This window comes from Pelophylax lessonae (assembly GCF_965119305.1).
Source record: "Pelophylax lessonae genome assembly, chromosome: 11".
Lineage (NCBI taxonomy): Eukaryota > Metazoa > Chordata > Amphibia > Anura > Ranidae > Pelophylax > Pelophylax lessonae.
The window spans coordinates 123,231,699-123,502,071 of NC_138778.1; the positions used below are offsets into that span (position 1 = coordinate 123,231,699).

General features: G+C 44.9%; 3 protein-coding genes and 1 pseudogene across 4 annotated transcripts in view; 2 read left to right on the forward strand and 2 right to left on the reverse strand.

The window, feature by feature from the left end:
- LOC309567412 (uncharacterized protein) overlaps positions 1–7,672 on the forward strand; it is a 9,353-nt gene extending 1,681 nt beyond the window's left edge. The window contains exon 8 of the mRNA XM_082272812.1: positions 6,430–7,672. Coding sequence (XP_082128938.1) covers positions 6,430–7,634 — 1,205 coding nt within the window. The 3' untranslated portion in view covers positions 7,635–7,672. The remainder of the gene's footprint in view (positions 1–6,429) is intronic.
- A 7,038-nt stretch (positions 7,673–14,710) lies between these two features.
- Positions 14,711–15,547, reverse strand: LOC309567540 (vomeronasal type-2 receptor 26-like; annotated as a pseudogene). Its single transcript has one exon. The product of its transcript is annotated as a vomeronasal type-2 receptor 26-like (transcript).
- A 62,046-nt stretch (positions 15,548–77,593) lies between these two features.
- Positions 77,594–211,439, reverse strand: SGSH (N-sulfoglucosamine sulfohydrolase). The gene is made up of 8 exons (XM_082272530.1): positions 211,270–211,439; positions 146,247–146,407; positions 144,910–145,015; positions 142,035–142,185; positions 120,726–120,882; positions 115,076–115,157; positions 87,814–88,017; positions 77,594–78,228 (listed from the first exon to the last, which is right to left on the reverse strand). Exons 1-8 carry the CDS (start codon positions 211,403–211,405, stop codon positions 77,672–77,674), a joined length of 1,554 nt encoding a protein of 517 aa, XP_082128656.1. The 5' UTR covers positions 211,406–211,439; the 3' UTR covers positions 77,594–77,671.
- LOC309566788 (far upstream element-binding protein 1-like) lies at positions 122,119–124,445 on the forward strand (the record flags this gene model as incomplete). Its single annotated transcript, XM_082272094.1, is given in 3 exon segments — positions 122,119–123,652; positions 123,655–123,725; positions 123,729–124,445. Coding segments are annotated over 3 exon segments (1,959 nt in total). The 3' UTR covers positions 124,083–124,445.
- Positions 211,440–270,373: the final 58,934 nt, after the last annotated feature.

The following is a 270,373-nucleotide window of genomic DNA, read 5'->3' on the forward strand; positions in this document are numbered from 1 at the left end:
TGGGCAAGGACTGGAAGATATCAGCCTTTAATACCCTGGTCACTTTTCTGAGCTGTGTTCCCCGTCCTGTATTCCTGTATTTCTTTCAGATAATCTTCCTTCTCTGTGCTGCAAACAAAATGTATGTATCTAGACTGGATTTATGGAGATTCTGGGGTTCAGCTGGCAGCTAGTTTGGGCTCTTACAGCCCGGAGTGCAGTGTTCTTTTCTCTGCCGGCCCTTCTCTCCAGTTCATTCAAGTTGGTGACATCATGTGACCAGAGATGAGAACTGGCAGGGATCAGAGCACCAGAACAGGTAGTTGTGCCACAGCAGCCCTCCTGACCCTTTAGTTTTGTACCCTCCAGACCCCATTGCGCTGTGCCCTCCAAATCCCCCGATACCATGCCCTCCTGACTCTGCTGTACATTACACCCCAGATTTCCCTGCGCGGTGCTTTCCAGACCTCCTACACCATCCCTCCTGACCCCCCTGTAACGCGCAGTCCGGATTCCCCTTTGGCTTTGCTGTCCGGAATCCTCTTCGCTGTGCCGTCCAGATTACCCTGCATTGTCTCTTCCGGATTCCCCTGCGCTGTCCCCTCCGGATTCTCCTACGCTGTCCCCTCCGGATTTTCCACTGCGCTGTCCCCTCCGGATTTTCCACTGCGCGGTCCCCTCCGGATTTTCCACTGCGCGGTCCCCTCCGGATTTTCCACTGCGCGGTCCCCTCCGGATTTTCCACTGCGCGGTCCCCTCCGGATTTTCCACTGCGCGGTCCCCTCCGGATTCCCTTGCGCTGTCCCCTCCAGATTCCCCTGCGTTGTCCCCTCCTGATTTTCCACTGCGCGGTAACCTCCGGATTCCCCTGTGCTGTCCATTCCTGACCACCCCCTTTACACTTCCCTGCTAACGTCATTTGCACTGTAGACACCCTGTTCTCTGCCTTGTTAGTTTCTATCCTGCTCACCCCTGCCATCTGACCTCTGTACACTGCCCTACATCCTACTGACCTCTGTACACTGCCCTACATCCTACTGACCTCTGTACACTGCCCTACATCCTACTGACCTCTGTACACTGCCCTACATCCTACTGACCTCTGTACACTGCCCTACATCCTACTGACCTCTGTACATTGCCCACATCCTACTGACCTCTGTACACTGCCCTACATCCTACTGACCTCTGTACACTGCCCTACATCCTACTGACCTCTGTACACTGCCCTACATCCTACTGACCTCTGTACACTGCCCTACATACTACTGACCTCTGTATACTACCATACATATTACTGACCTCTGTACACTGCCCTACATCCTGCTGACCTCTTTACACTGCCCTACATACTACTGACCTCTGTACACTGTCCTACATCCTACTGACCTCTGTACACTGCCCTACATACTACTGACCTCTGTATGTTGCTCTACATACTACTGACCTCTGTACACTGCCCTACATACTACTGACCTCTGTATACTGCCCTACATTTTACTGACCTCTGTATACTGCCCTACATTTTACTGACCTCTGTATACTGCCCTACATCCTACTGACCCCTGGACACTGCCCTACATCCTACTGACCTCTGTACACTGCCCTACATCCTACTGACCTCTGGACACTGCCCTACATCCTACTGACCTCTGTACACTGCCCTACATCCTACTGACCCCTGGACACTGCCCTACATCCTACTGACCTCTGTACACTGCCCTACCTACTACTGAACTCTGTACACTGGCCTATATAGTACTGACCTCTGTACACTACCCTACATACTACTGACCTCTGTACACTGCCCTACATACTACTGACCTCTGTACACTGCCCTACATACTACTGACCTCTGTACACTGCCCTACATCCTCCTGACCTCTGTACACTGCCCTACATACTACTGACCTCTGTACACTGCCCTACATCCTCCTGACCTCTGTACACTACCATACATACTACTGACCTCTGTACACTATCCTACATCCTACTGACCTCTGTACACTGCTCTACATTAGGGCTGCAACTAACGATTAATTTGTCTGTCGACTAATCTATCGATTATTTTTACGATTAGTCGACTAATCTAACGATTATTTTTTTATTTTTTTTTTTTTTTTGCTTAATTGAGTGTTTTTTTGATTAGCTAATTAATCCTGTAATTAATACAGACCCCTCAGTAAGCCTCCCTCCCAGTACAGACCCCTCCGTAAGCCCCCTCCCAGTACAGACCCCTCAATAAGCCCTCCCACCTAGTACAGACCCCTCAGTAAGCCCTCCCACCTAGTACAGACCACTTAGTAAGCCCCCCTCCCAGTGTGGACCCCTCAGTAAGCCCTCCCACCTAGTACAGACCCCTCAGTAAGCCCCCCTCCCAGTGTAGACCCCTCAGGCTCACCTGCGATCACATGATGCTGCTGGAGTGGGGAAGGATCATCGGTGTTGGCGGCAGTCTGCAGCCACAGAGAATCAGCTCAGTTGATGCGCAGGCGCAGCCGCCCCGGGACGTCATGCCGCTCACAGCGGCTGACGTAGAATAGGGTAGGAATAGGGCCCTATAGGGGTATCCTAAGCAAGGCACTGGGAGGGGGTGGGGCCCTATAGGGGTATCCTAGGCTAGGCACTGGGAGGGATGGGGCCCTATAGGGGTATACTAGGCCAGGCACTGGGGAGGGATGGGGCCCTATAGGGGTATACTAGGCCAGGCACTGGGGGAGGGATGGGGCCCTTTAGGGGTATACTAGGCCAGGCACTGGGGGAGGGATGGGGCCCTTTAGGGGTATACTAGGCCAGGCACTGGGGAGGGATGGGGCCCTATAGGGGGTATACTAGGCCAGGCATTGGGGAGGAATGGGGCCCTATAGGGGGTATACTAGGCCAGGCATTGGGGAGGAATGGGGCCCTATAGGGGTATACTAGGCCAGGCACTGGGGAGGGATGGGGCCCTATAGGGGTATACTAGGCCAGGCACTGGGGGAGGCATGGGGCCCTTTAGGGGTATACTAGGCCAGGCACTGGGGGAGGCATGGGGCCCTTTAGGGGTATACTAGGCCAGGCACTGGGGAGGGGTGGGGCCCTATAGGGGTATACTAGGCCAGGCATTGGGGGAGGAATGGGGCCCCTTCACACACAGTGAGTGGGAGGTGATCACAGTGTACTTAGAACCGAAGGAACTGCTTTTAATACATTCATTACACGGCCGCAGGTCTCCTAATCCTCCCCGCCCCGCCCCCTGTAAGAACTCGATATTTGCATCTGTCCCGCCCCCTGTAAGAACTCGATATTTGCATCCGTCCCGCCTGCTCTCAGGTCTCCTAATCCTCCCCGCCCTGCCCCCTGTAAGAACTCGATGATGCCGTCCCACCTCAGCCCCGCAGAACTCGATATTTGCACCCGTCCCGCCTGCTCTCAGGTCTTGCAGCGGCCCCAATCAATGGAGCGGCCCGGCCGGCAATGCGAGCACGGGGCGTGTGACGTCACGCGTGACGCGTCAACGCTTTTCACACACGTCGACGAATTTTAGTAGTCGACGAGTCGTGGCAGCCCTACTCTACATACTACTGACCTCTGTACACTGCCCTACATACTACTGAACTCTGTACACTGGCCTATATAGTACTGACCTCTGTACACTGGCCTATATAGTACTGACCTCTGTACACTGGCCTATATAGTACTGACCTCTGTACACTGCTCTACATACTGCTGACCTCTGTACACTGTCATACATACTACTGACCTCAGTACACTGCCCTACGTACTACTGACCTCTGTATACTGCTCTGCATCCTACTGCCCTCTGTACACTGCCCTACATACTACTGACCTATGTGCACTGCCCTACATCCTACTGACCTCTCTGCACTGCCCTACATACTACTGACCTCTGTAAACTGCCCTACATCCTACTGACCTCTGTACACTACCATACATACTACTGACCTCTGTACACTATCCTACCTACTACTGACCTCTGTACACTGCCCTACATCCTACTGACCTCTGTACACTACCATACATACTACTGACCTCTGTACACTGCCCTACGTACTACTGACCTCTGTACACTGCTCTGCATCCTACTGCCCTCTGTACACTGCCCTACATACTACTGACCTCTGTGCACTGCCCTACATCCTACTGACCTCTCTGCACTGCCCTACATACTACTGACCTCTGTAAACTGCCCTACATCCTACTGACCTCTGTACACTGCTCTACATCCTACTGACCTCTGTACACTGCCCTACATCCTACTGACCTCTGTACACTGCCCTACATCCTACTGACCTCTGTACACTGCCCTACATACTACTGACCTCTGTACACTGTCCTACATCCTACTGACCTCTGTACACTGCCCTACATACTACTGACCTCTGTACACTGTCCTACATCCTACTGACCTCTGTACACTGCCCTACATACTACTGACCTCTGTACACTGTCCTACATCCTATTGACCTCTGTACACTGCCCTACATCCTACTGACCTCTGTGCACTGCCCTACATACTACTGACCTCTGTGCACTGCCCTACATCCTACTGCCCTCTGTACACTGCCCTACATCCTACTGACCTCTGTACACTGCCCTACATACTACTGACCTCTGTACACTGCCCTACCTACTACTGACCTCTGTACACTGCCCTACATACTACTGACCTCTGTACACTGCCCTACCTACTACTGACCTCTGTACACTGCCCTACATCCTACTGACCTCTGTACACTGCCCTACATACTACTGACCTCCGTACACTGCCCTACATACTACTGACCTCCGTACACTGCCCTACATACTACTGACCTCTGTGCACTGCCCTACATACTACTGACCTCTGTACACTGCCCTACATCCTACTGACCTCTGTACACTGCTCTACATACTACTGACCTCTGTACACTGCCCTACATACTACTGACCTCTGTACACTGCCCTACATCCTACTGACCTCTGTACACTGCTCTACATACTACTGACCTCTGTACACTGCCCTACATACTACTGACCTCTGTACACTGCCCTACATACTACTGACCTCTTGCACTGCCCTACATACTACTGACCTCTGTGCACTGTTCTACATACTACTGACCTCTGTACACTGCTCTGCATACTACTGACCTCTGTACACTGCCCTACATCCTACTGACCTCTGTACACTGCCCTACATCCTACTGACCTCTGTACACTGCCCTACATCCTACTGACCTCTGTACACTGCCCTGGGTATTAATAGTAATAGGTATTGGAGCACATAATTTTACATGTTGATAATATAATGAGCAGTCGGCCTGGTGAACCAGAAAGTGTGGCTTAACCCAGAGGTCCAATGGAAGCTGATAGGTGGAGTTTGGAGGCAACGGTGACTCTGGAAAAACAGTGTCCGTGAGTACCAAGGAACTTGCCCGGGGGTCTGTCAGGAAGGCAGGAAGGGGACCACTCCAGAGGCTAGAGTCAGCGGACGGGTGTCAGCACACAGGCAGTGAGAGTAAAGGGGGTGCCAAGTTTAGAACCCTGAATAGAATATTCAAGCAGGAACATTTAAAGCATCTTCACTTCAGTGGCAGAGTGAAGCAGCGGCCTTGCCGCATTCCACAGTTAGCTGTCCTCAAGACTGTGAATAGTTAATTGTTGGATTATCCCACTCATCCCTTCTCCTATCTAAGTTCTCAATAAAAACACAAAAACAACATCCCCTGGATTGATTATTGACTGAGCCAAGAACTTTCATTGCTGTTTATCTGCTGTCAGTTGCTAAGGGTAACCCAGGGGAACCCAGAAAGTGTAATTGTCAGCAGTCCTCTAGGGGGCAATGCTACACTTACATTTATATTACAGTGATAATAAGGGAGGAGTCAGTAACCCAATGATGGTGTTCTTCAGGATCAGTCCAGTCTTCATCTTGGTTGTTCTCCCCCCATCCTCACTCTCTGACCTCTGGTGGGACTCAGCCCTGCTGTTATTCATGACTAAATCATGAACTAAATAAGGAAGTGCAGGACTTTTTGTGTTGTGAAGATGGCAATGAGTGATAGAGGGGGAGGGGACACTCGTCCTATAATCCTCTCATCACTGTCACTCCTATAAAAGACAGTTCTCGTTGTTTCATGACTCTCTGACTAAGGTCCATGAATAAAGAAGTGAACTGGTAGGAGATCAGAGGACCCATTTACTAGTTACCTTAAGGGTGGAATTGTAAGATCCTCAGAGACAAAGCTGTCTGATGTGGGCGAAGTCCTGGTTTAGGGGAACCAATCTGCTCATGTTCTAGACTGTAAGCTCTAACAAGCAGGGCCCTCTAGTTCCTCCTGTTTTGAATTGTATTTTAACTGTATTGTCTTCCCTCACATTGTAAAGCGCTGCACAAACTGTTGGCGCTATATAAATCCTGTATAATAATAATAATGTCTAGTAACAATCTTTGTATTTCTATTTTAGTACATGGACAGAAATCCTCAGAGGATTGTCTCACTTTGTCTCCAGACTGTAAAGTAGAAGATGAGGACATCACACAGTACAGTCCAGGAGAAAACCCGTCTACCTCAAATGTCCATCCGGCGCCACACATTGTAGATGGACCATCGTATTCCTCTTATCCTGAGGAACCTCAGACTGTAAGGGACGGTGCCAGACCATCGTATTCCTCTTATCCTGAAGAACCCCAGACTGTGAGGGACGGTGCCGTCCTTCCAACAGATAAGAGGTTTACTTGTACTGAGTGCGGGAAGTGTTTCCAGTCTAAATTCAATCTTAATGCGCATACAAGATCTCACACGGGGGAGAAGCCGTTTTCCTGTACTGAGTGTGGGAAATGTTTTTCACAGAAGTCCCATCTTTGCAGACATCAGAGAACTCACACGAGGGAAAAACCGTATTCTTGTTCTGTGTGTGAGAAATGTTTTTCACATAAGTCCTATCTTCAAATACATCAGAGGTTTCACACAGGTGAGAAGCCACATTCTTGTCCTGAGTGCGGGAAATGTTTTTCAGTGAAGTCCAATCTTTCCAAACATCAGAGATCTCACATGGTGGAGAAGCCGTATACCTGCCCTGAGTGTGGAAAATGTTTTTTAAAGAACTCCCATCTTTCCTTGCATCAGAGGTCTCACATGAGCAAGAAGCTGTTTTCTTGTCCTGAGTGTGGGAAATGTTTTGTTCAAAAATCAGAACTTGTCACACATCAGAGGTGTCACATGGGGGAGAAGCCATATATCTGTTCTGACTGCGGGAAGTGTTTTCGTGTTCACTCCAAACTTAAGGTGCATGAAAGATCTCACACAGGGGAGAAGCCGTATTCCTGTCCTGAGTGCGGGAAATGTTTTTCGCAGAAGTCCAATCTTAAAATACATCAGAGATCTCACTCAGGTGAGAAGCCATATTCCTGTTCTGAGTGCGGGAAATGTTTTTCAGATAAATCCAGCCTTAATATTCATCAGAGATTGCACACAGGTGAGAAGCTGCATTCCTGTCTTAGGTGTGGGAAAGGTTTTGTACGGAAATCAGAACTTGTCACACATCAGATGTATCACACAGGGGAAAAGCCATACTCCTGTTCCATGTGTGGGAAATGTTTTGTACGAAAAACAGTACTTGTCAAACATCAAAGGACTCACATGGGCAAAAATACTGTATTTCTGTCCTGAGTGCAGGAAAGGTTTCTTAGAAAAATCAGAACTTCACACACATCAAAGATCTCACGTGGGGGAGAAGCCACTTTCCTGTCCTGAGTGAGGGAAATGTTCTTCACTGAAGTCTTGTCTTCCTGTACATCAGGGGTCCCACACAGCCCTCGGGGTGTAAGAAACACTTCATAAGGAGATCAGAGATTACCAAAGACGTGGATGAAGTGTTGTCCCATGTTGGCCATTGATAGCAGTAGAAAAATAAAAATGGAGTCATAACCTTTCATTGGCTGAGTACATTTTGTGGTGTAAGCTTTGGTAACCATTTAGGCGTCTATTAAGAAAAAAAAAATAGTTGAATGACTATTTCCAGCATTCACCCAGCTGTGATGGGTTTTGGCCATATTTTATTTCCTATGAATATTGACTTCATCTAGTGGCCATAATGTCACTTATTTTCCTTCATCAGGTAAGGCTTCATACTAATACCTGAGATCATACACTTATGGGTACACTAGACTGTGAAGAACACAAGTCAATTAAACCAACCATTAATTTAATATGAAAAATACCACATTTGGGCTTTAGATGGCGCTGAGTATACTAGCAATTATCTCCAACTAGTGGCAAATGTATTATTTTCCATTTTAAATCAATGGAAAACATTTAAGCAGCAAATATCTGATTAACATCCATATTTTTCCATATTTTTCCCTCATTCACACAGAAGGAATGTACATGGCAGATGAAATGCTATGCAGTTTTTTTATGAATAGACCCCTAAATGTCAGGAGACGTTTATATAAAGATGGGAAGTATATAGCAGATAAACGAATAGACCTCCTAGCAATGTTATTACCAGGCTGCAGCTAGGGGGAGCTCTAATGTGACCACAGCAGAGTGATCCCATCTAGCTCACATTAACCCTTTCACTGCCAGAGCTGTGTTTGCATTATTTTTGCACACATGGTAAAATGCAGATTTTGGGCCTGAATATTAGATAAAACCCCCAAACATATATTTTCTGAAAGCAGAGGCCCTGGAGAATAAAATGGTGGTAATTGTTAAGATGTTCCTCGTTCACAAATGTCACCTTCATATCCGGGTTTATTTTCTCCTTTCCCCCATTTTCTATGGTGTGATCTTTTCTACAATACTTTGTTATAATAATGTAACACGTTGTATATTGTATTGTACACAAATTATTACCAACTCCGCCTCCACATTCCAGACAAGTCATTTTCCTGACCAGTTGGATTTCTTCCTTTACTATTTCCTGATTCTATGACTGCAATCTTGTTAAAAGTAACCTTGTAATAAAAAATTTTATTGAATGAAAAAAGTGTGTGTCGGTGTAATGAGGAAAATCTGTGACGGTCAAACATTGCTGATCGGGGACACTTTAGATCCTTCACAGGTCATCAGTTTAGAGTTCGGGGTCATCACACCATCTGCAGAGATCTGCGATTTCTGCTCTAGAGAAATGCAGGTCTTTGTAAGACACATACTGTAGTATACAATTATTTTCTATGTCGGCTTCACACCAAATCACATGTGGGATGTGCGGCGCGGTACGGAGCTGTGTGGGATTATGCAGCATGTCTGCAGTTTTCCGCACCTATACTAAAGGAAACTGTCAGTGTCGCTCTGAACTCCATGTGACTGGCAGTGAGAGGAGAGCAGAGCCGCGTGTCCCTACAGTACAGCCGCAGATAAGAGAGGGCAGCAGGAGGAATCATGGTGGACAGGAGTTTGCAGTCGGTGTGGTGAGGAAAGAGGGGGTGCAATTACATGAACCAATCTCCTATGGATCTCCCCCTGCAGCTGCTGAAAGCTGCTTCTCCCCCCCCCCTCTCCCTTCTGCCAGCTTTCAGAGGCAGCAGGGAGAGGTGCACAGGAGATCGGTTCATGTAATTGCACCCCTTCTACCCCCACTGCACTAATCACATGCTCCTGTCCACCCCATCCGATTCATCCTGCTTGCCATAATCCCCCCCTGGTGCCTAAGTCACATCTGCTAGGGGTGCAACTATCCCCCAGTACATAATTGTAAATATCCCAGCATGTGCAGTGTTTCTGACTCCTCCCACCATCACCACTTCAAATCACTGAATGTTCCTTTAATATCTCCCAGAAGAAGTAAACCTCTGTATACTGATTGCATTTCATTTCATCATCCTCTAGTTGTGTTAAATTGGGGGGGGGGGGGGGCAGAGTGCCACCTCCCTGTAATGAGTTTTTGCAGGTTGGGATGTCTGGTAAAGGCAGAAGGTGCATGCTATGCATTAAGATAAAAAGCCTTCTGTGTGTGGCACCCCCCCCCCCCAGCACCCCCTAATACTTACCTGAGCCCCATCTCTGTCCAGGGATGTCCACGAGTCCCTCGGCCGTCCGGGACTCTCTCTCCTGATTGACTGAGACACAGCCGTGGCTCCCGAGGCTGTCAATCAAAGTCAGATAGCCAATCAGGAGAGAGAGGGGCGGGGCCTGAATGGCAGCTCCGTGTCTGAATGAACACAGAGCTGCAGCTCGGCTTTGTTCCCCCTATAGCAAGCTGCTTACTGTGGGGGCACTTAACAGGAGAGAGGGGCCAGGAGCTCCAGCCAGGTACCTGAGAAGAGGAGGATCCATGCTGCTCTGTGCAAAACCAACTGCATAGAGGAGGAAGTATAACATGATTAGTATTTTACAAAGAAAAAAAAATAAGACATTACAATCACTTTAACCACTTCAGCCCCAGAAGATATTACCCCCTTCCTGACCAGGCCCTATTTTATGATTCAGCACTGCATTCATTTAACGGACAATTGTGCGGTCGTGCAACGCTGTACCCAAACAAAATAATTTCCGTCCTTTTTTCCCAAAAATAGAGCTTTCTTTTGGTGGTATTTGATCACCTCTGCGATTTTTTTATTTGTGCGCTATAAACAAAAAAAAGAGCGACAATTTTGAAAAAACAAACAAACAATATTTTCCACATTCTGCTATAAAACATTCCCCAAAACAAAATGTAAAAATCTAAATATTTTAACATTTTAGGCCAATTTGTTTTCTGCTACATATTTTTGGTAAAAAAAAAAATCACAATAAGTGTATTTTTAATTGATTTGCGCAAATGTTATCGCGCCTACTAACTACGGGAAAGATTTTTGTCATTTTTATTGTTTTTTTTTTTTTTTACTAGTAATGGCGGCGATCTACAATTTTTTGTGGGACTGGGACATAGCGGTGGACAGATCGGACCCCTAACTGATATTTTTGACACTTTTGGGGGGGCAGTGACATTACTACAATAATCAGTGCTAAAAATATGCAATGTTACTGTAATAATGACACTGGCAGGGAAGGGGTTAACACTGTTGGTGATCAAATAGTTAAATGTATGCCTCATGCTTACTGACGTGTGTGGGGGGAAAGAGGGGGTTCTGTGACAGAGACAGAGATCGCAGGTTCAGCTATGCTTAATCCTGTGATCTCCTCCTGTCTGTCACAGAGAAGATCCGCCTGCTTTGTTTACATAAGCAGGCGGATCTTCTCACACTTTCCATGACGATTGGGGAAGGGAGGCAGCGATCGCCGCCTCTTCTTCTTCGGCTCGACTCCCGCGCGCCGCAGTGACCACTAGGATTCCAGCAATGTAGGTCTAAGTCGCTGGACCCAGGGGAGCCGACCTGCCGCAGTAGGAATACTGTGAGCAGTCAGCTAGTGGTTAACATTGGCATGTAGGAGAAATTTTGGTCTGCTTGGCATGGCACTGCTCCCTGTCTTTAATACTGGCGTCTATGGGATATCTTGGTCAGCTTTGCATGGTACTGCTCCTTGTCTTTAACAATGGTGTCTATGGGAAATCTTAGTCAGCTTGACGTGGCACTGCTCCCTGTCTTTAACATTGGCATCTATGGGAAATCTTGATCAGCTAGGCATGGTACTACTCCCTAACCACTTGCCGACCGCCCGCCATAATATTACTGCGGCAGGGTGGCTTGGCTGCGTCCACTCACGTAGTACTATGTGACAGAAATGCATTTGGTTTCGGTGGCGCCGCGCTCCCGCTGTGTTTAGACACAGTGGGAGGCGGGCCGCGGGAGGAGCGGCGGTGAATGTCGCTGCCCTCCCATGATCGTCCAGGTAAACCAAGAGAAGACCCGCCTGCTTATGTAAACAAAGCAGGCGGATCTTCTGTCAAGACAGGCAGGGAGAGATTAGCAGTTTCAGCTAAACTGAAACTGCGATCTGTCTGTGTCTGTCACAGAACCCCCCCTCCTCCCACACACACACAGTCAGTGAGCATATTAGGCATACATTTACCCCTTTGATCACCCCCAGTATTAACCTCTTCCCTGCCAGTGTCATTATTACAGTGACAGTACATATTTATAGCACTGATTATTGTAGTAATGTCACTGGTACCCCCAAAAGTATTGAGGCACCTGCACTGAAGTCACCTTTTGGGAAGTTATCTCTCTTTGTACAGAAATCACTTGTGGATATTATATCATCATAGCACTTTAAGATATACTGTGAAAAACATTCTCTGTGATACATCTGAAAGAAAGTGATTGGACTGCTCATTTTTGGACTATATTTTTATCATATTTATTGAGATATTTTGGATATTAATCTCTACTGCTTTTTACATCTAAATTTTATATGTGGTTTCCTGCTGGTTTTATACTTTACTACGTATCTTTTAGAATATTTATAGATTTATAGATTGGTTTATATGTGGTATTAACAGGAACCGCATCGGCGGCTTTTTACCTTATCTACATGCCTGTACCTTTCCTCTGAAATGTGAGTTTAACTGATTTTATACCGTGAATAAACAATGCTTAAACGTACTACACTATGAGACCCTCTCCATCTTTTTCCCTTCAACCACCGAGTGTCTGAGTAACCACCATAAAAATAGCACCTTAGACCAACTTTTGTGACCAGAGCCTTGATACCTATATCATCAGCGGAGATTGCGGTTTACCCTGGGATAGTGTCCCTTTCACCAATGGTCTGCAGGTTGACAGGAGACACCTGATACGCCCATATGAGAGATAAGTGAGGTGAGCGGCCATTACACCCGTTTTGAGGATTCTCTGCCCACTCACACTGGCACTGGGATCACTTAAATCGCCTGCTGTATTTGCACTGGTTATGAACTTTTTAACCATTAGAAGATCTATATTGGACTTATTCACCTAATATTATGGATCGCGTTTTTTGAATATTACGTATTCCACTGCACATCACGTGTGATTTCCTTCATATTTTTATATTCTTTGTCACAGTGGTTCGCCCATCATAGGGCATTTTATACCTTTTAACTGAAGATTATTGTTCATTTCACTATTGGTTATAATCACTATTATTTATATCACTGTGATTTATACCACTCTTTAACCTACACCTGGAAAAACTTTTTCAGTTCACTCTTCATAGGGCACTTTTCTTTATTTTTTCTCCCAAACTATTTTGGAGCGTGTCACCAGTTCTTCCTTTCATAAGAACCTGTGAAATTCGCTCCTTCATCACAGAGCAGTTTTTTCCCTTGCACTTTCTTCTAGCTGTCAACAGCTCACCCCTCATAGGACACTTGTTGATTTATTTATATTAATTGTTTCAGTCCGAGCCTTTGACCAGTTCTGGGTCTATAGAACCTGTACAATCGCTCATTATCTGCACATACCATATTTTATATTCTACCATATATCTTCCTGAAGCACAGATCATCTTTTGATTTCCACTTTGTCACCGTTTTTTTAGCAATCTAGCACTGTTGCACATTTTGTTGGCACTTGGCACTTTATTCCACTTTTAATATATTTTTGATTGCTTTATTAACCTTTCAACCTGCTAAGGATATTGTGCAAGTATTTGTTTACTTATGATGTATGGTTCAACGTTTTAAAGGGGTTTCAGCGCTGGTTGTTCTTTTAGAATATATAAAACTCTTGGATTTTCTTTTGTCTTTTACGTAACAATTCCTCTCTATTCATCCTCCTAACCAGTTCCCTAGTGTTTTCTAAATCTTTTCTATCATACCCTTTCTCTAAAAAATCTATCAATAAGCATATCAGTTTGTACCAAATATTCAGCTTCCCGAATACAATTGTGCTTAATGCACATAAACTGGCCCTTGTGGAAGGCCCTAACCCACCCATTATGATGGCAGCTACAGGTAGAAATATACCCGTTATGTAATGGCTTGTTTACATCCTGGCAAAACCGGAAGTGACAAAACACTCATCGCTTCCGGTTTCTTAGACCATAGAGATGACCAGGGACGTAAAAGCAATCCTGTGACTATTTAGCTACTAGGATCACTTTCACATCAAAAAGTATTGCCACTGGAAAACCAAAATATACTGGGATAATGCCTGCAGCTGCAAACATCACCCGGATATCATCACTCGAAGTCCAGGATGTCCTATGTCATTCTACAGGTAATAAGTAGTTAAAGGGATAAAACAAGGTAAATGTACATGTATTGCAGAGATATACTGAATTTGTTTTTTTTATTAATTTGCTCAGACACACACTTTTAAATAAAACAAAGGGAATGTTCCTCATTTAAAGATAATGGGTGGACACATGGAACTCCTTCCTCCACACCCTGAGTCAATGGTGCGATATCCCTAATATATCGTATGCTACCATGTTATTGACCTCTAGTCATAATAACAATAATAGTAATAATAATAAAAATAATAATAAAAATATTCTTACAACATCATAAGAAAATTTTAAAACTTTATTAAACACCTTAAATCTGATACATGATAGATTTATAAAAAAAAAGATAGAACACAGGGTTCACCCATGACAAAGGATTATCAGAGCACTATGGGGACACAGAACCCTTCCTAACATGCTGTCTATGATTGAAACCCTGGATGGAGCTAAATGGAGAAAAGGAGGAGTCACTGCTCTTATGTTTATTCTATATCCACGTTAATGACAGTAGATTACTTTTGTATGTATTTATGTCTCATCTCAGTGAGTAATCACAACCTATCACAGTTACTGCTTTTGCCTAAGAGCATTCTACAATCTCATTGCAAGCTATAATTTGTTATCCACAATTCACAGCATTAGTTTGCCAGTATATAAGTTATATTTTTTATTGAGGTGTCTTTCTTTGGGCTACAGTGGCCTTCACATTCAGATCTGGTCTCAGGAGAAGGATGTAACATTTGGGAATGAAGATACAGCCCAGGAGTCCAGCACTGGAGGACAAGATGGCGAAGACCTCCACAGCCACCATGTATTTCCCTTTAGTGCTGAGGTAGGCTGGGATGAAGGAGATCCAAACACTGCAGAAGACCAGCATGCTGAATGTGATGTACTGAGCTTCATTGAACGTGTCTGGAAGTTTCTTGGCTAAAAACGCTACAATAAAGCTGAGCATGGCCAGACCTCCCATGTAGCCAATCACAAAATAGAAAGCAATGACAGAGCCCTCATTACACTGTAATATCATCTTCCCCACCTCCACTTAGCTGTTATACTCTGGGAAGGGTGGAGAAAAGACCAACCAGAAGACACAGATGCCAAGCTGCCCTGAAGAGCAGATAATCAGAAGGAAAGCAGAGAATTGTTTCCTCGGCCATTGGCTTGGTTTACCGATAGGTCTGGTAACATTAAAAGCCAGAACAACAGTAACGGTTTTAGCCAGAACTGAAGAAATTGCCACTGAAAAAGTTGTCCCAAAAACAGCTTGTCGGAGAAGACAGGAGATCTTTGTAGGACGTCCAATGAACATCAGAGGACAAAGGAAGGACAGGATGAGTGAGAGGAGAAGGATGAAGCTGAAGCTCCGGTTATTGGCTTTTACTATTGGAGTGTCTTTGTGTTTCACAAATATCCCAAACATGATTATAGTTCCAGAACAGAATAACAGAGCCATAACGATCAGAGAAATCCCCAATGTATCTCCATAAGACAGGAACTCAATCAGGGGCAGACTGTCCACTTTCTGCCCAGGGGGCAAGTACAAACCAGAGTCTCATGGTGCAGCGACTCAGCCCCCCCTCCCACTCTCCCTCTTCCTGTCCTCCTGCTGACCCCCATTCCAGACTGAAGCTTCTCTCCCGACACTCTCCACTCACTGGCTGAATTTGGGTTCCCGACCTGGCCAGCAGGGGGCTGTTGGGGGATGCTGGGACAGCTCGGTTGGGGCTGGTCAGGGGAGGAAAGTCCAGTAGGGCACTAAACCGGCCTCTGCTCACATACAATTTACACCATCCATGCTGGGGGGGAGGCCTGTGCTCTGTCCTTCAACACGCACTCAGTAGGTCAGCGGCAGAGACTTTTTACTTCTCTTTACCAGGAATCCTTTAGGCATGTCTGTGGCAGAAGCGGTGCAGCCTTTTTACGGGGCATCAGAGAGGCCCGGGGGGCAATTGCACCTCTTCCCCCTGGCCCAGTCCTCCCCTGAACTCAATTGATCTTTGTATACAGGTTTCTCTTCTCTCATTGGGCCATTGATCCTCCGGACATTCATAACACCTTTCCATGTCTGAAGGAGGAAAAAAGGTTCTTATAGAAAATGTCAAAGATTATAGAACACAAGTCATAGCTTTAAATCCGATATTGTGTCGTACAGAATTTTCCTGGAGTCAGGATCAATAAATGATTTATTGTATCATGTGATCGAGAGGAAGATTCATCACAACATAGGACAATTGGACTTTTTTAATCCCATCCATACTTTGATTTTCTGGAGATTACCCAGTTTATCTGGAAGTTAAAAAGTAAAGATAATTATCTTAATTTTATACAGACCAAGTTTCCACAGTTTCTATTGAATCACCAGAAAAAGTTGGGATTGTGTCAGTTATTAGTGATCTTTGGTGGATCCTCATGTATTCTTCTATTTCTTTCTATCCTTGTGTGCATCTTCTTTCCCAGCCAGCAGAACTGAGACTAGGGATGAGCCATCACACCAAGCTTCGGCTGAATACCCTGTACAGCGGGAGCAATACATAATATATAGAGGAGGTATTTCTACCGTTTCCATAAATGATATCCATTGCTGGCCCAAGACATTGTGCTGCCTGGTTCCATGAATGAAATGCTGCCCCCCCCCCCCAAAAAAAAAAAAAAATCACGGTCATCAAAATACCCCCACATCCATTCTTTTATATCATGATAATTAAAACGAAAATTTAATTTGAAACACTCAGAATGTAGAGATCAGGAGTGCGTTGCGCTCAGAATGTAGAGATCAGGAGTGCATTGTGCTCAGAATGTAGAGATCAGGAGTGCATTGCGCTCAGAATGTAGATTTCAGGAGTGCGTTGCGCTCAGAATGTAGAGATCAGGAGTGCATTGCGCTCAGAAGGTAGAGATCAGGAGTGCGTTGCGCTCAGAATGTAGAGATCAGGAGTGCGTTGCGCTCAGAAGGTAGAGATCAGGAGTGCTTTACGCTCAGAATGTAGAGATCAGGAGTGCGTTGCGCTCAGAATGTAGAGATCAGGAGTGCGTTGCACTCAGAAGGTAGAGATCAGGAGTGTGTTGCGCTCAGAATGTAGAGATCAGGAGTGCGTTGCGCTCAGAAGGTAGAGATCAGGAGTGAGTTGCGCTCAGAATGTAGAGATCAGGAGTGCGTTGCGCTCAGAAGGTAGAGATCAGGAGTGCGTTGCACTCAGAATGTAGAGATCAGGAGTGCGTTGCCCTCAGAAGGTAGAGATCAGGAGTGCGTTGCGCTCAGAAGGTAGAGATCAGGAGTGCGTTGCGCTCAGAATGTAGAGATCAGGAGTGCTTTGAACTCAGAATACAGGTTCTTCTGTGATTTGCTGAGCAGATCAGCAGGTCCCGGCCATTTGTTCATTGGCCGGGGACCGGTTGACCTGCTCATGCTGTAGCAAATCATAGCACAGCTGGGGTGGTGGGCACACACACATGCTCCCTATCTAAAAGAGTGGATCACGTATACATTTCATGTTCTGGTCATTTCTTGTTAATGATCATCTATGATTTAATCATGTATCCAGAACAATGTATTTTGGAGCTACAAGTCCTGTGACAATGATCCGATCGTGTCGGTCGATGTATGGCAGATGGTGACTCCTGATAGTCGGATCTGAAGTCTGAGGAATAAGAAATGAGAAGAGATGTGTGCCCTTCCCAAGAATGCAAATCATTCTTCTGGGTGGAATCCCCCTCCCCATCTACATGAAGGTGACTGACCTCTTCGTTGGGGGTGACTGGACACTTCTTCAGTTAGCCCCAGTTCATCATGTTCCCAGTGTGTGGGATCAGAGTGTGGGCTGTACTGAGCAGGCTCTGGGCAGTGTCGGTGCCCATGTCTCCGCCTCCTCCTTCCACTGCTTTGCATGATCTGCTCACCTGCTCTCCACCAACGCCACATTAAAAGTAAATAATGACTCAGCAGCAGCAGCCGGGCACCGTGATATGTGCGCTGCAGCCTGCACACTTAGTACACTACCTTCATTTTTCCCCCCACAGCGCTGTACACATAACTTTTATTATTACTGGGGACCAAGAGCAGAGCAGCGCCCTCTGGTGTCCGGAATGTTATCTATATCATTTAGTCAGTGCTTGTCTGCAGCAGGGATAAATGAAGAAAAAAAACACCAGCCATCCCGGGCGTCGAACAATATGATTTGCCGCCCCCCTTAAAGTGCCGCCCGGGTCTAATGGACCCAGCGGGACCCATGGTAGGGCCGGCCCTGATGATATCTTCCCACTGACACTGGTGTCACAGACTTGGGAGACTTTTGGAGAGGACTGCAGACTAGCCTCCTGGCCACAAACTGTGTGGAGCAATCCTTATTGGTAATCTCATAAACACAAGCCACCTGTCTTTCACCCATTATTAATTAACAACCTGTTGTATACTGTGGGGATGTGTTTACATATAATAAAGTGTATTGTTCTTTGGGAGCTTGATGCCGGCAAGTCTGACCTGGAATGAGATCCCTGATTGTCCAGGTGGTAATTGTGTCATCTATCCTTTGCCTGCTAGCATTCTGTGCATTCCAACTAGGCTGGTTTAAGTGCCAAGTTAATTAGCATGTTAATTATATCATTGTCAGCTAAAGTAGTTGCTATAGGGGGATTAGCCATGACAGCCCTACCTCGTTATCTAACCATTGTGTGATGTTTTGGGTAAATATTCTGGTCATTGTTTATGTAGTGACTGACATACCTCTCAAGTGTATAAAAAGCCTTTATTCTTGTTCAATAAACAGTTCTTATTCTGGTTTACTCCAAAACTGGTATTGCCTAGTTCTTGGGGTAACTATAGCCAGATTCACGGGTCTTGTGTTATAGAGCTTAGGAAGCAGCTTCTTGGCAGAGATACCCAGTCAGGGTGTCCAGAGTCCGTCACAACTGGTTCCTAAGGAAATCACATCTGTAAGACCCATTGAAGTCACCAAGAATCCCCATCATGTAAGCAAAGGAAAGGAAGCTGTCATTTGGCCAGTGGTACCATGGGATTCAGTCATGTGCCCTGGGTCGTAATTTTTTTTGGTGAGTTGGCAGGCAGAGAGCAGCGTGATTGATGATGGATTTACAATGAGGGACATTTTGAGGGGATTTTATTTTTTTAAAAAGGACTTTCCAAATGTTTGGTTGTCTACTTGTAGGTTACATCTTTTTTTAGTGAATGAGTAGGGGTTCAATGTACCCCATATTCATTCAGGTAGGGGGAAGCGGTATCCGGGTTCCCAATTCTTATTATTACAGGAGGATTACAGATTCTAAAAATACCACATGAAGACCCCCCCCCCCCCCAACCACTGGCCAGATTTGTGGAGAAGAGACCCTTGTCTTCATCAGGATTGAAAGAAGATGTTTTGCCAAGGGGGTTTCTCTGGCAAGGCACCCCCTATGTTGGAGGCATGTGGCCTGGTATGATTCAGGGGGGCTCATGCTTGTTCTCTTATTTCCTGGTCAGCCAAACTACAGGCTTGGATTAAAGGCCTGGTATAAATTTCCTAAGGGACCTCACTCATTTTTTTATGAAATGCCAGCTTCCTAATTTAACCAGCTCACATCCGCGCTACAGCCTATATACGGCTGCAGCGCGGACTTGAATTTTCAGGAGGCCGTTTTTAAACGGCCTCCCATAAACACGCCCTCCGCGCGCTCCCGCGAACGCGTATCGGGCAAAAGCTGTGTTGGCCGTGTCCCTTGGACACAGCCAATCACAGATCGTGATGAATGGCCAATCACAGCGGCCATTCGTCACGATCGAGGCATCCAATGAGAGATGATCTCAAATGTAAACATTTGAGATCATCACTCATTGCCAGCTCTCCCTCCTCACACACAGACTGCAGTGTGAGGAGAGGAGAGACCGTAAGTGTAAAAAAAAGTGCCCACCAGTGATCACCAGTGCCCACCAGTGTGCCCACCAGTGTGCCATAAGTGTGCCAAGTGATCAGTGTGCCCAGTGCTCATCAGTGCCCACCAGTGCCCACCAGTGTGCCCACCAGTGCCCACCAGTGTGCCCATCAGTGCCCGCCCAGTGCTCATCAGTGCCGTCCAGTGCACATCAGTGCCGCCCAGTGCTCATCAGTGTGCCCAGTGCCCACCAGTGTGCCCATCAGTGCCCGCCCAGTGCTCATCAGTGCCGCCCAGTGCTCATCTGTGCTGCCCAGTGCTCATCTGTGCCGCCCAGTGCTCATCAGTGTGCCCAGTGCCCACCAGTGTGCCCATCAGTGCCCACCCAGTGCTCATCAGTGCCACCCAGTGCTCATCAGTGCCGCCCAGTGCTCATCAGTGTGTCCAGTGCTCAGTGTGCCCACAGCGCTCATCAGCGTGCTCATCAGTGCTCATAAGTGTGCTCATCAGTGTGCCCACAGAGCCCATCAGTGTGCCCATCACAGTGCCCATCAGTGAGCCAGTTTAACCGTGCCCATCAGTCTCACCGTGCCCATCAGTGTCACCAACGATGGCAAAAAAAATTTTCTCAGCCGAGGAGGCCTTCAATATCATCAGTGAGGACATGGACAGGGAGCTTTCTGCTTCGGAATCTTCGGAGTCAGAGTCTGACTCCGAAGTAAATTACGAGCCGGTCATTAGCAGCGGGACGCAGACCGACTCCGACGAGGAGGAATACTGCCCGCCTGCCAAACGAAGGTGTTCTCGTGAGGAGGAGGCAGTGCCATCCACCAGCTCCGCAGTGCCATCCACCAGCTTCGCAGTGCCATCCACCAGCTCCGCAGTGCCATCCACCAGCTCCGCAGTGCCATCCACCAGCACCACAGTGCCTCGGCAAGAAAGGCCAAGCTCAAGTGGGGTGTCACCTCGCCCCCAAAGGGTTAGGACCAACGCCAGCCTTCCCTATGCCCTTCTGAACCCCCTGTGGCTTCCTCCCAACTCAGGAGAAGCCATCATCCCCCCTTTCACTGCCCAGCCAGGAGTCCAGGTCAACACGGAGAACTTTGCCCCAATTGACTACTTCCGTTTAATTTTTACGGAGGACCTGCTGACGTCCATTGTGGCCCAGTGCAACCTGTATGCACAACAATTTATCCAGAGTAACCCCACATCTTTTTATTCCCGTCCCTTTGAGTGGAGAGACCTAACGGTGGAGGAGTTCAAGATATTTTTAGGCCTCACCTTCAACATGGGACTCAATAAAAAAAACGAACTGCAAGCATATTGGTCAACCAAACCAATCTACCATATGCCCATCTACTAGTAATGCCCAGGGCCAGGTATTTGATGATCATGAGGTTCCTCCATTTCAACGACAATACCCAGTGCCCTCCCCGAAATTCCCCAGCATTTGACAAGCTGTTCAAAATTCGGCCACTTCTAAATTATTTTTCAGAAATATTCCCTCAATTATTTACCCCAGACCAAAATATATGTGTGGATGAGTCCCTTGTGAAATTTACCGGCAGGCTGGGCATCAAACAATTCATTCCCAGCAAACGGGCCCGCTATGGTGTGAAACTTTACAAACTATGTGACCGAGCCACAGGGTACACCTATGCCTTCAGGGTGTACGAAGGGAAGGACACCCAGCTGCATCCCCCTAAATGTCCGGACTACATGGGATCAAGCGGGAAAGTAGTTTGGGACCTCATTTACCCTCTCCTTGAAAAAGGCTACCACCTGTACGTAGACAATTTCTACACCAGTTTGCCCCTGTTCCGAAACCTTCACAGAAAGAAGACTCCTGCATGTGGCACGGTCCGAAAAAAACGGAAAGGCTTTCCTCAAAGGCTAGTAAACACCAAGCTGAGAAGAGGGGAGACGGCGAGTCTGAGAAATGAGGAAGTTCTGGCTGTGAAGTGGAGGGACAGAAGAGACGTCTACATGTTGTCTTCGATCCACAATGACAACTATGTGGAATCCCGACGAAGGAATGGCCCAGTCCGAAAGCCAACATGTGTACATGAGTACAACTTATTCATGGGGGGAGTGGATTTCAACGACCAAATGATGGAACCCTATCTACCCACAAGATGTACCTATCATTGGTACAAAAAAGTAGCAATTTATATTTTTCATTTGGCCATATACAATTCCTACATTTTATACCGCAAATCCACCGAAAGCCCCCAACCCTTCCTTTATTACCTGGAGGAAATCTTCACAACCCTCATATTTCCAAACGGCCCACCAGAAAACATTAGATCTGACGTAATAAGCAGACTGTCTGAACGCCATTTTCCCAGTAAAATCCCTCCCACACAAAGAGACCAAAAACGGCAGAAAAAATGTAGGGTGTGTACCAAGGCAGGAATTCGAAAAGACACCCGCTATTATTGTCCCCAGTGTCCTTCCCAACCAGGCCTCTGTGTAGACGACTGTTTCCGCCGTAACCATAATTGTCTAAATTATTAGTATGGTAAACGTAGTCCTCTGCTTTCACCCCTTGTGCCACTGTATGCTCCTGAAATGACCCTGGACTGTTATTCAACGACGCCTTTGCCTGCTGATTTTGTACCTATGTCTGCCTGCTCCGGAACTGACCCTGGCCTGTTTTTTGACCATGCTTCTGCCTGCTGATTCTGTTCATACCTCTGCCTGATCTGGAACTGACCCTGGACTGTTATTTGACCATGCCTTTGCCTGCTGATTTTGTACCTACCTCTGCCTGCTCTGGAACTGACCCTGGACTGTTTGACCACGATTTTTGCCTGCCTCTTGAAGTAGTGGGATTCATACCACAGGGGTCTCACATATGTGAGGGGACCAGAATTGTTTTTCTGGATGAAGAAAACAATTTTTTTTGTTTTTCTTCTTCTCAGATTAGGGTCTGGATCCCGGAGGCTTCAAAGCGATTTGGGTGGGAGAAGCCTCTACCCCTGTCCCCATTCTATCCCGACAGAGACCCTACTTCTGCCTGCAGGACTACCATCATGCCTCTGCCTGGAGAATTGCATGCACTGTTGCTGACCAAGTCCCTGCCTGCTGCGGACAACTGCGCTTCTAAAACTACAGGTAAGCTTTTGTTTACCCTTTGCTCAGCAGAATGTATTGTGGGGTGTAATTCATGGTAATTCATGGTATGTGCATGCTATGTGTCTTTGCATGTTGGGCCTCTGTATGTGACCTGACTGCGTAAAAGTCTCACACATGTGGTATCGCCATACTCAGGAGGAGTAGCAGAATGTATTTTGGGGTGTCATTTTTGCTATGTACATGCTATGTGTTGGAAATATCTTATAAATGGACAACTTTGTGTAAAAAAAATGCGTTTTCATTTTTTTTCCACATTTTCCGAAAGATTCTGGAAAAAAATGACATGTTCAAAAGACTCATTATGCCTCATAGATTATACGTTGGGGTGTTTGCTTTCCAAAAAGGGGTCATTTAGTGGGCTTTTCCATTGTGCTGGTGCTCCAGGGCCTTCAAAAGTGTAATAGGTGGTTGAGAAATGAAAAGTGTATTTTATGCTCCGAGAACGCCTGGAGGTGCTACTTCAATGTTGGACCTCTGTATGTGGCCAGGCTGTAAATAAGTCTCACACATGTGGTATCGCCATACTCAGGAGGAGTAGCAGAATGTGTTTTGGGGTGTAGTTGTAAGTATGCATATGCCATGTGAGAGAAATAACCTGTTGAATATGACAATTTTGTAAAAAAAAAAAAAAAAAAATTTAATTTTGCAAAGAATTGTGGGAAAAAATGACAACTTCAAAAAACTCACCATGCCTCTTATTAAATACATTGGAATGTCTACTTTCCAAAAAGGGGTCATTTGGGGGTCATTTGTACTTTCCTGGCTTGTTAGGGTCTCAAGAAGTGAGATAGGCTGTCAGTACATTAGGCGTGATCAATTTTCAATGATTAGCACCATAACTTGTAGACTCTCTAACTTTCACGCAGACCAAATAATGTACACTTATTTGGGTTATTTTTACCAAAGATATGTAGAAGTATACATTTTGGCCAAAATTTATGAAGAAAAATTACTAATTTGCAAAATTTTATAACAGAGACTAAAAAAAAAATTTTTTTTTTTTAAATTTGCGGTCTTTTTTTATTTATAGCGCACAAAATAAAAAGCCCAGCGGTGAATAAATACCATCAAAAGAAAGCTCTATTTCTATGAAAAAAAGGACGAAAAATTTATATGGGTTGAGTGTTGCATGACCGCGCAATTGTCATTCAAATTGTGAGAGCACTGAAAGCTAAAAATTGGTCTGGATGGGAAGGGGGTTTAAGTGCAAAGTAGGCAAGTGGTTAAGAAAAAGTGCAGCACACGGGCCCCTCCAAAGGTCGCCCAAAATACAAAGCAGACTCTCGGAAGGGTCTGTGTGCATAATTTTTTTTTTTAAACAAAGAAACGGACAATGAAATGTCATTTTCCAGAAATTTTAAACACCTCTTTTACCTTTGTAAATGTCAGCACTGCTGCAGCACTTTCTGTACATCACAGAGCCACCCCATTCGCAGGCAGGATTAGGACCCCCTCAGACATGCTATGTAAAGGATTAGGACATTTTTAATGTTTCACTTCGGGCATTAAAAAAATGACTGCTCCTGGATGAATAGAATTAAAAAAATATATATGTATTGTTTTTTCTATTGGAACATGTTCCCCAGAATTGTACCCCCCCCCTTCCCCCCTTACATGCTTTTTTTGGGGGCCCCCCCCTTGCCTATTAGCCCATAAAAACGGCCATTTTAAATTTAAGAGATTCAGCTTCCATTGATTTCAATGGGGTTCAGCATCTCAAACCAACTCAGGGCAGATTTTCTCATCCCTACCTGAGATTATCTTTAGACAAGATTCTTATGGCAAATATTGTAGAACCATGGCGGTTGTTATTTCTTTTTTGCACTAGTGCTGGATACATTTTTTTTCAATATTTCTCAGGTCCAGAGACAATAATCTCGCATTGGGATTTACTTTCCTATCTCTACTAGCTTCCAATCAGCTTTACCCACCGGCAGGCTCATTGTCAGTCAGCATTTTTGTTCCTACAGTGGGTGCCTCTCATTGTGATTGACATGGATCTACATCACAGGACAATGTGATTGATGGTGGATTTACATTGTGCAGCTTTGTGTTTGATTTTTACTTTTCACTTTTTTTTATGAAAGTGGGTGCATGGGGGTGTATCTCTGGCTGCTCTTATTGGTAAAGTGGGCTTTCATAATACAATAAGGCTCTACCCCAGTGGCCCACAATCACTGGGCCAGGGTTGTTGGGCAAAGGCTTTTCTCCTCATCAATATGGGGACAATATTCGCTGAGTGGGGGGTTCTCCCTGGCACAGGACCCCACCTATGTTGAGGGCATGTGGCCTTGTATGGTTCAGGAGGGGAGGCACATGCTCAGCCCCACCCTTCCTGACCTGTCAGGTTGAATGCTTGGATAAGGGTCTGTAACGGAACCACGACCCACACCGTGCTTGTGGGCTTCTGTCAATATACCGCTTCCTTCAGTCTTGAACATAGATATCAGATATTACAGCTGCCCCATGTAGTATGGTAAGCAATGGGTTAAGTTGCTGTCTGCAAAATGTTACAATTATGTATATGTCTGGGAGCTGGGTGTGGCTGAAGGTTAGTGGCATGCGTGATGTTCAGTGAATAAAGAAGCAACCGGTACAGCCTGGTCTGTGTTAATACACTACATTTTGGCGACAAGGATGGCTAGCTTTCTGGAGCTATCGGACCGTTTGATGTGTCTGGAGACCACACTAGTCTCTCACAGTGCTGGGACAAGTGGAAGAAGGGATTTCAGCTCTATGTTATAGCCACAGGAGTGACTGCACCTGCTCAGAAGAGAGCCATGCTGCTGCATCTAGCTGGACCTCAAGTTCAGGACATTTTTGAAACCCTGGGAGCAACAGGGGAAGATTCAGACTATGAGACAGCCATGAATAGACTGAGTGAGTACTTTGAGCCAAAGAAAAATATTCCCTATGAAAGATATAAGTTTAGACAGGCTGTGCAAGAACCGGGAGAAACCACAGACAGTTATGTGACTAGGCTGAAATATCTGGCAAAGTCTTGTGATTTTGGGACTGTAACTGAGGAGATAATCAGAGATCAGGTCATAGAGAAATGCACATCTGTGCACCTCAGGAGGAGATTATTGAGAGAACCTAGTCTCACACTTACTAGTCTGCAGGAGATTGCAAGAGCCATTGAACTGTCTGAGCTCCAGGCTCTGCATATTGAAACCAAGGACACTGCATCTGTCAATACAGTCTCCAAACCTACCTATAATAATAGGAATATCTGGAGTAGGAAAGAGAGTTTTCCAAAGAGGACTTTACCTGTAACCTGCAGTATATGTGGCAGAGAGGGACACACAAGTCAGGACTGCACTGTGGTACAGAATAAAATGTGCTATGCTTGTGGAAAGACAGGTCATTTTGCAGATGTGTGTAGAAGTACACCCAGAGATAACAAAACCAAAGGACCATCAGCACAAGTAAATGTTATAGCTGAGGATAAAGAGAGTGCTCCTGACTGTGAATTTATATTCTCCCTGTGTTCTCTGCAAGCTGGGACATTAACCATTAAGATTGGAAATACAGATGTGTCAGTGTTGATTGACTCTGGAGCTACATGCAATGTTATGGACTTAGCTTCTTGGCACAGTCTTAATGGCAGAGAAAATCACTTTAAATTGTGTAACACCACTAAACAGACTTATACTTATGGCTCCAGTACACCACTACAACTTAAAGGCAAATTTTATACCTCTGTTCAAACACATGAGACTGGTCCTCCATTGCAGACCGAATTCTATGTTGTAGATGGCACAGGGTCGCCTCTGCTTGGTCGTCAAACCGCAATGGCACTAGGGGTGTTAAAGATTGGCCGTGATGTAGGCAGCGCAAGAGTGAATATGGTGTCTCCTTCTATTTCTGCATTGAAAGAGGAATTTAAAGATTGCTTCTCTGGGTTTGGAAAATTAAAGGATTTTCAGTTGGAGCTTCACATTGATCCACATGTAAAGCCTATTGCACAGCCAGTACGCAGACTTCCTTATAGCCTGAGATCACCTGTTGAGCACAAACTGGCAGAGCTGCTAGACCTTGACATTATTGAACCTGTAGAAGGACCCACTCCATGGGTATCGCCGTTAGTTGTTGTACCAAAGGGCACAGATATTCGGATTTGTGTGGACATGAGATGTGCTAACCAAGCTGTGCAGAGAGAGAGACATCCAATTCCCACTATTGAAGATGTTCTACATGCAATGAATGGGGAAAGTGTCTTCAGTAAACTGGATTTGAAATGGGGTTATCATCAGATTGAATTGACCCCAGCATCTAGAGTCATCACTACATTTGCAAGCCATAAAGGTCTTTTTAGATACAAGAGGTTGATGTTTGACGTATCGTCAGCACCGGAGGCCTATCAACATGTGATTCAGCAGGTGCTACATGGTTGTGAAGGCACGCATAACATTTCTGATGATATAATTGTGTGGGGAACAAACACACAGGAGCACGATGAACGTCTCCGTGCAGTGCTAAATCGCTTGCAGGAGAAAGGGTTAACATTAAATGAGAAGAAGTGCACATTTTAAATGAACAAAATGACTTATATGGGCCATGTGCTGTCTGACAGGGGCATTGGTCCGGAGGACTGTAAAATTAAAGCTGTGTCTGATGCCAGAAATCCTGAAAACCCTGCAGAAGTACGCAGTTTTCTTGGGCTAGTGAATTACTGTGCCAAGTTTATTCCAAATATGGCGACTGTCAGTGAACCTTTGAGATTGTTTACTCGCAAAGCAGTCCCTTGGAAGTGGGGCCTTTTGGAACAAGGTGCATTTGATGAACTTAAGAGACGGCTGACTTGCGCCACAACTTTGGCTTATTTCAATCCTACTGCACACACCCAACTTATTGTCGATGCTAGCCCTGTGGGGTTAGGCGCCATCTTGGTTCAGAGACAATGCACAGGCGATTACAGGCCTATTCAGTATGCAAGCAGATCCCTTACTGATGTAGAGAGACGTTATTCTCAGACCGAGAAAGAAGCTTTGGCTGTTGTTTGGGGATGTGAAAGGTTTCACACCTATCTCTACGGCCTTGATTTTGAAATCATCACAGACCACAAGCCTCTGGAAGTGATATATTCGCCACGCTCAAAACCATCCGCCAGAATTGAAAGATGGGTTCTCAGATTGTTACCGTATCGATTTACAGTGCGGTACAGACCTGGACCGACTAATGCGGCAGATGCACTTTCCAGATTGCCTCAGTCTTCAGCACCTGTTCATAACCTAGCAGAAGAGTACATTCGTTTTGTGGCTACTAACGCCATGCCTCAGGCATTGACACCGCGGGAGGTTGAAGAATTGTCATCTGTGGATCCGGAAATTGCTTGGTTGAGAAAATGTGTAAGACAAGGGGTTTGGGTGGATTGTGACCCAAGCTATCACAGAATCAAACAAGAGCTGAGTATTGCAGGACAACTAGTTTTACGTGGCAATCGTATTGTGATGCCTAAAGACTTACGGAAACGTACATTACATTTAGCCCATGAGGGCCATCAAGGCATTGTACGCACCAAACAAAGATTACGTGAGAAAGTCTGGTGGCCAGGAATTGACAAGGATGTGGAACGTTTGGTTTCTTCATGTCGAGCATGTCAGTTGGTGGGCAGCAAACCTAAACCAGAACCAGTAACTCAACACTGTTCTACCTGAGGGACCATGGGAAGATTTAGCCATTGATCTGTGTGACATTCCATCTGGACACCATCTTTTAGTTGTTGTGGACTATTATTCAAGGTGGCAAGAGGTGGTAGTTCTCTCTAAAGCTACATCATCAACTGTAATTGAGGGGTTGGAGAGCATTTTTGCGTCTCATGGGTTGCCTAAACGGATTGTGAGTGATAATGGTGCCCAATTTACTTCTCAGGAATTTCAGGATTATCTGAAATCAAATGCTATTGAACATCATCGTACAACTCCATACTGGCCACAGGCTAACGGGGAAGTGGAACGCCAGAATCGAACCTTGCTGAAAGCTTTGCGGATTGCTCATTTAGAGAGAAGAGACTGGAAAAAGGAACTGTGACGTTTTCTTTTGGCTTATCGCACAACTCCGCATACTGTCACTGGAGTTAGTCCTGCGGAACTTCTTTGTGGTCGCAAATTCAGGACAAAATTGCCAGACATTGGGGGTCCTCCTACGAGTCAGAAACCTTTTCGGCATATTGATGAGGAAAGGAAGATCCGGGCTGAACAGTATGCAAACCACCGCCGCCAGTGTCAACCTAGTGGCCTTCAACAGGGTGATAAGGTGTTGCTTCAAAATGATCGGTTTAACAAACTGGCTCCGTCCTTTGAACCTGAGCCTTATGTTGTAAAGGAGAAAAGAGGTACTCAAGTGGTTTTAGAGGATTTAGATGGACACACAAAAGTGCGTAATTCCTCATTTGTGAAGAAATTTATTGAGTCAGAAGGTCAAGTATCGGAAGACGGCGAACAGGCAAAGAGTAGTGATGATACTGCCAGTGATCCAGACTTCAATCCACAACCATCCACATCGGTATGGCCAAGAGAAAAACGAGCAACTAATCCACCGGCCTACCTTAAGGACTATGTGTATAGTCAGGAGTTTATAGTTTAAATTTTTAGTTGTTCATCCATGCATTTTGTTAATCTTATTAATACGTTGTGCATGTTATGTTTTATTCAAAGAGAGGAGGGAATGTAGTATGGTAAGCAACGGGTTAAGTTGCTGTCTGCAAAATGTTACAATTATGTATATGTCTGGGAGCTGGGTGTGGCTGAAGGTTAGTGGCATGCGTGATGTTCAGTGAATAAAGAAGCAACCGGTACAGCCTGGTCTGTGTTAATACACTACACCCCATACAAAGCTAGCCGACAACTTTGCATGTATAAGTTCTGGAATCTTTATTGAACAAACTCACACCGAATATATACCTCACAGGAGGACATCCCCCTCCTGATCAGATTACCCCACCAGGTCAGGTGCCTGATTACATTATCATATGCAGATGAAATTGTGTACAGAAATAGAAATAACCTGAACTAATTACCTAGCCATCTGGACAGAAACAATAGGTGAGTAAATCAGCATAATCAACAATTTGTGGAAGACAGGTGGTTGAGCTGATGATATTAACATTTGCTATTAGTCTGACTGTCTTGGGGAGACATGGACTTGAATCCAAAGTAACATTACTCCAAGGGGCCCACATATAGTATCTGTCTTTCATTCCCATTGACGGTGAATACCATAACATATCTTCCCCCCCAAAGGTAGACTAACCATGTACCAGATCTCCAATCGGTCTGTGCCTCAGTTAGTTGAGTAACAAGTCCCAAAGAGTCAATCCATTCCATATTCTCAGTGTCCATTAAGTCCATCATTTCCTTGGTCACCTTGTGTCCCTAACAGAAACAGGGTGACTTACACATAAGAGGGTCCTAGGGGGCTGAGAGAGGGATTTTCCAACCTCTCTAAGGTAATCTGGGTTCCACAGGCCCCCCAACCAAAGTGACCAGGGTCTGGTATGGCTTTTTGGGAGACCCCACAATTTTAATAATTTTTGCATTAGGTTCCCTATAAAAATCCCCTGCTATTCAACCAACAGAAAATTTCCCAGCACACTTACCAGCTAGCCTGCAATATAAAATAAATTAGCCCATCTAACAGTTCATGTAAAAACAGAGGGTTTAATTGCGCATGCTTGCAATATACATGAAAGCCACAGCGCCCCGCCAAAGCTCCTCTGTATACTGCGATCCTAACACTATAGTTCTATCCACTTGCTGACCGCCCTATAGTAAAAATATGTCATTTGTTTGACATTAAATACCGGGATTAGCTGGCTGCTATAACCCCAATTTTTTTTTCCACTATAGCAGATTCTCTGTCAGATAAATGTGGTCCTGTGGGTCATCCTTATTTCTATTACAAGGGATGTTTACAATCCTTGTAATAGGAATAAATGTGATTAAAAAAAAAATTAATTAAAGAGACAGAGTACAAATGTAAAATAAAAAGCAAAGGAAAATAAGAAAAAAATGTAAATGCCCTATCCCTTCGTGTTCGCACGCAGAAGTGAACGCATACGTAAGTCACGCAAGCATATGGAAATGGTGTTCAAACCACACATGTGAGGTATCGCAGCCAACATTAGACCTCCTCTATAACTCTAAACTGGTAACCTGTAAAAATGTTTAAAATGTCGCCTATGGAGATTTTTAAGTACCAATGTTTGTTGCCATTCCATGAGCGTGCACAATTTTAAAGCATGACATGCTAGGTATCTATTTACTCGGCCTAACATTATCTTTCACATTATACACATTATACAAAACAAATGGGGTAAATATTGTGTTTTTTTTTATTATTAATTAAATTGTATTTTTTCCAAAAAAATGTGTTTGAAAGACCGCTGTGCAAATACTGAATGCCATACAATATTGCAACGATCGCCATTTTATTCTATAGGGTCTTTGCTAAAAAAAAATATATATATATATATATATATATATATATATATATATATATATATATATATATAATGTTCGGAGGTTCTATGTAATTTTCTAGCAAAAAATACTGATTTAAATTTTTAAACAAAAAGTTTGAATATCTAAGTTGGGGCACATATAGCAGTGGATAGACTAAGGGAAGGTTTGCTGGAGGGAGTCCACTCCTCCTTGAAGGCACAGGGACACACTGGACACCCAGCAAGAGCACAATGACAGCTGAAGGCATCCACTGTGTCCCCATGCCAAATTCAACCGACAAGCTGTACAGACCCCCCCGATCTATACCTAGCCTATCCATAAGGTGCAGATGGAGGGGCTGTTTTTTATGGGGTTGTTTACTTGAAGTCCTCCTTAAAAGTCATACTAGACATGAAAGGAACCCCGTGCCGTTTTTTTTCCTTGACAACCATGGCAGTGTAAGAAGGAAGATGTCATATATAGTAGCTATAGTAGTAGGAGAAGATCCTGTAACTAGGTTTTCAGCTACTGCCGAATGGTCTGAAAGTCCGGTGTTCAGATGAAAACTAATTTCTAGTGCTGCCCACCATGGTTGTCACCTACCTGGTGGGTGAGCCTGACATGATGAGAAAATGCCTCTCTTACACCTCCAGCTCCAGGCCCCTGATAAAAGGAACAGTGACACAAGTGCCGGTTTGTCTTGCCATCAATGGAGCTGAGTAGGGTGTTCAAGATGGAGCAGAGGGAACCTGACAGCGGACCACACCAACTTAGTAGAGTAACAGGCTGTAGATCACATAGGAAAACACTGTAGATGAAACAGCACTGAGTAATAGCATCCGATTTCACATACGAACGTGCACGCACCATTTCTATGTGGATGTGTAAGAATGTATGTTGACTTGCACCCGCATGCAGAAATCCACCTAGAGTAGCCATTTTGCCAGCTGGCATGCCCTTCCTGACAATGTCCAAACTAGGGGTGGCATCTCAAAGGTAGAAGATCAATGTGTATGGGGGATGGGATCCCACTGGGAATAACTGATGTGTGTGCTGGAGGTGGGACCTCACTGAAGAAAGACCATGAGGTATGCTGATGGTGTAATTTTCCTTCTGGAACATGCTCTGTTCATCTAAATGCAGAATCCCCCAGACATAAGGCAGAGTGAAGTATAACTTCCACATTATATAATAAACACTATATTTTCTAAAGTATTGGGATGCCTCCCTTTACACACACATGGACTTTAATGGCTTCCCAGGCTTAGTCCGTAAGGTTCAATATTGAGTTTGCCCACCCTTTGCAGCTATAACAGATTCAACTCTTCTGGGAAGGCTGTCCACAAGGTTTAGGAGTGTGTCTATGGGAATTTTTGACCATTCTTCCAGAAGCTCATTTATGAGGTCAGGCACTGATGTTTGGATGAGAAAGCCTGGCTCGCAGTCTCCGCTCTAACTCATCCCAAAAGTGTTCTATCGGGTTGAGGTCAGGACAGTCAAGTATCTCCACCGCAAACTCGCTCATCCATGTCTTTATGGACCTTGCTTTGTGCACTGGTCCAGATCATTTGGTGGAGGGGGGATAATGGTGTGGGGTTGTTTTTCAGGGGTTGGGCTTGGCCCCTTAGTTCCAGTGAAGGGAACACTTAAGGCGTCAGCATACCATGACATTTTGGACAATTTCATGCTCCCAACTTTGTGGGAACAGTTTGGGGATGGCCCCTTCCTGTTCCAACGTGACTGCACATCAGTGCACAAAGCAAGGTCCATAAAGACATGGATGAGCGCGTTTGGGGTGGAGGAACTTGACTGGCCTGCACAGAGTCCTGACCTCAACCCGATAGAACACCTATGGGATGAATTTGAGCACAGACAATGAGCCAGGCTTCTCTCCAACATTTCCATAAACATACTCAAACATTCCCATAGACACACTCCTAAACCTTGTAGACAGCCTTCCCAGAAGAGTTGAAGCTGTTATAGCTGCAAAGGGAGGGCGAACTCAATATTGAACCCTACGGACTAAGACTGGGATGCCATTAAATTTCATGTGCGTGTAAAGGCAGGCGTCCCAATACTATTAACAATATAGTGTAGGAAGAGGGATGAGGTGGACCATATGTATTAGAGGTACCAACCAGTATTATTGGAGATCCAGTTCTCTGGGCAGGGCACACACTGGTGACAGCAGGGTTGTCTTCCTCCAGATTGAAGTTTATGGTATCCTTGAGGGCAGATCTCGGAGCACAGAGAACGTGGAGTCTGAAGACAAAGATAAAAGAATAAATCTCAGTGTTCTGGATGTGTAATAATAATGATTACCTATATGGACCAAGTTCTCCTATAAGGATAAACAACATGTCTGAAGTGTAAGTATACTGTCCACCATTCTACTGTTCCTCTATGACCCATCTCTAATGATGAGACCATTACTCTCCTTCCTTATTATACACATGAATTAAAGTGTAACTAAACCCAAAACTAACAATGTCATATATTACAGATCACCAGTCCACACATGCATATCGGTCCAAAAATACAATGTGATCAGAAAGTAAAAGCAATTTCTGTTCAGTAAACGACTAACCCCCTCCCCCCCAATGTAATAGAGAGGAACGAAGACAGACATGTCCAGTCTGTATTACAACCATGGTTCCCCCCATAGATACAATGGAGAAATGGGACATGAAATGTGTTATTCGTAGGACTATGAAGTGAAAATGAAGTAAAAAAAAAACTAAAATGTGAAAACTAATGCAGCCACCACATCTATGGACTGGTAATCTACAATGTATGCATGGGCGAGCATGTGGCCAACATTCGCAAGGGATTCCCAGGCCACAGTGTTTCAAAACACTTTGATGTATGCCACCATAGGAATCCTCAAAACACTTTATTTGTGGCCTTTGACCGCTGTGTCTCTAATTGGAGGGGAGCGAACATTAAAAGGGAGTTGTCCCGTGCTGAAACACGGTGGATATATATCCTTAAAACATATGTCCCCCACGGCTTAAACGTGGAGTGGGACATTAATTGTTTCATTAATAACAGTTAAAACATTTTTTATGTACTTTTTTATGTACCTTTTATATATTTCCACCCGCATCTATTATGTTTCACATCCTTTTTGTGCTTATCATTAACATTCTTTTTAGTTAATATAATATGGTAATTTTTATTGTTTATTTTATTGTACATTTTTTGTATACATCTCTCAAGATGTTTTGCTTTTTTTAGACCCTTCTTGTGTTGTTGGTTTCTCTTCAGGGGGTATCACAATATACACTTTTGGCGTTCATATTACTCATCCTAGTATTAATATTTTTTGCCACTAGATGGAGCTACATGGCTCCTCGGCATTACATAATTTACATGTTTATTTTAAAGCGGTTATAAACCCGAAAAAAAAAAAAAAAAACCTACAAGACAAAGGCATAATGAGCTAGTATGCATCGCGTACTAGGTCATAATGTATTACTTACCTTAGAACGAAGCCCCGAGACGGACCCCAGACACCGCTGCGGGCGCTGCCATGATCCCTCGGTGTCTCTTCCGGGTTTGGGGGCCCCGGCGCTGTGATTGGCTGGAGCCGCGATGACGTCACTCCCGCGCATGCGGGAAGCTCCCAGCAAGGAAAGCTGAAGGTCCCCCCGGACCTTCAGAGCGTATGCACCGCTCGCGTGAGCGGCTGCATGCACTGCAAATATCTCCTAAACAGTGCCGGTTTAGGAGATATTAATTGTACCTACAGGTAAGCCTTATTATAGGCTTACCTGTAGTTAAAAGTGTCAAAAAGCGGGATACTACCGCTTTAAATAATTTGGTATCTATTCTTTTATAATCGGCCATTTTTATATGTCTGGCTGTTCTTGCATACTCTATTTGTGTCTATATACAAGAAGGGCATGTCTCTTATTTTCATTTAACATGTTCACCGTAACGTTTTCCTTTTTCCATCTCTCCGGTGTCATGTTGCCCTTTTTTTTCAATATATATTTCTTTTTTTTTATATTAATTGTAGTATATTAATTATACAATGAGAGATCTATTACTTATTTTTTCCATTCACCATGTACTAAGGTCATATCAAGAGATGATTTTTTGCCCTTAAGCCGCAAGGTGTATGTGTGACAGCATTTTGCTTGATTGGTCTGCGCTGCCGATGTGTCCGGTAACCACGCCCTGGACGACGTCACGTATGACTAAACCGGTCGGGCGGTACCTGACGTGACGCTACCATGCCCCCTGAGACACCTGCTTTTGCATCTACACGCGGGATGCCGCGATTTTACTGTTCTGCCTGCTTTTAATGGATAAATTGTAAGTGCAATTCCTATTAAATTTTTGTTTACCATTTTACTGGATTGCGCTATGTGCTTTTCATTTCCTCTTTGCACATTCAGTTCTTACTATCCCTTGAGTTGATTACGAGAGTCTATATCTGATATACATCTCCTCCCACGATAACTAAAGGAATGGTAACACTGCAGTCCTACATCTAAGCGCTTGTGGCCTATCCATTAATTTGGGGGCCTAAGTTTCTGGTAAGCAGCCATTTCTCATACTCCTCAGGGGTGTATTCCTGCTTCACCACCTCCTTGGGATCACAGTCTTCCATCTATCATCGTCCATCCTGGGACTTGTTGTTCTATTGATTTATTTTCTAATTTTTCAATAGACTTTTTTTAACAAAAATGCCCAGTTTTTGATATGGATATGTCACTATTTTATTTGATATAATTTGTATTTACCATCTTTGCATTCAACACTGGTTTGATGTTAGCGCTACACATTTTATTGGGATTATAGTTTTTGTTTTCTATAGATCAAGTGTATTTTGCTGCTTTAATTTTCACATTTTTTCATTTCACATTTATGATTTTAGTGCAGGATTCTTTTTGGATTTTAATCTACAATGTATTACATTTTGGATTTTGGTTTTAGATACAACACTTTAAGACCGGGCCTTTTTCTTACATTTGTTGCTTACAACGTAAAATCAGTATTTTTTGCTAGACAGTTACTTAGAACCCCCGAATATTATATATTTTTTTAGAAAAAACCCTAGGGAATAAATTGGCGGTTGTTGAAACACGGTTCTCGCGCAGCGGTTTTTCAAATACAATTTTTTTGGAAAAACACTTTAAGGAATTAAACAATGCCAAAGAGATGAATGGTGGCCATCTGTCCATCACTCATCTCTATGCTAAAACACAGCTGACAGCAGATGGTTCCCAGGCTCGCGGATCGGTAATGTTAGCCTGAGAACCACCAGGAGGCGGGGGATGGGGGTATCTCTACCGCTGCTTATAAAAGTGATTCAGCGGTGAATCTGCCACTGGGACCACTTTTATCAGAAAGCCGACCGCCTGAGAAAACAAAAGATATCTGGGTTATGGCATCTATCTGCAGGCATCACCCCGGTATTTTCTGTAAAATCATGATGTACATTTATAGTTAAGTTGGTCAGCAAGTGTAAAATGTTTTCTTATGAATGGTTTCTTGGTTTAGACTCTTTGTACATTTTTGTGTGTTTTTATGTGTTATGTGGACTTTAAACATTTTTTTGTGTTTTGTAAAGACTGAATGATGTTTTTTCAGATACCTGAGAGAATCGTGGATTCCACCGAATCGCACTCTCATTAAGTTGGAGTCTTATTTCTCTTCCGTGTTTGTAGAAAAATCCAACTGGATTCATTGGTAAGGAATCATTAGGTGTAAATATGATGTTTAATAGATCAAATCCGAATGAGACCTTTCCTCCATCAAACTGGATCTCCTCTCCTCCTTTAGTGGTAATGTGTGCTCTTCTCAGATATCTGTTCATCTGGAAGTAATAAAAGACCAATCACACCTACTACTCCTCTCCTTCCCTTCTCCTCTTCCCCTCCCTCCTGTCCCTATTTGCTCCACTCTCTTCTACTCTCCTCAATTCTCCTCTAACCCCCGCCCCCCCATCTGCTTTACTCCCCTCTTCTCTCCCCCCTGCCCCCATCTGCTCCACTCCCTTCTCCTCTCCACCTTCCCCCTGCCCCTATCTGCTCCACTCCCTTCTTCTCTCCTCAATTCTCCTCTAACCCCCCTCCCCATCTGCTCCAATCCATTCTCCTCTCCTCCTCCCCCCTGCCCCTATCTCCTCCACTCCCTTCTTCTCTCCTCAATTCTCCTCTAACCCCCCCCCCCTCCCCATCTGCTCCACTCCCTTCTCCTCTCCGCCTTCCCCTGCCCCTATCTTCTCCACTCCCTTCTTCTCTCCTCAATTCTCCTATAACCCCCCCCCCCTCCCCATCTGCTCCAATCCATTCTCCTCACCTCCTCCCCCCTGCCCCTATCTCCTCCACTCCCTTCTTCTCTCCTCAATTCTCCTCTAACCCACCCTCCCCATCTGCTCCACTCCCTTCTCCTCTCCGCCTTCCCCTGCCCCTATCTGCTCCACTCCTTTCTTCTCTCCTCAATTCTCCTCTAACCCCCCCTCCCCATCTGCTCCACTCTCTTCTCCTCTCCACCTCCCCCCTGCCCCTATCTGCTCCACTCCTTTCTTCTCTCCTCAATTCTCCTCTAACCCCCCCCCCCTCCCATCTGCTCCACTCCCTTCTCCTCTATGCCTCCCCCCTGCCCCTATCTGCTCCACTACTTTCTTCTCTCCTCAATTCTGCTCTCCCCCCCCCATCTGCTCCACTCCCTTCTCCTCTCCTCCTCCCCCTGCCCCTACCTGCTCCACTCCCTTCATCTCTCCTCAATTCTCCTCTACCCCCCCCCATCTGCTCCAATCCATTCTCCTCCCCCCTGCCCCTATCTGCTCCACTCCCTTCTTCTCTCCTCAATTCTCCTCTAACCCCCCCCCCCCATCTGCTCCAATCCGTTCTCCTCTCCTCATCCCCCCTGCCCCTATCTGCTCCACTCCCTTCTTCTCTCCTCAATTCTCCTCTAACCCCCCCCCCATCTGCTCCTATCAGTTCTCCTCTCATCCTCCCCCTGCCCCTATCTGCTCCACTCCCTTCTTCTCTCCTCAATTCTCCTCTCCCACCCAAGCCTGCTCCATTCCCTTCTCCTCTCCCCCACCCCCTACCCCTATCTGCTCCACTCCCTTCTTCTCTCCTCAATTCTCCTCTCCCCGCATCTGCTCCAATCCCTTCTTCTCTCCTCCCTCCTCCCCCTCTCTTATATGCTCCAATCCCTTCTTCTCTTCTTCCTTCGCTTCTCCCCCCATCTGCTCAAATCCCTTCTTCTCTCCTCCCTTCGCCTCCCCCCCCCATCTGCTCCAATCCCTTCTTCTCTCCTCCCTTGGCCCCCCCCCCATGTGCTCCAATCCCTTCTTAAATCCTCTCTTCGCCTCTCCCCCCCCATCTGCTCCACTCCCTTCTTCTCTCCTCCCCTCTGCCCCTATCTGCTTCACTTCCTTCTTCTCTCCTCAATTCTCCTCTCCCCCCCATCTGCTCCAATCCCTTCTTCTCTCCTCCCTTCGATTCTCCCCCCGTCTGCTCCACTCCCTTCTCCTCTCCTCCCTTCTACCCCTCTCTTATCTGCTCCACTCCTTTCTTCTCTCCTCCCTTCCCCCCAATTATATCTATTCCACTCCCTTCTCTCCTCCCTTCCCCCCACTCATATCTGCTTCACTCTTTTCTCTCCTCCCTTCTCCCATTCATATCTGTTCCACTCCCTTTTCTCCTTCCTTCCCTCCACTCATATCTGCTTCATTCCCTTCTCTCCTCCCTTTCCCCCACTCATATCTATTCCACTCCCCACTCCTCTCCTCCCTTCCCCCCACACATATATATTCCACTCCCTTCTCTCCTCTCTTCCCCCCACACATATCGGCTCCATTCCCTTCTCCTTTCCTCCCTCTCCCCATCTGCCCCACTCTCTTCTCTCCTCCCTTCCCCCTACTCATATCTGATCCACTTGCTTCTCTTCTCCCTTCCCCCCACTCATATCTGTTCCACTCCCTTCTCTCTTCCCTTTCCCCACTCATATCTGATCCACTCCCTTCTCTCCTCCCTTCCCCCTACACATATCTGCTCTATTCCCTTCTCCTTTCCTCCCTCCCCCCATCTTCTCAACTCTCTTCTCTCCTCCCTTCTCCCCACTCATATCTGCTTCACTCCCTTCTCCTCTCCTCCCTCCCCCATTTGCTCCACTCCCTTCTCCTCTCCTCTTTTCTCCCCCCACTCATATCTGCTCCACTCCCTTCTTTACTCCCTTCCCCCCACTCATATCTGCTCCACTACATTTTCCTTAACTCCACTCCCCTCTCATCTACTCCCCTCCCTTCATATATACAAGGGGTCTTCAAAAAGTTTCCGCACTTTTTTTTATATTTATTAGAGTTAGAAAAATTGCAGAAACTGTTTGAAGAATAAATGTAAATTTTTATATATGTAGGGTGCTACAATGTAGGTACTAGGTAAAGTGTAGTAGGCCTTGACTGCTTATAAGTAGGGCCATGATTTTCAGCTAGGTTGTCATGGTTCCCAGGTGTGGCTGTTGAGACTGGGGAGTCTCCCCACTTTACTCAATGAGGGCTCTCATTGGGCAGTGGAGGTAACCCGGCCAATGGCTCATCCAGGCTTGCATCTATCCCAGAAGGGCAGATTATGCCACACAGCATTCTGGGAGGGGGTATAAGTTTGATGACGCAGGACTTTGGCAGGAAGCAGAGTCCCAGGGGGGAGAGTATGGCTGTCTCTCCTCCTGTCAAGAGGAATCTGGTGTCCCAGGCGGCTTGCCTGAGGGGACAGAGGGCTGAGACAAAAATATTATTTTTTTCTAAATCAGCCAGAACTGACAGCAGCCAGTAAATACATGTCAAATACATATAGCCGGGGTCCTCAATAGGCGGACTCCGGGCCGCCTCCGGACCCACACGGACTTAAATCTGGACCGCCGAAGCGGTCTGCTTCCTTCTGTCATCAGCGGGGGGGGGGGGGGGGGCAGAATGGAGAGGATCGGGAGGATCGGAGTGGCTGTGTCTTACACTTGCAGCGCTGCATGATTACAATAAGCCGAGTTCTTCTGCTTACCCGGTGTTCCGTGAAAAAAACCTACCCCTGAGAAATGCCTACCCTCGTCACTTCCGGTGCACCTACGTCAGCAGAGGGTATGAAATGTTCTTTCTCACGGGTAGGTTATTCTCACGGAACACCGGGTAAGCAGAAGAACTCGGCTTTTTGTAATCATGCAGCGCTGCCAGTGTAAGACACAGCCACTCCGATCCTCCCAATCCTCTCCATTCTGCCCCCCCCCGCTGATGACTTGACTTTTTATAATCATGCGGTGCTCTAATCCGCACTGGTCACTCTTCATTAATGGGGGCATGCACACTGGTCAATCTGCATTAATGGGGGCATGGGTCACTGGTCACTCTTCATTTATGGGGGTACGCACACTGGTCAATCTGCATTAATGGGGGCATGGGTCACTGGTCACTCTTCATTTATGGGGGTACACACACTGGTCAATATGCATTAATGGGGGCATGGGTCACTGGTCACTCTCTGATTTATGGGGGTACGCACACTGGTCAATCTGCTTTAATGGGGGCACGCACACTGGTCAATCTGCATTAATGGGGGCACGCACACTGGTCAATCTGCATTAATGGGGGCACACACAATGGTCGCTCTGCATTAATGGGGGCACGCACACTGGTCACTCTGCATTGGATGGGGGCAAGTTTTGGGGAATGCCTTTTTTTGTTGTTGGCGTTCTGTATTTGGAATTTGACGGTCACTTTTCCGGACCTCGGACTGAAAATTTGTAAGTGGACCTTTTTCAAGTTTACATTTGAGTACCCCTGACATATAGGGTCCATTCACATGTCTGTAAAATGGGTCCGCATCCGTTCTACAATTTAGCGGAACGTTTACAGACCCATTGCTTTTTGATTCCAGTCTGAAAAATTAGGTATTCACAGGATAAAGAAGTAAGTGTCAGCCAGTACAGGCCCCAAAAATTATCCCACAGACGTTCACCTGACAGCAAAGAACTTGGTATTCTGTGTCTGGAGGTACATTAGGCATTTACAGGATACAGAAGTAAGTGTCGGCCAGTACAGGCCCCAAAAATTAGCCCACAGGCATTCACCTGACAGCAAAGAACTTGGTATTCTGTGTCTGGAGGTACATTAGGCATATACAGTACAGGATACAGAAGTAAGTGTCGGTCAGTACAGGCCCCAAAAATTAGCCCACAGGCATTCACCTGACAGCAAAGAACTTTGTATTCGGTGGCTGGAGGTACATTAGGCATTCACAGGATACAGAAGTAAGTGTCGGCCAGTACAGGCCCCAAAAATTAGCCCACAGGCGTTCACCTGACAGCAAAGAACTTTGTATTCTGTGGCTGGAGGTTGCTGTGTGGAGCAGGGACAGACTGTATAGTGACCCAAGTCGCTAGCTAATAGGTCCACAAAAGTCTTTTGAAGAAAGAATTCCGCGCTAATGGATCTAATTGTGTGGTTGGCTGCAGCCTACCCCAAAAATATAGTAAAACTATATCTGAAAATGGAGAAGATATTAGGGTAACTGGCGCTGCCAAATGCTAAATTAAAATGTAAAAGTGTGTCTCATAGATGTAGGTACATTAAAATGTTCCGAAAAAGTTATTACTGTGGGTGGTGGTCCCTATAATGTAACTAATGGTCTTGATGGTAAGTCACAATAAATATTTAAAGATGTCAATAAATTAATAATAAAAAATTAACCATTCATCAATAAATATCACAAATAAATACTTGATAGCAATACACTAATAAGGTAACCCAATCAATAAAAGCAGTTAAGTATCTCAAAAATTCAAAAAGTGGTGACTCTTAAAACAATTGGTGTGAACACTAGGTGGCAGTGTTGATCAAAATTAAGTAGAGATGTCTGAGTGACTAGAAAGTGCCAGGTGCTATAATTAAGTCAAAAATCTAAGTGAAGTGCAAAAAATGGGTATCTAAGCAAAATCAAATAAATATAGAAACAAGCCAAGTAGTATAAAAATGCATAAGATGTGCCAAGTGGATGATAAAAAACAAATAAATAGGTGAATTTCTGGTGGTTAAATAAATATGAATATAAATAATAATAAATTAGTCCATATTAAAAGTGAGAAAAAAAGTCCAAAGCAAAATATATGCTCGATATAATAGTCCAAAAACGTGCAATATGGTGATAGGACGTGCCAAAGAAAATCGCATGGATAGAGGGGGTGTCTCCTGGTGTGGATCAGGATGTGGGTGCTGGGTGAGGGAATTCCGTGCTCCCCTTCCTAAAAAGCCCGCACTCACCAGAGAGCGGCACCCCTACAGGGGTAACCAGCGTTGGATAATTGGGGTAAAAACCCGGATGAACCTCGGTATTGTTGGTATTTGATCACCTGTGCGATTTTTTGATCACGCGCAGAGCAGCAAGTTTGAAGCAATCCAACGTGCTGATCCCGGCTGCTGCGGGTGGAGCCGATGATGTTTCAGCTGTAGGTGGAGTTGCCCAGTACAGCTCAGAGGTAGGTGAGATAATCCAGTGGTGACCCCGGGGATAGTCCTGTCGCAGTGTTATTAGTGGGGTGACCCCGGTGCAGTGTTCGGTGGGGGGTGACCCCGGTAAAGTTGCTCGCTCAGCGCCGCAGCAGGAATGCGAGGAATGATGGAATTCTCTTCCTGGCAGGTGGGCAGCTCGCTGAGCGCTCATTGGTTAATAACACTGCGACAGGACTATCCCCGGGGTCACCACTGGATTATCTCACCTACCTCTGAGCTGTACTGGGCAACTCCACCTACAGCTGAAACATCATCGGCTCCACCCGCAGCAGCCGGGATCAGCACGTTGGATTGCTTCAAACTTGCTGCTCTGCGCGTGATCAAAAAATCGCACAGGTGATCAAATACCAACAATACCGAGGTTCATCCGGGTTTTTACCCCAATTATCCAACGCTGGTTACCCCTGTAGGGGTGCCGCTCTCTGGTGAGTGCGGGCTTTTTAGGAAGGGGAGCACGGAATTCCCTCACCCAGCACCCACATCCTGATCCACACCAGGAGACACCCCCTCTATCCATGCGATTTTCTTTGGCACGTCCTATCACCATATTGCACGTTTTTGGACTATTATATCGAGCATATATTTTGCTTTGGACTTTTTTTCTCACTTTTAATATGGACTAATTTATTATTATTTATATTCATATTTATTTAACCACCAGAAATTCACCTATTTATTTGTTTTTTATCATCCACTTGGCACATCTTATGCATTTTTATACTACTTGGCTTGTTTCTATATTTATTTGATTTTGCTTAGATACCCATTTTTTGCACTTCACTTAGATTTTTGACTTAATTATAGCACCTGGCACTTTCTAGTCACTCAGACATCTCTACTTAATTTTGATCAACACTGCCACCTAGTGTTCACACCAATTGTTTTAAGAGTCACCACTTTTTGAATTTTTGAGATACTTAACTGCTTTTATTGATTGGGTTACCTTATTAGTGTATTGCTATCAAGTATTTATTTGTGATATTTATTGATGAATGGTTAATTTTTTATTATTAATTTATTGACATCTTTAAATATTTATTGTGACTTACCATCAAGACCATTAGTTACATTATAGGGACCACCACCCACAGTAATAACTTTTTCGGAACATTTTAATGTACCTACATCTATGAGACACACTTTTACATTTTAATTTAGCATTTGGCAGCGCCAGTTACCCTAATATCTTCTCCACAAAAGTCTTTTGTCAGTGTAGGGAGAGGTTGCTGTGTAGAGCTGGGACAGACTGTAGCAATTACGCATTCAACGGACATAAAAGGCCTTTTATGCCGCTGTATTTACCTAAGACAGTGTTATACCTGAAGGGTTTCACATGTACAGTTTCTTTAAGGCTGGCTCCACCCAGGAGTGATGACAAGGGTCAAGGGGCAGAGTGGCCATCTTAGAGACATGTAAGAGATGCATTGATATACAGAGCTGTCCTGTAATGCATGTTGTAGTGTACAGTGAGTCCTGAATAAACATCCGTTGTTCCAGACCAGAGTCCTGTGTCTCTCACAACACGGAGAAAATAACAGACACGGACCATGAATTGTTATGGGTGGTGGCAGATATTTGTGGCCTGTCATGAGGAATTTGAATGAAACATGGTCTATTAGTCACATGTGTTGAATTCCTCCGAGATCCTTATTCATTTTTAGAAATGTGAGGTAGTCAACACTGTCGTGAGCTAGACGAGTGAGCTTATCGGTCACGATCCCCACTGCTGCGCTGAACGTCCTTTCGGACAGGACACTGGACGAGGGGCAAGCCAATTCTGCAAGCTCTGGCCAGAAGTCAAGCCTGCCCACCCAGTAGTACAGGGGTTCATCACTTCTCAGAGCATCCACATCGGCCGTTAACCCGATGTAGTCGGACACCTGTCGGTCTATGTGTTCCCTCATGATGAAGCCTTTGCAGTCAACGCATAAGTCGCGGTAAGCCCAACACTCACCTAGGGATGCTCCACTGGACGGATGGAAAATAGGGTTTCCATCCGTCCAGATTTGACGGTTCAGATCGGATGTCAGCGGACATGTCCCCGCTGACATCCGATGCCCCATAGACATGCATGGAGGGACTGTTCAGATCCGCTAAAAAAAAAAAACGGACAAGCGGATCTGAACGGTCCTCCTGTGTGAAAGGGGCCTAAAAAAGCACCTGGACTCCCATCACCGAGCCGAGTGGGAGCAACGCCGTCAGAACCCACAAAGCGTCACTCCAGGCTCTCACCGTCCAGCCTCTTCTCCTTCTCCTCTCTCCTCACAATTGTCCTCCACTCCACCTTCCATCATGGCGTCCTCACGTTTTTCTAGAAAAAGGCAGGTTTCCGTGGCCAAAATGTTTGAGGGTAAAAAAATTATGACGCCGGATAACCCTGTTGCCCAACGGTTGACCGCTGGCTTGTCGGAGCTGATAGCCCGCCAACTACTGCCATATAAACTGGTGGACTCGGAAGCCTTTCAAAAATTTGTGGCCATTGGAACACCGCAATGGAAGGTCCCAGGAAGGAAATATTTCTCGCAGAAGAGCATCCCAGAGCTATATGGCCATGTTCAGCGGCAAGTGAATGTATCTCTGGCACACAGTGTTGGTGCCAAGATACATCTGACCACAGACACGTGGTCTAGCAAACACAGACAGGAAAGGTATATAACTTTTACTGCCCACTGGGTGAACTTTCTGATGGCCGTCAAGCATGTAACCTGTGGCACCCGTGTAGATTTGGTTTTACCGCCACGGATTGCATGCAGGCCTGCCTCTTCTTCTCCTCCTCCTACTCCATCCTCCCTCTCCTCCTCAGCTGACTCCTCCTTTTCCGCTGCCACCGTCTCTTCCGCTGCGCCGCCCAAGATACCCAGAACCTATTCGACATGCCAGGTGAGACGTTGCCATGCTGTGTTGCGTCTGTTGTGCCTGGAAGCCAAGAGCCACACTGGTCCTGCACTCCTTTCAGCTTTGCGTTCACAGGCAGATCAGTGGCTAACACCGCTCAATTTTACAGTTGGTAAAGTGGTGTTCAACAACGGTGCCAATCTGCTGAGCGCGGTGAAACAGGGCAAAATTACACAAGTGCCATGCATGGCACACGTCCTGAACTTGGTCGTGCAGCGATTCAATGTCAAATACCCTGGGGTCCAGGACGTCTTGCGGCAGGCCAGGAAAATCTTGGCCCATTTCAGAAGATCTTACATAGCCATGGCTCGCCTTGCTGACATTCAGCGGCGACACAACCTGCCCATCATACGTCTTATTTGTGACTGCTCGACGCGATGGAACTCAACCTTGTATATGCTTGATAGGCTGCTCCAGCAGAAACGTGCAGTTAACGACTACCTGTACGAACTCTGGGGACAGGTTCTGGGGAGCGTGGTTTTTTTTCACAGAGCCAGTGGCTGCTCATGCGCGACACATGCAGACTTCTGCAGCCATTTGATGAGATCACCAAACTGGTCAGTCACAGCCAATCGTTGACATCGTACCTTAGGCCTTCGTTCTGGAGTGTGTATTGCGTCGTGTCATTGGTAAAGCCGTCGAGGAGTAGGAGCAGGAAGATGAGGAAGTCACAATGCTGGATGAATATAGAAAGCATATTATAGTGGATTTGTATTGTGCAGAATTGTGACTGGTGAGCGGTTCTGCAGCGATACTACAAAGAGTGACAAACGCAATTAGAAAAAAGTATTATAACTGGTGTGATAGACCAGTGGCCCCCCAAAATGACAGATTGAAGCGGGGGTGTTATATAACAATATACTTTCACAATAGTGTATTTGGGTACTGCAGAAATTTTGCCTCTGCATCATCGATGTCACCTTCCCCACCACTAACATTAGAGATCTTGGAGTAGGCAGCAACAGCGGGGACCAACCTCTTTGGTTTGATCTCGGTACTGTCGTCAGACTGCTGAGTGGCAGCTGTTGCTACTGTAGCGGGGTCTTCCATTATACAAGTTCTAAAAGACTGCTGCTTGACATTTGAGAGGAACTCGGCTCCATCTAGTGGCCAAAAGGACACATTGCAGCGGCTATGGAATTTCTTTTGATGTTATTTTCCTTTCAGGAAGTTGAGCAGTCTTCATCGCCCATAGTGCTTTGAGAGTACCAGGGTGCACTGCTGCACCGCACAGCCTTCTGGGGGAAGCTTTATAAAGGAAGGGAGGAGCCAGACTCACTCTCTTGGGAAAGACACAGTGAGACAAGCAGGATGCCAGCGCTGTGGGCTGATGCAGCATGCTAGGCCGAAACTCCTGGGCCTTAAGTGACTAAGTTGCAGTGTTTCATCTCCAGTAGAGGATCCCTCCTGGAGGTCCCATCGATGTTCTACAGAGACCAGACTCATCCACCCCAAATACCTAGCGCGGCTGGTGACAGAGGCCGGAGACTGAGACCGCAGCGGAGGCTTCCTGGGAGACAGTCCTGTTGGTGAGAGGGCACCTGCCCAAAAACTGACTCTATCTATCAAAGAAGTAACTTTAGTCAGGATTAGCCTTAGAGTAGTAGAAGGCAATATACCAGGTGGCCCAGTACAGAAGTTTTACCGCCAATCCTGCACAGACACCCCGCGGTGATTACTAACTGTTTGCTGCCATTCTCTCTATTGATCACCCATCCTCAATGTGGATTACAAATCGCGAGTGCACCAACGTTGCTAGCGAAGATATAGAGAAGAAACAGCGGACTCAGATAGGTCTGACATTCTGGTACTGTGTCTAACTGAATGCTGAGCCTTATTTCCAAAAGTATAATAGTGATTAAGATGGTGGTCCTATAGGCTCTGAGACATTTCCTGAAACAATTAATGTGCCCTTGAGGAGTGATATCACAGTATTTATCTTATCTTTGATTAATTAATCAGTATATCCTTTTACAAAGTCATATTTTACTGTATCGAAACTGTTTATTTGATTTACAGTAAATAACTTTCCTGTTTAAAAGCAAGCTTGTGTGTGGTCACCTTGTATTACCCAGAAGGACTGCAGCTGGAGAGAGGTAACAGGTCATTATTATTTATTGAAGTGTTATATTCCAATCTGTGTAGCCATTTGGTATTCCAGTCCTATTCTGGGTCAGTTGTGCCTAGGGAGGGTTCGAGCCAATTCTGTGGGTTGTTAGGCAGGACGTAGACCCAATAATCTAATCAGCAGCTCCTGCGGGGGTGGTGCTACACGACCTCCTCTTCCTGATCCAATGCCAAGAATGGCTGCGCATCGTAAATGTCTTAGTGCCGATTCACACTGATGGGATCACAGAGATCACACGTAATTTGGAGCGCAATGCTCCAAAAATGACATGCGATGTTTGCTCGGTGCAAATTCAGCCATACAGTTATACAGTTTGAATTCTGTGAGAACTGTCAGATCACACTGCGATATGCGATCTGAGCTGGGGATGTTGTTAACTTTGAATTGACACCCCCAGCGTATCGCATATGGCAGTGTGAACTGCCTGTGCTGCGGATGCGATGCGGGAACACGCAGATATATTCGCAGTGTTCCCACATCGCATCAGTGTGAACTGAGGAAGGCGCAGTTGTGGTCCTGGTGCAAGTAAGGAGAGTGGATGCATGTCTGGCAAGTGACATGGTCTGCTTTGCAGCAACTTCCCTGTGGGCTAGAGTGAGAGAGCATGGCAGGGGAAGAGTTACTGTACCGCACGGGAGAGCGCGCTTTACACAGACCCACCTAGCAGGAGTAGTTACCGCCCTCAATGGCGAAAGGGTGGAGATAGCGGGAACATCCAGCCAATCAGGAGTGACCAAGGGAGTCCTATTAATACCCCTTCCTTTGGGTGTGGCTTCGAGGGAGACACGTGTAGTAGAGAGGAACATGGCGTTTGTGAGAGAGCAGAAGAGTGTGACCGCTATTGCTGCTTCCATCGGCGGAAACTCTGCTAGGCAGACACCAGAGCACCTAGTATGGGACACAGGCATCCAGATGGTGCCTGAAGGCGGACTTGCGCTGTGCATGGGGGCGGCCTGGAGTACCTAGGAGCGGTATGTCCTCAATGTGCTAACATAACGTTAAAAGTGCAAGCGTGGGTCCAATGTGGGCAATGTGGCTATCTACTGCTGCGGGCAGAGAGAAGCGAGGGCCGGCCCAAGAAGTTGTATGCCAATTGGGAGTCAGGACTCACTCAGGAGGTGACCGGGACAGAATCCAAGTTCCTCAGCGGAGGCGGGAGGGACATGCTGCGTTTAATGATGAAGCTGGAGGCCATGCCAGCAGACAGTGGGCCCTCAGTATCTGTAAGGGGGGCTCGGTCACAGAGCTCTCTAGGAAGGGGATGCATGCCAGCACAAGCGGCCGGAGGGTGGCCGGAAGATGCATCTACCGCAGCAGTAGTGGCAGGATCTGCTCCCATTGCTATTCAGCAGCCCACAAGGCCCGCAGCTATTCAAGCCTCACCTACTAGTACCAGTGGTGAGGAGGAAGCAGGAATTGTACCCATAAGATCCCCATCCTTAAAGTGCAGATATGGTTCCATAGAGGAGGGGATTGACTATTGGGGATAGGCTGACGAGACAGAGTGGGACTGGGGGTCAGAAGCTAGGAGCAGCTCCCCACGTCCTGAAATTTCAGTGACAATTGAGGACAAGGAAGCTATGGAGAGAGGGGGGATTATCTCAAAAGCTGGGATTCTGTGAAACTTATGTTAACCACTTAAGCCCCGGAAGATTTTACCCCCATTCCGACCAGGGGGTATTTTGCGATTCGGCACTGCGTGACTTTAACGGACAATTGCGCGGTCGTGCGACACTGTACCTAAACAAATTTGGCGTCCTTTTTTTCCCACAAACAGAGCTTTCTTTTGGTGGTATTTGATCACCTGTGCGATTTTTTGATCACGCGCTATAAACAAAAAAAGAGCGTCAATTATGCAAAAATAGCAATATTTTTCACATTTTTTTTATATGAAATTCCCCCCCAAAAAAATGTAAAAATCAAAATTTTTTAACATTTTCGGCCAATTTGTTTTATGCTACCTATGTTTGGTAAAAAAAAATCGCAAAAAGCGTATTTTGATTGGTTTGCGCAAAAGTTATCGCGTTTACTAACAAAGGGAAAGATTTTTGTCATTTTTGTTGGTTTTTTTTAACGCGTAATGGCGGCGGCGATCTGCGATTTTTTTTTTGCGGTACTGCGACATTGGGGCGGACAGATTGGACCCTTGACTGACATTTGTGACACTTTTGGGGTTACCAGTGACATTTCTACTGTAATCAGTGCTATACATATGCACTGTTACTGTAAAAATACACTGGTATTGAAGGGGTTAACTTTATTTGGGAGGGAGGGGCTGTGTGTATCCCTAGGGGCGTGCTTTCTACTGTGATTGGCTGTGGCTTGAGCTGTAAGGACACTGATCAACGGATCTACATACTAGATCCGTGTGATCAGTGTCTTTACAGCGAGGAGAATGACAGGTGGCTTGTTTACACAAGCTGCCTGACATTCTCCCTCTCCCCCGCCGATCGCCGAGTGACCGGCGGACATCGGGTCCGCTGGTCACACGCGCGGGGGGGTCCGTGACCACGCGGGAGCGCGCCTCCGGGGGCGCGCGCTCGCTCCCTAGACCCTCACAAGCTAGTGACGTAGACCTACGTCACTTTGCCTGTGAGGGGCTGACTGCCGACGTAGATCGGCGTTAGGCAGTCGGCAAGTGGTTAAAAGGATTCCAGATTTAACCCCTCCTGGTAATATTGCCCGGGCTCGGGATCAGAATGCCGCATATGAGAATATAATTCAGCGGGTAATAACCCCATTTTCTCCACCTGGGAGAGGCAACAGGAAGACTCTTCCCCGGCTTTCCCATATGCAAAGGTGGATACAACGAAAGGTGGCACTTGAATATGGGCACGATTACCCCTATGCTCCGAGAGAAGTAATGATATTGGGTGAAAAATACAGAGACTTCCGGTGCGGTGAGTCTATATGGGATTTCCTTTTTGTCCCTAAACCATATCGGGACTCGCCCGAACCAGAGCTTAAAGAAGGATTTACCGCTGTAAAGGCCCAGTGGAACTATGGGCGCTCCATTCATATAGACCGAGTAGAGGTCCGCCGCCCAGATGGGTCAGGTCAGGCCTGGTCTGTAAGAGTGAAGGACGAGCAGGGGGCTTATGTCGGAGCCCCTCATCCAGATTACTACATTTAAGGATAACAAACAAGAGACAAAGAGACTCCTTTACAATTTTCAAACTGTACTTACATGGCTGGCTAGCCATCACAACTGGCCACAAGACAGTGCAAAAGAGAGCAAAATATAATGCTGAATATACAAGTTCCTGGTAAATGTTTATGTTCACTTGAAGACTAGTGATGGACGAACATCGGCCGGGCCGGTTCGCGAACGCCAGCTGCAAATTTTCTCAAAAGTCCACGAACCGCGAGTTCGCGGCTGCCCCATTGACTTTAATGGGAGGCGAACTTTAAAAACCTTTAGGTCATATTTGCAGCCACAAAAGACGTACTAGCTGTGCACAAATAGTCCCAGCACATGGACAATGTCATAACAGAAATATTGCAATTGAAAAAGTTGCCCTAAATTGTTTTTTTTTTTTTTTTTACAGCAAAAAATATATCTTTTTTTTTCATAAATCAGCCAGAACTGACAGCAGCCGGTAAATACTTTGTCTAATACATATAGGGTCCATTCACACATCTGTAAAATGGGTCCGCATCCATTCCACAATTTGGCGGAACCTTTACAGACCAATTGTTTTTCATTTCCAGTCTGAAAAATTTGGCATTCACAGGATAAAGAAGTAAGTGTCGGCCATTCCAGGCCCCAAAAATTAGCCCACGTGCGTTTACCTGACAGCTAAGAACGCATTATTCTGTGGCTGAAGGTACATTAGGCATTCACAGGTAACAGAAGTAAGTGTCGGCCATAAAAGGCACCAAAAAATAGCCCACATGGGTTTACCTGACAGCTATGTACGTAGTATTCTGTGGCTGAAGGTACATTAGGCACTCACACAGTATACAGAAGTAAGTGTCGGCCTGTATAGGCTCCAAAAATTAGCTCACATGGTTTGAACTGACAGTAAAGAACTTCGTTTTTGAAAGCTAGAGGTACGGTGGGCGTTCACAGTATACAGAAGTGGCGGCCTGTATAGGATCCAAAAATTAGCTCACATGGTTTGAACTGACAGCAAAGAACTTCGTTTTTGATGGCTAGAGGTACGGTAGGCGTTCACAGTACACAGAACCGTAAGTGTCGGCCTGTATAGGCTCCAAAAATTAGCTCCCATGGCTTGAACTGACAGCAAAGAACTTCGTTTTTGATGGCTAGAGGTACGGTAGGCGTTCACAGTACACAGAACCGTAAGTGTCGGCCTGTATAGGCTCCAAAAATTAGCTCCCATGGTTTGAACTGACAGCAAAGAACTTCGTTTTTGATGGCTAGAGGTACGGTAGGCGTTCACAATACACAGAACCGTAAGTGTCGGCCTGTATAGGCTGCAAAAATTAGCTCATATGGGTTGAACTGACAGCAAAGAACGTAGTATATGATGGCTAGAGGTACAGTAGGCGTTCACAGTACACAGAACCGTAAGTGTTGGCCTGTATAGGCTCCAAAAATTATCTCACATGGTTTGAACTGACAGCAAAAAACGTAGTTTTTGATGGCTAGAGGTACGGTAGGCGTTCACAGTACACAGAACCGTAAGTGTCGGCCTGTATAGGCTCCAAAAATTAGCTCCCATGGTTTGAACTGACAGCAAAGAACTTCGTTTTTGATGGCTAGAGGTACGGTAGGCATTCACAATACACAGAACCGTAAGTGTCGGCCTCTATAGGCTCCAAAAATTAGCTCACATGGTTTGAACTAACAGCAAAAAACTTAGTTTTTGATGGCTAGAGGTACGGTAGGCATTCCCAGTACACAGAAACGTAAGTGTCGGCCTGTATAGGCTCCAAAAATTAGCTCCCATGGCTTGAACTGACAGCAAAGAACTTCGTTTTTGATGGCTAGAGGTACGGTAGGCGTTCACAGTACACAGAACCGTAAGTGTCGGCCTGTATAGGCTGCAAAAATTAGCTCATATGGGTTGAACTGACAGCAAAAAACTTCGTTTTTGATGGCTAGAGGTACGGTAGGCGTTCACAGTACACAGAACCGTAAGTGTCGGCCTGTATAGGCTCCAAAAATTAGCTCCCATGGCTTGAACTGACAGCAAACAACTTAGTTTATGATGGCTAGAGGTACGGTAGGCGTTCACAGTACACAGAACCATAAGTGTCGGCCTGTATAGGCTCCAAAAATTAGCTCACATAGCTTGAACTTAGTATTTGGTGGCTGGAGGTACAATAGGCATTCACAGAAAAAATAATTGTTGGCCCTGAAAGGCACCAAAAATTTGCCATTCAATGGACATGAAATGCCTTTTATGCCGCTGTATGTAGCGAAGCCAAGGACCAGGAATTGTTGTGGGTGGAGGAATTTCGATGAAACCTGGTCTACTGGTCACATGTGTTGAATTCCTCAGAGATCCATGCCTCGTTCATTTTTATAAATGTGAGGTAGTCTACACTGTCATGAGCTAGGCGAGTGTGCTTATCGGTCACGATCCCCCCTGCTGCGCTGAACGTCCTTTCGGACAGGACACTGGATTGGGGGCAAGCCAACATTTCCATTGCAAATTGTGCAAGCTCTGGCCAGAGGTCAAGCCTGCCCACCCAGTAGTCCAGGGATTCATCACTCCTCAGAGTGTCCACATTGGCTGTTAACCCGATGTAGTTGAACACCTGTCGATCTAGGCATTCCCTCATGCTGGATCCGGAGTACAGCTGTCGATGGTTCGGCTGAAAGAAGGATCTCATATCTGAAGTGACCAATACATCTTCCAACCGCCCTCTTCTTGCAGGCGCTGTTGGATTGCTACCCGCAACTGTCTCTCTGTGACTGGAAATTCCTCTGCCAGCTCACGGAAAAGCAGAATGCAGTATTTCCCGCAGCAAGGCCTGGAAGTCCTGCATTCTGACCGCCCTCTGTGATTGTGGTAACATTTCCGCCATTTTGTGTTTGTACCGGGGGTCTAAGTACATTGCCACCCAGTACTGGTCCTTGGCCTTTATGCGTTTTATACGGGGGTCCCCCTTAAAACACTGCAGCATGTAGGCCCCCATTCCCACTAAACTGGAAGCGGTATAGTGGCCTGCTTCCAGCTCATCATCCAGGATAATGTCGTCCTCGTTCTCCTCCCCCCATCCACAGATAACACTAGGGATCCCAGAAAAGTTTAAAGCATGCTTTTCTTGCTCCTCATCCCCCCAGCACCATCCTCCTCCTCTGACTCCTCTTCAGACTACTGCTGTTGATTTGTCTCAGATGGAGTAGCACCCCCTGGGAATTCATCCAACATTGCGACTTCCTCATCTTCCTGCTCCTGCTCCTCGACGGCTTGATCAATGACACGACGCAATGCACGCTCCAGAAAGAAGGCGTAAGGTATGATGTCACTTATGGCGCCCTGGCCGTGACTGACCAGTTTGGTGATCTCATCGAATGGCCGCAGAAGTCTGCATATATCCCGCATGAGCAGCAACTGGAAAGGTGAAAAATACTCAAGCTCCCCAGAACCTGTCCTGCTGCCGAGTTCGAACAGGTAGTCATTAACTACACTTCTCTGCTGGAGCAGCCTATCGAGCATATGCAACGTTGAGTTATATTGCGTCGGGCAGTCACAAATAAGACACCTGAGGGGCAGGTTGTGTCGCTGCTGAATCTCAGCAAGGCGAGCCATGGCTGTGTAAGATCTTCGGAAATAGCCTGAGATTTTCCTGGCCTACCGCAAGACGTCCTGGACCCCAGGGTATTTGCCAACAAATCGCTGCACCACCAAGTTCAGGACGTGTGGCATGCATGGCACGTGTGTTATTTTGTTTCAGCGCGCTCAGCAGATTGGCACCGTTGTCGCACACCACTTTACCAACTGACAAATTCAGCGGTCTCAGCCACTGATCTGCCTGTGAACGCAAAGCTGAAAGGAGTGCAGGACCAGTGTGGCTCTTGGCTTCCAGGCACAGCAGACGCAGCACAGCAAGGCAACGTCTCACCTGGCATGTGGAATAGGTTCTGGGGATCTTGGGCGGCGCAGGAGAAGAGACGGTAGCAGCGGAAGAGGAGGAGTCAGCCAAGGAGGAGAGGGAGGATGATGGAGGAGGAGAAGAAGAGGCAGGCCTGCTTGCAATCCGTGGCGGTACAACTAAATCTACACGGGTGCCACGGGTTACATGCTTAAATGATTAGATAAACTATGTTTTTTGAAACCTTTAGTAACATAAAAAATAGGTTTCAAAAAACATAGTTTATCTAATCATTTCAGGCTCCACCATAATAAAGATCCCAGTAAACTTAATTTTTGTGCTATAGATAAAATAGAGAAACACTGGAGGGGAACCAATATGAAGAGATCTACTGTATATCCCAAAACAAAACCTGATGGATACATAGGTTGGGCAGTATGACACCTAAAGGATTGAACGTAGAACTAGACATCAATTGTTTAATTAATGATTTTTAATATATTTAACATTCACATATTTATATTTTTAAAATATTTTTAATATATTTTAAATATCTGTTGATTTGTGTAAAAATGATGGATTGGTGTAACTAATTACCATATGAGCATAGCCCTAGATATATATATTTATTTATTTATATTTTATGGATTAAGTAGCTTTGTAGTTATATTGGATTTAAGATACTTACAATTGGATTGGAACTTAATTGTAACGTGTATGGTATACGCATAAGCCATTCTTATAGATGCAGTACTTAAAAATAACCAGCAGAGGTCAGTATGCATTTATAGAGGCTACAAATAACAGTGGCTACAAATAGCATTGTTTCATTATTTATTAGTAGTCAACTTTCTATTGAAGCAATTAGTTTTAAAAAGGAGTGTTTAATTAATTTTAAAAAGGAGTGTACAATTAATTACAAGTTTAAAAAAAAAACAGAACAAGACCAGCCAGCGATCGTAGCTGTTCGGAGCTAGGCAAGGGAGAAGGTGTGGCTTGTGTGTATAAAAAAGTCCCCAGTACGCTCAGTACGTTAGCTGCCACGTCACTTCCGGCCAGTAAAGCGCACGCTGAGGGAGCAGCGAACCACCGTGCTGTGACCTATATGTTTTCATTTCTACTATGTTTGTGAGTATTTTTTCTTGTCTCTAATAAAAAAATGTTCAAACGTTCTTCACTATGGATGGCTATTCTTTTCCATGAGGGAACTCTGGGATGCTTTAGAACCACCATCGAGGGTCTCACCAACCTGATCACGGATTCCAGGCTGTTAAAGAACACTGGGACCATACTGCAAAATATCATTCCATGCTTTCTAACGAGCGCAATGTGGTAAGTAGAAAACCACAAGGGGATCATCCCCATTATGCACACAGTAAGCTCAGGAGCACCTTATTTGCACTTTGATGGACTTTACATGTACTAAACGATTTATATGAATTTGATATTTTTTTGAAGTATTTTTTGAAGTATTTATTACGTGATTTTGCAAAATTTGCACATATATTTTGCACTTGTTTGCACATTGACACAAGTTTACATATTTATTGCACTATTTATATGTATTGTTTTAAGCAGCGCTGCAACATTGGGTTCACATTTCCTGCCTGGGACCTTCCATTGTGGTGTTCCAATCGCCACAAATTTACGAAAGGCCTCCGAGTCCACCAGTTGATATGGCAGTAGTTGGCAGGCTATCAGTTCCGACAAGCCAGCAGTCAAACGTTGGGCAAGAGGGTTATCCGGCGTCATCATTTTTTTCCGCTCCAACATTTGGACCACAGAAGCCTGCCTTTTTCCAGAATAACGTGACGACGGCATCATGGAAGGTGGAGTGGAGGGCAAATGTGAGGAGAGAGGAGAAGGAGAAGCAGAAGGAGAAGGGGCTGGACGGTGAGAGCCTGGAGTGTGGCTTTGTGGGTTCTGACAGTGTTGCTCCCACTGGGCTCGGTGATGGGAGTTTAGGTGCCTTCTTAAGGCGGTTGTCCCTAGGTGAGTTTTGGGCTTACCACAACTTATGCGTTGAATGCAGATGGCAACACTGTTGTCAGCAACGGACACATTAAAAAAAGCCCACACTGCGGAGCCATGGCCGGCGTCCTGGGAGCACCAGATGTGACTGTACACGGGTGATGGCTCACTCCTGATACATTTGCAGTCTGCTTTCTACCTCTTGTGCAATGCAAGTTCTGCCTGCCTCTCCTCCCTATCTGCCGGTCCGTCTCTCCCTCTGAACTCCCTTCCTCTTCCTCTCTTGTGGACACCCACGTGACGTCCATAGACTCGTCATCATCCACGTAATCTTCCCCACCACTAACATTCGAGATTTCGGAGTAGGCAGCAACAGCGGGGACCAACCTCCTTGGGCTGATCTGGGTCGTTAGACTGCTGAGTGGGGCTGTTGCTACCTCCTCTTCCTGATCTGATGCCAACAATGGCTTCGCATCGCAAACGTCTTGTGATGGATCGGAAAATAATTCCAGTGACTCAAGTGGAGGGTATGTGGTGGTGTCTTTGGGGGTGCACACAGCAGAGCGCGAAGAGGGTGCAGATAGAGAGGATGAGGAGGGTGCAGAAGAGGAAGGTTGAGTGACCCACTCAACCAAGTCTGGTGCGTCCTTTGTCGTAATTGCACGCGGCTTTTGAAACTTCACAGTTAGGCTCCGGCCTACTGCTCCTGCCCTACCCCTACCACCCCTGCGTACGTCTCTGCCTCTTCCTCTGCCTGTCATGTTTTTTAATTACCCTGTGACAAAAGTCTCTAGAGAATCGCAGTATATCTGGTAGATAACACCCCGCTTCAATCTGTGGTATTGGGGGCCACAGGTTTATCACACCAGTTCTACAAATAATTGGCCAGTAACTGTTGTTACTGTGTGTAGCACAGTTAACACAGCAAAAGAGGCCAAATTTTTGCAGGACTAAAATACAATCTTAGAAAAGTATACTGTTAAATAACACCCTGCTTCAATATGTGCTATTGGGGGGCCACTGGTTTATCACACCAGTTGTTGAAAAAATTGGCCAGTGAGTTTGGCGCTGTGTGTATCAGACTTCACACAGCAACAGAGGCAATGTTGCTGCAGGACACAAATACACTTGTGAAAGTATACTCAGATAACATCCCACTTCAATATGTGCTATTGGGGGGCCACTGGTCTATCACACCAGTTCTACAAATAATTGGCCAGTAACTGTTGTCACTGTGTATAAAAGCAAATTTATGCAGCGCTAGCAACAAATTGGTGATAAAAATAATTAAAATAAACCAATCTATATCATATAAATCCAATGTATAATAATATTTCAATCACATTACAGTGCATAAATTTCTGTGATAATTAAATATAGTGCATAATTAGGCTAAACAAATTAATAAATATAATTTCCAAGTGAAAAGTTTAAAGTGCATAAATGGTGAAATACAGTCCTTATTGATGATCCAAAAGGTGCCAAAGTGCCAAGTGAATAAAGGTGCTTGTGAGGTGAAGGTGCCCTCTTGGTTCCCCACTCACCGGATTAATATTGTATAAAAGCCCTTGGTTTTATTGCACATTTGCCCAGGATCTGATATGGGATTCCTCCGATGTGACCTCCGTGTTGAAATCGTCTCCGATATCACCATTAAAAGAAAAGAGGGCCATACATCGTGAAGTACATAAGGTATGTTTTATTTCCCCAAAAAACGATTGAATACTTACAGGATAAAAGATTATATGGGCATATAACAAACAAAGCGAGTGGCGCCGCTATTAGCGTGCGTTTCACATACAGGAAGTTCCCGACCGGAAATGACGTTACGTCCGCAACCGGAAGTGCGTCAACGCGTTTCGCTGTCACACACAGCGTCTTCAAAGGACATCACTTCCTGTTGACAGAGGCTCTTTATATCGTAGCCTCTCCTACATCATATCCGGATTTGTTTAAGGAACGTAACTTTACTTATCTTAAATTCATTTGTCTTGTGTCTATTATTGGTCTAGCGATTTTAATCAACTATACCATAATTTGCAAATAAACTTATTTAAAAAAAATATATATATGGACGTTACTACATCCGGGCGTAACTTCCTGTTTACAAAATTGATATAGAATCCTATTATACACTCGCAATAAACAATCCTCTTATTGATATATAAAAACCATAAAGCTCAAATGATTAAAATTCCTAGAGCTATTTCATGTTTCAGATGGTAAATTAGGATTATATTATAGGTATATAAATAATATTAAATGATTAACAATAATAATATTAAGTTTTATTAATATTATTGGGGGTATAATAAATTACCATAATTTTAAAACAACTTTTTATTAAGAATTATATATTTTATAATTGTTAAAAAGACATAAATTTTATTAAAACCAAAATGAGAGGCAAAAATATAATTATCTATTAATACTAATTAAGGAGAATTCTATGGAGCAGGAGGAAGTTATTGTTCTTACATATTTTTATTATAATTGACATGGAGGAATGCATATATATTGAATTATTAAAAACGAATTAAAATCATTTATTTGTTAAAAATTATTAAAAAGTATAAAAAATATATAAAATTAATTTAAAGGAGGGTAAGAAATTTGTAATAATCAATATTTTCCATAATTCTACCAATCAGATAAAAAGCAGTTCACATCTACATCCACATTCAAACCTCTAGGCTGGAGTGTCTCCAACCGGTGGATCAATTGTGTTTCATTTTGTGACACTGCTCGCTTTAGGTTACCACCCCTCCAATGGGGTTCAATTTTATCAATTGCACAAAAAGATAATAAGGTGGGGTTACTTTGGTGGACCAATTTAAAATGGTGGGAAAGACTGTGGTTTTTAAAACCTTTTCTAATGTTTGAAACATGTTCCCTAAGTCTTATCCTCAACTCTCTAGTGGTCCTACCAACATACTGTAACCCACAAGGGCATGAGAGGAGGTATGTCACATGTGTGGATGCACAGGTAATACATTTTTTTATTTGATATGTTTTACCGTTAAAAGCAGATTTAAAAGTCGTGTGTTTTCTTTTTCTAAATTTGGAGGTTCTGCATATCATACACCTGCCCCAGCTGAAAAACCCATCCTGATCCCAGAACGTACCTATTTTTGTGGGTGGGTTGACTACATTGTGAGCTAACTGCAGTCTTAATGTTTTGGGTTTCGTATATATATAAACTGTGGCTTAGATGGAAGGAGAGTTTTGAGAACATTATCTTTTAGTAGAAGGTGCCAATGCTTTTTTAAAATCTTCTCCATTTGTGTATGTTGTCTTGAGAAGCTGGTCAGAAAGGCCATACTATAATCTTTCTTTTCCTTTTCTCTCTTCTTGAATAGGTCCTTCCGTTTGATATTTTTGACTTTATTTTTGGTGTTTTCAAGATCTTTCCTTCTGTATCCTTTTTCTTGGTATTTTTTGATGATTAAGTCGGCTTGTTCTTCATAATCGCTTTATTTATCACAATTTCTCCTAATCCTCATTAGCTGGCTGTTAGGGATAGTGTTCAGCCATCTGGGATGATGGCAACTGCCTATGGGGATGTAGCCATTGGCATCTACTTCTTTAAAGTGAGTCTTGGTGCAAAGTCTGTTAAAATCCTTAAAAATACTCAAATCTAAAAAATTAATACTTTCGGAACTACTAGTGTGAGAGAAGGAGATATCATAGTCATTGTTACTCATAAAATTTAAAAACTGATTTAGTGAGTTCTGGGTACCTCTCCAAATGATAAAAATATTGTCTATGTATCTCTTGTAACTCATAAGTTCTTTTGGTCTGTTGTTAAAAATTTGCTCACTTTCCCACTTGCGCATAAAAATATTCGCTATTGAAGGAGCATATTTTGCTCCCATAGCTACTCCCTTCTTTTGTCTGTAGTACTTTTTCTCATGCCAGAAGTAGTTGTGGCTCATTGCGAGGTCCAATCCTTGTAATAAAAATTCTTTTTGTTTGGTTTTTATTTCAGTTTGGTCTAGGGCCCATTTGGCAGCTTTCAGTGCGTGTTCCTGTTTTATATTTGTATATAGGGAATGTCACTGTTGTCACTGTGTGTAGCACAGTCAACACAGCAAGAGAGGCCACATTTTTGCAGGCCTAACATACACTCTTAGAAAAGTATACTGTTAAATAACACCCCGCTTCAATATGTGCTATTGGGGGGCCACTGGTTTATCACACCAGTTGTTGAAAAAATTGGCCAGTGAGTTTGGCGCTGTGTGTATCAGACTTAATGCAGCAACAGAGGCAATGTTGTTGCAGGACACAAATACACTTGTGAAAGTATACTCAGATAACACCCCACTTCAATATGTGCGATTGGGGGGCCACTGGTCTATCATACCAGTTCTACAAATAATTGGCCAGTAACTGTTGTCACTGTGTGTAGCACAGTCAACACAGCAAGAGAGGCCACATTTTTGCAGGACTAAAATACACTCTTAGAAAAGTATACTGTTAAATAACACCCCGCTTCAATATGTGCTATTGGGGGGCCACTGGTTTATCACACCAGTTGTTGAAAAAATTGGCCAGTGAGTTTGACGCTGTGTGTATCAGACTTCACACAGCAACAGAGGCAATGTTGTTGCAGGACACAAATACACTTGTAAAAGTATACTCAGATAACACCCCACTTCAATATGTGCTATTGGTGGGCTACTGGTCTATCACACCAGTTCTACAAATAATTGGCCAGGGAGTTTGCCACTGTGTGTAGTGTTGCTGCAGAAATGCTCAGTCTCACCAACACAGCAGTCACAATGCTGCACAGTGCACAATAATACTACTTATCCACTATAATATGCTTTCTACAAAGTATATTATACTGTGGATTAACCCCCTCCCCCACCCCCCTTTTTAGTGCACTGCACAGCAATACCAAAAAATTTGCAGCCCTTTAAATTACTTTTGTGGACATTGACAGAGCGATTTGTGTGTGACTGCAGCCGATCTCTAACTGCCCCTAAAGCAACCACTGGATAACTGCCCCTATAGTAAAGAGACTGTAATAGACCCTAAAACGACATTGGAGCACTTTAAATGACTTTTGTGGACATTGACAGAGCGATTTGTGTGTGACTGCGCCCGATCTCTAACTGCTCCTAAAGCAAACACAGGATACCTGCCCCTAAGCTCAAAAGATACTAGACCTATACCGAAATACCAGCCCTGAAAAGGACTTTTGTGGAAATTGACAGAGCGATTTGTGTGTGACTGCAGCCAATCTCTAACTGCCCCTAAAGCAACCACTGGATACCTCTCCCTAAGCTCAAAAGATACTAGTAGATCTATACCAAAAAATACCAGCCCTGAAAAGGACTTTTGTGGATCTTCACAGCGCTATATGTGTCTAGCAAACTCTCCCTGATGAGCACAGCAGACCTCTCCCTACACTGGCAGAAAGCGTAATGTGAAATGGCCACCAGATCGAGTCTATTTATAGGGTAGGGGGACTGTCCATGTGCTGGAATGTTTCAATTGGCTGTCCCATTCCACCTGACGGCTGTGTCATGGGTCAAAGTTCTCCACAATGTAAACAAGTATGGCCACCGCGAACTACGACATGTGTTCGCAAATTTGGCGGGTAGCGAACAAGCAAAATTTGCCGCGAACCGACCGCCGGGCAAACCGCAAGGCCACCTTTATTGCAGACCCCTTGGGCCATCGGGCCAGGGTCTTATGGAAGACAGTTGCTGTGCTAGATCCCTTAGGCCATCGGGCCAGGATCTATATGTGGATTACAAATACTGTGTGAGAAATTTCCACAGTTAAAGCAAAGAGTTGAAACGAGTGACTGTGGCAAGTTGACAAGTGCATTCAGAAGATTTGGTGGGGGGTGCCCTGAGAGACCCCCTGTGTCTACTTCCCTGACTCAGAAGGCCTGCAGGCCATCCAGACTTCAGTGGCTTGCCCTGTTTCCTGACAAGAAGTGCTTTGAGAGGCAGCCAGGAGGCGCTGTATCTCACTTCAAGGAAAGGACTCTGCATAGATAGCCAGTGTTAGGGCACAGACTTCCACCAGGAGGGTCTTGTGCGTGGCAGAGAAGCAGGAGTACTCCCTCCGCTCAGGGTGCTTCCAACGCCAGGCCTCCCGGACCCCAGCCGCCTCCGCCCAGTCGAGTAAATCACAAGAGAACACCTTGGGCAGCACCGGTCTGTCCAGGTCAGGGGAGAGGATGGCATTGAAATCCCCGACAATCAACAATTTAGCAGGGGCATAGAGGGAAATCTTTTCTAAGATAGTATAAAGAACCTTGGGCTTAAAAGACGGGGCACATAGACACCCACCACAGTATAGCGTTGCCGCCACAAGGTGAGCACTAACACAACAAACCTTCCCATGGGATCAGTATGGACAGCCTCCACCTCATGGGGCAGGGACCTACGCACCAGCACTGATACCCCCCTGGCATATGAGGAATAAGAGGCATGAAAGGCCCGCTGGACCCAGGGCTTCTTGAGGGTTTGCAGCCTGTCACCCACCAGATGCGTCTCCTGTAGCACTAAAACAGAGGGGCTATGAGATCTAAAATACTGAAACAGCTGTGCCCGCTTAAATTTGCTATTGAGACCACGGACATTCCACGAGAGGACAGAAAAGGTAGAGGGTTTAAGTGACGCCATATCTAGATACAGAGATCATGTGTAGGCCAATGAATGCGCAATCTAGTAAAAGCATCTGGTGAGTAACAGCGCAGCAAAGATCCATGCATCAAACATCAAAAAACACAACCAAAAAGAAAAGGAACCAAAAACATACAGTAAAACATAGAAAAAAATTCCCAGAGCCTAACGGGCTCACCCTATCGTGCCCCGGGCACCCCATAAACACAGGGGAGACGGGGGGACGATCTTGACCCAAAACAAAACAAAAAAGGTTCACAGGCCGCTAACGGTGCAGCCTGCGGATCAGTGTCAATGAAAAAGAGCACAGTTCCAACGCAGGACTGGGCAGTCCAAGTCCAGACAGCACGAAAAATAGCAAAAAACAAACAAATGGTAACAGCAGCACGGGGGGGGGGGGGGGAAATCCGGTGAATAAGGACATCCATCCAGGCAGAGGAGTAGTAAGGGGGAAGACGGGGACCAAAAAAGGAAACGGGCAGGCAGTCCAGGGGAGGCAAAGTCAGCAGTGGAGTGGCCCAGGCAAAAAGAAAGACATAGGAAGAGGGGGGACACAGGAGAGGCACAGGGCTGCGGGGGGACAAAACAATCTCAATACTTGCGACAGTTCAGGAGATGAAAAGGCAAACCAGGTGAACAGCCAGCTCAACGAACATCCAGCCAGGCAGCCGCCGCCTCAGGGGTGTCAAAAAATCGAGCGCGGTCTCCATCGATGACTCGAAGGCGGCTAGGATAGAGGAGGCTGTACTTCAGGCCTTTGTCACGCAGCCTTTTTCTGATGTCAGTGAACTGACACCGCTTGCTCTGGACCTCCAGCGAGTTGTCAGGAAAAAACATCAATTTGGCGTTCTCATAACAGACCTCTTGTTTGGCCCTGGCCACAGCAAGTATACGGTCCCGGTCTCTGTAATTGAGAAGGCGGAGAAGGAAAGGCCTAGGAGGAGCGCCCGGCACCGGGGGGGGGGGGGGGTCGGGGGAACCCTGTGCGCCCACTCGACCACGAACGTAGGTGGCATGGCAGGAAGGCCCAGCAGTGAAGGCAGGAATGTCTCAGCGAACTCCGCCGGTCTAGAGCCCTGTGCTCGCTCTGGCAGGCCCAAGATGCGGATGTTATTGCGGCGGAGTCTGTTTTCCGTATCCACGGCTTTGTCCTGCAGAGCCTTAACTTGGATCTGAAGGGCATGAAGTTCCGTGGAGTCAGCCCGAGCAGAATCCTCCAGCTGAGAGATCCTCTCCTCAGCCTCCGTCACTCGGGAGCAGAATTTATCCAGGTCATGCCGTATCAAGCTGATGTCAGTGGCGAGATAATCCATTTTTGAGGTAAGTGTATCCTTGCATGCCTTTATGGCCTCCAGGATGTCTGTCGGGGAAGGATCCGAGGGGCCGCCAGAGCCCTGAGCGGTCTGAGTACCAGCAGACATCTTCGCCGGAAGAAGACCTTGTGTCCAAGATGGCCGCCGCGGGACTCGAAGGCCTAGAGGAACTCCGGGATGATTTAGCGGACTGCAGCTTCCCCGGTGAGAGCGGAGGAACCCGCGACGTGCCGCCCGTCTTCCTGGACCCCAGGGTGAGTGTTGAAGGGATGTAAGCGTAAAGGATGGATGCCGATGGAGAAGACAGGATGAGGACAGGAGCAGAGCTAGAGCCCTGTGCGTCCGTGCAGCTTCACATCCCGGCCACCGTACACGTGTTGATCTTAAGTGATAGCTTTAGTATATTATCTACATCATCTATGTGAATATGGATATACAGCAGGATGTCAACATAGAAGTTCAGCTACCATACACACGATCCTTACCATTCCTGATCGATGTATGAAGTCATCTCAAGTTTTTAATAAAGAGGAACAAGCATTATTTTCAGAAACCTCTTGTCACTGTGCAGTGGAGCTAGTGTGAGTTGTTGTCCTACTCACAGATCCTGCTCTCTGTTAAGCAGAAAGCAATATATAATTTGCCTGCTGCTCCTCTGATAGGCAGACAGAGCCAAAACTATACTCACATTCTATCTAGCACCTACCTAGGAGCACCTTACACAGATGTTTTGCTTCATGGTATAGTTTGAGAAGAATCCCCTCTAGGTTCTCATGTTAAATGCTTGTCATGTGAAAATGATGTCTATCAACATCTTAAGTATACAGGTGAAGAAAAATGAGTTCTATAATGAATATCAAATAGCATTGTGATAAGTCTAGAAAGCACAGTTTTGACTTACAGAAATACTTTGTTCACACTCTGTCTGTTCATGGACTTCTTTTTTCTTTTCAGGTTTCTATGCTAGATGCTTCAGAGGTTTCATTTAACCTTTGAACATAACTGTGAGGGATAATATATTAAATAAATGTTTAATTTTGTAAAATTGACACGAGTTCACTTGAACCACTTGCCGACCGCTCACTAAGCTAGTACTGCGGCAAAGTGGCTCGTTATCGTCCAGCGACGTAGATCTACGCCCCATCTCGGTGGCGCGCGCGCGCCGCTGGAGGCTCGCTCCCGCTGTATTCAGACACAGCGGGAGTTGGGCCAGGGAAGGAGAGGCGGTGATCACCGCTGCTCTTCCCCGATCATCAGGGATCGAGTGAGGGAATCCGCCCACTTGTGTAAACAAATCTCCTCTGTGACAGATTACAGGATTCAGCATAGCTGAACCTGCGATCCGTGTCTGTGTCACACAATCCCCTCCCCCCACACACGTCAGTAAGCATGAGGCAGACATTTAACCCCTTGATCACCAATAAAGTTAACCTCTTCCCTGCCAGTGTCATTATTACAGTAACAGTGCATATTTATAGCAATGATTACTGTAGTAATGTCACTGGTACCCCCAAAAGTGTCAAAAATGTCAGTCAGGGGTCTGATCTGTCCGCCGCAATGTCGCAGTCCTGCAAGAAAAAAAAAATCACAGATCGCCGCCATTACTAGTAAAAAAAAATAAACAATAAAAATGACAAATCTTTCCCGTAGTTAGTAAACACAATAACTTTTGCGCAAACCAATCAAAATATGCCCATTGCAATTTTTTTTTACCAAAATATGTAGCAGAAAACAAATTGGCCTAAAATGTTAAAAAAACAGAATTTTTGTAAAATCTTACCTGTAAAATTCCTTTCTCTGAGTCCTCCGACAGTCGCCGCCTCTTCATATTCGTCACAATGGGGGTATTAGACTTTGCTCCGAAGGAGTAGCTGGCAACAGAATATGTTAACATTAAAGCTTTTAACACATCCCACCCTCAAGGGGTGGTCCCCTCAGTCAATACCCTCCTACTTCCTGCAACCATATCTCAGTTTCAGTGGAATAGCAGTAGAGTATACAACCAAACCCCAAAAGAGGGGCGGGGGCGGCGACTGTCGGAGGACTCAGAGAAAGGAATTTTACAGGTAAGATTTTACAAAAATTCCGTTTTCTCTTACGTCCTCCGACAGTCGCCGCCTCTTCATATTCGTCACAATGGGGACGTCCCAAAGCAGTGCAAACATGAGGGGTGGGAAACGCATCTGCGCCGTAAGGCAACGCAGTCTCCGCATCAAGGAAAGTAACCTCACCAAAGGAAGGAAACCAGCTGGGCAACAGGAAAAAAACTTGCTCAACAGGAGCAACAACCCAGGAAAAAACAAAGAACCAGGGGATAAAAACTTATCCCAACAGCCAGAGGTCCCAACAAGGGACCCTAGGGAACTGCCGCACTAAGAACCTTGCGGCCAAAGGAAGCATCCGCCGATGCCTGAACATCCACCTTGTAGAATTTTGTGAAAGTGTGCACGGTCGACCAGGTCGCCGCCTTACACACCTGGGCTACAGAAGCCCCATGACGACAGGCCCAAGACGTACTCAGAGATCTAGTAGAGTGTGCCTTCACAGGCACAGGGGGAACCTTCCCCTGCAAAGCATAGGCCTGTTCAATGGTCTGCCTGATCCATTTGGCGATGGTAGAGGCCGACGCCGCCATGCCCTTCCGAGGACCCTCTGGAAGAACAAACAAGGAATCCGTCTATCGAAAAGACTCAGTCGATTTAAGGTAAACCCTTATCGCCCGAACAACATCCAAAGAATGTAGTCTCACCTCTTTCGGATGTTTAGGCTTCGCGCACAGCGAAGGCAAGACAATATCCTCATTGAGATGGAATTCCGAAACTCGCTTCGGAAGAAAAGAAGGATTAGGTCGCAAGACCACCTTATCCAAGTGAATAACCAGATACGGAGACTTGCAGGACAAAGCCGCCAGCTCCGACACTCTGCGAGCCGAAGTGATCGCAACCAAAAAGGCGACCTTTTTGGACAACATAGACAACGAGATCTCCCTGATCTGTTCAAAAGGAGCACGTTGTAACACAGATAGAACGAGATTTAAGTCCCAAGGGGGCAGAGGATCCCTCCTAGGAGGAACCAGATGCAGCACTCCCTGAACAAAAGTGCCAACCAAGGAGTTGGAAGCCACGGGACGTTGAAAAAGCACAGCCAGCGCAGACACCTGACCCTTTATCGTAGCCAGCGCCAAACGCTGATCGACACCTGTTTGAAGGAAGGACAACACTCGGGAAACCGAGTACTTGCGGGGTGAAAACCCCCTGGACTCACACCAGGCAAAATAGGCCTTCCAAGTACGGTAGTAAACCTTCCCCGAGGAAGACTTCCTCGCGTTGATCAAGGTATGAACGACCTCAGGGGAGAGACCCCTCTCCTTCAGGACCTCGGTCTCAACAGCCAGGCCGTCAAAGCCAGCGACTGTAAAGCAGGATGGTATATCGGCCCTTGAGACAGGAGATCGTCTCGAAGAGGCAGACGCCACGGGGCGTCGACCGCCAGATTCACGAGGTCTGCGTACCAGGACCGGCGTGACCAATCCGGCGCCACAAGAATCACCGTGCTGCGTTCCGAGTGTAACCTGCGAAGGAACCTGGACAGCAACTGAATCGGTGGAAACGCGTACATCAGCTTGTACTGATGCCACGGGGCCACTAACGCGTCCGACGCGTCTGCCCGAGGGTCGCGCGTCCTTGCCACGAACCTTCTCACCTTGTTGTTGAGACGAGACGCGAACAGGTCCACATCTGGAAGACCCCACTTCGCGCACAACATCTGGAAGACAGCCGGGTGGAGAGACCATTCCCCCTGATCCAGGGTCTGGCGACTCAGATAGTCCGCCTACCAGTTCTCCACCCCCGGAATGTGAACCGCCGTTATCGCCGGGACATGAGTCTCATCGCCGGGACATGAGTCTCGGCCCAGGACAGAATGTCGGCCACTTCTCGAGCCGCTCGGGCACTCCTGGTGCCCCCTTGGTGGTTGATGTAGGCCACCGCCGTGGCATTGTCCGTCTGCACCCGAATCGGGCAGCCCTGCAGCCGGTCCGTCCAACGATGAAGACAGAGATTTATCGCACGCAATTCCAGAATGTTGATCGGAAGGGAGGACTCCCCCTCCGACCAAGTTCCCTGGGCGGACAGAACGCCCAGAACACCACCCCAGCCCGACAGGCTGGCATCCGTGGTGATCACCGTCCACGAGATAGGACGAAAAGACTTGCCCCCCGACACCATCGGGGACTGGAGCCACCACAGAAGGTCCCTTCTGGTGCGATGGCCCAACGAGATTTGAAGATCCAGAGATTGAGGTCGCCCGTCCCACCTGGACAGGATCTCCGCTTGGAGACCCCGCGTGTGTAACTGGGCGAAGGGAATCGCCTCGAAGGCCGAGACCATCAATCCCAGACATCTCATGCACGTCCGCAGAGACGAGTGCGGAAAGTCCCTGAGGGACCTGACTTCCTCCTGAAGAGTTCTGAGTTTGTCTTCCGGCAGGAAGACCTTCGCCTGAACCGAGTCCAGGATCATTCCCAGGTAGGGAAGACGAACCGACGGACTCAGTGTCGACTTTGGAAAATTTATCGTCCAACCAAACTCCTGCAGAGTTTGCATCGTGACAGACAGGTCCTTCTCCAGACCCTGGCTGGTCGCAGACCGAACCAGAATGTCGTCCAGATACCCCAGGACAGAGATGCCCTGGGCTCTCAATAATGCCAGAACCGGTGCAAGCACCTTGGTGAAAACCCGCGGAGCCGAGGCGAGACCAAAAGGTAACGCCACGAACTGGTAATGATCCTCCGCAATGGCGAATCGAAGGTACCTCTGGTGACCCTCGAAAATGGGGATATGAAGATACGCATCCTTCAAATCGATGGAGGCCATGAATTCCCCTGGAACCAGGGCAGCCACCACCGACCGCAGGGATTCCATGCGGAACTTGCGAACCCGCACAGAGCGGTTTAGAGCCTTCAAGTCCAGAATTGGACGAACCTTGCCCTCCTTCCTGGGCACGGTGAACAGATTGGAATAAAACCCCCGAAATCTGTCCCGATGAGGCACCGGAACCACCACTCCCTGAGCCCTCAGGTCTCGCACCGCCAGGTGCAGGTCCCGTAAACGCTCTGGAGACAGTTGAAGATTTGAGGGAAAAAATCTGCTCTCCGGCCGAGAGAGAAACTCGATCTTGTAACCAGATCGAACGATCTCCTGAACCCACCTGTCCCGCACGCGGGCCAACCAGGGTTGAAGAAAACCGAGCAAGCGTCCCCCCACCCCAAAACTGGGTGAGGGCGCCCCTTCAGGCCGCACTGTTATGGGCAGCGGGTCCGGACTGACCGGACTTCTGTTTACCAGACCAGGGCTTCTTTTGAGAGCCTTGTCCCTTGAACGGTTTGCCCTTGCAGTGCGACCGAAAGGCACGAAAGGACCCCTGAGGGGGCCGAAAATTAGCATGCTTCTTCCCAGAAGCCCCCTTAGCCTTGGGGAAATGGGGCAAGAGAGTGCTCTTACCTCCGGTGATCCCCTTAATCAACACATCCAAGGACTCCCCAAAAAGGCGAGACCCATCATAAGGCAGATTGGCTAAGGTCTTACGTGAAGATTGGTCCACCGACCAACACTTCAACCAAACCAGGCGGCGAGACAACACCGCCACGCTGTGTACACATGCAGCCAACGGAACTAAGTCCAAGTCCGCATCACACAGATACATGACACCCTGGTGGATTTGATCCACCATATCCAGGGTCTCCGGCGAGGCCGAATCGGCCACTAGGACGCGTCTAAGCATCTGCGTCCAACTTGCGACAGCCTGGGCAGCCATGAGAGAGGCAAACAGAGCTTTAAGCATAGAACCCGTAACAGAATAAGTATGACGGGCAAGAGACTCCATTCTTCTATCCGTGGCATCACGGAACACCGGGGAATCCTCTGCAGGAATCGCAGTGGATTTGTTCAAAACCGCAATTGCGTGATCCACCGGGGGTGGTACACACCACCGTTCATCAGTGGAAGGCGAAAAAGGATAACGCAGCTTGAACCTACTTGGCACAGCAAAAGGTTTGCGTAAATCGCGCCATTGTTCCTTAACAGCGCGCTGAAAATCATCATTGCAGGGAAAAACCTGCGGCGTCCTGCGTTTTCTCTGCGTCCCATAAGCCGCCAAGGCAGCGGGGGGACACACTTCATCCTGCAAATGCAGCGTTTGTTTTATGGAAGCAATCAATTTATCCATGATTGCAAGCTCTTCAGGCGAGCCAGGGGGAGAATTATCAACCCCCTCAACCTCAGCCTCCACCTCGGACCCCACTAGATCCAGGGAGGAACGGGACCCCGATAAGGAGACCCCCGCCATAACAGCCCCATCACCTTCACCCTCAGAATCAGAGGAAATAGAAACTCTGGGTCTTTTAGTAGATTGAGCAGCCACCAGCATCTGCACCTGAGCAGCAAGGCCGGCCACAATAGTGGCCACATCCCCCCCTGGGGGGGAAACAGTGGTCCCCTGGCTTTCCACCAAGGTGGCAGGAAATTTGCCCTCCTGAGAATCCATTGCCCCAATATGATATGCCGGAGAATAAAGGGTTAACTGCCCCTTTAACAAGCGCGGCGAGCGCAGCCCACCGCACCACACACAAGCACAATGAGACCCCCACAGGGACAATAAACTGACACAGGCAATGGATATAGCAAGAACAGAAGGATAAAACCTGAGGAGACCCTCGCCGCTGCTGCTGCCTCGATCGGTGTACCCAGGAGAAGAGGAAGTGATGAGACCAGGGCGCTCTATTAAAGCCTATGGGAGGCTACAAGAAAATGGCCGCCATGCATGTAGAACATGCGGCCGGAGCGAGGGCAGGCAAAATGGCGCCGTTTGGCGCCGAAACCGCCGCTCCTACAGTACAGTAATGCACATAACACCATCCATATAAAAAAACATGGCAGATCGCCGCAGCGATCGCTGTATTGTGCCCAAACATGCCCCACAGCACACAGCTTCTCACACTGAACAAGGCTGACACAGACAGTGTCACACAGCTCCCCCCCCCCTTGCAGCCCGCAGCATGCAGCAGAGTGATAGGGAGACAAACAGTGTGAACAGAGGCAGGTTACACAGTCCCAGACTGACACCCCCCCAGACAGACAGGTCCCCACATAGATACACTTACCTCTCAATGGTGTGGGGGACCCGCACAGGCGAACAAGCCGCTGCACATGAGGCAGGGAGAGTCGCATACAAGACGCACAAAATGGGGGTTAAGAAACCGCACAGCGTCCAGTGAGGTAGCCACCTCACCAATCATCCCTGCACCGAACAGGGATGGGTCGTTCACTGCGCCAGGAGCGTTACCTGGCTGAACGCTCGATGGCAGGCTGGGAAGCCACTGACCCACGACCTGCGACCAGGGGGATCAGCCCGAGACCCAGCCCGCACGAATCCTCTTCGTCAGAAGAACTAACAAATGCTGACAAAAAGAACAGCTAAGTAAAGGTAGAGAAAAAACTCAAACAAAAATCAAAAAAGAAGAAAGAGGCTGGGGCACAAAGCCCCAGCACAGAGAGAACCAGCTACTCCTGACAAGCTAGACATTGAAACTGAGATATGGTTGCAGGAAGTAGGAGGGTATTGACTGAGGGGACCACCCCTTGAGGGTGGGATGTGTTAAAAGCTTTAATGTTAACATATTCTGTTGCCTAGCTACTCCTTCGGAGCAAAGTCTAATACCCCCATTGTGACGAATATGAAGAGGCGGCGACTGTCGGAGGACGTAAGAGAAATTTAGATTTTTAATTTTTTTTGTGAATGTATATATCAGAATGTAAAAAATATTGTTTTTTTTTTTTCAAAATTGTCACTCTTTTTTTTTTAAAAAAATCGCACAGGTGATCAAATACCACCAAAAAAAAGCTCTATTTGTGGGGAAAAAAAGGACATAAATTTAATTTGGGTACAGCGTCGCACGACCACGCAATTGTCCGTTAAAGTAAAATATGGCCTGGTCAGGAATGGGGTAAAATCTTCCGGTCTTAAAGCCTTTAAAAATATGCTCAATGAGGATTTTTTTGTCAAAGACATGTAGTTAAATACAATTTGGCCTAAATATATGACAAAAATTGAATATATTGGATATTTTTTAACTGTCAAAGTAGAAAATGTCAATTTTTTTGCAAAATTTTTTCTCTTTTTTTATTAATATTGCAAAAAATGAAAAGCACAGAGGTGATCAAATACCACCAAAAGGAAGCTCTGTTTGTGGGAAAAAAAGGACGTAAATTTTGTTTGGGTACGGCGTTGCATGACCGCGCAATTGTCAGTTAAAGTCGCGCAGTGCCAAGTTGCAAAAAGTGGCCTGGACGTAAAGCAGGAAAATCCTCCGGTGGTAAAGTGGTTAAATACAGAATCAAGTGCAGCTGAATTTAACCACATAACGACTGCCCGCCGCAGTTTTACTGTGGCAGGCAGCCGCTCCTGGGCAAAGCGATGTTATGTTACGTCCCTCGTTCAGGAGACTGTAGGGGGCGAGCGTGCGCTGCCGCCAGCGTGCTCCTGCCCCAGCTCGTTAGCTGGGCCACTCGCAATCTCCCGCAGCAGAGGGAGAAGGACAGATGGCTGATGTAAACACAGCGGTCTGTCATTCTCCCTGAACTGATCTCAGAGGCTATGTGATCCTGCTACATAGGATCGCATGTCTCTGATTACTTTACAAGCCATGCCCCCTGACAGTTAGAAGCACGCCCCTAGGGACACATTTAACCCACTGATCACCAGTAATGTTAACCCCTTCCCTGCCAGTGTAATTTGTACAATAACAGTGCATACTTTTAGCAATGATTACTGTAGTTTTGGTCACTGGTACCCCCAAAAGTGAAAAATGTCAGTTAGGGGTCCGATCTGTCCACCACAATGTCGCAGTCCCCGCAAAAAAAAAAAAATCGCAGATCGCTGCCATTACTAGTAAATAAAAAAAAAAAAAACAATAAAAATAATATAAATCTTTCCCATAGTTAGTAAACGCAATAACTTTTGCGCAAATCAATCAAAATACGCCTATTGCAATTGTTTTTTTTTTTTTACCAAAAATATGTAGCAGAAAACAAATTGGCCTAAAATGTTATAAAATTTTGATTTTTACATTTTTTTTTTTGAGAATTTCATATAAAAGAATGTGAACTATATTGTATTTTTTTCAAAATTGTCGTTTTTTTTGTTTATAGCGCAAAAAAAAAAAAAAAAAAAAAAAAAAAAAAAAAAAAAATCGCACAGGTGATCAAATACCACCAAAAGAAAGCTCTATTTGTGGGAAAAAAAGGACGTCAAGTTAATTTAGGTACAGCGTCGCACGACCGCGCAATTGTCCGTAAAAGTAATGCAGTGCCGAATTGCAAAATAGGGCCTGGTCATTAAGCAGCCAAATCCTTCGGTCCTTAAATGGTTAAAGAGAACCTGTATTTTGTTGAAAGACCTAATATTTCTGTACATCTTTCCTGCATTCCAGCAAGTACTGTTGCGTGTATTTTGACTCTTCCTACCCTCATGTGACATCACTGTCTGGTGATTAGTATCTGCAATGTGGGATGTACATAGAGGCTAGGAGTACAGGGCATTTTCAGAAGTCAGTTTCTTTGCCTCCTACAGATGACTAAAGCCCCGTGCACACGCAACGATTATCGGCCGACCGGTCGTCCGTCTTTAGTCCAGAGTTGTGTTTTGTTGGTTGGAATGTGCCTAGACTGCACACGAATTTTCTCGCCCGACAAAATTCTACTTCAGAAGTGATGTCATGTGTTGGTTTGCTTTCTTTGTGTTCTTTCTTCTCTGAGCATGCCCTGTCTTGCTCATTAGATTTTTCCCTGTCGAAATCTGTACTGACTGCACGAAAATCGGACGCGTTTTGACGGCGGACAAAAATTTTATAGTCTGCACACCAGATTTTTTTCGGCCGAAAAGTCTGAGTTGGTTGTCGGAAGCATCATACTAACAAGCCGAAAATCGTCAGATCGGTCGTTCCCTGCCGATTTCCGATGTGTGTGTACGAGGCTTTAGGCTTTGTTGAAAACAGACAGAATGGTCACCTGCTGACTTGACACCATCCACAGGCAGTTTACCTCTTCAATAAATTAAAGTTCAATCAACATAATTTTACTTCATATAACTATAGTACAAAGTTTTTCCCCTGGTCTTTAGAAGTCTAAAACAATTAAGACTGTCCTTAGTCCTGTCTCCTAAAAATACTAACACTAACTCAACATGGAAGAAACCGGGAAAGTCTAGCTAGTATTGAACCTGCTGCAGTTCAATACAAAACAAAATTACATTTAGGTTGGACTGAGCAACTGGAAATGTGTTTGATAATTTTTATTTTAATCAAAAGTAATTTGAAAGAGAGATAAAAAGCATTCATTAAACATTTATCATAACTTTGTGGTTGCATGTCAAAGGTATAGTACATATTCATTGGTTTGAAACTGTTGTATAGGTGTGCTCATTTCACATTCCAGTTGTGTGGGAATTTATAGGACATGTGACATCTACTGTATGTATTTGGCATTTCTGGTGACAAGAACCATAGTTTGTCGACGCTATAACTTTCAAGCAAACCAATTATTATACACTGATTGGGATTTTCTTAAACCCCTTTTACCAAAGACATGTAGCAGAATACATTTTGGCCTAAATTTATGGAGAAATGTGATTTTTTTTTTTTTATTAATTTTTTTATACCAGAAAGTAAAACGTTTTTTTTCTTTCAAAAGGTTTGGTCTTTTTTCGTTTATATAATAAAAAACCCAGTGGTGATCAAATACCACCAAAAGAAAAACCAGTGGTGATCAAATACCACCAAAAGAAAAACCAGTGGTGATCATATACCACCAAAAGAAAGCTCTATTTGTGTGAAAAAAAAAAACAAAACTATATAAATTTAATTTTTGCACAGTGTTGCATGTCTGCGAAATTGCCAGTTAAAGTAGTGCAATGCCGAATAGCAAACAGGCACCCAGTGTCCATCACCTTGAAGGGTTAAATATTAAATAACTCACTGGGATGGGCGCAATTTTTTTTTTTTTTGCACAGATTAAATGTTTTACTTGCACATACTTTTTGCAACTTTAATGGTGCCCTTTAATGGTGAACTATGGACTAATCATTATGTTGATGAATTTTTTGAACATTTTATTTATTGTCAATTTATTTTTTTATTTATTTAATATTAAGAGATGAAGATCGCTAGACATGTGAAATTATACTTATCGTAGCACATTGTTTATTGATCAATTTTTACAGAGTATTTATTGATGTGATTCTAGATTAACATTAATTTAATTAGGGTAGTTTTTTGTTTAGTTTTTCAACCTTAATGGTTATTTTGACTGCGGACTCATTTTAATCTGTGGCGTGAATTGATTTGTATATTTTACCAGCCTTTTTATAGTTGTCCCTGTTAGCATTTTCTTTATTCTGTTGCCCACCCCTCAGTTGGACTGCTTTTGGATGTTTCAATTGTATCAACCCTCAATGAGGAGAAAAAAATAGGATTTTTGCACTTACTATAAAATCGTTTTCTTGGAACTTGATTGAGGGACACAGATCCCACCCCATGTACTTGCTCTCTGCACTGCTTGCTACAAAAATTAAATCATTCTGGGAGTGAGAGGGGTTTAACCAGGCTGACTGGTTTTGTTTGTAAAGCCCCGTACACACGCAATGATTATTGGCCGACCGATCGTCCGTCTTTTGTCCAGAGTGGTGTTTTGTTGGTTGGAATGTGCCTAGACTGCACACAAATTTTCTCGCCCAACAAAAATCTGCTTCAGAAGTGATGTCATGTGTTGGTTTGCTTTCTTTGTGTTCTTTCTTCACTGAGCATGCCCAGTCTTGCTCATAAGATTTTTCCTTGTCGAAATCTGTACTGACTGCACGAAAATCGATCGTGTTTTAACGGCGGACAAAAATTGTATAGCCTGCACACCAGATTTTTTTCCGCCGAAAAGTCGGAGTCGGTTGTCGGAAGCATCATACTAACAAGCCGAAAATCGGCAGGTCGGACGTTGGACAAAAATTCCCTGCCAATTTTCGACGCGTGTGTACGGGGCTTAAGTATCCAAATCCTCCCGTGGAGGTATAACCAAACTGTCTCCGAATTTCGTGTCCCTCAATCATTTTCCAAGAAAGGATTTTGCCATTGGATTTGTAGTAACTGTGGAACTTGTTGGATATATTTTCTCACTGTATTCTCAGAGATATAAGAAAACATCATGTAATTTAACCCGCAGGAACCATGCTACACTAAAATACTAGATTCTGGTGTAGTTGATCATCCACCATGCCTAGGTCAATGTTTTATATAGATTACTAGACTTTTATATAACTGAATTTCATTGTTAAAGTAAAAGAACAGTTGTTCTATTGTTGCCACACTGTCTCCACATGTCCATTTGCACACCATTTCAAGGGCAATATTGGAAAACCGGGCAACTGTTTAGAACAGTTTGACAGTCGAAAGCGTGAACTCCAAAGGCTTTTTTCTTTACTACAGTGGAATTGAGTCCATTATCTTCCTTGGAACATGGCCAACTTGCCCCGTTGACCTCTTACTTACTTCTGAGGGTTTTATGGTTCTCCAGACATGAAGACCTTTTCCTATTATTTACAGTATAAGCAACTTTAAGTTGTCACTGAACAGATGTTGGCATGTTAAAGTTCATTGTGAAGTGGACGGCACTCTGGATCTAGTTTTTCCTCTAAGACTCCATCAGGTGCACAGACCCAGGGGTCTGAAGTCTCCCACTGCCATTTCTTCAGCATTCCCTGCATAGTGAACAATATGTCATGGTAGTTTGGATCACCAGCCAAGTTTCTTAGCTCTTCGGGATCCTTTGAGCGGTCATACAACTCCCAGCGATCTCTATAATAATAGGTGTGGAGCGTTTTAAACCAGTTTGTGGGCAGTCCAGACACAGTCCTGTTTAGCAAATCTTGATAAGTAGGTGATACATAAAAATCTTGATCAATAGGGAATGGCATCTTAAAGTTTAGGTTATGTATAAGAAGATACTGCATGTGCTGGACTGATCTCATTGGATAGTACATGGTAATCTCATGGTGAGACTGGCTGCCAAATACAGTTGCCCAGGGCTGTTCTGACTCCAGAGCAGGAAGGAGGGATTTGCCACTCAGCTGTATAGGTTTACCAAAGATCTTGTAGTTGGGATACTGGATCGAAAACCAATCTAAAATGGTTGGGGTAATATCTAAACAAGTAGGAAAAAAAAAAGGAAGATTTACTACCCAATTCATTACAAGTATTAATGTGTGTTAATTTATTACTTTGACTAGGGCTTCAATTTTACATTTTCAAAACCTAAAAAGTCAGAAATGCGTGTACTAGTTTTCAACCAACCATAGAAATGGAAACAAAAATATAACTGAAGCCTAATGAAATTATAACTATGGCCAAAATAAAAAAAATACCACATACATTGCAGTTTGTCAACATTAACACAGCCCTTATTCTGATTCCCCCCAATAACTGTTTTATAACTTGTTGATTTTGCCAGTAGGTCCATTATTTTTCCACTTCCTTTGTGTCCTGCAAAAGTCTTTTTTTCTATTGGGTTAAATACTTTTAAAAAACAAAACAAAAAAAACCTGTTGCTATCTTAGCTGGATTTGGGCTTTAACTCGTGTATCTTTTACTTTAAAAACGTAAAACCTTGTGTCAATCAGACTACCTTATCCAGAGTTACAAGCTGCTGTATTAAAGCGGTAATAAACCCCAGAACAAAACTGGAATATATTGCAGCTTACTATTCCTTAGATGTGCTGGCTGCATTCCTTTTTTTTTTTTTAGACTTTTTTTTACCTGTATTTCACCTAGTAATCCAGCCAGTAACACTTCTTGTCTTAGGGTAGTCGTCGCCTCCTCCCATGCTCGCCTACAGGACTTTTCCAGAGCCTCTCCAATCCTATGGAACTCCTTACCCTTATCCGTGCGATTATCTCCCACTCTATTAGCTTTTAGGCGATCTCTGAAAACCCTCCTTTTCAAAGAAGCCTATCCTACCAACCCCTAACAAATGTACCTCCTTTTTCTCTATCAACCCATCCCCCACAGTTATTGCCTTTTATTTCACTTTACCCTCCCTTCTAGATTGTAAGCTCTAACGAGCAGGGCCCTCTAGTTCCTCCTGTTCTGAATTGTATTGTAACTGTATTGTCTTCCCTCAAATTGTAAAGCGCTGCGCAAACTGTTTGCGCTATATAAATCCTGTATAATAATAATAATAATATTTGCATTCTGGATGAAACAGTAAGGCCCCTTTCACACACGGACTCAGATTTTCTCAGCGGGGGATCGATCCGCCGATCCCCGGCTGAGCAGGAGGATGACAGCTCCGTCTCCGCTCTGTGTGTGGAGACACAGCTGTCAGGTCCCCATTCTTCTCTATGGGGGAATCGGATAGGAACGGACCGTCTGTCCGTTCTCATACGATCCCATCTGATCCGATCCACTGGATGGATGGAAAATGGGGTTTCCATCCATCCAGGTTTGACGGATCAGATCGGATCTGACATGTCTCCGCTGACATCCAATGCCCCATAGAGATGCATGGGGTGACTATTCAGATCTGCCAAAAAAAACTGACAGGTGGATCTGAACGGTCTGCCTGTGTGAAAGGGGCCTTAAGCAGACATCTTTGGACAGCAGCATTGTCAGTCTTGGGAGAGGGTAGTATTTGGCTAGCAGATTTAGCTGGACTTAATTAGCAAAATAAAGCTGAACTCCAGTTAACACTTTATCCCAAAAAATGAAAAAAAGGTTTGCTGTAACTGCTTATAAAAAGGTTATAAGCTAAATAATAAATCGATAAAAGCTGACATTGTAACCACCTATGTCAGTGTTAAAAAGCTTGTTTTTGGGTTTAATACTGCCCCTAAAGAAGTTTGATCACCACATGGAAAATTTTGGTAAGTCCTCCAGAGTTCCCTATACTCATAGCCTGTTAAAATCTGAGCAGTGGATGTTAAAAAAAAAAAATCTCTTTTTTTTATTCTTGGCCGAAGTTTCACCCCTGAAGCCTAAAAATATGGAAATTCCCACGAACTACAGCCGGAATTGAGCCCTTCCCACAGCGGGAGTCCATGTCCACTGGTTCCCTTCCATGCTTCAGTACACAGGCAGAACGGAGGCCTGTCTATGTAAACAAGGCAGATGCTGTTCAGTTTGTACAAAAGGCATGGATCCTGTGTGTCTGCATGTACAAGCACCCCCCCCCCCCCAGTAGTAAAGCATTGGTCAGGCACTTATTTAACCCTTTGATCTCCCCCTGATGTTAACCCCTTCCCAGCCAGTGTCATTAGTACAGCGACAGTGCATATTTTGTTAGCAATGATCACTGTACTAGTGTCACTGGTCCCCAAAAAGTGTCAAAAAAGTGTCAGTGTCTGATTTATCCACCGCAATATCACTGGCCCGCTATAAGTCGCTGATCAACACCATTACTAGTTAAAAAAAAAAAAAACATTTTAATTAACCACTTGCCGACCGCCGCACGACTATCTACGGCGGCGGTCAGCCCCTCACAGGCAAAGTGACGTAGGTCTACGTTGCTCGCCTGTGAGGGTTTAGGGAGCGAGCGCGCGCCGCCGGAGGCGCGCTCCCGCTCCCGCGTGGTCACGGACCCCCCCGCGCGTGTGACCGGCGGACCCGATCGCCGCCGGCCACTCTGCGATCGGCGGGGGAGAGGGAGAAAGTCAGGCAGCTTGTGTAAACAAGCTGCCTGTCATTCTCCTCTCTGTATGAGAGATGATCACATGGATCTACTATGTAGATCCATTGATCACTCTGCATACAGTTGAAGCCACAGCCAATCACAGTTAGAATCACGCCCCTAGGGACACACACAGCCCCTCCCTCTCAAATAAAGTTAACCCCTTCACTACCAGTGTATTTTTACAGTAACAGTGCATATATATAGCACTGATTACTGTAGAAATGTCACTGGTAACCCCAAAAGTGTCAAAAATGTCAGTCAAGGGTCCGATCTGTCCGCCGCAATGTCGCAGTACCGCAAAAAAAAAAATCGCAGATCGCCGCCATTACGCGTTAAAAAAAAAAACAACAAAAATGACAAAAATCTTTCCCTTTGTTAGTAAACGCAATAACTTTTGCGCAAACCAATCAAAATACGCTTTTTGCGATTTTTTTTACCAAACATAGGTAGCATAAAACAAATTGGCCGAAAATATTAAAAAATTTTGATTTTTACATTTTTTTTGGGGGGAATTTCATATAAAAAAAAGGGAAAAATATTGTTATTTTTGCAAAATTTACGCTCTTTTTTTGTTTATAGCGCGTGATCAAAAAATCGCACAGGTGATCAAATACCGCCAAAAGAAAGCTCTGTTTGTGGGAAAAAAAGGACGCCAAATTCGTTTAGGTACAGCGTCGCACGACCGTGCAATTGTCCGTTAAAGTCACGCAGTGCCGAATCGCAAAATACCCTCTGGTCGTTTAGCAGCCAAATCCTCCGGGGCTTAAGTGGTTAACCACTTAAGCCCCGGAAGATTTTACCCCCTTCCTGACCAGGGGGTATTTTGCAATTCGGCACTGCGTGATTTTAACGGACAATTGCGCGGTTGTGCGACGCTGTACCCAAATGAAATTCTCCTTTTTTTCCCCACAAACAGAGCTTTCTTTTGGTGGTATTTGATCACCTGTGCGATTTTTCGATCATGCGATATAAACAAAAAAACAGCGACAATTTTGCAAAAATAATATTTTCAAATTTTTTTATATGAAATTCCCCCCCAAAAAAAATGTAAAATCAAAATTTTTTTAAATTTTTGGCCAATTTGTTTTCTGCTACCTATGTTTGGTAAAAAAAATCACAATAAGCGTATTTTGATTGGTTTGCGCAAAAGTTATTGCGTTTACTAACTAAGGGAAAGATTTTTGTCATTTTTGTTGTTTTTTTTTTTTAACGCGTAATGGGGGCGATTTTTTTTGCGGTACTGCGACATTGCGGCGGACAGATCGGACCCTTGACTGACATTTTTGACACTTTTGGGGGTACCAGTGACATTACTACAGTAATCAGTGCTATACATATGCACTGTTACTGTAAAAATGACACTGGGAGGGAAGGGGTTAACTTTATTGTAGAGGGAGGGGTTAAGTGTGTCCCTAGCGGCGTGTTTCTAACTGTCATTGGATGTGGCTAGTGGTGTAATAGCACAGATCAACGGTCCTACATAGCAGGACCGAGTGATCTGTGTTTTTACACAGGGGAGAATGACAGGCGGCTTTGTTTACACTAGCCGCCTGCCTTTCTCCCTCTCTGCTCGACGATCGCGAGTGACCGGCGGACATTGGGTCCGCCGGTCACACGCGCCGGCTTCGTCGGGTATGAGCGGGGGCGGGAGCACGCCTCCGGCGTCGCGTACTCACCCCCCTATTCGCTCCCAAGCTAGTGACGTACCGGTACGTCACTAGCCTGGGAGGGGCTGACCGCCGCCGTATATAGTCGGGCGGCGGTCGGCAAGTGGTTAAACATAAGCATCTCAAAGTTTGTACAATGCTATAACTTTTGTGCAAACCAATCAATATACGCTTTGTGGGATTATTTTTTACCAAAATATGTAGCAGAAAACATATTGGCACAAATTGATGAAGAAATTTGATTGACGTGGGAATGTTTTATAGCAGAAAGTAAAAAATTTATTTTTTTTCTTCAACATTTTTGTTTATCGCTCAAAAAATGTAAAACGCAGAGGCTATTAAATACCACCAAAAGAAAGATCTATTTTTGGTATAAAAAAAAAGGATACATTTTATTTGGGTACAGCGTTGCATGACAGCGCAATTGTCAGTTAAAGTAACGCAGTGCCGTATTGCAAGAAATGGCCTGGTCACCCCTGGGGTTTAAATCTTCCAGAGGTCAAGCGGTTAAAATGATAATAAAGACAATTAAAAAAAAAGAAAAAAAAACATGTTTTACTTACCTTGGTTTTGCACAGAGCAGCCCCGATCTCTTCTTGAGTCCCTTGCCAGGGCTCTTGGCCCCTCCCTTCTGCCGAGTGCCCCCATTGCAAGCAGCTTGCAATGGGGGTACCCAAGCAGGGTCGCTCCAATGCCACTGCTCTGCATGTCCAGTCACACACAGCGCTGCGGCTCAGCCCCACCCTTTATTTCTCACTGGCTCAATGGCTCCCGCTGCTGTCTCAGCCAATGAGGAGGGAGTCCCCGGAGAGCCAAGGCTCTCATGCACGCTTCTGGATTGCGATTGGACTTTGGTAAGCATTAGGGGGTGCTGGGGGAAGAGCTGCACAGCGAATGTTTTTTTATACCTTCATGCATAAAATGCATGAAGGTAAAAAAACCTTGAGCATTTAGAACCACTTTAAGAAAAGTGACAGACTGTGGTATACTGTAGATGTATTGTAATTTTTGGTTCTGTTGCCTTAACCACTTTAAGACCGAAGGGATTTGCCCCCTTAATGACCAGGCCACTTTTTTCAACTTGGCACTGCGTGACTTTAACTGACAATTGCGCGGTCATGCAATGCTTTACCCAAACGAAATTTACGTTCTTTTTTTCCCACAAATAGAGATTTCTTTTGGTGGTATTTGATCACCTCTGCAATTTTAATTTTTTGCGCTATAAACAAAAAAAAGAGCGACAATTATGAAAAAAATATATATTTTTCACATTCTGCTATAAAACATTCTTAAAAAAAAAAAAAAAATCTAAATTTTTAGGCCATTGTAGGCCAATTTGTTTTCTGCTACATATTTTTGGTAAAAAAAAAAAAAATCGCAATAAGCGTATTTTGATTGGTTTGCGCAAAAGTTATCGCATCTACTAACTACGGGAAAGATTTGTCTTTTTTTTTTTTTACTAGTAATGGCGGCAATCTGCAATTTTTTTTTGTGGGACTGCGACATTGCGGCGGACAGATTGGACCCCTAACTGACATTTTTGACACTTTTGGGGGACCAGTGACATTACTACAGTAATCAGTGCTATAAATATGCACTGTTACTGTAATAATGACACTGGCAGGGAAGGGGTTAACATTGTGGGTGATCAAGGGGTTAAATTTGAGCCTAGGGGAGTGATTCTAATTGGAGGGGCGTGGCTTGTGGAATGACCATAGAGACCTGCGATCCTATATAGAAGGATCACATGGGCTCTATGAACATTCCATGGAGAAGAATGGTCAGCTGTTTTTACAACTTCTGACCGTTCTCTCTCAGTGGGGAACGATCACGGGTGTCAGGCGGCAATCAGAGTCGCCTGACCCATGCATCGGCTTCCCCGCTGCTGACTGGGGGGCGGGAGCGTGCCGCCGGCAGCGCACGCTCGCCTCCTAGCCTCCTGCGCGAGACCGACGTAGACCTACGTCGGTTTGCGCAGGAGAGCCACCCTGCCGCAGTAAATAGGCAGCGGGTGGTCAGGAAGAGGTTAAGAGAACAATATGTGTGTGTGTGTATATATATCAGCGCTGCTATAAAACTTGTGCCCAAATGCCAACAATAAAATACTAAACAATATAATGTGCAAAACTTGTGCCTTAAAGTGCTCCGAATCACAGTGTAAATGAATATTCACAATATTAATATGTGCATACTTCAACAGATACTGTGTAAATACCAATAAATATTAAATAAATATTCACAGTAGTAACCATATGTGCATACTCCAACAGATACTGTGTACAATACCAATAAATATTAAATAATTGATATTCTCATTAAGTGGCAAATATTATACTCTTAAAGTGCAAGAAATAATCATAATAATTTGATAAACAATGTCCTTCAATTAATGCAAAGTGCTCAGTGCTCTGATAATATATTGATGTCAGTTCCACATAAATCAGAAAAGTGCTCTGTGCTCAGATGATATGTATTGCTGACAGTTCTACACAAAGTGCTCAGTGCTTGGTACCTCCGCTGTGTCCTCCCTTCTCAGTTCCCCACTCACCGGACAAATGGGGTAAATGAGCCTGTAGTATCAATCCCCTCCTCAGATAGGATGGATAGAAAGCGGGTGGTATGACCATACACCAACACTTAATGCTGGCAGCAGTAGTGTGGCAGTAACATAAGCTCCTGAATTCCTGGGTTAACCTATTTAGCTCCTCCTCTGGAGGACGCGCTGCATGCTGCTCTCTCCTTGGAGGAATTGCCTGCTATTTTATCTTATGCCCTATGTCCGGCTATGTATGGGACAGGTATACTCTATATTTTGATTACCTGATATCTTTCTAATTGGCCATAAGCAGTGCGTGCTCCTCCAGCTGCCTCAGCAGGTCACCCCTCGTGATTACTAATCATACTATTGGTTTACTACCCTCCTGGTGCCTTTTGGTTGGCTCCAGCAACATCTTCCTATGGAATCTATATTCCAAACAGCTCCGGATGAAGTCTGAACACCAGGCGAAACATGTAGAGCAATTGGACATATTGGTTTACTTCCCTTTGGAAGCTGTTACTGTATTGTACAGGACGCTCTGCGTTGCCTGCACCGTGGTGCGGCTCGTTTGCAGCGTATAGCGTCCTTTTTCCCTTGTTTATCATCCAAATGTATATTTTGTATTGTTCGTTGCATTGTATGTCCTAGGTGGTGAGGTTTTTTCCCCCATTCACCCATCACTTGTATCCTCTGATCAATGGTCTCCGCCCATTTTTGGTCGGTCGACATATACTTCTGTGGTTTTAATACCTATCCAAAATAAAGCGTTGTTTTTTATTATGGTGCCTTCAAAGTCCATTTATTCTTCCCCCATTTTGTATTTTACACAGTATCTGTTGAAGTATGCACATATTAATATTGTGAATATTCATTTACACTGTGATTCGGAGCACTTTAAGGCACAAGTTTGCACATTATATTGTTTAGTATTTTATTGTTGGCATTTGGGCACAAGTTTTATAGCAGCGCTGATATCTGATATATATATATATATATATATATATATATATATATATATATATATATACACACACACATCTATAAAAAGGTTCCCCTTTTTTGATCAGCAGCAGCTTATTCTCATACATAGATTTAGTGTGCCAATTTTCCTGAGCGCAAGTACCCACACTCATTAAGAGAACAATATGTACTTACCTAGCTATGTATGCTCTCAATAGTAGGGACTAGGTTGTCATGCCATGCACAAAGAATACATTTTAGAAACTGCAGGGCTTAGCTTTGCTATGGGGTGCTGTATTGCACAGCAGTTTACATTATTATTCTAAGAGTCGGTTCACACTGGGGCGACACAACTCTGTACTACTTCGGGGGCGACTTGTGCATTCCCATGCACCACGACTTCGGAGCGACTTGCATGGACTTCACATAATGGAAGTCTATGCAAGTCGCTCCGAGGTCGCCCCGAAGTAGTACAGGACCCTTTTTCTAAGTTGGAGCTACTTGTGTCGCTCCTATAAGAACGGGTCCTGTAGCAGTCAATGGACTGCGAGGGAGCGCGACTTGTCAGGCTGACAAGTCGCCTGACAAGTCGCGCTAGTGTGGAAAAAAACATACCCGTGAGAAAACCATACCCTCGCCACTTCCGGTGCACCTACGGAGGGTATGGATTTCTCACGGTACTTACACTTGCCGCTATTACATTAAAACAGCTCCTCTGCAACATAAATCATCTCCGCTCCTTCCCCTCTCACTTCCCTGCTCTCGGCTAATAAATATAAAAGCGCATCACGGAGCCGACATCTCCGTCATTTCGAATTCATACACCCGCCGCCGCTTTTATATTTACTAGACGACATCAGGGAGGTGACAGGGATAGCAGAGGAGATGATTGATGTTGCAGCCGACTGTTTTTATGTAACCGCCGCAAGTATAACATTACACACAATACCGTGATTATTTAATTCCCTCTGAGCATGCGCACTCCTCAACTTCGCAGCTGTTCAATTGTGTTTTCGGGGCTCTGAGCATGCGCACTGTTACGCTGCTCAGCTGTTTCGGACAGGAAGTGACGCGGGTATGGTAATCTAACGAGGTATGGAATTCTAACGTTACACCGGGTCTAAAGGATTAATGTTGTTCCAAATACTGTTACTACCGAGCAGAAGATACAAAATACCATTATGTTGAATAATTTTGGGAACGTATTTAAACAAACAAACAAATTGACCTTTGGTAGTCATATTTACTCTAATATGGTAGTCATATTTACTCTAATAAGGCACTTGATCATTGGAGGCCACATCAGTTAAGAACTGGTGGGGGAATAAAATTTGCACCTATGCTTAAAGCTCTTTAGTACCAAAGTTATTTTCTAAATAGAGAAACATCTATATACTTTGGCCTCTTGCATACCAGCAACAAAAGGTAATGCTGGGCACATTAGCCAAGCCCTCCCTGGTGCTCAGTATATGAAAGCTGTATGGAGATATAGTTCACAATAACCTAGAGCCACAGACCATGTCAATATGCAAAAGTCACATTTAACAGAAATTTACTAAAGTTCCATCACATTACCCCACACTTTCTCTCTGTTGTTCTCTTTCCTTATTTTTATACCAACTTCTACCGTGGCCCTTCTACCATGGCCCTTCATGAGTCCCCAATTGAAATTATAATAAGCACATAAATGTTATTCATGGTGATATGATATGATGTATTCAGAAATCACTATTACATGAGCACTTCTACCATATATGCATTTTCCAATACTATGTTTACACATTGTAATGTGCAGTGGCAATTGAACTGTCAACGTAAAATATGTGAATATGACATTTATAAATTAATTAGAGCAAAATCTGTCCCTACTACCAATACTTAGGAAAAGTATCTTACCAAGCAGACTTGCATAGGATTCACTGAATTGTCCCCAGCGCTCTGGATGACGAGGAGAAGAGATCAATAAGGGCTCTGCTCTTCCTGACCAATACAGGTTAGTACGTCCATTAGGAAATGGGATTCCATTGTCAGAGCTGAATATTACAAGAGTATCATTCTCATGTCCGGAACTACGCAGTTCAGAGAGGATCAGACCTATTCCTGTAATGCACAATGAGAGATTATTGGTCTCTATTATCAATGTGTCAGTGAGGTTGTTTTACATACAGCATCTAGGCAAAAAGTAAACTGGCATCCCTAGGATGCAACACTGTATTAATATCTTTAATAATTTAAAAAACTAGTAGTGCCATGTGTGTAGGGACAATTTCAAAACCATATTGCCAGAGCCACAACTTTACTATATTATGTGTACTGGATCAGTGCTAAGGTATTGGAGAGGTGCCAAAATCAAAGCACTGTTATAAACTGGCCATATGTTTGAAAAATACCCTAAGGTTTTTGAAAATTCAAAGAATATCAATAAAAAGATGCAAAGGAAGGAGTTCAGGTCCACTACATTTCAAAAGAATTACCGGTAGTAAATTCATATCTAGGCAGTTGACTCTATATCAAATTCTCTACTTTTCCTGTGATCTTGAGCCTGGCTCCTTCTGCCTCCCTATTTGTCTTTTGATGCAGTAGATGGCCTCATTGAACAATAAAGAGGCTACGAATATGGGATAAAACTCAACATTTACAGGAAAAGTAGAAACTATACCCATTTGTGATGTCTTGTCATGTTGACAACAATATCCTATTATCAGGGTTGTGCCAGGGCCTGATCATATGTTCTAAACATACAGTATTTATTAAAGTGCTACATTTTTTGTATATTAAAAACAGGATTTTTTTTTACCATAAAATCTTTTGATAGTCATTAAGGGGCACAGGGTAGAAGTAATTGTGAGACACTGGATAATGTTGATGCCAACAGGAGATCAGACACTGACAAACAAAGCTGTAAGACAGCCAGGTATAACCTTTCTCACTACCATCATGCTTTAGTTCTGTGGAAAAGCAAGTACAGGAATTGATCATAACAGATGAGTGAGACCTGTGCCTCTTTATGAACTCCAATAAAATGGTTCTATGGCAAATCAAAAAGCCTGTGGTCCTAATTGTTCTTTAAGGGACATAGGGAAGAAGTAATTGTGAGACACTGGAATGTTCAAAAGCAGAAATGAGCAACAAAGTCAAAATACTAACAGGCCCACAAGGTAACAGAGGGGGTTAAATAAAGCTTACAGACACTTGAAGAACCTTAAGACCAAAACTGGCATCAGTTGAGACCTGGACATCCATTTTGTAAAACCTAACAAACGTGCAAATGGAAGGCCAGGTGGAAGACTTGCAATTATGAGAAACAGATGTAGGATGTGAAAATCCTTTGAAACTCTTAACTAATCTAGAGTAGTGTGCTTTGACAAGAAGGGATAATATCTGTCCTTAAGTCTATAGACTTCAATGATGAGCGAACGAATCCACTTGGAATTGGTGGAACGCGAAGCAGGCTGTACCTTACTGAGACCCTCAGGAATGATGAAGAGAGCCAGTCCATCTAGAAGAAGCTATAGCTAAGAGATAGTCATGAACAGTACATACCCCATGCAGACAACAGAGGGAAATTTCCTTGTGTTGTCCTGGATTAGGAAAAAAGAAATCAACTTGGGAAGAAAAGGGCCCAAGGCATCAAGACAACCTTACCTATATGTAGCAAAAGAAAAAAGTTCTTTACAGGTTAGGGCCACCAACTCAGAAACTCACCTTGCAGAGATAATGTTAACCAGGATGGCAACCTTCTGAGTTAAGAGTAGAGAAGGAATATCCTGGATAGGTTCATAGAGCAGTTTCTGAAGGAAAGACAGAACTAGTCTGATCCGACAGCAACACTGGGGGACCGGGGTTGGGGGTAATTTGAGCAACATTCTGGATGAAGAATCTCACTAAGGTGTGAGAGGGAAGAGGTCTTTGAAAGAATATCAGGACTGAAAATTTGGTGCTTGATGGAATCCAAACTAAATTTTGAATCTTGGAAAAAGACAAGGTACGTCCCACAGAGTACTTACTGGGATTGTATGTTCCTTGCCTTTCACCATGAGAAAAATGATTTTCAGGTGTGATGGTAGATTTAGAGAGAAGTTATTTGCCTATCTTTGAGAAGTGTAGGGATGACCAAATCTGGTAAGTCCCTGTGTTTTTAGGACCTGAGCTTCATAAGCTAGGCTGTTAAAGCCAGCGACTGAGAAGCAGAGTTTTAAACCTTTCCTTGGGACGCAAGATCCAGGCAATCTGGTAAAACCTAGGGGTGTCCACCAGTAATCTGATGATATCAAACTGCCACATATGCCTATGCCAGTTCAGTGTGATGTGTATCACTGGAATATCCTCCACCTCGATCCAGTAAAGCAGTCAAGACAGGGTATTTAGATTAAAGGCGTAGTTGACATTGAGCTGATTCCACACAAGTCATCAAAGCATCCACTACCATGGCTAAAAGGATCCCAGAAACTGGAGAAAGCATGTTCAGTTTTTTGTTGAACCTGAAGTCAGGAGGTCCCTGTCAGGTGTTTCCCACCTGCAACAGAGGACTTTAAACAGCTCTAGGTGAAGAAACCATTCTCCTGAATCCAGACATTTTCAACTGAGAAAGTCCCATCTGCAATGTGAAGTTTTACCCAAGTCAGAATCTGGCCAGTATTTCTTTGGAGCTTTGAGACTTTTGGTTGCTCCCTGATTGCTGATCCAAACCACAGATGTGGCATAACTTAATCCTGGTTGGATGACTCTGTAATCTCTCTGGCCTGTTCTAGATAAATCTGAATAATGAACATAGAATACACCAAAACCTTTTGAGACCAGAAGGCACCATTGATCTAAACGCATGTTTTTATTTACGTTTATAGTCCTCAGTTATATGCTTTTGTCCAGACCCCATCAGTAGTTATGAGGGAAGCAGAGTCTAAATTAGCAGAAGATAAGGGACTAATTAAAATGTTTGACAAGAGCGATACGCACCCTAATAGGTATATTATTGTTCTATGCTAGGAAGGCGATAGTCCTTCAGTGGAAATCACACCTCCCCCCAACCATGGGCTTTTGGAAGGGACTGGTTAATGCTGTGGTGCCATTGTACAAGGCGACCTATATTTCCAGAAATTGCCCTAAGAAATATGAAAAGTTCTGGCAGGTATGGGTTACATCTACGGTAAATGAGCGGGACTCGGAGCCGGGGTTCCGGTGGGGTGAGCCGCGAGGGGAGAGACAATAAGGTTTCCTGACTTTGTTTCTGAACCATTTTTCATGCGCTGTAACTAAATGGTGGGTACAGAGCAGTTCGTGTGTGGGGGGTCATTGTTAGTGACCTCCAGTGGTTGGGTTATGTTTGTGTTTTTATGTGTTGTGGTTATTGGCCGGGGTATGCCCCTGAGGCCATGTTTTGCTTTTGCATAAATCAATAAAAAGAATTTATAAAAAAAAAAAAAAAAAAAAATGTTTGATAAGAAAGCAGGTAAATTATTTTATGTCTGGCTAGAGGACCGGAATGATCCTCCCTCTTTTATGGCTGCCAGGCTCTTGTCAGACAGGAATTCTTCAGTTAAACCTGATACTAAGAAGAGTTACAAAGACATGTCAAAAGAAGGCCTAGAGAATACGGTTCAATACGGAAAATTGGATATCCCTTCCTTATCCATTGCCTGATAATTAAAAGAAATATCAGACTTAAATGAAGACGTAATGGATGAGAGCGAGAGAGACCGACCAGTAATGTATATCTCCACACCACGTGATTCAGTGAATAAAGTAACCGAGAAAACCCTCCACAATGCGGGACTATTGTAGGCACCACGGACATGGGCGTCCGCAGAACTTTTTTCAGAGGGGGGCATTATTTTAAGGTCACCCATGCTACGCCCCTTTTCAACAATGTCATGAAGGGGAGGGGCTTAGTCATTATACTTATTTTGAGTATTTATTTTTAAAGAGCAAACACCAGCATTTATTTTTAAAGCATTTGTTAACCTAAAAAAATAATAAAATGGATCCTGTTCCCTTAAAGCATGTTATTATACAGCTTTGCTGTGTAATTTGTTCCCTTCTATCACCTAAAATACCTGGCTGATCCTGCCTGGCTATGTCCTACCTCTGTAAACTGACCACGGTATACCATGGCTGCTGAGCCCTGACACTGTGGTCAGTGTACGTGCCTCCATCATCCGCAGTCCTCTCTCCCCCCACCCTCCCTGCCAGTCAATTTCTGTGTCAGTGACCACCAAACAACCCCCCCCCACCCCACACTCCTGCTGCTGTAATGTCATTTAAAGTTTCATATCCTGTCTACAGTCTGTTTAATAATCATGTGTGCCCTGTGTCTGTGTTTTATAAAAATAAGCCATTCTTTACAATTTTTCAGAGTGCCACTCACCGCTCACGTGACCCGCCGCCTCTCTCCTCCTCTCCCCCTCCCGACTGACATCAGTGAGGAATCCTCGGCCTCGCCCGCTGCAGGCAGCTTTCAGACGGGAAGAGGAGAGAGTTGGCGGGTCACGTGAGTGGCGCTCGCTCCTCTGAAAACTGGTAAAGAACAGCTTATTTTTTAAAACACAGACACACAGGCACACAGGATTATTAAACAGACCAGACAGGATGCTATAAAGTGACATAACAACCACTTGAAAGGGAAAGTTGAGATTCCACGAATGGGGTGTTTGCCCCCTCTTGCCCCTACCTGCGGATGCCCATGACCACGGACAAAACACCACATAGGCACAAAGTATATAAAAAAGTATACATGTTATTGATATATTTTAAAATTGATTACTAAGAAACAAAGAGAATGGGGCTTTAGGTAAATATAGCAGCAAAAAAATCAGCTAGGTAAAATACATGAAGAAATTAAACATCCAAATCTTTGTGTCTAAAATGTATACTTTTTATATAATTTGTGCCTATATGGTGTTTGTCCGTGGTGCCTATAATAGTCCCGCATTGTGGAGGGTTTTCTTTGTTCCTGTATCTATTGGGATGATGGCATTCCCATAGATCCCCACACATACACTCCTCTTTCAGTGATTAAAGGGTCACCATGATGTATAAGAGCAGTTGCAGCTCGTGCCCTACTGCTAGACAAAATAACAGATTTTATTAGGAACACCCATGACCTTGTATGTTCCTCATGCTTTACAATACATCTTTAACCAAGTAAATATGAGATGTGTGAGCAAACAGATCTTATAGATACCCAACTGCTTTTTGTGCCTTCAAATCTCACAGTTAAAAGCGGTTTCATTCTGAATCCTCCTATACTTCTCCTATATACAGTTTTGAATCAGACAATTGCACTACCAGATGCAGTTCTCTGGGTGCAAGTTAAACAGTAGAGAAGTGTCACATCCTTATAACTTGAGTTGAATAGGACAGTAAAAAAACATGCACAAGGATAAAATAAGAATAAAATTTTATTACTATACATTTTATTAATATACATTTTACCCTATCCATGCTAAGTGGGCTATATATAAGATACTTGAGTTATGGACTTTCATGAGTCCATTTTATAACCGGTGAGCGGCCCTTGTCCTTCTCCTTTTCTATTTATCCACTTTTCTATCCTTTTATTATGTTGCATGGTTTTTACTAATACCTCTTCTATCTTCTTAATACATCCATCTGTTTTGAGATTGTTTCTTTCCTCTTTGTTTTTTTTTGTTTTTTTCAATTTTCTTTTTTCCTCTTGCTAAATGTGGATACACCTCTTTGGTATCTATGATCCTAATCCACGGGTGTCTATTTGGTGTTAGCTGCTGCACGAGATGTATGCCTTTGTTTTCTACAGACTTTGTCTCTCCTTGGGAAATTATCAATTTAATCTTGGGTCTTGCACCTCTCAAAACCACCACTTGGTGGAGCCATTTGGCTTCCCAATCAGTCGGACTATACCTTTATTTATATGGACTGATTGTTGTTGTCGCTGGATAATTGATTTTTGCTAATCATAAAAAACTTTTTTACTGATCGGAATCAAGGTTTATGATTCCTAGACACTTTAGATGGCTCCTGGCTCCTCTGACCCCACCTCCCTTTTTTCTTTGCATTTATACCCATCGCAAGCATGTTGTGATCCAGCATTTTGATCTCTTTATATATATATATTCTATGACCTGTATCTATGGTTTTTTATGGCATGGGCCCCCATGTTTACCAAATATAGGCCGGCTATTACTGTGGTTATCATCCGTTGTGTTTTTGCATAGATTAGTGCAACACACCAATCTGTGAATATAGCTAATGGACTCTTGTCCAAAACTATAGGATTATTTTGCTCTGCGTTTCCTCCTATGTGATTGTATTGTCATCATATGTACTCCAGTTAGATAGAGTGATGAATTGAAAACTCCAGACGAAGCAATTTTGCGAAACATGTTGAGTGTTCTAGCTCAAAGTGACTTCATTAACTACATGTGCCTGTGGTGACCACATCGCCAGATCCGGTCGTAGGACAGCTACACCCACCTGTCTTTTCTGATGGCCTTCCTATGTGGATTTCATCACAGATAACTATGCATTAATATTTCTACCTATGTGTACAATTGTACTGTATTGATACTATTTTGATTGTCAATCACTGAACTGTTGGCGTTTTGCCGCCCTACGGGCGTTCGCCCATATACAGAACACAAAAAAGTAGGAGGTACGCAATCAGAAATAAATCACAACGCTAGTGACATGAACATAGGCACAAACAGTAATAGTCACAACTGGCTTGAACTAATGCAACAAGAAAGGTGGTCAGTAACACCAGTAATGAAGACCCTCTTTAAGAACGTGACACATACCTTTGCGTAGATGGATCTAGATAATACAACTGCATAGTTGCCAACATTTGAAAAACATTTCCAGGGACACTTTGCAGCACAGCTATCCATTACTTACTTGAAAATGTACCACACACCCACTTCCCTGAAGCTCTGCCCACTCTGCATAATTAATCTCCGCCTACTTATCAGATTATAGAGTCTACTCAATAAAGAGAAAATTACAGTAAATTGAAAAGGGAATTTCAAACTGAAGGCCAAAGTAGCTGGAGTAATTGTGTATGCATGCAATGTGAGAGTAAAACGTGTGTGTATTTGTTTGTGCATGCAATGTGAAAGTAAAACGTGTGTGTATTTAAAGGTGGGTGGGGGTTGGTAGACAGGTCAGTGTACTTACCATGCTGGCAGCTTTGCTCTTGTCAGTTTTTTGAAGTTCCCAAGTTTAGGCTCTGCTTCATAGGCGTGCGCACGGGGTGCGCCAGGTGTGCCCAGGCACACCCTAATCACCCTTGTGCCTGCCATGGCCGCCAGCCGCCGATGAGTCTGCTCTGCGGGCTGCGGCTCTCCTCTGCCCCTGGGCTGGCTCACTTGGCGCAGCTCAGCTCCAGACTGAATCCGAGCCAGCGCCGCCCACTGTGGAGAGTGGTGGGGGAGACAGGCGTGCGGTGCGGAGGCTGGAGAGGGACTGTCTGGTCTGGGGCTGGGGGAGGGACTGCCTGTGCAGCGTCCGCCCAGCGCAGCCATCGCAGGAGAGAACCAGGCAGGACTCAGGAGGAGGCAGAGCAGTGAGCAGAGAACGAGCAAGCCGGCCACATGGCGAGGAGGACCACCACAGTCAGTCAGACTCAGCAAGCAATCATTCAGCCATCACCCATCAGCATTCAGCAAGAAGGAGGGGGAGAGAGGCCAGAGAGAGAGCCTGAAGTGATTTGTGTGGAATTATTTTTATTATTATTTTTTTTTTTTACAGATAACTGCCACTAGCACTGGTCACTCTGCATTAATGGATATTAAGGAATGTTTATGGCGCTCTCAGGAGGTGCTAGTCAATACAGTGGCTGCAAATGAGAACAGGTGGCGGGATAAATCAAAAGGAGACACCAGCACATAGGGAATACAACATAAATAAAGTCATAGAAAACCTGGGCACAAGGTGGGGATTAAGAATCCGTGTGCCGGTTTTAAGCAAACAGTGGTGGTGTGCTCTCTTAAATTCAGAGGGAGAGGGGGGGAGAGAGGTGTGTATCCGAGGTGGTCCCTGGGATGGATGGATAGGTTGTCACTCAGGGCAGCTGACCGGAGGAGCGAAGCGGCTCTGTATCAGGAATATAGAAGAGAGGAAAGCGCCTCTTGAGTGTGGTATACAATTTAATGACAAAAATGATAATAGTGACTCACATCTAGGTACTCATTAACTTGTGTGGCGTGGCGTTGTGCTCCGGAGGCTGGAAGTCTGCTCTGTTCTGGTGTAGTCTCGTAGCTTGAGCAGCGTCCGGCAGCGTCTGACGTCACATGCAAAGAAGGGCAGTGAGGGCGATCCGGGCTTCACAACGCGTTTGGGAGCATGCGTCAAATGCCAGGTTCGGGGCATGCGCACTCTTTTTCAAGTCTTGAAAAAGGAGTGCGCATGCCCGAACCTGGCATTTGACGCATGCTCCCAAATGCGTTGTGAAGCCCGGATCGCCCTCACTGCCCTTCTTTGCATGTGACGTCAGACGCTGCCGGACGCTGCTCAAGCTACTCAAAGTTCTTTCACCGAGTCGACCCGGAAGTCGTCAGAGAAAGCCTCCAGACCCCTCCCAGACGGTCAGACTACACCAGAACAGAGCAGACTTCCAGCCTCCGGAGCACAATGCCACGCCACACACGTTAATGAGTACCTAGATGGGACTCACTATTATAATTTTTGTCATTAAATTGTATACCACACTCAAGAGGCGCTTTACTCTCTTCTATACTCTGCATTAATGGGGGCACACTGGTCACTCTGCATTGAAGGGGGCACACTGGTCACTCTGCATTAATGGGGGCACACTGGTCACTCTGCATTGAAGGGGGCACACTGGTCACTCTGCATTGAAGGGGGCACGCTGGTCACTCTGCATTGAAGGGGGCACGCTGGTCACTCTGCATTGAAGGGGGCACGCTGGTCACTCTGCATTGAAGGGGGCATGCTCGCCACTCTGCATTTAAGGGGGCACGCTGGTCACTCTGCATTTAAGGGGGCACGCTGGTCACTCTGCATTGAAGGGGGCACGCTAGGCACTCTGCATTGAAGGGGGCACGCTGGTCACTCTGCATTGATGGGGGCACGCTGGTCACTCTGCATTGATGGGGGCACACTTTAATACCGCTTAAAATGTTTGTTTACATTTATTAATAAATGTGTGTGTGTATATGTGTGTGTGTATATATATATATATATATATATATATATATATATACATATACATACATACATATACATATACACACGCACATGTGTTTGAGCTTTGGTTTGAGGTGCACACTCTAATGCCATAGGCTGCGCACGCCTATGCTCTGCTTCTTCCAGTGAGTGCAGCACTGATTCATCTTCAGACAGAAACAGTGACAGGAGAGGATGGTCCTCCCCTTACCACAGCACGCAGCCGGACTCATCACCCTCTGGTGGCCACGCCTACTCACTCAGGACTGACCAATCTGCAAACAGCCAGGCAGCATCTGACCTTCTGGAAGTGGAGAAGGTAGGAGGAGGGATCTCCCTGATCGTTCGTGACAGAGCAAAATTATCGGGATTCTGTCCGGGACAAGGGATTTTCCCGGGACATCAGTCAGATTTCTGGGTTTGTCCTGAGAAATCTGTGACTGTTGGCAACTATGCAACTGACAATGGCCACACACATAGTTTGCAGTAACCTCCCTGAGTCAAGTTTATGGAAACAGGCTATAAAACTCAGACATCTGCTTTGGTGTGGCTCATGATTCTGGGCCTGTATGGAAAGCATACAATTTCCTTACCAGCAGATGCAGCCATCTTAAAAGTAAAGGTACATATGAGAGGTAGTGGCGTAGCAGCCATAGACAACAATCTAGCTGATCTTGCAGCAAAAGAAGCAGCCCTTATGAAAGTAGCAGTAGAGGAAGTCTCCACTATAGGGTTCACCCAGATGTTAGGGACTGATTCCCGTCAGGAAGAGCAGTGGAATATAGAGACACTAATTCAGTTGCAGGACCAAGCACTTAAGGAAGAGAAGGATAGTTGATTAAAGGTAAAGCCACCCAAAATGGGCAGGGCCAGTGGTGTGTTGAACAGGGATGGTGGCTCCTTAGTAGCTTATATCCAGTAATTGCACAACTAGCACACAGTACTAGCCACTTCTCTAAAGAGGCAATCAAGGGGCCTAATATTATTGTATTGCACCCAGATTTAGCACACTTACAGACAGGTTTTGTGCTTCGTGTTCCACTTTTGTACTGTACAATGCGTGGAGGTTTGTCCAAATTCCCCAACAGTATTTTTCCAAATCAGATTATCCTTTTTCAGCTGATCCAGATAGGCTCCATTCAAATATCAATTATAAGTACTTATAAAAAAAATATTAGTCTCTGTTGATATGTTTTGAGGATGGCCAAAAGCCTAGCCAGTAGCCAAAGCCAATACAAAAACTACTGCAAAAAAGTTTGTAGGTACAGGATACCAGAATTAATAGAATGTGACAGAGGTACTCTTTGCACAGGAAAGATATTGGCAGAGATAAGGGAAGCTCTCAATTTATAGCAAGTTTTCTATATTCCCCATCACCCTCAAAAGCAGTGGAAAGATTGACAGACTCAATGGAGTCCTGAAGAATAGCTATGTCAATATAATGGCAGATACTGGAAAAGGGTGTACTCGTGGTCCTATCCTCAGGAAGAACAGCTCTAAAAGGCCACATGATCTGTCACCCTATGAGATTTTTATTTGGGGGACAGTCCAAGATATGGTTATACTTTCATTAGTTGCAAGCTTTACATTCAGATTTGACTGGATATGTTCAAAATCTACAAAAAGCGCTAAATGGAGAAGAGTGGGACAGCAAACAAACAAATATACATACTCGCCTACATGGGTGCAGCATCAGTCTTACACTGCAGCTGTCCCTCGCTGGCTCTAGAGACCGAGAAATGAGCGATCAGTCACCAACTCTCTGCCCTGCCCCGCCCCTCACTGGAGTGCTGGACTGTGGATGGGGCAGCAGTGGCTGGCTCAGGCTATCAGCGGCATGCCAAGAGGCTAAGTGAGCTTAAGTTAGGCATCTGGATGTATCCCGATCTTTAAGTTGGGATCCCTGCAGAGCCTGGACCGGCATTGTGATGTTGGCTGAGAGCAGGCTTTAGCCTTATTTGGGTCACAGGAGTGCAAAAATAAGTGCTCTTGTGGCCCAGATGAGGAGTGACCCTGTGGTGGGCGGTGAGGTGCTGGGTGATCCCACTAGTAAAAAGCTCACTCACCAGAAATACCCACCCCACACAGGGGTATAGAGCGGGTATGTAAGTGTATCCTACGGCTGGAGAGATCCTGATGTCCTCGCCTACTCCTGAATGGGGACGTCCTGGAAGTGGTCTGGAGGGTCCTAAAATGGAAGGTTCCCCAGGGAGAGTGGTCGGGATCTAATGGGCTCCTGTCAGTGGGAAGTGGGGGTCCAAATATCCACGGGGTGTCACTCGCAGTAATGTACCAGGGGGAAATAACTAAGGTACATAGTGTGATACCGTATGAACAGTTTAATGTTTAAAACGTCTGAGAGGTACTCACATTTACAGAGGAAGGCATACAGTCATATAGGTGGAGCGCGAATGCGGTCCAAGCCTCGATCTCAACTAACCGGAAGTGATGCGACACGCTGTACGCGTTTCGTAGTAGATATGTCCTCAGCAGCGTCGGGTCACTTCCGATGTCATCCCTTATATACATGCGGTAACTAAGCAACGAATTGTCAACAGGTCTGGTACGTAATCCGGAGGCGGGGCTGTACACTGCGGACTACGGAAAAATTGAGGTATTTTGTACTATAGATGTAAGACAAAAGGAGATATACAAATATGACCGAACAGAATAGGTACGGCACTTACAATAAATAAATGCTCCGTATTTGTCCCATAAGTCTCAAATAGATATATATGTTGGACCTGGACTGCAAAATATATATATTTTGGATACATTCAGAGCCTAAGCGCATTGCATGTATATAGTCAGGGAGAAAACATAAAAAATATATCATAAATGTGGGTAAACCACCCCAAATCCTTAAATAACATATTATACATTGTGCATGAAGTTTATTATAGATGAAATAAAGATAAAACTAAAATTTAAAATATTTGGTGATGAAGGAGATGGAATTAATAGAAAGAGGGTGAAGGAGGACATCTAATGGTGTATAATAAGAATTATGAAAATGTTAAAAAGACGATAAAGTAATATTGACAAGATAAATAAAATGTATTAAAATCATTAGATTCTATTGGACAAGGTATCATAAAATATAAAAAATATAATTTGATATGTAAGAATGAATATATAAAAAGGATGAATATATAAAAATGTAAAAAAGACATATATAAACAGGAGATGTCAATAAATATCACATATATGAAAAAAGTATGTGCACATGGGTGCGCATGTATACACATGTATATATATGTGCTCTCTGAAACTGCACATTCAATACATATAATTTAAAAAATATATAAACTAAATATAATTTTAGTTTTATCTTTATTTCATCTATAATAAACTTCATGCACAATGTATAATATGTTATTTAAGGATTTGGGGTGGTTTACCCACATTTATGATATATTTTTTATGTTTTCTCCCTGACTATATACTGTACATGCAATGCGCTTAGGCTCTGAATGTATCCAAAATAAATGGATTTTTGTAAAATCTTACCGTAAAATCCTTTTCTCTTAGCTCATTGACAGACGTAGTCCTCGGTGATACAGCACCTTCGGGTTATGTTGCCTCCACAGGAGCAGGACTAGACAGGAAATTAAAAAGCTCTGGCCACACCCTAGGGGCAGTCCCAGAGGGTATATCCTCTCTCTCTCTGCCTCAGCAAATCAGTTATGTGAAAAAGCAGTCTTGAGATTTTAACCCAACCCAACTCAAAAAACAGAGGGGCGGGGACTATGTCTGTCAATGAGCTAAGAGAAAAGGATTTTACGGTAAGATTTTACAAAAATCCATTTTTCTCTAGCGCTCATTGACAGACGTAGTCCTCGGTGATACAGCACCTTCGGGACGTCCCAGAGCAGTATCACAAATGAGGGGTGGGAAAATGAAAATCAAATCCCAATCTAGAAGGCCCAACCGGTGCCAACTAGAAGTTTACAATGCTCATCCTTGATGAGACTCAACAAAAAAAGAGAAAAAATTTTTTTTTTTTTTTCAAACAGAAAAAACCCTCGAGGTAGACCACCGGTCTCCTCAAATTGCGGCCTGCAAAACCTTGCGGCCAAATGAGGCATCCGCTGATGCCGTCACATCAATTTTATAGAACTTTGTAAAGGTATGTACCGACGACCAGGTGGCCGCCTTACATACCTGGACCACTGACGCCTGATGGCGAAAGGCCCAGGAAGTACTGAGCGCTCGAGTGGAGTGCGCCCTAACAGGGAACGGAGGACTCTGACCCTTAATAGAATAAGCCTGTACCACCGTTTGTCTAATCCATTTAGCAATGGTCGCGGCAGATGCAGGCAAACCCTTTCTGGGGCCATCCGTGATCACAAAAAGTGAATCCGTCTTACGGAATGATTCCGTAGCTTTCAGGTATACCCTGATTGCCCGAACCACATCTAAGGAATGCAACGCATGTTCCCGATGATGCTTGGGCTGTGGACACAAGGAAGGTAGTACAATATCTTCATTCAGATGAAAATCTGAAACCACCTTAGGAAGAAAAGATGGCTTAGGATGAAGTACTACCTTATCCCTATGAATCACTAGGTATGGGGACTGGCATGATAATGCAGCCAGTTCTGACACCCTGCGAGCAGAAGTAATAGCCACCAAGAAGGCCACCTTCTGGGATAAAGTAAGCAAGGGAATCTCCCTGATGATTTCAAAGGGAGGTTTCTGTAGAACCGACAAAATCAAATTAAGATCCCAGGGCGGTAAGGGCGCGCGGACTGGTGGAGCCAGGTGCCGCACCCCCTGGATGAAATTCCGCACCAAGGACTTGGTAGCTAAAGGCTTCTGAAAGAAGATTGCCAATGCTGAAACTTGACCCTTGATGGTGCTCAAGGCTAGCTTCTGCTCAACCCCTTGTTGCAAAAAGGCCAATATTCGAGTCACCGAATAGGTACGTGGAGGAAATCCTAAAGATTCGCACCACGCAATATAAGTCTTCCATGTGTGATAATAGACCTTGCTGGAAGTCGCTTTCCTTGCTTTAATAAGGGTAGGAATGACTGAAGCTGACAAACCTCTGTCCTTCAGTACTTGGGTCTCAATGGCCAGGCCATTAAAACCAGCGACTGTAAAGCATGATGGTAAATGGGTCCTTGAGACCACAGACACTCCCTGAGACGAAGTTCCCACGGAACGTCTGCGACTAGCATGTCCAAGTCGGCCAGGCCGGCTTGAGGAGGCCAGCCTAGAATTTCTAGGACCACTGACGCTGATAGAATCTGAACCAGGCGTCCCTAGAGCTATCTGGCCCCGACCATCCGAGAAAGTCTGGTCGTTTTCTGTTCCCACACATTTATCAGATACCTGATTGTTATCAGGAAGGGTGAGCTTTTCTGGTTGAACCTCAGGGACCGAAGTCACCCGACTAGAGGCTACTTGGCCTATCTGGTCAACCAGATCCGATTCCTGTGAAGTATAGGGACTAATCTTAGGAAAAGGTAAAGGAAAAGATCTATTCAGGGAACGGTAACTACCGCTTCCTGTAGTACTTAAATGTTGGAAGGGAAGAATCGCACCGGTAGTAGTGGTTGATGCTTGATCTAATGTCCTGAATACCGGTGAAAACGTCCCCCCACCCTGAAACCGGGTGGGGGCGCACCTTCAGGCTGTGTACTCCTTTGCTTCGGGTTTGGCTGGGTTGGTCCTCTGCTTGTCCGACCAGCCCTTCTTGAACCCTCCTGGAGGAGTCTTGCCTTTCCCGCTTGTACCAGCCGGGCGCCCTTTATGGGCGGTAAAGAAAGGTCCTCGCTTGTTGCGAGGTCCCTTAGCTTTAGCAGCCTGTGGCAAAAAAGTGCTCTTGCCCCCAGTGGCATCCTTAATGATTTCATCTAGGTTGGCCCCAAATAGACGATTCCCCTGAAAAGGGAGATTTGTCAAGGTCTTTTTGGAACCTAGGTCAGCTGACCAGCATTTTAACCACAGCACACGTCTGAGGATGACCGATGACATAGATGCATGCCCTAATAAGGGAGTAGTGTCCAAGGCTGCGTCACAGATAAACTGTAGCCCTTGTATAATCTGTTCCATCAAATCAGATGTCTCCTGGGGAATATCTTTTCCCCTAAGGTCTTGGCATACCATTCTCGCCCATTCCGTAAGTGTCTGGGAAACTAGACCAATAACAATTACTGGTCTAAATGCTGACCCTATTAGAGAGAAGATGGTGCGGGACTGCTTCCATCTTTCGATCCACCGGATCCTTAAAGGACGAAGTGTCCTCTACTGGGATAACCGTGGCCTTGTTCAGCCTGGAAATAGGTGGATCCACCACTGGTGGTACCGTCCATTTCTTAATGATGGATTCCTCAAACGGATCGCGGTTAGCAATACGCTTGGAAATAGTAAAGGTACGTTTAGAATGCTCCCATTCTCCTTTAATCTGATTACCGAAACACTTGGGTACAGGAAAAACCTTCACCGTTTTGATGGGCTTATTAGTACCAAAAGGAATCTCTGTTTCAGTTGCCTCTGCCGGTAAAGCCTCAAGTTTTAAGGTTTCCTGCACTGCCACAACTAGTGCGTCCACCAATGCTTCTTCCTGAATTATAGCGGGAGAAGAAACGTCCTCCTCACTGTCTGAGGGGGCTTTACCTGAGACAACAGCCCTTGCAGAGGAACCTGCAACTGCAGTGACCATCTCTGAATCTGAGTCAGAGGTGTCAGATAGTATAGGGGTAGGCGGGGGTCGCTTCCTTGACCCCCGTCCCTGACAGGCCGCCTCCACCCGAGCCACCATAGACTCCAAGATTGCTGTAAATGACTCTACGTGGCCCCCTCGAGGGAAACAGGTGGGGGAATATGTGTGGCAGGGTCCATGATAATTCCAGTCACTTCCTGGATAATATAATTCAAAAATAAAAAAACTTTTTTTTTTTTTTTTCAGACCCCCAGCGCCACAAAAAGCCCCTTAGTGTTACCTGCTAGGGATCCCTATCGATCGAGAGAGAGAGAGAGATAGACCCCCAGGCTCACCACTTGATGCTCAGAGTCTAACTGCAACAGGTTACAGCGCTGTCTTGACAAACAGGAAGTCTTTTGGCTGGCTGCCCAGGAAGAAAGGAGGCGGCTCCGCCCCTCTGCACGCCTTCCGGCGCCTCCCCTAGCTCCACGAGGTGTTTGGATCACCTCAAACATGGCCGCCCCCATGCTGGAGACACGAGGCTACGCCAAAATGGCGGCTCGTGCGATCCAGCAAAAAAAAAATGGCGGCGGCCTGTACTGAATAGCGGTGTGCTGCAGGGCACACAACACTCTCTCTGCATGGGGATTTGGCGTGGTTGGCGGTACCAGCCCTGGCGGACCGCATGGCCATTCGGGAGGCCTGCTAATAGCTGGAGATCTGATTAGGAAGGCAGTCTACATGTCCGTGGCTTCTGACTGGTAGGTAGCTTATTCTTATCACCGTAAGATTCCCAGAATGCCACTGATTACAATCTTTTTAACATGTATACAATTAGATTGTTAGCTCCCAAACCAAGCCTCCTGGCTTTTTGCACATAAAATCACACTCAAAGTAGGAGGATCTGTGTCATGTTATAGGATAGAGAGGGACTCTATCTTACCATACAGAGAGGGGCCCGCGTTCACCACAAGACCCGTCAGGGGAAAAGGGGGAACATACTACTCACCATACCGGAACCAGGCGGGCACCAACTCCTGACAGTACCCCTCTCCACCGGGGCGGGAGGGCTGTCGACCGATATGGACGCCGTGACTCATGGTCTTTGGCGTTTCAGCGAGACGTTTAACTCGCGGGGTCAGTCCTTTAATGGGACTTTGTCGCGGCCGACCCAGCGCGGAGCTATGGCCTGCACGCGCTCGTAGGCTGAACTGGGGTGACCACCGGATCTCAACATCCAGCCCGTCGCCCAGTTCAGCTTTCTTGCTTGAAGATCTCACAGGAACACCGGAGAAAAAAAGCTGTCTAAAAAATCTTTTAAGAAAAAAATCTTGCTAGGACCTAAGATCCCAGCAAGGTATCTAGGTCCTTACTCCTAACTAGACAGAAAATAACTGATTTGCTGAGGCAGAGAGAGAGAGGATATACCCTCTGGGACTGCCCCTAGGGTGTGGCCAGAGCTTTTTAATTTCCTGTCTAGTCCTGCTCCTGTGGAGGCAACATAACCCGAAGGTGCTGTATCACCGAGGACTACGTCTGTCAATGAGCGCTAGAGAAATATATATTTTGCAGTCCAGGTCCAACATATATATCTATTTGAGACTTACGGGACAAATACGGAGTATTTATTTATTGTAAGTGCCGTACCTGTTCTGTTCGGTCATATTTGTATATCTCCTTTTGTCTTACATCTATAGTACAAAATACCTCAATTTTTCCGTAGTCCGCGGTGTACAGCCCTGCCTCCGGATTACGTACCAGACCTGTTAACAATTCGTTGCTTAGTTAACGCATGTATATAAGGGATGACATCGGAAGTGACCCGACGCTGCTGAGGACGTATCTACTACGAAACGCGTACAGCGTGTCGCATCACTTCCGGTTAGTTGAGATCGAGGCTTGGACCGCATTCGCGCTCCACCTATATGACTGTATGCCTTCCTCTGTAAATGTGAGTACCTCTCAGACGTTTTAAACATTAAACTGTTCATACGGCATCACACTATGTGCCTTAGTTATTACCCCCTGGTACATTACTGCGAGTGACACCCCGTGGATATTTGGACGCCCACTTCCCACTGACAGGAGCCCATTAGATCCCGACCACTCTCCCTGGGGAACCTTCCATTTTAGGACCCTCCAGACCACTTCCAGGACGTCCCCATTCAGGAGTAGGCGAGGACATCAGGATCTCTCCAGCCGTAGGATACACTTACATACCCGCTCTATACCCCTGTGTGGGGTGGGTATTTCTGGTGAGTGAGCTTTTTACTAGTGGGATCACCCAGCACCTCACCGCCCACCACGGGGTCACTCCTTATAGTCTATCATAAGAGTATTGTCACCTGCTATCAACATTTGAACTTTGCTCATTATACTTGGTCACTATACTTGTTACATAGATACCAAGCACTTATATTGGACTTTTTCGTTGTTGTTTCTTATTGGTTGCTATATATTTTGCCTGCACCTATTTTCACTTTACCTCCATACCACAGTGTGTGGTAGAGTTGGGGCACTTTGTTATGCACAGAGCACTTTAATTTATTACCAATTTTTATATGCATGATTAAGACTTTATACAGCTTATGTTTTGATCAATATCCGTTATAGCCTTTTTTTCCTTTAGACTTGGTGTTCATTTAGACCTCTTATATCACGATTTACCACACTTTTTATATTTTTTATATTTACACCTACATGCACACATCACTCTATATGTCAAAATTTGTACATCAAATATTTAACATTGCCATCACATTTATATATTACTAAGCTACACCTTTAGGGCTTTGTTTCCCCCCAGCACCCTTTAACACCTATATTATTAGGCAGCGCCATCACCCTATCTTTTCATTACCATTCATATATAGTCTCCGGACTATAATCTAGGGAGGCTGCAGCCTAACTATATTTTATATACACTTTTTACACTTTATATATATACTTTTATATTTTTGCACACATCCTCCTTTTCATCCAAATAGAACATAAGCGCAGAGTTTTATACTTTTTAATCCCGATATTATGCTTACTTCCAAATCCTGCTGACCAATGCCTCTTCTAGCTAGATGGAAAAAAATGCCTGGATGCACGCCTTTCGCCAGGTGTCTTTCATTTACACTCAGAAGGTAAGCTTTTACAACATGTCCTTTACTAAGGTTTCTTTTACTTGTCCAATTTCAAACTGATCTATCCATTGCACCGATGGGCACACGTTTGCCAGTCCATAAAATATACTTGAACCAAAAGAAAATACAAATGCTTGGGTGTAGAAGTTAGGGCATAGAAGAAACTATGGGGGTATATGCACAGACTGCACCAAATAGCGATGCAGATTATAACAATAGTCAAACCAACTAATTTTTGCAATTTGTATCAAGACAAGTAGTGAAATATACCGTATCTCAATGTGATTTCATCAAGGCATCAAAAAGTTCCAGTACCTTTCAAGGCTACCTCATGGCCCATTCATTAAAACATGCATTCACGTTTTTATGTAAGGTGCGGTGCTTTAAATATGAAAATTCAAATATGGAAATGTTACAAAGGTTAGTAGGTCATGGTAATTAGATCTTGGTTCCCTTTTTTCTATTTTCTACCCTTTTTTACTTCCATATTATTTGTCGTCATCTCCATAGTATTCAGCGTAGCCACTCCCACCAGAAATGCTCAAATGTCTCTACTTCACAACATAGCCATGCTCCTTTAGAAATAATTCACACGTTACGCTGTATTTTCTACATGCTAATGCTTTATTTGATCTTATTAGTGTGGTTTTGAATTGTTGACATCTAGGTGTTTGTTACTTTTATGTAAATTTACGGCTAGTTTTTTTCCACTTTTAAGATTTGTAACTGTTTTCTGTATTGGTATATTTGTCTTCAAGATACAATACCTTTGATTAAATAAAATGCTATAAAATTTAAATCAATACTTTGAAATAAATGCATTATTATTAATTTTCTGAAAAAGGGTTGTGTGTTAGCCCCAAAAATCACTGAGGTTAATTTACTAAATCTGAAGTGTGCAAAATCTGGTGCAGCCCTGCATAGAAACCAATCAGCTTCCAGGTTGTTTTGTCAAAGTGAAGTACTGCCCCATAGGGACTACTGGATACTGACTCTGCGGGCTCCCCTGGTTACTAGCACACGGTTATGATTAGATAAAGCTCCTGGATCCCTCCTTGCTCCTGTTGGCTCTTCCCAGAAATAAACAGTCTAGGGGTGTTGGTTTTTCGTTGTTTATTGGATAGGAGATAGGAATAGTAGGATACTCTGTTTGAACTATTCACATAGATGAGGACTTCTATCTTCAAAACTTGTTTAGTGATCAGAAACAGCCAGGCTGTTAATCCACACTGTATGGATGGTGTTAAGTGTCTTACTCTCTAATAAGCCGACTTAATTAACCTTATACTATCTTCAGGACACTCTCACTAGCATCACCTTTCTGCTGACACCCGTCCACCAACTATCCTAGGAGCAAGGATGGCCCCCCTCAGGTCAGGCCCCTTGACACGAGTTCCTGAACGCACGATACTGCAGAAGCTGGACCTCCAGTGTCTCCCCTCTCAGTCAGCTTCCCTGTACCTCTGGGTTCAGCTCCTCTCAACCGCTCCTCTGGCCTTTATGACGACCTCCTGCAAATGCATGGCACCTCTACAGAGGAGAAGGCAGCCGCCTCCTCCTTTCGGGACTCTGCTCTCCAACAAAAGACCCCAAGCACATGTGCTCCTGGCTTTTATACAGTACCCCAACATGCACCAAGGCGACCTCCCTTCTGCCAACCATTAGGACTGTATAAAAAGCCTATGCACCCATTCGTAAGGTTTCCTCTGACTGTCCAACATGCCTCCCTATTGGAGCAGTGTGAAACACTCTCTAGACTGAATGAATCGCATACTGAGCACAATGAGCAGACCTCACTAACAGATTCTGCTCTCTGGTGGGCAGAGAACAATATAGATTTACCTACAGCCCCTCTGGCAAGCAGACAGAGCTCAAAACTATGCTCCTCACTAGCGCCTACCTAGGAGTGTGCTACAAAAGCTTAATTGAACAATCTGTTAGAAGCTGATTGGTTTCTATGCACAGCTGCACCAGATTTAGTAAATCAACCCAACTGTGTCTCACTTTGATACATCCAGAAAATATCTTCATACAAACTGCCAAAATTCATTTTAGCTGGTTTGACCACTGCCATAATCAGCCCAATAAATGTGCTTATTCCACCAAACCATCTTCTACACCGACTACAATATACTGTATGTAGATACTCGGTTTGTCCTTTCTGTAATGGCTAATACACATCACTTATAATATTAATGATAGGATTATACTGGGCAACAACCTGGAATTTTCCTAGATAATTTGCCGATACAGGAGAAGTCTCTGGAAGCCTTGCATTTTACTTTATTTGTGCATTCTATTGTGACTTATGCAGGCGAGTCTGTATTTGTCATCACTACTATACACCTAGAATTTAAACTACTACACTAAAAAATGCCTTCTCTCTTTTTTGTTCTCTTTTTGATTCATAAATTGTAAACACACAAAATAGGCTTTTATTATTTTGGGGACCTTTTTGGCAAAACAAAATGTTCACAAGGTCTAGGGTTATTAGCAGAACAAAAAAAATAAAAATCCCAAATCCGGATTAAATATTTGCCTTTGAAGTTAGGTAGCCACATGATCCATATGACTGACACATGATTGCAGATCACAGTCTTTTCTAAAGGTCTGTTAAAAATTGTGCCACCCTTTTTCCTGGCTCAGTTTACATGGAATAAAACAGGTCTGTTTTAAAACAGAGACATATAATGCCTGTAATACTAATTTTGCAGAGACCATTTCTCTGTGGGTTGCTCTATTTGTATTAACCACTTGCCGACCGCTGCAAGTACATGTACTGCGGCGGTCAGCCCCGTGCAGGCAAAGTGACGTATGGGTGTGTCACTCAACTGTGAGCCAATAGGGGGCGAGCGCGCAGCCGGAGGCGCGCTCCCGCCCCCGCTCGTTCACGGACACCTCCGCATGAGCGACCGGCGGACCCGATGTCCGCCGGTCACTCGCGATCGTCAGTTACAGAGGGAGAAAGGCAGACGGCTAATGTAAACAAAGCCTATCATTCTTCCTTGTGCAACAGCAGAGATCATACGGTCCTGCTATGTAGGATCGTAGATCTCTGCTGTTACATGAAAAGCCACATCCCTGCACAGTAAGAAGCACGCCCCTAGGGACACACTTAGCCACTGCATCTCTAATAAAGTTAACCCCTTCCCTGCCAGTGTCATTTTTACAGTAACAGTGCATATGTATAGCACTGATTATTGTAGTAATGTCACTGGTACCCCCAAAAGTGTAAAAAATGTCAGTCAAGGGTTTGATCTGTCCGCCGCAATGTCGCAGTCCCGCAAAAAAAAAAAAAAAAAAAAAAATCGCAGATCGCTGCCATTACTCGTAAAAAAAAAAACAACAAAAATTACAAAAATCTTTCCCTTAGTTAATAAATGCAATAACTTTTGTGCAAACCAATCAAAATATGCTTATTGCGATTTTTTTTTACCAAACATATGTAGCAGAAATCAAATTGGCCAAAAATGTTAAAAAATTTTGATTTTTACATTTTTTTGGGGAATTTCATATAAAAAAAATGTGAAAAACATTGTTATTTTTGCAAAATTGTCGCTCTTTTTTTGTTTATAGCGCATGATCAAAAAAATCGCACAGGTGATCAAATACCACCAAAAGAAAGCTCTGTTTGTGGGAAAAAAAGGACGTCAAATTCGTTTAGGTACAGCTTCGCACGACCACGCAATTGTCCGTTAAAGTCACGCAGTGCCGAATTTCAAAATAGGGCCTGGTCAGGAAAGGGGTAAAATCTTCCGGGGCTTAAGTGGTTAAAGCTGAAGTTGAGGCAAACTGTTGAATACATGGTTGAAATAAATGTATGGGAATTGTTTCACCTAACAATTTTTTTTTTATAAGTTTGTGTAATTCTGTTATACTAATCTGATTTACAAACCTGTTTCAGACAGCACAGTCTGGCCTGGAACTGTCTGCACACTGCATTTCAGTTAAGCAGCATAGCCTGGTCCAGGACTTGCTCCGGCCTTGACTGGACAATGGTGGGAAATCAGCACACTTATGAGGTCAACCCTCTGTTCTGCAGATCATATAAACAAGTGCTGATTCACCCGCTGTTAGAGTTTTGTTGTATAGTGGGACTTCAAACATATTTATGTGCAAATGCTAGTTCTATGTAAAATACATAAGTATGAAATTTCTAAATTTTTGTATGTAGTTTGTTCCCTGTAAATAAGTGTCCAACTTTGTTTTCAGTGTGCAAAGTGCTTTCCAATTATTATTGCTTGGAATGCCAAAATGGCTCTCATAGGCACTTCTCATGCTGCTTTTTTGTGCTTTTTTTCCTATGAGCATTAGCATTTGGGAGATTATCAGAGAGTACTGTGCGTATGTAGGCCAGTGTGTTGACATTTCGCCCAACTACGACTTCCCATTCAGGGCTGACAGCAATGCTTACCAATTCAATGCTGCAGGGTCAGCCAACGGATGAAACAGTCTGTCTATGGCAGGATCATCAGACATCTTCTACTATTAACAGCAGTCTGACATAGAAATAAAAGGGGGCAATGTGCTTTTGGAAACAAGTTCTGATATATTCAGAGTTTTTGTTTTTCTACAAACACTTTATTTTTTTTTTAACTGATCTGTAACTTGAACAAATATTGCTTTTCTATGTCTGTGTGAAGTTCATGTTTAATCTATGTATCTGTTGTAAAATCTTCTCCTTGCTAGACTAGACAATTTGTGCTGCTTCTCTCTTCTCACTCACAAGACTGCAGTGTGAATAATGTATTTTATATAGTTTGATTTACAACACATGGGTTCCACTGGTGTTTGGAATCCCTGGTTTAAACTGGCTATAAACTAGTAGAATTTTGTAAAAGATTCTTGCTTTAACCAGTTCCCACCCAGGCCAATTCTGACATTTCTCTCCTACAGGTAAAAATGAGTATTTTTTGCTAGAAAATTACTAAAAATCTATTAGCGATGCTTAGAAAGCTTTTACAGGTTACCAGTTTAGAGTTACATAGGAGGTCTGGAGCTAAAATGAATTTCTCTCGCTCTAACATTTGCGGCGATCCCCCACATGTGTGGTGCCATCACCGCTTACATATGCGCGCGGGACTTACGTATGTGTTTGCATTTCACGTAAGCAAGGGGTGATGGGGATGCTTAAACATTTTTTTCATTCAAAACGTTTTTTTTTTTTACCGTCCTATTTTTTTTTTTCATCTACTTAATAGCTTTTACAAGGGATGAACAACTTCCCTTGTGAAATGAGCTGTCACAGGTCCTATTTATGGAGAGATCTGGGGTCTATTAGAACCCAGATCTCTCCTCTGGGCTCCAATGCAGCCGATTAGACACAGATGGGACTCTCATCGCATATAGTTTCTGGGGTCACAGAGAGGGAGGAACAACCTCAGTTTCTCTCTCTCTGTGTAGTACCAACAGGCACAGTGATCGAGTGGCTTTTCAGCCACTCAAATCACTTCTGGTAAAGAGGGAATCACCGGCTGAAAATGTTCATACCGGGATGATGCCTGCCGGTATCATTCCGGTATAACCACTTCAACCCAAGGATGTCATGTGACATTATATGGGCCGGAAGTGGTTAAGAGAGTCTGATTTCCTAATTGTAAATGGGGTCAAATCAGTGTTTGATTTTGACAACAGTGCAGGATGGATAATTTTACTCAAAAATTTCCGAAGCTCCTTTTACAGTGGTGCACTTTTGCTGCTCTTTTTCAAGGCCTCAAAAGTACATGAAATTATTCCCCATTAAATCATTTGACTCTTCACACTCTAGGTGCACTGTATTTTTAAAGTTCCTCCCTCCATGCTGCATCTTTAAAAAGTCTCTCTCCATGCTGCACCTTCCAGTCAATGGGAACTCATCAAAAGCGCATCAGTGTAAAAGGACCCTAACAGTGGATGTAGTTTTCTTTATTCCTTACAAAATCGAATGTTGAAAGCAGACAACATTTTGATGTACTTTCGGATGACATTAGTCAAGTTATCAAAATGTACTGAGAATTGTACAAAACGTTGGAAATGGTCGTTGAAAAATCCACTAGTTTATGGTCAGCTTTACCAACAGAAATGACTAATAGCCAGAAAAGTTCTATAGTCTGTCTGTGAAGGCTTTTAATTGTCCAAGTCAAGGTTCTAGACTTCATGGCTTTGTGGTAATTAGATTTTGTTAGTACTTGGTGAGTTCACAACTTCTTACATCCAATCAAGTTCCTAGATGATGAACATCCGACACATTTGTCAACACCATGGTGACTATCCATGTAGGTAAAAAGGAGTACATATCCAATATTTGTTTGAACTGAGGAAGTCACTCAGAAATGTTGTTGAAGGTCTTCTGCATTACTAAAGCATTACTACGGCATTACTAAACAAGTCCAGTTGAATGTGACTAGCTACTAATATCAAGATTAAAAGTAAAAGCTCTAAGTCAGAAGGCTGTGATATATATATATATACACATACATACACATACATACATACACGCACAAACACTCAAAATAATAGCAGTCCAAAGTCCAACATAAGCATAACTAACATTGCAAATCGTTTACTAGTAGGTGTAGTAGAGTAATAGAAAAACCAACAGACCCAACAGTCATGACATGCATGCTGCTGGTTCTGTGTAAATAAATCCATTAATTTAAAGGGGCGTGAAAATAATAGCAGTATGGAGTTCAATTAGTGAGGTCTTTCTGTCTGTGAAAAAACAGGTGTCCAACAGGTGGCCCTTATTTAAGGACAAATGCCCATGCTGGGCATAGTGCATTTCGCGTTTTGAAAATTTTAGTAAAATGGGTCGTTCCAGACATTGTTCAGAAAAACAGCATACTTTGAGTAAAACGTTGATTGGAGGGGGAGAAAACATATCAAGGAAGTGCAGAAAGTGATAGGCTGTTCAGCTAAAATGATTTCAAATGCTTTAAAATGGAAATCAAAATCAGAAAGATGTGGAAGGAAATAGAAAACTACCATTCAAATGGATTGAAGGATAGCCAAAATGGCAAAGGTTCAGCCAATGATCAGCTTCAGGGTGATCAAAGAAGGTCTAAAGTTACCTGTGAGTACTGTAACAATTAGAAGACAACTATGTGATGCCAAGCTATCGGCAAGAAGCAGCCGCAAAGTCCCATTGTTGAAAAAAAAAAAAAAGTGCTGAAGAGGTTACAATATGCCAAAGAACACACTGACTGGCCTAAAGAGAAATGGTGCAACATTTTGTGGACTGATAAAAGCAAGATTGATGGTTTTGGGTCTAGGGGCCACAGACAGTTTGTCAGACGACCCCCTAACACTGAATTCAAGCCACAGTACACTGTGAAGATAGTGAAGCATGGTGGTGAAAGCATCATGATATGGGGATGTTTTTCATACTCTGGGCTTAGGCCTATTTATCGCGTACCATGGATCAGTCCAAATACATCAAAATACTTGAAGAGGTCATGTTGTGTTACTCTGAAGATTAAATGCCCTTGAAATAGGTGTTTTAACAAGACAACGACCCCAAACACACTAGTAAGCGAGCAGCATCTTGGTTCCAGACCAATAAGATTAACGCTATGGAGTGGCCAGACCAATCCCCAGACCTTAATCCAATAGAAAACTTGTGACATCAAAAATGCGGTTTCTAAGGTAAAACCAAGAAATGGAAGAGGAACTGTGGAATGTAGTGCAATCGTCCTGGTCTGAAATACAGGCAGGTCCATAAATATTGGGACATCGACACAATTCTAATGTTTTTGGCTCTATACACCATCACAATGGATTTGATATTTGTGGACCTGACTGTACCTGTTCACAGGTGCCAGAAATTGGTGGACTCCATGCAACACAGATGTGAATCAGTTCTGAGAAACAGTGGTTATACAACTAAATTTTAGTTCAGTAATTCACAGGAAAGCTACATTTTTCAGTTTATACAGTAATTGTTTGAGATTGTAAAGAAAAATGCAGACATTGCCTAATTTTCTTTTTTCTTCATTTTCTGTAATACATTTGAAACAGTTTTTTTCATGTTTTGATCTGGAATAGACTGTGCAGTGTTCCCAATGCATTTATGTGTATGGAAATAAAAGCTATTAAGGATTTTGAGCTTTTTAAACTTTTTTACACACACTGCTGTTCTTTTTAACACTAACTGTATATATTTTTCCATGCAAATATTTTACCTTCTAAATCTGAGCCACAGTGGGTGGAAAAAATATGGGAAAGAACTACCACTAACCTTGGTCCATCCGGCCAATTGTTGTATACTGTGCGGCAATGTCTGCCCTGGCACTGGGTGTGTCTTGAATGAAATAAGGAACCTGAAATAAAATAAACAAAACACAGTGGTCTCATTTTACAGATAATGCCAGTGACAGTATAAACTGTTATTTTTTTTTAAAAGATTCTATTTTAAGGACAGTAAGCTGAAGAAAAATAAATGTGGGGTTAATGTTCAGGTAAAAACTACTAATATTTTCAGAAATAAAATGCATATACAAGGCTTGAGATATCAGACATCTGTGTAAATTTGTTCTGTATCCAACTGCTCTATTTTACGGTCATGTTGGTCAAAAAATTTCTCCAGAGATGGAGCTTTCCATCCATTGCCTGAATCGGGGAAGTTTAATCTGGATCACGTATGATCCATTTGAATCTTCCAGCCTCTTTAAGACATTCATAGTAGGTCTAAAACAACTCAACTAAAACATCTCATCCACACATGGAGTAAGCCCCAGTGATAATCCCCTCAGAGTTTGGAGGATTGGCTTGGGAGCATTTCAAATTGTTGTCTATCACTGTATTTTGCAAAATGGGAAATGTACCTAGCTTAGACATTACTTTTACAGATCAACAAAAAGACAGGATTCTGCAGACGACCCACAGTGTAACCAAAACCCTACATAAACTCTTCCCTCATTTCTCCTCCCTTTGCTGGATATGACAAACAACCAAATCCTGCCTAGTCCTGCCCAGATATACCGAGTTTTTGGAATCAAGTCAAAACCATAATTTTTTTCAATTAATGGACAATAAGGCATTACAAACAATCTCTAGAATTACATTTACTGAGATGTGTGCAGACAAGATGTGTATTGTATTGGAAACACACTACCACTCCTTCAGCTGGCCTTTGATTTTCTAAGATTAACCACTTTACCACCGGAGGATTTTGCTGTCTTACATCTGGGCCACTTTTTGCGATTCGGCACTGTGCGACTTTAACTGACAATTGCGCGGTCGTGCGACGCTGTACACAAACAAAATTTACGTCCTTTTTTTCCCACAAACAGAGCTTTCTTTTGGTGGTATTTGATCACCTGTGCGATTTTTACTTTTTGCGCTATAAACAAAAAAAGAGCAAGAATTTTGAAAAAATAACAATATTTTTCAAATTTTTTTATATGAAATTCCCCCCCTAAAAATGTAAAAATCTAAATTTTTTATCATTTTTGGCCAATTTGTTTTCTGCTACATATTTTTGGTAAAAAAAAAAATCGCAATAAGCGTATTTTGATTGGTTTGCGCAAAATTTATTGCGTTTACTAACTAAGGGAAAGATTTCTGTCATTTTTGGTGTTTTTTTTTTTTTTTAACGAGTAATGGCGGCGATCTGCGATTTTTTTGCAGGACTGCGACATTGCGGCGGACAGATCGGACCCTTGACTGACATTTTTGACACTTTTGGGGGTACCAGTGACATTACTGCAGTAATCAGTGCTATAAATATGCACTGTTACTGTAAAAATGACACTGGCAGGGAAGGGGTTAATTTTATTGGAGAGGGAGGGGTTAATGTATGCCTGGTGCTTACTGACGTGTGTGGGGGGAGGTGACTGAGTGACACAGGGACAGATCGCAGGTTCAGCTATGCTGAACCCTGCAATCTGACCCTGCCTGTCACTTAGGAGATCCGCCCGCTTTGTTTACACAAGTGGGCGGATCTCCACACTCGATTCCCAGACGATCGGGAAAGAGCAGCGGGGATTGCCGCTGCTCCTCCCCTGGCCCGACTCCCGCTGTGACTGAACACAGCGGAAGCACGCCGCCCACAAAGGGAGGAGTCCAGCTACGTAAGTTTAGGTCGCTGGACGATAACGAGCCACATTGTTGCAGTAGCAGCAATGTGAGCAGACATAAAGTGGTTAATGGACAATAAGGCATTACAATCTCTAGAATTACATTTACTGAGATGTGTACAGACAAGATGTGTATTGTATTGGAAACACACTACCACTCCTTCAGCTGGCCTTTGATTTTCTAAGATTAATGAAATTAAATCTATTTTTATTGCCCGTTGTGACCCATACGGATAAATAAATTCCAATAAACATGGTTTTACTGGTTAGATTTTACATTCTCTGCTAAATACCACTAACTTTTGAACAGTTCGTAGTTGTCCAATTTTTAAAAAAAATCATACTTACCTAGTTGGATCTGTCCCCACCATATCAAAGGATGAGAACTGAGCATTCAAACACTGCTGATCCCTCAGTTCTCTCCACTGCTCTGAGCAGAGAGCTGTGACTGCTAGTCACTACTGTCTGCTTTGCCCTCCCCCGTGCTCACTGGAGCTCTGGGCAGTGGAGGGGGCTGGAGCAGCTGGCTCAAGCTCTCAGCGGCTCACTGAGAGGCTGAGCCAGATGCTGGTCAAGGCTCCTGGGTGGATCCCAAGCATATGGTTGTGATCTTTCCCCAGCCTGGACCGGCTCTGTGACATCAGCCAACTACAACGCCAGCCAGCCGCTTTCGGCTGGAAATGGGTCACGAGTGCAGAACACACTGCATTCCTGTGATCCACAGGAGAATAACAATCAAACGAGCTATGGCTGTACTTCTCCTTTGATCAAATTTTGAAATGACAAAGTTAATAGCACTATGTAACCCTATATACCACTATACACTAATCAGCCTTAACATTATGACCATCCATCTAATGAGTATGTCCCCCCTTGGCTGCCAAAACAGCCTTGACCCATTGAGGCATGAATGCCACTAGACACCTGAGGTTATTCTGTGGTATCTGGCACCAAGCCACCAGTAGCAGATTCTTTAAAACCTGTAAGTTGTGAGGTGGGGCCCTCCATGGATCGGACTTTGGGCACTCCACACATCCGGTGGTGTCTAGATCACACAGGCAAGTCACCAGCGATAATGTAATTTCTGGAAAGAACTGGAAATACAGCGGGCACCATATTGGAACACCGGTGGGGCTACCGCAGGTGCCATCTTTTTTTTTTTTTCTTCCTTTAGGTCTTTTTTGTTTTGGTTTTGTATTTTGTTCCATTTATGTCTTTGCGTCATTCATATTTTTTTTTGATGATTTGTTATTGCTGCATGCATTTTATCTGTTTCAGCTGGTCATCTCTCATCGGGAATCCTGAAGAAGCAAAATATCGCGAAAAGAGTTTATTCCATACGCTTGTTGCAATTGTCTGATACAACCAGCTATTTTCAAATGTTTTTATTGACATAGCGCTTCTTTTAAATTCAAATAAAAATTTTGTTTTTATATCAAATTTTTCTTGATCTTCTTCCTATTGTTAGGAACATTTAAAGTCCCTCTTTTGTTTAGAGCAGGATTTCTGCTTTAGGGTGCAGTTTTTCCTCCCCTCTATTCTTTCTTGTTTGTGAATACGTTTGCTTGGGATGCTGCATCCTGATGTAAGTAATATAATACTCTGTTTACACACCAATTTATTATTGCATGTCAAAGTAACATCCACATGAATGGCAGGATCAAGGTTTCCCAGCAGAACATTGCCCAAAGCATCACACTGCTTCTGCCAGCGTGCCTTCTTCCCATGCTGCATCTTGATGCCATCTCTTCCCTAGGTAGGCACACACGCACCCAGCCATCCACATGTTGAAAAAGTGATTCATTAGACCAGGCCACCTTCTTCCATTGCTCCATGGTCCAGTTCTGATGCTCATGCCGATGTGTAAGGATAAGAATATTTTGCTGGCAGTATCACCAGATGAAAAGAAAGTAAAAAATAAACTATTATGCAGCCACCTTTTCTAAGGACTGGGTAAGTTACAATACAGTACCTTGAAAAAGTATTCATACCCCCTGAAATTTTCCACACCAAAAACATAAATGCATATTATTAGGACTTTATGTGACAGACCAACACAAAGTGGCACATAATTGTGAAGTGGAAGGAAAATAACAAATGGTTTTAAAAATGTTTTACAAAAAAAATCTGAAAAGTGTGGCATCATTTGTATACAGTCGCCCCCCCCCCCCCCCGATCCAATACCTTTTGCTGCAATTACAGCTGCAAGTCATTTTGGGCAAGTTTCTATCAGCTGTGCACATTTAGAGTGTGACATTTTTGTCCATTCTTCCTTGCAAACTAGCTCAGGCTCTGTCATATTGGATGGAGAGTGTCTGAGCAGCAGATTTTGAAATCTTGCCACAGATTCTCAAATGGATTTAGGTCTGGACTTTGACTGGGCCATTCTAACACATGAATATGCTTTGACCTAAACCATTCCATTATAGCTCTGGCTGTATGTTTAGGGTCGTTGTCCTGCTGGAAGGTGAACCTCCACCCCAGTCTCAAGTCTTTTCCAGACTCTTATGCCCTGTACACACGTTCCGATTATCGTACGATAATCGTACAACTAAAGTTTCATAATTGTTGTATGTTACTAAAATCGAAAGCAACTCTGCGTACAAACCATCCGACTTTCTTTGTACGATTCACTGACCAAGTGTATTTTTCTTAGCTACGTAACGGAAGTGATGTATATACGTCTGACCCCTGCAGATTATTTACTGTTTCTGATCATGCGTGGTATTTGTCGATCGACTTTAGCGTACGAATACTGTACTGACGAAACGATTATCGTTCGAGAAGATGTCGTACGACAGAAGTTGTCCTGTTTGTCCTTTCGGATTTTGTTGGATCAACTGTTGTGATCGGCTGTCGAAAGCTGTGTACTAACGATCAGATTTTAGTGAGACCAGGTAAAAAGCAAGTTTTGTCGAACGATAATCGGAACGCGTGTACGGGGCATAACAGGTTTTCTTCTAAGATTGCCCTGTATTTGGCTCCATCCATCTTCCCTTCAACTCTGACCAGCTTCCTGTCCCTGCTGAAGAAAAGCATCCCCACAACATGATGCTTCCACCACCATGTTTCACGGTGGGGATGGTGTGTTCAGGGTGATGTGCAGTGTTAGTTTTCTGCTACACATAGCGTTTTGCTTTTAGGCCAAAAAGTTAAATTTTGGTCTCATCTGACCAGAGCACCTTTTTTTCATGTTTGCTGTGTCCCCCACATGGCTTCTCGCAAACTGCAAACGGGACTTTTTATGGCTTTCTTTCAACAATTGCTTTCTTCTTGCCACTCGAACATAAAGACCAGATTTGTAGACTGCATGACTAATAGTTGTCCTGTGGACAGATTCTCCCACTTGAGCTGTGGATCTCTGCAGCTCCTCCAGAGTAACTATGGGCCTCTTGGCTGCTTCTCTGATGAATGCTCTCCTTGCCCAGCCTGTCAGTTTAGGTGGACGGCCATGTCTTGGTAGGTTTGCAGCTAAGCCATACTTTTTTCATTTTCGGATGATGGATTGAACAGTGATCCATGAGAGGTTCAAAGCTTGGGATATTTTTTTATAGCCTAACCCTGCTTTAAACTTAAAATCTGATCTTGGACTTATAAAATGTGAAGACCACTCATAGCTCTGTGAACTTGTGCAAATACAGAATTTTCTCAAAAACAAACCCTGCTATGCACAGGATGGGCACACTTGTAATTTTTTTTACTAACAACCACACTAGAGTGTTCACCATATAAAACACCCTCTAGAATATGTCAAAGCCATCTGCAGATCAGTCTTTATTACTGAAGAATCATAGTTTCAGTAGATTTCACCTGAACTTGATCAGCCGTATAATACTGTGGTTTCCAATCTGGAATTCGTCCCATTCCAGGTTCCCCATTTCCAAATTTCTCACAGAATGCTCCATACTGAGGCTGGGAGTGTCCACAGCGATGCGGATCATGGAAAGCAACATAGAGAAAGAACGGCCTGTGAGAAAAAAAAAGATCAAATATTAGCTTTTATTACAAGTTACTGAATAGTGTAAAATGTGCTACACCCCAAGTTTAACCACTTAAGCCCCGGAAGATTTTACCCCCTTCCTGACCAGGGGGTATTTTGCGATTCGGCACTGCGTGACTTTAACGGACAATTGCGCGGTCGTGCGACGCTGTACCTAAACGAATTTGATGTCCTTTTTATCCCACAAACAGAGCTTTCCTTTGGTGGTATTTGATCACCTGTGCGATTTTTTGATCATGCGCTATAAACAAAAAAAGAGCGTCAATTTTGCAAAAATAACAATATTTTTCACATTTTTTTATATGAAATTCCCCCAAAAAAATTGTAAAAATCAAAATTTTTTAACATTTTCAGCCAATTTGTTTTATGCTACATATGTTTGGTAAAAAAAAAAAAAATCGCAAAAAGCGTATTTTGATTGGTTTGCGCAAAAGTTATCGCGTTTACTAACAAAGGGAAAGATTTTTGTCATTTTTGTTGTTTTTTTTTTTTTAACGCGTAATGGCGGCGATCTGCGATTTTTTTTGCGGTACTGCGACATTGGGGCGGACAGATCGGACCCTTGACTGATATTTTTGACACTTTTGGGGTTACCAGTGACATTACTACAGTAATCAGTGCTATACATATGCACTGTTACTGTAAAATGACACTGGTAGTGAAGGGGTTAACTTTATTTGAGAGGGAGGGGCTGTGTGTGTGTGTCCCTAGGGGCGTGATTCTAACTGTGATTGGCTGTGGCTTGAAGTGTAGGAACAATGATCAACGGTCCTACATAGTAGAACCGTATGATCACTGTTTCTACACAGGGGAGAATGATAGACGGCTTGTTTACACTAGCCGCCTGCCTTTCTCCCGCTGTCACGAACGATCGTGAGTGACCGGCGGACATCGGGTCCGCCGCTCACACGCGCGGGGGGGGGGGGGGTCCGTGACCGCGCGGGAGCGCGCCTCCGGCTGCGTGCGCTCGCTCCCCAGAGCCTCACAGGCTAGTGACATACCGGTACATCACTTTGCCTGTGAGGGGCTGACCGCCGCAGTATATGTACTTGCAGCGGTCGACAAGAGGTTAAAAGATCTACTCCGGTTACCACCACAGCGCGAGGGAGTTCGGGCGCCATTTTCTCTCTTCCCTTCACACTGCGCGGCCGCTCTAGACACTCACACAACAGTGCAGGCGATGAGAGACCCGCTAAAAGAAACATGAGCGACTACTCCACCGTCCCTCCACCCAACGCGGGAAACGCCGGAGGGGTCAACGATGCCTTCTTGGACGCATTGCAGAGAGCGAGACAGATTGCTGCAAAAATAGGAGGAGATACAGCACCACCACCTATGAATTCAAACGACTATAACTTTACAGGGCAGAAGAGACCATTAGATGATGGAGATCAGCCAGAGGCAAAGAAAGTAGCTCCAACAAATGACTCGTTTCCACCTGCAGGGCCTCCTATGCATCAACAACAGAGGTCTGTTCTTACTGAGGAGTACAAAGTTCCAGATGGAATGGTTGGATTCATCATTGGTAGAGGTGGTGAACAGATATCACGCATTCAGCAGGATTCTGGCTGCAAGATTCAGATTGCTCCAGATAGTGGTGGAATGCCTGACCGATCCTGCATGTTAACTGGAACCCCTGATTCTGTCCAGTCTGCAAAGAGAATGCTTGATCAAATTGTTGAAAAGGGAAGGCCCACTCCCGGATACCATGGAGATGGCCCTGGGAATGCAGTTCAGGAAATCATGATTCCGGCTGGTAAAGCTGGACTAGTCATTGGAAAAGGAGGGGAAACTATTAAACAACTTCAGGAACGTGCAGGAGTCAAGATGGTCATGATTCAGGATGGACCCCAAAACACAGGAGCAGACAAGCCATTAAGAATTACAGGAGATCCTTACAAAGTGCAGCAAGCGAAGGATATGGTGTTAGAATTAATACGTGATCAAGGAGGTTTCAGAGAGCAAAGAAATGATTGTGGCTCAAGAATAGGCGGGAATGAAGGAATTGATGTACCCATACCTCGGTTTGCTGTTGGAATTGTAATAGGCAGGAATGGTGAAATGATCAAGAGAATTCAGAGTGATGCAGGCGTCAGAATCCAGTTTAAACCAGATGATGGCTCAACTCCCGAAAGAATAGCACAGATCACAGGTCCTCCAGACAGATGTCAACATGCTGCAGAGATCATAACAGACTTACTACGCAGTGTCCAGGCCGGAAATAATGGTGGTCCTGGTCCAGGTGGCAGAGGAAGGGGTAGAGGACAAGGAAACTGGAATATGGGCCCCCCAGGTGGTCTGCAGGAATTTAACTTTGCAGTTCCCACAGTAAAAACTGGGCTCATCATTGGAAAAGGTGGTGAAACTATCAAGAACATAAGCCAACAATCGGGAGCCAAAATAGAGCTTCAGAGAAACTCTCCACCAAATTCAGATCCAAACATGAAGTTATTTACTGTCCGTGGCTCTCCACAACAGATAGACTATGCAAGGCAACTAATTGAAGAAAAAATAGGGGGCCCAGTTAATCCTTTAGGGCCCCCAGTTCCTCATGGACCTCCTGGAGGTGTGCCAGGCCCTCATGGACCTCCTGGACCCCAAGGCCCCGGTGCTCCCATGGGACCATACAACCAACAGCCATATAACCCAGGGCCCCCAGGTCCACAACCACATGGTCCCCCCGCGCCATATGCCCCCCAGGGCTGGGGCAACACATACCCACATTGGCAGCAGCCAGCTCAGCCAGTAAAGCAGGAACAGACCCCAATTCTGCAGCATGGGCAGCTTATTATGCTCACTATTACCAGCAGTAAGCACCTCAGCCACCTGCAGCTCCATCTGCTGGACCAGCTCCAACCCAAACTAATGGACAAGTGGATGCTCCACCTGCCCCTCAAGGTGGCCAAGTGGATTACACAAAAGCTTGGGAAGAGTACTACAAAAAAATGGGCCAGCAAGCCCCACCTCAAGACTACTCCAAAGCATGGGAAGAATATTACAAAAAGCAAGGCCAAACGGTTCCAGCTGCAGGTGCAGCACCACCTGCTGGCCAGCCTGATTACAGTGCTGCCTGGGCAGAATACTACAGACAACAAGCTGCATATTACGCACAGACCACGAGTCCCCAGACAATGCCACAGCACCCTCCTGCGCCTCAGGGCCAGTAATGCGAAGTGGACAGTACAGTATTTGCTTCATTGTGTTGGGGAAAACCTTTGTTAAATGTTTGGATGCAGACGCCTTGATGAAGATCTTAATTTTTTTGTTTTGGTTTAAAAAAAAATGTTTTTTGAAAAATGTACAGAAACTATCACTACTGACTGATAGGAGGCTATATTTCTGTGTAGAAATGACAAAATTGGTTTGTTTTTAGTATTAGTGTAGATGTACACATTCCAGCAAATATATTTGCAACTATTATGTGGTCAAAGAATGCTTTTGTGATAAAAATGTACTTTTTCAATGTATAACTTCATCACTTTTAAAAATGCCTGTTTTGTGCTTTACAATAAATAATATGAAACCTCCTGTGTCGGTAAAAAAAAAAAAAAAAAAAAAAAGATCTACTCCTTTCCTCATGATAATTTTCTCTAAAAATTTTTCAATTTACAAACATAAAAGGTCACTAATATGTGTAATCTTTCTTGTTTTACATGAAGTGAACATTGGTGTTGAAACCTATAATTTGTCAAAAATGGTTATTCCATCGCATGAGGTGTTATTTTATCATCATCTTAAATGACCCCTATTTCCTTCATATTACACAAAATACAGCAATTTTTTATTTTTGCAGCTCTGCCAACAATTGTCACATTCATACAGTGATCTTTTTATAACTAGACCCCTAAGTGACATCACCAAGGGCACAACCCACTGGTAGCTAGACACCAGTACTCTAGTTACTCCATCAGTGACAGGGATGAGAATTGTTGGATGACCACATGCAGATAGAGTGCCCAGACCTTATTAATTGTTGCTCTCGTTCATTAACCAAAAACCTGTTGTGTATTTTTGGAAGAGGCATTGAACCAAACGTTCTGCAATGGGGACTGTTTGTTTTAGCATGATGTCCCTGGCTCAAAAACATCATTAATGTACTGTACTGTACATGAGGCTGGTGCTATACATTTGGGTTGATATGCTAAAGGAAATAGATTGTGCACTTTGGAAGTGCAGTTGCTCCAGATGAGATGAAGCTTTCCTTTATAAGAAAAAGTACGCAATGTAAGTCTAGCCTGGTCGCACGGCTAGTATTGTTCAGACTGTTGTTTGTTATTAAAGTTCTGCAAAGACAGTGACCTTTGAATTATGGGAGATATAGTTCCGAGAGGAGCCAGGACCATAGACTGCTATGCGAAAGGACTCTTCTATCAGGGAGCAATGTGACTCACGGAGCCTGCTGGGAGTGTCTTTCTAAAGGGGGGCGGGATCAACTTTCGCTCTCTTGTCTCGAGGACAGCGTGCTGTGAAGAAGGGGAAGAGCTGCTGCGGATCGCAGAGGAGTAGGCCGGAGGCCTAGTAGTGGACACCAGAGCGGAGACGAGCTTATTGCAATCTCTTGTGGTCTTGATCATTTAACATGACCGAACCAATAGTGTCAGTTGGGTTGGAGCAGGCTCAGGGCAACCGAAGTGAAGAGGATATACCTGCATTAAGCCACTCCCCTGGGAGCAGGGCTACACAAGGCAAAAACAAACAAAAAAAACCTGCATTTTCACTTGCACACGATTGGATGGATGGACATCAGCAAAGCTCCCCCTCATTTACTAAGCTCTGGATCGACTGCAATACCAGAGTTCACAGTCTCTATTCCTTTAGTAAACCAAGCAACAATTCCTAGTGATATTCTAATTACACTACATTTTTTATTCTAGTACTGTCACCAAAATGCACTTTTTTTTCTTTTGGCCTAAATTTATGAAGAAAGAATATTTACAAAATGTTATAAAATAAAACAAAAAAAATGCTATTTTGCAAAGTTTTCGGTATTTTTTTAATTTACATAGCAAAAAAACTCAGTGATGATTAAATACTACCAAAATAAATCTCTATCAGTCTAAACAAAATGATAAAAATTTCATTTGGGTAAAGTGTTACATGCCTGAGTAATTGGCATTCAAAGTGTGGCAGTGCTGAAAGCTGAAAATTGCCCTGGACTGGAAGGGGGTGAAAGTGTCCGGGCTTGAAATGGTTAAATAATAACTTATGTTTCAAATATTTTTTTAGAATATAAAAGGTCATAGAACAGGTAGGAATATAAATAACAATAACATAATCTGGTGTCAAAGTAATACAATGGAACCGATTCTGTCTGAAACATCATCCAGAACTAAATTGAATATCTATTTGAGTGATTCTGCAGAATATAATACAATGAGCAAATATTAGCACCTTGTCTGTATAGTACATTGCTTCCATTAACCTTATTGAGGCAGCATAGCTGAGAAAGGGACAGAGTGTGGGAGGGGGAGTGGCGGGTATGGGGATGGATATATGAAAGAGAAGGAACTCCTATAGTGGGTAACCAGGTAGAGCAAGTTGGTTATATGACTTATGTATTAAAAGGGGGCAAGGATGTACAACGTATCAAGAGGGTAAGGCAGAGGTGGGGTATGCAGGGGAGGGAGGTGTCACAGCGTGGTCATTCTTCAGGAAGGTACATTAACAGGGTAACGTGAGATGGGCCGGGCAGCCAGCTGCCCCAGCGCCCCTGGGTTCTGGGAAAGGATGGGGGAGAGGTGTGGATTAATCCGTTATTACGTTGCAGGATGAAAGAGACACAAAAAGGGGTTACGATGTGAGATCTCGAGGCGACAGGAAGGAGCAGGTTGAGGTGGGGGGGGGGCAGAGCCTCCATCATGCCCAGCCTCGGGACCCGCAACCATTAGTGCGCCCCAAAGAGCCCACAGTGGGTGAGTTGCGGAAGCAGACGGATGAGAAGGAAGGATCAAAATGGCATGAAAATAAGGGAAGGGTGAACATGTGGGGGAGTGATCAAGAGACTGGGTAGCTACCAGGAACACATTCCAGGTCTCAATGTTTAGACAAAATGCACTTTTTATATATAAAATAAACAGCTACCATATTTTAACCCATGACCTCTAAAATCTTTCTTATGGTTTACATATTTTGACTTTATTAGAGGTAAGTTAATTTAGTTTAAAGGATAAGTTCACTTTTTGTACATGTTACACCCAATGTTACACACATATTCAGGGTGTAACATGTTACAAATGAATCGACACCCCCCTTCCCCACAATCTGACAGCGAGATCTTCTCCCCACCACTAGCTGTCACAATTTAAAAAAAAAAAAAAAACGGTAGTTTTGTTGAACTGTGGAGTGCTGTGGTAGTTCATTCTCTCTTCCTATAATAAAAAGTGTGCTACTCTCTTTAAATCTGCATGTGCTGGATATATCCAAACCACTAAACTAAATAAAAAATGTTTACGGTAAATAAAATGTTTGATGTAAATATTGTCAAAAATTATCATTCAAGTAAATGTGCCAAAAAATTGCCAGTGCCTGAAATTAAAGTGGAGTCCTTAACTTCCTGATGATGTCTATTTGGGAGACTAAACCTATATGGAGTAGGGGCGAGAGGTTATCTCGGGTCTCCAAGTCCATATACAGACAGCATCGGCTCCTGCCTCCAGAGCGATGGCCAGTGGTAATTTTAAAAATTACTGGCAGATGATCCCTGGGTGTCTGGGAGACACTAAATAATGTGAGTAGCTTTTTTACCTGTGGATGTGTTTGAAGAGATTTTTGCGTGATGATATCCCTCTCTGCTTTATACAAATGTGAGCCCAAAACTGGTCTGTGTAAAAAGAGACAGCATTAACCTCTTGCCGACCGTCCCACGTACACTTACTGTGGGGTGGCGGCTACTACAGGCAGTATCGCGTACCTGTACTTCTTCTGCTACTTCCGAATTTAGGGTGCGCACATGCGCTGCTGGCAACCTGCTCCTGCTGTGTCATTAGTACTGCGACAGAGCATATTTTTTGTTTTTATTTCCAGGTTTTACCATATATAAATAGCGACCAACGTATTATGTGACCATGCCCCCGATGACATCTATGATGACGAAACATGTCGGTAGGAGCCAAGTCATTTGACGTCGCCACACTTGGTAGCCGGACACTTTGTTGGTTGAAACGTTCTCTCTTCCATATTGTTTGACACTTGGATTTACATGCGATTTTATCTACATTATCTCACAAAAGTGAGTACACCCCTCATATTTTTGTAAATATTTTATTATATCTTTTCATGTGACAACACTGAAGAAATTATACTTTGCTACAATATAAAGTAGTGAGTGCACAGCTTGTACAGTGGGTACGGAAAGTATTCAGACCCCCTTAAATTTTTCACTCTTTGTTATATTGCAGCCATTTGCTAAAATCTTTTAAGTTCATTCTTCTTCCTCATGAATGTACACATAGCACCCCATACTGACAGAAAAACACAGAATTGTTGACATTGTTGCAGATTTATTAAAAAAGAAAAACTGAAATATCACATGGTCCTAAGTATTCAGACCCTTTGCTGTGACACTCATATATTTAACTCAGGTGCTTTCCATTTCTTCTGATCATCCTTGAGATGGTTCTACACCTTCATTTGAGTCCAGCTGTGTTTGATTATACTGATTGAACTTGATTAGGAAAGCCACACACCTGTCTATATAAGACCTTCCAGATCACAATGCATGTCAGAGCAAATGAGAATCATGAGGTCAAAGGAACTGCCTGAAGAGCTCAGAGACAGAATTGTGGCAAGGCACAGATCTGGCCAAGGATACAAAAAGATTTCTGCTGCACTTAAGGTTCCTAAGAGCACAGTGGCCTCCATAATCCTCAAATGGAAGATGTTTGGGACGACCAGAACCCTTCCTAGAGCTGGCCGTCCGGCCAAACTGAGCTATCGGGGGAGAAGAGCCTTGGTGAGAGAGGTAAAGAAGAACCCAAAGATCACTGTGGCTGAGCTCCAGAGATGCAGTCAGGAGATGGGAGAAAGTTGTAGAAAGTCAACCATCACTGCAGCCCTCCACCAGTCGGGGCTTTATGGCAGAGTGGCCCGACGGAAGCCTCTCCTCAGTGTAAGACACATGAAAGCCCGCATGGAGTTTGCTAAAAAACACCTGAAGGACTCCAAGATGGTGAGAAATAAGATTCTCTGGTCTGATGAGACCAAAATAGAACTTTTTGGCCTTAATTCTAAGCGGTATGTGTGGAGAAAACCAGGCACTGCTCATCACCTGTCCAATACAGTCCCAACAGTGAAGCATGGTGGTGGCAGCATCATGCTGTGGGGGTGTTTTTCAGCTGCAGGGACAGGACGACTGGTTGCAATCGAGGGAAAGATGAATGCGGCCAAGTACAGGGATATCCTAGACAAAAACCTTCTCCAGAGTGCTCTGGCCCTCAGACTGGGCCGATGGTTTACCTTCCAACAAGACAATGACCCTAAGCACACAGCTAAAATAACGAAGGAGTGGCTTCACAACAACTCCGTGACTGTTCTTGAATGGCCCAGCCAGAGCCCTGACTTAAACCCAATTGAGCATCTCTGGAGAGACCTAAAAATGGCTGTCCACCAACGTTTACCATCCAACCTGACAGAACTGGAGAGGATCTGCAAGGAGGAATGGCAGAGGATCCCCAAATCCAGGTGTGAAAGACTTGTTGCATCTTTCCCAAAAAGACTCCTGGCTGTATTAGATCAAAAGGGGGCTTCTACTAAATACTGAGCAAAGGGTCTGAATACTTAGGACCATGTGATATTTCAGTTTTTCTTTTTTAATAAATCTGCAACAATGTCAACAATTCTGTGTTTTTCTGTCAGTATGGGGTGCTATGTGTACATTCATGAGGAAGAAGAATGAACCTAAATGATTTTAGCAAATGGCTGCAATATAACAAAGAGTGAAAAATTTAAGGGGGTCTGAATACTTTCCGTACCCACTGTATAGCAGTGTCAATTTGCTGTCCCCTCAAAATAACTCAACACACAGCCATTAATGTCTAAACTGCTGGTAACAAAAGTGAGTACACCCCTAAGTGAAAATTTTAAAATTGGGCCCAAAGTGTCAATATTTTGTGTGGTCACCATTATTTTCCAGCACTGCCTTAACCCTCTTAGGCATGGAGTTCACCAGAGTTTCACATGTTGCCACTTGAGTCCTCTTCCACTCCTCCAGGACGACATCACAGAGCTGGTGGATGTTAGAGACCTTGCGCTCCTCCATCTTCCATTTAAGGATGCCCCACAGATGCTCAATAGGTTTCAGGTCTAGAGCCATGCTTGGCCAGTCCATAGCATTTACCCTCAGCTTCTTTAGCAAGGTAGTGGTCGTCTTGGAGGTGTGTTTGAGGTCATTATGTTGGAATACTGCCCTGCGGCCCAGTCTCTGAAGGGAGGGGACCGTGTTCTGTTTCAGTATGTCACAGTACATGTTGGCATTCATGATTCCCCCAAACTGTAGCTCCCCAGTGCCGGCAGCACTCATGCAGCCCCAGACCATGACACTCACCACCATCATCAGCATGATACTCATGCTTGACTGTAGGCAAGACACACTTGTGTTTGTACTCCTCACCTGGTTGCCATCACACATGCTTGACACCATCTGAACCAAATAAGTTTATCTTGGTCTCATCAGACCACAGGACATGGTTCCAGTAATCCATGTCCTTAGTCTGCTTGTCTTCAGGAAACTGTTTGCAGATTTTCTTGTGCATCATCTTTAGAAGAGGCTTCCTTCTGGGATGACAGCCATGCAGACCAATTTGATGCAACGTCTTTGGTCAATCATGGCGAGGCCTGTTCTGAGTGAAACCTGTCCTGTTAAACCACTGTATGGTCTTGGCCACTGTGCTGCAGCTCAGTTTCAAGGTCTTGGCAATCTTCTTATAGCCTAGGCCATCTTTATGTAGAGCAACCATTCTTTTCTTCAAATCCTCAGAGTGTTCTTTGCCATGAGGTGCCATTTTGAACTTTCAGTGACCAGTATGAGAGAGTGAGAGCGATAACACCAAATTTAACACACCTGCTCTCCATTCACACCTGAGACCTTATAACGCTAACGAGTCACATGACACCAGGGGGAGGGAAAATGGCTAATTGGGCCTAAATGGGACATTTTAAGTTAGTGGTGTACTTACTTTGGTTGCCATCAGTTTAGACATTAATGGCTGTGTGTTGAGTAATTTGAGGGGACAGCAAATTTACACTGTTATACAAGCTGTACACTCACTACTTTACATTGTAGCAAAGTGTCATTTCTTCAGTGTTGTCACATGAAAGATATAAAAAAATATTTAAAAAAACATGGAGGGGTGTACTCACTTTTGTGAGATACTGTATATATATATATATACACACACACACACATGTATGCACACACACACACACACACACACACACACACACACACACACACACACACTGCTCAAAAGAATTAAAGGAACACTTTGAAAACACATCAGATCTCAATGGGGAAAAATATAATGCTGGGTATCTATACTGGTATGGACTAGGTAATGTGTTAGAAATAAAAGGATGCTACATCGTTTGATGGAAATGAAAATGATCACCCTACAGAGGGCTGAATTCAAAGACACCCCAGAAATAAAAGTGAAAAAATTATGCAGCAGGCGAGTCCATTTTGCTGAAATTTCATTGCAGCAACTCAAAATGGTACTCGGTAGTTTGTATGGCCCACACGTGCTTGTATGCATGCCTGACAATGTCAGCGCATGCTACTAATGAGACCACGGATGGTGTCCTGAGGTATTTCCTCCCAGATCTGCACCAGGGCATCACTGAGCTCCTGAACAGACTAAGGTGCAACCTGGCAGCGTCCAATAGACTAAAACATAATGTCCCAGAGGTGTTCTATTGGATTTAGGTAAGGCGAGCGTGGGGGCCATTCAATTGTATCAATTCCTTTATCCTCCAGGAATTGGCTGCATACTCTTGCCACATGAGGCCAGGCATTGTCATGCACCAGGAGGTGCTGGAGGTCATTTTGTAGGGCTCTAGCAGAGCTCATCATGTTCCTCCTTGTACAAAGGTGCAGATACTGGCCTGTTGATGGGTTAAGGACCTTTTACAGTCTTTTCCAGCTCTCCTAGAGTAACTGCCTGTCTCCTGGAATCTCCTTCATGCTCTTGAGACTGTGCTGGGAGACACTGCAAAACTTCTGGCAATGGCATGTATTGGTGTTCCATCCTGGACTGCCTGTGCAACCTCTATAGGGTCCAGGTATCGCCTCATGCTACCAGTAGTGACACTGACCCCAGCCAAATGCAAAACTAGTGAAAAACATTTAGAAAAGATGAGTATGGAAAAAAACTGTCAGTGGCCTCCACCTGTAAAACCATTCATGTTTTGGAGGTCGTCTTATTGTTGCCCATTAAGTGTACCTGTTGTTAATTTCATTAACCCCAAAGCAGCTGAAACTAATTCAAAACACCCTCTGCTACTTAACTGACCAGATCAATATCCCAGGAGTTTACGTGACTTGATGCTATACTCAGATTAACCACTTAAGCCCCAGCCCTATTTCGGACACTTTTTGTTTACAAGTTAAAATCAGTATTTTTTCCTAGAAAACTACTTTGAACCCCCAAACATTATATATATTTTTTTAGCAAAGACTCTGCAGAATAAAATGTCGGTCATTGCAATATTTTTTGTCACGCGGTATTTGCGCAGCGGTCTTTAAAACACCATTTTTTTGGAAAATGTTTGAAAAATCCCATTTCACTGCATTTAAAAAATACTAAACAGTAAAGTCTGTTGTATATTGTGAAAGATGATGTCACGCCGAGTAAATAGATACCAAACATGTTACGGTTTAAAATTGCGCACACCCGGGGGATGGCGACAAACTACGGTCAATAGAGATCTCAATAGGCGACGCTTTCATTTTTTTTAAAGGTTATCAGTTTAGAGATAGAGTGTAGCTCTTTTTTTTTTTTAAATTATTGCACACGCTCTGGGGATCGCGCTGATACCTCACATGTGTGGTTTGAACAGCGATTTCATTCGCGGCCCGACTTCCGTATACGTTTTTTTTTCGTGCGCGAGCTAACGGTGACGGGGGCGGCTAAAATGTATTTATTTTATTTTTTCCTATTTATTTTATTTTTTTAACTTTATTACAGGTTTTTAAAAAAAAAAAAATCTGATTACTTTTATTGCTGTCACAAGCAATGTAAACATCCCTTGTGACAAAAATATGCAGTGACAGGTACTCTTTATGGAGGGATCGAGGGTCTAAAAGACCCTAGACCCCTCCACTACACTTTCATGTATGCAAAACGCCAAAAACGGCATTTTTGCATACAGCCGTTTTTTAAATCTGCCGCCTTTTGCAGCAGAGTAACCCGGAAGTGACGTCATGGTTGCCGCCTCTGGGTTACGTCATCGGAGACACGATCGAAGCCGGCTTAGATCGGGACTCCATCCAGCCGGCGGACGCGCCGGCTGGGTGCTCGGTCTCCCAGTGGGATGGGAGGCCCGTTCAAAGTCACGGAAGGCGGCGGGAGGAGGGGGACGTCCCTTCCCGCTCACCCGGGTAACGATCGAGCGGCTCCCGAGCTGCAGCGGTCATTACCGACGGAAAGCTGACTGTCGGCTGTTAACCACGGTACCGGGATGGTGCCTCTAGCTAGAGGCATCATCCCGGTATACCCCCGCAAAGTCTGCCGACGTATATATAGGTCAGTTTGCGGTAAGTGGTTGTAACGGATCTTAGTACCCCAGGTGGGCACATCCGCCAGACCTGTGTCTCCTGTCCTCCAAACGCACCCGCAGCCTGCAGATTAGCCATACCCAGCCCTTAACTCCTCAATCACGAGACAATCCACACAGGCGTTGAGGGTTAAACATGCAGAGCTTAAACTGTTTATTAAATTCCAAGACATACAGTTTTACCCACAGTTATGGGACACTCCCCTTAGCCTTGCCAGAGGGGGGAAGGGGACACGGAACAACCAATGGGAACTGAACATTGTACATTGAAACAGGCTACAGATAACCTAATGAGAGTATGGTAAACAGGCAGTCTCTCAATACACACCCCCCTGCGGAGAGATGTCTCCAGTCCAGACCATTGTCCATGTGTCATGAATCAACACAGTTAGACACAGAAACAAGAGAGGGGGGGGGGGGATGGGGAGAGAAGGGCTGTAGCATTATATTACATTACATTAACTCAATGCCAGCATGTCCCCAGGTCTCCAGTATCTTCTGGCCCATAGTCTGTCGGTAGGAGACTTTCAATTGACACCCCCTGCGTATCGCATATGGCAGTGTGAACTGCCAGGGGTGCGGATGCGATGCGGGAACGCGCTGCACATTCGCAGCGTTCCCGCATCGCAGAAGTGTGAACCGGGACTTAATTTATTTGAGCAGTGTGTGTGTGTGTGTGGGGGGGGGGGGTATATGTATATCCAGGAAGTGAACAGTCAGCAACTTCAGCTGCCCACAGTTAAAATGGCTGCAGCTAGACTTCAAGCTTCTCTTTTACTATAACACAGAAGAATTGGAGTATTAGAGTATTAGAATTATTACCTGCTGCTACAACAGAGACCTGACTGCAAGTCTTACTACGTATGAAACAAACTCCACTGGTTCTTGACTTTGCCTGGTCCTGCTATACCTAACTTATAAAAAAGCACAAGTCCCCAGTGGCATCTGGCAGATTGGGTGGCTGTTTATTCAGTCACGAAGCAGTGTATATCCAGCATTGCAAAATACCTTGACATGTTTTGCACCTTTAGTGTTTACTCATAAGGGCTCATTATGAGTTAACACCTTATGAATAAACAAGTGGTTGATTTACAAAAGGTAAATAGATGGTGCACTCTGCAAGTGTAGTTGTTCCAGAGCCAGCTTCCATTGTCCAATCATGTTCAAGCAAAAAACTGAATTTTTGTAAAATCTTACCTGTAAAATTCCTTTCTCTGAGTCCTCCGACAGTCGCCGCCTCTTCATATTCGTCACATATGGGGTATTAGACTTTGCTCCGAAGGAGTAGCTAGGCAACAGAATATGTTAACATTAAAGCTTTTAACATATCCCGCCCTCAAGGTGGTCCCCTCAGTCAATACCCTCCTACTTCCTGCAACCATATCTCAGTTTCAGTGGAATAGCAGTAGAGTATACAACCAAACCCCAAAAGAGGGGCGGGGGCGGCGACTGTCGGAGGACTCAGAGAAAGGAATTTTACAGGTAAGATTTTACAAAAATTCAGTTTTCTCTTACGTCCTCCGACAGTCGCCGCCTCTTCATATTCGTCACATATGGGGACGTCCCAAAGCAGTGCAAACATGAGGGGTGGGAAATGCATCCGCGCCGAAAGGCAACGCAGTCTCCGCATCAAAGAAAGGAACCTTACCAAAGGAAGTAAACCAGCTGGGCTACAGGAAAAACAAGTGCTCAACAGGAGCAACAACCCAGGAAAAGACAAATAACCAGGGGATAAAAAACGTATCCCAACAGCCAGAGGTCCCCAACAAGGGACCCTAGGGAATTGCCGCACTAAGAACCTTGCGGCCAAAGGAAGCATCCGCCGATGCCTGAACATCTACTTTGTAGAATTTTGTGAAAGTATGCACGGTCGACCAGGTCGCCGCCTTACACACCTGGGCTACAGAAGCCCCATGACGACAGGCCCAAGACGTACTCAGAGATCTAGTAGAGTGCGCCTTCACAGGCACAGGGGGAACCTTCCCCTGCAAAGCATAGGCCTGTTCAATGGTCTGCCTGATCCATTTGGCGATGGTAGAGGCCGACGCCGCCATGCCCTTCCGAGGACCCTCTGGAAGAACAAACAAGGAGTCCGTCTTTCGAAAAGACTCAGTCGATTTAAGGTAAACCCTTATCGCCCGAACAACATCCAAAGAATGTAATCTCACCTCCTTTGGATGTTTAGGCTTCGCGCACAGCGAAGGCAAGACAATATCCTCATTAAGATGGAATTCCGAAACTCGCTTCGGAAGAAAAGAAGGATTAGGTCGCAAGACCACCTTATCCAAATGAACAACCAGATACGGAGACTTGCAGGACAAAGCCGCCAGCTCCGACACTCTGCGAGCCGAAGTGATCGCAACCAAAAAGGCGACCTTTTTGGACAACATAGACAACGAGATCTCCCTGATCTGTTCAAAAGGAGCACGTTGTAACACAGATAGAACGAGATTCAAGTCCCAAGGGGGCAGAGGATCCCTCCTAGGAGGAACCAGATGCCGCACTCCCTGAACAAAAGTGCCAACCAAGGAGTTGGAAGCCACGGGACGTTGAAACAGAACGGCCAGCGCAGACACCTCACCCTTTATCGTAGCCAGCGCCAAACGCTGATCGACACCCGTTTGAAGGAAGGACAGCACTCGGGAAACCGAGTACGTGGGGGGTGAAAACCCCCTGGACTCACACCAGGCAAAATAGGCCTTTCAAGTACGGTAATAAACCTTCCCCGAGGAAGACTTCCTCGCGTTGATCAAGGTATGAACGACCTCTGGGGAGAGATCCTTCTCCTTCAGGACCTCGGTCTCAACAGCCAGGCCGTCAAAGCCAGCGACTGTAAAGCAGGATGGTATATCGGTCCTTGAGACAGGAGATCGTCTCGAAGAGGCAGACGCCACGGGCGTCGACCGCCAGATTCACGAGGTCTGCGTACCAGGACCGGCAAGGCCAGTCCGGTGCCACAAGAATCACCGTGCTGCGTTCCGAGTGTAACCTGCGAAGGAACCTGGACAGCAACTGAATCGGTGGAAACGCGTACATCAGCCTGTACTGATGCCACGGGGCCACTAACGCGTCCGACGCGTCTGCCCGAGGGTCGCGCGTCCTTGCCACGAACCTTCTCACCTTGTTGTTGAGACGAGACGCGAACAGGTCCACATCTGGAAGACCCCACTTTGCGCACAACATCTGGAAGACAGCCGGGTGGAGGGACCATTCCCCCTGATCCAGGGTCTGGCGACTCAGATAGTCCGCCTGCCAGTTCTCCACCCCCGGAATGTGAACCGCCGTTATCGCCGGGACATGAGTCTCGGCCCAAGACAGAATGTCGGCCACTTCTCGAGCCGCTCGGGCACTCCTGGTGCCCCCTTGGTGGTTGATGTAGGTCACCGCCGTGGCATTGTCCGTCTGCACCCGAACCGGGCAGCCCTGCAGCCGGTCCGTCCAGCGATGAAGACAGAGATTTATCGCACGCAATTCCAGAATGTTGATCGGAAGGGAGGACTCCCCCTCCGACCAAGTCCCCTGGGCGGACAGAACGCCCAGAACATCACCCCAGCCCGACAGGCTGGCATCCGTGGGGATTACCGTCCACGAGATAGGACGAAACGACTTGCCCCCGGACACCATCGGGGACCGGAGCCACCACAGGTCTCTTCTGGTGCGATGACTCAACGAGATTTGAAGATCCAGAGATTGAGGTTGCCCGTCCCACATGGACAGGATCTCCGCTTGGAGACCCCGCGTGTGAAACTGGGCGAAGGGAATCGCCTCGAAGGCCGAGACCATCAATCCCAGACATCTCATGCACGTCCGCAGAGACGAGTGCGGAACGTCCCTGAGGGACCTGACTTCCTCCTGAAGAGTTCTTAGTTTGTCTTCCGGCAGGAAGACCTTCGCCTGCACCGAGTCCAGAATCATTCCCAGGTAGGGAAGACGAACCGACGGACTCAGTGTCGACTTTGGAAAATTTATCGTCCAACCAAACTCCTGCAGAGTTTGCATCGTGACAGACAGGTCCTTCTCCAGACCCTGGCTGGTCGCAGACCGAACCAGAATGTCGTCCAGATACCCCAGGACAGAAATGCCCTGGGCCCTCAATAATGTCAGAACCGGTGCAAGCACCTTGGTGAAGACCCGCGGAGCCGAGGCGAGACCAAAAGGCAACGCCACGAACTGGTAGTGATCCTCCGCAATGGCAAATCGAAGGTACCTCTGGTGACCCTCGAAAATGGGGATGTGAAGATACGCATCCTTCAAATCGATGGAGGCCATGAATTCCCCCGGAACCAGGGCAGCCACCACCGACCGCAGGGATTCCATGCGGAACTTGCGAACCCGCACAGAGCGGTTCAGAGCCTTCAAGTCCAGAATTGGACGAACCTTGCCCTCCTTTCTGGGCACGGTGAACAGATTGGAATAAAACCCCCGAAATCTGTCCCGATGAGGCACCGGAACTACCACTACCTGAGCCCTCAGGTCCCGCACCGCCAGGTGCAGGTCCCGTAAACGCTCTGGAGCCAGTTGAAGATTTGAGGGAAAAAATCTGCTCTCCGGCCGAGAGAGAAACTCGATCTTGTAACCAGATCGAACGATCTCCTGAACCCATCTGTCCCGCAAGCGTCCCCCCACCCCAAAACTGGGTGAGGGCGCCCCTTCAGGCCGCACTGTTATGGGCTGCGGATCCGGATTGACCGGACTTCTGTTTTCCAGACCAGGGCTTCTTCTGAGAGCCTTGACCTTTGAACGGTTTGCCCTTGTAGTGCGACCGAAAGGCACGAAAGGACCCCTGAGGGGGCCGAAAATTAGCATGCTTCTTCCCAGAAGCCCCCTTAGCCTTGGGGAAATGGGGCAAGAGAGTGCTCTTACCTCCGGTGATCCCCTTAATCAACACATCCAAGGACTCCCCAAAAAGGCGAGACCCATCATAAGGCAGATTGGCTAAGGTCTTACGTGAAGACTGGTCCACCGACCAACATTTCAACCAAACCAGGCGGTGAGACAACACCGCCACGCCGTGCACACGTGCAGCCAACGGGACTAGGTCCAAGTCCGCATCACACAGATACATGACACCCTGGTGGATTTGATCCACCATATCCAGGGTCGCCGGCGAGGCTGAATCGGCCACTAGGACGCGCCTAAGCATCTGCGTCCAACTTGCGACCGCCTGGGCCGCCATGAGAGAGGCAAACAGAGCCTTAAGCATAGAACCCGTAACAGAATAAGTATGCCGGGCAAGAGACTCCAATCTCCTATCCGTGGCATCACGGAACACAGGGGAATCCTCTGCAGGAATCGCAGTGGATTTGTTTAAAACCGCAATTGCGTGATCCACTGGGGGTGGCACACACCACCTTTCATCAGTGGAAGGCGAGAAAGGATAACGCAGCTTGAACCTACTTGGTACAGCAAAAGGCTTTGCGCAGATTGCGCCATTGTTCCTTAACAGCGCGCTGAAAATCATCATTGCAGGGAAAAACCTGCGGCGTCCTGCGTTTTCTCTGCGTCCCATAAGCCGCCAAGGCAGCGGGGGGACACACTTCATCCTGCAAACGCAGCGTTTGTTTTATGGAAGCAATCAATTCATCCATGATTGCAAGCTCTTCAGGCGAGCCACGGGGAGAATTATCAACCCCTTCAACTTCAGCCTCCACCTCGGACCCCACTAGATCCAGGGAGGAGCGGGACCCCGATAAGGAGGCCCCCGCCATAACAGCCCCATCACCTTCACCCTCAGAATCAGAGGAAAGAGAAACTCTGGGTCTTTTAGTAGATTGAGCAGCCACCAGCATCTGCACCTGAGCAGCAAGGCCAGCCACAATAGTGGCTAAATCCCCCCCTGAGGGGGAAACAGCGGTCCCCTGGCTTTCCACCAAGGCGGTAGGAAATTTGCCCTCCTGAGAATCCATTGCCCCTATTACAAATGCCGCATAATAAAGGGTTAACTGCCCCTTTAACAAGCGCGGCGAGCGCAGCCCACCGCACCACACACAAGCACAATGAGACCCCCACAGGGACAATAAAACTGACACAGGCAATGGATAAGAAGGATATAACCTGAGGAGACCCTCGCCGCTGCTGCTGCCTCGATCGGTGTTCCTGGAGAAGAGGAAGTGATGCTGCCAGGGCGCTCTATGAAAGCCTATGGGAGGCTACAAGAAAATGGCCACCATGCATGTAGAACATGCGGCCGGAGCGAGTGTAGGCAAAATGGCGCCGTTTGGCGCCGAAACCGCCGCTCCACAGTACAGTAATGCACACATGTCATCCATGTATAAAAAAACATGTCAGATCGCCGCAGCGATCGCTGTATAGTGCCCAAACATGCCACAAAACATGCCCCACAGCACACAGCTTCTCACACTGACAAGGCTGACACACACAGTGTCACACAGCTCCCCCCCCCCCTTGCAGCCCACAGCATGCAGCCGAGTGATAGGGAGACAAACAGTGTGAACAGAGGCAGGTTACACAGTCCCAGACTGACACCCCCCCAGACAGACAGGTCCCCACATAAATACACTTACCTCACAATGGCGTGGGGGACCCGCACAGGCGAACAAGCCGCTGCACATGAGGCAGGGAGAGTCGCATACAAGACGCACAGAATGGGGGTTAAGAAACCGCACAGCGTCCAGTGAGGTAGCCACCTCACCAATCATCCCTGCATCGAACAGGGATGGGTCGTTCACTGTGCCAGGAGCGTTACCTGGCTGAACGCTCGATGGCAGGCTGGGAAGCCACTGACCCACGACCTGCGACCAGGGGGATCAGCCCGAGACCCAGCCCGCATGATCCTCTTCATCCGAAGAACTAACTAATGCTGACAAAAAGAACAGCTAAGTAAAGGTAGAGAGAAAACTCAAACAAAAAATCAAAAAAGAAGAAAGAGTCTGGGGCACAAAGCCCCAGCACAGAGAGAGCCAGCCACTCCTGACAAGCTAGACATTGAAACTGAGATATGGTTGCAGGAAGTAGGAGGTATTGACTGAGGGGACCAACCCTTGAGGGTGGGATATGTTAAAAGCTTTAATGTTAACATATTCTGTTGCCTAGCTACTCCTTCGGAGCAAAGTCTAATACCCCATATGTGACGTATATAAAGAGGCGGCGACTGTCGGAGGACGTAAGAGAAATGCTGTTTTTTTTTTCCTTTGCATGTGATTGGGTATTCTTTGCAAAGTAATGCTTTACCCCATTTACTAAACTTTGGAGCAATCGAACTTGTATTTTTGCCTTCAGTAAATTAGCCCCCAAATGTGCAAAACAAGATGTTTGTGCAACTCTGGATGTACAGTTTAATTTATTTCAGTGCGTATTTACTCAATCTTTGGGGGAGCAATACTCTCCCATCTGCACAGTAAAGCTTGCAAGCTGCAAGGAAATAATTCTCTTTAGAGAATCCCATGGTTCAGCTGTCATGCTTTTTAAGTTAAAAAATTAAATGGAGCATTAAAAAAGGAGAAGTATGGCTAAAGCTATTTTGGCTATACTTCCCCTGTAGGTCACGGGAGTGCAAATTGTTCTGCACTCATGTGACCAATTTTTAAAGCCCACTACGGTTGACGTCACTCAGTCAGTCCATGTTTGGTAAAGACCTGGACTTTACAGTCGGGATCCACCCAGATGTCTGGAACAGCCAATGGATCAGCCTCTCAGTGAGCTGGCTGAGAACTCAGTCACTGGCTCTCTGGTCAGTGGTGACTGAGAACTGAGCAATCAGTGTCTTTTGATTGCTCAGTTCTCAGTCTTCGAACTGGTAGGAGACAGATGCAGCATCAGATAGAAACTTTATCCACCTAGAAGAGTAGAAGACTCCATGCACACTGGACGTTTTTACAGTGGCTCCTAGGAGCATCTGCCATTTTTATTTTCCTGCCTCTAACTCCTCTGCATGTTAGCTTATGTATCACAGACTTTTAGCAGGAGCAACAGTTTTGGCAGCAAAAAAAATGCTTGATACGGTCTAATTGCGTTTAGCACTTCAGAGTTTTTTCATTTCAATTAGTAGAATAAATGAAAATTCTGGCCAATGAAATAAACGCCCAAACACTGATAAACTCTTAGGTGAGTTTTTAACGCTGATTTTCTCCTGTAAGGAGAAATGGTGTTTTATGATGCATGAGGCATAAATGTTTTTTTTTTATGAAACCCGAATTTCTTGTTTAATATTTTATGGACTGAATTGAAATAAAAAAAATCCACGTATAGGAACTGTGACATAAAACAATGTTTTAACTGTGTACAATGTTGAAATGAATTAAAAATGCATAGCAGGGTATGGGGACAAAACGCTGATTATCATTGTTGTGAACATTTTCTACGCTCCAAATAACTGAATTACAACTTTTTACCTTTGATCTTTGCTTTGCAGAAATTTTCTGACCAACACTTTGATCCGCGTTATGTTTCGTCCTACTTGCAGCACTGAACTGTTTTCTTCTGTGTAGGCGAAATCAAACGGATAAACAGACTCTGGCCCCACATGCTTCTTCCCAATTATTCCTGTAGAAAATAAGCACATAATTAGAAATACTGAAACAAGGCAGATATACAGTGCCTTGCGAAAGTATTCGGCCCCCTTGAACTTTTCAACCTTTTTCCACATTTCAGGCTCCAAACAAAGATATAAAACTGTAATTTTTTGTAAAGAATTAACAAGTGGGACACAATCATGAAGTGGAACGAAATTTATTGGATATTTCAAACTTTAACAAATAAAAAACTGAAAAATTGGGCGTGTAAAATTATTCAGCCCCCTTTAAGTTAATACTTTGTAGCGCCACCTTTTGCTGCGATTACAGCTGTAAGTCGCTTGGGGTATGTCTCTATCAGTTTTGCACATCGAGAGACTGAAATTTTTGCCCATTCCTCCTTGCAAAACAGCTCGAGCTCAGTGAGGTTGGATGGAGAGCGTTTGTGAACAGCAGTTTTCAGTTCTTTCCACAGATTCTCGATTGGATTCAGGTCTGGACTTTGACTTGTCCATTCTAACACCTGGATATGTTTATTTGTGAACCATTCCATTGTAGATTTTGCTTTATGTTTTGGATCATTGTCTTGTTGGAAGACAAATCTCCATCCCAGTCTCAGGTCTTTTGCAGACTCCCATCAGGTTTTCTTCCAGAATGGTCCTGTATTTGGCTCCATCCATCTTCCCATCAATTTTAACCATCTTCCCTGTCCCTGCTGAAGAAAAGCAGGCCCAAACCATGATGCTGCCACCACCATGTTTGACAGTGGGGATGGTGTGTTCAGGGTGATGAGCTGTGTTGCTTTTACGCCAAACATAACGTTTTGCATTGTTGCCAAAAAGTTTGATTTTGGTTTCATCTGACCAGAGCACCTTCTTCCACGTGTTTGGTGTGTCTCCCAGGTGGCTTGTGGCAAACTTTAAACGACACTTTTTATGGATATCTTTAAGAAATTGCTTTCTTCTTGCCACTCTTCCATAAAGGCCAGATTTGTGCAGTATACGACTGATTGTTGTCCTATGGACAGAGTCTCCCACCTCAGCTGTAGATCTCTGCAGTTCATCCAGAGTGATCATGGGCCTCTTGGCTGCATCTCTGATCAGTCTTCTCCTTGTATGAGCTGAAAGTTTAGAGGGACGGCCAGGTCTTAGTAGATTTGCAGTGGTCTGATACACCTTCCATTTCAATTTTATCAAAACAACGCTACCAGGTGGGTAAGTGTGAACAACATAAAGTGCATCTGTGCAAAAATACTAAAATGCACTATAACGTATTAATATAAAAGTGCTCTTGAGTACAAAATAAATTCTCATAAATATATACTGTGCTTATAAATAAATACTAGTATAATAACACATATATGATTAAAAACCACAAAAATATATGTAATAAAAAAGTGCCAAATTGTGGAAAAAATAAATAAAGTGCAGTTCAAAATAGTGAATAGTCCACTTAAAGTGCTGATAATCGTGCTCCACACAAAAAAGTGGCAAGTGCTTGCAACAGGCCCTCTTGGGGATCCACTCACCAGATTTTGGTAATTCACAAGCCTTTAAGAATACCAAGCAGACACCTCCAAACTAGCTTCCAACCTCAGATAAGTAGTGCTAATAAGCCTCGGTGTCCCCAGATGGACATTGGGAATAAGCCTCCAAGAATTCTTCCGAGATAACTCTGCTGCAATGGTGCCGCTGTACTTGCCGGGTGTCTGTGGAGATGAAGCCGCTGCTTGCTTGCTGGAGAGGGGGTTTCTCCACCGGGCAGAGCACAGACACACAGGGCAAGGGGAGAAGCCTCGCTGTGTGCAGAGCTGTGCAGCTGCCAAATCCTAGCAAATGGACGGATGTGTGTGGGGGCCACACGGGGCTCACTCGTGCTCCTGAATGCTTCCCCCTTTAGTTAAAAAAACAAGATTGGAATGAAACGCTTCATAGTGCATTTTAGTATTTTTGCACAGATGCACTTTATGTTGTTCACACTTACCCACCTGGTAGCGCTGTTTTAATATTGAAACCCCTTCTTATTCTTAGTTTTATCTAAGTGTACAGCTGCTGCAGGTAGTAATTGCACTTATTTTTTAGCGCAAGTTTTAACTTAGATTTTCTCACATTTCAATTTTATCGCTTGCACAGTGGTCCTTGGGATGTTTAAAGCTTGGGAAATCTTTTTGTATCCAAATCCGGCTTTAAACTTCTCCGCAACAGTATCTCGGACCTGCCTGGTGTGTTCCTTGTTCTTCATGATGCTCTCTGCACTTTAAACGGACCTCTGAGACTATCACAGTGCAGGTGCATTTATACGGAGACTTGATTACACACAGGTGGATTCTATTTATCATCATTAGTCATTTAGGTCAACATTGGATCATTCAGAGATCCTCACTGAACTTCTGGAGAGAGTTTGCTGCACTGAAAGTAAAGGGGCTGAATCATTTTGCACGCCCAATTTTTCAGTTTTTTATTTGTTAAAACAGTTTGAAATATCCAATAAATTTAGTTCCACTTCATGATTGTGTCCCACTTGTTGTTGATTCTTCACAAAAAATTACAGTTTTATATCTTTATGTTTGAAGCCTGAAATGTGGCAAAAGGTCGAAAAGTTCAAGGGGGCCCAATACTTTCGCAAGGCACTGTATACAATATGTGATCATTAACACCCACTATCTTGGCATATACAAAGATACTGTATATAGCGGTACTTTCAATTCCTTATAAGAGATATATATTTTAGTTATGTTTGAATTACACAGAGTTACCTGTCCGGATGCCAGCCTGGTTAAGCAGTAGAGGTAAACTCCTCACATCATCAAACGAGTTAAAGTGGTGAACATCTTGATGAAGGCCGTATATACCGTTCTGGTGCTGCACGTAAAATGATATTGGGTTACTAAACTTAAAATAAACCTATGAGTTCCCATTGCCTACTCATTTAAAAGAAGTGCAGACACCCTGAGTTCTTTACCTGGGGAAGCAGTGACCTAAAACAAGCATGCAAGATGGGAGCTTAGATCATTGGATCTCATTGGTTAAGGTACATACAAGCTCTATTCCAAAGAAGAGGAGTCCTGATGGATCTCTATTATGGTGTAGACGGAAATGGTTCGAGACGCTATGTTTATGGAAGCCTTTTTTAATGTTATGAATATGTTCATTGATACGTATACACAATTTTCTTGTTGTTCTTCCTATGTATTCTAAACCATAGGTCAGGAGCCTAACGAAGGAGGTAGATCCTCTGAAACGACGTTGCGGCACGCCCTCTCCACAGTCTCAGCTGTCTACTGCCGGCTTCTGTGGAGGAACCGGCAGTGTCTTGTGACGCTGCATCCAGCTTGCGGCTGTGCGCCGCGGATGTCCCCAGGAGGAGGAGGCACAGCGAGATCCCCTACCCTAGGGATCTCCGGACAATCCACTGCCCATCCATTATCCCTGGATCTGTGAACACACCTGTGGCTGGGTGCTTGCGTCCCAACCACCCCTTAGCACCTATCGTTGGGGATCCATGCTTTTCACCTGAATGCTGATGTTGATTCTCTTAAATGTAAGTGCATTGCAATAAATTTGTTTTTAATTTAAACACTACTCTGACCTGGCGCCCTTGTTTCGTTTTTTCTGCCTGTGTCAGACCCCAAGGGGTCATCTGGTAAATGTGTGGGACATTTGGTGACTGATTCCTCTTTTTCTCCCTTGCATGAAGGATGCAATCTTTCTGAGCACCAAGCACTGTGATTTACTTGTTTGTTGCACAAGTTGCACTTGCACTTTCAAGTTCTAAGTACTATATATATTTGGTATTTGGACTATTTATTTATAATTGCATAGTCACTTTTTGCACAGTCACTTTATGGTATATAATTTATTTGGATGATTTGTGATTTATGCACTGAATTTGCACAGTTTTTTTGAGCGCTGTCCTTTTTGTTTCACATTTCACAAACACATTGTTGTTTTTTGACTAGCAGCTCATTTTTCGATTTATTTGAGGTTTTTAGTAATATATTTATTTACACTTAATAATCCTAGGCGCGGTCACGTGAATAACATCAGTTACTCACACCTTTGTTTCCACATTTGTCTCATTGCAAGATCTCACCTGAGGCAGACCTGTCAGGATAGCACTTCTACTAGGAGAGCAGCTGCTAACAGAGGTGAATGCATTCTTGAAGATGAGGCTCCTCTTGGCCAGCTCTTTTATGTGAGGAGTTTGAATGGCCGTGTTGTTATACACATCGGTCTCAAAGCCAGCATCATCACCTTAAAAACAAGTTAAAAAAAAGAAAGAATTAAACCCACAATAACCCCCACCATGCAATTCCAAAAAATGGATTTTTGTAAGAACTTACCGTAAAATCCTTTTCTCTTAAGCTCATTGACAGACGTAGTCTTCTTGGTTCTCAAGAGCTGGGTTATGTTGTCTCCGCAGGAGTAGGACTAGGCAGAATGACAAAACGTTCTGGCTCCACCCTAGGGGGCAGTCCCTGAGGGTATATCCTCCCTCTCTCTGCTACAGGGAATCAGTTCTGTTTAAAGCAGTACAGAGAAATTAACCCAACCCAACTCAATGATAGAGGGGCGGGTACTACGTCTGTCAATGAGCTTAAGAGAAAAGGATTTTACGGTAAGTTCTTACAAAAATCCATTTTTCTCTATCGCTCATTGACAGACGTAGTCTTCTTGATTCTCAAGAGCTGGGACATCCAGAAGCAGTGCCACAAATGAGGGGTGGGATTGACAAAATCAAATCCAATCTAGTAGGCCCAACCGGTGCCAAACTAGAAGTTTTAAAGGCTCATTATAAACAAAGAATGAGACTAAAAGAAAAAATTTTTCCAACGGAAAAAAACCCTCGAGGTAGACCACTGGTCTCCTCAAATTGCGGCCTGCAAAACCTTGCGGCCAAATGAGGCATCAGACGATGCCATTACATCAACTTTATAATGTTTAGAGAAGGTATGCACCGACGACCAGGTAGCCGCCTTGCACACCTGGACCACTGACGCCTGATGGCGAAAGGCCCATGACGCACTAAGTGCCCGAGTGGAGTGCGCCTTAACAGGGAACGGGGGCTCCCGACCCTTAATAGAATAAGCCTGCACTACCGTCTGTCTGATCCATCTGGAAATGGTCGCGGCAGATGCAGGCAACCCCTTTTTGGGTCCATCTGGGATCACAAAAAGTGAATCCGTCTTGCGAAACGAGTCTGTCGTTTTCAAGTATACCCTGATCGCCCGGACCACATCCAAGGAGTGCAAAGCAAATTCCCGAGGATGACTGGGCTTAGGACACAGGGAAGGTAATACAATTTCTTCATTCAGATGAAATTCTGAAACTACTTTTGGTAGGAAGGATGGATTCGGACGAAGAACCACCTTATCTCTATGAACCACCAGATCTGGTGAACGACAAGATAATGCGGCCAGTTTTGACACCCTGCGTGCAGAAGTAATAGCCACCAAGAAGGCCACCTTCTGGGACAACGTGGGTAGAGGAATCTCCCTAATATCTTCAAAGGGAGGTTTCTGAAGAACCGACAACACTAAATTAAGATCCTAGGGAGGGGGGTAACGGCGCGTGCACTGGCGGAGCCAGATGTCGCACCCCCTGGATGAAATTCCGCACCAAGGAATGAGTAGCCAAAGGCTTCTGAAAGAAGATGGCTAATGCTGAGACCTGACCCTTGATAGTACTCAAGGCCAGTTTCTGCTCAACCCCTTGTTGCAGAAAAGCCAATATTCGACTAATCGAATAAGACCGAGGACGGAACCCCAAAGGTTCACACCATGCAATGTAGGACTTCCATGTGCGATGATAAATCTTTCTGGAAGTCGCTTTCCTTGCTTCAACTAGAGTAGGAATAACTGAAGCTGACAAACCTTTGTCCTTCAGCACCTGGGTCTCAATAGCCAGGCCGTTAAAGCCAGCGATCGTAAAGCAGGATGGAAGATCGGTCCCTGAGACAGTAGATCCTCCCTGAGAGGAAGTCTCCATGGGACGTCCGCCACCAGTCTGACCATGTCGGCGTACCAAGCTCGACGAGGCCAGTCCGGAGCTACCAGGATTACTGGGATTCCTTCCTCCTCTACCCTGCGAAGAAGTCTTGGCAGTAACGCGAGAGGAGGGAAGGCATATATTAGCTGGTATTGCCCCCACGGGGCGATCAGTGCGTCTGCGGTTTCTGCTAGAGGATCGCGGGAGCGAGCCACGAATCTCTGAACTTTCCTGTTGAATCGTGATGCCAACAGATCCACATCCGGTGTGCCCCACCGTAGGCACAACTGGTGGAAAACGTCTGGATGGAGGGACCATTCCCCCTGATCCAGGGTCTGACGGCTGAGATAATCTGCCTGCCAATTCTCCACCCCCGGAATGAACACCGCAGAGATTGCTGGAACAAATCGTTCCGCCCAGCGAAGAATGCAAGCCACTTCTTTGGCCGCTCGGACACTCTTGGTGCCCCCCTGATGATTGACATAAGCCACGGCCGTGGCATTGTCTGACTGGATCCGAACCGGGCTGCCCTGGAGCTGCTCGGTCCAGTGAATCAGACAAAGTCTGATCGCTCTCAGTTCCAATACATTTATCGGTAATCTGGATTCTTCCGGGGACCAAAGTCCCTGGACAGATAACTGACCAAGAATTCCTCCCCATCCGGATAGACTGGCATCCGTGGTCACTATCGTCCAATATATTGGCAGAAATGACTTTCCCTGGCTGAGCATTGGAGACCGAAGCCACCAAACCAGAGACTCTCTGGTCTGTTTGCTCAATCGTATCTGATTGTCCAGGGATTCCGGATTCCGATTCCATCTGAGAAGAATCTCTTGTTGAAGAATTCGGGTATGGGACTGGGCAAATGGGACTGCTTCGAATGAAGCCACCATCAACCCCAGAACCCTCATGCACGTCCGAAGGGAAGACCAGCTGTTGGACAGTAACAACTGGACTGCTGATTGAATCTTTCGGGAGTTTCCCTACCGGAAGGAAAACTCTCGTCCTGACTGTGTCTAGAATTAGACCCAGATATTCGAGCCTCTGGGTGGGAACCAGAAATGACTTTTGCTGGTTCACCAGCCACCCGAATTCCTGTAAAGAAATCATAGTAATTTCTATGTTTTGTAGCAAGGTCTGAGGAGATTCTGCATGAAGCAGAAGATCGTCTAGGTAACCTAGAATCGATATACCTCTTTGGCGCAGAAGTGCCAACATAGGGGCCAACACCTTTGTGAAGACCCGCGGAGCCGTGGCGAGACCGAATGGTAACGCCACAAACTGATAGTGGTTCTCCTCTACGGAAAAGCGTAGAAAACGCTGATGTCCTGCGAAAATGGGAATGTGAAGATAGGCGTCCTTGATGTCTATGGACGCTAGGACATCCCCTGGATGCAGGAAGGCTGCTACCGTGCGAATGGACTCCATTCTGAATCTTCTTATGTTGACGAAAGAATTGAGCGCTCTTAAGTCCAGAATTGGACGCACTTTGCCCTCTTTCCTGGGTATTGTAAACAGGTTTGAATAAAACCCTTGAAACCGTTCTGTCCAAGGAACGTGGACTACCACTCCTTGTTGTAGTAGATCTGTGACTGCTCTCCGCAGATCTTCTAGACGATCCGGAGATAGTCGGATATTGGAAGGGAAGAATCGCGCCGGTGGGAGAGATCGAAACTCGATCTTGTACCCTGACTTTATGACTTCGCAAACCCATTTGTCCGGGATTCTGGAAAGCCATGGATCCGGGAACCGGCGAAGACGTCCCCCCACCCCAGTTATGGGTGGGGGCGCACCTTCAGGCTTTGGATGGTTTATCTTCGGGTCTGGAGGGGGCGGGCTTTTGCTTGCCCGACCACCGACCCCTGACGCCTCCTGCAGGAGCTTTGGAGGACTTAGTTTTTTCACCCGCTGGACGAAAAAACCTCTTGTGAGCAGAAAAAGAAGGCCCTCGTCTTTGACGAGTTCCTTTACCTTTAAAATTTTGCGGTAAAAAGGTGCTTTTTCCACCGGTGAGATCCTTAATGATCTCATCTAAGTTGGCTCCAAATAGACGCTCTCCTGAAAAGGGGATATTAGCCAATGCTTTTTTGGAACCTTGGTCAGCTATCCAACCTTTTAGCCACAGTGTACGCCTGAGAACCACTGCTGAGACTGATGCTCGCGCCATTAATGGAGTGGCGTCTAACGCCGCATCACATACAAACTGTAACCCCTGTATCATTTGTTCCAACAAATCTGATACCGCCTGAGGGACTTCTTCTAAGTCCCGGCGTAACCACTTGGTCCATTCAGTTACAGCCTGCGAAACCAGACCAATAGCAATTATTGGCCTGAAAGCTGATCCAATCAAGGAAAACATGGTGCGAGACATAGCTTCTATCTTGCGATCCACTGGATCTTTAAAAGACGGAGCGTCTTCTAAAGGAATAACCGTGGCTTTATTCAATCTAGCAATAGGTGAATCCACCACAGGTGGTTCTGTCCATTTCTTAATAAGGGTTTCCTCAAACGGATAATCCTGTCAATGCGTTTGGAAATATTAAAAGTGCGTTTTGGCAGACGCCATTCTTCATCGATTGGATTGCCAAAACATTTGGGCAATGGAAAAACCTTTGCCACTTTGATGCGCTTTTTAGTCCCAAAAGGGATCTCAGTTTCAGCTATTTCTGATGGAATACCCTGTAACCTTAAAGTCTCTTGAACAGATACAATGAGTGCGTTTACCAACGCTTCCTCTCGGGCTATGGCAGATGCCGAAACATCCTCCTCACTGTCTGAAGAGACAGGACCCGAGACACCAATACCAGATGAAGTACCTGCAACTGCAGAAATAGGCTCAGAGTCTGAATCCGAGGTTTCAGATAATAAGGGGTTAGGCGGGGTCGCTTTCTTGCGCCCTGTCCCTGACAAGCCACTTCCACCCGGGACACAAAAGTTTCCATAATAGCTGACAAAGATTCAATAGTCAATGGGGTGCTGGAGGATCCCGCAGACCCCTCGAGGGGATCCGGAGGAGATACATGAGTGGCAGGGTCCATGTTAATACAGGACACTTTGCCAGCAATAAACAAAAAAACTTTTCTTTTTTTTTTTTTTTTTTTTGTGTGTCTCCCCCTAGCGCAATAGCGCCCCTCAGAGTACCTGCTTCTCGATCCCAGAGAGAGAGAGAGGGACCCCCAAGGCTCACCAACCGATGCAGTGCAGTTTCCAACAAACTGCAGCCAGCGTCTGTCTTACACAGACTGGAAGGAGCTGTTTGCTTTTTCCCGGGCAGAAGGCGTGGCTCCGCCCCCTGTGTACGCCTTCCGGCGTTCCCAGCCCTCCACGAGGAAGCTGGGCTCACAAAACATGGCCGCCCCCATAGAAGAGACATAAGACTCCAAAAACATGGCGGCCGGCGTGACCTGAGGACATATATGTATTCGGTCTACGGCAAAATGGCGGCGGACCGCCGATATCGTCTTCCCAGCACATCCACCTGCACTCTGCTGAGAGGTGACATATGGATCTACAGAGATACACTGCACATAAGGTAGGATTATACCTCCTATGTCTGCTGTAATGTTACAGTCTGCTGGGTAGAGTGTTAGCTCTTGAACCAAGTCCACTTCCCACAAACACATGCTGTATTACAAGGGGGACTTGTAAGTGTCAGATATATACTGACCATATATGGAGGGGCCCATAATATATACTGCCTCATAAATGAGGAAAAAAGGGAACGTTTTACTCACCATACCGAACCGACAGGCACCCTCTCTTCATAATACCCTCTCCACCGGGGTGGGGGTTTGTGGACGCCTCGACTCTCTGGTCCTGGCGTCCAAGCGAGCTTTAACTCGCAAAGTCAGTCCCTTTACTGGGACTCCGTCGCGGCCGACTCAGCGCACTGGTCTGCACGCGCCTTTTAGGCAGAAACCGGGGTGACCACTGGATCTCACATCCAGCCCGTCGCCCGGCCCCGCATACTTACTTGAATATGTCGCGGCCGACCAAGCGCAATGCCTGGTCTGCACGCGCTCGTAGGCCGGCTGGGGTGACCACAGGTGTCGCCCAGTCCGGCATTTTTGCTTGAAGATCTCACAGGAAAAAAACACTGGAGAAAACTACCTAAAAAATGTCTTTTTCTTAAAGAAAAAAAGTCTTGCCAGGACAAAAAGATCCCAGCAAGGAGCTTAGGTCCTTACTCCTGACTAGACAGAAAAAAACTGATTCCCTGTAGCAGAGAGAGGGAGGATATACCCTCAGGGACTGCCCCCTAGGGTGGAGCCAGAACGTTTTGTCATTCTGCCTAGTCCTACTCCTGCGGAGACAACATAACCCAGCTCTTGAGAATCAAGAAGACTACGTCTGTCAATGAGCGATAGAGAAATAGTGCTTAGACTGTTTGCTATGAGGTATGATCTGACACCTCAGTGTACAGGTATCAAGGGCCAGGGTCAGTGTCAGATTGTGATGGAATTATAAACCTGGTCTTCAAGGGCTCCACTAGGAGTCCACCTACCCAGCAGGGAATCTGTCCACTGATCCCCGTTGAGCAGGTAGATGGCTGGTCTGTGTCCACTCTGCTTATGCTGAGCAGACATAGCTTGCTCTCCTCTATGGGGGGGTCGATGTAAATGGACACATATTCGTTAACATCCACCGCTCCATAGAGGATAATGGAGGGTCCGATCAGGTCTGCCTGAAATACTGACAGGCAGACCCAATCGGTTTGCCCGTGTGAAAGGGGCCTAAGATGTACTAACAAATTGAAGCCAAACTCCATCTCACAGGTCCAGCAAACAGTTTTTTTTCCTTTTTTAGATAAAAGGTTTTGCATGAATAAATTAACATACCATATTTTTCGCCGTATAAGACGCACTTTTTCTTCCCCAAAACTGGGGGGGGGGGCAAAGTTGGTGCGTCTTATACAACAAATACACATTTTGCCTGCATTAAAACTGCCCCTAACTTTGTGTGGTGCTTGCTCGCAGTCCTCTTTTTATGCTGTGTGTGCTGCAGGCTGGATTTGTGGCATGTACTGCGGGCTATGGAGACTTCTCTGACCCTCCCTGCACGGCCAGGCTGTGTGTGTTCGGGCTTCCCTCTCCCTCCTATAGCGCGCCTTGTCCCCCCCTCTCGACAGTCTAACCACGTGCTGCCCGGGCACCATGTCAACGCTCTGCTGAGCTTACCGGTACCTCTCCCTCCATCAGTGCGGGCTGTGCCTCCTCATGTCTCCCCGGGCAGTCTCACTCCTTGCTGGGCAGTGTGGGCACAATCGCGCTGCTTCTGTGCATATCTCCCGGGCACTGTATTAATCTATGCTGCCCTGAAATGTCCGCACATCTGCCCCTCCTGCTCCATACGTTCCGCCTCCTCCGGCCAATGTTTACTAGGCCTGCTGAATATAATCGCCAAATCAATGCATCACGATGCGACCCTTCGCGATTCTGCATCGATTCGGGGTGATTGAAAAATCGATTACCTAATGACGTCAGTTCCGGGGGCAGGGACAGAAGTGACATGGCGACGCTGGCACTTAATGAGTTGTTGGCGGCGGCCGGGCTTGTGGAACACGGAGCTCCTCCTCGCGGCGCGGGAGAGAAGGAGAGCGGAGCTATCGGTGCTCTCTCTGCCCCCTGGATACACACGCCCACTTAACACGCTGCTGCCCGACCGCCCGCTCTGACAGCCCGGCCGCCCGAAGTCGCGGCCTTCCCAGCCGGAGAGCCCAAAAGAGTTGATGGCAACGCACGCCGCTCGGTACACTTCTGGTAGCGGTGCGGTTCTTGGTAGACAGCCTGAGTTGACCGCAGGGAAGCGAGGAGGCCCTGCTTTCCGCCTGTACCGTGCACTGCACGAGTCCAAGCTCCAAATTCCCGACATGAGGCTCATCACCCGAGACCTGTCTGAGCCCTACTCCATACACCTACCGCTACTTCATCCACAACTGGCTGCAGCTCTGCTTCCTGGTAAGTCGGGGCACTACAGGGCCCAGCATTACTCCTTACCAGGGCCTGCTATAATACAACTAGGGGCACTACAGAGCCCAGCATTCCTCCTTACCAGGGCCTGTTATACTACAACTAGGGGGACTACTACAGACTCTGTAGTCCCCATAGTTGTAGTATAACAGGCCCTGGTAAGGAGGAATGCTGGGCTCTGTAGTGCCCCTAGTTGTAGTACAGTAGGCCCTGGTAAGGAGGAATGCTGGGCTCTGTAGTCCCCCTAGTTGTAGTACAGTAGGCCCTGGTAAGGAGGAATGCTGGGCTCTGTAGCTCTGTACAGAGCCCAGCATTCCTCCTTACCAGAGCCTGTTATACTACAACTAGGGGGACTACAGAGCCCAGCATTCCTCCTTACCAGAGCCTGCTATACTACAACTAGGGGGACTACAGAGCCCAGCATTCTTCCTTACCAGGGCCTACGGTACTACAACTAGCATCAGGTAACTCTTCTAACCTGATGTGGCCTGCTCTAAAGGGTGGATCTATGAGGGGACTTGCTCTACTAAAGGGGGATCTATGGGTGGACCTGCTCTACTAAAGGGGGAACTATGGGGGGACCTGCTCTACTAAAGAAGGATCTCTGGGGATGCTGGCCTGCTCTAAAGGGGGATCTATGGTGACCCTGCACTAAAGGGGGATCTATTCCATAGATCCCCCTTTAGAGCCGGGTCCCCATAGATCCCCCTTTAGAGCTCAGTTCTCCTGGATCCCCTTTAGGGCAGGCCCAGGCTCCCCATAGATCTCCTTTAGAGCAGGGTCCCCATAGATCCCCCTTTAGAGCAGGGTCCCCATAGATCCCCCTTTAGAAAAGGGTCCCCATAGTAATCTTGATGCATCGTGATAAATCGCTGAATCGAATCGCATTGAATCGCGACCCTAATAATCGTAATCGCATCGCATTGAATCGTAAGGTAAGTGAAGATGCGCAGCCCTAATGTTTACTGTGTGCTGTCCGTGCTCTGCTCTGCCCCGCTCCTACTTGATTTGATGTCCGTGATTGATGGGCAGAAGAATTGATCCGCCAAAGCTCCACCCCCCGAATCCCGGGGAGAAGACACCGCCCTCCCCACCTCATACTGCTGCTCCTGCTCCGCCCCCACTTCGCCTACTACTCTATTGGATGCCCATGATTGATGGGCAGAAGAATGGCTCCACAAGCTCCGCCCCCGAATCACGGGGAGAAGACATGGTTGACATAAAATTGTTCTTAAACTGCTGTTAACTTTATACAGTTGATATAAAATATTTTACTACAGTATTTGGTTCAGAATCTTTTTTTTCTAGATTTTCCTCCTTTAAAATTGGGTGCGTCTTATATTCCGGAGCGTCTTATACGACGAAAAATACGGGTACAAATTTTCAGGACAATCTTTCGGGGAAAGTCCCCTTCTTCAAGGTCTAAGCAGTACTAAGTACAAATAAATAAAGTATCACAGACAGTACTCAATTGTTTGTCACAAGTGCATTAATGGCGCTTTTCCACTGCATAGAACCGTACCGGCTCGGCACGCTTTTGTGCTTTTCCACTGCGGTACCGCATGGTATAGGGTCGGAACGGTTCGGTACGGTACGGTATAGGTTTGCTTTTCCACTGCATGGAACCGAATGGTACGGTACGGTACGGCTCTGAAAAAACAGTACCTACTCGATTGTGGTTCCAACAGGTACCAAACTGGTACCATATCCCACAATCCTTTGCATGCAGTCACTACTAGCCACTGATTGGTCAGAGAATCACACCCACCCCGTTGTTATCCCACCCACTTAACTTTAGTGGAAAAGCAAACCTATACCGTACCGTACCGAATCGTTACAACACCGTACCATGCGGTACCGCAGTGGAAAAGCAAACCGGGCCAAGCAGGGCCTAGTAGAGCCGAGCTGGTACTAGCCGGTACTTGCAGTGGAAAAGTGCCATAATATGGCTACAATCACCTCAAGCATGAATAAATGATAGATGGTTATTTTAACCATAACCGCCAGTGTTAGGGTTTTTTTTTTTCCTCCTCATCTATACTAATGCATTCTGCTGGAGGACTTGTGCTTTTGTAAAACAACAGACTTGCTGGCTGGATCACCAGATGAAAACAGAAAAAAGAAAGCCTAAAAAAGAAATAATTGGTAAGCTGCAGTATGATAAATGTTTCCTTTTGGTTTTAAGGTCTCTTGCACACGGTACTAATGTTTGATCGTCCGCATTTCTGGACATAATTAACTACTTGCTTACTGGGCTCTTATGACATGACCTAACCAGGCCAATTTTCAGCGCACTCACACTTTGAATGACAATTGCAGGGTCATGCAACAATGTACCCATATGAAATTTTTATCATTTTTTTTGTCATACTGACTAAACTAAACTAAAGGTTTGCTTAAAGTGGAGTTCCATCCTAATTTTACACTTTACTGATTCCAGCAGTGATCGGTATTGTAACAGGAAGTCAGCTAAATCTGGGAATGTAGTCACAGGAAGGAGATACATTTCCACCTGATTTAGAAAGTCCATTAATTAATTTAGGGTGTTGGCTACAGAGCTAGCCAGCAGGAAGTTGAAAGGCCTTCACCTGTTCAGAATGAGGGAGTTAAGGCTCTATAATTTGTTCAGAGAAATTCCTATTGTTTTGCTGCCTCCAGAAGCTGTGTCCTGAAGCCATGTGGGCTGGGAGCAGGAGGACAGTCAGCGTGTGCCTCCCGACAGGATGTGTGGGCCTGGGAGAAGACCCCCCGGAGTGATGTGTGCCCGGGACGGTAACCAAGGGTGAATACGTCTCAAAGGTGAGAAGACGAACTGTTGATGTGAAAGAAACAAAGGACTGTGTTGCCCTGTGAAGCTATTATAAAAGGACTATTGAGTGTCCGCTGGAGGACAAGGAAGTCTGCCCGACGGTAGGTTGGAGACAGACACTTAGGCAGGTTCCAGTTGTGAGAAGGTAGCCGCCCACAGAGGCAAGGATTTATTTTCTGTTTTATTTTATTTTGGATGTTTTGCTGCATACAGCCTGGTGAAGAAAACACCATTTAATAAACCACACTGTTTGTTTGCAAGCACTTGTCGGCTACCTCTCTGGGAAAACGCACCCCCCAAGGGGTCATCCACACCCGCCACCGAGCTAATCCCTTACATATGGTGGAGGTATGCAGTGGGCAGAAGCGAAGATCCCTGCAAGGAAGTGCAAATGTTTGATGAACTTTGTCTGGTGCATGAGATTGCACAATCTATGTGTGCAGGAGAGAAGATCCTGACAGAAAAAAAAAAGTGTTTTAAAGAGACAGCGGTCTCAAAATTATTTGATGAACTTTGTTGTGTCTGGTGCAAGTGACTGCACAAACTGTGTGCGCAGGAAAAGAGATCCTGCAAGAGAGAGAAAAACTACATGTGTTGAAGAGACAGTGGTCTGAAAATTGTTTGCTGGACTGTGAAAAATTTGTTTGTGGAGTTATTGAAGATGGGGCGGTCCAAACGCCTGAAAAATGCAAAGATAGATGAAATGAGAGACCGGATTCTATGGATGGAGGGGATGTTGCCGTCTGAACCAGCCCCATCCATGCCTAAAGAGAGTCTACTAAAGAGGAAGGTTGTTGTCCCTAGCAACACTGATGAAACCGCTATGGAGACGCAGTGTGCTCAGATGAAAAGTAAACTCAAAATGGAGGAGATGTTGAAACATCTGATTATATCAAATGCAGCTCAACAGCTAGCAAATGCAGCTCAACAGCAGGCAAATGCGGATTTTCAGCAGAGCTTTGCAGCTCAACAAAAGGCTCATCAAGAGAGCATGGCAGGCTGGAAACAGAGACGCCAGCAGCCAATGGAGGCCATCGGTTTGGAGGAAACCGAGTATGTGTGCAGGGCTGAGTTGGATGCCTTGCAACGGAAAATGGAAGAAAAGGAACAAGCCTTGGAATTGCTTAAAATGGAGCATAGAAACTTGCAGGAAACAAATGAACTACTCAAGTCTCATGTGTCACAGTGGGAAGAATCCACTGCTCTTCTTTTGGTCGAGTTGCAAAAACGCAGAGAGACTATAATGGAGAAAGATACCATCCTCATGGAAAAGGAAAGTGAAATTCAGACTTTGCAGAAGCAAAGTATGGCTGATATGTTGGAGTTGCGTAATCAGCTGGAAAAAAGTCTTCAGTCTTTGGGAGCTACAAAAATAGACCTGCAGGAGTCGCAGGAACAGAATGTTGCTCTGGAAGCGACATTGTCTCTCAGCGACAAAGAGAAAAGTGAAAGAGAGGCTAAATTACTGAGTACTGTGTATGAGCTCACTACTTTAAGCAATGTGGTAGATGAATGGCGTGCGGACTGTGAAAGTTGGAAAGGGGAAGCCCAACGTGTCCAGCAGCAGTTAAAGGAGAAAGAAGCCTGTGTGGCAGAATTACATTCTTATTCCCAGATGCTAGCCAATGAGGTGAAGGCTCTTATGCAGGGAAAAGAAGATTGTGAACATAAGAGGGAAAAAGTAGAGGCACAGCTTCTGGAATCGCAAGTCAAGGTGTCAGAAGGTGACCGATTGTGTGCTAAGCTGTCAGAGAAGGCAAACCGACTGCAGGTTGAGTTGGACAATGTTACAAATCAGCTTTCTCAAGCAGACAGCAAATCTAGAGAAATTGCGGAAGATTTTTCTATCTTGGAATCGCAGCTGCAAGACACGCAGGAACTCTTACAGGAAGAGAGGTGTCAAAGGCTGAGTTTTAGCACAAAGCTCAAACAAATGGAAGATGAGAAAAATGGCTTCCTGGAACAATTAAAAGAGGAGGCGGAAGCAAAGAAAAACCTATCAGAGCAAGTCGCAACATTGCAAGCTCAGATAGCGGTTATGAAAAAACGCATGGAAGAAAGCGTTGGTTCATTACAGTGTGTTGAAGATGTGAAAAAGAAGTTTGATCAGATGCTTGGTGAAGAGAAGAATGTGTCTGCAAAATATGCAGAAGAACGCGCACGTGCAGAAACGGAGGTGCGTGATAACGAGAGCAAAGCCCTGTTCTTGGCTCGCTCTTTGGAGGAAGCTCTAGAGTGTAAGGCTGAACTAGAAAGTGTTAAACAGCTGCGTACAGAAATGGAAGAATTGGTCAGCTCCAAGGATGATGTTGTGAAAAGCGTTCAGGAGCTAGAAAAGTCTAAGCGAGCCTTAGAACAGCAACTAGAAGAGATGAAGATTCCGTTGCAGGAACTGGAAGAGGAATTCCAGGCAACAGAGGATCTGTCCCAAAGAGGGGATAGTGTGCCTGATGCAGTTTTTAAAAGGATCAGTGTTTTGGGGTCTGTCCTGAGTGAGCCTCAGAAATGTGACGACATGTGGCTTGAATCACCCCTTTGGAATAAACCGTTCCTTCAAAAACTTCAAGCATTGGAAAATGTATCATTAGAGCTTCAGCAAACAAAGGAGCTGAGTAAGAAATGTGGTGATTTCTCAGTTCAGGCTGAAAACCTAGTGGAGAAAACTAAGGCTGTTGGTGAAAACGTGAAGCAAATGAATAAGTGCCTTTCAGGGAGTGTTTCCAAAATGGAACTGGTGAAAGACGGGTGGCAGAAGTTTGATCGTGATCTTGAGATACATTCCATGTGGAATTCAGATAGAGAAAAGGAACTAGGTGACCTTGAGCGGTCAAATAGTTCAGCAGAAAGTGCATTGAAGAAACCTGTAAAAGAATGTGTTGCAGTTCCATGCTTCTTCACTGATGCAGAGAGGAGGTCTATAATGGATACCACCCAGATCGCTGGGTTCAACTGTGTTGTTGCCTTTGACCCCTATGTTGGTGGAAGGAAAGTTGATGATGTTCTGGTTGGCTACTTCTGTGAAGAGTTTGGCAAGAAATATAAACTGAATATCAAATCAAATAGTAGGCCTTTACTGCGACTCGCTCAGGAGGGCGAAAAGTTTAAGAAGTTGATGAGTGCAAATGCTTCAGATCTGCCTATGAATATGAAATGTTTGAATGATATTGATATCTCTGGGAAAAGGAACAGGGGTCACTTTGAAGAAATGTGTGACAGCCTGTTGTCTCAATTGGAAAATCCTCTGCACAGCATCTTAGAGCAAGCAAAGCTCAAGAAGGAAGATCATTCCCTTTTACAACAAAAAGTCAATGATTGTGTACAGCTGTATGGAGAGGCAACTCAAGTCACAGAGGGATGTCAAGAGTCCCTACTTGGAACAAAGCTTAGTGAAGCAAAGGTTCTCAAAGTTTTGTGGAAAACATTTATGGATTGCAGAGAGAGGCGTCTTAAGAATGTTGAAGACATTAAGACTAGCCCAATTGAGTTGCCTATGGATCACGGTCCTCCGTGGTGGATTGGACAGACGGTTATGAGGGACAAGCTGTCTGACATTTATGAGAAAGCTGTCAATGAAGATGACAGAAACGAGAAGGAGCGAAATGATGCCAAAAATGCAGTTGAAGAATGTGTATATGAGATGAGAGACAAACTGTGTGGCATTTATGAGAAATTCGTCAATGAAGATGACAAAACAGTTTCATCCGGAAGCTTGAGGATAATAGGAGGCTTATCAGTGAGTCAGCAGTGCTTGACACATGCGTGCCTGGAAATCTGTGTCCCAACCCTAGGGTTGAAACAAGAGGGGGGGGTATGTAACAGGAAGTCAGCTAAATCTGGGAATGTAGTCACAGGAAGGAGATACATTTCCACCTGATTTAGAAAGTCCATTAATTAATTTAGGGTGTTGGCTACAGAGCTAGCCAGCAGGAAGTTGAAAGGCCTTCACCTGTTCAGAATGAGGGAGTTAAGGCTCTATAATTTGTTCAGAGAAATTCCTATTGTTTTGCTGCCTCCAGAAGCTGTGTCCTGAAGCCATGTGGGCTGGGAGCAGGAGGACAGTCAGCGTGTGCCTCCCGACAGGATGTGTGGGCCTGGGAGAAGACCCCCCGGAGTGATGTGTGCCCGGGACGGTAACCAAGGGTGAATACGTCTCAAAGGTGAGAAGACGAACTGTTGATGTGAAAGAAACAAAGGACTGTGTTGCCCTGTGAAGCTATTATAAAAGGACTATTGAGTGTCCGCTGGAGGACAAGGAAGTCTGCCCGACGGTAGGTTGGAGACAGACACTTAGGCAGGTTCCAGTTGTGAGAAGGTAGCCGCCCACAGAGGCAAGGATTTATTTTCTGTTTTATTTTATTTTGGATGTTTTGCTGCATACAGCCTGGTGAAGAAAACACCATTTAATAAACCACACTGTTTGTTTGCAAGCACTTGTCGGCTACCTCTCTGGGAAAACGCACCCCCCAAGGGGTCATCCACACCCGCCACCGAGCTAATCCCTTACAGTATGCTAAAGAAGAAATGGGCATTTCAAATTTTTTTTTGGGGTCCCTTACCTTATTTTAAGAGGATAGTTTGTTCAACTTCCCCCTTCTCCCCCTTCTGCAGCCGCAGCCCTGGACGTCACTTACGTCTTTGCATTGCATCCTGGGAGATGTTTGTCATCAATCCCAGGAGGCAATTAGCATCGCCGGCCGCTCCTCTCATGCACTGCAATCAGGAAGAAGGACACAGCGGCTTCCACAGCGGCTTCAGATGCCCACAACGAAGATGGCCGCGCTCAGAAAGCGATTTTAAAAGTAAGAATTTGAATACCAACAAATACTGTACTACTTATAAATCTGAGATTAGTGGTAATGTAAAGGGCGATTGATAAGTATTAAAGGGGTATTTTTAGTTAAAAAAAGTATTTTCGGACAGAACTCCGCTTTAACAAACAAAAAAAAAATTATTATGTAGCACCCTACACGGTAGGTGCTAGGTAAAGTATAATGGGCCTTGGCTGCCTAACAGCAGGGCCATAATTTTCAGCTGGACTGTCATGTCTCCCAGGTGTAGCTGTTGAGACTGGGGAGTCTCCCCACTGTGCTCTATAAGAGGGTTCTCATTGGGCAGTGAAGGAAATCCAATCAATGGCACATTCAGGCATGTATCTACCCCAGAAAGGCAGATTCTGCCGCACAGCATTCTGGGAGTGGATATAAGTTTGAGGGGAGTGCATGACGCAGAGCCTTTGGCGGGAAACAGAGTCCCAGGAGGGAGAGTACGGCTGTCTCTCCTTCTGTCAGAAGGATCGGGTGTCCCAGGCGGCTTGCCTGAGGGGACAGAGTAGAGCTGAGCTGAGCTGCAGAGAGGATCCGGTGTGCGGAGGACCAGCGGAGCAGAGAGGGGTCCAGTTTCAGCAAAGCATTCCCAGTTCGTGAGTATTGCAAATTGCCCCTGGGGGTCTGCCTAGAGAGGGGGGACCACTCCAGTGAAGGTCCAGGGGATCCAGGAGCTAGCTAGCGGTAAAGGGGGTGCCAGTGTTGACCTGAAGTGCAAAGAGGGTGCCTAGTGAGAGGACCCTGAAGTGCAGAGGGGGTGCCTAGTGAGAGGACCCTGAAGTGTAAAGGGGGCGCAAGTGGTTGGGCCCTGAAGCGTGCAGCGTGTAGTGTATAGTGTTGAGAGTTGCAGCAGGACAAGCAGTTACAAGTGGCTACCTCAGTCAGGAAGGACTGGAGGGAACTGTATGCAGGACTTTTGAGCTAACCAGAGTGTCAAAAGTCAAGTCCAAACACAGTTCAGCAAGCCAGTACTTTTCAAGCGCCAGCAAGCGTTGGTCAGCAGCCAGCCGGCGTCAAGACAGCGCTAACAGGCACTTTTTTCTTCAGAGTGTCCCAGTTGTACCTAGCTGAGCCAGAGGAGTATCCCACTAATTTCCTTCTCCAATCTCATTATCAAATAAACAAAACAAACCAAAGATGCCGGAATGGTCATTGTCTCCAATCTCACACTTGGGTATTCAGCTTAAATGGGCTGAAGGTGTCACTGGTAACCATGGCAGACCCACATCAGGCCTAATGCCTGGAAAACCTGCTACATTTATAACAAAATATGAAAAACGTTTTGTTTTTTTTAAATTTTCGAACAGGTAATTTTTCTCTTCACTGATGGGGCGGCACTGGTGGGCACTGATAGGTGAGGCACTGATTAGCAGTACTGATAGGCATTGATAGATGGCACTGGGGGGCACTGATTAGCAGCAATGTCCCTCTAATAGAAGCCGGTTAACGTCTTTCTTCTTTTCCTTACGCTGACAAGCTGATAAGTTTACTGTTTACTTCCGTAATCAGCTGTGATTGGCCTTTACTCCGATCTGTGATCAGTTGAGTCTCAAGGTGTGAACAGGCAGCGCAAGAATAGGAGGACGTCCATGTACGCCCTCCCGGCATTTTAAGCCCGCAATGTAGCCATCTTTCGGCTATAGTGCAGGCGCCAAGTGGGTAAAGGTATTAGCGTTGTGCGTAAGCACATTTGCATGTACAATATATTCCTAGGAAGAATCCATGAATATTTATGCTCATATGCGCATATTTGGGCGTACCGCCGCAGAAAAATGACGGGAAATGTAGATTTTTCTATATATTTTTTTTTATTTAAAGCAGGAGTACAGTCTAATTCCTTAAATCCCCCCCTGCAAACATTAATGCATGCACTTATGTGTCAAAATGAAAAAATCCCAGTTTTTCTTCCTTTATTCTGCAGTTTTCAGTGCTGTCACATGACTTCAATTCCTCTTCCTGCTGAGTCCAAGAGCAGCAAGTGGGTGTGGTTACTAAAAGCCAGTGACATCACTTCCAGGGAGGGGCACTGTTCTTGTGTAGCCAGTGGGCATATACAGAATGGGAGGAGCAGATCATAGGTTCCAGCCCAGTGATCTCTCATCAGTAAGGATGCATTGTACATCCTAATAATTCATGGGAAAATGGGGGGGGCTGTCAGTGTAGTGGCACCTGTTCCCATCTATGCGACTTTGAAAATCAGCAACCTTGAAAAGGTACCTGCACTAGTTTAATGCAACTTTTGATGCGACTTTGATCCAGAGAGTGTAAAGTTGGATCAAAGTTGCACTCTAAAATTGCAAAAGTGGAAATGTAGACTAAAGTTACATTTCCACTAGTGTGACTTGTTAAGCAACTTTGAACACAAAGTCGCATGACAAGTCACAGCCCATTGATTTCAATGGCACCCATTCCCATATATGCGACTTTGAAAATCAGCTACCTTGAAAAGGTACCTGCACTACTTTGATGCACCTTTTGATGCAACTTTGATCCAGAGATTGTAAAATTGGATCAAAATCGCAACAAAGTCACACTCTAAATCGCAGAAGTGGAAACGTAGACTAAAGCTCTGTTTCCAAGTATGACTTGTCATGCAACTTTGGACGCACAAAGTCGCATGAGAAGTCAGGGCCCATTGATTTCAATGGCACACGTTTCCATCTATGCGACATGGAAAATCAGCGACCTTGAAAAAGCTACCTACACTATTTGATGCAACTTTTGATGCAAGTTTGATCCAAAGAGTGTAAAGCTGGATCAAAGCTGTACTCAAAGTCGCATCAAAGTCGCACTCTAGCCTAGTCACTATGTTTCCACAAGTGCGACTCTTTAAGTTGTGCAATTTACACAGCGCGACTGAGTGCAGCTTTGATCCAAATTTACACTCTCTGGATCAAAGTCACATCAAAGTAGTGCAAGCACCTTTTCAAAGTCGCTGATTTTCAATGTTGCATAGATGGGAACTGGTGCAATTGAAATCAATTGGCTTGGGACTTGTGTGTCCAAAGTCTCATGACAAGTCACACTAGTGGAAAAGGAGCCCAAAACTCATTACTTACATGTAATGAGCAATAGAAATGGATCTGTATCCTTCTAAACTTTCACAAATGTTCCTTTGTACCTTTTTTCTTTCATATATTGTGCGGGTCATGTGACCCCCCCCCCCCTCTCTCTCTCAGGAGAAGCTGGTAGCCCAAACAAAGCTATGAAGACAGGAGGAGATCATGGTGAAGGATAGGAGGGATGGGGGTGGGGCTGGGCAGGTCTAGGCATGCCTGTCTAAGAAAGACCAACAACCTAATCAGGAAGTGAAAGACAGCTTAGCCAATTCAGATAAAGGGAAATAGCGTTGTCGATGAAGAACAGGAACAAGCCGATTGTCCAGCTTAGATAAGACTTTCTAAGTTACACAAGCAGCTAGCCATAAAATGAACAATATTAGGGATAGACCTGATTAGCGGCAAGGCCGATATATCTGCGGCCGATATGCACTTTCCCCGATATATCGGTATCGGCCCCGGAACTGGCCGATATTTTTGTGACATCATTCTACCTTCTTAGGCCGCCTCCCTCACCTTGGACAGCCTCGTCTGGAGTCAGGACTAGTCTCTTAGGAGTGTATCACAGCCATACAACCACCCCCAGCAGCCCGGTGCCAGCCAGCCACCCACATCCACAGGCCCTGTACCAGCCAGCCAGCCACCCACAGGCCCTGTACCAGCCAACCACCCACAGCCCCTGTGCCAGCCACAAACCCACCACAGCCCCTGTGCCAGCCACAAACCCACCACAGGGTGCCAGCCAGGCAGCCACCCACCCCCAGCAGCCCGGTGCCAGCCAGCCACCCACATCCACAGGTCCTGTACCAGCCAGCCAGCCACCCACAGGCCCTGTACCTGCCAGCCAAAGGCACTGTACCAGCCAACCACCCACAGGTCCTGTACATGCCAACCACCCACAGCCCCTGTGCCAGCCACAAACCCACCACAGCCCCTGTGCCAGCCACAAACCCACCACAGGGTGCCAGCTAGGCAGCCATCCACCACAGGGTGACAGACAGCCAGCCACCCACCCACAGACAGAGTGCCAGACAGCCAGCCTCCCACAGACAGGGTGCCAGACAGCCAGCCACCCACAGACAGAGTGCCAGACAGCCAGCCACCCACAGACAGGGTGCCAGACAGCCAGCAACCCACAGGCCCTGTACCAGCCACAGGCACTGTACCAGCCAGCCACCCACAGACCCTGTGCCAGCCACCCACCTACCACAGGGTGCCAGCCAGCCACCCACCACAGGGTGCCAGCCAGCCTGCCAGCCACCACAGGGTGCCAGCCAGCCAGCCACCACAGGGTGCCAGCCAGCCAGTCAGCCACCCACCACAGGGTGCCAGCAAGCCAGCCATTCACCACCGGGTGCCAGCAAGTCAGCCATTAAGCATTAAACAAAAATGAACATGTTCAGTACCAGATGTGTGTCAAAAATTGTCTTTATTTTTCAAAACTTTAAATGTACAAAATATCGGCCCATATTGACTGATACCGATATGTTGTGCCCTGAAAAAAACACATCGGTCTATCCCTAAACAATATCAAAGATAAAGATATTTAACAAAGCACCAACGCCAGGTGGTGCTATGTTGTATGGAGCGGAGAAGGCGGGAGAACTGTCAGCGCGCGTGCAGAGTGCGAGGAGGGTGCAGCATGGGAAGAGTGAGAGCAACGATCTGCTCTTCTGAACGGACCCCCCCTTCCCCCCGGACTGTGAGGCGGCGGGAGATCATTGGACCGAAAGAGGCAGGGAATGATTGGGCGAGCGGTGGGACCGAGGGATCCAAGGGACAGGCTGACCAAGGGCGGCTGGTAAGTGAAAATATAGGCGGCGGGAGCAGGGTAGGAGACTGACAGACGGACTGAGGGAGGAGGATTCACCGTTAGCCCTGCAAGTGTCAGTGTTAAGTTACAGGGGCGGCTGTACAGGACCACAGAGACACAGATTAGGTAAGTAAGGACTGAGACTTTGACTAGACTGACTGAGGGTGGAGTGTGAGTACCCGAGTGTGGGTACCTGAGTGTGTGAGTACCGGAGTGTGAGTACCCGAATGTGAGTATCTGAGTGTGCGAGTACCCAAGTGTGAGTGCCTGAGTGTGAGCACCTGAGTACCTGAGTGTGAGAGTGTCTGAGTGTGAGCACCGAGTGTGAGAGTGTCTGAGTGTGAGTACCTGAGAGTGTGTATCTGAGTATGTGAGTACCTGAGTGTGAGTGCCTGTGAGCGAGCCCCTGAGTGTGAGTACCTGAGTACTTGAGTACCTGAGTACCCGAGTCTGAGTACCTGAATACGTGAGTGGCTGAGTATGTGAGGACCTGAGTATGCGAGTACCTGAGTGTGAGAGTGTCTGAGTGTGAGTACCTGAGGTTGAGTACCTGAGTGTGAGTACCTGAGTACCAGTGTGAGCGCCTGAGTGTGAGTGCCTGAGAGTGAGCACCTGAGTACATGAGTGCCTGAGTGTGAACGCCTGAGTACATGAGTGCCTGATTACATGAGTGCCTGAGTACGTGAGTGCAAGCCCCTGAGTGTGAGTGTCTGAGTGTGTGAGTACCTGAGGGTGAGTACCTGATTACCTGAGTGTAAGTGCCTGAGTGTGAGTACTCGAGTACCTAAGAGTGAATACCTGAGTACCGAGTGTGAGTGCCTGAGTGTCTGAATATGAGTACCTGCATGCGAGTACCTGTATCGGAGTACCTGAGTGCGAGTTCCCGAGTGTGTAAAGTACCTGTGTGTGAGAAATTAGTCAGGAAGCTAGAAAACAGCTACACAGGACAAAGTTAATTTCCAAATCCCCATTAGATTAGATTAGCGGGTAAAATGCCTGGCGGGTGTGGAGATGTGACTCGGTGTACATCTTGTGGCATGTATACGTTCCTCGATCAGGCGATTAAGGGCAAATACAGCTGCATAAAATGTAAGCACGTTGCTTGCCTGGAAGCTCATGTCCTGAAACTAGGGAGGCAACTGGCAACACTGAGAAGAATCTCCATGCTGAAGGAGAGCTGGGAACATACCCGTCAGGTGCCAGCACAGAGGCAGGCAGTGAGACAAGGGTGCAGGCACCAGAGCTGAGTAGCTGGGTGACAGTTAGGAAGGGTAGAAGGGAACAAGGCAAGGAGGCCAGTACTGGGCTGGAGCATCCCAATAAATACGCCTTGTTGCATGATGTTGGGGAAACCAGTCGGGGACCAGCAGTGCTAGAACAGAGTGACCCCCCTAGCTGCCAGGGGTTGAACTCCTCCAGTGAGGGCGAGAACAAGGCTAAGGGTCAGGAAAGGCAGGTTCTGGTGGTAGGGGACTCAGTTATTAGCAGGACAGAGAGGGCAATCTATTAAAAAGACAGAAAGTGCCAAACAGTCTGTTGTTTACCGGGCGCTCGGGTTCGGCTCATCACGGATCGGGTGGACAGATTATTGGGTGGGGCTGGGGAAGACCCAGCTGTCATGGTACACATGGGTACCAATGACAAAGTCAGAGGGAGATGGAGAGTTCAAAAACCGATTTCAGGGACTTAGGAGCTAAATTGAGGACTAGGACCTCCAAGGTAGTATTTTCAGAAATACTACCTGTACCTCGAGCCACACCAGAGAGGCAGCGGGAGATTAGGGAAGTTAACGAGAAGCTGGTGTAGTAGGGAGGGTTTGGGTTCCTGGAGAACGGGGCTAACTTCTCAGTCGGCCACCAGCTCTATGGTAGGGACAGATTGCACCTAAATGGGGAGGGTGCAGCTGTACTGGGTGAGAGGATGGCCATAAAGTTAGAGGGGCTTTTAAACTAGGTGACGGGGGGGGGGGGAGGGTACAGATGTAGAATTAGCCAGCGGGGAGCAAGGTTCAGCGGGCAGTAATGGGAACACTAGCGGTAGGGTACTCACAGTTCCTAAACCCAAGGAGGGTAGGGGGACAAATCGCAAGTGCAGCCTAAAAACATTTGTAGCACCACCCCCGCAGGAGCTGCTGATTATGTTATTGGGTCTACGCCCTGCCTAACAACCCTATAGAACTGGCTCGATCCCTCCTCAGGCACAACTGACCCAGAATAGGACTGGACTATAAAAGGAATACACAGGTTGGAATATAATACTTCAGTATGCAACAGTGACTTATTACCTTCTTGGTGGTAGTCCTTCTGGGTGACACAATAGAACAGCACACAGGATTGTAATTAACCAAAGCTTAATTTACTGTATATCAAATTGAACAAGGGAGATACAATGAAACACAGTTTCTTAAAATGGGTCACTTAAATCAGCTCTAAAAGATAAAAGAAATACCCCACACTACCCCCTCATTGATGCTAGACACAGTACCAGATAAGTAGGCCTATCTGAGTCCCTTCCCCAAAGTCCTCTTCCCTCTTCTTCTTGAATCTTCGCTAGCACTGGAACTGCGCAGATATATTTGTAATCCGGAATATAAATAAATCCGCGCTAAGGATGTCAGAGGATAAATTAAATGCGTGCACAAGTAAGCTGCAGCCTCACTTAAAATATAGCCAAAAAAGGCTATATAAATATGTATGTAAATATGAAGTGGTGGCGCTGCTTATAAAGTGCAAACAGGTATATATAAATATATAAAATGAAACAAATATAATGTAAAAACACAGATGTGATTGAGGAATAAAAATATAAATATAAATGGTGGATATGTAAATAATACCACAATATAGTGAAATTCCAACATAAAATGGTATTGGGAATGAGTTAATATGAAATATATGAAAAAATATGAAAATATAATAATAAAATGAAGTGAAATATAAATAACCACCAGAGTGCGTAGTATAAAGAGCAAAGTACTAAAATATATATATCTCTTAGTATATACCTAAAATAATAATATCAGCATGTTGCAATAAAAATACATAGGCAATGATATAATATAAAAAGTGTGCAAAAAGTGCAACAATTAAATTGGGTGTGCGGGAAACTTTTCCAGAAAAAAATGAGTAAAGTGCGGGAAACTATTTTTACAAAGTGCAACAAGAAGTGATGTGATCTAAATTCATGTGATAAATAGTCCGTATAATAATAAAGGTGCAAACAATATTATGGGCAAGCTCAATGTGCAAAGAAATATGAACTCCAAGGTAGAAATGAGAAATGGTATTAGATCAGATCAGCTATTAAGATAAGTCCATATATAGATGGTTGTGCCCCGAGGAGTGGTGAATGGATAAGTATCCAGCGGTGACCCCCAAGGTGGGTGACTGGCGAGTGGCGGGGAAACCTCTAGTAGAAAAACCTACTCACCAGATGTACCCACCCCACACAGGGGTATAGGGCAGGTACTGTAGTAATATCCTGTTGGTCCTGGCTCTGGGTAGTGGTTCCCTTCCTGGGGGAGATGTAGTATAGGGTCCGCAGGGATATCATAAAGTGAGATCCTATCCGGTAGTAGGATATCCAACGATCCGTGGGGTAAACTTAAACTCTGTTGGAGAGCCCATTAACAAACCCAACTCAAACTCTGTTGGAGAGCCAGTGAGTACTCACTGGCTCTCCAACAGAGTTTGAGTTGGGTTTGTTAATGGGCTCTCCAACAGAGTTTAAGTTTACCCCACGGATCGTTGGATATCCTACTACCGGATAGGATCTCACTTTATGATATCCCTGCGGACCCTATACTACATCTCCCCCAGGAAGGGAACCACTACCCAGAGCCAGGACCAACAGGATATTACTACAGTACCTGCCCTATACCCCTGTGTGGGGTGGGTACATCTGGTGAGTAGGTTTTTCTACTAGAGGTTTCCCCGCCACTCGCCAGTCACCCACCTTGGGGGTCACCGCTGGATACTTATCCATTCACCACTCCTCGGGGCACAACCATCTATATATGGACTTATCTTAATAGCTGATCTGATCTAATACCATTTCTCATTTCTACCTTGGAGTTCATATTTCTTTGCACATTGAGCTTGCCCATAATATTGTTTGCACCTTTATTATTATACGGACTATTTATCACATGAATTTAGATCACATCACTTCTTGTTGCACTTTGTAAAAATAGTTTCCCGCACTTTACTCATTTTTTTCTGGAAAAGTTTCCCGCACACCCAATTTAATTGTTGCACTTTTTGCACACTTTTTATATTATATCATTGCCTATGTATTTTTATTGCAACATGCTGATATTATTATTTTAGGTATATACTAAGAGATATATATATTTTAGTACTTTGCTCTTTATACTACGCACTCTGGTGGTTATTTATATTTCACTTCATTTTATTATTATATTTTCATATTTTTTCATATATTTCATATTAACTCATTCCCAATACCATTTTATGTTGGAATTTCACTATATTGTGGTATTATTTACATATCCACCATTTATATTTATATTTTTATTCCTCAATCACATCTGTGTTTTTACATTATATTTGTTTCATTTTATATATTTATATATACCTGTTTGCACTTTATAAGCAGCGCCACCACTTCATATTTACATACATATTTGTAATCCGCATTAGGAGTGAAGATCAAGAGAGAGAAAAAAGAACAGTGGACCGTTGATTGTTACTGCAGGGTGTCTGTGTAGCTGAGCGGTAACTTCCGTGAGTGCGGTAGGCCTCTGGCGGCTCCTTTAAAGTTATTATTGATTGTCTAAGAGTGTCTTGAAGTGATATGCTAATCTACCCCAGGTTATCTCACCTTCTATTGCGCTATCGCTATATGTAAGTAAAGCCACTTCCTTGACAGACAAAGTCAGTCTTTTTGGGCAAGTGCCCTCTCACCACAGGAGTTTCCCTTTCGCGCGCTCCACTGCGATCTCAGTCCTTTGGCTCGATAGCAGCCTCGCGGGGTCTTTCTAGTGGACGGCTCCGGTCTCTGCGAACAGCGGTAAGAGGCTCCGGGAATGTGTCTCGTGCTTAAGATGGGACGGTTCAACGTCGTCACTGCAGGCTTAGAGGCTTTGGCCTAATATCCAGCATCAGTCCTCAGCTCCAGCTTCTTAGTTCCTCGGAGTCCAGCGCAGAAGAGAGCGAGCTTGGCTCCTCCCTTCCTTTAAATAACTTCCCCCATAACTCTGTGCGGTGCAGCCGTGCACCCTGGATCTTACAATGCCCACTGGGAGATGTAGTCTCTTCATCTAGCCAAAAAAAGAAGTCACGGCCCGGGAAATTCCATGCAGCTACCACTAGAGGGAGCCTGTTCCTTCTCACATATCAACAGTTCTTTAGGCATATTTAACCCCGCTACACATTGAACGAGGATATAGTATGCAACCAGACAAAATTACGAGCTGGAGCTGCTAATGTATGAGGAGGATTTAGATTTTGTGGGGATAACTGAGACTTGGTTTGACAGCTCTCATGACTGGAAGGCGACCATTCAGGGGTATTCCCTTTATCGCAGGGATAGAGAAGGTAAAAACGGGGGAGGGGTATGTCTGTATATTAAGAACAGTATGCAGGTAAATATGAGGGATGACATCACAAATAGAGCCAAGGAGGAGGTAGAATCCCTATGAGTAGAACTTCAAAGGGAATGCACTATGGGGAAAGCAGTGGCGGAACTATCAGAGTCGCAGCAGTCACGCTGGGCCCTGGAGTTCCGCCACTGTGGGGGGGGCCCGCCGGCCTCCGTTCTTCTAACGTGGGGGGCCCGCCAGCGCCTGCCAGTTCTGGATGTGGATGTGTGAGTGAGTGCCTCCCTCCCTCCTCAGAATCAGTCTCAGTCAGTTCTTTGTGCCACGCGGGGGGGAGGGGGGGAATGCTGTGGCCGGCTGTTAGGAGGAGGCTGAGCTGAGCTCTTACTGTGATGATGAATGAGAGAGCCAGCCAGCCAATCCATGTAGAGAGCAGGGAGTAGAGAGGCGGAGTTTCACAGATACTGAAGTAGAGTCAGCCATTCAAAAGGGGGTGGATCTCTCCTCTGCATGTGACTCACATGCATCCCTGGACTGTGGAGTCCCTTTTCGTGACCAGTGAATGAGGGGAATCGACTGAAGGACATGTAAGGCTCCATGTACACGGGACGCTGGAAATGGCCGTTTAGGAGCAGTTGGGCGTTTTTTTCAGAAGCCCCTGAACCCATCTACATTTTATCTTATCTGTCCATGTACACCAGGTCGTTTACAGTCATTTGCAGGCAGTTGCGTTCAGGGACTGTTTTTAGAACGCAATTATTTGCGTTCGAACGTGTGTTTCCCGGCGTTTCAAACGCACAAACGCGTCCGAACGCGTCTGAACGCGATGACCCGCGTTTAGCGTTCGCGTTTTTTCCATTTTAAAGGGGAATGATTTTTTTGACCTCTAGGAACGCTTCTAAACGCAAACGCCCGCAAACGCTGCTAAACGCCCGCTAAACGCGGGTACAAACGCGACCGAACGGACGTTTCAAACGTCCTAAAAATTCCAGCATTCAAAGGGACTTTTAACAACGTCCCGTGTACATGGAGCCTAAGTGTCAGTGACAAATTGCTAACCTCCACCATTGCTGCCTCTTACTGATCCCACACTACAGATTTCATCCCTATCCCCCCCATCACTTCTACAACAGAGATCCTTGGTGGTGGAAGGGGGGGGGGGGTGGGATCAGTAAGAGGCAGAGGTGGGGGAGGTTGGCACCACCACTAATCCCACCCCTACTCAACCACTGATCCCCCCTCACCACCATCACTGATCCCTCCCCCCTCACCACCATCACTGATCCCCCCTCCACCATCACTGATCCCCCTCCCCCCTCACCACCATCACTGATCCCCCCCATCCCCCTCACCACCATTACTGATCCCCCCCTCGCCACCATCACTGATCCCCCCTTACCACCATCACTGATCCCCTCCCCATCGCCGCCACTGATCCCACCCCCCCACCATTGCCGCCACTGATCCCACCCCCCACCATTGCCGCCACTAATCCCACCCCCCTCCGTACCATCGCCGCCACTGATTCCACCCCCCCACCATTGCCGCCACTGATTACACCCCCCCCCACCATTGCCGCCACTGATCCCACCCCCCCACCATTGCCGCCACTGATCCCAACACCCCTCCCCACCATTTCCGCCACTGATCCCACCCCCTCCCCACCATCGCCGCCACTATAACTGGTCCCATTCCCTCCTCCCGACCAGTCCTGCCACTGATCCCATACACCCCTCTCCCCACCAGCACTATTACTGGTCCCATTCCCCCCTCCCCACCAGTCCTGCCACTGATCCCATACACCCCTCTCCCCACCAGCACTATTACTGGTCCCATTCCCCCCTCCCCACCAGTCCTGCCACTGATCCCATACACCCCTCTCCCCACCAGCACTATTACTGGTCCCATTCCCCCCTCCCCACCAGTCCTGCCACTGATCCCATACCCCCCTCTGCCCACCATCACTATTACTGGTCCCATTCCCCAGGTCAGATTTTACTGATCCTAAGGAGGCAAATCAAAGAAATTACATAACATTAACCACTTAAGGACCGCCCACTGCTGTTTTACTGTGGCAGGCAGCCCCTCCTGCGCAAACCGACGTAATACTACGTCAGTCACTCGCCTGGTGCTAGGGGGCGAGCGGGGATGCCAGTGTATGTGGCCGGCGGCCGCAATTGCCGCTGACCACCCGCGATCGCTCCCCGCTGAGAGAAGGATGGTCTGCTGTTGTGAACACAGCTGACCGTTCTTCTCCCTGGAATGATCACAGAGCGCCTGTGATCCTTCTATATAGAATCACAGGTCTCTATGATCATTTCAAACGCCCCTCCCCCCACAGATAGAAACACTACCCTAGGCTTATATTTAACCCCTTGATCACCCCTAGGTTAACCCCTTCCCTACCAGTGTCATTAATATAGTGACAATGCATATTTCTAGCACTGATTACTGTAGTAATGTCACTGGTGCCCCAAAAAGTGTAAAAAATGTCAGTTAGGGGTCCGATCTGTCCGCCGTAATGTCGCAGTCCCACAAAAAATCGCAGATAGCCGTCATTACTAGTAAAAAAAAATAAAAGACATAAATCTTTCCGCTAGTTTGTAGATGCGATAACTTTTGTGCAAACCAATTAAAATACGCTTATTGCGATTTTTTTTATGTAATAAAATTTATGTAGCAGAATAGAAATTGGCCTAAAAATTATGAAAACATTTGACTGTTATTTTTTTTTTTGGGGGGGGGGGGGGTGTTATATAGCAGAATGTGAAAAAAAAAGTGTAAAAATCCTTCATGATTTCATGCACCTGGGTCCTGAAAGTTCTAGTTACGCCTCTGGGGGAAGGTAATATTGGGCATATGCTTTAGGCCCCCAAACCAGAGGGAGGAGGGGGAGGCGGACCTCCTATCACAGCTTGGAATGGCAGCAAGAATGGGAAATGTAATTATAATGGGGGACTTAAATTATCCAGATATAGACTGGGCAGAAGGAACCGCGCATTCATACAAGGCTCGGCAGTTCCTAAATGTTTTGCAGGATAATTTCATGGGTCAGAAGGTAAACGCACGACAAGAAACAATGCGGTACTTGATCTACTGATTACCAACAATACAGACCTGCTCACGGATATAGAAATACGGGTCAACTTAGGAAACAGTGACCATAGGTCAATTAGTTTCAGTATAAAGCAAATAAATAGGAAACACAAGGGTAATATAAGGAGACTGAATTTCAAAAGAGCCAATTTCCCAAAACTGCGCTCTTTGCTAGTCAGTATCAAATGGGATAGATCCCTAGGAACAAAGAACACAGAGGAAAAATGGGAGTGCTTCAAGAACATACTAAAGGGATTGGCCAGTGCATCCCAAAGGGGAATATGTTTAAAAGAGCAAAAATAAACCCTGGGTGGCTAAACTCCAACATAAAAATGCATATTAATGTAGCACCACCCCCGCAGGAGCTGCTGATTAGATTATTGGGTCTACGTCCTGCCTTCCAACCCCTGAAATTGGCTCGAACCCTCCCTAGGCACAACTGACACGAAATGGGACTATAATACCAAATGGCTACAGGAGAACACAGTTCAGGATATATCACCCCAATAAGTAATAATAACTTGTTACCTTTCTCCAGCCGCAGTCCCTCTGGGTGACACAAGGTGCAACACACAGACTTTTGCTTAACCAAAGTAGCTTTACTGAGAGTTAAAGTACAAGTTGACTCCAAAAGACATCACAAGAGTCAACTAAGAAAGATAAAGTTATTGACACAATAATAAACAATATGATTAAGATAGCTATTTTTGTATACTTATGCAACTAAAAGATAACTCATAGGCTTTCTTTTACCCAATTCAGGCTATACTTTACACACGTCTAGTCTCTTGTATCAGGTAGGCAGAACCTATTTGAATCCCATACACAGTTCCTTCCTTTTGGTTTGGAATCTTCGCTAGCAATCGTTGGTGCACAAGCTATTTGTAATCCAAAAGTAAGGATATATAGTCAAAAGGGGTGAGAAAAAAAAGGTTACAATCACCCGCAATGTTACTGCGTAATTGGGCGTATTAATCTTCTTAGTGGTGCATATATAGGCCCCTGACACCTTATGTACTTGTGTTTAAATGCTTAGTCTCCTGGAAGGTGCACTAGGCCGCTGAGTGTACTGCGTACTATCTGAAGTGTAGTTAGCACCGGCTAAAGTTACTTTCTTCCAAGCGAGAAACAGATTTGGGCATGTGCCCTGCTCACCAAACGGCCTCTTTCTTCCCGAGCTCTCCACCTCCGATTTCTGTCACCAGCCGCGCTTGTGGTTAGATGTGGGCAACACCAGTCTCTGCAGAGCATCAATGGGTTCTCTGGGAAGGCTCCTTTACTGCAGATGAAATGCTTCCACTCCGTCACTTCAGGCTCAGGCTTCAGGCCTAGTCCGCAGCATCAGCCCACAGCACTTGCTTCATTCTAGCTGTTGTGTCAGGAGACAAGAGAGAGAGCCTGGCTCCTCCCTTCCTTTATAAAGCTTCCCCCAAAAGGCTGTGCGGTGAAGCAATGCACCCTGGTGTTCCCACTGAATTGTGGGTATCGTAGTATCTGATGAACATCACCAAGCTGCAGTGTGGCAGTTTGGCCACTAGATGGAGCCGAGTTCCTTCAAAATGTTATACAGTCTACTAATGAACAATTGTAAATGGGAGGATGCCCGCTACACACTCCCCCCACTTTAGAAACTTTGGTCCCCAAAGATAACGACAGCATGTATCCTGTCACATACGTTGGAAAAAAAACAATTAACTCATGCACAACGGTAAACCATGTCCCTTATCAGAAGCAGAGTTCAAACCCAACAACTGCACATTAAAACACAGGGCCGACAGCGGAACCTCCCACCAATTGTTGGGGGAGAGAAGGTGGTTCTGTTCCCAAACCCCCGACACTTGAGTGGCTTGTACAGATGTGCCTGGGGGTGAGCTAGGGTTGTCCTCCACTAAATCTGCAGTGGAAGAACTAGGCTGATCAAGAGTTCTCTTAGAAGTAAGGACAGCTTCTTCCGAGCATTTCCCCAATTGGTCGTAAGTTAGTCTTTTGGGTGGGTGAATGACTCTTCTTTCCCTCTGTTCTTTGGGAGTCACAATCTTAGAAGTGCTGGAACCAGCCGCTCTTGGGGATTCTTCAAGAGCTTCCTCCTCTAGTCCCAACGCATTGGACTCTGGGGTTTCAGAAGCAGTTAATTCTTCTTCAGAGAAAGGTGCAACCTCCTCCTCAGGATCTTCACCATCAGCTACTTCTTCTGTAAGCATGTGGAAAGGCACAAATTCAGGAGCTTCTGCCCGAAGGGTTCCTCTTTCAACCAGTTCGGATGAAGACAGGTACTCAGTCATGGGTTCTGGTAACTGAGATGACCACATCCAATCAGGTACCTCCTCTTCATCTTCCAGATCTTCAATTGGAGAATCTCCATCCCTCACATCTGGAAATGCTGTTTGAGATCTGGTAACTGGCCTGTGCCCTTGAGACGTTGAAGGGACTTCATGTGAGACTGGGTCAGGAGGTAGGCGAACTGCTTCTGAGAGAGGTAATAGGTGGTTCCTATGCCAAGTCTTCAGTGGGCCCACTCTCCCTTCCGGCCTAATCTGATACACAGGAAGGTTTGGCAGCTGCTTACAGATGACATAGGGCTGGGATTTCCAACGGTCAGCCAACTTGTGTTTCCCAGGGATACCCAAGTTCCTCAACAACACTTTATCCCCTGGCTGCAAATCCTGGATCCTAACTTTCAGGTCAAAGTTTCTTTTATTTCTCAGCCCCCGTTGATCAGATGAGACTTGGGCTTTTTCGTAGGCCGTTTTTAGGCTCTTCCTCAACCGGTCCACATACCCCTTGTGAGATGCTGCTGAGGTGTGATCAGGTGATATGCCGAAAGCCAAGTCCACTGGCAGCCGAGCCTCCCGCCCGAACATTAATCGGTATGGGGAGTATCCTGTAACATCACTGACAGTACTATTGTAGGCATGTACGATGGCAGCTACATGTTTACTCCAGTGCTGTTTCTTTTCTGAGCACAGGGTCCCCAACATGTTCAAAAGAGTCCGGTTAAACCGTTCAGGCTGAGCATCCCCTTGTGGGTGGTAGGGAGTAGTCCTAGTCTTTTGGATGCCTAACAAGTCTAGCAACTTCTTAATCAGCCGGCTTTCAAAGTCTCTTCCCTGATCTGAATGGAGGCGTTGCGGTAAACCATAGTGCACAAAGAACTTTTCCACTAATACTTTGGCCACTGTTGTGGCTTTCTGGTCTTTTGTTGGAAACGCCTGGGCGTATCTGGTGAAATGATCTGTTACCACAAGGACATTCCCTTGACCACTCAAGTCAGGCTCCAGGCAAAGGAAATCAATGCACACCAGTTCCATAGGCCCCTGACTTTGCAGATGGCCCATTGGGGCTGCTTGACGTGGCAAAGTTTTCCTCTGGATGCAGCAAGCACAAGAACGACAGTATCCTTCAACTTCACCCCGCATACAGGGCCAGTAAAACCTGTCTCTCACAAGTTGGAAAGTCCTTTCAGGCCCCAGATGACCATGATTGTCATGGAGAGCAGCCAAGACTCCTTCCCTGAATTTAGCTGGTAGGAACAGTTGCCACTTCTCTTCCAGATCATCAGAGGGGCCCCTTCGGTAGACCACCCCTTGGCGTATCTGTAGCCGATCCCATTCTTTATGCAACAATCGGGCTTCCCGAGGGGAGTCTGTTAGAAGCAGCTCAGGGCGCTGAGTCTCTATGGCCTTCAGCAAAAGTTTCCCCAAAGGGTCTTTTAACTGCTCCTTCCTCAAGTCCCCTTTCGATAGCCTAGGCAAACCTTCTTCAACCTGGGTCACCCTGCAATAACACCTGGGTACTCCAGCAGCTGAGACCCCAATCTCTTCGGCTCTTGCTCCTCCACTGGATCGAAATTCCGTTCCCTGACATAGGGCGCGCACTCCCTCTGAGGTCAAGTGAGCCCATTCTTCAGTAGGATCGTTGGGGGCATGAGACCTTCTGGAGAGGGCGTCTGCATCCCTATTCCCAACACCTGGTCGGTATTTTAAACTGAACATAAAGCTAGAGAGAGCGGCTAACCACCTATGTCCTGTAGCGTCCAGTTTGGCAGTGGTCAGCAGGTAGGTAAGTGGATTATTATCCGTTTTGACTATGAATTCTGCTCCATATAAGTAATCTTTCAGTTTGTCTACTACAGCCCACTTCAAGGCCAGGAATTCCAGCTTGTTTGTGGGGTAATTCCTCTCGGAAGGTATCAGACTTCTGCTCACATAAGCAACGGGCCGCAGGTGACCGTCATGCTCCTGGTACAACACCCCACCTAGCCCATCTCTGCTGGCATCGACATGTAGTTCGTAGGGTTTTGAGGGGTCTGCGTAGGCCAACACAGGGGCAGTGGTCAGGCTCTTCTTCAACTGAATGAAGGCTTCCTCACATTTCGAGGTCCACTGATCCTGAATAGATTCCTTGGGCTTTCTAGGCCCCATGGCGGGTTTCACTGGTTTGACTAGTTCTGGAACATCATCTTCCCCTTCGGTTCTGAGTAATTCATTGAGGGGTCGGGCAATTTTGGCAAACCCTTCCACAAATCTCCTGTAATAGGAGCAGAAACCCAGGAATGATCGGAGCTCAGTCACATTTGTGGGCCTCGGCCAGGAAGTAACAGCATCCAGCTTCTCTGGGTCGGTGGACACTCCTTCTGCAGACACAATGTGACCCAGGTAATGGACCGAGGACTGGTAAAACTGGCACTTCTCCGGAGAAAGTTTCAGGCCTTCTTCATATAACCTCTTTAGGACCTTTTCCAACCTCTCTTCATGCTCTTCTAGGGTTCTGCCGAACACAATAATATCATCCAAGTATACCAGTACCTCTATCAGGTTCATATCTCCAACAGTTCTCTCCATCAGTCTTTGGAAGGTGGCTGGGGCTCCTGACAACCCTTGAGGCATGCGGTTAAACTCAAAGAACCCCACGGGGGTGATGAAGGCTGTCTTCTCCCTATCCTCAGGGTTCATGGGGATCTGGTAGTATCCGCTCTTCAAGTCCATCACACTGAACCACTTGGCCCCTGACAAACTTTGTAAAGCGTCTTCAATCCGGGGGGTGGTATACTGGTCTGGAATAGTCCTTCTGTTCAGTGTTCGGTAGTCGATACAGAGCCTCAGGGACCCAGTTTTCTTCCGGACTACCACTATTGGAGAAGCGTACGGGCTCCTGGATTCTCGAATAATCCCTGTTCTCTTGAGTTCCCCCAACTGCTCCCGTAGATCTTCTAAGTCACCCAAGGGAACCCGTCGGACTCTCTCCCGAAAGGGTTTATCTTCATGTAGACGGATATTATGGGTGGCACTCTTTGCACACCCCACATCGAATTCATCTCTAGGGAATATTTCTTTCCATCGAATCAGTTGGGCCCTGGCTCTCTTCTTCCATTCCGGTGGGAGGGCCGTATTTCCAGAGCAGAGCTCCTCTATGGTGATTTCGCCCCCGTCTTCCCTCTTCAAATCTGATGGGGCAACTGGGGTGGCCGGGTTCACCTGGCCCAACAGCACCCTGGCCGGCACCTTCACCGGAGTAGTAGCAGTATTTCTGACACTCACCAAAACCTTCCCATGACTTTTCTGTAATGCCTTCAATGGGATCACTTCGGGGATCACTTCTATCCCTTTCTGTGCCTCCGATGGGCCTGATTCAAGAACCATGAAAGGGCCTGGCTGCTTCCAAGTGAGCTTGACAGAAGCCCTCAAGCAGGTCACCTCTCCCGGCTGCAACACCTTCTCTGTTTTATCCAGCTTCCAGATCTTTCCAACTCCTTCGGCAGGGGCCTTCTGTTCCAGACCTAGACGTTGATAGGCCTGCCTTAACATGGGATGAACTTTCAGAGTTGGGGCATCCTGTCCCTGGACTAGTTGTGTCAGCAATCGCCTGACTAGGTCAGTGTTGGTCCCTATAATGAGGGAACTCTTATTGGCCCCTGGTGGGCGAGGGCATACCACTGCTAAAGTATCGAAGGTTTCAGCTTTGCCGGCCAAGGAGGGGTCAAAAGTTAATTTGATTGGCAAATACCCGTCATAGGGAAAACTTTGTGTTCCAATACCCCATATCTCCAGGTCTTCCAGCCTCTGCAGGGGCAGATGTTTGAGGTGTCTATCGTAGAAATCCCTATACAGGAGAGTCACCTGGGCTCCTGTGTCCAGTAAAGCCTTTGTATAAATTCCTTCCACTTGGATTGAGACTACAGGGGAAGGCCCCACTAGCTTGACAGGAAATTCTTTTGGAGTAGCCCTTCTGCCGGGCTCAGCTACCTGCACCCGTACTCCTTTCCTTTTTGAGTTTCTACCGGGCCTCATCTCCTCCTGGGCCTGGTGTGCATTGATTTCCCGCCTCTTATCGGCCCAAGTCGTGGAATGAGAGGCATTTAAAGAGGGCCTTACTCCCTGACTGTGGCTCTTAAATTTAAGGGATCTCTTGGAGTCCATTAAAACTGTTGGGCGCCCGGTTGACTCCTTCACCGGAGCCCTCTGAAGTTTTCCGCCGGCTTGCGGTGTTTGAAGGCAGCCTCCTCTGGACTGGGACATACTCCTCTGACATGCCCTACCCCTCCACAATTGAAACAGGTTATCGGCCTCCTAGGTTTCTGTTCTGGTTCAACACTGGAACTAGGGTGTTTAGCAGGCTTCTCTTCTGTGTTTCTATTAGATAGAGCAGATGCCTGACTGTTCAGGATGGATACCATTTCTATTAGCTGTGACACCTGAGTCTTTAAGAGCTCAACTTGTGAGTCGCCTTCTTCCGCACTTATCACTCTAACTCGGGCGGTTGTTTCCCGTTCTTGGCTCTTCCTTTTGTTATCCAACATGACCTCTTCTTCCCGGACCATCCTGATCAGATCAGGGTACTCCAGGATGCCACCGTCCTGGCGAGTTCGCAACAGTATAGCAATAGGGTCTAGAGGTTGAGCTCCCCTCAGCACCTGTTGTGCTCAAGTCTCATCCACCTTCCGGGGATCCAACCCTTTTTTTAACAGAATCTGATGTATGATCCTATCCAGACGCCCGATGAATTCAGACAGTTTTTCTCCTTCCTTCTGGTAACAGTGCTCCAGTTGGTAAAGAAGTTCAGTAACCTTTTCTGTCCGGCCAAACACATCTTGTAGAATATCCAGATAGTCTTGTGCAGTACAATCCTTCTTGCTTAGCTTGAGGTTGCGTACGGCCTCCAATGCAGGCCCCTTCAAACTCTCTGTGATTCGCTGCTTCTTATGCTGTTCTGGTATCTCCCACTCCTCCAAGGCCTGAGTAGCGTTATCTAGCCACTCCTCGAATCCATCTTCCACTGAGGGTACAGGTTGCTTCCCAGAAAAAGTCCTGAGCTTCCTGTATCCAGCCATCAGATAGTTTGGAGGATCCTTGTTACATTTGGCTACTATTTCCCCCAGGACAGCGCATAGTTCTGAGCTAAGGGTAGTCAAAGGTGGTGCACTGAATCCCTCCTTTTTGGCACTTTCTTCTGTGCTCAGTCCCCCTGTAGTAGTGGGTATAGGGTCTTCCTCTTCACCTTCTGGATGTATCAGGAATAACTCTACTTGATCTATAGTTTTTATGCTGGTGCCCTTGAAGTGATCTGGGACCCCCTTCTTCCATTCACACAATGCGTAGGTGTGTTGATTGGTGGTATCTGTCCTCATGTCCATCACCCAAAGTTTCCTGTCCTTGGAATATGTTCTCAGAACTGAGAGTAGTTGTTCCTCTGTCCAGTTCTCTCCCTTGATTCCAATCACCAGACCATGGCCGATAAGGACATTTTCTTCTCTGCACCACCGGGCTGCAGCGGCAGGGTCCATTTCTGTGCGAACAGCGATTTTGTCACTGAGAGGGAACTGTTGCAGGACCGTAGATATCCCGGACGAGCCCCCACGTGTAGCACCACCCCCGCAGGAGCTGCTGATTAGATTATTGGGTCTACGTCCTGCCTTCCAACCCCTGAAATTGGCTCGAACCCTCCCTAGGCACAACTGACACGAAATGGGACTATAATACCAAATGGCTACAGGAGAACACAGTTCAGGATATATCACCCCAATAAGTAATAATAACTTGTTACCTTTCTCCAGCCGCAGTCCCTCTGGGTGACACAAGGTGCAACACACAGACTTTTGCTTAACCAAAGTAGCTTTACTGAGAGTTAAAGTACAAGTTGACTCCAAAAGACATCACAAGAGTCAACTAAGAAAGATAAAGTTATTGACACAATAATAAACAATATGATTAAGATAGCTATTTTTGTATACTTATGCAACTAAAAGATAACTCATAGGCTTTCTTTTACCCAATTCAGGCTATACTTTACACACGTCTAGTCTCTTGTATCAGGTAGGCAGAACCTATTTGAATCCCATACACAGTTCCTTCCTTTTGGTTTGGAATCTTCGCTAGCAATCGTTGGTGCACAAGCTATTTGTAATCCAAAAGTAAGGATATATAGTCAAAAGGGGTGAGAAAAAAAAGGTTACAATCACCCGCAATGTTACTGCGTAATTGGGCGTATTAATCTTCTTAGTGGTGCATATATAGGCCCCTGACACCTTATGTACTTGTGTTTAAATGCTTAGTCTCCTGGAAGGTGCACTAGGCCGCTGAGTGTACTGCGTACTATCTGAAGTGTAGTTAGCACCGGCTAAAGTTACTTTCTTCTCTTTCTTCTTCCCGAGCTCTCCACCTCCGATTTCTGTCACCAGCCGCGCTTGTGGTTAGATGTGGGCAACACCAGTCTCTGCAGAGCATCAATGGGTTCTCTGGGAAGGCTCCTTTACTGCAGATGAAATGCTTCCACTCCGTCACTTCAGGCTCAGGCTTCAGGCCTAGTCCGCAGCATCAGCCCACAGCACTTGCTTCATTCTAGCTGTTGTGTCAGGAGACAAGAGAGAGAGCCTGGCTCCTCCCTTCCTTTATAAAGCTTCCCCCAAAAGGCTGTGCGGTGAAGCAATGCACCCTGGTGTTCCCACTGAATTGTGGGTATCGTAGTATCTGATGAACATCACCAAGCTGCAGTGTGGCAGTTTGGCCACTAGATGGAGCCGAGTTCCTTCAAAATGTTATACAGTCTACTAATGAACAATTGTAAATGGGAGGATGCCCGCTACATTAAAATTAAGAAAAGGCCTTTAAAAAATACAAGACTGAGGGGTCATTGGCAGCATTTCAACATTACAAAGAGTGTAATAAGAAATGTAAAGGTGAAATCAAGGCGGCTAAAATAGAACACGAGAGACATATAGCGGAAGAGAGTAAAAAAAAAAACCCAAGAAATTCTTTAAGTATATACTGTAAATAGTAAGAAAGCGAGGCCAGAACACACTAGCCCCATAAAAGATGATGAAGGGAATCTGACCACAGAGGACAGAGAGAAGGCGAAAGTGCTAAATAATTTCTTCTCTTCAGTCTTCACAAAAGAATTGGGGGGCTACACTAACCCAGCTTGTAATGTTAAAATAAATAATACACCTCAGGAAGTACCGCCATGGCTAACAGAAGATAGACTTAGAACTAAATTAGAGAAAGTTAACAAATAAATCACCGGGACCGGATGACTTGCACCCAAAGGTTCTTAAAGAACTCCAGGTGATAGCCAGGACCATTGTTCTTGATCTTTATGGATAGTCTACAGACGGGTATAGTGCCAGCTGATTGGAAAGAAGCCAACGTGGGAACCAATATTTAAAAAAGGGCCGAGATATATCCCGGGGGAACTGTAGGCCGGTTAGACTAACATCAGTAGTCTGCAAAATATTGGAGGGGTTGCTAAGGGACTATATACACAAGACTTTAGTAATGAAAACGGTATTATTCCTAATAATCAGAATGGATTCATGAAAAATCGTTCTTGCCAGACCAATCTATTAACCTTCTATGATGAATTGAGTTGCCATCTAGATAAAGGAAGGCCTGTGGGTGTGGTGTATCTGGAGTTTTCAAAGACATTTGACACAGTTCCCCACAAACGCTTAATGTACAAACTAAGGTACGTAGGTATGGACCATAGGGTGAGTGCCTGGATAGAGAACTGGCTCTAGGGGTGAGTCCAGAGGTACTCAGATTGGGCAGATGTGGAAAGTGGGGTCCCCCAAGGATCTGTCCTGGAACCAATCCTGTTTAATTTGTTCATAAGCAACCTAGAGGTTGGGATATCTAGCACAATCTCAGTATTTGCGGAAGATACAAAGCTAAGCAGGGCAATATCTTCTATGCAGGATGTAGAAACCTTGCAAGCAGACCTGAACAAAATAATGGGGTGGGCAACTACATGGCAGATGAGATTTAGAGTTAAAAAATGTAGGGTAATGCACTTGGGTGTCAGAAACACAAATGCAAGCTATCTGCTGGGGGGGGGGGGGGAACCTCTGGGTGAATCCAAGATGGAAAAGGACCCGGGGGTCCTAGTGGACAACAGGCTTGGCAGTGGCATGCAATGCCAAGCCGCTGCAAGCAAAGCCAACAGAGTACTGGCATGTATACAAAAGGGGATTCACTCCAGAAATAAAGAGATTTTTCTCCCACTCTACAAGACTCTGGTCCGGCCACATCTGGAGTATGCTGTCCAGTTCTGGGCACCGGTCCTCAGGAAGGATGTGTTGGAACTGGAGAAAGTCCAGAGAAGGGTAACAAAAATAATTAGGGGAATGGAGGACATCGGCTATGAGGAAAGACTACAAGCACTGAACCTATTCTCTCTGGAGAAGAGACGATTGAGGGGGGATATGATATCAATGTGCAAATACTGCACTGGCGACCCGAGCATATGGAAAAACCTATTCAGAGAAAGGAAATACAATAAGACACTGGGCCACTCACTAGAAGAAAAACGGTTTAACCTTAAACTACGTAAGGGGTTCTTTACTGTCAGAACGGTTAAGGATGTGGAATTCTCTTCCACAAGCAGTTGTATCAGCAGGGAGCATCGATAGTTTCAAAAAACGATTAGATGGGCACCTTAACCACTCTACAACCGCTCACAGTAATACTACTGCGGCAGAGTGGTTCGTTATCGTCCAGTCACGTAGTATTAACGTGATTGGACACTCCCCCTTCTGGGCGGCGCTTGCGCGCCGCCGGAGGCTCGCTCCCGCTGTTTTCATTCACAGCGGGAGTCGGGCCAGGGGAGGAGCAGCGGCGATCGCCGCTGCTCTTACCCGATCGTCGGGGATCGAGTCTGGAGATCCGCCCGCTGTGTGTAAACACAGCGGGCGGATCCCCATAGTGACAGGGAGTGACAGATCGGACTGTTCAGCATAGCTGGAGATCCGATCTGTCCATGACTCACACAGTCACCTCCCCCCCTACACGTCAGTAAGCACCAGGCATACATTAACCCCTCCCTCTCCAATAAAATTAACCCCTTCCCTGCCAGTGTCATTTTTACAGTAACAGTGCATATTTATAGCACTGATTACTGCAGTAATGTCACTGGTACCCCCAAAAGTGTCAAAAATGTCAGTCAAGGGTCCGATCTGTCCACCGCAATGTCGCAGTCCCGCAAAAAAAATCGCAGATCGCCGCCATTACGCGTTAAAAAAAAAACACCAAAAATGACAGAAATCTTTCCCTTTGTTAGTAAACGCAATAACTTTTGCGCAAACCAATCAAAATACGCTTATTGCGATTTTTTTTACCAAACATATGTAGCATAAAACAAATTGGCCAAAAATTTTTAAAAAAATTGGTTTTTACATCTTTTTTGGGGAGAATTTCATATAAAAAAATGTTAAAAATATTGTTGTTTTTTCAAAATAAACGCTCTTTTTTTGTTTATAGCGCAAAAAGTAAAAATCGCACAGGTGATCAAATACCACCAAAAGAAAGCTCTGTTTGTGGGAAAAAAGGACATAAATTTCGTTTGGGTACGGCATCGCACGACCGCGCAATTGTCAGTTGAAGTCGCACAGCGCCGAATCGCAAAAAGTGGCCTGGACGGAAGACAGCAAAATCCTCCGGTGGTAAAGTGGTTAAAGACCACAACATACAGGGGTATACAATGTACGGTTATCAGCAAACACACACACACACACATTATGGGTTGAACTGGATGGACTGATGTCTTTTTTCAACCTCACTATGAAACTATGTACTATTAATAGGAAAAATGTCATTTTTGACTAGAACTTCCCTTTAACCACTTAAGCCGCGGAAGATTTTACCCCCTTCCTGACCAGGCCCTATTTTGCGATTCGGCACTGCGTGACTTTAACGGACAATTGCCCGGTCGTGCGACGCTGTACCTAAACGAATTTGATGTCCTTTTTTTTCCCACAAACAGAGCTTTCTTTTGGTGGTATTTGATCACCTGTGCGATTTTTTGATCATGCGCTATAAACAAAAAAATAGCGACAATTTTGCAAAAATAACAATATTTTTCACATTTTTTTATATGAAATTCCCCAAAAAAATGTAAAAATCAAAATTTTTTAAAAATTTTTGGCCAATTTGTTTTCTGCTACATATGTTTGGTAAAAAAAAAAATCACAATAAGCGTATTTTGATTGGTTTGCGCAAAAGTTATTGCGTTTACTAACTAAGGGAAAGATTTTTGTAATTTTTTTGTTTTTTTTTAACGAGTAATGGCAGCGATCTGCGATTTTTTTTCTGCGGGACTGCGACATTGCAGCGGACAGATTGGACCCTTGACTGACATTTTTGACACTTTTGGGGGTACCAGTGACATTCCTACAGCAATCAGTGCTATACATATGCACTGTTACTGTAAAAATGACACTGGCAGGGAAGGGGTTAACTTTATTGGAGAAGGAGGGGTTATGTGTGTCCCTAGGGGCGTGTTTCTAACTGTGCAGGGATGTGGCTTTACATGTAACAGCAGAGATCTACGGTTCTACATAGCAGGACCGTATGATCTCTGCTGTTACACAGGGAAGAATGACAGGCGGCTTTGCTTACATTAGCCGCCTGCCTTTCTCCCTTCACAGCGGACGATCGCGAGTGACCGGCGGACATCAGGTCCGCCGGTCACTCGCGCGGAGGTGTCCATGAACGAGCGGGGGCGGGAGCGCGCCTCTGGCGGCGACGCGCTCACCCCCTATTGGCTCACAGGCTAGTGACGTACCGGTACGTCACTTTGCCTGGCCAGGGCTGACCGCCGCAGTATATGTACTTGCGGCGGTCAGCAAGCGGTTAAAAAGACGCAGCACTTGTTTACGTGCCTGTGTGTGCAGGCACATTGTGAACAATGGGCTGCATTTTAGATCAGTTAAAAAAAAAAAAGGCTGTAGTAAGTTTTTTCAAGCTGCAGTGTGCAAAAGGCCTGATAGCTTAACCACTGACCCAGCACACATGTGCAGATCAGGATGTTTACTGTTTTTCTCTGACATTACTAGCTGTGTACCAATTCCAGGTGAGTGACTCAAAGTTCTAGGGCTAGAGAGACAATTAGTAATTTCTGTTGGAACCTTCTCTTGGTAAAATTTATACTTTAATAGCCAACCAAAGCAATGGAGAAGTACAAGTTTTAAATGGCATCTTTTAAAGGTTTATGTAAAAGACGTGGTTTATGTCGCAACAAGTATTCACTGTTTTTGCTGTGCAAGCGCTGAATTAGCACATTGTGCAATGATTGTACTCCTCACATTTCAGGGTAAACACTTTTACTAGCTGATCTTAGCTTTAGACAGGTGTGCTTCTTACGGGAAGAAAAAAATCTGTATTTTTCACTAGAAAATTAGTTAGAACAAACATTATGTATATTTTTTTTAAAGCAGAGGCCCTAGACAATAAACTGGTGGGTCTTGCAATGTTTTATGTCACACGGTATTTGCGCAGTGTTTTTTTTTTTTAAACAAAATTTTTTGGAGAAAAAGTACACTTTTTTTCAATTTTAATGCACAAAAACACAATACCCAATATAAAAGATGGTATTACGCTGAGTAAATACATACCAAACATGTCACACTTTAAACTCGCACACACCTGTGCAACGGTGACAAACTATGTAAGTTTTACTATCTTTACTGACCCTATACTTCCCGCTATAGCGGTGGTTTGACACTTCCGATCTTCCAATTATATTTGTGGGCAGCGGTGTTGGTCACCGCCCAGTGGTGGTTCTCCCAGCTTAGAAAGAATCCAGCGGTGACTCTGGAGGCGGCCATTCTGGGGTCCTATGCGGCCTTAAGCAACTTGGTATGGAATCAAGCCCAGGCCAAATACAGGAAACCATCCCATATTTCCCTGCATACACCCCTATGGTCAAACCCATTTCTCCCACATTCACACTCAATTTCTGACCCATACATATGGGCTAAACAGGGAATAATCACTCTAAAACATATTGTGTCAGATGGTAGGATCATCCTCTTCCCAGACCTGCGTAGAACATACTCGCTACCCAGTTCCCTGCAGGTCCACTACTGGCAACTGCGGCATGCTATCAGGGCTCAATTCCCCGACCCCATTGTCCTAGTTTTAGATCCCGTAGAGCGCCTCCGGTCCTCCAAAGAGATGGCGAAACCCTTATCTTCTCTCTACCTCCGACTGTCTGTAGCCCATGACGCTGGACTAACCCAAACCTTTTATAAATGGAAAGCGGACATTCCTACCCTTAGTGAAGATGAGTGGGACAAATGTCCTCCTACATTCAATCCATAATCTCAGCCAGGAACAGGTTCCTACAATCAAAATTTCTTCACAGGGCATACTATACTCCCCAAAGACTGGCCACTATTTACCCTGGGAGAGACCCTATGTGTACCTCATGCACTACCGAAATCAGTTCATTTTGGCATATAGTGTGGTCTTTCCCTAAGCTCCGCTCATACTGTTAGTGGTTGACGCTCTGAGTGATATATGTGACACTGTTGTACCCTTGGGCCCTCTTGTTTTATTACCAAGCAATATGGAAGATATTGTTGGAGATAGGTACACCAAGTTATGTCATACTTTTGCACTGTTCTATGCGAGAAGAGAAATTTTTGTTAAGGTATAAGTCTGTTGACCCTCCTACTTGGGCTTCTTGGTGCAAAGTGGTCAACACCTTGCTACTATTGTACAAAATAAGGTATGAAAGCAGAAACTGTCCCAAGAAGTATGATAAAATATTGTCCAGCTGGGTTGATGCAGATGGTCACGAGGTACCTTAGTGGACATTTACCATCCTGGTAGAGCTTATTCAAGGCTGTGTTTACACCCACTGACCCCTATATACACCTACCCACCCACTCTATACACCCACTGACCCCTATATACACCTACCCACCCACTCTATACACCCACTGACCCCTATATACACCTACCCACCCACCCTATACACCCACTGACCCCTATATACACCTACCCACTGACCCCTATATACACCTACCCACCCTCCCTATACACCCACTGACCCCGATATACACCTACCCACCCTCCCTATACACCCACTGACCCCTATATACACCTACCCACCCTCCCTATACACCCACTGACCCCTATATACACCTACACACCCTCCCTATACACCCACTGACCCCTATATACACCTACCCACTGACCCCTATATACACCTACCCACCCACTCTATACACCCACTGACCCCTATATACACCTATCTACCCACCCTATACACCCACTGACCCCCAAATACACCTACCCACCCACCCTATACACCAGCAGTTTACCACGCAGGTACCACAATGCCACTCTCAGCAAATACCACGCAGGTACCACTAACCAAATACCACGCATACAAGGGGCATATAAGTTATTTGACATATTTAAATATTTTTTTAAAGTAACGCAATAGTTACTTTCCCTGATAATTAGTTACTTTGTTACTGCTGTAACTCAGTCACTAACTCAGTTACTTTTTGGGAGAAGTAACTAGTAACTATAACTAATTACTTTTTTTAGGTTACATGACCAACACTGCCAATAGCACACCGGGGCTTGTATCTATCCCAGTGAGGGCAGAATTTGCCGCAATGCATCCTGGGATGGGGGTATAAGTCTAGGGGGAGAGCATGACAGGATGTCTTTGGCGGGAAGCAGAGTCCCGGGAGGGAGGTGACAGCAGTCTCTCCTCCTGTCAGCAGAGAACTGGTGTCCTAGGCGGCTGGCCTAAGAGGACAGAAGGCTGAGCTGAGCTGCAGAGAGCTCCAGTGAGCTGAAGACCAAGCGGGGCTGTTGGGGCTGGAGTTTCCACGAAAACGGTGTTGTGAGTACTGTAAACTGTCCTGGGGTCTGCCTAGGATAGGAGACCACTCTGGAAGGTCAGAGGGATCCAGGAGCTAGCTAGCTAGCCTGTGCAGAAGTGTTAGTAAAGGGGATGCCAGAGTTTGACCCTGAAGAGTAAAGGGGGCGCCAGTTTGGGCCCTAAAGAGTTAAGAGTTGCAGCAGTATTCACAAATAGCTACCTCAACCAGGAAGGCTAAAGGAAGCAGTGTAGAGGACTTTTGCATCACCGGGGAGTGTCAGAAGTCAGTTCAAGTCCACAGTCAGCAAGTCAGCGTTACGTAGCGCCAATGGGCGTTGACCGGCATTCAGCCAGCGTCAAGTCAGGGTCAGAAGGCATTTTTCTCAAAGTCCCTTTGAATTGTGTATAGTTAAGCCAGAGGAGTATCCCACTCATTCCCTTCCCCCATCCAAGTTCCTAAATAAATACAAAACCAAACATGCTGGACTGTTTTTTGTCTCAGTGCTCACACTTGGAGAAAATGCTTAAATGTGCTGTTGTCATTAGCGGTAACCCTGGCAGACCCACATCCAGCAAAAAGGCTGGGAATCCTGCTACACAGTAATAAGAGTACATCTAATGAACAGCTAATATAAACTAAGGCTGGCCATACATTATACAATTTTTTTCTATAGTTTTCCTTTAGATTTTGTCGGGACTTTTGGGTGTGATTCAAATAATAATAGGTAAAATAAAAATGATTTTAAAAGCCATGTATATTCATATTATGCATATAAGATTCTGAATGGTGCAGCATGACTTCCATTTTGTTTTTAAGGTCAAACAAAGTTCATATATACTTGTTAAACAAAATGTCTCTTACAAGCTTACAAGAGAGCATAGAATTTCAACAATAGGGTCTTATAATCTCAGCAGACATTTCTATTTTCTTTTGTCATAAATAAGCTGATACATTGACATCTCTATCAGATAACAGATGTTAAGGGGATGGTAGTGCCAGTCTGTCTATAAGTATTTAACAATAGACAATGGCTCAGTGTTTTTCATCAGACATTTTAAAATGAGAACTATATATGTTTTTATAGATACATTATTATATGTGTGTGAAGATATTAGCCATAATTATGTTATTATATTATGTAAGGCATATACATATATATTTAGGAATGTTATATCACATTTTGGGTTTATATTCTCATAGTAATAATCTTACTTAGAATTCTTTTTCTAATAAGTGTAAGGACATATGTATCTCGTCACTAATTACCTCATTTTAGAGAAGTTTGTGTCTAAGTGTTCAGAGGTATCATAGATCTTCCTATCCTAGTCTAGATGTCTGACAGTTGTGTCACAATCCAAATAAGTAATGGCTATTCACTAGCTAGAGGTCAATAGGTCATCAGATAACAAAATGTTTTAATTATGTTAAATACAAAATCTAATGAACGGTACAATACTGCCCTCTGGAGACAAAATACCAGGTGGAGTCTTGAGATAATTTCAGATTTCCCATATAAAAATATTATATTGTGTTAAATTATATAATTTTAAATGGCATTAATTGCCAAGGTGAATGATGGAGATACAGGTGGACATTTATGTATGTACTGGGAGTCTGGACAAAGTTTTATATGTGTTTTATGATTACTCTTACATATAGAGAAATCATCCTTATTTCATTATACCAAGTATTGGGTTAATTATCAAAAGAGGTGTGTCTCTGACCTCACCAGTTTAGGTATAGAATATCCCGACCAATTGGGATAATGTTTCATCCCTCTGGGTTTTACTTATGGTAATTTTTATAGCTCTTTGTTCTTACCAAATAAAAGACCAACCCGGATATGAGAGAGGACACACATTACATTGCCCAACATACAATTCACTTACATCACACACACGCTATTACATTCCTCAATAGACTCATCCAGGCATACTCTATTTGTCCATCATTCATCTGAAACTTGAAGGGAAGCCACCATCTTAAGAAAAGTCATCCATCTTAGGACTCTGGTAACGCCCATTTGAAGCTAGCGGCCATCTTAAGTGTGGTAATTATGCCTTGCTATGTTATTGATTTTATTCAACAATTGTTTATTCTTTCCTTATATGTTTTATATTGCATATTTAAGGGTAATGAGATTACAATCCCAGCCGTATAAACCATGGTAGATTTTTCTCTAAAAAGCTGATTTTTGTTTTTATACATTTTTATTAATATCAGATTTAGTGCATTATTTGCAATTTTAAGTATTCCATTTTGCATGGCTTATTCTCACTCATCTGCAGTGACGTGACTTTCGGATATGCATTACGCAGACCATTGTAGTCTGTTTATATAGAACATTAATTTATGGCTTATACTATACCTGGGAAGAAATGGTAATATTGCTTTCATTTTGATTTCACTTTGTTTTACTTTCACTTTCATTATTGAGCTAAACATCGCATTGCATTGATTGTTTGAAGTTAGTAGTTTATGTAAGAGTTATCTTTTTGTGTCACTTCTTGTTTGGTCATATATCGGGTTTGCATGTCTTGAGAATAAATATTTTTATATATATTCCATACTGTAGACTGTACTCACTAAGATTGGTATATGCTTTTAAAAAGAAATTAATCAATTAAAAAGAATTCACGACATTAATTTATGGAATAAGTGGAGAATCTCCTACCGCATAGATCTTTGCTTATTAACCATAAATAAATACACTGCTATATTCAGAGCAGTATAAATATTCTGACATAAGTACGAGCGCAAGATATTTATTATTAAATATTCTTACAATTTACCAAGACCATATAATATGAGGTCAAACCTAAACACTTTCAATTCATATGCAATCAGGCAGGCCCTTTCACTACATAGTTGAAGGTAAATCTAAAGGAAATTGAATAAGAAAGTAGTATAATGTATGGCCAGCTTTACAGCCCACAATAGTTTGGCAATGAGGTGAAGTGGACGCAGTCCTTGCAGACACACAGAAACAATAGGTGACTCAATTAACAATGGGAATTCACACCTAGGAGGCACACAGTGGGGAAATTATACCGTGAGAGAAAGACACCTTAATAAACAGATTATCAGTTTTGAGCTGAATATATTAACATATATTCTAATCTATATTGTAATTTTTTGTCACAGTTATTTGGAAAATTAAGAAATTAACCACATCATCAACCATTATTCTGTTATCAGCCGGACAGAGGATCAGTTATCCTGAATGGGCATCATATGATGTCCAGCAGGATAAGGCACCCGTGCGCGCGGTGTGGGGGGGGGGTGTCACTCTGACACACCGCATATCTGATCTCTATGATGTAGGCTCTTTACCATGTGATCAGCTGTGACCAATCAAAGCTGATCACAGCAGTAACCAGGAAGAGCCAGTTATCTGCTTTCCTCATTTCGCGCTGAAAAGGCACGAGTAGAGGAGAGTCGATCAGTGGCTCTCTGTCAGGGCTGGGCTCGCAGCATCTCTCTTCTCTGTGCTCAGGCTGCTCAGCTGTAGGATAATTGTCAGCACTTATTGTTTCCTTAGTGGCTCACCTAATTATAATTATCTGCTCGTCAGTCCTGCCTGCAGCCAGCCCCTTCTGGCTATTTAAGCTGCCTTGTTCATTCTTTCCTGCCGTTGCCTTGTCAACCTATCTGGAGTTTCTCTGCTGGCTTATGTTTTGATTATGTTTACTGTTCTGTACCATTTTTTACCATTACATTAAACTTGTGATTTTTACTCCATTTTCTGTCTCAGTCTGATTCATGGTTCCTGACAGGAGGGAGTCTGCGCTGATAATCCGTGCATTGATTATCAGCACAGCCCCCATCAGAGGTGCCTATTACAAATGCCAATCAGTCCCCATCAGTGCCACCTATCAGTGCTGCCTATTCGTGCCTCCTCACCAGTGCCGCATCATCAGTGCCCGTCAGTGAAGGAGAAAATGTACCTATTTACAAAATTTTGAAACTAAAGCTTTTTTTTTTTTTTTAATCAAAAATGTCAATCTTTTTTAATTTATTTAGCAAAAAATAAAAAACCCAGTGGTAATCAAATACCACAAAAAGAAAGCTCTATTTGTGAGAAAAAAATGCTAAAAATGTAGCAATTGTCATTCAAAGTGTGACAGCCCTGAAAGCTGAAAATTGGTTTGGACAGGAAGGGGGTGAAAGTGCCCTGTATTAAAGTAAAGTTTAACCACTTTAATACAGGGCACTTCCCTCCCTTCCTGCCCAGGCCAATTTTCCCCTTTTAGCACTGTTGCAATTTGAATGACAATTGCGCGGTCATGCAACACTGTACCTACACCAAATTTATGTCATTTTCCCCCCACAAATAGAGCTTTCTTTTGGTGGTATTTGATCACCTGTGCGATTTTTACTTTTTGCTAAACAAATAAAAAAAGACCGAAAAGTTTGAAAAAAAAAAAAAAGTTTTTTTGTTTATGTTATACAATTTTGTAAATAAATAAGTTTTTTCCTGCACTGATGAGCACTGATGAGACTGCACTGACAGGCACTGATGGGGTGGCACTGATGGGCGGCACTGATAGGTAGCACAGATATGCAGCATTGGTGGGCACTGATAGGTGGCACTGACAGGCTCTAATGGGCACTGATAGGCGGCACTGATGGGCACTGATGGGCGGCACTGATCGGCACTGACGGGCGGCACTGGTGGGCAATAATGGGCACTGGTGGGCGACACTAAAGGATGGCAATGATGGGCACTTGTGGGCAGCACTGATAGGGAGGACACTGGTGGGACACTGGTGGGCATCACTGATGGGGAGGGCAATGGGGGGCTCCCTGAGCCCTGATTGCCATCCCTGGTGGCCATAATGGGCATCCCTGGGGTCATAGTGGGCATCCCTGGGGTCATAGTGGGCATCCCTGGTGGATCTAGTGGCATCCCCCCCCCCCCCGAGGGTCTGCACTGGTAATCAATGATCTGATTACCAGTGCCGACCCCCCCCCCCCGTCAGGGGAGCCGCCGATCGGCGCTCCTTTACTCGTGCCTGTCAGGCACGAACTAAGGAAAGCCGATCAACGGCTGTTCCTGTTTACGATGTGACCAGCCGTGATTGGACACGGCTGATCACATGGTAAAGAGCTATGTCAGTAGTCTCTTTACCGAGATCGGAGGTGCAGGGTGTCAGACTGACACCTCGCATCACCGATCGCAGCTCTGCGCGCCCCCGGGGGGCGCCCAGAGCTGTGTTATCCTGCCGCCGTCATATGACGTCCGGTCAGGATAATACAACCACATTCCCGCCGTCATTCTGTTATAGGGCAGGCGGGAAGTGGTTAAATTATTATTATTTTAAACATACTGTCACCATTTCAGTACAGCATCATCTTATGACTGGTGTGGTGGTGATCAAGGACACCGACCAATGGCAGTATGTAAAAAAAAAAAAAAAACTTTTTTTTTTTTTCAACATACTGTACTTTTGTCAGAGTAGTTTAGTGTAACACTGTACTACTCTGGGGGTGATCAAGGATATTTTTTTTCTTTTAGAGCCGGTTCACACTGAGGCGACACGACTTCGGGGGGGGGGGCGACCTGTGAAGTCACGTGCAGCGCGACTTCGGCGCGACTTGCAGGGACTTCACATAATGGAAGTCTATGCAAGTCGCTCCGAGGTCGCCCCAATGTAGTACAGGACCCTTTTTCTAAGTCGGAGCGACTTGTGTCGCTCCTATTAGAACGGGTCCTGTACTTCTCAATGGACCGCGACTTGTCAGGCTGACAAGTCGCCTGACAAGTCGCGCTAGTGTGAATGGGCTCTTACACTTTGATTGTTGCTACAATGATGATCATTGCAACAGCAATGTTTTGTACTCTCATAAATGGGTTACATAGAGAACAGCTGTGATTACTAGTGATCTGTGATTGGTTACAGCTAATCACATGGTACAGGGTGCTGTGATTGGCCCAGGTACCATGTGACAGCTGTGGGCCGATCACAGCATAGGAAAAACAACTGAATGAATTCATTCATAACAGCTTTGTTGATATTGTGATTCTCTGGCTGAACAAAGCGGCCGGGTACCGGCAAACACAACCAGCTGTGTCCTGTGGATATAGTTGCAAGTTCACAGTAGCAATATACGGGTATGTCACTTAGCCTGAAGCTTCTCCCACTTGTTATATAGGCTGAATCCCGAGTCCCAGGATGAATGGATGGATGATCTGCCAGAGGCTGCTTGGAAGCATACTGCACAATTACTTACCCAGTGTTTGGGAAAGCGTGATAGACCTTACCTTAGAGTAGGTCTATTTCTGAGGCAAGAGGCTTCAGGGATAGGTGGGGGGCACTGCGGTGTAGCACTTTCATTCTTATGTCAAGTGGAATACATATGAATGATATACATAATAATCACTGAATTCACATTGGGAACAACATTTGATTTAAATTGGAGTTCCAGCCTGTATTAAAAAAAAAATAAAAGTCAGCATCTACAAATACTGTAGCTGCTGACTTTTAATATAGGGACACTTACCTGCCCTGGTATCCTGCGATGTCGGCACCACTAGCTGATGCGTCCATTGGCTTTGGGTGCAGGCGCTGGCATCCTTACTAGGGGAAACAGAAAATAGAGCCTTGCAGCTTCTCAGCCTGTTTCTTACTGCACATGCACGAGTCGCACTGCGCTTTCTGAATGGTCCCACTGTCTTCTGGGACCTGTGCATCTCCCAGAAGGCAGCGGGAAAGGGAGAAGGAGGGGCCATAAATGACCACAGCGACCTTACATGGAAATTTTTTGACAGGTATTTGCTCCACCCACCCTCCGAAAGGTGCCAAATGTGGCACTGGGAGGGGGGGAGGAGGAAGCAGATTAGTGGAGCTTTCACTTTTTGGTGGAACTGTGCTTTAGGTTTTTACGGATTTTATTTATTGATGGATGTTTCACTTATTGTTTGACATCTTTGAGGTTTTATTCCTTTTTAGGCCTCATGCACACAGGGCGTTAGAAAAAACGAGCTGCAAAGCCACTACCAACGCCAGGAAAAAGCGGCTGTATAAACGCACTTTTAGTAGCTTTTTGCATTGGCGTTAATGCGCGTTTAGCCGCATTAGCTTTTAGCAGCGTTTCTCTACCTTTATTCAAAATCAGTTGTTCCCTATGAGAGCCGTCTTAACTGATCCGACATTCAGTCTACTCATTGGAACAGAAGGCGCATCCAATGATGATCTGATTTGTAGTGCAACTTGTGCTCTGAGGATCATGAAGGGGAACCCCATGCCAAAAATTAAAAAAAAACACGGTGTGGGGTTCCCTCCCAAGATCTACACCAGGCCCTTTGAGTCTGGTATGGATCTTAAAAGGGAACCTCGCACCCGAAAAAAAAAAAACATGGCGTGCCCCACCCCCAAATCCATACCAGACCCTTATCCGAGCATGCAGTCCATTAAGTCAGGAAAGGGGAGGGGACAAGCGAGCACCCCCCCCCCCAAACCTTACCAGGCCACACACCCTTAACATGGAGGGTGGGTGCTTTGGGGCAGGGGGGGCTCTGGGAGGGCAAGGGCCTCTTCTCGACAACCCTGGTGGTTGTCTGCGGGCAGGGGGCTTATCTGAATCTGTACTCCTACCCATTCACCCCAAAAAAGGCAGTGTAGTGTAAATAAAGACAAGAGACGGTTTTGAGAAGTCCTTTATTAAAAATCTTTCTCTGATTTTCTCCCTCCGGTCTTCTCTGCTGCCGACCCATTCCTCCTCCTTCGCTGTCTCTCGTGATTATGCCAGCTCTACTCTCTGATGTCACATGACGACACAAGGGGTGAGGTCTCAAGGTGACATCACCGGATAGCCACGCCCCATGGCTATGCAAGAACTGGCAGAGAGCAGAGCTGGCATAACCACAGGAGACAGTGTCCGAGGAGGACTGGTTTGGTGGTGGAGAAGACCGGAGGCAGAACACTGGAAGGAAAAGATCAGAGGAAGATTTCTCATACCCATACAGGACTTCTCATAACTGTCTTTATTTACACTACACTGCCTTTTTTGGGGTGAATGGGTACAATGTACCCCATACTCATTCACATATGGGGGGGGTGTCGGGATCCGGGGGCCCCCTTTTTAAAGGGGGCTTCATGATTTCTATAAGCCCTCTGCCTGCAGACCCACACATCCACCGCCCAGGGTTGTCGGGAAGAGGCCCTTGTCCCCATCAACATAGGGTGGGGGGTGCAGTTCCCTCACTGCCCCAAATCACCCACCCCCCCATGTTGAGGGTGTGTGGCCTAGTTTGGTTCTGAAAGGGGGGGCACTTGCTTGTCCCTCCCCTTTCCTGACCTGCCGGACTGTATCCGGCGTTAAGCTGCGTTCAGCAGTGTTAGACGTTTTTACAGCTGTAACACCGGTCCTCAAAACGCGCTGGCCCCGGGTTTTTTTGCAGCTTTAAAACATCTATACCACTTCCAATTCCAAAACACCCATGTGTGCACGAGGCCATAGAACATGTAGGGGCATTTTTAGGCTGCAAAAAAAAAAAGCCTGACGCTCCTAAAAGCGGTTGTAAAAATGCTCTTTGTGGACTGCACTTTCTGATATCATAAAGGCAAATCTTATTTTTTAGTTTTAGGCAGAGGGGAGATGGATTAAAACATCTGTCAGGTTTTTATTGCTGTCTGTGTCCCCGTTAAGGAGATCCACCCTCTCTATTTATCCTGTGTACCATTGTCATTGAAAGTGAAAGTAAAAGAAAATCCCAATGGGGAAGGGAAGAAAGAGGGGAAATCTTCCAATGGGGACACTAATTCTGGTGATAAGCCGTAGGTATATTGATATAAGTGATATTAATTTAGCCATGCTTAAATTCATTTATCCAGAGGCCCCCTTTATGAACTGTAACTATTTTAAAGAATTTAGGTTTTCTATAGGATGCTGATTCTCAAAGCTATGGGCTTCCTTCAATTCTTTTCCATTGTAAGTTTCCTTCGATTGTGTTTTACTGAGAGAAGCCTGTCCTGATTTCTAAGGGTATTATTTCAGACTCAGTCTTTCCTGGGCTGCTTCCTGAATGTAAACATTCTTTGTCTCTTGGTATATATGAACACCTTTCCTGCTTTCTATGCATGATGAAGTAATTGCATAACGTATTTTTAGTGGTCTGGGAAGACTAATTGTTACATCCCCTTTTTGTACTGTATATAAGCTGTCTTCAGGATACATATATTCGAATACACCATTGAAACACTAACCTGTCTAGATGTTGTATTTCCGAGCGCTCGTATATTCTTTGCAGATTGAAGGGAGACTGGCCGGCAGAATTATACCTACCAAGGGGTATTACCTTTCAGAACTGGTGTCAGAAGTGGGATGTGACTTTGCCATCAGAGGTAAGTGAGACTCTTCTGTCTTATGACACCCTGATTGCAGGCACATTTCTAAGAACCCTAGTGCTGTGGTAGCACAGGAGAATAGGTCTGTTTGAGCTGAGGTAGCTCACAGATAGATTATTAGCTGTTTGAGCTGAGGTAGCTCACAGTCAGATTATTAGCCTAGGCAAATTTAAATAGTGGTAGGAATACTCCCTTCAACCTGCTAAGAGTGCTATGCATGTTTTTTGCTTATTGTGCTTTTTATTATATTGCTTATTGTACTGTTGTAAGAATGAAATGTCAGTTGGTAAGTTAAATGAACTGTTTTGTCACTTTTGTGTAGAGATTTAAGTTCATTTACTTTTATGTCTAATAAGAGGAACTTATTTGTCACGATTACTGGTTTGACATATATGGAAACTGTGTATATATAATTATATATGACTTGTAAAAATTGCGCCTGCGGACTGATAACATAACACACTGTTCCTGATAGCGACAGTCACATTATTATTGTAAAAATTGACTGACCGATCGTAGGTTATCAGACAAATCAAGATAAATGTTTATTATGTGTATTGTTTGTTTGTCTATAATGGTAGGAAAACCTTCTTGATAGCCACAATACCTGGGAGTATCAGTCAAGACTCTGAAAGGGTTTTTTTTTTGGGTTGTTCCAAGAAGGGAAATTCAGAGTCGAAATTTTAAGGTTTAATATACATACACCAAGTGGCTTTTCAGGAATGTTTTTTAACCATAAAGAGGGTCTAAGGACCCAGATACATTTAAGTGAATTTGTAAATCTTAGAGACATATTTCTTTTATGGTTTTGTGAATTTATACTAAAGGTTTATTTCTGATGCTGGCCATACACGATACAATTTTCTTACAATTTTCTTGAAATTTACCTTCAGCTATGTAGTACAAGCACCTACCTAATTGGATACAAATGAATATGTTTAATTTTGACCTCTTATTATGTGGTTTGTGGTGGATCTAACAGAAAATTGTACGATAAAGAGTTGTCCGGACATGTGTGGCCAGCCTTAGAGATATTAGGATACAAGTAAATATTTTAGTAAATGTTTAGTTGTAATGTAAAGTACATGGAACATGCGGGGAGAATTGGTTTATTTATGCCCCGTATTAGTACAATAGAATAGGAAAAAGCTATGTAGAGCTATTAGAAGTGAAAGTGAAAGTCTTTAAACACATAGATATAGTCCACAGCGATTGCCTATACACAGAAGACAGGTGAGACAGGTGAGTTTTGGGCAGTTAGGTGTCACTGCTGAATAGCACAGTCTTATAATTCAAACATTTGTTGTTAATTTAAAGTCACAGTACATGTTAATTGTAAAACAGCAAGTTTCTGATTGGGCTACAAAAACTTTAGAAGGTTTTCAAAAAGTCATAACAGAAAGCGATATGGCTGGCTTTTTGATCTGTCTAAAGAAAAACAGCCTGTCAGCACGCATTTCCAAAGGCCTTATCAGAAGAGGCAAATCAAAGAGTAGGACATTTTCAACATAGGCACCCCCTACAATAATAATATTACCTTACAAATGCCCCTGACCACACCTGTACCCCACAGTTTCATTCTCCAAGGTAGGTGTAGTTTTCTTCGTAATGTCAGACAAGCACAAAATTTTTGCTTCTCTAAAGACCTTATCATATACGCTTTAAGCTACTACATTTCCTTACGCGAGGGGAAAAGAGGGGGGTCACTTCTGCAAATGCAGCTAGCATTTCCTAATTCATAACAGTTGTAGGACTAACAGTGCCAGCATTCCCACACATATGCAATTCTTTTTTTTAAAGTTTTTTGGAGTTTTCCATTTATACATTGTGTATAAAACATAGAAACCTCTGGAAAGAGTAATAATAGTGAATAGAAAACACTATTTTATTAGGCAAACATTAATTGCCGTTGTCGGCAGGATATTTTGAGATAATTTATTATAGAATTTATTTTTGGACAGAAAGAGTTACCGCAATTAGTGTGACCATTGGACCCTGTTGGCACAGAGCCAAAAGTTTCAAATCAGATTAACTTTTATCTGATTATAGTTCATGAATGATATTTTTACGGTTATCCTCTATTGAAAGAGGGGAACTTCTGGCCAGATTTTTGTTAGAGTAGCATGAAGCCAAAAAGTTTTTTTGGAAAATTGTCACTAAGCCACAAAGTTTTTAGTTCTTTATCTGCAAGTGGTATCTGATATGCCATCTCTACTGACAGCCATACCATCCGATGCTACCCACTTTACAGTGATTGGTTTAAGTAATGTGTTTTTTTAAGCGTCCTATTGGACAAGGAGACACAGCCATCTTTGTTTCTTGTTTTTCAGTCCAGGTAACTGACCTGGTGTAGAAATGCCTTAGGGCTAAATAGACAATTTGGTTGTCTGTTCTATAGTTCTCCAGACCACGCAAGAGGGGATGGACACCTGCTCATGGGTCAGTCCCGCTACAATATGTATATGACATATGTAGTCACTCTGTGGAGGCCAGTCAGAGCGAGTGAGTTTATTGAAGAATTGTACATGTATGTGGAAACAAAGTGTCACAGGAATTATGACAGTGGTGTCAGGAAAATGTTTTTTTACCTTGGTTTTGTTCTCACAGAGGGTGATAGTAGAGTCAGTCATATAAGAAGTGGGTCTTGCCAGCCCACAGTGGGTCTTGCCCGCCCACAGGATCATTGATTGTTATGGATCCGGACTGCTCCTGTCTATAATAACATTTTGAGACAAACCACAGGTCCAGAAATGTCACAAGAAATGTTTAATACGTTTATGTATCTGAAAAATGCTATGGTTGTAGCGCCTGCACTGGGCCTCCCAAATCATGGAAAAATGTTTTGTGTTTATGCAAGGGATAATTGTAAGACCATGACAGGTGTACTTGCCCAGGAGTATGGTGGTAGACTTTGCCCTATAGTTTTTGTCCAAAGATGGTCGCAATCCAGGCCTAAAGGCATGCCTGAAGTGACTCTGAACATAGCACATAGCATCTTGTGGGATGGTAATAGGAATGGCTACATCATTTGCCCTAGGTAGGCCCCAGTTTTAAATGGGCTACTGGTATTAAAGGGTGTGTTACACTCAAACCTGATATATAGGCAGCCATAGAAGGAGTAGAAGATGTTTTTGTAGATAATTTCCTGCTCCAGGCCAAAAGATCACACATTATCAAAGCTACAAACGCATGCTACAGAACAGGTTTTAAAGGACTTAGGTGATGTTTTAGAAAAAGTTGTGAATAGCCTTTTTCTAAAAGAGGGGAGCTCTTGTGTGTATCCCCGCAGCTAGCGCCCCACTGTTTATTGCCTAGTATTATGGAATAGGACACAGGGGGTGGGAAAGAACATATGAAGTATTACTGACAGTTTAATGCAAGCATATGTTGCTAGATGCATCACCTGTATTAGGAACAAACAATCCAAACATGAGCATCTCCAATACCCATCAAACCCATTCACACTTCTACAAATAGATTTCACATATAGGCCCAAAGCAGGGAAGAAATAAGAGTTCTTTTACTCAATAGTGGACGTGTTTAGCAGATGAGTGGAAGCATTTAGGACCACAAAAAGGGAGATGCCCACACGGTGGCGTGCATTCTCAATCAGGAGATTATTCCTGGATGGGGGTGCCTGCTTCGAATTAGTTCTCATATTGCTCATGCTTTCATATCAAAAATATGCCAGGAACTAGTTAAAATCTTGAAGATAGATTATTATCAGGTATAATGGAAAGAATGAATAGCACAAATAAAGACAAATTAAGAAAAGAGTAATTGAAACTTTGAATCAAGTGGTACGGAACAAAAAGTTGCTCGCACCTTTCTTTTCTCTTTACAGGAAAATACCCATCCTTTCAGAGGAGGAGACGTAGTGGTGATGAAGCTGCTGCCCAAAAGAAAGAAACAAAAGGATTTCACCTACGGCCCAGAGACCACCGTGGTAGCAGTTACCAGGACCGCTGTTTTGACCGAACACAGCCCTAATTGGATCCATGCCACTAGAGTGAAGTTGGTGCGGAGAGGACCTGAGCCGGAGGATCCAGAAGCAAGAAAGGAGGTACTAACGGGGGCAGACCGCCCTGACCTTGAACAGGAGAGTCAAGAAAAGGGGGTACTAACGGGGACAGACCGCCCTGACCCTGTAGAAAATGACTTTTCCAGTTTCACCGGACTCAGACAAACTGTGGTTGCTGATACCTGACTTCATTTTCAGTGTTTTCCCTTGTATGGACTGTTACTAACTGTATCTACCACCTTAAAGGCCGAGGTATCATGAGAAGTTTTGGAGATTTTTTTTGGATCTGTATTATCATGGATCAGACAAGCTGGAATGTTACTTTTGTTTATTGCTTCTTCTTCTTTTTATATATTTGCTTGTAAAAATGGGCCAATGTATTTATAAGAAGGCAACACAAGATGATGCATTTTGGAAACAAGACTTCTAATTGTCATTTTATGACAAATGAGAGGATTGATATAAGTGATATTAATTTAGCCATGCTTAAATTCATTTATCCAGAGGCCCCCTTTATGAACTGTAACTATTTTAAAGAATTTAGGTTTTCTATAGGATGCTGATTCTCAAAGCTATGGGCTTCCTTCAATTCTTTTCCATTGTAAGTTTCCTTCGATTGTGTTTTACTGAGAGAAGCCTGTCCTGATTTCTAAGGGTATTATTTCAGACTCAGTCTTTCCTGGGCTGCTTCCTGAATGTAAACATTCTTTGTCTCTTGGTATATATGAACACCTTTCCTGCTTTCTATGCATGATGAAGTAATTGCATAACGTATTTTTAGTGGTCTGGGAAGACTAATTGTTACATCCCCTTTTTGTACTGTATATAAGCTGTCTTCAGGATACATATATTCGAATACACCATTGAAACACTAACCTGTCTAGATGTTGTATTTCCGAGCGCTCGTATATTCTTTGCAGATTGAAGGGAGACTGGCCGGCAGAATTATACCTACCAAGGGGTATTACCTTTCATATATAAATAAATAAGTTAGTTCCCAAATGTTCAAAAGGTAAAATGCAATGATATAAAATAAAACTTATATTCTAAAAGCCAATATTAAGTGTATATAAAAGCTAAATGGTGACATAAAATATCATAAATACACTGTGGTAAAAAGTAGTGCCCTTCAAGTGAGGGTGAGGTAGTGACGTTGAAAAAAAAATATATATTATTAAAGTGCAGTGAATAGTTTATAAAGTAAAAAAGCAAACCAATAAATGGTGATGGAAAGTATGATTCAAAAAATAAATGTATATTGATTAGAGTGACTTAAGTGGCCGAAGAGTGACGTGCTCAAAGAAGAAGTCTCAATCCCAAAAAAAAAGGGGGAAGAGAGTGCCCAGTGGGGTCCCCCAAATCACAATGGGGTGAACCAAAAAAGTGAAAAAATGAAAAAACGGATACAAAAAATGTGATACAAAAATGGTGACTAGGTGTCTGTTGTACAAGATATCTCCAAAGCAAAGGCGTGCTAGTAGGAGAAATGCGCAAGAGAATATAGTCCAAGAATGCACAAAAAATGTATCAACAGAGTCCTCAAAAGTAGCCTGATGACGTCATTACGACGAAACATGTAGAGTGCGCACCGCATCACTTCCGCTTTTGTTGTACTGATCGGCTTGGAACGCAGCTCCGGTCGGGAGAAAGCACGCCGTTCACCACTATACCGCCAGAGAGGACCTTGCGGCTCCTAAGTCATATGAGCGATTGTTACTACAATTTTTATGTGAGTACCTGTTTTTATCTTTGATGCAATAAAAAATTGTTTAGCGGTATTTCACTATTTGGAGGCATCTTTTTATACACATGTCCTGGGATGGCTTTTTTGGAGCACTAAAGTTGGGATATCCCTACCAATACGCCAAGAAATTGTGACCCGGGGAACTGGAACATTTGAAGTGGACCAGGTGACCGGACCCCTCTTCCTTGGGAGCGATCCCTAATAATATCGACCTGCGCTCTACCCCTGTGGGGGTAGTTCTTTCTGGTAAGCTCGGTATTTTACTAGAAAGGGGAGCACCGGACCCACTGAACAGGGGGGCACCATAGTCCTCACTCTAGAATTATCCACCCTGTGGCACCAGTGATATTGGCACCTCATCATTATTGTGGACTGTTAAATCTTTATGCGCTTTTGAGGACTCTGTTGATGCATTTTTTGTGCATTCTTGGACTATATTCTCTTGCGCATTTCTCCTACTAGCACGCCTTTGCTTTGGAGATATCTTGTACAACAGACACCTAGTCGCCATTTTTGTATCACATTTTTTGTATCCGTTTTTTCATTTTTTCACTTTTTTGGTTCACCCCATTGTGATTTGGGGGACCCAACTGGGCACTCTCTTCCCCCTTTTTTTTTTGGGATTGAGACTTCTTCTTTGAGCACGTCACTCTTAGGCCACTTAAGTCACTCTAATCAATATACATTTATTTTTTGAATCATACTTTCCATCACCATTTATTGGTTTGCTTTTTTACTTTATAAACTATTCACTGCACTTTAATAATATATATTTTTTTTCAACGTCACTACCTCACCCTCACTTGAAGGGCACTACTTTTTACCACAGTGTATTTATGATATTTTATGTCACCATTTAGCTTTTATATACACTTAATATTGGCTTTTAGAATATAAGTTTTATGTTATATCATTGCATTTTACCTTTTGAACATTTGGGAACTAACTTATTTATTTATATACCTACTGCATTTCTTATCTGTGCATAACATTTGTGATATTTACACTCATCATCTCCCACCATTGAGTGAAGCACCTTTACCATTTCACGCACATATTGGCAGCGCCAAGCACTTCCTCCTTCTTTCCACATATCTAGTATAATCTCTAGCAGGTTATATTCTGAAGTGGGCTGCAGCCAATTGGATTTCATTTTTTTCCCTACCACCTCCCTCCTCTCTTATCCTAAGCGCGGATTTTCCTTTACACTTTACTAATTCTGGTGACCTGGCATTCCCTTAATTTGCAGGGATTTCCTCTCACTTGCTGCTTTGGCTATGAGACAGGAAGTAAAGTCTTCCATGGGGACACAGATGGCATAAAAAAAAACAATCTAAAAAGGTTATAACCCTCCCTTCCCTCCTCTATAAAAGAAAAAAATTGTTCTTTTAGTTCTACTTTATTTATCAGGATTACCCTAGAACAACTTGCTCCAGCACCTTTAACCACTTGCCGACCACCCACTGCAGATATACTGCGGCAGGCTGGCTCGGCTGCGCCCGCCCCCATTAAGCTGCGGGGGAAGCCGATCCCCGGGGCCGGCAGCTGCGATTGCCGCCGAGCACCTGCGATCGCTCCCTGCTGAGAGAGAAGGACGGCCTGCTGTTGTGAACACAACAGACCGTTCTCTCTGGAATGAACACAGAGCGCCTGTGATCCTCCTATATAGCATCACAGGTCTCTTCGTTCATTTCACAAGTCCCTCTCCCATAAAGTTAGAAAACACTCCCCTAGACTCACACTTAACCCTTTGATCGCCCCTGGGTTAACCCCTTCCCTGCCAGTTCCATTATTACAGTAACAGTGCACATTTTTAGCACTGATTACTGTACTAATGTCACTGGTCCCCCCAAAAGTTTCAAAAATGTCAGTTAGGGGTCCGATCTGTCCGCCGCAATGTCGCAGTCCTGCTAAAAATTGCAGATCGCTGCCATTACTAGTAAAAAAATAAAAATGACAAATCTTTCCCCTAGTTTGTAGGTGCGATAACTTTTGCACAAAATATGCTTATTGGGATTTTTTTTTTTTTTTTTACCAAAAATATGTAACAATATACAAATTGGCCTAAAAGGATGAAAAAATTAGATTTTTAAATTTTTTTGGGAATGTTTTAAAGTAGAATGTGACAAATATTGTTTTTTTTTCAGAATTGTCGCTTTATTTGTTTATAGCGCAATAAATAAAAAATACCTTTTAGAAGAAATACTTACCTTGAAAATGTCTTCTCCAGCGTTGCCATCTCAGGTGTGGGCAGCTGAAGCCAGCGTGTCCTCTTCCATGTCCTCTTCGGTCCCACAATGCACTGCGCCGGCACACACACATTACCTTTCTTCCTCTTCCTCCCTCTGTGGCCCCGGCCCGCACCGTCTCTTCCTGCTTGCATTGATTTCTGGGAGCTGAACGTCATCATCCCAGGAATCAATGCACCTGTACCGGCCCCGTTCGTCACTTCCGGGGCAGGAGCGTCATCCCTCCACAGCTTCTGGGCATGCCCAGAAGCTGTTTAGCAGGGAATGAGGCGCCCACACCTGAACTGACGAGCGGGGCCGGTGCAGGCGCATTGACTCCTGGGAGAAATGACGTTCAGCTCCCAGAAATCAATGCAAGCAGGAAGAGACAGCGCGGGCCGCGGCCACAGAGGGAGGAAGAGGAAGAAAGGTAAGTATATTTTCTTCAATATCCAGGTAAGTAAACATAAAAAAAAAAAAAAAAAAATCGGATAGCCCAAAGTGGATTTTGAGGCTGGAACTCCGCTTTAAAGAGGAAGTGAACTTCCTGCTAATGTTTGTACCTTTACATAAGACCATAGCTTTTTTTCTCAGAGAATAGGTTCAGGAACTCCCCTCTTCTGAGTCACCCCTTGTCTCCGCCTCCTACCCTCTTCTGAACACTGTCCCTGGGTTCCACACATACTCACCTCCCATTACCGCCCCTTTTTAGAGAATACAGAACCAAATATCATAATTTATACTAAATAATGTGTATGGAATTTAATAACAAGAAAAGCAGTAAAATACATCCCTTGCAGCCAGCCACAATAGATTCCTCCAAGAAACAATAGACCCTACCCCATCAACAATAAACCCCTCATTCTACAATAGACTCCCCAGCAACAATGGACCCCACTCCAGAAACAATAGGTCCCCCCACAGCAATAGACCCCCCCCACAGCAACAATGGACTACCCACAACAAAATACCACCCCCATCAAAAAAAAGATCCACCCCAGCAACATTAGACCCCCAGCAGCAACAAAAGATCCCCCAGAAGCCAGTATCAATAGACCCCACAGCAGCCAGCAACAATAGACCTCTCCCTCAACAGCAAATACCTACCAGCAACATAAGACACGCCAGCAACAATAGATTCCCCACTAGCAACAATAGACCCTCATACAAAAACAGATTCTCACCAGTGACAATAGATCCCCTGGCAGGGGGCATCAATAGACCCTCCAGGACACCCCACACCCCTTGCCATTACATACATTCAGCGATGGAGGTGCCGGCACTGCGTTCCCCCACGTTCCCAATAAAAAAAGCCCTGCATAAGACTAGAATTAGGCTCACCTATCGGTACTGTAATGATATCCTAAACCTGCAGCGTTTAGGAGATATTTACTGTACAGTATACCGTTGTAGCGTGAAGATCGATCTCCCAGAGAGAGGCGGTCTGCCTGCCGCAAATGCGCAGGATTTCCACCGAACAAGCCGAGCCCGATATACCTGGATATTATCAACCCATGAGGGCTACAGAGGGCGGAGGCAGAGATGATGGCTACAGCGGCAGAGGCGTAGATGACACCACCTCTCTCTGGCAGATCATTTTTCATGCTATGGACAGCGGGCGAAGGTGAGCGGTGTAGCGTGCCGCAAATCCACTCACCTTCGCCCGCTGTCGATAGCATGAAAAACGATCTGCCAGAGAGGGGTGGTGTCATCCCTCTGTAGCCCTCGTGGGTTAATAATATCCAGGTATATCAGGCTCGGTGCTCGGCTTGTTCAGTGGAAATCCTGCGCATGCGCATTTGCGGCAGGCAGACCGCCTCTCTCTGGGAGATCAATCTTCACGCTACACCGTGTGCGGATGACGTCATCGGTGTATGCGCTCTGAGGGAACGGCTGCATGTGCCGTTTCCTCAGAGCCCTCTGCCGTGAACGGCAGCTCCGGCGCGCATCCCCAGGAGTGACGTCTCGCCGCTCTGGCCAGTCACACAGCAGAAGTCTGTGGACCTGGAAGGAAGACAGGCGAAGACGGATGCTGCCTCCAGCAGGGATGATGCGGGCTTAGTTTGCAGGTAACTGTCACATAATGTGCTAGTATTGTATGTGCTGCACATTATGCCTTTACTTTGCAGGTAAGGGAAAAAAAAAAAAACAGAGTTTACTTCCTCTTTAAGTTCAGTGATTTCTGTTACTGCCACTAGAGGCTGCCTCTCCCTATATTTGGTCTCCACTCTGTCCGCCATGTTCCCGTGGATGACGCGTATACCGCACTGCTAATTAGGGCTCCGCTATGATGGCGCCTAGCGTTCCTCCCCCTCCTCAGGAGAAGACACAGTTCTAGTACAGTAAGCGTAGTCATCTATTATAATGCAGTAAGTGTATACTCCTATAGAATGGGAGCGGACGGAGATATAAAGTATGTGTATTGCTATGAGGAATAGAGCGGTGCAGATAACGGGGGTATGTGTGCATAAGCTGGGTCTGGTTGTGGAATAAACAGCGCCCCCCCCTGACTGCACTGAGCTGTGACTAGGGCGGACACACTCACCGAGCAGAATCAGCACATTGCGGGCCAGCCCTGAGGATAGGAGAGCAGAACAGAACAGCCAGGAGAAGAGGTGTGCGGACTCCATGGGGTTCATACTTCCCTCCCTCTGCTTCCATTGAACACTCCCCACTGTCATATGACTGACACTGAACACTCCTCTGTACACACAGCAGGCGGACACATCTATGGTATGTTATGGTGGGATTGTATACTCTGTGTGTGTGTGCCTGGGGCTCCTCTTACTGAATGGGACTCTTCTTCATCTACTACTATAGCCTAGGCTCCTCTATAGTCACACCTGGGGCTCCTCTTACTGAATGGGACTCTTCTTCATCTCCTACTATAACCTAGGCTCCTCATTAGTCACACTTCTGTATGGCAGCCAATCACATGTTAGCTTTCATTGTCAGAGCTTACTGAGCAAGAACCTGATTGGTCACTGTGCACAGATGTTATACTTCTGATCACTCTCCCTGTGTGTGTCTGCTAGACTCCTTCTTTACTGTCTACCCATGGGGGTTCTCCTGGATATAGGGGTACCCCATACTGTATTCATAGTCTGCCCAGGGGGGTTCTCCTGGGTATAGGGGTACCCCATACTGTATTCATAGTCTGCCCAGGGGGGTTCGCCTGGATATAGGGGTACCCCATACTGTATTCATAGTCTGCCCAGGGGGGTTCTCCTTAGTATAGGGGTACCCCGTACTGTATTCATAGTCTGCCCAGGGGGGTTCACCTGGATATAGGGGTACCCCATACTGTATTCATAGTCTGCCCAGGGGGGTTCTCCTGGATATAGGTGTACCCCATACTGTATTCATAGTCTGCCCAGGGGGGTTCTCCTGGATATAGGGGTACCCCATACTGTATTCATAGTCTGCCCAGGGGGGTTCGCCTGGATATAGGGGTACCCCATACTGTATTCATAGTCTGCCCAGGGGGGTTCTCCTGGATATAGGGGTACCCCATACTGTATTCATAGTCTGCCCAGGGGGGTTCTCCTGGATATAGGGGTACCCCGTACTGTATTCATAGTCTGCCCAGGGGGGTTCACCTGGATATAGGGGTACCCCATACTGTATTCATAGTCTGCCCAGGGGGGTTCGCCTGGATATAGGGGTACCCCATACTGTATTCATAGTCTGCCCAGGGGGGTTCTCCTGGATATAGGGGTACCCCATACTGTATTCATAGTCTGCCCAGGGGGGTTCGCCTGGATATAGGGGTACCCCATACTGTATTCATAGTCTGCCCAGGGGGGTTCTCCTGGATATAGGGGTACCCCATACTGTATTCATAGTCTGCCCAGGGGGGTTCTCCTGGGTATAGGGGTACCCCATACTGTATTCATAGTCTGCCCAGGGGGTTCTCCTGGATATAGGGGTACCCCATACTGTATTCATAGTCTGCCCAGGGGGGTTCTCCTGGGTATAGGGGTATCCCATACTGTATTCATAGTCTGCCCAGGGGGGTTCTCCTGGATATAGGGGTACCCCATACTGTATTCATAGTCTGCCCAGGGGGGTTCTCCTGGATATAGGGGTACCCCATACTGTATTCATAGTCTGCCCAGGGGGGTTCTCCTGGATATAGGGGTACCCCATACTGTATTCATAGTCTGCCCAGGGGGGTTCTCCTGGATATAGGGGTACCCCATACTGTATTCATAGTCTGCCCATGGGGGTTCTCCTGGATATAGGGGTACCCCATACTGTATTCATAGTCTGCCCAGGGGGGTTCTCCTGGATATAGGGGTACCCCATACTGTATTCATAGTCTGCCCAGGGGGGTTCTCCTGGATATAGGTGTACCCCATACTGTATTCATAGTCTGCCCAGGGGGTTCTCCTAGATATAGGTGTACCCCATACTGTATTCATAGTCTGCCCAGGGGGGTTCTCCTGGATATAGGGGTACCCCATACTGTATTCATAGTCTGCCCAGGGGGGTTCTCCTGGATATAGGGGTACCCCATACTGTATTCATAGTCTGCCCAGGGGGGTTCTCCTGGATATAGGGGTACCCCATACTGTATTCATAGTCTGCCCAGGGGGGTTCGCCTGGATATAGGGGTACCCCATACTGTATTCATAGTCTGCCCAGGGGGGTTCTCCTGGATATAGGGGTACCCCATACTGTATTCATAGTCTGCCCAGGGGGGTTCGCCTGGATATAGGGGTACCCCATACTGTATTCATAGTCTGCCCAGGGGGGTTCTCCTGGATATAGGGGTACCCCATACTGTATTCATAGTCTGCCCAGGGGGGTTCTCCTGGGTATAGGGGTACCCCATACTGTATTCATAGTCTGCCCAGGGGGTTCTCCTGGATATAGGGGTACCCCATACTGTATTCATAGTCTGCCCAGGGGGGTTCTCCTGGGTATAGGGGTATCCCATACTGTATTCATAGTCTGCCCAGGGGGGTTCTCCTGGATATAGGGGTACCCCATACTGTATTCATAGTCTGCCCAGGGGGGTTCTCCTGGATATAGGGGTACCCCATACTGTATTCATAGTCTGCCCAGGGGGGTTCTCCTGGATATAGGGGTACCCCATACTGTATTCATAGTCTGCCCAGGGGGGTTCTCCTGGATATAGGGGTACCCCATACTGTATTCATAGTCTGCCCATGGGGGTTCTCCTGGATATAGGGGTACCCCATACTGTATTCATAGTCTGCCCAGGGGGGTTCTCCTGGATATAGGGGTACCCCATACTGTATTCATAGTCTGCCCAGGGGGGTTCTCCTGGATATAGGTGTACCCCATACTGTATTCATAGTCTGCCCAGGGGGTTCTCCTAGATATAGGTGTACCCCATACTGTATTCATAGTCTGCCCAGGGGGTTCTCCTAGATATAGGTGTACCCCATACTGTATTCATAGTCTGCCCAGGGGGGTTCTCCTGGATATAGGTGTACCCCATACTGTATTCATAGTCTGCCCAGGGGGGTTCTCCTGGATATAGGGGTACCCCATACTGTATTCATAGTCTGCCCAGGGGGGTTCTCCTGGATATAGGGGTACCCCATGCTGTATTCATAGTCTGCCCAGGGGGGTTCTCCTGGATATAGGGGTACCCCATACTGTATTCATAGTCTGCCCAGGGGGGTTCTCCTGGATATAGGGGTACCCCATACTGTATTCATAAAGCCCTTCATCCCTACGCTGTGCTTTCTCAAACCTTTTACCATGAAGGAACCCTTGAAATAACTTTACCGATCCCAGGGAACCCCTGCTTATAATTACTATATGTACAGCTCAGGGTACCTTAGTGTTATGGTTGGGGAGAAGAATGCTCCTTACATTGGGGCTCAGTGATCCAGCATATTCCATACTTGGTGATCCCTGTGTAAGCTGTATATCATTGTAGTGGTCACCGTTTCAGATACAATGGGGTTGATTTACTAAAACTGGATCTTAATGAAACAAGCTAGAAGCTAGAAACTGATTGGCTGCCATGCGCAATATGTTGCACTCTCCGGTTTCAGTAAATCAACTTAAATCTGTCCAGTGAAAATATCCATTTAGTTTCATTCTTTGATGCTACTTGTCTCATATTTGACCCCCTCCATAGTCCATTTGGAATAGCAGGACTCGTATTGATGTTTGCAGCAAAGGACTAACTGGAGTATTTCTTGTGTGTAGTGTGTCACAGGGGTTTGCCACTCTTGAGGAAGTAACATAGCTGGTAAGGTTAAATACAGACACCGGTCCATCTCGTTCAACCTGTGTGGGTGTGTGTTCATGTCAAAAATAATTTCCTGTATCCCTATATACTGTGTGATAAGATGTCTATGTAAATGTTTTTTATTTTTATTGTCAGTACTAACACCACTGATTGTGGAAGGGAGTACCACATCCTTACCGCTCTAACAGTAAGTGCCGGTTCACATTGGTGCGATGTGGGAACCATGCAAATCCACTGCGGGTTCCCGCATCGCACCCAATTGCGCAGGCAGTTCACGCTGCCATATGCGAACTGCTGGGAGTGTCCATACAAAATTAACGACACCCGCAGATTCGCATTACTATACTATACAGATACGCATATAGATACTATACAGATACGCATATAGATACTATACAGATACGCATTACTATTATTATGCATATTCGCATACCGCAGTGCGAACTGTCAGTTCGGAAAGGAATCAGGTCGCATAGGTGTGATTCTGGTGCGGACCAAAGAAAGGGTCCTGTGCGACTTTGGCCCGAATCCGATGCGAATTCAGCCATACAATCTGCATGGCTGAATTGGCATCGCACAGACATCACATGTGATTTGCACAGCAGTGTGGTGCGAAGCGCATGCGATATCTGACATTGCATACGTGTGAAGTGGTATCAAAGAACCCCCTATGCAGTTTATGGTAAACCGCTTCTCGTCTACCTCTTTACCCACCTTAGATGGACAGTTTTCTCTCAATGCTAGAATTACTATATAGTTTATATACTTTTATAGAAGTACTATATAGCTTCATTTAGATATTTATATATTGCAATCATATCTCCTTCTAAGCGTCTCTTCCCCACAGATAAAAAGTTAATGCCCCTTTCACACATGCGGACCGTTCAGATCCGCCTGTCTGTTTTTTTTTTGCGGATCTGAACGGATGCCCCATGCATCTTTATGGGGCATCGGATGTCAGCAGAGACATGTCTGCTGACATCAGATCCGGACGATGGAACCCCTATTTTCCATCTGTCTGGCGGATCAGATCAGATGAGAATGGACAGACGGTCCGTCCTCATCCGATTCCCCCATAGAGAACAGCGGGACCTGACAGCCCTGTCTCTGCACACAGCGTGGAGACAAAGCTGCCATCCGCCTGCTCAGCGGGGATCGGGGGATCGATCCCCCGCTGAGAAAAACGTAGTCCACTGACAGACTCTACAGTGTAAAAGGGGCCTTAAAGTGGTTATAAAGCTTTATTTTTGTTTTTTTTATAAAAATAACAAACATGCCTATACTTACATGCTCTTACTTACCCCCAGATTTTTCTCCATCCTTGATTCCCCCCAGAGGTTCTCCCCCTTGTGTGTAACTTAGGTTCATATATTTAACCCCCAAGTGCATCTCTTTACATTTTCCTACATTGAACTTCATGCAGTTGCCCACCCCTAATTTGTTGAGGTCTTCTTGTAAAGTTTCAATATCCTGTTGTGAAGTTATTACCCTGTTTAGCTTTGTATTGTCCACAAATACTGAGATTGAACTACTTATACCAACCTCTATATATCATTTATGAACACGTTTTATAAACAGAGTCCTGGGGCTGTCAGAATATTTATACTGCTCTGAATATAACAGTGTCTATTTATGTAAATAAGCAAAGATCTGTAAGGTAGGATAATCTCAAATTATTTCCACAAATCAATATGTAAAAAGTTATTTTAATCAATTAATTGATATATATATATATATATATATATATATATATATATATATATATATATATATATATATATACACACACATGTCCATCTAATATCTCCATCATGTATCTTGGCAGGGATTGAATCTGGTAACACCGTTCCAATAAGAATATATTATTAATACTATATATATATATATATATATATATATATATATATATATATATATATATATATATATATATATATTGGAAATTACTGATTTACCCTGAGACTGCATTTAGTAGTAGTCTCCAAAGGGGGCAGTATTGTATTGCTTATTAGATTCATTATATAGAATACAATAATACAGTACCACTATTAACTGATAACCTTTGACCTAGGACTAGATAAAAATAATTAAATCACTTGGCTGTGTCAAAACCCTGTCAGACTTTGTGTCTAGGATATAGTATTTATAGCGGTCATAAAAACGTAAACACAAATGTTTCTAAAATGAAGTAATTAGCTTCACCTAAGTAAGATTCTTATGTGTAAAAATATAAAACCAAAATATGGTATATAATACACTTAGAACGATGTCTATGCTACACACACGTATAATTATTGCTAATATTTTCTTACACATGATATAATGTTTTCTAAAACGTATTTTTAAATGAACCTTTAAAAAAAATATACTGAACTTATTGTTCATTGTAAAATACAGACAGTCAAAAAGACATCACCCCCCTTAAAATCTGGTGCCATCCTGGTTAGGCTTTTATCAGGTGAAATGTCAGAAAGTCCCATATTTACGATTTTAAGAAATACAAAGAAAATCTTCTGTAGAACTTAAGACTCCGTAAAGGCATCTTGTAACAGAACTAGGGCTGCAACTAACGATTAATTTGTCTGTCGACTAATCTATCGATTATTTTTACGATTAGTCGACTAATCTAACGATTATTTAAATTTTTTGTTTTTTTGCTTAATCTAGTGTTCTTTTGCTTAATCTAGTGTTCTTTATTTGATTAGTTAAATAATCCTTTGAATAACTTTATAAAAAATGATACGTACAACTTCTAATATAATATTTCAACTTTTATTAAAGTTTTTCCAAAAAATACTTCAATGTGGTTGAAGTTTCAGTGGCAAAAATAAAATGTAAACAACACTTTAACATCAGGCAGGAATAATGCCATTAATTCAAAACCAAAAGCATTCAAAATGCCATATAAATTATAAAGCACTGCAGTGCTCAACAACACTAACTTGTGCAACTGTGCAAAAATACAAGAGACACATAAAGTGCCAAACACTTTAGGGCATCAGGCATGAAAAATGCCATATCTGCCTAACACTTTAACTTCTTTAAACTACAAGTCAGCTCTCTGCCTTCAGGTAATCTTTTGCTGTATTGGCCATTATTTTTGGCCATTACTTTTGCACAGTGTTGAGCAGTGCTTTTGTTGGACTAGTTGGCTCCTTTAAAACTTGGTTACTTTTTAGGTATGTTTTCCATATACAGTGTTTGACCAGTATTTTTTTGGTGTGTGTGTTACTTGTAAATGTAAAACATACCTAAAAACTAACATAGTTTTAAAGGAGCCAAGTCCAACAAAAAGCAAGCACCGCTCAACACTGTGCAAATTATAATGGACAATACTGAGGAAAGATTACCTGAAGGCAGCCAACAGCCATCTTGTAGTTTAAAGAAGTCCAACAATACAACCCAAGAGAGTGCAACAGGTACAGGTTGGGGGCCTGTACCTACCTATAATATACTAGCATTTGCAATGAATGGAGGAAGGTTAGCATCCAACACTTGTGCAAAAATACAAGAGAGTGAGACACATAAAGTGCCAAACACTTTAGGGCATCAGGCATGAAAAATGCCATATCTGCCTAACACTTTAACTTCTTTAAACTACAAGTCAGCTCTCTGCCTTCAGGTAATCTTTTGCTGTATTGGCCATTATTTTTGCACAGTGTTGAGCAGTGCTTTTGTTGGACTAGTTGGCTCCTTTAAAACTTGGTTACTTTTTAGGTACGTTTTCCATATACAGTGTTATTGTTGACCAGTATTTTTTTGGTGTGTGTGTTACTTGTAAATGTAAAACATACCTAAAAACTAACATAGTTTTAAAGGAGCCAAGTCCAACAAAAAGCAAGCTCAACACTGTGCAAATTATAATGGCCAATACTGAGGAAAGATTACCTGAAGGCAGCCAACAGCCATCTTGTAGTTTAAAGAAGTCCAACAATACAACCCAAGAGAGTGCAATAGGTACAGGTTGGGGGCCTGTACCTATAATATAGCATTGCAATGGAGGAAGGTTAGCATATTGACATGCTCTGCAGTTAGGCTTGCTCTTTTTTTAGTCACAATGTTGCCAGCAACTGAGAAAAGCCTTTCAGATGGGGTTGATGTTGCAGGCACACACAAGTAACTCTTTGCCAGCATGGCCAAGATGGGAAACCTCCCTTCATTTTCCTTCCACCATTTCAGTGGATTGTCTTCCTTTGGAATGGCCTGCTCACTAAAGTACATGTGTATCTCATTCCTCACAACTTCACTGTGAATTTCTGGATCTTGGATGTGACCAGTGTCATCCTCACCATTACCGTGGTGTTCATCTGAATCTGAACCGAGCAAAGAGTCCAACATAGACACTTGCCTCTTTTCTGAAAGTTTCATGTCTGGACTCATTGCACTGGCTGACTGAACCTGTTCCTCACATGACGTTGATGTGTTTGCTCTTCCTCATATCTTCTTTTCTCTTCAAGAGCAAGAGCTTGGACCTTGAGGTGAACTTTTAAACTATCCTCTGCTGCCAGGAATTTTAGCTTGCGGAATCTGGGGTCCAGGGCTGCTGCAATAAGACATATATTTTCTCCTCCGTCATCTCTGAATTTAGTTTCCCTCTCCCATCTTGTGGTCATCTCCTGTGCAGCAACATTTTGGAAAGCCTTGACTGCCGCTATCTCACAAATTGTGCTCTGTATGGATTTCTGGAGGCCTTTTACCAAAGGAGGTAGAGCGGAACCAGTCACATAGGACTCTCCACTCAAGAAAACAGTAGCACACTCAAAAGGCTTCAAGACTTGTTCCACTTCCTCAAGTAAGCTCCACTGATCATGTTTTAAATCCAGGAAGCGCTTCCCTCGTGGTGTGACATCAGGATCGGAAAGTGTGGCAGTCACAGGCCACCTCTGTTCAAGCAGGCGACTGATCATGTGTAAAGTACTGTTCCATCTTACAGATACATCATTTATATAGATAGATGTTTGTTTGTATAATAGTATTATGGTACCAACATCCCTAATAATAATGCAAAAAAACAAGGAGTTAAGTGAAAGCCCTGGTGTGAGGGTCGAACACAGACACCTTGTTTAAAGTGATGAAGGTCTAGAAATGATGAAGAAAAGGAATGAAAATAGTGAATTTAAGCAGAAAAAAGGAGAATGGGGAAAAGTTGAAAGAGAAAGGGAAAGTAAGAGAGCTGAAAGAAAAATGGTAGAGGGAAAAGAAGAAAAAAAAAAAAAAAAAAAAAAAAAAAAAAAAAAGAGGGAGGGAGTGAAGGGAGAGGGGGAAATAGAAAAAAGGAAGGAAAGAGGAGGGAGGAGGGGGGGGGGGGGAAGGGAAAAACAAGGGGAAAGGGGAGGAGAGGGAAAGAAGAGAGAAGCAGAGGGTTGGATGGGGAGGGAAAGGGGGAGATAGGAAGAAAAGTTAGTAGAGGGCTAGTGGGATTTTAACGGTACTTAAATCAACGATGGAAAAACCACCATATATAAAAAGATATAAATTTTATTATTCCATTAAAAATTACATACATAGAGAAGAGAAAAAGATTGTTGTAAAATAAAAAATTGTACAGAATAGATTACCATCATAGTCATATCAATTACATACAGTTCTGAACATTGCAGGCAGTATCGATGTTATGCAAGCTCCGATAACCCCAAAACAGGGTACCGGGCCTTAACCCAACATGTTTCGCGGGTTTCAACACTCCGCTTCTTCAGGGGTGTAAAATTGTACACTATATTGGTTGCCTTAGAGTTCCTGTGCAATAGAAATATGTTATGAGAACATTGTAATCAACAGTTGTATGCAGAGGGGTTATTTGCATGCACAAACACATACAGGTCCAGGGTTCCCACCACCAAAACACATGCAGGGGTATCCACCCAGTGAACGCCTCACCCACGGATGTGGAGGGGGTCATTAGGGTAGCGTGATTTTAATAATAAAGGTTATGTGTGACAATGTCACAATACCTGTATGTGATAGTATCAGTATCTGGTAGGTCATAGAATGTCCATGAGGTTGTATGGCCAGACAAAGTGGCACTTCTTTCTGTTGAGCATAAAAATGTTTATGTAATGCCGTAGCCAAGGGGGGGCTCTAAGCCTTTAAGGACACACAGTTCCATTAAGATTAAAGCTTACCAAACTTGAGTTGGAAGTATGCAAGTGTATCTATAAATACATCATGATGTTCCAAGTAGTTCTTTTTTGGCTCCAAGTTTGCATATAAGCAATTATGGAGGGATGTATGGGTGTTCCGGATAAAGGCTCCCTTTAAGGAGGTAAGAGGCACTTGAATGCCTGTATAGTAAAAAACAGATTGTATATAGATTAGGAGAGCATGAATCTAGGCATATGCAAGTCTGTCATATCCAAAGAATGGCTCCCAGCGCTTACCTCGTGTCTGGTCTGCTAGTGTATACCCCGGCATCTGCAAGGGAATTGTTTGCCCGCCACCTTATGAACATCCCCTCAACCCGGCGTGTATGCGCACCTCCGGGCGGAAGTGGCGACATCGCGTCGGGTCAGGTCTCTAACGGCGCTCGCCAATGCGCAGGCGCGCGCCGTGCTGCGTAATCCACAACCGCAAGAGCAGCTGTACGTAGCCACATGATCAGACATGGGCGGGGACATTGCCCCGTAAGTCTGTCAGTCCAGAGACCACACATCCGTTGGGAGTGCTGAGTGATATCGCCCCCCGCAGTTGGATAGTGGGAAGTAGAGGACAATGAATGTGCATGCCGAAGCTCCAATGTGGAAATCAGATCTTGTATAGATGGAAAATAATTCTTATGAATATTAGAAAAATACAACAATATGACAATAATATATACATATATGAACATGAAACACCAATACTGAAGAAATGTTTGCAAAAATACATATATTAAAGGGTATATTGTAGGATGCTGAGATTGTTCCCAATCATAACAGCACCAACAATAACTAGTACTAGGCATCACACAGAAAGATTTTTTTGTGTGGCCTGTCATATCAAATTATTACAACATAGTCTAAATTTTGGCTTCTGATCTGTAATAGAGAGTAAATATTAGCAAATCCAGGGAAAATATTAAAATAAGAATATAAAGAGGAAGAGGGAAAAAAAAAAACAAACATATATTGTAAAGTACAATATATGTAAGGTAAGATTGTTTAAAGTGATCCCTCGATTGAATATGAATCGAGGGAAGCTCTCATGGTCCAAATTTGTCCCATATACATGCAGATCGCGGCTGCAATAGGCGGCCCTATGGAATCCTCCACGGGGGTCCCGGATGGTATTATGCAGAGTACAAGATGTGGTGATGTGTCACCTATTCAGCCAAGAAATGGTTTATAAGTAATCATTTCGTTGATACCTGGGGGTTGTGTAGCATTCAATGTTTCAATCCAATAGCATTCTTTTTGAAGAATGCGCTTGTCCCAATTACCCCCACGGGGATCCTGGGGAATAACTTCTAGGACAAAAAATGATACAACGGAATTATCAAATTTATGATACAGATTAATGTGTCTAGTGACACTGGTTTGATAAGTGCCTCCCTCCGAATGATAGACATGGTCCCCAATTCTTTGTCCTAGTTTGCGAATTGTCTTGCCGACATAGTAAGAGCCACATCGACAAGTCATTAAATAAACCAGTCCCTGTGTATTGCAGTCAGCGTATTGTTTAGATTTTAGCCATTGGCCATTAGGCAGGCGAATACCATTACCACTGTGGATCCAAGGGCATCTGCTGCAGGATCCGCAGGGGTATGTGCCTTTTTTATTGCCATAGTAAGGGCTCTGAGTTGTATAATGACTTTTAACAAGATTATCCCTGAGGGATGTGGCTCTTCTGAAGACTAAATCGGGTCTAGGTTTGACATATTTATTTAGCGTGTAATCCTGTGTGAGGATAGGCCAGTGTTTGCGCAGGACATCACGAAGAATTTCCTCATGTGCGGAAAATCTCGTGATGAACCTCACATTCTCTTGGTCATCCCTAGAGGCGGTTTTATACAGAAGTTCAGATCTTGATTTTGCCTTTGCCCGGTTAAATGCTTTTCTCAAGAGGCTTTTTGAGTAACCTCTGGCCAATAGCCTAGATCTTAGATGATTGGCCTGAGTGTGAAACTTTATGTCGGTTGCACAATTTCTGCGAATTCTGAGGTATTGCGCATATGGTATGCTTTTTATCAGGGGGGCGGGATGGGCACTTGCTGCGCACAGTATGGTGTTGCCTGCGCTGGGTTTTCGGTACAGATCTGTGTCGATATGGCCATTGGGCAGCAGAGAGATATTGAGATCCAAAAAGGAAATTTGATGATGGCTGATGGTATGTGTAAATTTTAAATTGAGATCATTGTTGTCCAATGCTAATAAAAATTTCTCTAAGTCCTCTCTGCTGCCTGTCCAGATCAATAGTAAATCGTCAATAAATCTGTACCAAATGAGGACATGGGACAACCATTGCTCCATGTCCTCATTGGAAAAAACCAGACGCTCCCAGCCACCAAGGTAAAGGTTGGCATAGGACGGCGCGCAGCAAGTGCCCATCGCGACCCCCTGTATTTGCAAATATATCTGTTCTAAAAAAGTAAAATAATTTCTAGTCAAAATAAATCTGAGTAATTCAAGGACGAAATCCATAAGGGGCCAGGTAGTATGGTTTTGTTCTTTTAAGAAGGATTCAGTCATCCGGATGCCCTGCTCGTGCGGGATACTCGAGTATAAAGCCTCGATATCAATGGCTACGAGCAGGGCATCCGGAGGAACTTGAATCTCTTCCAGATGTTTGAGAAGATCAGTGGTATCACGTATGTATGAAGGTAAACCACATACGTGAGGAATGAGGAATGAGTCGACAAATTTGCTGGCATTCTCAGTTAGTGATTCGTTACCGGATATGATCGGTCTACCTGGGGGGGATGAGATGTCTTTATGAACTTTCGGTAACGTATAGAACGTAGGAGTTTTTGGAAACTTAACATTTAAAAATTTGTACACGTCTTTGTCTATTAATCCGGCTGTATAAGCATTGTTACAAAGAGATTTGAATTCTTCAATAAATCCTTGAATGCGTGTGGATTGAATGGGACGATACCAATCCGGGTTTTCCAGGACCTTCATGCACATCTGTTCATATTGACAAGGTGACATGATCACGATGTTGCCACCTTTGTCTGATGGCTTTATCAGTATGTTTTTGTTTGCTTTTAACTGTTTTAATGCAGTTTCTTGTTCGTGTGTTAAGTTGCTAGTTACAGGTGGCCAAGAAGTAGATTTCAGGTCCTGGGAAACCCTTTGGACAAAAGTCCAGATGTGAGGATTAATGGTTAGATCAGGAAATTTTTCTGATTTAGGTTTGAAGGTTTTTTTGGGGATCAAGGTACCCTGTGTGTGGGGGGGTTTTTTTGTGGAGGTCGAGGTATCAAAGACAGAGACCACCTCTGTGTTGCCCTCCTCATACAGGAGAACCAAATCTTTGAGGGCTCTGCTTTCGGCCATGGTAAGATGTTTAGTTTGTTCCGCTATTTGTCGTTCAAATTGTTTTTGTTTCCTATCGGTATCGAATATGTATCTAAACGTAAGGTTTCTTGCAAAAAGGTGCAAGTCCTTAATAGTTTCTGGGGTGTCGATGGATTTTGAAGGACAAAAGCCAAGGCCTAACCCTAGAACATCTTCTTGTGCCTTTGTGAGATTGAAGTCAGTTAGATTAATGATATTAAAATTTTTTTTGGTGTTGTCAGTATTTGAACAGGAAATTAATTTGTTTGTGGTTTTATATAGATATCCAGGTTGCCCTGTTTGGAAATCTTGGTGATTGGGGTTTGGGGTAGCACTAAAAAACCATCCTCATTTTCAGTTTGAGTATTGGAATTAAGGCCTTTTGAGAGGATTTTTTGAACAGTCGGTGTCAAGTTTGGCATTTGTGAGGGTGTGAGAAGTTGTGCATGAGTGTCTGGTTTTTTCTTGCTATTTTTGTTAGATTGGTTAGGTGAGGGGCCCATTCCTCCCCTTCCACGTTTTTGTGATTTAGTGCGATTGTGTGTGGCTGTGACACTGTGTCTTGAGCCCTGTGATAAATGTGATACAGAACTGGAAAGTGAGGAGTCAGACTCCATGTGTTCTTCTGTGTTCTCTGTGGTGTTACGTGTTGGGGGTCTACGTGACCGTGAGGGGTGATTCTTTGTGGTCCATCTGTAGGCATAGCCTTCTACAAAGGCCTGTTTGTCTTTATTGTATTTTTGTTGTTTTTTGGTAAAAATTTCCTTGTTTAAAGCTTCCAACTTGTTTTTGACCTCTTGCCAACTAGTGACAAAGGTAGGTATATCAAATACATGTTCGAATTGAGTGTTCATGACTTCAATCTCCTTGTCCAGCACTACCATGTCTGATTTGTGCTGGGTCACCAGAGCCTTCATTAAGTCTGTACTACATGTATTTAGAATGCCCTCCCATTCTTTTTTAAAACTTTCTGTGGGATCTCGTAAAGTTGGTAAGTTATGTATCCTGAGTCCCTGGGGGCTGATATTATCATTAATATACTTTAAGAAAAACTCGGTGTGCCAGTACAAATGAGACTTCCGTTTTAGTAAACTGTGCATTTTTGTTAAATATACCTGTAAATCTTCCTCAGTTTTGGTTCGTACCCCACAATTGGACTGAATATCTGCCATAAAGCCCGTCCAGGCATTCCCCATTAGGTCCATGGCCGCATATACAGCCGTCAATCAGCAGTACTGGGAAAAGAGCGTTTGAACGTGAGAGATAGAGAGTAGAAATATGAAAAGAAGTTAAATTATAATATCAAAATATGTAAACTTATGAAATAGGAAGTCCCTAGAAAGCTCAAATTACAGATCAGCAGTCATTACAACCTTATCAATGTATAGTCACAAGGTAAATGAAACAAACATTCGGACAAACCGAAACAAAGAGAGCGCCCTCGGGTGTGTTATCCACCCAGATAGATTATATAGATAGATGTTTGTTTGTATAATAGTATTATGGTACCAACATCCCTAATAATAATGCAAAAAAACAAGGAGTTAAGTGAAAGCCCTGGTGTGAGGGTCGAACACAGACACCTTGTTTAAAGTGATGAAGGTCTAGAAATGATGAAGAAAAGGAATGAAAATAGTGAATTTAAGCAGAAAAAAGGAGAATGGGGAAAAGTTGAAAGAGAAAGGGAAAGTAAGAGAGCTGAAAGAAAAATGGTAGAGGGAAAAGAAGAAAAAAAAAAAAAAAAAAAAAAAAAAAAAAAAAAGAGGGAGGGAGTGAAGGGAGAGGGGGAAATAGAAAAAAGGAAGGAAAGAGGAGGGAGGAGGGGGGGGGGGGGAAGGGAAAAACAAGGGGAAAGGGGAGGAGAGGGAAAGAAGAGAGAAGCAGAGGGTTGGATGGGGAGGGAAAGGGGGAGATAGGAAGAAAAGTTAGTAGAGGGCTAGTGGGATTTTAACGGTACTTAAATCAACGATGGAAAAACCACCATATATAAAAAGATATAAATTTTATTATTCCATTAAAAATTACATACATAGAGAAGAGAAAAAGATTGTTGTAAAATAAAAAATTGTACAGAATAGATTACCATCATAGTCATATCAATTACATACAGTTCTGAACATTGCAGGCAGTATCGATGTTATGCAAGCTCCGATAACCCCAAAACAGGGTACCGGGCCTTAACCCAACATGTTTCGCGGGTTTCAACACTCCGCTTCTTCAGGGGTGTAAAATTGTACACTATATTGGTTGCCTTAGAGTTCCTGTGCAATAGAAATATGTTATGAGAACATTGTAATCAACAGTTGTATGCAGAGGGGTTATTTGCATGCACAAACACATACAGGTCCAGGGTTCCCACCACCAAACCACATGCAGGGGTATCCACCCAGTGAACGCCTCACCCACGGATGTGGAGGGGGTCATTAGGGTAGCGTGATTTTAATAATAAAGGTTATGTGTGACAATGTCACAATACCTGTATGTGATAGTATCAGTATCTGGTAGGTCATAGAATGCCCATGAGGTTGTATGGCCAGACAAAGTGGCACTTCTTTCTGTTGAGCATAAAAATGTTTATGTAATGCCGTAGCCAAGGGGGGGCTCTAAGCCTTTAAGGACACACAGTTCCATTAAGATTAAAGCTTACCAAACTTGAGTTGGAAGTATGCAAGTGTATCTATAAATACATCATGATGTTCCAAGTAGTTCTTTTATAAGCAATTGCTTATATGCAAACTTGGAGCCAAAAAAGAACTACTTGGAACATCATGATGTATTTATAGATACACTTGCATACTTCCAACTCAAGTTTGGTAAGCTTTAATCTTAATGGAACTGTGTGTCCTTAAAGGCTTAGAGCCCCCCCTTGGCTACGGCATTACATAAACATTTTTATGCTCAACAGAAAGAAGTGCCACTTTGTCTGGCCATACAACCTCATGGGCATTCTATGACCTACCAGATACTGATACTATCACATACAGGTATTGTGACATTGTCACACATAACCTTTATTATTAAAATCACGCTACCCTAATGACCCCCTCCACATCCGTGGGTGAGGCGTTCACTGGGTGGATACCCCTGCATGTGTTTTGGTGGTGGGAACCCTGGACCTGTATGTGTTTGTGCATGCAAATAACCCCTCTGCATACAACTGTTGATTACAATGTTCTCATAACATATTTCTATTGCACAGGAACTCTAAGGCAACCAATATAGTGTACAATTTTACACCCCTGAAGAAGCGGAGTGTTGAAACCCGCGAAACATGTTGGGTTAAGGCCCGGTACCCTGTTTTGGGGTTATCGGAGCTTGCATAACATCGATACTGCCTGCAATGTTCAGAACTGTATGTAATTGATATGACTATGATGGTAATCTATTCTGTACAATTTTTTATTTTACAACAATCTTTTTCTCTTCTCTATGTATGTAATTTTTAATGGAATAATAAAATTTATATCTTTTTATATATGGTGGTTTTTCCATCGTTGATTTAAGTACCGTTAAAATCCCACTAGCCCTCTACTAACTTTTCTTCCTATCTCCCCCTTTCCCTCCCCATCCAACCCTCTGCTTCTCTCTTCTTTCCCTCTCCTCCCCTTTCCCCTTGTTTTTCCCTTCCCCCCCCCCCCCCTCCTCCCTCCTCTTTCCTTCCTTTTTTCTATTTCCCCCTCTCCCTTCACTCCCTCCCTCTTTTTTTTTTTTTTTTTTTTTTTTTCTTCTTTTCCCTCTACCATTTTTCTTTCAGCTCTCTTACTTTCCCTTTCTCTTTCAACTTTTCCCCATTCTCCTTTTTTCTGCTTAAATTCACTATTTTCATTCCTTTTCTTCATCATTTCTAGACCTTCATCACTTTAAACAAGGTGTCTGTGTTCGACCCTCACACCAGGGCTTTCACTTAACTCCTTGTTTTTTTGCATTATTATTAGGGATGTTGGTACCATAATACTATTATACAAACAAACATCTATCTATATAATCTATCTGGGTGGATAACACACCCGAGGGCGCTCTCTTTGTTTCGGTTTGTCCGAATGTTTGTTTCATTTACCTTGTGACTATACATTGATAAGGTTGTAATGACTGCTGATCTGTAATTTGAGCTTTCTAGGGACTTCCTATTTCATAAGTTTACATATTTTGATATTATAATTTAACTTCTTTTCATATTTCTACTCTCTATCTCTCACGTTCAAACGCTCTTTTCCCAGTACTGCTGATTGACGGCTGTATATGCGGCCATGGACCTAATGGGGAATGCCTGGACGGGCTTTATGGCAGATATTCAGTCCAATTGTGGGGTACGAACCAAAACTGAGGAAGATTTACAGGTATATTTAACAAAAATGCACAGTTTACTAAAACGGAAGTCTCATTTGTACTGGCACACCGAGTTTTTCTTAAAGTATATTAATGATAATATCAGCCCCCAGGGACTCAGGATACATAACTTACCAACTTTACGAGATCCCACAGAAAGTTTTAAAAAAGAATGGGAGGGCATTCTAAATACATGTAGTACAGACTTAATGAAGGCTCTGGTGACCCAGCACAAATCAGACATGGTAGTGCTGGACAAGGAGATTGAAGTCATGAACACTCAATTCGAACATGTATTTGATATACCTACCTTTGTCACTAGTTGGCAAGAGGTCAAAAACAAGTTGGAAGCTTTAAACAAGGAAATTTTTACCAAAAAACAACAAAAATACAATAAAGACAAACAGGCCTTTGTAGAAGGCTATGCCTACAGATGGACCACAAAGAATCACCCCTCACGGTCACGTAGACCCCCAACACGTAACACCACAGAGAACACAGAAGAACACATGGAGTCTGACTCCTCACTTTCCAGTTCTGTATCACATTTATCACAGGGCTCAAGACACAGTGTCACAGCCACACACAATCGCACTAAATCACAAAAACGTGGAAGGGGAGGAATGGGCCCCTCACCTAACCAATCTAACAAAAATAGCAAGAAAAAACCAGACACTCATGCACAACTTCTCACACCCTCACAAATGCCAAACTTGACACCGACTGTTCAAAAAATCCTCTCAAAAGGCCTTAATTCCAATACTCAAACTGAAAATGAGGATGGTTTTTTAGTGCTACCCCAAACCCCAATCACCAAGATTTCCAAACAGGGCAACCTGGATATCTATATAAAACCACAAACAAATTAATTTCCTGTTCAAATACTGACAACACCAAAAAAAATTTTAATATCATTAATCTAACTGACTTCAATCTCACAAAGGCACAAGAAGATGTTCTAGGGTTAGGCCTTGGCTTTTGTCCTTCAAAATCCATCGACACCCCAGAAACTATTAAGGACTTGCACCTTTTTGCAAGAAACCTTACGTTTAGATACATATTCGATACCGATAGGAAACAAAAACAATTTGAACGACAAATAGCGGAACAAACTAAACATCTTACCATGGCCGAAAGCAGAGCCCTCAAAGATTTGGTTCTCCTGTATGAGGAGGGCAACACAGAGGTGGTCTCTGTCTTTGATACCTCGACCTCCACAAAAAAACCCCCCCACACACAGGGTACCTTGATCCCCAAAAAAACCTTCAAACCTAAATCAGAAAAATTTCCTGATCTAACCATTAATCCTCACATCTGGACTTTTGTCCAAAGGGTTTCCCAGGACCTGAAATCTACTTCTTGGCCACCTGTAACTAGCAACTTAACACACGAACAAGAAACTGCATTAAAACAGTTAAAAGCAAACAAAAACATACTGATAAAGCCATCAGACAAAGGTGGCAACATCGTGATCATGTCACCTTGTCAATATGAACAGATGTGCATGAAGGTCCTGGAAAACCCGGATTGGTATCGTCCCATTCAATCCACACGCATTCAAGGATTTATTGAAGAATTCAAATCTCTTTGTAACAATGCTTATACAGCCGGATTAATAGACAAAGACGTGTACAAATTTTTAAATGTTAAGTTTCCAAAAACTCCTACGTTCTATACGTTACCGAAAGTTCATAAAGACATCTCATCCCCCCCAGGTAGACCGATCATATCCGGTAACGAATCACTAACTGAGAATGCCAGCAAATTTGTCGACTCATTCCTCATTCCTCACGTATGTGGTTTACCTTCATACATACGTGATACCACTGATCTTCTCAAACATCTGGAAGAGATTCAAGTTCCTCCGGATGCCCTGCTCGTAGCCATTGATATCGAGGCTTTATACTCGAGTATCCCGCACGAGCAGGGCATCCGGATGACTGAATCCTTCTTAAAAGAACAAAACCATACTACCTGGCCCCTTATGGATTTCGTCCTTGAATTACTCAGATTTATTTTGACTAGAAATTATTTTACTTTTTTAGAACAGATATATTTGCAAATACAGGGGGTCGCGATGGGCACTTGCTGCGCGCCGTCCTATGCCAACCTTTACCTTGGTGGCTGGGAGCGTCTGGTTTTTTCCAATGAGGACATGGAGCAATGGTTGTCCCATGTCCTCATTTGGTACAGATTTATTGACGATTTACTATTGATCTGGACAGGCAGCAGAGAGGACTTAGAGAAATTTTTATTAGCATTGGACAACAATGATCTCAATTTAAAATTTACACATACCATCAGCCATCATCAAATTTCCTTTTTGGATCTCAATATCTCTCTGCTGCCCAATGGCCATATCGACACAGATCTGTACCGAAAACCCAGCGCAGGCAACACCATACTGTGCGCAGCAAGTGCCCATCCCGCCCCCCTGATAAAAAGCATACCATATGCGCAATACCTCAGAATTCGCAGAAATTGTGCAACCGACATAAAGTTTCACACTCAGGCCAATCATCTAAGATCTAGGCTATTGGCCAGAGGTTACTCAAAAAGCCTCTTGAGAAAAGCATTTAACCGGGCAAAGGCAAAATCAAGATCTGAACTTCTGTATAAAACCGCCTCTAGGGATGACCAAGAGAATGTGAGGTTCATCACGAGATTTTCCGCACATGAGGAAATTCTTCGTGATGTCCTGCGCAAACACTGGCCTATCCTCACACAGGATTACACGCTAAATAAATATGTCAAACCTAGACCCGATTTAGTCTTCAGAAGAGCCACATCCCTCAGGGATAATCTTGTTAAAAGTCATTATACAACTCAGAGCCCTTACTATGGCAATAAAAAAGGCACATACCCCTGCGGATCCTGCAGCAGATGCCCTTGGATCCACAGTGGTAATGGTATTCGCCTGCCTAATGGCCAATGGCTAAAATCTAAACAATACGCTGACTGCAATACACAGGGACTGGTTTATTTAATGACTTGTCGATGTGGCTCTTACTATGTCGGCAAGACAATTCGCAAACTAGGACAAAGAATTGGGGACCATGTCTATCATTCGGAGGGAGGCACTTATCAAACCAGTGTCACTAGACACATTAATCTGTATCATAAATTTGATAATTCCGTTGTATCATTTTTTGTCCTAGAAGTTATTCCCCAGGATCCCCGTGGGGGTAATTGGGACAAGCGCATTCTTCAAAAAGAATGCTATTGGATTGAAACATTGAATGCTACACAACCCCCAGGTATCAACGAAATGATTACTTATAAACCATTTCTTGGCTGAATAGGTGACACATCACCACATCTTGTACTCTGCATAATACCATCCGGGACCCCCGTGGAGGATTCCATAGGGCCGCCTATTGCAGCCGCGATCTGCATGTATATGGGACAAATTTGGACCATGAGAGCTTCCCTCGATTCATATTCAATCGAGGGATCACTTTAAACAATCTTACCTTACATATATTGTACTTTACAATATATGTTTGTTTTTTTTTTTTTCCCTCTTCCTCTTTATATTCTTATTTTAATATTTTCCCTGGATTTGCTAATATTTACTCTCTATTACAGATCAGAAGCCAAAATTTAGACTATGTTGTAATAATTTGATATGACAGGCCACACAAAAAAATCTTTCTGTGTGATGCCTAGTACTAGTTATTGTTGGTGCTGTTATGATTGGGAACAATCTCAGCATCCTACAATATACCCTTTAATATATGTATTTTTGCAAACATTTCTTCAGTATTGGTGTTTCATGTTCATATATGTATATATTATTGTCATATTGTTGTATTTTTCTAATATTCATAAGAATTATTTTCCATCTATACAAGATCTGATTTCCACATTGGAGCTTCGGCATGCACATTCATTGTCCTCTACTTCCCACTATCCAACTGCGGGGGGCGATATCACTCAGCACTCCCAACGGATGTGTGGTCTCTGGACTGACAGACTTACGGGGCAATGTCCCCGCCCATGTCTGATCATGTGGCTACGTACAGCTGCTCTTGCGGTTGTGGATTACGCAGCACGGCGCGCGCCTGCGCATTGGCGAGCGCCGTTAGAGACCTGACCCGACGCGATGTCGCCACTTCCGCCCGGAGGTGCGCATACACGCCGGGTTGAGGGGATGTTCATAAGGTGGCGGGCAAACAATTCCCTTGCAGATGCCGGGGTATACACTAGCAGACCAGACACGAGGTAAGCGCTGGGAGCCATTCTTTGGATATGACAGACTTGCATATGCCTAGATTCATGCTCTCCTAATCTATATACAATCTGTTTTTTACTATACAGGCATTCAAGTGCCTCTTACCTCCTTAAAGGGAGCCTTTATCCGGAACACCCATACATCCCTCCATAATTGCTTATATGCAAACTTGGAGCCAAAAAAGAACTACTTGGAACATCATGATGTATTTATAGATACACTTGCATACTTCCAACTCAAGTTTGGTAAGCTTTAATCTTAATGGAACTGTGTGTCCTTAAAGGCTTAGAGCCCCCCCTTGGCTACGGCATTACATAAACATTTTTATGCTCAACAGAAAGAAGTGCCACTTTGTCTGGCCATACAACCTCATGGGCATTCTATGACCTACCAGATACTGATACTATCACATACAGGTATTGTGACATTGTCACACATAACCTTTATTATTAAAATCACGCTACCCTAATGACCCCCTCCACATCCGTGGGTGAGGCGTTCACTGGGTGGATACCCCTGCATGTGTTTTGGTGGTGGGAACCCTGGACCTGTATGTGTTTGTGCATGCAAATAACCCCTCTGCATACAACTGTTGATTACAATGTTCTCATAACATATTTCTATTGCACAGGAACTCTAAGGCAACCAATATAGTGTACAATTTTACACCCCTGAAGAAGCGGAGTGTTGAAACCCGCGAAACATGTTGGGTTAAGGCCCGGTACCCTGTTTTGGGGTTATCGGAGCTTGCATAACATCGATACTGCCTGCAATGTTCAGAACTGTATGTAATTGATATGACTATGATGGTAATCTATTCTGTACAATTTTTTATTTTACAACAATCTTTTTCTCTTCTCTATGTATGTAATTTTTAATGGAATAATAAAATTTATATCTTTTTATATATGGTGGTTTTTCCATCGTTGATTTAAGTACCGTTAAAATCCCACTAGCCCTCTACTAACTTTTCTTCCTATCTCCCCCTTTCCCTCCCCATCCAACCCTCTGCTTCTCTCTTCTTTCCCTCTCCTCCCCTTTCCCCTTGTTTTTCCCTTCCCCCCCCCCCCCCCTCCTCCCTCCTCTTTCCTTCCTTTTTTCTATTTCCCCCTCTCCCTTCACTCCCTCCCTCTTTTTTTTTTTTTTTTTTTTTTTTTTTTTCTTCTTTTCCCTCTACCATTTTTCTTTCAGCTCTCTTACTTTCCCTTTCTCTTTCAACTTTTCCCCATTCTCCTTTTTTCTGCTTAAATTCACTATTTTCATTCCTTTTCTTCATCATTTCTAGACCTTCATCACTTTAAACAAGGTGTCTGTGTTCGACCCTCACACCAGGGCTTTCACTTAACTCCTTGTTTTTTTGCAGATACATCATTTATTAGTGCATGATCAGGGGTACCCATTTGTTGTTGCTTTGCTTTAAGCTTTGTAGTGGCCAGCTCACTTTTTTTAAAATGTTCCACAAGGCACTTCGCAGCCCTCAGTGTCTTGCTGATCTGGGGATCCCTCAGGGCATGGTTGACAACTAGCTGCAATGTATGACCAGCACACCTGAGAGAAGAGATGCCAGGATGCTTTTCTTCCAAAATACGCAGAGCAGCGACAACATTTGAAGCATTATCATGAACAACTGCAATTACATTGGCCATGGATATCTCAAACTTCTCAGCTGCTTTTTCCACCCAGTTAGCAATGTTTTCAGCTGTGTGGCGATCTTCAAGTGGCATAGTGGTCAGATTGTAGGATGTAAGCTTCCAGTCTTCATTAATGAAGTGGCATGTGACACCCAAGTATGCCTCTGTGGCAATACTGGTCCATGCGTCTGTAGTGAGAGCTATTTTGGATTTGACATCTTTGATTGACGCTTTCAATCTTTCAAAATTCTCCTCATATTTCCTCTCCATCAGCTTCGTGAAATGGGACCTGGAGGGAAGTGTGTATCCTGGGTAAAATGTGCTGATCATCTCACGAAATCCTTGACCGTCTACAATAGAAAGAGGTCTCATATCTTTTACAATCATGTTGAGTATGCTATTGGTAAGTGTAATGGCCACTTGGGGTGTGCAAGCAGTGACATCCTTTTTATGAAAGTAGAAATCTTGTACACAGCTTTGCCTCTTCCTGAGGAAAAACAACAATAATAATAATTAATAACATTACCAATTTACACATCTATGAATGCTCAGCCTCAACGCTAACAATATTAATTGTATTTTTTCTAGTAGAATTTTGAGATATCCATGGCCAATGTTGTAATTAATAATGCTGCAGAGTGCAGTCACAGTCAAAATAGCTCTCAGGTGTGCTGGTGGTCATGGTCAGATCATTGCACTTGTTGTCAATCATGACCTGAGGGATCCACAAGACAGACACTGAGGGCTGCAAATGCAAAATGCCTTGTAGTCCATTTAAGAAAAGTGAGCTGGCCCGGCCTAAGCAATCATCAGCTAGCAATGCATTAATTATATTGTTGAAATTAGTAGTACTAGTACTTACAAAGATGGCTCGTCCTTTGTGGTCAGTGCGCCAGGATGCTTTCTTCTGAGGTGCTCATGCATAGCAGTTGTGCTGCCGTGGTATGCCATTTCACTTTTGCAAAGGGAACAGAGGACCATTTTATTTGGCCTCTGCTGAAAGTATTCCCATACCCTTGATGACCGTGATCGGGCTCTCGCTGTCTTTTGTACTGGTGGTGTGCTGCTGGAAGCCTTTTGTACTCTGCTGCTGGACGTGGAACCGCTGCTACTGCTGGCTTTTTCTCCCCCAGGATCAGATGTCGCCATTACCGCTGCTGTTCCGCTACTTTAATGCAACTCGCGCGAGATGCGTGTGACGTCACGTCACGTGCTGACGCGTCGACGCTTTTTTCGCACGTCGACAATTTTTTGTAGTCGACGTAGTCGACTACGTCGACGCGTCGTGGCAGCCCTAAACAGAACATATGAACTTTCAATCCCCCCCTAACAAAATGGATGCTGTACTATTCAAAATCTCTATTTTGAATTGAATATGTATGGCCTTTATAATTCCATTTTTCTTTTATTTAATCTCCCCAATAATCCTGACAGGGCACCCCACTCACAACTCCAGACCATTCAGAAGCTATGCTATTTTATACCACGTTTGTCACTTTGGACACACCCCTGTAACCATTTTTCTCTTACGTCCTCCGACAGTTGCCGCCCACTCATACAGTCTTCACCAATGGGTATTGACCTCTTATCCATAGGAGCAAGCTAGGCATAAGACTTGTTAAAAACAAAGCATTTACATAGACACACCTATGGGGGCTGTCCCACTGGTCCAATACCCCCCTGCAATCAGCCATCCCAACTCAGTTTGTCTTCTGCCTAGTTAGGAGTGAGATAGGCTCTCCCTGTGCTAGGGCTACAGTCTCAGCCTTCTTCTTTTTCTTTATGATTTTATTTCAGGGAATGCGTTTTTTTCTTCACATTTACTAGCTGTTTATTTCTCAGCTTTTTAGTTAGTCACTTCTTCTTCAAGATGATGACGGCGTTGCGGAGCTGGGAGTCGGACTGGTCATCCTGGTTTTCCAGGACAGAGGGCCTGATGGAATCCCAGCCCGCCATCGAGCGTTTAGCAGGCTATGTGTTCGCCCTGGCATCGCAAACGACCCATCCCTGGTCTCACAGCCTGCGAGGTTGCTACCTCGCCTGGACGTCTCCCCGAGGTTCTCCGTGCACTGCTAGCGTCCTGCGTTTGTGGCTGACGGCACCCCTGCCATCTGAGGGTGGGCGGTTTCCTGTCGATGAGAGGCACCCCACGCCATCGGGTACAGGTAAGTACATTCTGTGTGGGGCCTCTGTCTGGGGCTGGCAGTCCTGTGTGTCTGTGTTATCCCCTCATGTCTGTGCATTTTTGGGCTCCTTGATCCCGGTCCCTGCGGGGGTCTTTTTCTCACAGCCTGTGCGCTGTGTGGATTTGTAGGGATCCCTCTCCTGTGTCACTTTAGGGTGCGTTTTGGAGGTACAGACACGTGTGGCGACCGCTGCGGGGTTAAACACCGCCGGTCCGCCATTTTAGGTGTGGGCAGCATGTCTGGCTTCACTGTGAGCGCTTATACAGCATTGTATGTGGTGTGTTTTGGCGCCTTGCGGCGCCATCTTGTGTGTGGCAAAACGTTCGTTCCGAGCACATGTCGCGCACATGTCGGCACAATTACTTTCTATAGGCAACCATTTTTCCGTGGCCTGCAGTCTCAGTTCAGTCTCTTACGGTGACATCACTTCCTCCTTCTGCTCAGAAGAGATCGGCTGCGGTGGTAACACTTGTGGGGGTCTGTCTGCTGTCCTTTTCTTGTGTGCAATACCTCTGGCTATCAGTTTATCCTGCTCAGGGGTCTGTTTGTCACAGTCTTGTAGTGGTGTGCTGCGGGGGTCCACGGCGCCCTTAAAGGGCAAGTAACTTACAAAAAAAAAAAAAAAAAACTTTTTTACTCTGGAATCTCAGGACAGCAAATTTCCCACAGCCTTAAGCTGGATACACACTAAGCAACTTTTGTGGTTAGATTTCCTTCAGATTTACCTTTTCTATGTAGTGCAAGGGCCTGCCAGATTGCATACAAATTGAAAATGTTTAGGTTTGACCTCATATTATATGGTTTTGGTAAGTCTAAAGGAAAAAGTCTTCAGAAAATCTTATAGTGTGTATGGCCCTTTAGTGGGGGATTCAGGTTCCTCTGAATCTTCTGCTCTGTCTACTTTGTCTGCTGCAGTGGCGACTTTGTTGTCCAAAGTGGATATTCTGATGACTGAACGTGCTGACAGAAAAAGGCCTAGTTTTTCCTTGTCTTCTGATTCTGAATCTGATATGGTTGCCGTAGGTGGCGTGCCCCTTGAAGGGTCTCGCTCTTCTCTGTCTGAGGGGGAGGCGGAGATTGCAGGGGTGGATGATTCCCCCCCTGGGACAGCCGAGGACCGCGCAGCTATGGATGCGCTAATTCTTGCCATTAAGGAAACACTACATTTAGAGGATGAGCCCAATCCTCCGGGCATTGTGTCCTCTTTTGGTACACACAGGACCCGCAAGGCGGCGCAGGTGTTCCCTTGCCCCTCTGAGTTTCACGCTACTGTGAATGATTAATGGCATCATTTAAAACACACCTTTGTGGTGCCTAAGAGGTTTCAACTCCTTTATCCCTTTGCGTCTCCTACGGATTCGCGCTGGTGTGTGGCCCCTCAGGTGGATCACACTGTGGCCAGATTAAACAAGGCCACTCTGGTACCCACCAAAGATTCTCCGGTGTTTAGGGATCCTACGGATAGGAGGATGGAATCCCTTGCCCGCCATGCCTACATGGTGGGGGTTCCCTGCTGAAGCCTATTTTCGCCTCTGTCATGGCGGCTCAGGCTGTGCCGGATTGGACCAAGGTGTTAAGACGCACCCTCGTGGCTGATTCTGCTCCCCCCTACTACCGTGGCGATGGTGGACCAGATCTATCAAGGAGTCATGTATTTGTACGATGCGGCCTTGAATGAGGCCCCATTAGCTGCGCGCCTTTCCAGTGTCGCGGTGATTAACCGTCGCCTGATATTGTTGAAAAGCTGGTCGGGTGACCAGACTTCAAGGAAAACGGTGGCTGACATCCCCTATGTGGGGTCTCGCCTGTTTGGGGAATCCCTGGATGAATTGGTAAAAGGGGTCACTGGGGGAAGAGCACTCTGCTACCCCAGAATCCTAAGGGCAAGTTTTCCCGCGGTAAGCGGGGCCCCTCCTTTAAACCAAATCGGGGGTCCTTTCGTGCCTTCAAGGCACAGAACAAGGGAAAACCCTTCAAGGGCCAGGGTGGCCAGAGAAATCCCTGGGCGGGCAAACCTAAATCCGGCCAGACTGGTGCGGCGGCCCAGTCTGCCGCTGCCTGATGGGGCGCCCTCACCCTGGGGGGATGTTTGCGTGGTTTCCTCCAACCTTGGCTGCTCCGAATTCCGGACAGGTGGGTTCACGAAATCATTCGATCAGGTTACAAGATCGAATTCCTTTCGCGGCCGGCGGACAGATTCTTTCCCTCAAATCTTCATTTGACCCCAGGGCGGTTACAGGACCTGCATCAGGCGGTGCAAGATCTCCTCGCCCAGGGGGTGATCGTCCCGGTGCCTCATCGTAACAGGTTTCGGGGGTTTCACTAGAATCTGTTCACGGTGCCCAGAAAGGAGGGCAAGGTGCGTCCTATTTTGGACTTCAAAAGCTCTGAACCGCTTTGTACGCGTTCGGAAGTTCCGCATGGAGTCGCTTCGCTCGGTGGGGACCTCCCTGAGTCCAGGCGAATTCCTGGCCTCTATCGACCTGAAGGATGCGTATCTACACATCCCCTTTTTCGAGGGTCATCAGAGGTACCTCCGATTCGCTATCGTGGAGGAACATTATCAGTTTGTGGCGTTACCTTTCGGTCTCGCTTCGGCTCCAAGAGTGTTTACAAAAGTGCTGGCTCCCGTTCTGGGCCTGTTACGGTCACAGGGCATTGCAGTCTTGGGATATCTGGACGATCTCCTGTTAAGATCGAGTGCCAGCCAGAGCCTGCTGCGCGATCTGTCCACTACAGTTCAGACGCTTCAGGAGTTCGGATGGACCATCAACGTGCAGAAGTCGACCTTGTCTCCTTCGGTTTGTCTTCCATATTTGGGAATGATTCTGGACTGCTCAAGCGAAGGTGTTCCTGCCGGAGGACAAGCCCTGGACCCTACAGAACGAGGTCAGGGCCCTCAGGGAAAACAAATCCTCATCACTCAGGACCTGTATGCGGTCCGTGGGATTGATGGTGTCAGCCTTCGAGGCGATACCGTTTGCACAGTTTCACACGAGGTCTCTCCAAGCGGAGATCCTGGCCAGATGGGACAGGCTCCCTCAGTCTTTGGACCTGAGAGTGTCTGAGTCACCAAACCAGAATGGATCTTCTGTGGTGGCTTCAGTCCCCGGCTGTGGCGGACGGAAAATCCTTCCGGCCGTTACTGTGGACAGTACTTACCACGGATGTCAGCCTGTCGGGCTGGGGTGGAGTCCTGGGCAACCTGTCTGCCCAGGGCACTTGGTCGGTGGAGGAATCCTCACTCCCCATAAACATATTGGAATTGAGAGTGATCAGGCTGTGCCTGCTCCATTAGTCGGATCGTCTTCAGGGCCACCCTGTGCGGGTGCAGATGGACAATGCCACTGCGGTGGCTTACATCAGTCACCGAGGGGGCACCAGGAGTGCCCGGGCGGCCCAGGAAGTGACCAGTATTCTGTCTTGGGCCGAGACTCATGTCCCGGCAATATCAGCAGTTCACATTCCGGGTGTAGAGAATTGACAGGCAGATTATCTGAGCCGCCAGACCCTGGGCCAGGGGGAATGGTCCCTGCACCGGAAGTATTTCAAATGCTGTGTGCGAAATGGGGATCCCTGGATGTGGATCTGTTGGTGTCTCGGCTGAACCACAAGGTGGAAAGGTTCGTGGCAAGAACACGCGATCCTCTGGCAGACGCCTCGGATGCGCTAGTGGTACCTTGGCATCAGTATCATCTGATACAGTGCCTTGCAAAAGTATTCGGCCCCCTTGAACTTTGCGACCTTTTGCCACATTTCAGGCTTCAAACATAAAGATATAAAACTGTAATTTTTTGTGAAGAATCAACAAGTGGGACACAATCATGAAGTGGAACGAAATTTATTGGATATTTCAAAACTTTAACAAATAAAAAACTGAAAAATTGGGCGTGCAAAATTATTCAGCCCCCTTAAGTTAATACTTTGTAGCGCCACCTTTTGCTGCGATTACAGCTGTAAGTCGCTTGGGGTATGTCTCTATCAGTTTTGCACATTGAGAGACTGTTTTTTTTGCCCATTCCTCCTTGCAAAACAGCTCGAGCTCAGTGAGGTTGGATGGAGAGCGTTTGTGAACAGCAGTTTTCAGTTCTTTCCACAGATTCTTGATTGGATTCAGGTCTGGACTTTGACTTGGCCATTCTAACACCTGGATATGTTTATTTGTGAACCATTCCATTGTAGATTTTGCTTTATTTTTTGTATCATTGTCTTGTTGGAAGACAAATCTCCGTCCCAGTCTCTGGTCTTTTGCAGACTCCATCAGGTTTTCTTCCAGAATAGTCCTGTATTTGGTTCCATCCATCTTCCCATCAATTTTAACCATCTTCCATGTCCCTGCTGAAGAAAAGCAGGCCCAAACCATGATGCTGCCACCACCACCATGTTTGACAGTGGGGATGGTGTGTTCAGGGTGATGAGCTGTGTTGCTTTTACGCCAAACATAACGTTTTGCATTGTTGCCAAAAAGTTCGATTTTGGTTTCATCTGACCAGAGCACCTTCTTCCACATGTTTGGTGTGTCTCCCAGGTGGCTTGTGGCAAACTTTAAACGACACTTTTTATGGATATCTTTAAGAAATGGCTTTCTTCTTGCCACTCTTCCATAAAGGCCAGATTTGTGCAGTATACGACTGATTGTTGTCCTATGGACAGAGTCTCCCACCTCAGCTGTAGATCTCTGCAGTTCATCCAGAGTGATCATGGGCCTCTTGGCTGCATCTCTGATCAGTCTTCTCCTTATATGAGCTGAAAGTTTAGAGGGACGGCCAGGTCTTCGTAGATTTGCAGTGGTCTGATACTCTTTCCATTTCAATATTATCGCTTGCACAGTGCTCTTTGGGATGTTTAAAGCTTGGGAAATCTTTTTGTATCCAAATACGGCTTTAAACTTCTCCACAACAGTATCTCGGACCTGCCTGGTGTGTTCCTTGTTCTTCATGATGCTCTCTGCGCTTTAAACAGACCTCTGAGACTATCACAGTGCAGGTGCATTTATACGGAGACTTGATTACACACAGGTGGATTCTATTTATCATCATTAGTCATTTGGGTCAACAGTGGATCATTCAGAGATCCTCACTGAACATCTGGAGAGAGTTTGCTGCACTGAAAGTAAAGGGGCTGAATAATTTTGCACGCCCAATTATTCAGTTTTTTATTTGTTAACAAAGTTTGAAATATCCAATAATTTTCGTTCCACTTCATGATTGTGTCCCACTTGTTGTTGATTCTTCACAAAAAATTACAGTTTTATATCTTTATGCTTGAAGCCTGAAATGTGGCAAAAGATCGCAAAGTTCAAGGGGGCCGAATACTTTCGCAAGGCACTGTATATGCCTTTCCTCCAATTCAGTTGTTGTCCAGGTTCCTTCGCAGGTTGGCCTCGGAAACCAACATTGGTGATTCTGGTGGTGCCGGACTGGCCACGCCGGTCCTGGTACGCGGACACCGTTCACCTGGCCGTCGAGCCTCCATGGCGGCTGCCAATGCGAGAAGATCTACTGTCTCAGGGACCGATCTTCCATCCTGCTTTACAGTCGCTGGCTTTAATGGCATGGCTGTTGAAAGCCAGGTCCTGAGAGACAGGGGTCTCTCCTCAGAGGTCATTCCTACCTTACTCAAGGCTAGAAAAGCCTCGTCTGGTAGGATTTATTACCGTACATGGAAAGCTTATTTTGCCTTGTGTGAGTCCAGGGGCTTCTCTCCTTGTTCATACTCGGTGGCGAGGGTGTTGGCTTTCCTTCAGTCTGGTGTGGACCAGCGCCTTGCGTTGGCCACGATTAAGGGCCAGGTATCTGCACTGGCTGTCCTTTTCCAGCGCCCCGTGGCGTCTGATTCTTTGATTCGCACCTTCATTCAAGGTGTGCGTCACTTGGCCCCTGCTTGAAGGGAGCCCTTACCTCCATGGGACTTTAACTTTGTTCTGTCCGTGTTACAACGTTCCCCGTTTGAAAATATCAGGGAAATCTCGTTACCTCTGCTGTCTAAAAAGGTTGCTTTCTCTTACGTCCTCCGACAGTCGCCGCCCTTCCATATTCGTCACAATGGGGTAATTATCCTTTGCTCCGTAGGAGTAGCTAGGCAACAGAATATGTCAATATTAAAGCTTTTTAGCATATCCCACCCCCAGGGGGTGGTCCCCTCAGTCAATACCCTCCTGCTTCCTGTATCCATACCTCAGTTTCATTGTCTAGCTTTCAGGAGATAGCAGGCTGTTTTCTGTGCTGGGGCATTTTGTCTCAGCCTTTATCTTCTTTTTGATTTTATTTGAGTTTTTTCTCTCCCTTTACTTAGCTGTTGTTTTTTTCAGCATTAGTTAGTTCTTCTGATGAAGAGGATCGTGCGGGCTGGGTCTCGGGCTGGCCCCCCTGGTCGCAGGTTGTGGGCCAGTGGCTTCCCAGCCTGCCATCGAGCGTTCAGTCAGGTACTTTTCCTGGCATATGTGAACGACCCATCCCTGTTCGCTGCAGGGATGCTGTGGTGAGGTGGCTACCTCACTGGACTCCATGCGGCTTCGCACCGCAGTTCTGCTGCCTCCTGGCTGCGACTCTCCCTGTCTCATGTGCAGCGGCTTGATCGCCTGTGCGGGTTCCCCACGACATTTGGAGGTAAGTGTATCTGTGTGGGGACCTGTCTCGGGGGTGTCAGTCTGGGACTGTGTAACCCTGCTTCTGTTCACACTATTGGGCTCCCTGTCTGTGTTGGCTGCATTCTGTGGGCTGCAAGGAGGGGGGCCATGCTGCACTGGTTTCTGTGTTCAGACTGTGTGCTTTTATTACTGTGTGACAGGCTGTGTGCTGTGGGGCATGATTTGATCGTGTATATGCATACATGCGGCGACCGCTGCTGCGGTCCGCCATTTTTTATTATACTGCAGGCATGTGAGGTGTTTCACTATGTGCGGGGAGCGGCGTTTGGCGCCAAGCGCCGCCATTTTGGCGGCGATCGCTCCTGCCTCATGTTATCACTGCAGGGTCTCTGCCTTTACTTCCTCCCCCGGCGGCCATTTTTTTGTAGCCTTCCATAGGCTTTATAGGAGCGGCCTTGATTGCATCACTTCCTTTTCCCTGGGCACACCGATCGATACAGCAGCAGCGATCTCTCCAGGTTTTATCCTCCTTTATTCCTGTATTCCTTGCCTGAGTTTGTACTTTTTCCCTGTGGGGTTCAATTTGTGCTGGTGTGTGTATGCGGTGGGCTGCGCTCGCCGCGCTTTTAAAGGGGCAGTTACCCTTTTTTTGTCCGGCTATTTTTTTTGGGGGCATGGATTCTCAGGAAAACAAATTTCCTCCCACTTTGCTGGGAGGCTAAGGGGCTGCTGCTGTTTCCCCTGAAGGGGGCGATTTGGCCACCATTGTGGCTAACCTGGCTGCTCAGGTGCAGATGCTTGTGGCTGCTCAATCCACTAAAAGGCCCAGAGTTTCAATCTCCTCTGATTCAGAGGGCGATGGTGATGGGGCTGCTATGACTGGGGTCCCCTTATCGGGGTCCCGTTCGTCCCTGGACCTTGCAGGGTCGGAAGGGGAGGCAGAGGTTGAAGGGGTTGATGATTCTCCCCCTGGCTCGTCTGAAGAGCTTGCAATCATGGATGAATTGGTTGCTTCTATCAAACAAACGCTGCATTTGCAGGATGAACCGTGTCCGCCTGCCGTCCTGGCTTCTTATGGGACGCAGCGGAGACGCAAAACGTCACAGGTTTTCCCTTGCACTGAGGATTTTCAGCGCGCTGTTAGTGAACAATGGCGCAATCTGAAAAAACCCTTTGCTGTGCCCAGTAGGTTCAAGCTACGTTATCCTTTCACACCCGCCACTGATGAACGCTGGTGTGTGCCACCTCCGGTGGATCACGCGGTGGCGGTTTTGAATAAATCCACTGCGATTCCGGCGGAGGATGCCCCGGTGTTCCGGGACCCTACGGACAGGAGGCTGGAGTCTCTTGCCCGCCATACTTACTCGGTTACCGGTTCCATGCTAAAGGCTATTTTTGCTTCCCTTATGGCAGCTCAGGCTGTCGCGGATTGGACGCAGGTGCTTCGGCGCGTCCTGGTGGCTGATTCTGCCCCGCCGACAACGTTGGCTATGGTGGATCAGATTCATCAGGGTGTCATGTATTTGTGTGATGCGGAATTGTATGTAATTCCTTTGACTGCACGTGTGCACAGCGTGGCGGTGTTGACACGCCGTTTGATTTGGCTGAAATGTTGGTCTGTGGACCAATCTTCTCGCAAAACTTTGGCTAATTTACCCTATACGGGATCTCGCCTTTTTGGCGACTCCCTGGACACGCTGATAAAAGGGGTCACTGGGGGTAAAAGCACGCTCTTGCCCCAGTCTCACAAGGCTAAGGTTGCTCAAGGTAAGAAGCATGCTTCGTTTAGACCCCCTCAGGGGTCCTTTCGGTCGCACTATAAGGGTTCCCAAAAGAAGCCGTGGTCGGGTAAGCAGAAATCCGGCCAGTCCGGATCCGCTGCCCATAACAATGCGGCCTGAAGGGGCGCCCTCACCCAGTTCTGGGGTGGGGGGACGTTTGCTCGGTTTTCTTCAACCCTGGCTGGCCCGCGTTCGGGACAGGTGGGTTCAGGAGATCGTTCGGTCCGGTTACAAGATCGAGTTTCTCTCTCGGCCGGCGGGCAGATTTTTTCCCTCAAATCTGCAACTGTCTCCGGAGCGTTTGCAGGATCTACACCTGGCGGTGCGGGACCTGCGGGCTCAGGGAGTGGTGGTTCCGGTGCCTCATCGGGACAGATTTCGGGGGTTTTATTCAAATCTGTTCACTGTGCCCCGAAAGGAGGGCAAGGTACGTCCGATTCTGGACTTAAAAGCTCTGAACCACTTTGTGCGGGTTCGCAAGTTCCGCATGGAATCCCTGCGATCGGTGGTGGCTGCCCTGGTTCCGGGAGAATTCATGGCCTCCATCGATTTGAAGGATGCGTACCTTCACATCCCCATTTTCGAGGGTCACCAGAGGTACCTTCGATTCGCGATTGCGGAGGATCATTATCAGTTTGTGGCGCTGCCCTTCGGTCTCGCTTCGGCGCCACGGGTGTTCACCAAGGTGCTTGCGCCGGTTCTGGCCTTATTGAGAGCCCAGGGCATCACGGTCCTGGGGTATCTGGACGACATTCTGGTTCGGTCTGCGACCAGTCAGGGTCTAGTGAACGACCTGTCAGTCACGATGCAAACTCTCCAGGAGTTTGGTTGGACGATAAACTTTCCAAAATCGACGCTGTGTCCGTCAGTTCGTCTTCCCTACCTGGGAATGATCCTGGACTCGGTCCAGGCGAGGGTCTTCCTGCCGGACGACAAGCTCAGGACGCTTCAGGAGGAAGTCAGGTCCCTCAGGGACGTTCCGTGCTTGTCCCTCCGGACGGGCATGAGGTGTTTGGGATTGATGGTCTCGGCTTTCGAGGCGATTCCCTTCGCCCAGTTTCACACGCGGGGTCTCCAAGCGGAGATCCTGTCCAGGTGGGACGGGCGACCACAATCTCTGGATCTGCAGATTTCGTTGAGCCACTGCACCAGAAGGGATCTTCTGTGGTGGCTCCAGTTCCCGGCGGTGTCGGGGGGCAAGTCTTTTTCGCCCTCTTTCGTGGACGGTGATTACCACGGATGCCAGCCTGTAGGGCTGGGGTGGTGTTCTGGGCGTTCTGTCCGCCCAGGGAACTTGGTCCCAGGAGGAATCCTCCCTGCCGATCAACATTCTGGAGTTGCGAGCCATAAATCTCTGCCTTCGCCGTTGGACGGGCAGGCTGCAGGGCCGTCCGGTTCGGGTGCAGACGGACAATGCCACAGCGGTGGCCTACATCAACCACCAAGGGGGCACCGGGAGTGCCCGAGCGGCTCGGGAAGTGGCCGAGATTCTGTCTTGGGCCGAGACGCACGTCCCGGTGATCACGGCGGTTCACATTCCGGGGGTGGAGAACTGGCAGGCGGATTATCTCAGCCGCCAGACCCTGGACCAGGGAGAATGGTCCCTTCACCCGGATGTCTTCCAGATGTTGTGCGCAAAGTGGGGTCGCCCAGATGTAGACCTGTTCGCATCTCGTCTGAACAACAAGGTGGGAAGGTTCGTGGCAAGGTCGCGCGATCCTCGGGCAGACTCGTCAGAGGCTCCGTGGCATCAGTATCGACTGATGTATGCATTCCCGCCGATTCAACTACTATCCAGGTTCCTTCGCAGGTTGTCCTCGGAACCGAAAACGGTGATTCTGGTGGCGCCAGACTGGCCTCGCCGGGCTTGGTACGCGGACCTCGTGAATCTGGCAGTCGACGCTCCGTGGCGTCTGCCTCTTCGAGAAAATCTTCTGTCTCAAGAACCGATATTCCATCCTGCTTTACAGTCGCTGGCTTTGACAGCCTGGCTGTTGAAACCGAGGTCCTGAAGGATAGGGGTCTCTCCCCTGAGGTCATTCACACTTTGATCATGGCTAGAAAGGCCTCTTCGGGGAAGGTTTACTACCGTACTTGGAAGGCGTATTTTGCCTGGTGTGAGTCCGAGGGGTATTCCCCTCGCTCATACTCGGTGTCTAGAGTGTTGGCTTTCCTTCAAACGGGGGTGGACCAATGTTTGGCGTTGGCCACGATTAAGGGCCAGATTTCTGCGCTGGCCGTTCTTTTTCAACGCCCTGTGGCGTCTAATTCCTTGGTTAGCACCTTTGTTCAAGGGGTGCGACACCTGCTCCCTCCTAGGAGGGAGCCTTTACCTCCATGGGACTTGAACCTTGCAACAGGCTCCTTTTGAAAAGATCAGGGAGATCTCGTTGTCTATGTTGTCCAAGAAGGTCGCCTTTTTGGTGGCGATCACTTCGGCTCGCCGGGTGTCGGAGCTGGCAGCTTTGTCCTGCAGGTCTCCGTATCTGGTGCTTCACTTGGATAAGGTGGTCTTGCGACCTAACCCTTCTTTTCTTCCGAAGAGGATTTCGGATTTTCACCTCAATGAGGACATTGTCTTGCCTTCGCTTTGCGCGAAGCCTAAACATCCGAAGGAGGTGGCTTTACATTCCTTGGATGTTGTTAGGGCGATCAGGGTTTACCTGGAGTCGACAAAATCCTTTCGCAAGACGGATTCTCTATTTGTCCTTCCAGAGGGACCTCGGAAGGGCTTGCCGGCATCGGCTTCTACCATCGCCAAATGGATCAGACAGACCATTGAACAGGCGTATGCTTTGAGGGGGAAAGTTCCCCCCTTTCCTGTGAAGGCGCACTCTACCAGATCTCTGAGTACGTCTTGGGCCTGTCATCATCGGGCTTCTGTGGTCCAGGTGTGTAAGGCGGCGACTTGGTCGTCCGTTCACACCTTCTCAAAGTTCTACAAAGTGGATGTTCAGGCATCGGCAGATGCTTCCTTTGGCCGCAAGGTTCTTAGTGCGGCAGTACCTTAGGGTCCCTTGTTGGGCCCTTGGCTGTTTGGGATGTTTTTTATCCCTGGGTTATTTGTTTTTTTCCTGGGTTGTTGCTCCTGTTGAGCAAGGTTTTTTTCATGCTGCCCAGCTGGTTTCCTTCCTTTGGTAAGGTTCCTTTCTCTGACGTGGGTCCTGCGTTGCCTTAGGCGCGGTTGCGTTTCCCACCCCTCATGTATGCACTGCTTTGGGACGTCCCCATTGTGACGAATATGGAAGGGTGGCGACTGTCGGAGGACGTAAGAGAAAACTGAATTTTTGTAAAATCTTACCTGTAAAATTCCTTTCTCTGAGTCCTCCGACAGTCACCGCCCCCGCCCCTCTTTTGGGGTTTTGTTGTGTACTCTACTGCTATTCTACTAAAACTGAGGTATGGATACAGGAAGCAGGAGGGTATTGACTGAGGGGACCACCCCCTGGGGGTGGGATATGCTAAAAAGCTTTAATATTGACATATTCTGTTGCCTAGCTACTCCTACGGAGCAAAGGATAATTACCCCATTGTGACGAATATGGAAGGGCGGCGACTGTCGGAGGACTCAGAGAAAGGAATTTTAAAGGTAAGATTTTACAAAAATTCAGTTTTTCTGGTAGCGATCACTTCTGTTTGCAGAGTGTCGGAGTTGGCAGCCTTGTCTTGCCGCTCCCCTTACCTGGTGGTTCATAGGGATAAGGTGGTCTTGCGACCTTACCCGTCCTTTCTTCCAAAGGTGGTTTCTGATTTTCACCTTATTCAGGACATTGTTTTGCCTTCGCTCTGTGCGAATCCTAAGCATCTTAAGGAGGTTGCTTTGCATTCCTTGGATGTTGTCAGGGCGATCAGGGTTTATCTGTCGTCGACTGAATCCTTTTGGAAATCGGATTCTCTCTTTGTCCTTCCTGAAGGACCTCGGAAGGGTATGGCTGCGTCTGCGGCGACCATTTCAAAATGGATCAGACAGACAATTGTACAGGCCTATTCGTTGAAGGAACGGGTACCGCCCTTCCCTGTCAAGGCACACTCTACCAGAGCAGTGAGTGCGTCCTGGGCCTTCCGGCATCAGGCTTCGGTGGCTCAGGTGTGTAAGGCTGCGACTTGGTCGTCGGTACACACCTTTTCCAAATTTTACAAAATTGATGTTCTGGCATCTGCTGATGCCTCCTTTGGCCGCAAAGTTCTCTGTGCAGGAGTACCGTGAGGGGACCCTGTTTTTTTTTTGCGGGTCCCTGGCTGTTGGGGTTGTTTATCCCCTTGGTTATTTGCTTTCCTGGGTTGTTGCTCCTGTTGAGCCTTTTTTGTTACCCAGGGGGTTACCTTTCTGTTCATGTAAGGTTCATTTCACTGATGTGGGTACTGCGTTGCCTTTCTGACGGTTGCGTTTCCCACCCCTCATGTCTACACTGCTTTGGGACATCCCATTGGTGAAGACTGTATGAGTGGGCGGCGACTGCCGGAGGACGTAAGAGAAAACTGAATTTTTGTAAAATCTTACCGTAAAATTCCTTTCTCTGAGTCCTCCGACAATCGCCGCCCCCGCCCCTCTTTTTGGGGTTCTTGGACTCTAACTGCTTGCTACCAAACTGAGTTGGGATGGCTGATTGCAGGGGGGTATTGGATCAATGGGACAGCCCCCATAGGTATGTCTATGTAAATGCTTTTTTTTAACAAGTCTTATGCCTAGCTTGCTCCTATGGATAAGAGGTCAATACCCATTGGTGAAGACTGTATGAGTGGGCGGCGACTGTCGGAGGACTCAGAGAAAGGAATTTTACGGTAAGATTTTACAAAAATTCAGTTTGTTTTTTTTTATCTAGGTACACACACTATTGCCAATGCCAACAGACCTTAATTTGTGGATTAAGCGTTTATAGGTGAACCGTAGCAAAATCTAGATAAACTACATCCACTGACTTTCCATTATCCAGATTATAGCTCATTTCCTCATAGAATGTGAACAGGTTGTCTGGCAAGAACAATCTATTAAAAAATCCACGCTGGTTACTACTAATGATACTATTTTCATAAAAGTGGTTAAGAGATATCAGTTCCAAGGACAACTAATCACAACCACATTCTTATTCATATATTGGAAAGATAGAAAGAAACAAGAGATCGGGAAACAATAAACTGCTGGGGACCTGTACCCCCAACAGAAAATTTATACGCTCTACTCCTAAATCGTAGGACTTTCAAGGTTGTGAGGTATGTCATGTATAGAAAAAACACATTCTATTAAAATTATGCATTTATTTATTAAACTAAAAAATGACTAAAACAATGGTATATCAAATGGACAATCATATAGAGGTGGCTCATTTGCCTGTTTACATTGATTGTAGATACAGCATTCAGTGTAAACACATAGGAAATCAGTCCAGATTATAGCTCATTTCCTCAGAATGTGAACAGGTTCGTCTGACAAGAACAATCTATGATAAATCCATGCTGGTTACTACTAATGATACTATTTTCATCAGCAATTTCTTGAATTTTATTTCCTTGTAATCCTCTCCAATCGTTTACACATTATTGATGTTAGACTGATTGGCCTGAAGTTTTGTGTTATGTACTGTACCTCACCCCTTTTTTGAAGATTGGTACCATGTTAGCTTTCTGCCAGTTAATTGGTACCATTCCAGTTAGTAGGTTGTCCTTTAAAGATTAGGAATAATGGTTTAGTGATGACCTGCTAAGGACTCTCAGGTGTAAGCCGTCTGGTCCTGTTGATTTGTAAACATTAAAGTGTTATTTTTATTAAAAAGAAAAAAAAGAACCTTTACAAACATATTATACTTATATGCTTTGTGCACAGAGCAGCCTGGATCCTCCCCTTCTGGGGTGCCCTGCCGGCACTCCTGGCTCCTCCTCTTCGGGTGCCCCCATGGAAAGCTACTTTCCATGGGGGCACTCGTGTGGGCTCAGCCCCGGCCAACTCACTCGTGGACATCGCTGAACAGAGATCGGGTTCAGGTAAGTTTTAGAGGGTGTGCTGAAGAGACTGGTAAAAAACCTTCTGACTTTATAACACCTTAAAATGTAGAGTACCCTCTGCCTTATGTTGTTTAACCACTTAAGCCCCGGAAGATTTTACCCCCTTCCTGACCAGGGGGTATTTTGCGATTCGGCACTGCGTGACTTTAACGGACAATTGCGCGGTCGTGCGACGCTGTACCTAAACGAATTTGGCGTCCTTTTTTTCCCACAAACAGAGCTTTCTTTTGGCGGTATTTGATCACCTGTGCGATTTTTTTGATCACGCGCTATAAACAAAAAAAAGAGCGTAAATTTTGCAAAAATAGCAATATTTTTCCCTTTTTTTTTATATGAAATTCCCCCCCAAAAAAATGTAAAAATCAAAATTTTTTTAAATTTTCGGCCAATTTGTTTTATGCTACCTATGTTTGGTAAAAAAAAAAAAAAAAAAAAAAAAAAAAAAAAAATCGCAAAAAGCGTATTTTGATTGGTTTGCGCAAAAGTTATTGCGTTTACTAACTAAGGGAAAGATTTTTGTCATTTTTGTTGTTTTTTTTTTTTAACACGTAATGGCGGCGATCTGCGATTTTTTTTTTTTGCGGTACTGCGACATTGCGGCGGACAGATCGGACCCTTGACTGACATTTTTGACACTTTTGGGGTTACCAGTGACATTTCTACAGTAATCAGTGCTATATATATGCACTGTTACTGTAAAAATACACTGGGCTGTGTGTGTCCCTAGGGGCGTGATTCTAACTGTGATTGGCTGTGGCTTCAGCTGTATGCAGAGTGATCAACGGATCTACATAGTAGATCCATATGATCATCTCTCATACAGAGGGGAGAATGACAGGCAGCTTGTTTACACAAGCTGCCTGACTTTCTCCCTCTCCCCCGCCGATCGCAGAGTGGCCGGCGGGGGTCCGGGACCACGCGGGAGCGCGCCTCCGGCGGCGCGCGCTCGCTCCCTAGACCCTGACAAGCTAGTGACGTAGCCCTACGTCACTTTGCCTGTGAGGGGCTGACCGCCGCCGTAGATAGTCGTGCGGCGGTTGGCAAGTGGTAAAGGGCAGTTTTTTCTCTTTGATGTGCTTTTTTACTTTTGAATTTAGCCAGCCAAGTTTACCCTTTGTTCCTTTATATGGTTTACCCATTGGAATACACTGGCTAATGTCTGTAACCTCTTCCTGCCCGCCACCTATTTACTGCAGCAGTGTGGCCCTCCTGCGCAAACCGACGTAGACCTACGTTGGTCGCGCGCCTGCAGCTAGGGGGCAAGCGCATGCTCCCGCCCCCACTCAGCAGCGGGGACTCGGATGCGCGGGGAAGGAGGCTCCGATTGCCGCCTGACACCCGCGATCGTTCCCCACTGAGAGAGAAGGACGGTTGGCTGTTGTAAACACAGCTGACCATTCTTCTCCCTGGAATGATCATAGAGCCCATGTGATTCTTCTATATAGGATCACAGGTCTCTGTGGTCATTTCACAAGCCACGGTTAGAATCACTCTCCTAGGCTCACATTTAACCCCTTGATCACCCACAGTGTTAACCCCTTACCTGCCAGTGTCATTATTACAGTAACAGTGCATATTTGTAGCACTGATTACTGTAGTAATGTCACTGTAGTAATTGTCTAAAATGTCAGTTAGGGGTCTGATCTATCCGCCGCAATGTCACAGTCCCGTTAAAAATCGCAGATCGTCGACATTACTAGTAAAAAAAAAAAAAAAAAAAAGACATACATAAATCTTTCCCCTAGTTTGTAGACGCAATAGTTTTTGCGCACACCAATCAAAATACGCTTATTGTGATTTTTTTTTTTTTTTTACCAAAAATATGTAGCAGAAAACAAATTGGCCTAAAATGTTAAAAAATTGTATTTTTGATTTTTACCTTTTTTTTTTTTAGAATGTCATATAGCAGATAGTGAAAAATATTGTTTTTTTTTTCTGAATTGTCGCTATTGTTTTGTTTATAGCGCAAAAAATAAAAATCGCACAGGTGATCAAATACCACCAAAAGAAAAAACTCTGTAATGCCGCTGGTGTATATGTGGCCCGAGATCCAGGGGCACTGGTGGCTCCCAGCACTTCCTGGAGAACTCGGAGACACTGGGGAACAGTTGACGTCACTTCCGGGTGCTCCGAACACATGCTACGCCCGCCCCACGCAGCTGGGAGTGTCTCCGAGTTCTCCAGGAAGTGCTGGGAGCCACCAGCTCCCCTGGAACTCTGGCCACATATACACCAGCGGCTTTACGCAGATGAGCACCAGACTCCTTAACACTGGATATTTTTATTTTTTTTAACATTGTGAGTGTCATTTCACTTTTTTTTTACATTAAAACTGTCATCATACTACACTTAGATGGCGCTATTCGTATTGCAAGACCTCGCTTGTATATTAAGTTAAGAGTTTGCTAGTTTTTCAAAAACTTGTAGACCAAGTTACTCGCAATCCAAGGTTTTTACTATATGTTAAAATGTGTGCTGTTTGACCATCTTATTCATTTTAAGCTTGACACCTGAGCTTATCGATTTACTGGCGTTTTTTCTGGCTTTTTTTAAGCTTTTTACAAGCTTTTTTTTTAAGCATTTTAGAAGTGTAATACAAGCCTAGGTGTTTTTGTTTAGCCAATATAAAGCACTAGGGGTAGGAGTGGGAGAGGAAATTAGGGGTGGAGAGCTGCTATTTGAGCATTTTGCAAGCGTTTTTCTGCTCAAGTCAGGCATTTCTGTTGAATTCTATGGGGCCAAAAACTCTTGTAATCTGCCCGAAAAAAAAAAAAATCTCATGCTTTTTTGAGCTTCAGGCGACAGAACACTCGTATGTGAACCGGAGCCATTGAGCAAGCCATTCATTTTGCTGGTTGGGGGTTTTGGAGCTTCAGAGGTCACTTCAGGGTCCCCTTTGCAGTCTCCACGGCCATCAATGCTGGGAATAAATGTAATGCAGTGCAATGTGCATTGCATTACATTCACTGGAGCACAGGGGAGACATGCAGGGTATTTTAGACCCTGTATGTCTCAATAAAGAGAACATGTCACAAAAAAAAAAAAAAAAAAAAAAAACATAGGGGACATGGGTTTAAAAAAAATAAAAATAAAACATTTTTTTTTAATTGTAAAAAATGTAGTTACACCCAAGTACATAAATCCCCCCCTCCCCCCCCAAAAAAAAATTAGGCCACCCTCATATACACATGTACAAACATAAACGCACACAGTGGGGTGCCTATGCCTGAAAACATTGATTGCATTACCTATGTTACATGCTGCACACGCCGAAATTAGAGCAATATTTCTAGCACCAGACCTCCTTTGTAACGCTAAGCTGATGACCTAAGGAGGGCTTTTAAAGTAGCGTCTATGTAAAATATAGGGTTCTGACATTTTTCAGGTTTACATGGTGGGTTTCTATTTACTTGGTGCAACCTCGGCTTTTATATTTTACAAAAACATTGGGTAATTTTATTGTGTTTTTGTGCCCCCTAAGGTTAACTTTTTCTTTCAATATTTTTTATTGATCATATTCAGAAACAAATCAGGTTACATTGTGACATAAACACAATCCAGCTTTAAAGAGGAAGTAAACACTCCTCTGACACTTTTACCTATAGATAAGCCTATGATAAGGCTTACCTATAGGTACTGTAAATATCTCCTAAACATGTACCGTTTAGGAGATATTTACCTTACATGCGGTGTACGTCACTGGTGCATGCTATCATGTACCTGGAGGTGAGCCTGAACGGTGAGGAAGGCCTCTCTTACGCCTCTGACTCGGGACCCCTGATAGTGCAGACAGGAGGTGCCGAGTATAGAGTAGCACGAGTGCCTGATGTAGCTGGAAGCAGGCTGATGTCCACAGACAGGGATAGCCGGGTAGGTCCAGAGCAGGTATGCAGGCAACTGGTGCTGGTGGCAGGAGCGTAGTGAGACAAGCCGGGTCAGAAGCCAAACGGTCATACAGGAGCCAGAAGGAGCAGACTGGAGCGGAGGTCAAGGGACAAGCCGAGGTCGGTGCAGGCGGAGAGCAGAGGATAGTCATGACAAGCCGGGTCTGGTACTGGTAAACAGGATACAGGTAGCAGGTTCAAGTCAACAAGGCTGAAGACAAAGCAGCACTGAACCTGTGTGCTGATCCAGCTTAAATAGTGCTCTTACTTGATGAGAAGGGTGGAGCCAGGATTAGCCTGTGAGTTTAACTCATCCTCTGCCAGAGCCTTCTGACAAAACCTCTTCTTACATTGCCCCCTCCCAATGGGCAGCCTCCGGATGCCCAAACGGGCTAGTTTCTCAGGGTGATTAAGTTTGAATGCTTGGATTAGGTCCTTTGCATGAATATTGGTTACTGGCTCCCAGGAATTATCTTCAGGTCCATAACCTTTCCATTTAATTAAGTATTGGACTAGGTTGCCTCTTTTCCTGCAATCAATAATGGATTCTACTTCGAATTCCTCTTCTCCATCAATTAGCATGGGTTCAGGAGGCCCATTGATCCGTCCAGGGAAAGGGTCTGGAAATGTAGATTTCAGCAATGATACGTGGAAGACAGGGAGGATTTTAAAAGACTCAGGTTACAGTAATTCATAGGTCACATCATTAATTTTCCTTTTAACTGGAAAGGGGCCTATGAACTTGGGCCCAAGTTTTCTTGACGGGCAGGTTAGTTTTAGGTTGGTTGTGGCCAGCCATACCTTGTCACCAGGTTCCAAGATCAGTTCTCCTCTTCTCTTTCTGTCATAGAACCTCTTGTTACATTCTTGAGCTTTGGCCATAGTTTCCTGTAGTAATCTGTTATTGGAAGTAAAAAAATTAACGGTGTCCTGGACAGCAGGAACAGGCCCTTCGGGAACTGTGGTGACCAGGAAGGAAGGATGGTAGCCATAATTGGCAAAGAACGGGGTTTGCTTAATAGCAGAATGTTCGGAATTATTGTAGGCAAACTCGGCCAGTGGTAACAGCGTTACCCAATCATCCTGTGAATAAGAGGAAAAACAGCGTAAATACTGCTCCAAGGTCTGATTAGTCCTTTCTGTCTGGCCATTGGTCTGTGGGTGGTAAGCTGAAGAAAAGGATAGTTGAATTCTCAATTTTTCACAAAGGGATTTCCAAAACTTGGAGGTAAATTGGACCCCACGATCAGACACTATGTTAGTAGGAACTCCATGCAATCTTACAATCTCCTTGATGAACATTTTGGCAGTATCTGCGGCTGATGGTGTACCCTTCATTGGCAGGAAATGTGCCATCTTGGATAGTTGATCTACGACTACAAAGATGGTAGTGTGACCCTCGGATGGGGGCAGTTCCACAATGAAATCCATGGATATCATTTTCCAGACCCTGTCTGGAATTGGCAAAGGTCTGAGTAGACCCCAAGACTTAGTTCTGGTTGTGTTGTGCGTTTTGGTATAAAATTTGACTATTTTTAATTTATTACTAAAAGGCGGTGTCTGAACTATCAATAAAATTATGATGCAGTGCCTCCAGCCGATTACGGCAAATAATTTAATAACTAAAAACAAAACCCAATCAATTTTGTTCAGACACTCATAGTATACCACGCAATTTTCGAGTTTTTTTATCAGTTAATTTCTTTTTAAAAGCATATACCAATCTTAGTGAAACAGTCTACAGTAGGGAATATATATATAAGAATATTTATTCGCAAGACATATTTTCACCATAAATGATCATACTTGAGTGACACAAAGAGATAACCTTACATGAAATACCAACTTAAACGATAAATGCAATGTGATATTTAGCTAAATGATGAAAGTAAAATAAAGCAAGATTATGTTTTTGTAACGCTCCTTGCGTTTCTTATAAGGTGTGGATTTTCAGCTGCAGAAGTAGTTCCACGTCAGTAGTCATGTAGGAGATATGCTGAGATACCAATCCCAACCTCAATGACTCATCATGTATGGAAGGTCTTATTTCAGCAAGTAAATACACACAGTAATTAAGCTGGTTCCTAGTGTGACTTTATATACATGTGGTAAGACAATGATAAAGGTCTTAGGGATAGGTTTGAGTGGAAGTGGTAGGTGACAGACACTTGAGGTGAGACAGTGCAGATGGATGCAGGAAGGGTTAGCGATCATGTATGATAACAGATGACAGAGTAGCAGGTGCATACAGGAGAGATCAACCCAGTGCAGGAAATAGTAGCAGTAGCCTCAAGAGCTAGCAATCTAGTTATGCAGATGTAAAAGACAGTCCTTGCTATGCAGAGCTAAATAGTGTAAGCCTAGTACAAGTCTATAGAGATTTCCCCTGTGGGGTACTTAGCACTAATAGCGATAGCCGAAGGATCGCTCAGGAGATGCGGATGATCCAGTAGCAGGATGCAGGGATCAGCGCAGCGAGGTTCGTCAGCGAGGAGAGCTTGCAAGCATGGAAGCTTCAAGCAAGATTAGTATCCAGGTACTGGTGTTTGAACGAACACATGTGAGTGAGAACCGACGCCCTAAATAGCCATCTAGTCCGGCGCTGGGTGATGACAGCTTCAGCCTTAAAGGGAAACACACCTATATGTGTTTCTTCTGTCTAGGTAGATGGAAATCACCCGGAATAAATGTGATAGGAGGCACTGAGAGTGCCAGAACCTTACATTACCCCCCCCGTAAGGCCGGCTCCGGAAGGCCTCTAAGGCTGGTTGTTGATATAAGAATCACATGAGACTGGTTGCCGATGCAAAAATCGGAAGGAAAAAAAAAAAATTTCTCTTTTTTTTTTTTTTTGTTGCCGATATGAGAATCGGAATGAGACTGGTCTCCGATGCGAGAATCGGATAAGACTGGTTGCCGATATGAAAATCGGGAAGAAAAAAAAAATTGGTTGCCAATATGAGAATCGGATAATACTGGTTGCCAATACGAGAATCGGATAAGACTGGTCTCCGATATGAAAATCGAAAAAAAAAAAAATGGTTGCCGATATGAGAATCGGATCAGGTTGGTAACCGATCTGAGAATCGGATCCCTTGTTGCCGATATGAAAATCGGATCAGGTTGGTAGCCGATGAGAATCGGATCCCTTGTTGCCGATATAAAAATCGGATCAGGTTGGTAACCGATGAGAATCGGATCACTTGTTGTTAGGGTGTCTGCTACATGGACCCCTCACTAGAATCGGACGCATAACCATCCGAAGTAATCCTAGTAGACCTAGCAACCAATGCTTCTTCAAACATCCTCAGATCCTTCCTACATACCACCGTGCCATTAGAAGCACGTACGCAGTCAGGTGCAAGAATCTCTGTATTTTCATCGGAAGCCAGAAATGTGCTTGCAAAAATAGGAGTATCCTCAGGAGGTGGTACAGGAGGGTTTTTTGAACGTGGTATAAAGTTCACTGGAGTTGAAGGAATATCTATTCCAATATTTGTTAATTTCTGGGTGTCCTTCACTGATATAGAACGGGGACAGGGCTGGCAACAGCCTTGATAATTTCCAGGCTGTTTTTCAGGGAAGACCCTTCGGATTCGCCTGGCCTCCATTGGGAGAGCCTTAGGCCTATGGGGTCTGGTTGGGCAGAATGTAATGAAATGTCCCCCTTCACCACAATAAAAACAAAGGCCACAGATTCTCCTGTGATCTCTTTTTTCTTGTGAGGACAACCTAGCATGTATGGCACCAATCTCCATAGGCTCCTCATCCATCTCTGTAGGATCAGGGTCCAAATGGGATGTGTCAGAGTGACAAGGTCGACTGTTTGAGGCAGGCTCGGACCATGACCAGGCAGGATCACCATATCTACTAGGTCTCCTTTTTTCCTTAGGTAGCCGGGGTCTGTGGTTACCTGGAGTGGGTTTAGGAGTGGGGTCAATAGCTGAATTCTGAGAAGAACTGGATAATGGCATTTCCATTTTTTCAGACTTCCTTTCTCGTAGTCTTCTATCTATGGTGATACTGAGTTGTATCAATGTATCCAGGGTTTTTGGCATCTCTGCTCGGGCGAGCTCGTCCTTGACGGCTTCTGATAGGCCAAGCCTAAATTGGGTTTTCAGAGATGCATCATTCCATCCTGAATCAAGGGTCCATCTCTTGAATTCTGCGACAAAGTCTTCTACAGGCCTTTTTCCTTGTTTCAAGGATCTTAACTGAAGATCGGCAGTACTCTGCCTATTGGGGTCATCATATAGGCTAGTGAGCTCTGCCAGGAACAAGGCATAGGAGTTGAGAAGCTGGTCGTTTTTTTCAAAAAGAGAATCTGCCCAGGCTCGAGGATCGCCTGATAGGTAAGAAATAATAGTACAAACCTTAATGTGATCAGTAAGGTAGGTACGAGGTTTTAGCAAAAAAAGTAACTCACATGCGTTTTTAAATTCGCGAAATTTTTTGCGATCGCCTGTAAATACCAAAGGGGGATTTATCTTGGGTTCAGGAGACTGTGCAGAGGTAAGTTGTGTCAGTCTAATTACCTGCTGCGACAGAGCCTGATTGTCGTTTTTCAATTCAGCAAGTGCGTGTATTAACGCAGATACCTGCTGTTTTAATTGTGTCACCTGAGTGGCTACTTCTGCTGAATCCATTTTTTGGGTTCGTTCAATCTGTAACGCTCCTTGCGTTTCTTATAAGGTGTGGATTTTCAGCTGCAGAAGTAGTTCCACGTCAGTAGTCATGTAGGAGATATGCTGAGATACCAATCCCAACCTCAATGACTCATCATGTATGGAAGGTCTTATTTCAGCAAGTAAATACACACAGTAATTAAGCTGGTTCCTAGTGTGACTTTATATACATGTGGTAAGACAATGATAAAGGTCTTAGGGATAGGTTTGAGTGGAAGTGGTAGGTGACAGACACTTGAGGTGAGACAGTGCAGATGGATGCAGGAAGGGTTAGCGATCATGTATGATAACAGATGACAGAGTAGCAGGTGCATACAGGAGAGATCAACCCAGTGCAGGAAATAGTAGCAGTAGCCTCAAGAGCTAGCAATCTAGTTATGCAGATGTAAAAGACAGTCCTTGCTATGCAGAGCTAAATAGTGTAAGCCTAGTACAAGTCTATAGAGATTTCCCCTGTGGGGTACTTAGCACTAATAGCGATAGCCGAAGGATCGCTCAGGAGATGCGGATGATCCAGTAGCAGGATGCAGGGATCAGCGCAGCGAGGTTCGTCAGCGAGGAGAGCTTGCAAGCATGGAAGCTTCAAGCAAGATTAGTATCCAGGTACTGGTGTTTGAACAAACACATGTGAGTGAGAACCGACGCCCTAAATAGCCATCTAGTCCGGCGCTGGGTGATGACAGCTTCAGCCTTAAAGGGAAACACACCTATATGTGTTTCTTCTGTCTAGGTAGATGGAAATCACCCGGAATAAATGTGATAGGAGGCACTGAGAGTGCCAGAACCTTACAGTTTTTCCCAGGTGTAGTATGAACCATAAATTAATATTCTATATAATCAGACCACAATAGTCTGCGAATCACATGGCCGAAAGTCATTCCACTGCAGATGAAGTGAGAATAAGCCATGCAAAACGGAAGACGTAAAATCGCAAATAATGCGCTTAATCTGATATTAAAAATGTTATAAAAACAAAAATCATCTCTTTAGAGAAAAATCTACATATGGTTTATACGGCTGGGATTGTACTTTCGTTACCCTTTAAATAGGAAATGTAAAACATTTAAGGAAGTACATAAACAATATTGAATAATAATCAAATAACAGCAAGGCATAATTACCATATTTAAAATGGCCGCTTAGCTTAGAATAGTAGTTACCAGGTTCCTTAAGATGGCTGCATTTCCAAGATGGTGGCCAATTAGGGAGGAGCTTTGTTTGGCGTCCCTCAAAGGTGGACCAAGATGGAGTCGTCTGTGTAGATGAGTCTATGCATGATTGTAATAGCGTGTATGTTGTAAGTGTGATGTGTCTTGTGTCTTGTGTGTGTCTGTTGTGTTCCCCTATTACATCTCTGGTTTCTTTTTATTTTGTGTTGAACAAAAGGGCAGTAAAAATTATCATAAGCCAAACCCAGTGGGATGAACATTATCCTATTGGTTGGGACATCTTATTCATTAACTGGTGATGTCATAGGGTGACACCTCTTGGTTAACCAGTATATTAAAATTAAATAAAGATTTCTCCATTTAAGACTATTATAAAAAACATAAAATGTAATCATGCTCTCATCTATGACGTCCATTTAATCCACCAGGTATCTGAATAAAGATTAATCTGGATACCACCATTCTCATATTTAATATCTCTTATGTAATATATATATATTGGATTTTACTTTTTAACCCAAGACTTCAATTAGTAGCAGTAAGAATTATATAGATACATATACAGTTATATATATTGATACACAACAGCTTGTATATGTAACTTTTTCTATACATGGTTTGTTTCCAATTAGAGTATTATCCATTTAAGGGATTATTATGTTAACAACAGTACATTTATGATTTGGACTGGATGATAAAATATGGGCGAAATGTCTGACCATTTGACACTACTATATGATAGAATATAATGTACTTCTCAGTAGGAGGTTGTCATAACATCATAGTTCCATAACACCTTTTGTATATGATGGGGCAAAGATGTTGTTTCAGTTTATGAAATTCATTTTGAGATTTGCAGTTCTCATCAGCCTAAGTGACTCTGATATCATTTAATTTTCAATGGACAATTGTCTGTATGACACAATCTTTAACCATGTAAGTGTATGGGAATGTATTACCAATTCCAGTCTTTGTCAAGGCTAATTTCTATTTGTTTGTCCTCTCATGATTTAGACAATGGCTTATTTGCTGGTGGGTGATTGAACACAGGTGTTATCCTGAAATTGAGTTTCGCCCATTGTTTGAGTCATGGCCTGAACATAAAGTTTTACGACCTCTCTGGTTTTTCGTGTTTCAAGACCAGGGGAAGGATGTCTTATGTAAACCTTTTCCCCCAAAGGCCGTTCCACCTCTGATAAGCGATTTATTTATCTGTCTTTCTGAGTATTGTATTTAAAAGTTTGTCAAACACAGTTTCCTTTCGGGGCAGATGACACAGCTTCTCATCTCAAAGTACAGGCAAACAAAACCATCTCAAACAATGGACGCAATGTGTGTTTCAAACTGAAAGAGTTTTGACTCAATATGTAGCAAGGTCAATGGAGGCCTCAAAGTTCACAATTCTTGACCTGTAATAATAAAAAATGTATTTCTATTTTGCACTGAAAGTTTAACAGTTGTCTTGTTCCGAATGCAGGTGACACAGGTCTCAACATATTTCCTACAGTCCTTCTCCAGGCTAGGCCACCAGAAGGTACGCTGGAGCAGTTCAGTAGTCTTGTGGATACCAAATTGACCAGCGAGTGTGTGATCGTGGCAGAGGCCCAGAATATTGACCTGGAATCTTTCGGGAATAAAGATCTTATTGTTGTGCCAAAGAAGTCCATCCTTAATTTGTAGAGTAACTCCGGGAAGAGGTGGCATTCCTCTAGACCCCTGTTTGATTTGGGATAGTAAGTCTTCTTGTAGCAATAGGAAGTTCCCTGAAGACAGGATCGTATCTGGAATCACAGATTCTTCTGCCTCACAGAACATGCGGGAGAGCGCATTGGGTTTAGTGTTCTTTGATCCCGGCCTATAGGTAACGTGGAAAGAAAATCTTGAAAAAAAAAGAGCCCACCTGGCCTGACGTGGTCTTAAACGTTTCGCAGCTCACAGGTATTCCAGATTTTTATGGTCTGTGTATACCAGGATTGGATGAGCTGCTCCTTCTAGAAGATACCTCCATTCTTCTAGAGCTGCTTTAATTGCCAAGAGTTCACGATCACCCACGTCGTACTTCCTCTCTGCAGGAGACAGTTTACGTGAGAAAAAGGCAACAGGATGCAACAGGGCCTGACTCGGAAGCGTCTACCTCTAGGACATAAGGTAGAGCGGGGTCAGGATGTCGGAGCACAGGTGCGGAGGTAAACAGGGTCTTCAGGGTTTCAAAAGCGGCTTGTGCCTCAGGAGTCCTCTGAAACCGAATACCCTTTCTGGTCAACTGGGTGATAGGAGAAATAATTGCAGAAAAGATCTTGATGAATTTCCGATAAAAGTTTGCAAAACCCACAAACCGCTGTACCCCTTTCTTGTCTGTGGGGGCTGGCCAGTCTAAAATGGCAGACACTTTTTGCGGATCCATCTTGATGCCCTATGTGGAAAGAGCCAGACCCAAGAATTGAATGTCCTGTCGGCTAAACTCACATTTTTCGGGTTTTGCATATAAGCCATGTTGCCTAAGTCGGGCCAAAACACTCTTTACATGCCCATGATGATCCTCCAAGGTAACAGAAAAGATCAGGATATCATCAAGATATACAATGACAAATAAGTCCAGAAAGTCTCGAAAAATGTTATTTATGAAATGCTGGAAGGTGGCCTGGGCATTACAGAGTCCGAAGGGCATTACAAGGTACCTGAAGTGCCCAAAACGAGTGCGAAATGCAGTTTTCCACTCGTCACCTTCCCGGATTCGCACCAGATGATATGCTCCACGTAGATCCAACTTGGTAAACACGGTAGCAGAACGAAGTCTCTGGAATAGTTCTGGTACCAGGGGTAAGGGGTAACGGTTTTGGATTGTGATCTTATTTAAGTCCCGATAATCCACACAGGGTCGGAGAGAGTGGTCTTTCTTCTCCACAAAGAAAATCCCTGCTCCTGCCGGGGACGTGGTGTAATGTTCTGGTACCTCTGGTACCCTTGTCTCCATATTTCTCCTCTGCTAATTGCGTCCCATCTTGTATAACAAAAGACGCATACACCTTTAAGACCGGATGACATCATTGCCGAGCGCCGCTATGAGCGGCTATTTCAATCGCCGGTTTGCCTTCACTCATCGCTCGTTCAAACCACATGTTCACCGCACCTCTTCCTGTGAAGTCGGAGCTGCTGACATTCTCCCTCGCTGAACCTGAAGCCGGAAACCTCGCTGGTGATCCGTATCTCGCTACGGGATCACCCTTCTCCAATGGACATTGTTACTACTAACCCTTTCTAAGTGATAAGTACCCCGCAGGGGATTCTTACTAACCAATCTCCTACTGTCATCTACTGCAACTACCAAGACTATCTGTATCTATCTATGCACTATCATCTGCATAGACTGTTAGCTCTTGGGACTACCTTCAACTATCCTTGCACTAGGTTACTCTGTCTAAGTATACTCCATCTGTGTCCTCTTACCATCTACACTATACTTGACATCAGAACCTATCTGCTTCACCATCACCTGCAACTCTCCTATTACTACTTCTAGTGCTCACCATAATAGCCTGTCTCTCATCTATATATCCTCATATATTCTATCCCTCCATTTAACATCTATTAATATATATAGTATATAACAGGCTGTACACGGTGATGAGGTCCTGAGAGTTGGATATGTTGTTCAACAGATTCTCTACAAGGATACTGAGTGTAATAATTCTGCAGCTGTAAATCCATCCATTAACAAAAACGCATGAACGTTACAGATTGAACGAGCCTTTAAAAAAAATATGGATTCAGCAGAATTATCCACTCATGTACTACAATTAAAACAGCAAGTAGATGCATTGATCCTTGCGCTTACAGAGGTACAAAATGAAAATCAGACCTTGAGACAGCAGCTTGGCCGTCTCACACAGCCTCCTGTTGCTCAGCCCCGTGAGCCTAAGATAAACCCTCCTATAGTGTTTTCTGGTGATCGGAGCAAATTCCGTGAATTTAAAAACGCATGTCGATTTTAACAAAAAAAACAACCTCTAACCTACACCACTGACCAAATTAAGGTTTGTACCATCATCTCCTATTTAACGGGTGAACCCCGGGCCTGGGCAGATGCTATCTTTGAAAAGGATGATCCACTCCTTAATTCTTATCCCTTATTTCTAGCACAACTTGCTAGTTTATATGAAGACCCCAACAAGCAGAGTACCGCTGATACCCAATTACGGGCCTTAAAACAAGGAAGGAGACCTGTTGAAGATTTCGTGGCGAATTTTAAAAGATGGTCCCCTGATTCAGGGTGGAACGACACATCTTTGCGAACGCAGTTTAGACTCGGCTTATCTGAGGCCGTCAAAGACTAGCTCGCCCGAGCGGATTTACCTGGCACTCTAGAGGGACTGATACAGACCAGTATCAATATTGACAGACGACTACGAGAAAGAAAGGCTGAGAAGATGGGCTCACCATTTTCCAGTCCTTCTCGGATGTTGCCTGCTGACCCTACTCCTATGGAAGTAGGAATGATACGCCCACCTCTGACCCTTTCTGAACGTGCCAGGAGGAAAACCGAACATCTTTGCATGTACTGCGCATCCCCGAATCATTTGGTAAACGACTGTCCTCTTGTCCGCAGGAAAGAGGGTGAGTGTTCAAATGTCTTGCTAGGGGGACTCACAACTTCCTTTTCTAATCCTTATCTTTTTGTTCAATTAACATTGCAGTGGGACCAAACTTGGATCACCACCAAGGCTATGATTGACACCGGATCCTGTGGAAACTACATTGACATTTGTTTTGTCTCCCTTAATAAAATACCTATTGTTTCAAAACCCAAACCTGTCTCCGTTAGTTTTATTAACGGTACCCCTTTATCCTCTGGTCCTATCACCAGTCAGACACAGGTACTCCTTGTAACTGCTGACAAGAGTCATGTGGAGACCACCACCTTTGATGTATTAACTTCACCACATTTTCCAATCATTTTGGGACTTCCCTGGTTACACATACATCAACCAATCATCGATTGGAAAACAAAAACGTTAGCTTTCTCTTCTCACTATTGTGAGACGACGTGCAACCTCCCCACACATGATAGGATCCTGTCTGTACTGCCAGATGACATGATTCCCAAGTGTTATCAGGATTCATCGGAGGTTTTCCTTGAGAAAAACGCTCAAATGCTACCTCCCCATAGGGACTATGATTGTTGTATCGATCTACTCCCTAATAGCAAGTTGCCTTTCGGACATGTTTATCCTCTCTCACAGGATGAACTCTCTCATCTTAAGGAGTATCTGGATGAGAACTTGGCAAAAGGATTCATCCGACCTTCTACTTCCTCCACTGCTGCCGGGCTCTTCTTCGTCCGCAATAAGGACTCTAGCCTTAGGCCTATCATTGATTTCAGACAATTAAATGCCATCACAATAAAGGATCGTTATCCTTTACCTCTTATTCCTGAACTTATCGAACAGGTGCGTGGGGCTTCTTTCTTTTCAAAATTGGACCTAAAAGGGGCATACAATTTAATTCGAATCCGTAAAGGGGATGAATGGAAGACGGCATTCAGAACCAGATACGGACTGTTTGAGTACCTTGTAATGCCCTTTGGGCTATGTAATGCTCCCGCAGCCTTCCAACGGTTTATAAATGAGATATTCCGAGACTTGCTTGATGTTTGTGTGGTAGTATATTTGGACGATATACTTATCTATTCTCACTCCTTACCTGAGCACATAAAACATGTGAGACTTGTGTTGTCAAGACTACTTGCCCATAACTTATATGTTAAATCAAAGAAATGTTTGTTTCATAAAGAGGAAGTACTATTCCTAGGATATATTATATCTAAAAGTGGAATCAAAATGGACATGAGCAAAATATCCTGCATTCTGGATTGGCCTGTGCCAACCACTCGCAAAGCATTACAAAGGTTCCTAGGATTCTCTAATTACTATAGGAAATTCATTAAGAACTTCTCTGCGATTGTGAAACCTCTCACACAACTTACAAGCACGAAGAAACCATTTATTTGGACAAAAGAAGCAAGTGGAGCATTCTCTCTGCTGAAATCAAGATTTACTACTGCCCCCATACTATGCCATCCAGACCCATCCCTTCAATACATCTTGGAGGTAGATGCGTCTAATATGGCAGTAGGAGCAGTTCTCTCACAACGACCTACAAACACCTCACCTCTTCACCCAGTCGCTTTCTTCTCAAAGTCATTAAGTAGCCCCGAGGTGAACTACCCAGTAGGTGAGAAGGAGTTATTAGCCATAAAATTGGCGTTAGAGAATTGGCGACATCTCCTAGAGGGCACTCAATTGCCAATCCTGATATATACTGATCACAAAAACCTTCAATACCTTCAAACTAATAGAACTCTTTCCCACCGGCAGGTACGGTGGTCGTTATTCTTTCTGAGATTTAATTTTTTAGTGACTTACACGCCCGCAGACAAAAATAAAAAAGCGGATGCACTCTCACGACTAGCCGAGAAAGATTGTACTGAGGTTCCCTCAGTTCCTATAATACCACTTGAACGTATTATCAGAGTCGTTCACTCCCTGAAGGAGGAGATTTTGCACAGCATAGGATTGGACTCACCTCCACCACAACTAACTACTGACGCAGAAGGCTTCCTCTACTACAACGATAAATTATACATACCCCCTACTATGCGAACCAAGATCTTAGAATTGTCGCATGATGTACCTATGGCAGGACATATGGGTATGACTAAAACTCTCAATCTATCACTAGGCAATTTTGGTGGCCGGACATGAAGACAACCGTAAAAAAGTTTGTTTCATCTTGTGATATCTGTGCAAGGTCTAAAATTGACAACACGAAACCATCGGGGTTACTTTGTAGTTTACCGATACCCCAGGTTCCGTGGGAAGTAGTATCCTTAGACTTCATAGTGGAACTACCACCTTCCAAAGGATTCAACACCATCTTGGTGTCAGTGGACCATCTGACCAAGATGGCACATTTCACTCCTATTCGAAAACTACCATCATCCAAACAAACAGCGGAATTACTTGTGAAACATGTCTTTAAGTTACATGGTATTCCAAAAACACTGCTGTCTGACCGTGGTTCACAATTCATCTCAAAGTTTTGGCTAGCTCTATGTCAGATACTGCGAATAGAGCGTAACCTTACTTCTCCCTACCACCCTCAGACCAACGGACAGACAGAGAGAGTTAACCAGTGCATTGAGCAGTACCTGCGTTGCTATACTTCGTATTTACAGGACGATTGGGCAGATCTCCTCCCGCTGGCGGAATTCGCCTATAATAACGCTACTCATAGCACTACTAAGCAAAGTCCGTTTTACCTGAATTATGGGTTTCATCCCACACTCCTTCCTCCACGTATCTTGCCATCAAGTAATCCAGTGGCATCTGATTATCTTGCCCAGATAAAGGATTCTCTGGGATTACTCAACAATACCATATCCCATGCTCATAGCCAACAAAAAAAGTACTACGACCTCCGTAGGAAACCCTCTCCCCAATATGCCATTGGGGATCTTGTTTGGCTTTCTACAAAAAATCTGAGACTAAAAATTCCTAGTAAAAAACTTGGACCTCTATTTCTGGGACCTTTTCCAATAGAGAAGCTTATTGGAAAAGCTGCAGTACAACTCACATTGCCAGTAGATCTCAAGATACATCCTGTCTTCCATGTGTCTCTACTGAAGCCCCATGTTCCTAACCAAGGAATAAGGCCTACTATCTCACCTCCACCTCCTGTACAAGTTGAAGGTGGGGAAGAATTTGAGATAAAAGAAATTTTGGATTCCCGTTTCAATAGAAAAAGACTCCAGTATCTTGTACGATGGAAGAACTATGGGCCCCAAGACGACACCTGGCTGGATACCTCCGATATACATGCCCCTAGACTGATTCGCAATTTCCACTCGAAATATCCGGAAAAACCAGTTCTAGAGGCCTTCCGGAGCCGGCCTTAAGGGGGGGGGGGTACTGTAATGTTCTGGTACCCTTGTCTCCATATTTCTCCTCTGCTAATTGCGTCCCATCTTGTATAACAAAAGACGCATACACCTTTAAGACCGGATGACATCATTGCCGAGCGCCGCTATGAGCGGCTATTTCAATCGCCGGTTTGCCTTCACTCATCGCTCGTTCAAACCACATGTTCACCGCACCTCTTCCTGTGAAGTCGGAGCTGCTGACATTCTCCCTCGCTGAACCTGAAGCCGGAAACATCGCTGGTGATCCGTATCTCGCTACGGGATCACCCTTCTCCAATGGACATTGTTACTACTAACCCTTTTTAAGTGATAAGTACCCCGCAGGGGATTCTTACTAACCAATCTCCTACTGTCATCTACTGCAACTACCAAGACTATCTGTATCTATCTATTCACTATCATCTGCATAGACTGTTAGCTCTTGGGACTACCTTCAACTATCCTTGCACTAGGTTACTCTGTCTAAGTATACTCCATCTGTGTCCTCTTACCATCTACACTATACTTGACATCAGAACCTATCTGCTTCACCATCACCTGCAACTCTCCTATTACTACTTCTAGTGCTCACCATAATAGCCTGTCTCTCATCTATATATCCTCATATATTCTATCCCTCCATTTAACATCTATTAATATATATAGTATATAACGGGCTGTACACGGTGATGAGGTCCTGAGAGTTGGATATGTTGTTCAACAGAGTCTCTACAAGGATACTGAGTGTAATAATTCTGCAGCTGTAAATCCATCCATTAACAAAAACGCATGAACGTTACACGTGGAAGGGCGAATAAAACCTTTCCTTAGGCTGTCATCGATGTACTCCTTTAAAGCTGTGAGTTCAAGCTCTGTGAGGGGAAAAATTCGTCCAAAAGGTATTTCGGCTCCAGGGAGGAGCTTGATTGGACAGTCGTATGGTCTGTGGGGAGGAAGAGTCTCTGCTCCTTTTTTACTGAAGACGTCTAGAAAGTCATGATAGATCACAGGAACAGAGGAATGAACTTCATCATCAGACTCCATGCATAGCAGTGAAGGTGGTTGAAGAGGTTGTTGGAAGAAGCAAAGCTGTAGACAGTAAGGGGATAGGAACTCAATTTCTCCTGTTTTCCAGTTGATACAGGGGTTGTGCGCCTGTAGCCATGGCATTCCCAAAATAATAGGAAATAAGGGGGAAGTGATAACATCCAGGCATAGAAGTTCCTTGTGGTTGCCAGATATGGTGGCAGGTAAGGGAAGGGTCTCTTGAGTGACAGGCCCAGATTTTATACGTGACCCATCTGCCAAATGGATTGCCATTCCATTAGATCTCAGCTTTAAAGGGACTTTGAGTTGGTTAGCAAACTCTTGGTCGATGAAGCAGCTACAGGCTCCAGAGTCAAAAATGGCGGGTACCCGGATAGCCCCTTCTGGAAGCTGTAAGGAGACAAGGACAGTCAGGTGAGAGGAGTTATGGGAACTCGATTCCTGGTTGATAG

Excerpts from the sequence above, each read along its gene's own strand:
- SGSH (XM_082272530.1), bottom strand. The coding sequence starts at position 211,405 with ATGACAGTGGGGAGTGTTCAATGGAAGCAGAGGGAGGGAAGTATGAAC. Across the intron at positions 115,158-120,725 it reads ATACGGCTGATCAAGTTCAG|GTTCCTTATTTCATTCAAGA; the intron begins GTGAAATCTACT and ends ATTTTATTTCAG. Across the intron at positions 78,229-87,813 it reads ATCCTATGCAAGTCTGCTTG|ATATTACCCCAACCATTTTA; the intron begins GTAAGATACTTT and ends CTACTTGTTTAG.